At 37.1% G+C, this 288,358-nt stretch overlaps 8 protein-coding genes across 20 annotated transcripts; 5 read left to right on the top strand and 3 right to left on the bottom strand.

Annotated features, from left to right (window-relative positions):
* The first annotated feature begins 18,972 nt into the window (after positions 1-18,972).
* On the top strand, positions 18,973-35,678 carry col1a2 (collagen, type I, alpha 2). The gene is made up of 48 exons (XM_079878223.1): positions 18,973-19,977; positions 20,243-20,326; positions 20,674-20,730; positions 21,013-21,057; positions 21,245-21,298; positions 21,393-21,446; positions 21,541-21,594; positions 21,687-21,740; positions 21,916-21,969; positions 22,472-22,516; positions 22,641-22,739; positions 22,833-22,886; positions 23,432-23,530; positions 23,619-23,663; positions 24,158-24,256; positions 25,114-25,167; positions 25,268-25,375; positions 25,604-25,657; positions 26,352-26,450; positions 26,614-26,667; positions 26,824-26,922; positions 27,009-27,062; positions 27,160-27,213; positions 27,296-27,349; positions 27,841-27,894; positions 28,173-28,217; positions 28,316-28,414; positions 28,492-28,599; positions 28,747-28,800; positions 28,891-28,944; positions 29,833-29,886; positions 30,054-30,107; positions 30,246-30,353; positions 30,544-30,597; positions 30,680-30,733; positions 30,866-31,027; positions 31,123-31,230; positions 31,331-31,438; positions 31,528-31,581; positions 31,708-31,815; positions 31,898-31,951; positions 32,040-32,147; positions 33,053-33,106; positions 33,194-33,301; positions 33,528-33,774; positions 33,877-34,061; positions 34,159-34,401; positions 34,887-35,678. The coding sequence occupies exons 3-48, from the start codon at positions 20,728-20,730 to the stop codon at positions 35,031-35,033; spliced, it is 3,813 nt and encodes a 1,270-aa protein (XP_079734349.1). The 5' UTR covers positions 18,973-19,977; positions 20,243-20,326; positions 20,674-20,727; the 3' UTR covers positions 35,034-35,678.
* A 43-nt stretch (positions 35,679-35,721) lies between these two features.
* Positions 35,722-50,159, top strand: casd1 (CAS1 domain containing 1). The gene is made up of 18 exons (XM_079878227.1): positions 35,722-38,744; positions 40,895-40,991; positions 41,084-41,204; positions 42,040-42,078; positions 42,204-42,266; positions 42,357-42,401; positions 42,487-42,610; positions 42,686-42,888; positions 44,036-44,449; positions 44,537-44,626; positions 44,724-44,843; positions 46,307-46,463; positions 46,572-46,651; positions 47,030-47,131; positions 47,231-47,371; positions 47,449-47,526; positions 47,798-47,890; positions 49,873-50,159. Exons 1-18 carry the CDS (start codon positions 38,453-38,455, stop codon positions 50,122-50,124), a joined length of 2,511 nt encoding a protein of 836 aa, XP_079734353.1. The 5' UTR covers positions 35,722-38,452; the 3' UTR covers positions 50,125-50,159.
* Positions 50,160-52,246: 2,087 nt separating this feature from the next.
* On the bottom strand, positions 52,247-71,129 carry sgce (sarcoglycan, epsilon). Of its 8 annotated transcripts, none has more exons than XM_079878233.1 (13): positions 70,940-71,129; positions 68,620-68,832; positions 62,826-62,948; positions 62,358-62,515; positions 61,004-61,076; positions 59,271-59,469; positions 58,063-58,225; positions 56,472-56,686; positions 55,881-55,907; positions 54,578-54,766; positions 53,872-53,915; positions 52,739-52,776; positions 52,247-52,639 (listed from the first exon to the last, which is right to left on the bottom strand). In XM_079878233.1, the coding sequence occupies exons 2-13, from the start codon at positions 68,654-68,656 to the stop codon at positions 52,589-52,591; spliced, it is 1,317 nt and encodes a 438-aa protein (XP_079734359.1). In that variant the 5' UTR covers positions 68,657-68,832; positions 70,940-71,129; the 3' UTR covers positions 52,247-52,588. The 8 variants fall into 8 exon arrangements, with proteins under 8 accessions (XP_079734359.1, XP_079734356.1, XP_079734362.1 ...); XM_079878230.1 differs by lacking the exon at positions 70,940-71,129 and adding an exon at positions 68,179-68,265 and having other exon boundaries at positions 68,620-68,781; XM_079878236.1 differs by lacking the exon at positions 52,739-52,776.
* ppp1r9a (protein phosphatase 1, regulatory subunit 9A) lies at positions 66,981-126,960 on the top strand. Of its 3 annotated transcripts, none has more exons than XM_079878225.1 (20): positions 66,981-67,229; positions 73,040-74,427; positions 90,740-90,872; positions 92,066-92,186; positions 94,276-94,380; positions 99,449-99,584; positions 104,689-104,844; positions 106,174-106,227; positions 108,265-108,494; positions 111,966-112,062; positions 113,764-113,911; positions 117,071-117,123; positions 118,238-118,292; positions 118,504-118,555; positions 119,031-119,090; positions 119,706-119,754; positions 121,792-121,911; positions 122,626-122,649; positions 122,901-123,083; positions 124,052-126,960. In XM_079878225.1, exons 2-20 carry the CDS (start codon positions 73,129-73,131, stop codon positions 124,244-124,246), a joined length of 3,270 nt encoding a protein of 1,089 aa, XP_079734351.1. In that variant the 5' UTR covers positions 66,981-67,229; positions 73,040-73,128; the 3' UTR covers positions 124,247-126,960. The 3 variants fall into 3 exon arrangements, with proteins under 3 accessions (XP_079734351.1, XP_079734350.1, XP_079734352.1); XM_079878224.1 differs by lacking the exon at positions 66,981-67,229 and adding an exon at positions 71,160-71,364; XM_079878226.1 differs by lacking the exons at positions 66,981-67,229; positions 122,626-122,649 and adding an exon at positions 71,160-71,364.
* Positions 126,961-128,746: 1,786 nt separating this feature from the next.
* asb4 (ankyrin repeat and SOCS box containing 4) lies at positions 128,747-133,889 on the top strand. The gene is made up of 5 exons (XM_079878238.1): positions 128,747-129,106; positions 129,712-130,011; positions 130,813-131,300; positions 131,406-131,519; positions 132,307-133,889. Exons 1-5 carry the CDS (start codon positions 128,884-128,886, stop codon positions 132,493-132,495), a joined length of 1,314 nt encoding a protein of 437 aa, XP_079734364.1. The 5' UTR covers positions 128,747-128,883; the 3' UTR covers positions 132,496-133,889.
* Positions 133,890-136,549: 2,660 nt separating this feature from the next.
* pdk4 (pyruvate dehydrogenase kinase, isozyme 4) lies at positions 136,550-152,131 on the bottom strand. Its single transcript, XM_079878239.1, has 12 exons — positions 152,082-152,131; positions 151,557-151,890; positions 150,678-150,819; positions 146,816-146,887; positions 145,316-145,500; positions 144,251-144,340; positions 144,065-144,142; positions 141,423-141,499; positions 140,313-140,411; positions 139,219-139,329; positions 138,858-138,971; positions 136,550-137,721 (listed from the first exon to the last, which is right to left on the bottom strand). The coding sequence occupies exons 2-12, from the start codon at positions 151,672-151,674 to the stop codon at positions 137,578-137,580; spliced, it is 1,230 nt and encodes a 409-aa protein (XP_079734365.1). The 5' UTR covers positions 151,675-151,890; positions 152,082-152,131; the 3' UTR covers positions 136,550-137,577.
* A 1,458-nt stretch (positions 152,132-153,589) lies between these two features.
* dync1i1a (dynein cytoplasmic 1 intermediate chain 1a) lies at positions 153,590-231,635 on the top strand. Of its 2 annotated transcripts, XM_079879180.1 has the most exons (17): positions 153,590-153,823; positions 155,020-155,136; positions 155,229-155,343; positions 155,855-155,942; positions 160,139-160,198; positions 162,465-162,580; positions 183,652-183,744; positions 188,662-188,824; positions 190,728-190,827; positions 191,011-191,136; positions 208,001-208,147; positions 212,067-212,180; positions 212,263-212,396; positions 213,556-213,700; positions 222,164-222,304; positions 226,971-227,096; positions 231,220-231,635. In XM_079879180.1, exons 2-17 carry the CDS (start codon positions 155,029-155,031, stop codon positions 231,328-231,330), a joined length of 1,887 nt encoding a protein of 628 aa, XP_079735306.1. In that variant the 5' UTR covers positions 153,590-153,823; positions 155,020-155,028; the 3' UTR covers positions 231,331-231,635. The 2 variants fall into 2 exon arrangements, with proteins under 2 accessions (XP_079735306.1, XP_079735307.1); XM_079879181.1 differs by lacking the exon at positions 160,139-160,198.
* Positions 231,636-232,280: 645 nt separating this feature from the next.
* slc25a13 (solute carrier family 25 member 13) lies at positions 232,281-276,345 on the bottom strand. Of its 3 annotated transcripts, XM_079879179.1 has the most exons (19): positions 276,257-276,345; positions 275,606-275,656; positions 275,421-275,475; positions 274,756-274,898; positions 268,610-268,725; positions 263,950-264,089; positions 261,466-261,612; positions 260,292-260,430; positions 256,225-256,318; positions 255,401-255,485; positions 252,340-252,424; positions 251,639-251,797; positions 250,158-250,210; positions 247,967-248,047; positions 244,217-244,357; positions 240,405-240,543; positions 238,558-238,716; positions 237,153-237,243; positions 232,281-235,295 (listed from the first exon to the last, which is right to left on the bottom strand). In XM_079879179.1, exons 3-19 carry the CDS (start codon positions 275,430-275,432, stop codon positions 235,127-235,129), a joined length of 1,953 nt encoding a protein of 650 aa, XP_079735305.1. In that variant the 5' UTR covers positions 275,433-275,475; positions 275,606-275,656; positions 276,257-276,345; the 3' UTR covers positions 232,281-235,126. The 3 variants fall into 3 exon arrangements, with proteins under 3 accessions (XP_079735305.1, XP_079735303.1, XP_079735304.1); XM_079879177.1 differs by lacking the exon at positions 275,421-275,475 and having other exon boundaries at positions 276,257-276,337; XM_079879178.1 differs by lacking the exon at positions 275,421-275,475 and having other exon boundaries at positions 252,340-252,421; positions 276,257-276,331.
* Between the last annotated feature and the right edge of the window lie 12,013 nt (positions 276,346-288,358).

Below are 288,358 nucleotides of genomic sequence, written 5' to 3'. Positions count from 1 at the left end.
TAGACTAATAGATCGCCTAGAGTATTATATTACTAAAGAAACAAAGACATTCAAATACAGGAATAAAGTGAACAGAAAAAGAACTGAAAATTATTTACTTAATTTTTCAGTTGGCCAAAAGTAATTTCGGGGATATTTGTTTTTAATGACCCGACAAGTTCCATGAAACGTTTTAATATTTTTAAAATATGAGGCAAGCACAAATCATTTAACTTGGTTAAGGTGTTTCTCTGACAAAATAATTTTGCAAAAAAGGCAAACTACAGATAAAGGTTTTTTTTTACTATGCAAAAAAAAAAAAAAAAAAAGCATTAAAAAAAAAAGCTCAGGAATTGACTACAACATAATTAGTTACTAATGTTTTGTTGGTTCTCTCTTGTTGTTGGCATGTTTCAATGCGCTATCACAAATAAAACTATCGACTTCAAGCACAACTATGCAATATGCTTAGAAAATCTATAATAATTTTTGATTAAAGGGTGAAGATTTCAGTTTTCCTAGGCTTGACATCACTTTTGGCCACTACTGCATATGTTGACCCGTTTCAGAGTCAGCTCAATGTTTCTCTACAACAAATCATTACTGCATGTTTACAGTTCAATCACCCATTACAATATGCGCATGCTGCTTTACATGCTATATGATGAATCTTTTCTTAACAGACTGTACAATTCTGTTGCTTTTTTCTCATGAATCGTCTGTTTTTCTTTGTTTAGAAAAAGTAAACGACACAGGGAGGAGGGAGAGGCGAAAAGAACCGAGAGAAAGGACAGGAGATTTCTACCAGATGCAGTGGTTTCACGCTGGAGAAAGGCCAGTGAGAATGTACTCATGCTTTAGCTATTTCATGGGCAGCCCGATCATTAGAGGAGGGGCTTAGACTTACAGAGTTCAAAAAAACTTCCATCCTACTTTCAACACTTTCAAAAGTGCAGAGAGATGTTTCCATCTTTCAGATACTGTAGATACACCTACACCTTAAATATATGAAGCTCAACTCAACAAGCAAAGCACTGCAATGGTAACACAGCAAATGTGTGCTATTATTGAGCTATAGTGGTGACGGCCTCTCTTTCCATTTAAGAGGGCCGAGAGATGTTAAGCACAAGGAACTGCATCTCACATTAACTGTGACTGTGATTTTCCACTGCGAGAGCTCTTGGAGAAGAAAGGGGGAGGGACGAGACAAAGGAAGCTGGAAAAAATAAATTCGTCTGCAGTTCTCCGAGCTGGAATTTCTGGCATCATCAACCAGACCTCTGAATGTAACCGAATGGAGAGAGAAACAAAACTCCTAAAAGTGCATATAAAAATTGCCCCTATACATTTTCTAAAAGGAACCTTAAAGAGTTCTGTCAGATATATAGAACCTATATATAGTTCTTCATATAGAACCTTTTATAGAACCATAATGGGATCATTTTATCAATTTAGTTTTAATTCATTTTTAATTTTGATAAAATTGTATGAATTAAACAGCTCTTAAACATACTTATTACTTACTAAATCATACTTCAAACAGGAAAGTTTTATTCAATCATTTAAAACATTTCTACTTATACAGAACCTTTTTGGCATAAAATTGAGTCACAAACCCTGTACAGAACCCCATTGAAGACTTTTTACACCTAGTATTTAAATCTTTTCCAACCAGTGTTTTTGAAAAAATTTGCCAGCCACCCCCAGTATTTTTTTTAAAATAATTTTCACAAAACGTTCATGGCCTGCAGAATCTTTTGTTGTATGAATATCTGAACATGCAATATATCAAAATAAAAAAATAGTCTACCTGCTTTTAAACAAAAAAAACTGTTTTATTCTAGCTTTTTTTTAATCAACACTTGAATGTGGGTCATTTTAATAAAAGTCTTTTTTGAAAAAGTCAACATTTTGAGCAAAAAGCTGAGAAAATAGTGGGGGATTCAGAACGGTGATCAAAACCATAAACTAGTCCATAAACACCCGCAATGCTTGCACAGTCCTATAGCTCTTCCTGGGTCGACATTTCATTCAGTAACATTAGGCAGTTTTAAATTATATGCGGTTTAATTTTGATGATTGCGTTATTTTAGATATGGATCTGCTTACAAATGCTATCGCTTGTTTCTGCTTCATCTTCGCCTGTGTTTTGATCAGGAGATTCAGTAATGTTTCAGAGGATGAGTAATAGCGCCCCCTACCATATAACAGTGGAAACACAGAAAGCCAGAAAATTCCGTCAATGACGGGGAAAGAGTTAAGGGGCCCTATCCTGCACCCAGCGCAATTGACTTTGTACACCGACGCATGTATCATTCCTATTTTGCACCCGCGCACAGTGGACTTTTCCCTCCACAGACGCACATCGGTAAATTAGGGAATGAACTTGCACTCCCGGGGGCGGTTCAGTGAAAAGAGGAGGCGTGTTCCGGCGCAAACGTTCCCTGGTGCTATTTTGCAGTTTCAGAAAACAATTCCACCACAGACCAGGAAAAACCTAGTCTAAAGTCAGTGACGCGTTATTCAGATGCTATTTTAAGGGCGCATACTTGGCCATAATGTCACGTGTGCACAACGCGCATACACTTTGCTTCTCTCATCTACACAGACGCAGGCAGCAGTTCCCATTTTTGCAAACCATACATAATTACAAGGAAAAATATTACCACACAAGGGAAATCATTGTGGTGTCCATGAAGATGTGAAAAAATAGGCATAAATCTAGCTTACACATTTACCCAAATTATTATACGCCTGTTTAACCAAAGCTTATTTGGGTGGGTTTCTTCATCCCCATACAATGTCACTTCTCTGTCTTTTACAGCCCTGACGAGAACGTCGGTCTCCTCGGCTGTGAACCGCTCCTGGCGTGCGTCTGGCAAATCCGCCGTTATAATAGCAATCCGCCATGGAACAACTAGTGTGCCTGCTCTTAAAGGGAATGTGAGATGACGCTCTGATTGGTTTATTTCACGTTACGCCCAAACCACACCTATGAGTAATGTAGCTACTTCAGACCAACCCATTTTAGATTTGCGTCGGACATCCGAGATCCGCCCACAAAGTTACTTGCGTTTCAGATCGTTAAAATAGGGCCCATTATGTGTATTTGTCGATCGGAAACAAATGTTTTGAGCTTGTCCACTTTTGACCATTTTTGACCAGATTGCTTTCGTAATGTAGATGCTCATGTGGTCAAATGTGTTTAAACAGCCACAAAAGACGCCTACTCTCCGCCTACTGACCTAATGCAGAAACATTATGGGAAGCGTGCTTGACAGACGGGATACAAACTTTACAGGGCTGAAGCCACTGGTCATCAGTAAACGTACCGAGCACAATGCTCTTCCACAAGTCCTGACTTCTGGCGCAAACCCACAGTGATCGGCAGGGTCTGGCTGCTATCATCGCAGAAACGAAAGTGGCTGCTCTACTCATCTTTTTCTGTTGTCTCATTCTGCAAACATATGAAAGTTGTGTGAGCTTATTTCATTCATTGTATCAAAATATCTGAAAAAACCCATATATTTACATGTACATGTGCTGGTGTTTTGACGAAAACAGAAGGACCCGCCCATTGACCCTCCCCTCAAAAGAAATCAGGACAGAAGCGGTCGAAAGTGGACAAAAGAGACAACACCAAGTGTAAACGTGAAAGTGTCTCCCTCGTCTACTTGTGATCCGATCGACCAAAACACATCTTAAAGGCACACTATGCAGTTTCCGTTTTTCTCAAACAGCGACCCCTAGAGTCACTGTGAAGTACTTGTATTTAACGTTACTGTCGTAAATACCACTCACGCAGAGCCGTCTCTGCACTCTTCTGACCGCGCTCTCTTCGTTTTCTTTGTCGACTCTGCCATGATTCACGTCTGAAATGTGTGCTAGTATCTTTCATAGAGGCTGCTTCATATGTTGTTGATGTATGTGACGTCGTGCCGTAAAGCAAGTCGTGATCCCCCCACCCCCCGCCCCTGCTTTGCTATCGGGATGATTCGCCCCACTACAAGTTTGTTTCCATCGAAATGATTTCGAAGCTGTTATATTAAGGTACAATTCTTGCATAGTGTGCCTTTAATACCAGGTATAAACAGGGCCTTAGGCAACCTTTATTGTATTAAATTTATCATGTTCATCATACCAAAAATGATGACATCACAAACATATCGATGATGTCATGCACCAGGCTAAACAGACCTCCCACAGACTCTTCAATACCTTTAAGCCACTAGTGTGAAAAAATGGAGCTGTGCCTCTTTAAAACTTGTGTGCCCTCTATATGTTTCCTCACGGATATAATGTCTTCCAGGTGTCTTTAGGGCTTTTTATGACCCTAAGATATGAGTTCCTTCACCCCGGGATTACATTTACAACTAACTAACAAACTAAGCTAATAGTTGTTAAACACTCAAAACATTTTTGGACAACTCATGTGCCTTACACTTTAATCTGATTCTCTCATGCTCCATATCTATGTAGTTAAACCCTCTTCTCTTTCCTCATACCTAAACAGGCCAACAGGACAATCCATCAATCCTCACAGCTCTCACTGGCTCCAAATTGTTCCACTAACCAAAGGTTCCCGTGATCTGAGAATGCCATGCCATGTTTTTCAGGTTCTGACTGACTGTATTTGTGTTATTTCCCAATTGTTTTAGTAGTAAAATCCTCATATCTCTTATGATTTTGATGAGCACATGCAAAGAACATAATCTAACAATTACTGATTTATGCATTATTATTGCTTTTTAAATACCATGCATCATTAACCTAAAATAGGACAGATCTGCAGGAAACTGGGACTGAGAGCAACATTTGAACAATAACACTGTGTTATCAAGCAAAATAAATGTTTAGATTTTATTTCAGCAAAAGACACGCTGAGCTGAAGAGGGAGGAAAGTCCAGGGGGAAAGGAGGAAAAAAGCATGAGAGACAAAAAAAGGAGGAGTTTGACGGGTCACATATGTTGCTTATAAACTCACTGAAAGTGGAGAAGGACGGAGAGAATTGTCTGTTTCAGTCTTTGAGAGTGACCAACAGTGTGTGCTGACTCGCCTTCCCCCTAACACTGACACCATGGAAAAAGTGACATGGCATGTGGAAAAAAAATCACATTCGGGCAGGAGAGAAAGACGCTAAAAAACAAAACATAATAAAACAGACATTTGACTTATTTCATGAAAAATGAGCCAAACACATCTAACTATAAGATTAAAATTCAACACTATTACTTTATCCTTCAACTCAGTGTCCTCTTTAGATAGAGGATAGTAGATAGCAGAGCTTTACTGACCTTGAAACAAGACATGAATGTGTGTTAATGTGTTTATGTGTGTTTACAGTGACGTGATGAGAGTACTGGGAAGTCTCATCATGGAATGATTCATGAGTATAACATTTATTTAAATAAAATAAATAAAACATAGACATGAAAATCGTCTTTCTGATATGTTTTTTTTTTTTTTTTTAAACACCAAAAGATTATTTGTAGGAAGATATCTGTATTAAAAATATATATATATACATGCTGGAAAAAATGCTATAGTTCAAACATAAATAAATAAATAAAACATATCTAAAACACATCTAGACTGAATCTTTTGGACTTCTGTTAGTGATCCTCAAATACTCTTTCACCTCTGCACCATTTTAAAAGCTTGTTGGATCGTGCCTGAGGACTAGTGATTGTTTTATTAGAGGTTCAGTGGCAGTTAAAGGTAAACAGGTTAGGAAGAGTTTTGTTTGACAGATGAGAGTCTGATTGTAAACCGGTGACTGACAGCGCTATGTGTTCAGCAAATCCAGAAACTACAGACACAGTAATGATCAGTTATCCAATCAAATCAAATCAAATCCATCCATTCATCCATCTATATATATATATATATATATATATATATATATATATATATATATATATATATATATATATATATATATATATATATATATATATATATATATATATATATATATATATATAATTCCATCCATCCATCTGTCTATCCTCAATCTCTATATATATACAGTATATCCATCCATCCATCTATCCATCTTCTATATATATAAATATATATATATCCATTCATCCTCTATCCATCTATCCATCCATCTATATATACACTACCGTTCACAAGTTTGGGGTCAGTAAGTTTAGGGTCATTTTTTTAAGAAATTAATACTTTTATTCATCAAGGACACATTAAATTGATCAAAAGTGACAGTAAAGACATTTATAATGTTACAAAAGATTCTATTTCAAATAAATGTTGTTCTTTTGAACTTTCTATTCATCAAAGAATCCTGAGAAATAAAATGTATGACGGTTTCCACAGAAATCTGAACTGTTTTCAACACTGATAATAATCATAAATGTTTCTTGATCATCAAATCATCATATTAGAATGATTTCTGAAGGATCATGTGACACTGAAGACTGGAGTACTGATGCTGAAAATTCAGCTTTGATCACAGGAATAAATTACACTTAACTACACTCACCTAAAGGATTAGGAACACCTGTTCAATTTCTCATTAATGCAATTATCTAATCAACCAATCACATGGCAGTTGCTTCAATGCATTTAGGGGTGTGGTCCTGGTCAAGACAATCTCCTGAACTCCAAACTGAATGTCAGAATGGGAAAGAAAGGTGATTTAAGCAATTTTGAGCGTGGCATGGTTGTTGGTGCCAGACGGGCCGATCTGAGTATTTCACAATCTGCTCAGTTACTGGGATTTTCACACACAACCATTTCTAGAGTTTACAAAGAATGGTGTGAAAAGGGAAAAACATCCAGTATGCGGCAGTCCTGTGGGCGAAAATGCCTTGTTGATGCTAGAGGTCAGAGGAGAATGGGCCGACTGATTCAAGCTGATAGAAGAGCAACTTTGACTGAAATAACCACTCGTTACAACCGAGGTATGCAGCAAAGCATTTGTGAAGCCACAACACGCACAACCTTGAGGCGGATGGGCAACAACAGCAGAAGACCCCACCGGGTACCACTCATCTCCACTACAAATAGGAAAAAGAGGCTACAATTTGCACGAGCTCACCAAAATTGGACAGTTGAAGACTGGAAAAATGTTGCCTGGTCTGATGAGTCTCGATTTCTGTTGAGACATTCAGATGGTAGAGTCAGAATTTGGCGTAAACAGAATGAGAACATGGATCCATCATGCCTTGTTACCACTGTGCAGGCTGGTGGTGGTGGTGTAATGGTGTGGGGGATGTTTTCTTGGCACACTTTAGGCCCCTTAGTGCCAATTGGGCATCGTTTAAATGTCACGGCCTACCTGAGCATTGTTTCTGACCATGTCCATCCCTTTATGACCACCATGTACCCATCCTCTGATGGCTACTTCCAGCAGGATAATGCACCATGTCACAAAGCTCGAATCATTTCAAATTGGTTTCTTGAACATGACAATGAGTTCACTGTACTAAAATGGCCCCCACAGTCACCAGATCTCAACCCAATAGAGCATCTTTGGGATGTGGTGGAACGGGAGCTTCGTGCCCTGGATGTGCATCCCACAAATCTCCATCAACTGCAAGATGCTATCCTATCAATATGGGCCAACATTTCTAAAGAATGCTTTCAGCACCTTGTTGAATCAATGCCACGTAGAATTAAGGCAGTTCTGAAGGCGAAAGGGGGTCAAACACAGTATTAGTATGGTGTTCCTAATAATCCTTTAGGTGAGTGTATATATTCACATAGAAAACAGCTGATTTACACTGGAATAATATTTCACAATTTTTAATGTAATTTTAATCAAATAAACACAGCTTTGGTGAGCAGAAGAGACTCTTTTAAAAACATTAAAAATCTTAGCGACCCCAAACTTGTGAACGGCAGTCTATATATATATATATATATATATATATATATATATATATATATATATATATATATCCATCCATCGATACATCCTCTCTTTCTCTCTCTTTCTCTCTCTCTCTCTCTATATATATATCCATCCATCCATCCATCCATATATCTATCTATCCATTTTCTATAGAATCCTCCATCCATATTTCTCGATCCATCCTCTATCTATCTATCTATCTATCTATCTATCTATCTATCTATCTATCTATCTATCTATCTATCTATCTATCTATCTATCTATCTATCTATCTATCTATCTATCTATCTATCTTACATCCATCCTAATTTGAGTGGTGTGTTTGCATCAGTTTGTCCTGCTGTTTCTGAGCTCAGGCGGTGTGTGTGTGTGTGTGTGTGTGTGTGTGTGGGGGGGGGGGGGGGGGTTGGGTGGATCAGGAAGAGAACTGAGGACTTCTGGGCTCTAAAGGTCTGATGATCTGGTCACTTTTGAATGTAAAACTGTATTCTCTAGCTCCTCTTTCATATCGATGTAAAATACGAAAGAAATGAGACTTGCTTGCTTGACAGTAAAAACAGTTTAAGGAATTTTGTGTTGGAGATCATCATATGTGGAATGTGAAGTCGTTCGGGCTGCCACATTTTCCATATTGGAAGAGAAGTCCATTCTCCTCTTTTGGAATGAACCAATAGGATTTTTTTTCTTTGCAAGAGTTTATTCATTTATTTCTTTATATCAGGTTTCAGATGCATACATGACATTCATTTCTCATTTCATATCAAGGCGGAGCCCTAATAAACAGTTCCCGCCCCTTCACTCTTGACGGACAGCTGAGGCAGCCAATGAGCTGAGGGCAGAGCACAAATCACTGCGTTCTATCATTGGCATTCACGTTTTCTTTGCTTCCCACAACTGCTAGAGACCACAGTACCAAAGAGCTGTAATTGTGTGTGTTTACAGACTGGTATATTGGTGCCTGGTGAAGTTGGCAGGACAACTAGCAATACTCAACATCCTGTGCTTTTTGACGTTTTAACACTTTTGTCTTCTTTTGCTGTTAGTGCTTTTGAGAACAGAAAATCTTTCAGCTCAAAGTTTTGTCTTGCTGCAGCAGACCAAGAGTGAGTTTCCCAGATGTGTGATGATATACTGCACCACATTTGCCCTCTTCCAGAGAGAGAGAGAGAGAGAGAGAGACAGAGAGAGAGAGAGAGAGAGAGAGAGAGAGAGAGAGAGAGAGAGAGAGAGAGAGAGAGAGAGAGAGAGAGAGAGAGAGAGAGAGAAGCCAGACAGCTGGACCCACTTAAACTGTTCCTCATGTGTGCTGTTATATGGAAAAAATTTCACCGTTTGCCTTTACTGAGACTGCTTTAGCTTAACCATTTAATGACCCACCCCCATGCAGGATTCAGCTTTGCTTGGCTCTGATCAAATACAGTCTTAAGCTTGTTTTAACCAAATAACATTATGGTCTTTACTTATTAACTGCATTATTGAAGATATTTGAAGATTAAGATATACTGAAGATTTACTTTGCATGCATGCATATATATGAAACAGTATATAGTATATATTTAAGGGTGAATCTCTAGAATTGCACAGTCTCAGTTCCTATAAAGTTAAACTATTTAGGCTATAAGTAAACTTATGTGATTTTCAAAAAAACTTTTCAACTTTTCAAAATTTTCAAATTGAAAATAAAATAAAACTAAACTCAATTTACTTTTGTGCAGGACATTTTATTTGATACCTAAATGACAAAAATTGTATACATACAGTGATATTAACTGCTTTGATATATTGAAGTTTTTTTTTTTGAATGCATGTATAAACATGATTTAAAAAAATGATATATATATAAATATAAACTGTATATATATATATATATACTAAAATACTTTTGTGCAGGACATTTTATTTGACCTACCTAATCAACAAAAAAAAATATTTATACAGTGATATTTATACTGCTTTGGAATATTGAATATTTATTTTGCATGCATAAATGTGAAATAAGATTTAAAAAAAAATGTAAAAAAAAAAAAATTGTGCAGGACATTTTATTTGATAGACAACAGCATTTTTAATTTTTAAATATTATTATAATAATAAATTATTAGATTAGTGCATATATATTTAATTTCATTCTGCTATATGGTCCTTGTGCTGGACAACTCCTTGCTGGTCTTAAAAGGTATTATATGTTAGGTCTTTATTCTCAAACCACTGCAGGCCCATCTACCAATTTAACTGGCTGTGCACCCCTGTGACATTGTGCTTGTGTATTTTTATACCTCTTATTATGCCTTTGCTGACCAGACTTTGAGTCATGTGGACACGGAATAAAACTAACTATGTGTTAGGCAGAAGCAAGGGTGGTTCCCAGCTTTGATTCTCTCTTCTTCTCTCTTTTGAGAAGGCTACGTTCTTGACTTATCTCACAGATGAAGAACGCTGGATTGTCAGATGATGACTGTGTTCAAAAGCATATTCAAGTTCGATTTAAAAGGTGATCATTTAATGGTGACCAGCTATGATGGTTGTTACTCAAACATATCTAATGATCAATAGCCCTTAAAGAAGCAAAAATGTGCATTAGTAGCAGTGATGTGTCATACAGTAAGATTTACTCTGTTCATTTTTGCTGCAGATTTTTCTCTTTTCATATGGAAAGGTCATCACCACAGAGCCCAAAGTAAGGAAAAAGGATATCAGCCTTGGAGCATAGCCTGTAATTTCAAAACCTCAGTCGACTTTCTTTCTCTCTGTGCGAGTGTGTCCTCTTCTCAGTCAAATGAGTTCTAAATTATGGGAGTGTGTGCTCCTCCTCCTTAATGACCCACTGTCTAGCAGAGCTTTCTCAAAGATAGGATAATTCACATGCCACACCAGCAGACTAGCTCTCCTGCAGCTCCCCCACAGTGCCTGCGTATCCCATATATAAGCTGCAATCCATTCCACTCACTGTGAATCAGTGGCAATATTTACACTATGTATAAGCAATAACTAAAGGGTTAAAAAAAAAAAAAAAGTATACTACAAACACGCATTTGACAGATGCTTTTATGAAAAGAGAATACTATGGGAGTTGAACCCATGACTCTTATAGTGTTAGTGTCATGTTTTGCTGTTTGTTCACATTCTAAAGCCATGTAAATTTAACAGCATTAAGCTGGGATGCTGTATTGACCAATCAGCATCTAGGATTGGAACGATTAATTTGAATAAAGAAAAGACTAATTACCTGTGTACTTATAAAATGTAATATATTATAAATTATTACCTACTGTATAGTTATTTTACATTCACTATCAGAGGTTTGGGGTCAGTATTTTGTTTTAATACTTTAATTCAGCAAAAATGCATTAAAATAATCAAAAGTGAGTGTATAGATATTTATGTTACAAAATATTTCTATTTCAAATAAATGCTGTTGCTATATAGGATAATAATAAATGTTTCTTGAGCAGCAAATCATCATATTAGAATGATTTCTGAAGGATCATGTGAGGCTGAACATTCAGCTTTGCACCACATTATATTTTAAAATATATTCAACTAAAAAAGTTATTTTAAATTGTAATAATATTTTTCAATATTACTGTTTTCACTGTATTTTTGCAACCTTGGTGAGCATAAGAATCTTCTTTCAAAAACTCTTACCAACCAGTAGTGTATCTACAATAATGTCATTAGATAATATGTGACTCTGGATCACAAACCAGTCACGAGTCGCACGGGTATATTTGTGGCAACAGCCAACAATACATTGTATGGGTCAAAATTATCGATTTTTATTTTATGCCAAAAATCATTAGGATATTAAGTAAAGATCATGTTCCATGAAGATATTTTGTAAATTTCCAACCGTAAATATATAAAACATTTATTTTTGTGAGTGAATGCAAGTCGCAAACATAAATGGAAAACTTTTTTGGACCCTCAGATTCCAGATTTTCAAATAGTTGTATCTCGGCCAAATATTGTCCTATCCTAACAAACCATCAATGGAAAGCTTATTTATTCAGCTTTCAGATGTAAAAATGTAAAATAATAATAATAATTATTGACCCATGTGGTCCAGGGTCACATATACTGTAGATGGGATATATTCATGATCTGTTGAATGAAATTCCATTTTTACAGTGGAGCATATTACACGCCATTAGCTAAAGATAGAGAATTTTATATTTATATTTTTTATATAATTTGATATACTCACTATCACAAAGAAACAACACTGCCATATGCCACGTGTCACAAAAAATAAATAAATTATATATATAAATATATATATAATAATGATAAGTAAAGAGGAAAAGGGGAGAACGGCGAGTGTTGAAGTCTCTAAGCCAGCACCACCTACAGTCAGTGAGAAGGCAGGTTGTTTAAATGCATGTTCACTGCGAATGCCTATCCTGGGCGTGTCTCCTACACCTTTAACAATGACAGATCTTTAGGAACTCCTCAGGGGAAGATCCAGCTCAAGTCCCTTTGACCATAAAACACTTAATAAATGTAGGTTATCTAGTTAAATATTATGTTTGAGTTGTCTCTTGGCCCCTTAGTTTACCTGTGAACCTACATTGTGTACATTTGGTTTTCACACTTGCGTCTGACTGCATTAGCTACATGCTGTGACAGCCACACTGGTATGAGAGTCTTGTACTGATCATGTTGCAGCTAGCTGGCAGGTGTACAGTGGATAAACTCTGACATGAGGCTACTGTGGTCCATGTACCTCCTCTGCTCTGCCTCTGGATGTGGAGAAATCTGAGACGCGGAAACTGGGTTGAGCGCGCAGCCTATCACACGATGCCTGAGATCAGCACATCTGGAACCCAACAACATACGGCACCAGCAGATCACTGGAGTCTGGAGACCTCAGTGGAAAAAAGGAGAGTTCTGCAAAATGGCCGACAATAAAAAGCTGAGCAACATCTGAAAAGCACAAAAGAGATCTCCAATATTATTTGATCTGGGTCTAATGTCATGAAAGTGAATGGCGTATGAACAAGTTTTTACCCCGTTTCAGAACCGTTTTGAATCAAGGGTTCTATAATGAGTATGACTTATTTTACTGTAAAATAAGTTTAGTAATGTTATTTATTATTTTCCTGCACAATAGGCATATATAAAGCTAAGCCCAACTGCAGTCTAAATAATAAGCAAAATAGCCATGGAATTGAAATAAAAGATCCTCTGCACCTTCCAGACAAATGGGTATTCTTGTTCAATATGGAAAATTCAACTTACATTTAAACTTACATTTGTATTTATTTTACTTCAAAATACAGATTGCATTACAGAGTGACAAAAATGGTATGCTCTTTTGTAAAACAAAATGTAAAATAAAAATAATAAAACTATCATTAACAATAATTTTATGTATGAAATATCACTGTAAAAAGTTGCTGCCTTAAATCTTTAAGTAAAATCAACTTGGATTTTTAAGTAATTTCAACTTAAGTTACATTAAACTGACTTAAAAATGAGCTGAATCTTGTATAACTTGTAAAAAAGTTGAAAATTGCTTAACTTATTTTGATGAGTTAAAGCAATGTAAAAACATGTTGTCATAAGTTACTGATCATATCATTTTTTACAGTGATACCATTTATTATTACTGTTATTATTTCCTTTCATGCAGCTCAAAGTTGCAACACTTGCGCATGCACTCAAAATTTCTTAAAATAAGCACTTTTACTAAGTTGACTTTTATTTTCTATATAGGTCAAGCTAATTCTAATAATGCTTTTTCAGTAAGAGTTTTCAGAACATTTTCCACTTCTGACAATGAATCATTGTTATATGAATAAGGTCAGTTCAGCAACTGTATGAGTATTTTCACTAGTGCAGTGCACAAGCACTGTTCTCAGATCTTCATCTGGTCTAGTTTCTGCTGAACTCCATGTTTGACTGAACATGCTGAAATGCCTGGCCATCTTTGAAACACATTTGCTCTCATTTGCTCCTCCCCTTCAATGCTTTCCCTGCTTTAACTACAAGCAAGTTGCCTGGACATTCCAGCAATGACTAATATTTTTCTGGCACAGAGAATTGAAGCCCTAAGGAAAGAAATAGCGGAGCGCCATTTTAAGAAAACGTGTTATTCATCTTCTTTAGGCCTATTAATGCATATTCACAATATTATGATTTGCCACAGTTTTATGACCGACAAGAACGTCCCAAAAATAGGAGATCTTCTGTAAAATAGGCTGGCTGACAATTTTTAAAAACCCAGAAAGTGTCTCGTACTTAAGTACAGAACAAGTACTTGTCAAAGCCTGTACAGACGTCATTAACACTTGTGACATTAATGAGTGTGTTACAGTTAGTCCTGCTGAGGAGTCTAATTAAGTACTCATAGTCTATGAGCTTTCCCATCCTGTTCAATTAACTATTTAAACAGTGGGTGGGCAGTAACAGACCTTGGGAGTTTATTACACTGAAGAAAACAAACAGTTATCATTACAGAGTTTCTATTTACACTAAGTGCAAATAACTTCATTTTGTGCCCAAAACAGTGGCTCTCTTCCTGGTACTTCAAGGACACATTGCTGATATGGTTATGGGTTAGGTGCCAATAAGGCAGCACCAATTTATGATTTTAATAAATACAATCCTATACAATGAAAACTGTGTTATGTATAATCTAATGTTATTTGCACTTATAGCATCATTATGAAGTGATTATACATCACTTATACATTATATCACATGCTTATGTGTGCATGTGAGCCTATTCATGGACAACACAACTGCATCTTCTATAGTCCTTATAATAGTGCCAAGTTTCCTAACAATAGAGCATTACTGTAAACTTTAATAGTCAAAAACAACTGATGCTGTTAGGGCCAGTTCAGGGGCTGTTCACACAGAAAGCATTTTCCCAAATTTTTTCAGTGTAAACACACACTAGATGTACAACTTTAACAATTGTGCATGACAGGCATTCTAAAAAGTTAAAAGAAGTTCAACTTTTTTTTTTTAAAGTGTCTTTTTTTCGGTCCACTGACCTGCGTCTCGCGTTTTTAACAGCAAAAACATGTTCTGCATTTTGCACGAGACTCTGGCTGTGTTCGAAATCGCCCCCTATACCCTTAAATAGGGCACTATTTGAGGCGACAGCCAATTGTAGCGGTGTCCGAAACCATAGTGGAAGTTATCGAGCGCACTCATTCAATCCCATAATGCACCGCAATAACGAGTGTACAACTGATGTACACTCAACAGCTAGAAAATACCCAGAATGCACTTTGAGGGTCATGTCATACAGCATATCATACAGGTATTAAATTGGTTTATTAAAGTTTAAACTTGCTAGTTTCCCATTTAACAGCAAGCACAGACTATGCAAAAGGGTCCGAATTCGCTCACTCGTTTTCATTGACTCATTCAAGTGGACTAAATTAGCAAACTAATGTAGAGAATAGTGAATGAGTGTATGGGGGTGATTTTGAACACAGGTTCTGCAAAAGATGAGAGTGCAACAGACAGTCAAACACGTCCATCTAGCCTGCGTTTACATGGAAAAACAATGGAAAAGTAGCGCAGAGGAAAGGAAAATCCATTCTGTGTGAACCGGCCCTTAATTAGTGTTGGATCACATGGCTACAGCCAGTTAAATATTATTAATGATTAAAGGCTAGAGAGCACATGCATACTTATTTTTGTGGTGTTCTTTCTGGTAGTACTTTCAGATTGTAAAACAAACTAACGTAAATGTGAGTTTTGGTGAACATGCCATAGGTTCCGAACGCCACATTCTGCAGAAGACTAAGTGGTGTATTCTGGGTGCAGACATGTCTGGTCCTGTGGCCAGAGCCGCACTGAGGAAGGAGGATCTGAAACTAGATCTCTCAGACCGGCCTTTACTCTTCCGTCTAAAGGAGAACTAAAGCAAAAAATCTACACAAGAGTTTGAAAAATGAGGAAAAAAGGCCTGAGGCCAGCCAATTGGTCATCTATGTATGGATAAATGACATACCAGAATGATAAAAAATGAGAAATCTTAGTTACACTTTATTTTGATGGTACACTTTAGACTTTCTAACTATAGCCTAAGTAACTTTGCTACATGTCAACTATCTGTCATTAGACTGTTAGGTTAGGGTTTAGTAGATTAGGGTTAGTGGAATAAGTTGACATGTAGTTGCAAAGTTACTCATAGTTAGAAGGATGTATGTTGGGGGACCATCGAAATAAAGTGTTACCGAAATCTTTTTTTTTATTATTATTATTATTATTATTATTCAAGCAGTTCACCGAAAGCTAGTATTAGGGTTAAAATTGTATTATTTTATTACACAAAATTTTCATAAAAATGATATTTTGTAAGTCTTGAGGGTCTTAAGGGTCACATGACAACAAAATGGCTTCCTGCATGTCAGTTATGCCACACTGATTCAATAGAAATGTTAATTTGTATTATTTATAAAAAAAATTAAATGCTCCACTGCTTACTTTATTAAGAAATAATAATAATAAAATAATAAATGAATACAAATGTCAAACTACTCCAAAATGTTCTTTTTCCATCAATGTCAGTCTTTCAATGATCCCTGGACAGTTAAACCACCCAGACTTAAAAACGTTCAACACTGAAGAATTTGTCTGAATTCAATTTTGAATGTAACTCTGAATAACTTAATAGAACCGGTGAAAAAAGATCACCATGTCATTGACCCACATCACTGTATGGTTTAGAAAAGCTTCACTTTAGACAAAAACAACACTAATTGCAGACTGTGGCCATCCTTTATAATAGTCTAAAAATGAGTTTCAGTGCGCGCTATCTACAAGACATAGTAAAGTGCGTAAAAAGGCAAAAATATGCCGTTCAAACACGCGCACATTGACGACCTGATCATAAGGTGGTGTGCGTTTTCACAGCGACTAAGCCTGACTTATTAAGCCTGCATAGCGAGTATTCTTCAGTTAGACAGGCTATATCTCCCGTTCCCGGGGTCAGAAGCGCATTGTGAAGATGCTTCAAATGCGCAAAATGTGCCACAAGTGTCCGCTTGACGCGCTCAGACCCATCCATCCTATAAGAGCCATTGAAAAGCCTGAGAAAAACGCAACGCTTTTCTCTTTTAAACCTCGACCATGTCCACGTCCTCAAAAGAATGGATCTAATTAAAACGTTGTACTCGTCATCATTGTCAGAGCATTGCCAAAGTCTGAGAGAAAGAGAGAGAGGCTGGGATGAGGGCAGTGCTAGGATGAGAGTCATATAGAGTCTCTCTCTCCCATTGGTTTGGGGGCGCACTCTGGACACGCAGTCAAGGGAACCTCCTGCCATATAAATAGGGCTGGTTGCTCTTTATTATTCTAGCATCACGGCAGCAGGTTCCTGCTAAGTTTGGAGTTTATACCACAACTGTATGCCTGCTTGAGTTTAACCAGGGCACTGCAGCACAAGGAGTCTGCATGTCGGTTTAGACATGCTCAGCTTTGTGGATACCCGGATTCTGTTGCTGCTTGCAGTGACTTCGTACCTAGCATCATGTCAATGTAAGTCTGAAATATGCTTTTTTGTGTGTCTAACCAAGGATCTTAAGGCTTTTTCTTTCTTCTTCTACTGGATTTGCTCCGCTTGTTTGGTTGAACCTTGCTGGGAAATTTACCTCAAGGAAAGCTAGAACTACATCTGAAGAATTGAGGCGTTTCCTTTTGGCTTTCCACTGTAAAATCCAGCGGATCCTTTTAATGGATACTTCGTGGTCTTGGATATTTTCATCTGTTGCGATTGAGAAACGGAAACACATGGCATAGTTATCAAATACTATAATCAAAAAAAAGTTTTTAAAATATAGTCAAGGACAGCTGGTTAAACGTGTTTAATTTATGGAAAGGGTGCTGCACCTCATCTTTGTCCCAGACTCCAGGAGTGTTTTTTTAATTAAAGGGGGGGTCTGTAAAATCTGCCCCCTGCTGGCTGAAGTCTGTAACATCACATTTAAGCAACATCCTATAAAATTAACTGATTTATATTCTTATCTCATTTAAATTAACTATTTTAAGTATAAAAAGCAACAAGTTCTTTTAAATAATACCCAAATGTTAAGACTCATATATATGCAGAGTGACTTGAAATATAGGCCTATCATAAAATCGATTTTACGCCTCTAAAACCCAAAATGTTTTAGTAAAATATTCTTACCTATTAATATAGCTTTTTTTTTCTTTAGAAAACTAAGAAAACTTACATTTAAAGTGGCATTAGGTCATCAACTTGTAGTCAAATACGCCACCTGGTGTAGAATAAACGACATGACACGTGGCTCCTATAGGATAAAACGATTTAGTGCAGTGGGTTCATAGTTCATAGTTGGCAATGCAACCGGAAGGCCTAAGCATGTAAACAATACCCGATCACCTCTACAGGTTTATAGTACCTGACAACCTCTACTGTATGTGACTCACTTGCTAAAATAAATCAATAAATACATTCAGCATAGGACACTATTATAAATACACTATAGAACAGTATATATTAATATATAATTAATATATATATAATCAAAAGATTGGATATTTGTTAATTTGCTTAAGAAATATTTTTTTTAAAGAGATTTACTCATTTACTATGATTACTTCATTTGAACTCAAATGAATCAGCAATTAATTAGAAAATTAAGCAAGTACAGGGATAAGTATATTGATTAGGAATAATTTTATGCTTTGGGATATAATTTTCTTAGACACTACACTACAATTTTTACATCCATTCATACTGATGCTCTATCATAACAGCACATTTAACTGAAAGATATGAATCTTTTATTGTTTTACAGCAAAATACACACAATTAAATCCAGGCCTACTATAATCAGGTCCTCTCATTTTCTCAACAATGCAAAAAAAAAATCAAAACGGCATAATTTTTCCATTTTAACACATTGATTTTTGCATGTAAGGGTATTGTATTTATCACAAACAGTGTGTGGATACAACAGAATACTATACTGTAGAATAATAAATAGTAGACTTGTCTGGTTTTTATGAACGTTACTGTATTTCAACATTATGTGGAGTGCATAACTCTAATCAATCACCTCTGTCTTTTCCCCTTTTTCTCTCCCTGTTTTTCCGTTTCTTCCTCCACCCCCCCATCTTCATCACACAGCGGTCAGTACACTCGCATGAAGTTATTTCAATTGTATTAATAGAGATATTTACCTGATCTGATCCCAAATCTCCAAGCGGATGATGATATTCGGTGAAAAGATCCTTTGGTCAATCTCAAATAGGCTACACCAGAGCATTTTGGATTATTTCTGGGGTTTTCCGTCTTGCCTGTGACAGGAATGAGGAAAGCAGTCCATTGGCTCAGGCAAATGTCAGTGAAACTAGAGATCACCTTCCCCTGCCTAGCAGACAGCCAGGGCACAATGGACCCTTTTTAGATGGCCTGCTGAAGAGGTGGACTCAAAGTAACAAAATCAACATGCCGCAGAAATTCCTCCAACCTGGTGGATTTTGCCCAGCAGTTCCCTCAAGTGGACATGCATAGCATAGATTATTGGAATTGGCATAAATATGGGATATTATTTGGGATTGAGTCAAACTGTTCACCTGAATATCACATGACAGTATTGATCACCAACAACAGAGGTGCTTAAAGGAGCATAATGAGGAACTTCAGCGGGACAGGCTCATCGTCCTGCTCTAGGCCTGTGTGCTCCTTAAAGCACCTCTGTTGCTACCTTCATTAATATCTAATATCGAATTCCAGGCATGCAGTTAATAGTATTTACTGATGAATACTGGACAGTGCATGTTATAACTCTTTTTGCAGACTAATTTGCATGTTTGTAGTTTTGAAGAAATGCTTTTGATATGAGCTACTGCACATCACATGACATAAGAATCTTAGAAAGCGGGAATAAATAAATCCTGTTTTTATTTATTCACTTTTCTATGTGCAGTTATATTAAGGTTATGTTCATGTTTATGGAACTCAAAGCTGAAAATGCACCCTGCATAGCATGCATATGAAAAGCAAATGTTCTTCATATGAATGTCTGACAGTAAAATGTTAGACTTTAAGCCATAGGTCTGTGCCTGTTGTCTGATTATATTTGTCCATAAATAGGGCCTCAGGGGACCAAAAGGACCCAGAGGTGATAGGGTAAGTTTACACCGTCATTTTTCAGAATTATAGTTATATTTAAAATATGCCAAAGGCTACATTATTACAAGGTGTTTCACTGAACCATTATCTATAAGGACATATGGACAGGAAAAGAGCTATTTCGTATGTTTTGTATAGTTTCAGTTTCACTACACTAGCATAGTGGTCAGTTCACATCAACACTACAGATTTACCTCACATTTTAAAACATTAGAGCAATCACAACTAGCTTAATTGTGTTATTTGTTCTTGTTCTACATAGGGTCCTAAAGGACCAGATGGAAAACCCGGCAGACCTGGACTTGATGGGCCTCCCGGCCCTCCCGGCCCCCCTGGTCTTGGTGGAGTAAGTTTCCATTTCAAACCAAAAACTTTTCCAGACATTTTTTTTTTTTCCATAGCGGTTGAGTGATTAAAGCTTGCGGGTAGTTATATTCGAGGCTTATGCTCCTCCCGTTGACCCATGACCGAGTCATATTTAACATTTGACCTTTAACCTTTGCCCTGAACCTTGGCCTCAAAATGGCTGTGAGGCTGTATTTATTTACAGTGTAATGATAGAAACAGTTTCATAATTTAAGAAACATTTAGAGAATGTCTTTCGCTTTTTTGCGGAATATTTTTTAATGATAGTGGAATATTAAGTTTGGTATTATAAAATTTTGCTAAATATTTGCTCAATTACTTTTGTAGAACTTTGCTGCTCAATATGATGGCGGGAAAGGAGCTGACCCCGGCCCTGGACCAATGGTGAGTTCATGTCATTTAATTTCAGCTTCAATTCCATTTCAGTTGTGAATGCTTTCTGCTAATATTAAATATATTAATATTAAGATTATATTAACTGTGTATTAAATACTTGAACAGTTCAGTACTAAAATATGATGATTTGCACAACTTTCTTTGCCGTAGTGTCCTGCAAATTAAAGATTGGACCTTTTGTTTAAGATGGGCCAACATTGATCATAATAGCTAAACCACTGCTGGTCATACTGGTCACATTCATGTTTACTTTCACTTTCACTTTCTCAGGGTTTGACCGGACCCAGAGGCCCAGCCGGACCCCCTGGTGCCCCTGTGAGTGTTTCAATCTTTTTAACCGGATTGCAGATGTAGATTTGATTCTGTTTCAATAAAAATGTAAATACAATTGAGTGATTTAGAGTAATTATTAGTTCTGATATCACTGATATCATTTTGAGTATATATGGAACTTAAAACATAAATGTGACATTCTTTTATTCCTTTTCCCATGAATAAATAGGGACCTCAAGGATTCCAAGGACATGCTGGTGAGCCTGGAGAGCCCGGACAGGCTGTAAGTATTCTTGGTCAACACTGTTTCGCACAGTTTGGAAATGACCTTTGAACTTAAAAGCTGATATTTTCCCCCCTCTGTCATCTCATAACAGGGAGCTGTTGGTTCTCGTGGTCCCTCTGGACCTCCTGGCAAAAATGGTGAAGATGTGAGTGCTGTAATATCATGAGCTAATACTGAAACGATAACTTGACCATGTAATTCACTGTGTCTTGACCTTCTCTTTTATATTTCTCTCTAAGGGTAACAACGGCAGACCTGGAAAACCTGGAGATAGAGGACCACCTGGATCACAGGTAAGGCATCAAACTATACAGTTTTTTCTTTAAATCAAGCATGTTTGTATCTACCTCAGTAAGGAGCTTCATCTTTGCTCTTTCTTCTACAGGGTGCCCGTGGTTTCCCAGGAACTCCTGGACTCCCTGGCATGAAGGGACACAGAGTAAGTGCTCAGTGTTGAGGAAAGACATTGTAATCTTTCAGACATCAATTCCAACATTTCTCATAGAAGATATACTGAAGTGAGAGCTTACATGCAGTTTCAAGTGCTTCTAGAGACAGACGTGTTTTGTGAGTAATCTCCTAAATAACCATGATCTTCATTTCTTGTTCGTCAGGGTTACACTGGTCTTGATGGACGCAAAGGAGAGCCTGGTGCAGCTGGTGCTAAGGTAATAATCACACATGATGTAAAAGTTTAGCAGCCTAAAGTTTGTGTGCCATGCCAGCTTATGTGGCGATTTTCATAGCGAGATATGAGGTTTTTACCATTTATTGTTGCTTAAAAACTTGGTTGAACTTTGTTTCTTCCAAAACGTTACTTGAATAAAAAAGGTTTCTCACAGGGTTAAACCCAGCATAATCTAAAAAAAAAAAACTTCAAACATGCTAATATTAAAAACTTGGCTCTCTAAAACATCTCAGACTATAAAGAAACGCACCTGCCACTTTCACATAAAGTAATTCAGTTTAGCGGAATCGAAGTGCAATTCAAAAAATATTTGTTTTACAGTTGACTTTTACATATGAAAGGTGCTATAAAAATAACAAGCATTATTATTATTATTGATAATATTACTCATACCGTAAAGCACATTTTTTAGCCCGTATAATGGCTAACTTCAAATCTATTGTGTCATATTTTAAAGGCTTTTGTTTGTCTCTTTTCAACAGGGTGAGAATGGTGCTCCTGGATCAAACGGAACCCCCGGACAGAGAGTAAGTAAAATACTTTTATTTTCTCAGTGATATGAAAATGTTTAATGCATATCCTAATTCTGACTTCAGCACAAATGGCCTTGAATGCATCCCTACTTGAACTCTCATTCCTCTTGTTGCACAGGGTGGTCGTGGTCTTCCTGGTGAGAGAGGTCGTGCTGGCCCTTCTGGCCCAGCTGGTGCTCGCGGTGCTGATGGCAACACTGGTCCTGCTGGCCCTGCTGTGAGTGGATAGGCTGCCCTTTGACCCCTCTGTCTCCTAAAATGTGCCTTATGACATAATCCTGTAGATGTAACAAATTTTCTCTCCTCTCAGGGTCCTTTGGGATCAGCTGGTCCTCCCGGTTTCCCTGGTGCCCCTGGACCTAAGGTATGAGTGACAACCGGTGAATTCAAAGGAGAATTTGACTAAATCTGTAGTCTGCAAAAACCTCTGCATAAAAAAATGCCACAGAAAATTAATAAGAGAAGTTAATACTGGCTGTTCATATCATTTGATTAGATCTCATGTTCTACATTTATCTTTTCTTAAAGGGATAGTTCAGAATTATAATTATATCAACCCTAGAGTTGTTCCAAACCTGTATGAGTTTCTTTCTTCTGCTGAACACAAAAAAAGATATTTTGAAGAATGTTGGTGACCAGACAGTTGACGGTAACCATTGACTTCTATAGTAGGAAAAAAAATACTATGGAAGTCAATGGCTACCGTCGACTGTCTTGTTACCAACATTCTTTAAAATATCCTCTTTTGCGTTTAACAGAAAAATAGAAACTCATACAGGCTCGGAACAATTTGAGGGCGAGTAAATTATCATAGAATTTTACTTTTTGAGTGAACTATCCCTTTAATTCATCATAACAACCGTCCTTCTTTTACAATCTGTAATTTACAATGTCTATAATATTTCACAGGGAGAAGTTGGACCTGTTGGTCCCAATGGCCCATCTGGACCTCAGGGACAAAGAGGAGAGCCAGGCACGAACGGTGCTGTGGGCCCAGTTGGACCCCCTGTGAGTGCATTTGAAATATTTGCAGATAAATTCATCTGATTTTCATTAAGAAAAAAATAATAACGTGTCTCTCTTTGTATTTTTACAGGGTAATCCTGGTGCTAACGGTATCACTGGTGCTAAGGGAGCAGCTGTGAGTTTCCATACGTTTCATACTACTTAATTTGAACAAGAAATATACTAATCATTTTACAGTTCAATTTCAACTGAATTATGGTAAATAATTGGCAAATAGTTTTGACAAAATTGCCAAACATTTATATAATGAGCGAGTACATCACGAATCCTTCTTCCAAACCGTGTTTTTGTCTTATCCCGGATCACTACGGTACGCCTATAATAAATGTTTATATTCGAGTACCTGCGTGACTCGTCATATACATAAACAGAGAAGACGCATGCAGTTGTCTTTATTAACTCATAAAGCTGTTTCATAGTGTACTTTTAAGTTTAAAACTAGCTTAAGTGTCAGAATTCATCATAAAACAAATGACTTTGCATTTACTCGACCGTCTTTACTCAGTGCTTTATCTTAAAATAACACTTCTATGAATCCAACCTTTGTGTGTAAGTGTTTGTTCTTCTTTTTTCTTTTTAAAAAAAATAAATTTCTGATGTCCTCCATAGGGCCTACCTGGCGTTGCTGGTGCCCCTGGCTTTCCTGGCCCTAGAGGAGGCCCTGGCCCCCAGGGACCTTCTGGAGCCTCTGGTCCAAGAGGTCTTGGTGTGAGTACCATGTGATTTGTCACAATGTGCATTAATTATGTACCCAATTGTTAGCTGCCATTTTGGGGTTTTGGCTGAAATAAAAAAGGCTGGAATGTTTTAGAGAAACTATTACTTTAAAGGCCTGTTCAAACCAAGAACGATAACTATAACGATAACTATATTAGTGTCCACACCAAAGCACGATATCGTTCTGTTTATTCTAAGGTTTGTCGTCTGACGCAGCTCTTTAAAGCAGGATGGATTCTGATTGGCTGTCAATTATTTTGATCCTTCATCACCTGGAAAAAAGACGTGATTTCAAAGACAAGACTCTATCTTTAGAGAACTATATCTTTATGGTTATCATTATAGCTATCAGCCTTGGTGTGAACGGGCCTTAACAGATTCAGTATCAGAAATTCTGAACGTGAAATCATCCAGGTTTAATTAGATTTAAAAGAGGACACGTTTTCAATTGTTAACACTCCCACGCCTAGACAATGATCCAAAATCGAACAACAGCATTTTGCAGTCAAATTTATATTGCATAGATCAACAGTAAAATAATTGCATATGTCTTTAGGTCTATACAGTCATTTTTATTTAAACAATATTTTACAAAGAGACGAGATGTTAATCAAAAGTAACACCAATTGAGGAAGGAACATAGTTTAATAATTTATTAAATGTTAAAAGTAGTATGAAAGTTGTTCTATTAAACCACCCCAAGCAAAAGGTCATTTAAAAATTTCGGTTGCCGTTTTGTTTTCGGGGGCATCACTGCCACATCAATTTTTAACAATGAAATTCTGATTTGTACATCTCATTAGTAGAACAATGAAACAGTCTAACCTTTGAACTGTTTTGCTGCTCAGGGTGACCCTGGACCCGTTGGAGTGAAGGGAGATTCTGGTGTCAAGGGTGAACCTGTGAGTAAACACACTGTCAGGCCTCTCAACATATTTTATGAAGGCTGTGCTCTAGCTGAATGTCCTTGTTCACCTCCTTCTTTGAATGCTTCCCGTACAGGGTAGTGCTGGTCCTCAGGGACCCACTGGTCCTTCTGGTGAAGAGGGCAAGAGAGGCTCAACTGGAGAGCAGGGATCTACCGGACCCTTGGGAATGCGTGGACCTAGAGTAAGTTTGTAACTTATTTTTTGATATGTAAGGGGTACCTCCATTTTAATTGTAAGTGTCAGAGAAATTCTCACAATAAGAGAGTACTACAGACAAGTTCTTCCCGTAAGAATAATACTAAACATCTACTGAACTTGATCCTATGGTTAATTGTTAGCATAAAATATACTCATATATGTAATTGGTTATTTATTTTTATTAATCTATGTACATTTACGTTTCTTGCAGGGAGCCGCTGGTACTCGTGGTCTGCCTGGTCTGGCTGGCAGATCGGGCCCAATGGTAAGATTCAAGTGATATTAAAAGTCCTGTTTTGTATTGAATCAAACTACAGTAGTGGCCAAAAGTGACGTCCGGAGATGGTATTTGTTTTTGGTGACCCTAAAAGTTTGATCAAACCATCAAAATCTGAGGACAATATTTTATGTATATTATTTTTTTTAGGTTTTATCTTGTCAAAATTATTTGGCCAAAACAGCAAACTACAGCTACAGGTTTTATTTTACTATATATATAAAAAGAAATGCTTAGAAAAACAAAAAGCTCACAGGAAACAGCATAACAACATAACAGGTATTAATATTTTCTTGGTTCTCTTGTTTTTGCATGTGTTCATTATTTCTTGTTATGACAGCCTGGACAAAAATTGTGTCACACAATTTGGCACATTTCATTGTGTTATCACAAATAAAACAATTGACTTCAAGCACAACTACGCAATATGCTTACAAAATCTTTAACAATTTTTCACACAAAAAGTGTGAAGATGTAAATTTTCCTAGACCGGACATCACTTTTGCCCACTAGTGTATGTATATAGAATGTGACAGTAGTTTAGCTGCGTTGGATAAAAGCATAAATCGCTAACCATCAGGTCATTTATAAATAAAAACTAAATAATATATCTTTGAAGCACAGTTTCAAATTGATCTGATGCTTTTTTTAAGACACTGATCTCTGACTCTTGTACCTTCAGGGCATGCCTGGTACCCGTGGTGCCACTGGTGCACCTGGAGCCCGTGGACCTCCTGGAGATGCTGGTCGTGCTGGTGAGGCTGGTCTTGTTGGGGCCAGAGTGAGTATCACAATTAGCCTTCCACTACTTTTCATCTGTTCAGTCCATTATGACAGGGAAAATCTGTAGATTACAAAGCAAGAAATACATGTAATATACCTAATCTCTACAATTCCACAAGTATGTTTGATATAAACATCACCCTTATCTTAAATCTTTTCAGGGTCTCCCTGGTAGCCCTGGCATTTCTGGACCCCCTGGAAAGGAAGGACCTTCTGTGAGTACAATCGCTGTTTATACACATAATATACATATTATCAGTTACCCAAAGTAATTTCTAAAAACATGCAATTAAAAAAAAATGTAATAATGAAAGCAATGACAAAAATATTACAAATATTATGAGCAATGTGCTTTGTTTGCCGCATTCTAGGGTGCCGCTGGTCAAGATGGTCGCTCCGGCCCTCCTGGCCCAACTGGACCCAGAGGCCAGCCTGGTAATATTGGATTCCCCGGTCCCAAGGGACCTTCTGTAAGTAATGACTCCATTTTGTGCATTTCACCTTTATTTAGAGATTCAAAAAGTATCATTGAGCTTATCAATAAACCTCCTTGCAGGGCGAGCCTGGCAAGCCTGGTGAGAAGGGACCTGCTGGTCCTACTGGACTGAGAGTAAGTGATACAGAGAGAGAGAGAGAGGAATATATGCTATTCGTCAGTATCATTAGTTATTGAGCTGCTCTGATTCAGTTCCGTACTTTTCACTCAGGGTCAGCCTGGTCCTGATGGTAACAACGGCCCTGCTGGTCCCGTCGGACTTGCTGTAAGTAGACCATCTTAAATTTTCTGAACACATTACTTTTCACTTTTTCTTAGTGCTAATAGATCGTTGTCTTCTCATTTAGGGTGGCCCAGGTGAGAAAGGAGAGCAGGGACCCTCTGGTGCTCCTGGTTTCCAGGTCAGTGTCACGTCATGCCTGCTAAAACTTTACTAAAAGTACTCTATGAAGTTAAATCTAAGAAGTGTTTCTCAACCTTTTTTTGTCTTATGTACACCCATAATCTGTAGGGATCGAGTACCCTCTATTTACACTAAAACAACTTACATTATACTGGGTATCATTAAGCATTATCATACATATTATTAAAGGGGTTGTTATTACAGTGAATTACTTTTAAACTAAAAGCAATCAATACAGTGGGCGAGAAGCTTAGCTTGTAGCTTGAGCTTATTTGTTTTGGCAGTTCACAGCCAGGTGTAAGAAACGCAGACGAAAGCAAAAGCGAAAAGCAAAAGGTTTCCATGTACCCCCTAGGTGTACCCATGGTTGCGAATCACTGTCATAGACAAAACATAAGATAAAGTTGTAATAGTCTTGTATGCATTCTACCCGTTCATCTAGTGACTGAGTCTTCTCAACAACTTATGTCGCTCATTCAACTTTAACAGGGTCTTCCTGGCCCCGCTGGACCCGTTGGTGAGGCTGGCAAGCCCGGAGATAGAGTAAGTTCTTGTCACAATGAACATCTTGCATTAAATTTACAATGCACATTCTGCAGTGCATACAGAAAATAAATATATATTACTTAATAACACTGAATATAACACTGAGCCAATTCTTACTTTAGAGCATGCATTTCCTGTGCTTTATTGACGAATGAGAATTTATTGTTTTCAAGGCTTACCTGCAATGCGGCTTATGTAGTTTTTGGTTCACTTGCATAATATTGGATGCACAATGTCATGCAAATCAATTACAAATAATCAACATCTCTCAACAGGGTATCCCTGGAGATCAAGGTGCATCAGGACCTTCTGGCGTGAAGGTAACCTACCTATCTCTGATTTCTTGTTGCTCTGATGTGTTTATTTTCACATTCTGGAGAATAAATAACTGTTCTTCCTCCCTTTTATCACTGTTTAGGGAGAGCGTGGTAACCCTGGACCCGCTGGTGCTGCTGGTGCTCAGGGACCCATTGGTGCTCGTGGCCCTTCTGGTACTCCTGGCCCTGATGGAAACAAAGTAGGTATATGTGTCACCAAACACCATCCAGACAGATCATTTTTATGAGTATAACTGACAAAATATGTATTCTTCAGGGAGAGCCTGGTGCAGCTGGAGCTGCTGGTGGCCCTGGACACCAGGGAGCTGCTGGCATGCCTGGTGAGCGTGGTGCCGCTGGCACCCCTGGACCTAAGGGAGAGAAGGTATGAGTTGGAGCAATGCTCATGTTCGCCATAATGATGAAACAGCTTTGGAGAAAATGTTGATGTACTTATACAGCATTCCGTAGTGGATATGTTGCCAAACCTGTCTGACTCCTAGCTGACTGAAAATATTTATCTGATTCACAGGGTGAGGCTGGATACAGAGGACTTGAGGGCAATGCTGGAAGAGATGGTGCCCGTGTAAGTATACCATGTACCTAGATCTCATTTTATACGTAATTTAAAAAAAGCATACATTTAGATTTGATTGTATTTTTCTTTCATTCACAGGGTGCTCCTGGACCCAGTGGACCCCCTGGACCCGCCGGTGCTAATGGTGACAAGGTAAAGAGCTTTCTCTCAGCTATTATGTCCGATCAAAGTGGAGAATTGTTGCTATCTTCGTAAATCATTGAAATTTCCCCACCCTCCCACTCCCTATTTTCTAATGGATCTTGCGTGATGCATTGCACATCATAACCATAATATGTCAAAAGCGACAGCATAAAAATGAATATATTTAATGGCATGTCACTGACAGAACGTTAAAAATGATCTCCTTGATCCACCGCTTGAAGAAGAAACCCCTGCTGGCAACTGATACAATATGGCCAGATATAGAAAATCACTGCTGCCCTCTGCCGGATATTTCAAACAATATTCCGTGATTCAAATACACTGGAGTTGGGTTATTTACCAATGGTGATCAACAGTGTATGATTCTTACTATATAATAAACAGTAATCAAACATTACTGCATTCATTTAAATGTGGTCCAAATCAGATTTTTACTCCTCACTATGAAACAGATCTGTTTTTAGATGACAGTGATACTCACTGTTGCATATGTGGAAACAAATTAGAAACATATACCGGTGAATCTTGCTTTGAAAATTGAAAACAGATGAAATGCTAATGCATTGATTTAAGATTGGAAGTCCAATGTTCTTCTAATGCAAAATATATTAAATGTCAAGAACAGTACTGTGAAATTTGTTTCGGCATGATTAAGGTGTTGAAGGACTGTCACCAGTTTAGAACAAGCTTTCGGCATGAATGTAGCTGAACTGTTCTGAGGGATCACCAAAATAATTTACAAGTACAACCTTGAGACTTGGGACAGTCGAAAAGAAAGTCATAACCTACAAATAATTGATTTAGAAGACTGGCAAAAGTATAAAAAGTAGTTTTAAAGAACATTTTGATCAAACTTACCTCTTTGTTCTCTTCCAGGGTGAGACTGGCTCCTTCGGTCCTCCTGGATCTGCTGGTGCTCGTGGTGCTCCTGTAAGTATTATGATCATTTCTTTATCACACATTGATACCATGATCCTTTCTATCATGCAAATTGTCCAATATTGAGGAAAACTGACTAGAAAAATAAATAACTGAGCATAAGCTATAATTCACTTCAGAATCAAGCATTCATGCTCAAGTGTTGCCCTGTCTTTTAGGGAGAGCGTGGTGAGTCTGGCCCTGCTGGACCTGCCGGTTTTGCTGGACCCCCTGTAAGTCCACATGAATTCTGCTGAAGTCTGCTACTAAAGAATGCTTCTTCATTCAATTTTAGACATCCAACTCAGCTGATTTATAAACTCTGAACAGACATGCACTGAAAAATGACATGGACACAATAATTCTTGTAGGGTGCTGACGGCCAGACTGGACAAAGAGGCGAGAAAGGACCTGCTGGTGTAAAGGGTGACACTGGACCCCCTGGCCCTGCTGGTCCTGCTGGCAACACTGGACCCCTCGTAAGTTTGAGACTACATTTAATTTGGCACATTTACTGGCAAAGAAATATGCCTAACTGAGACTTTACTTCTTGGGTATAATTGTAAAAATCTGAGCAAGTGTAGTAGTATGTAGTAGTAGTCTAGACAACACATTTATGTACCTCTTTTATGATTTTGAACTTGTTCTAAATGTCTTGTGCATCTTTAGGGTCCTTCTGGTCCTGCTGGCCCACCTGGTGCCCGTGGTGACGGTGGTCCCCCTGTAAGTATGCTTTAATGGATTATTTTATGGTATTATCAGGAGGTTTTTTTGTTTGACACATGAATATCTGGCTCTATCCTAGGGTCTGACTGGCTTCCCTGGTGCTGCTGGCAGAGTTGGACCTCCTGGTCCTGCTGTGAGTTATATCAGATAACTATAAATTAACTTGTTGAGACCTAATACTTCAGACCTTCTGCTTGCCTCATTTCAGGATATAATGCCATCTTCATGGTCTCACATGAAATCTGGTTTTCTTCCCAACCATTAGGGTATTGTTGGAGCTGCTGGTCCCACTGGTGCTGCTGGAAAGGATGGCCCACGTGGTGCTCGTGGTGATGTTGGCCCTGCTGGTCCCCCAGGAGAGAATGGAATGATTGGACCCCCTGGTCTGGCTGGCGAGAAGGGATCTCCTGGAGAGGCTGGCGTACCTGTAAGTACTAGATGAACTAGCCAGACCGTGTTAATTGCAAAGTATTACCAAGTATATATTATGTCTCATTATAAACTTGTTCTGTTTAAAAATAGGGAGCACCTGGATCTGCTGGGCCTCAGGGTCAGCTGGGAAGTGCAGGATTCAATGGTCTTCCTGGCTCCAGAGGTGACCGTGGTCTTCCTGGTGGTCCCGGTCCTGTTGTAAGTGCACTGACCAACCTCCTGATTGTGTCCGAACTGATCAAAACTAACTTGTTAAAGGGTAAATAAATATTGATGATTTTTTTTTTGTGTACTTTAGGGTGAACCTGGTAGAGTTGGCCCAGCTGGTGCCCCTGGCCCCCGTGGCCCCTCTGGTAACATTGGCATGCCCGGTATGACTGGTCCTCAGGGTGAGGCTGGACGTGAGGCAAGTAACAGTTTTACTTAGACTTTCCTTAAGACACACAATTTGCAGGGTCATACAATATTTACATATGCTTCTGTGTTGCTTTTTAGGGAAGCCCTGGTAATGATGGACCTCCTGGCCGTCCTGGTGTTGCTGGCCTTAAGGTATTCAGCTAATTTATTCATATTGGTCCATCACTAGCTTATCCTAAGACTGTAGTCTTGTAAGAACAGATTGTGTTATTGTATATATAACAAAATTTAACTGAACTGGACTATTTCAACTGCCAGGGTGATCGTGGTGAGCCTGGTTCCGCTGGAACCTCTGGACCTGCCGGCGCTCCTGGACCCAACGGACCATCAGGCGCTGTTGGCAGACCCGGAAACCGCGGTGAATCTGTATGTGTCACTGAACATAACCACAGCATTTACTGAATTACAAGCAAATAACTAAACAATCTCTCATTTACACACCCTTCAGGGACCTTCTGGTTCTTCTGGCCCTGCTGGATCTGCTGGAGCAAGAGGTGCACCTGTAAGTGTGTCAGACAGAAGGACACGGTAAATAGCTTCTATAAAAGTTTCTTCCTTTCAATTAATTCATGTCTCTCTTTCTTTAACAGGGCCCTTCTGGACCTCGTGGTGAGAAGGGTGTTGCTGGAGACAAAGGAGATAGGGGCATGAAGGGACTTCGTGGACATCCTGGTCTGCAGGGAATGCCCGGACCCAATGTAAGTGGTACAACTTTGCTGATAAACGTCTGTTAGAACAGTTTGTTTAGTTCTCATACAGATTATTAAACAGTGGTGAACAAAGTACAAATCAATTACTTGATACAAATTCTCTATTCAATTAGTACTCCAGTAAAAGTACTCGTTTTCAGTTTTACTTGAGTAAAAGTGCAAAAGTACTTAATTTTTAATGTACTCATGATTTAAAAGTTCTGATCAATGAACCAATTATTTATTTAAGCCAGTACTAGACAAACTAGTCAGTGTTCAGCTCAAATAAGAATGATTAGTGTATACATTTAATATGTATAGCAAATAAGCACACTATCACACTATCAAAACAAACTTTAATATACTAAAATATCAATTTAAAAAAGCTTGCCCTTTTACAACAGATTTAGTTCACAAGTAACTGACAGTCATGACCTATATATGATTTCATTGACAATAATACTAAAATTCATTAGTTTCATGCCATGCACATTTAAGCTCTGACAATATCCCTGTTCTTGGCTCATTTTGACCAGATCATTGAATCAGTGATTTGATGACTCAACAACAGATGCAATTGGGTCAGTCCAAATTGTCAGTGTTATTTGTGAACCAATTCAGCAGGTTCACTGGAAAGAATCAATTTGTTCACGAATTGGACATCGCTCTTGCATCTCAAAAGGAATGGCGATATCTTCAGTTCAAAATAAAGAAGAACGCTATGTTTTATGAAATGTAGTGGAGTAAAAAGGATGATATTATGTTTTGGAATGTAGTAAAGTAAAATTTCCCCAAAATAAAAAGTTGAAAAAATTTACTTAAAAACAGTAACGCAGTAGAAATACTTTTTTTTTGTTATTAAATGATTGAGCATAAAAGACTCCACAACAAGAACAAATGTAACTGTCTTACAGGGTCCTTCTGGTGACAGTGGCCCTGCTGGTATTGCTGGTCCTTCTGGTCCAAGAGTAAGTAACTTTCTCATTCTCCAGACTTAGGATTTTGTCATGACATTGAGGAAATGTGCATAATGGTTATCTGCAATTTGTCTTCAGGGCCCATCTGGTCCTAATGGTCCCCCTGGTAAGGACGGCTCAAATGGCATGCCTGGTGCTATTGGACCCCCTGGACACCGTGGTCCTTCTGGACATGTTGGACCTGCTGTAAGTAAATATGCATTTGAGTATTTCTTCTACGCAGATATTTTTTTATTTTATGTTTCCAGAGACAATTAATTGTTAATAGTAAGACAATGTAAGAAAATAAATGCATATAATACATATAATATAGAAAATGCTATACCTTACCTTGAGATTGAATGTAGAGAAAAACACAAAGTTGTAACCATAAATACGATATGTGGTTAATCAATGTTGTGTTTGACCGTAGGGTCCTCCTGGAACTCCTGGTCTTCCCGGACCCCCTGGTCCATCTGGTGGTGGATATGACACATCTGGAGGCTATGATGAGTACAGAGCTGACCAGGGCTCTCTCAGGGCCAAGGATTATGAGGTGGATGCCACCATCAAGTCCTTGAACACTCAGATTGACAATCTGCTTTCCCCTGAGGGCTCAAAGAAGAACCCTGCCCGTACTTGCCGTGACATCAGGCTGAGCCACCCAGAATGGAGCAGCGGTAAGTGACCAAAGCTATTTCAAGTGCTCCTTTTTCCAGTAGCTCTAACTCTTACTTCTTCTAATTTCCCCTAATTAACTATGTTGCTTTCTTCCCCTGCAGGTTTCTACTGGATCGACCCCAACCAGGGCTGCACCATGGATGCCATCAAGGCCTACTGCGACTTTTCTACTGGCCAAACCTGCATCCACCCCCACCCCGAGAGCATCCCACAAAAGAACTGGTACAGAAACTCCCAGGAGAAGAAACACATTTGGTTTGGCGAGACCATCAATGGTGGTACTGAGGTGAGTCACAGTATTGAAACAGGACAAAGTGAATGACTGTTCAAGATATATAAAGAGAAAGTAGTCTGAAGGTTGCATTCTTCCATTCTCTTTTCAGTTTGCTTACAATGATGAGACCCTGAGCCCACAGTCCATGGCTACTCAACTGGCCTTCATGCGTCTCCTGGCCAACCAGGCAGTCCAGAACATCACCTACCACTGCAAGAACAGCATCGCCTACATGGATGCTGAGAATGGAAACCTGAAGAAGGCTGTGTTGCTGCAGGGCTCCAACGATGTTGAGCTCAGGGCAGAGGGCAACAGCCGCTTCACTTTCAGCGTCCTAGAGGATGGCTGCAGTGTAAGTTCTCTTTTTACACTTTGATTAAACTGACAAAATCTTCATTCAGTTAGCACGAAATGTACAAAATAAGAGGTTAAAGGGATAGTTCACACAAAAAATGAAAATTCTGTCCTTAATTACTCACCCTTATGTCGTTCCAAACCCCGAAGACTTTCGTTTATCTTCAGAATACAAATGAAATGTCCCTCCAGTGACAGCTACACTTTGACACCTAAAGTTCATTTAGAGATCGTAAAACTAATCCAAATGAATTGAACAGTTTAGTCCAAATTTTCTGAGGAGACTATAATTTTCATTTTTGGGTGAACTAACCCTTTAAGAGGTTAATATTATACAGTCACAGTGGATAGTGCTCAGCATGCATGTGAGATGGTCCATACATTTTTACATCACAGCATGTTTATGACAGTTTGATGTTTGTCAAAATAAAACCCCAAAAAACGTCACTTAATACGTTTTGTCTTTTTGTTGTGTCCCTGCAGAGACACACTGGCCAGTGGAGCAAGACAGTCATTGAATACAGAACAAATAAACCATCTCGCCTTCCAATCCTCGACGTTGCACCTTTGGACATTGGTGGCGCAGATCAAGAGTTTGGTTTGGACATTGGCCCAGTCTGTTTCAAATAAATAGACTCATGATAAATTAAACGAGAGAAAGAAAGAAAAAAGAAAAATCTCTGCCCTTCTTTCTGTGTTTTTTTTATACTGAATGCTGATTTTTTTTCCGCAAATCCACTTGCTTAAGCTGGGCTCTATCGGAGAGGACCAATGGACTGAACGGAGCATTGCGCAATGCAAATTAATACAGCAGCCCAAAGAGACACGGGATAACACCATGTTATGGGACATGTCATCATTTTGTAAAATAAAGGAAGTGTAATAAAAACAATGAAAGTATACATCACTTTGTGGTCTTTGTATATCTTCCAGAGAGGAAGTTTAAAACCACATTTTTCCGTAAGGTTTAAACTACCTCATGTGTAAAGGAAAATAATAATCAACATCCTAGTTGTCACTAGTTGGTACTAAGACTTCAAGTTCTGTCCTGTTTCAAAGGTGCTCCAATACTTGAAGCAGTGATATTATATGGTGCTAAACATGCAGCTGTGGAAAAGAAACCACTGTTACTGTATTACTTTGTATTGTCTCTGAGGAATATTGCACAGGTCCCCCTGATAACCCCATTTTTAAGCAGGTGGAATATTCCTAAACCCGATGTTTTGTCTGGTTTTTACTTTTTGTTTCATTTGTTTTTGTTTTCTCAGAGTTTTGTTCGGACTTTTTTTTTTTTTTTTTTTTTACTTTTGTTCAGGCATTACGTTCTTTTACGCCCCCAGTGTTAATACTGACAGCACCGTTCGTCCATTTTAAAGGGTTGCAGAGGCCACTCTCTCAAAACAAACCACAAAGTTTATTGTACCTATTTTGTATATGTGAGATGTTTAAATAAATTGTGAAAAGTTCTGAAAATAAAGCATGTCCAATGTTCCGAAACACATTATTCCATGTGTTAATTGCTTTAATGTTGAAAAAGATGTCTGACTAAATTGGACATTTTGGATGTCTGCCTGATTTCTAATTCTTAACATTGACAAGCAAATGATTTTAATGTGTTTATTTTCAAAACGTGAAATTGGTTTTCTATTTTATTCAAAAAGAATTGGGTGTTTGTCTTAGCAACCATTACTTTGAGTCTATTGCCATAAGGAGCTTATGTTTTCACATATGGCATGCTTTTTAGATGGCAAAATCTTTCTCACTTTTGAATCAAATAAAAAGGCAGTCACTGCAACTTGGCATGTTTGTATTTATAGAGAATCCAAACATGTAGATTTGTACATAGAAAAGATAGCATTGAATGCCACACCAAATAGCATTCCTGCCAATCCCTGACAGAACAGGTTTCTTTTAGATGTTCAGTCAAGGGTTATCCGCTCACAATCTTTTCATATAACATTTTTCCCTTTTTGTCTCCCTCTAAATATAGTTTTTGATCTGACAGAAAACAGAGAAAACAGGTTTTGTCTGTTCAATATCTTGATCAAATCTGTAGCTACTGTACAGTTTTTTGAAAGCACTAACTTTTGACCCAGAAATGAGCTCTGTGCCAGCCAATCCCAGACTTCACATTTAAAGAAAAGTGTTGTGTCCGAAATCGCTCCTTATACCCTTAGTACCCTCAATTGGAAGGGACAGCCATTTGTAGTGGCGTCCAAAAACATCGTGGACATTATCGAGTGACAGGAAGTGCGAAAGACTTGTCTCAAGTCTAACGCACACTAAATTCACATCATGTTATGCTGCTTTGGAGCAGTATTTGAGGCTAAGAGTAGCATCATTCATCATGTTCAGGAACTCACATGCTCAGATGACCAGGAAAACAGTCCATGCAACTATATTACATATAGGCCCAGTTTCACAGACAGGGCTTAGACTAAGCCAAAATTATGGCATATAAACGTGCCTTATAATATAAACAAACATTACTGATATGCATCTTGAGACAAAACAATAGCACTGACATATATTAAGATATGTGGTGGAAGTTGCTTTCTGTTAAAACATCTCAAACGTGCATTCTAGTCTGGGAATATCTTAAGCCTTGTCTGTGAAACTGGAGGATAGGGAGAATTCAGGTTGATTTGGGTCACTTTTTGGCATTACAATGACTGGGAAAAGGTGTAACAATCAACCTGAATTCACCATAACTTTTAAAGTAAAATGCAGTGTTGCATATTGTATTGGTGCATAGATGAGTATGTGTATTTTGTAAAACATTTACAACTGTTTTTATCATTCCTGTTACAGTACACAGGAACTACTGAAGACTTTTTTTTTTTTTAATTCTAAGTAAATAAAGCTCTGTAAAACATTTACTTGCATTTTTACACTATAGTACTATAAGAGTGTCCCATCGAGTAATCAAAAGTTCAACACTTGCGGTCTTCACACCCACTTGAATATTTGGAGCAAGCACAAGGAAATACGTCATGCATAAAAGAGGTCAAGTGCAAAGACCGCAAGTGTGCGACACGTCCTATGTATGAATACCCACATCTCGCCAGAAGATGGCCTCCACAACACTTCTGAGGCTCACTGGTTTTTCCCTATGGTTTTTCCAAGTGGTGCTCGCTGCAGAGCCAAATGATGTCCAGCGCCCACCCTAACATCGAGAGAGGGGGAGCTGGACATCAAGCTCCACCCATTGGCTCTGGGAGGTATGAGAGCAATTTTCCAATGGGCGAGGCTAAGAGTTGTACTGAATACAGCTAAAATCTGATTGGCTTCTTCAGTGCCTCTGTCCTGGATAATTATTGGTTTTGGTAACTGGGTGGGAGGATGAGCCACATAATTTATATAACTTAATTCATAATTCATGGAGGTTTTATATTGTTCTTGTCTTTAAGAAACTACGGTTCTAGCAGTTTTGGACTATTCAGTTTGAATGTTATTAAATAGTAATGGAATCATAACATAGAAGTGATCAGCTGGTTAGTATCATATATGAAAAAAATACAAAAACAATGCGAGTTAGAATGGCCGTTTTTTTTTTTTATATATAGTAGAGGGACAGGACATTGGTGAGCTATTAGGTCATCTTTGAATGTCTTTCCGACCATTTTATAATTGCCGATTGATTTCTCACACCCTTATAAACTATGTTGGCACTGTGCTTGTCTAACACAACACAATACTTCGTTCCAACCAGAACAACTCGATATGCAACATTACAAGCGAGCAAAAAAAAAAACACCCATCAATGTTCTTCGCCCTGCAGATGAGGAAAGAAGAGGGTGGTTCAACATTATTTGCAAAGCTGTTTGTCTTGAACAAACAATTTATATTGGATGTCAATCGCCTATTTCACGGTTCAGGACATAGGGGGAAAGGTTCAAAGACTAACTAGATTTGTTTTACTTCAGCTTAACAAGTGCAGCACGGCAGTTAAAAGTAATAAAGAAACTAAAGGAGTAGTTTGGGAAATCCAGAGATAGTCGGAAGGCGAAAGAAAGTAAGCAGAAGAAAGTAAAACCTGAGAGGTGGATATGAAAGTGCATGCAACTGAAGCATCGGACTCCAGTCAACCGTCTCTGCTCGCGACAGCAGAAACCGAGGCAGAGGCAGAGGCGCACGCGCCGCTCGGCTCTTCCTCCGTCAGCTTCGCTGCAGCTCGTCTGTCTGCCTGTTGTCATGGAGGAGCCAAGATGGCGGTCCTGGCCTATAGCCTAGGCAAACGGGAAATAAATCAGTATTTCAGCATAAAAAATGCTAAATTGCTGTCTATCGCCGCCGTCTTCTTTCTCACTGTGTTTCACTCGGCTTCACGACATTATGGAGGTACGTGTTTGTTTTACGGTTTGCTAGAAACAGCTGCGTGTTTGTGTTAGCGTCAATGCTAAAGCTGTCACTCAATGTTTTCAGTCAGCGTGTGCGCGTGTCTGTCACTGCTAGATAGCAGCTGCAGCTTTGCTCTTGCAAACTCCGTTAAATTGTGGTTGCTTTGTTAAATCGGGCGTCTATTGGGTGCACTTTTATTGCGAAGCACAACATTTCATCTGTCAAAGACTTTAGCTAATCAATACCAGAACTAACGTTACGATCGAATCAGTGCTATCGCCCAGCTGGCAATAGCGTCTGTCATTATAGTTACATTTCCAGTTAGACTTGATGTTTTGACGCATAGCGCCAAATATGCTAAATCTCAACTGCCTTTGTAGTATTCTGGGGGCATTATAGGCGTATCTAATGCCCCAAAATTGTAGTTAACTAGATTTTGAAATCCAGTCAAATGCTTGTAGTATCTCTATTCTCAAGTCTAACGTTACTTCAGGTACCTTCAGTAAAGCTTATAGGTGGAGGCACACAGTAATCCATGGTTGATCATTAATCTAGTACTGACATGTGTTGCCTTATATTAAAGCATAGTTATTGGTTTCATCTTAATATTTAGGCATGTTCAGTTGATAATATTGTGATCTCTCAGGATTGTGCAGTGCATATTTGTTTTAACATGCATGAAAGATCGTATCTCATAATCAGATGAGCTCATCTGAAAATGAGAATTTCTTCGTTGTTCAATCATTGTTTACACCATTTACGTACTTTATTTAAAATGAATTGAAATGCCAGTTAAATACAGGTTTACATCTGCAATAAAGGAATGAAAGAAACAAGTTTCCACAGTTGGTCTGGTTTGACCAGTTGTTCAAATTCTTTATTGCCTCAAGGTTTTTCATCAGCCCTAGGGGAATTTAAAAAAATAAAAATGTGATTTCTATCATAGAAGCTGAATGAAAGGCACGTGGAGAAATTAAACACTGAAAGTTAAAACACCTTACATTTTAAAATGTAATTTATTCCTGTGATGCAAAGCAGAATTCTGTCTTCAGTGTCAGATTATCCTTCAGAAATCTTTCTAATATGCATTTTTGCTGCTCAAGAAACATTTATTATTATCAATGTTGAAAACAGTTGTGCTGTTTTAATATTTTTGTAGAAACTGATACATTTTTTAGGATTCTTTGTTGAATAAAACGTTCAAAAGAAAAACATTTATTTGAAATATATAAAAAATATTTATAACTGTATAAAAGTATTTACTGTCACCTTTGATCAATTGAAGACGTTCTTGCTGAATAACAGAATTAATTTATGTCATGACAACTCTTAAAGGGGTGGTTGATTTTGATTTCACTTTTTTAACTTTAGTTAGTGTGTAATGTTGCTGTTTGAGCATAAACAACATCTGCAAAATTACAGTGCTCAAAGTTCAAAGCAAAGGGAGATATTTGCTTTTAAAGAAATGGCTTTTTAAGGACTACAACAAACGGCTGGTAGGGACTACACAACATTCCTACCGGGTTAGTGACATCACTAACCCTAAAATTTACATAATCCCTGCCCCCGGAACACGATTTATAGATTATCAAGACAGAATATGCTAATCAATAACTAGAAGATAACTACACATAAGCTACATAAATTCATCAACTAACCATTCAGAAATGTCCTGTTGTATTCTACATGTTTTCACTTCTTCTTGAATCTCTCCATCTTTTTCTGAGTCCGGTTTGAACATAAAAGGCTAAAAGTTTTTGAAATTTCCAGTGCATGTTGTGTGAGGTAAAAGGACCCAAGCTATTGAAGCTCCGCCCCCTGTGCCGGGAGCAGCAGCTCATTTGCATTTAAAGGAACAGGCATTATACCACCCCTTTAAGAGAGATTGGCATGGTAATGGATATGGCAATGTTAATGTAGCTATTTGGTCTTGGCAGAATAGATCTGCTATGCTGCTGCTGCTGTTGATATTGCTGCTGCTGCAGAGCTAGTAAAGAGACATCAGCTGCGCTATGAAGACAACAATGTGATCACTAACAAATATATTTAAGGACGTATCAGCCTGCGCCATTTAGAGTTTCATGACAGAACAGAAAAAAAGAAATAAAAGCTTACTGACCCTTTCCTAAATTTGGTTTATTCACTTTCAGGCAGTGACACGTGCGACTGGCTTTTATCCAGTGGACGTTTTTTAGGGGACAATGTATGGCAGCCCTACGGTTGCATGCTACACAAGTACAAAAGCACGTAAGTCATGTTGTCATTGTTAATGTACGTCAATGATGTATGTGGGGTAGAAATGTGGGCTGGAATTTACAGTCCTTTTTGTTGTCTTTCAGTGAAGCAAACTTTTGCCTCCGAGAGAAGAGAATAGCTTTTGTAGGTGACTCTAGAATACGTCAGCTCTTCTATTCTTTCATCAAAATGATGAACCCTGAGGTGAAAGAAGTTGGAAACAAGGTTTGTTGTTGCTATTCATTTCAGTTAGCCTTCTTTTGGTTAACTGGTATAATGTATTCCAAATCAGAGTGAAAATGTACTTCAAAGTGGTGTTTTGTTGGATGCCCCCCAAGCAATTGTAAGTTTAATACTTGGGCCAGTCAAAGGCTATATTTAAATTAAAAAGGAAAGGGTGTAATTGTTCCTGTTAACCACAACATTTCCTCTGGTATTTTAAAATGTGCCTCAGACAGAAGCAGTTGTTTATAGACATTAACCTGCATGCAATACTTTTTGTTTTTGTATAGAAGACTCTTTCTACTTTTGTAAGATATGATTAATTTATTCTAAGTGAAAGTCTATTACAAAGGGGTTGCTGATTAATCTCAACATGTCGGCCCAAACTCGATGTACGATAAAATACATTTTTTACGGCCACCGATGTGACTGGAGTCTTGATTTGACATGATCTAAAATCACCATGGAATCAAAATGAACAATTCTTATTTTTTTATGGAATGTTCCAGTGTTTATGAACGATTGATCTGTGCACATATTTTTTTCATTAAATTATTATGCCCAATAATCTTTATTAAAAAGAAATTGTATAAAAAATATAATTTGTAATTCTTTGTTAAAAAAAAAACAAACAAACAAAAAAAAATATATATATATATATATATATATATATAATTGTTTTTCAAAATTAACAAGTATAGTGCATTTTATAAAGATGTAATACATTTAATGCTAATCCTTTATTATTACAAATATACAGTAGATGCAATAACGATAATATATGTCATTATTATGAGTAAAAAAAATATTTTCCTGTTTCTATCAATTGTTTCCCCAGCATGAAAACATCCCCTTTGTAGATGGTGATTCCACTGTGGTAAGTATTTTTAATGAATTGTGTCTGGTGCAGCAGAAAGTTTTATTTTATTTGAGACTTGATCCATCAGAGTTATTGATTATTATATAACAACTCAAAATATGTTCCATATGTTCACCTTTTAGGACTTCCTGTGGTATGCAGAAGTTAATAATTCCTTGAAGGAGCAGTTAATGTTATGGACAGAGGTAAAGACGATTAACTTGTACTGGATACAAATTAGGCGGGTTATTAAATCACAGGCTTAAGAATCTTGTCTCATCTCTCGATAATTATAGGGATCTGCTTCCAAACCACATGTCATCATCATTGGTGCTGCTACGGTGAGTTCCTGTTTGCAGTCATGATGGCCTTCAGGCGCTATTGTTGAAAATCATTCTACTGACTGATATTTGTGGTTTTCAACAGTGGTCCATTAAGTTGCACAACGGCAAGAGTGAGGCACTCTTTCAGTACAAAGCAAACCTCTCAGCTATATCAGACACACTGGAAAAACTAGCCGAGCACAGTGAAGTCTATTGGGTTCTGCAAGGTGAGTATTGATATTCAGATGCACTGGAACCCTTCATGTTCCTGTCTTATGTTTACATTCTGCCTGTTTATTTAGATCCTGTTCATGAGGATGTGCTAAGTGACAGCCGAAAGATGATCACAAACGAGCAGATAAATCTGTACAACGAGGCGGCGGTTAGTACTCTAAATACCAACAAAAAGAAGGTCAAGTTCTTAGAGGCTTCTCGGCAAGCTGCTATGGAGACCATTTCCCAGTCGGTGGATGGCCTGCACCTTCCTGAGAGCACAAGAGATGTTGTAAGTCTACATTTGAGCTTTAGGGCATTTTCAGACCTGTAGACCTTTGCTTTGTTCCAAAACAGGGATTAAAATTCCTACATGTAACATTTGTAAATGCCTCAAAATTTGTTAGTCCCCCTGTAGTCAATAATTGTATCCTTTAAAACTCATCTTTGATCACCAAAATTACATATCTAAATGTTGTTTTTTTCCTGTGAAAAAAAATCTTCATGCCTTAAAATAGCTTGAATGTAACTCTACACCCTTGCTTCGTTTAGTATTCGCGGATACGTGAAAATAAATTCCACAAGCTCAACTTTACTGTAGTAAATGCTGCACAATGGCAAGTGGAAATACTGGTTAAATTCTGCCATATACTGTATGTTTGAACCAGAAACTGATTCGGAAGAAGAAGTGGAAAAGCAAATTATATAGGGTCGTCTACAAGGCGATGTATCAGAATGTTAATGCATTTTATTTAGCACTCTCTACAACGTCGGACACATAATGGCAATTGATATTATTAGTTTTTTGCTTGACAATTTTATCAAACGACTGCTAATAATAATGTGTTACTAATGTTAATATAACATATATATGTTGACATATAAACAACATTAAAAACCTGATTTTAAAAGCCACGTGTGAGTAAACTGTCCTCTCATTGGTCAGAGCACACCTGCATCTGGCTTTCTTTGTAGCTGTCGTTATATTACTTTATCATTTAGAGCATGAATCAAGACTTCGTCAGGACAACATTCTTACCTATTTCGAAGAAGAGCAGCATTTTTTAATCAAAAGGCGCACTTCTCTTTAGAGTTTAACTCACAATTCATTTTGAGAGGCATTAGCAGAACAACCATATTGCTTTTCACACAACGTACATAATTACTAATCATCATACATTGCGAAACAGCTTGGTTCATTGTTCTGTTGGGTTGGATTGCTTTCTCACCACAAGCGAACCAATCCATTGTTAATTTTTTTTTTAAACGGGCTGAGACCACCTTGTTCAGAGCAGGTGATCTCGGACCGTTTTTTTTTTTTTTTTTCCTAAGTGTGGATCCGAGCAAAATTACCATGTGTCAAAATGCCCTTGGTTTTGACAATTAGTAGTTCCATTTTATTCTTTTTAACAAATAGGACTTATTTACCCTCTTTTCAGGGTGCCATGGTTCTGATGAACGCCATGTGCAACAAGATCCTGAAGCCCATCGACGGCTCTTGCTGTCAGAGCACTCCTCCACTAAGCGTCCTTCAGAAGCTAGCTGCTGGTCTCTTCCTGGTGTCCATCATCTGCTTCCTCCTACTGGGCTATAGTAGACATCATAAGAGCAGGCCCATTCCTGATGTGGAGTGCGGAGAAGAGAAGAAACCCCCTGTTGTTCTGGGTCAATTCAACCCAAAGGGACCTTTACTGGCCATCTGCAAAATGAGCCTTATCATGGTGTACTTCTACATGTGTGACAGGGCAGATATCTTTATGAAGGAACAGAAATTCTACACACATTCTACCTTTTTCATCCCTCTTATCTACATCTTCGTTCTGGGCATCTTCTACAATGAGAACAGCAAAGAGGTAACACAGACTCTTGGGAAATTGTTCTTCTAGTCCAAAGGAGAATATCAATACTGATTCTCATACAATTAAAATGTTTCTTTCCAGACAAAACTCCTGAACAGAGAGCAAACAGATGAATGGAAGGGCTGGATGCAGCTGGTTATCCTAATTTATCACATTTCTGGAGCTAGTGCTGTACGTTTAAAAAAAAAAAATTTTTTAGTTTGGATTACTTTGCTTTAGTAGTGACTGCACTCTCAATCTCCTTTTTTTAATCTCTTTGCTTCCTCAGTTCATACCTGTGTACATGCATGTCCGTGTCTTGGTAGCTGCTTATCTCTTCCAAACAGGATATGGACACTTCTCATTCTTCTGGCTAAAGGGAGACTTTGGAATTTACAGAGTGTGTCAGGTAATTGTTGCCCGACTTTGCTGATCTTTTTTTCCTATATGCACCAGTGGCATGTGGTGGTCCTCTGTAAAAAAGACAATTTAAGGCCAAATGTAAACTGATTGATTTAGTCTGAAACCATTAGTTTGAGTGGTTTGAAATGGTTTTAGTTGAATAAAGAAATTAATACTTTTATTTCAGCAAGTAGACATTTAAATTGGTCAAAAGCACCTGTTTTAACTGTCTAAAATAACTGTTTTTAACATTTATAATTATAAAAAATGTTTTCTGAGCAGCAAATCATCATATCAGAATGATTTCTGAAGGATCATGTGACACTCTAGACTGGAGTAATGATGCTGAAAATTCAGCTTTGCATCATAAATTACATTTTAAAATATATAAAAATAGAAAACAATTATTTTAATTTATAATAATGATATTTTACTTTACTTTTGATCAAAGGCAGCCTTGGTGAGCATAAGAGACTTATTTCAAAAACATCAAAAAAATCTGACCAACCCCAATCTTTTGATAAGTAGGGTATATATTAACATACTATTCATTAAAGCTAGATTATAGTTTTGTTGACTTTCTGTTATTGTGCAATGTAGAAAAATGTTGTTTTAAAGTAGATGTGACCAAACTTATTAATCAGTGAACATGCTAATTAGAGGTCTGCACGGGCTTTAAACTGAAGCCCGAACCCGGCCCGTACCCACGATCATTTAACCCGACCCGACCCGACAATTACATTTACATGTTAAACCCGACCCAAACCCGAGGTCCATATATATATCTGAGAGAGAGAGCCTGTGTGTCTGTGGTCTGTGTAGCCTATGCACATTGCACATCTGCGCACGCATGTACTTTCTCTCTCTCGCGTGCAGGTCACCACAATACAGCAAGCAGGCAAAGCACACGGCACGCAAATTATATATAGCCTATTTAGTTTTTCTTAGTTACAAACCCGAACCCGAGGCTGTTCATTAAACATTAACCCGAACCCGACCCGAAACCCGCACATTTTTCGGGACCCGTCGGGCTCGGGTCGGGTAGCAGACCTCTAATGCTAATAGTAATGCATTATTGCACAGTATGATATCCAGTATGCACAGTATGATATCCAGTGATCTCTCTCTACTCATCGTGCCTAGAGCTAGACTTAATAAAACGAGGCAATCACACTTTTGCAATTTGCAGGTCCAGTCTACCTCTTCACATCAGATTAGCTCCCTTTATTTCTGCCTTCAAATCTGCTCTAAAGACATATTTATTCTCTTTGGCTTTCAATAATCCTTGATCATAGACTTGATTTATTGTTTTACTATTATTGTGTGTTCCTGTTTCTATTTCTTAGTTCTATTATTTTCTGTACAGCACTTTGGTCAGCCTTGGTTGTTTTTAAATGTGCTTTATATATAAAAATTTAATTGTAAAATTGTATTGATATAAATAATGAGTCCTTTCTTTTTGTCTTTTAGGTTCTCTTCAGGCTTAACTTTCTTGTGGTGGTGCTGTGTCTGGTTATGGACAGGCCTTATCAGTTCTATTACTTTGTGCCTCTCGTCACCTTTTGGTTTGCAGTTATTTACGCCACAATGGCATTGTGGCCTCAGATTCTTCAGAAGCAAGCCAATGGTAAGTCATACATAAGTCGTACACTCTAAACAAGCCTAACATCATTTTGATTTTATATATTAAGCCTTGAAATATTGTTTTCTCTTTTTTTTCCTCAATTACGTACAGGTAGTGCATTTTGGAATCTGGCAGTCTTGTTGAAAGTTCTGGGTTTGCTTCTTTTCATCTGCTTCTTTGCGTACTCACAGGTGAGTTTCTCTCTTACAGTAAGACTGTTCGACAGTATTGATATTCATTTTTGGTTACACTTTATTTCGATAGTCCACTTTAGACATTCTACCAACTATAAGTAACTTTGCATTTACATGTCAACCAACTTGCATTAGAGTATTAGTAGACTGTTTGGTTAGGGTTAGGAGAATAAGTTGACTTACATGCAAAAGTACTTCTGGTCAGTAGAATGTCTGTTGGGGAGCATCAAAATAAAGTGTTAGCAGATATCAAGCAGACAGTCTCTAATGACTGGTAGTTGACATATAGTTGCAAAGTTACTTATAGTTAGTAGAATGTCTAAAGTGGACCATCAAAATAAATGAGAGCATCTAAATCTTTTGCGTTTGTTGCAGGAACTCTTTGAGAGTGTTTTCTCTGTTTGGCCTGTTTCAAAGCTCTTTGAACTGCAAGGTAGCATCCATGAGTGGTGGTTCAGGTGGAAACTTGATCGATTTGTACGTAAAGTACTTTCATTTGAACAAATAAGACCTGTAAAACATTTCTCAAATTCACATCTTGAAGTAATGGATGTTTTCTGCTCTTTTGGATGCTAGGCTGTGATCAACGGGATGCTCTTTGCCTTCATATACCTGCTGCTTCAGAAATGTCAGCTGCTGTCTGAAAGCAAAGGAGAGCCTCTCTTCTCCAACAAGATTTCCAACTGTCTGCTCTTCATCTCTGTGGTTTCCTTTTTGGTAAGGCTTATTCTGTCTCTCTTCGAGACACTTAAATGGTAATCTGATTCCTTCACAATGGATTCTTTTGTTTACAGACATACTCCATTTGGGCCAGTGGGTGCAAAAACAAGTCTGAGTGTAATGAGATGCATCCATACATTTCTGTTGTCCAGGCAAGTACCCATCCCACTATGTGCTCTTTTATAATGTTGTTCTCGTACACAGCTTTAACCAACACTTGAAAAGAGAAGTAAACTGCTCTTCTCTGTTCGTGGCCACACTAACCTTTATCACACTTGATTCACACAGTCAGATGGCTTTTGTGGGAACAGAAAGAACATTTGCAACCTAAAATTATGAATCCATTTCAAAAGGCTTTTTGTTTCGTTGTGTTGTGCCTCTGAGGCTGCTGACTTTTTATCACTGCGCTTTTTCTGCCCACAGATTCTGGCTTTCATTTTGATCCGGAATATTCCTGGTTATGCTCGCTCTTTGTACAGCTCATTCTTTGCATGGTTTGGAAAGATCTCCCTAGAGGTGAGAATGCAAGCTTCGCTCCAAACAAACATTTAAAAGAATACTCTGGGTTATTGTCAACGTCATACTGATGATATTTTCGGCATGCCGTTGATTAGGGCGGACAATTCCAACTTGAGACTCTTTCAGTATAAAATGAACAGGGAATGCATTTACAGTAATATCTGATGGAAGTCCAGTAGGCCGGCAGGCACCAGTGTTGAATAAAATATGCTGGACATAAACTATTCTAACGTTTTGAATGTTTAGCCGTAATACGTAAGTATTAAGGTGCAGTCGCATTTACAGTTGTTTGGCGAAATTTCGGTGACGAAATCCAGTCAGAAGGAATCCACGCAATCCCTAACAGGTCAAAAGATTTCCCAACACAGATTTTTCATTGTGATCAAGTTGTTCGCTATGTTGACGAACGTAAAAAAGATGAACACAAATGTACCAGGGTTCGATGGAATCAAGCTGAGTGTGAAACCAGACCAACACTGGCGCCAGGAACAATCGTGCTCGGAATCGGACCTGTGAGAGCCAATCCACTTTGCATGCACTTTAGAAGGATGAGGACATGTGCTGGAATTGATACGGTAAAACTGACTGTATCGTTACTGTCTGTATCACTGGGAATCAAGTACTGAGGAAGCCTCTGGAGCTGAAATTCAGATATGGTTATGGGAGTTTTGCTTCCGAAACGCGCTGTAAATGCTAGACCATTTACGACAGGCCGGGCCGTCTGACCAATCAGAGCAGAGTATAGAGCTGGTAAGTCTCGCCCCTTCCGCTAACCCCACTGGACCTCTAGGTTGAAAAATTGTCAATGCAAGTGAATGGGAGAAAATAATTATTTTCTGGTCCCGTTTGAATTGTGCCATGAATGTGAACATATGTTGTCTGTGAATTTTTAATATAATTTTTCGTGTAAAGAATGCTACAATTTAGCGGGTAGAAGTTTGATACGGTTAGACTTTGTGTGAGAGCACTTTGTGGACTACAACTCTTTGCTGCTTTCGACGCGTTTGAAACGTCAACACCACTCGGACACGGACACTAGCTCACGGATCCCGCTAAACATGGCTGTGTCTTTGATGCACTTCACCGCCTTCTTTCAGGGAGAGGACAAAATCGTTGAGGTTTGTCGAAAACCACGGGTAAGTCAACTTTATGGGGTGACGTCACATAGGCGACATGTAGTCTTTCTCGTTATGTCTTTTCCACAACTGCTAGCCGAAGAATCATACAATATACTGTCAAACTCGTAACATGAAAAATTATATAAAAAATTCACAGACAACATATGTTCACATTCATGGCACAATTCAAACGGGACCAGAAAATAATTATTTTCTCCCATTCACTTGCATTGACGATTTTTCAACCTAGAGGTCCACTTGGGGTTTTACGGATGGGCGGGACTTACCAGCTCTATAGAAAGGAGGTGATGAAAGTCGACTGTTGTCGCCTCGCGTCGCCTGCGTCTGGGCAGAAAAGCTGCGCTTGAACACACTGAAAGGACTACAGCCGACTGTCAGCTAGCATGCGCGTTCTGCACCTGCGTGTAAAGGAGATATGTTTATTTCTGCAGATATATTTCTCTATATTCCTCATTCAAAAAGGGAAATCGACACTTCAGGCTGCAGATACATGAACCGTAAACAAAGCAGCTCTTGCTTACCGTTGTGAATATCAATCATGCTGATCACTTTCTTTATTCCACTTGGCTCATGTTATTATTAAAATAATATATATGTATGTGTGCAGATTGAATCATTGATTGAACAGTTTCAGACACGGTTAGAAAAGAGGTGATGTGCAATGTATATTATGAGAAAAATATTTTTATTTTTATTTTATTTTTTGTCCTTGGATGCATGTAAACCTGTTGTAGGAGACCTCCAAAACAACACCAGGAACCTTTAAAATGGCATAATAGGGTCACTTTAAGAAACTAGTTTATTGCAACCATTCTAACATGCTTCTTGTTTCCCCACCAGCTCTTCATATGCCAGTATCATATTTGGCTGGCAGCGGACACCAAGGGCATCCTGGTCCTCATTCCAGGAAACCCCAGCTTAAACATCATCGTCAGCACATTCATCTTTGTCTGTGTAGCTCACGAGATCTCCCAGATCACCAATGACTTGGCCCAGGTGGCCATTCCTAAAGAGAGTGGGACTCTACTGAAGAGACTGCTGGGGGCAGGAGTCTTTCTAGCGCTGGTACTGATACTGTCCCAAAAAGAGTGACACACCTCGTCCGGTGAGGATCCTACTAGATCTGTGTGTATAAAATAAACTCCACCAGCCAAGAAAGTTTTTTTCCTAGGAGTTGATCTAGGGAACTGGTCTGGTTCTTACGGCACTGATCTGTATACAAAACTCAAGCTGGAACAGAAGCCAAGGACTCTGGAGCAACAGTGATTCGGATGATTAAAGAAGGATTTTTTTGCAGTAGACAAATCACACAGACTGTGTGCAGACAAGTCAAGTACACCTGTGCTCCGTCCGCTCTTCTCTCATAGCTTTGAGGTGTGTTTTATGGGCAGCATTTAATAATTTATGTTCATATTTTATACTGGGGGTCTGTGTTTGTGTCTCTTCATTGTTTTCCCATTCTGTTTTGTACATGATGCCCATGATTGCAAAATGTGAAGGAGTAATACATTCCTGACAGCGCGCCATCGGCTCGTGCACCAAACGTTTCTTTACAAACAATTACTTCAATTCATATTTCACCAGCAGCTTTATCCTTCAGGTGAACAACCTCCAACCTTTGGATTATTGAAACATGAAAATCCATTTATTGCTGTTTTAAAATGAACTCAATGGCAGCGAATTTGTACCGCTTGCAACAATATGTATGCTAGATGTGGAAAATGGGGTGGTGCCACTACTAAGGGAATCCATAAGCACATTCTGCTTTAATTTCCTGGAGGAACAGCATTTGATGTGAAATGTAAACTTGAACTATTAAGACAAAATCACGTGCTTTGTTCAGACACATTCAGAAAACTACGCATTTGAGCCAGTTATTTGTTCGTTTTTTTACCACATGGGTTTATTCTGTTCATATGAATTCAGCTTAAAGAGAGAGTTCACCCAAAAAAAGTTGTCATTACTCACTCCCCCTAAAGTTGTTCCAAACCTTCATGAGTTTCTTTCTTCTGTTGAACACAAAATAATATATTTTGAAGAATGTTGGTCAATGGGGTCCATCAACTGTCTGGTTACCAACATTCTTTAAAATATCTTTTGTTTTCAAGAGAAGAAAGAAACTCATACAGGTTAGGAACAACTTACCCTCAAGTAAGGACAAAATGTATTTTTGGGTGAACTATCCCTTAAATGTTAGAGCCAGTTTTGTCTACGATCCGTGACCTCATTATTTATTGTTTAATGTGCGTCTTCATATCCTCTCCAACTGCTTGAATTGTGGAAACTGAAGCCTGATGTTCATGTGTAACTTTAGGTTTTTTTTTTGTTTTTTGTTTTAAATATATTACTTGTAAAAAAAGAGTAATTTAATTCTCAGTTTAATGATAATGCTGTAAATAGATCCTTCATTATGTGCCATTGAGACGAGGCATATTGTTTGAGGTTGCATTCAGCCTAACAATTTCCATAGTGGCACTTCCTTCTAGTCACAATTTAATATATGTGAATTTAAAAGCAGCTACAAGGTATATATATTTTTTTTTTTCATCAGTGAAAATGCATTTTTTCAAAGCAAAGCAAAATTTGTACAGCCTGCCATCAATTTGCACATTCAAGCAACTGACCGTAAATGTTTATTTGTCTTTTTCACCTTGTTCATAAAACAAATTATTTGTATAGTTTGCAATAAGTTTTATTTAAAGAAACCTCAAAGGAAATGGTTTTGTGTGTGTACAATACATTTTGTCCAAAAAATGTGAAAATATTCATTTACTTTGGAAATGCATTTATCTTATTGTACAGTCAATGTTGATAAATCCCTTCTCAAAAACATTTTCTTTTCTGTTTAAATATCTACACTCGCACACCCAAGAACAAACATGAGCCAATCTTATGTAGTGGCAAGTGTATTAGTTTATTTATCAAAACATATTTACTCAAATACTGTAAGAACAAAACGAACAATATCAACCTGTTAAGATCCCATTAAATGTGCCTCCATTAGCGATAGACCAAAGACAACTGGTATTTGGCAAAAAGTGAGTTTGTTCACACGTAAAAATAATTTGAACTTTTGACACCAGTCCATATTTAAAGGTACATTATGTAAGTTTTGGCGCTCGAGCGGTTAATAAAACTGTGTCTTGCAGAAGAACACTGTAGCCGGAGCTACTTCTCTCTGTTTATGTCTATGACGAATCACGCAGGTACTGGGAAAATCCACAGCGGTTGTCGTCCCACTCCATCTAAAATAGTCCGAATATAAACATTTATTATAGGCGTACTGCAGTGACTCGGGATAAGATAAAAACGCAGTTTGGAAGATGGATTAATGATGCACTCGCTTATTATATACATTTAGGAAATTACATAGTGTACCTTTAATGTTGGTTCTATTTTAAAAGTATATTTTTAATGTGCCCATATCAACATCAGTTCTTCTGACACTGAATAATGTTGTTCTTTCAGATATGTGCATGAGAACACAAATCATGGAGCTTGAAGCTACAGCTAGACATGCACATTTGGCAGGATTAAACCGGTACAAACGTGAAGATCACAGGTTTAGAGCTTCGGCCACCTTTCTCTCCTCAGGAATACCATTTACCTATAACGAGAGGAACATTTCAGAAACATGAAATAGACAGTTTATCTGATTTTTTTTTTTTTTAAACACATGATCGCAGATGCAAAGAGTAATACTTGCCTCTAGCCTCCGAAAAGTCGACATACAATAATTATCTCCTTTGTTAGCATGAATGAATGAACAGTATGTTAGACAGGAAGAGATTTCACAGACGTCTGATGGCAGTTCATTATGTGGACACTGGGGTTCGCTAGAGACTAAGGGCCAGATTTACTAACAGTTTGCACCAACACAACCCCTCTTTTGGCTTTAAAAAACAACAGTCAGGATTTACTAAAGACACAGTGGAAAAATAGTGCTGAAAAGGCATGGACACAGTTATTTTTTGCAGCTGACCTCACTGAATTCCAGTAGTAGTAGTTTCCCTTTTTAGAGGCAATATTTATGGGAGATGATTTAAACGAACCATGCAACATGATTTACTAAGGTTTAGGCCATTGTTTAATGCCCAAAAAGCATGTCTTAAAGGCAGGGTAGGTGATTTGTTCCAGAAACATTTTTTATTATGCTAGTTGAAAATCTCTTCACATCCTGATGCATATGGTCCGAATGCAATGATACAAAGTCCTACCTACCTGTCAACATATGTATTTCCATACCTCTGTATTTCCATACCGGTCTGTGCTCTTTCAATTATGTTCATAGTAACTAATATTATGTGCTTTGAGACATGAGGTAGTTTAACGCCATCTCTCGTGACGCTTTGCAAACTGTGTGCGTTCATGTGTTTTTAAGGAGGTGTGGCTTTGGAGGCGCTCTGAAGGGAGGGTGGGATCTTATGCTTTCAAAGCTAGTTCGCTATTGCTAGCCTCTCTGAAAATTGCCCACCCTTCCTTAAAGCCACTTTGCGCCTGTGTTGTTAGTAGATCACTCGAACCTAATTATCATTGGCTCTATTTGTTTGAAATTGCGACCCTACGTGAATTTGCGTTCGCGTTGGTCACCATGGAAATGATCCGACTGCTTCTGTTCTTTAATGTGCGCATTGTCAGTAAATCACGCGCAGAACTTTGCGCTCCCATCAGCGCTTTTATTGGATTGCGGTCACACACTAATTTGACCTGTTTAGTAAATCTGGCCCTAAAGCACCAAAACTGTTAAAAAAAGTCTATATCTGTGCCATCTGGTATCAGGTGCTGTTCGTACCAATGGGATGGAAAGCTTAGGCATCAGTATTAGATTCTTCAACTTACCAGAGATCTGCTGCTGTGGTATTTGGATCTGATTTTGAAGATTTCTGTGAATAAACACAAAGCTTTGGTCAAGGTGGGCATTACTAGCACTCTGGGATTCAGAACCAATTTCATTAATAAAAAAATGCCAGAATGATGTTCAGTTGCATAAAAAAAAAAAAGTTTCTTGCACAAAAGAGACATTACAATCAGTGTGCAACTCACGAACTAATGGCTCCAACTTCTAAACAAATGAATCTGAGTTTTAATTCTATAATTCTATTTAATATATTTAATTCTATTAATTCTATAAAGTTAAAGCCAGTAATTGGATTGCATTTATGACACTCTTCTGCAAGAATTTTTTTTAAATTTCCTTATTATAAAAAATGATCTATTACACAGTTGCCAATAGAACTGAATTTCTTTTTCAAAAATATATATGTTGTAAAAGCAGAATCACTAATGCAACCGTTAAGGAACCAAAATTTCTAGGTCAATCTTGCTGATGATAATACACATATGTTGTTTTGATCTGTTCTAAGCTCTTCAAGTCCTCAGTGAGTTAATACCAGGGCACTGAGTGATTCAAGCTTGTTTTTAAAGATATAAACATTGGATTACAGCAACCTACTTTCTCAACTCTTCTTAAACCAGATCTGCCATTGCCAAACAAGAATTGTGCCTTACTTTCCCCCCAGAATTAAAGCAAAAGAGCCAGGCTCACGTCTGCGTCTGCATGAGTGGCATGCTGGTGGTCTCGTAGTTGTCTGGGTGGATGGGCGGCACCACCTCTCCGCTCACAGGGTGGAAGACCGGCAGTGTCGAGAGAGGCCACGAGATCTCCCGGTTCTTAGACATGCTGCGAAGCTCCTTAGAAGACTTCTGAATGGAGCTGTGGTGAACCAGCTGAATACTGGGAATGGAAGAAGCAACTCAATTACTATTTGCAACAAATACATGCACAAAAAGTATAATATAGAATATCTGACATTGCTACGCAACCCGACATTTAACATTTATGTAAACACTGAAGTACTAAGTATAACGCTGGGTTCAGGGTAATAAAACTATTAGCAGCATTTCTGTTAATTGAAATAAAGCTGAAATCAAATAAAATAGAAATATTAGTTGAAAAACGTCTCAGTTACGTATGGTAACCCTCGTTCCCCGAGGAGGGAACGGAGACGTACGTCAGAAGTGATTCTGACGAACGTCATAATGAGCTGACGAAGGGGAACTTAAACGAAATCTTGCCTTTTAAGTTGAAACACTGAAATTATTAAAAGTAAAGAAAACCAAGGGGGGGGGGGGGGGGGGGTTCTTTACTTTTAATAATTTCAGTGTTTCAACTTAAAAGGTTATTTTAATGTTAGAGCCAGTATTTAAATAATATTTAATTATTATACATAATTAAATATTATGTATATATATATATACATAATATTTAAAAATATTATGTATATATATATATATTATAAATATTAAAGCACATTTACATTTAGTCATTTAGCAGACGCTTTTGTCCAAAGCAACTTACAAATTAGGGCTAAATTTAGCGAGTCATCGTGAAGAGGGAAGAAGAAGTGCTCAAAATACAAAGTTCATAATGAAATTACTAAAAAATGTAACTAAAATTAACATGAAAACTAAAAATATATAAATATAATAGTTCATTCAAAATATTAATATTAAAACTAAAATAACACTGGTTGGGTTATTATTTATCAACTTCACAAAGGGCTAATGATGAATATTCATGTCTTTTATCACACTACCTCATTCCACAGTATGAATTATTTACAATTATAATAAGCTGGCATATATCTCTGTCACTGAAGCAGCTGCCCATTGATGACACCATGGAGACACAGAGGCGATTGTATGAATGAGATGGAAATGAACATGTCACCATGACGGAGGATTTGAGATAACAAAACGTGGGAAAAGGGGGACCTATCCAAAGAAAAGAAATAGAGATCCAAAAAGGAGAAAGAAAAGGCCAAGACCACAGGAGAGGGAACACTTACTCTGGTGTTTGCATGTTTCTTTTTTCCCTAGAAACAAAACAAAATGACTGAATTAAATTCTAATATTAATAGTTAAAGACAACCACACAAAAGCCAATGGAGAGCGAGTCGGGAGGGGAATGGAGGGGTGCTGCTGCTGATGATGATGATGATGATGATGATGATGATCTCCTTCAGGCTGAGCTTTGATGGTGGGTGACATCATCAGGAAACACACTGGGATTGGTTGATCATGTGGACGAAACATCTGTCGGAATGGCTCTAAATACAACAGATGGAACCTTTGGACTGAGTGTGCTTTGGTTAATGATTAAATGGTAAAAAAACTGATGCTTGATGAGGATGGTAAGCTGCTTTTTGGCAGGGATGCGACCCTGTCTTGCCTTTCAGAATTTGGCTGTACACACTAGAAAGCCCTTGTGATCTTCACTTAATTGATTCAAAAGACGCCATACTGGCACTACATGGTTTGTAATAAACGTTTAAATGTTGATCATTAAACAGTGGCCACTGAGTACAAGTATTAAGTGTTTGTGCTTGCTTATGTGTGAAAGATTGACTTTCACTGAGGGTTTAGCACAGCGAACTTACAGCCCTTCCCGTCGGCAGCACATGGAGTAGCCGAGGATGATGAAGAGGACCAGGGCGACGGCTGAGGGCACCGCCAGGGTGATCAGGAAGTCAGTGAAATAGTCTTTACTCTTCAGTAACTCAGAAGGCGGGTTGTACTCGCCGATGTCTGGCAGCACACCTGTGCCCGGGTCAGGACGGTTACTGTGCACAGGAACAACCTTAGTGATGTCCACCTTCAAGAGCAGAGACAAACTGGGCTCAGTATATAAAACGCTTCACATTGTTACAGAATTAATATATTACGTGTATATTTGTGCACAAGTGTTTCTCCAAAACAGTTGATTTTGAGGCACACTACCGTCCAAAAGTTTGGGGATGGTGAGATTTTTTGAAATGTTACTGAAAGAAGTCTCTTATGCTCACCAAGCCTGCATTTACGATCCAAAATACAGTAAAAACTGTAATATTGTGAAATATTATTACAATTTAAAGTCTTCAGTGTCGTATGATCCTTCAGAAATCATTCTAATATATGATTTGGGGCTCAAGAAACATTTTTTTATTATTATCAATGTTGAAAACAGTGCTGTCTAATATTTTTTTGTGGAAACTGTGATTAATTTTTTGAGGATTCTTTGATAAATAGAAAGTTAGAAAGAGGAATAACAGCATTTATTTGAAATAGAAATCTTTTGTAACATTATACATGTATTTACTAATCAATTTAATGCATCCTTGCAAAATAATCTTATTGACCACAAACATTTGAACAGTAATGTAGAAAAATTATGTTTTTGACGTCCAATATTTTTACTTTGCCGTCTAATGTTTGATGCCTCTAACATTAATCTAATATTTACTTTATCTCTAGGTTGTTAAGAATGACCAAAATGTAATAAATACAAATTGAAACATTTAATCTTTAAATGTGCAATGAGTAATGTTTCCTCGAAGTAGCTAGTTTTAAATGCATTTTATTTTAAATAATTTATAAACTAGAATTAATATAATTAGAATTTTGCTTTAAATATTATAAAAATTATATTATTCAGTAATAGTTGAAGTCATTACTGATTGGTCTGCTATTACATGTAAAAATGTAAATGCTTATAATGTCTTTCTCAGTAAGTCTGTTAATAGTAAAGTTACTGTTGGCACAAACAGCTAAATGTTTTTTCTACCAAAAGTTGGATATAAGGTAGAGTTGGAGTAATATGTGAGTTGAGATGATGGAAAAATATAAAAAGTTTAAATAAAATAAAATAAAATTCAAAAAATTGTCCCAGGTCTTTTATACATATATAAAAGTGCCTCTAAAAGCAAATGCCATGTTTAAAATAAAATAAAATAAAATCAAATAAAATCAAATAAAATAAAATAAAATAAAATAAAATAAAATAAAATAAAATAAAATAAAATAAAATAAAATAAAATAAAATAAAATATTTTATATACAATTATATATAAATTAAATCAAATTAAATTAAATCAAATCCAAACAATTGTCCCTGGTCTTTTATACATATATAAAAGTGCCTCTAAAAGCAAACGCCATGTTTATTTGCACACAACAGTGGATTCTACGGTGGACTGGAGATCTGGCGCTCACCAGAGAGATCTTGCACCAGTCGATGTTGAACTGAGCTCTGAACTTCTTATCGCAGCTGATGACGGGCTCCATCTCCTGACTGCAGCGCAGCTGGTTCTGTGGGGTCTCCACCTCTCGAAGGCATGACGAGAACGGCACGTCTGCTCCCACCATCACGTACACACTGTGAACATCACAGAGGCTTACTGAAGAGCAAGCTTTTAAGCACAATGTTCACAAATATTCATTAGAAATTTGACAGTGAATTAACACTCAACATAACCACAATGCACAGAAATAAAGCATAAAGACAACAACAATATGGATACTATACATATTCTGTCTGCCAAGATGAATGTGTTTTCTGCTCTGAGACCTTCTAAAATGCCTTCATCTGGAACATTTTATCTTCTGTAAGGAGTACATGAATATTTGATGAACAACTTATGCTAACGCATGAGGGAATTCCTCTAAAGAAACGTGAACAGAGATGGGCAGCCTCTACCCTTATGTAAATTCACCACAGTGTTTTTCTGCCTTCTCCGACTCTTTTTCATGGGTTTTTCTCAAGAACGTTACTGATTTATATCACAATATGCTCAAGTTCTGTGCCAATAAGCTGTTTAAAGGGGATTTTCATTTTCACCTTTCTTCATGTGTGATGTTGCTGCCTGAACATGAAAAAGGTCTGCAAAGTTACAATGGCAGTCCAAAGGGTTTATTCTCTATATATCAGTACATACTGTTTTCTGAACTCCCTGAAACGCCTCCATTGTAGTCTTGAGTTTTCTTCCGGGAACGAACACGTCACAATATTCCTCATTTAAATAATTCCCAAACAAGGCATATGCAAAATAAAAGGGGTGAAGCCTGGATGAGTTAGCAATGTGTTGAAACTCCCAGTTATGGTAAGGGGGCGTGGCATTTCCCCAGACATGCTCAAAGTGGTTGGCCAATCACAACACACTGGTCCAGCTGACCAATCAGAGCACATTGTGCTTTTCAGAAGGAGGGGCTTTATAGAGACAGGAACTAAACAGAGCGTTACTGACAGACTGGGAAGAGAGGTGCTGCAACAATGTCAAATATGTGAAAAATAAGGAGATTTTTGAACATTCAAGCATGAAAACCTATTCTAGTAGACCCAAAACAAAATCAAGTCTTTGTAAAAGGGCATAATGTCCCCTTTAGTTATTTTTTTTAAGTGTACAGTAATATTTATGTCTTACCCCTCTTTTAGGTCATTGATGGGTAAAGGCACTCGTCCTCCCCGGTCCAGCGCTGAAGTGATGTTGATGGCATTAAGTCTCTCCGGCTGCCACACGTTCTTAACAGCACCGAGAAAATCTCCCAGCACCTCACTGGCCAACATCTCCTCAACGTTCATGTTCTTGATGAAGAACTCGGCCTGATAGGGCAAAGGAAACTCTGCCAGAGAGCAAGAGAGGAAAGATATGAGCATATCTTTCTGAATGCAATTACAAGTAATACCAAACTAGGTTACATAACAGTTGGATAATAAGTTGGCTGTCATTTTGAAGTGTCTCTTTCTGGACGAGATGGCAGATGGTGGACTGCGTCACAGTGAGGACACATCTGCACTGAAACAGTTGCTCAGCTTAAGGCTAAACACAGATAGTAAACTGAACTGGAATTTCAGAGCATTCAATGTCAAATATAATGTGGTGAATATAAATCAGCTGATAAAACATACAAACAAATGACGCTATCAGCTGTAGACCTGTCGCTTTGAGATAACGGCAATAATTACGCAGTGTAAATTTCAATCACATTTAGTCAAAGAATATAACAAAATGTTTGTGGGTTTAATCAGACTGCATTACAACATATTATAATTAATTATATATATATATTTATTTTCACAAAACATATGGGCCTATTTTATTATAATTTTATTATTATAGGCAATTCCGAGTAAAAAGTAGCATATTAGGCTAACATATTAATTGACAAAAACAAAACAGAATTAAATGGTTAATCACAAATATTTGTATGACAATTAATTTTTATAATAGTGATTAGCCGTTTAAAATATCATCTGTTTTTATAAAACTTTTACAACTAGTAACAGTAATATTAAAATAACTTTAAATCAATGGGTCTCATGCGTATGCCCAAATTTGTACATGAAATACCAACGTCTTCACAAAGAAATGATGATTCATCAAAAACGTTCATACTAAAATGTATTCTAAATTACGAAATAATATAGAAACACGTACGCAAAAAGCACTTACACTGTGTGGCCTGTTGAACTGTTGAAAAGTTATATTTAATCTCATCATGACTATATTACATTATATTATATACATGAAAAAATCAAATATTATATGTTTAATCATGTACAGTGAAAGTAATAGTTTCAGCTCCGAGGCTGCTCTGAATAAAGCATCAGATATACGCGTATGTACTGCTGGCTAGTCAGAGGTCTGTAATCTGGGTCGGTATAAAAGGTGTTTATTGTGTTTGAACTGGTTTTGAGAATGGCACACTTGGCATTGCTCGAGGATCTGGCGAGAGCGCGTCTGCAGAGAGAGACGAAAGACTGTAAAGGAAAGGTTGTGCAGAAAGCCCAACCAAAGGAGACGGTATGGGCGTGTTTTATGCAAATGATTAACCTCAAGCACACGGACGATCATTTAAAATACTCTAAATTCACTAACATTAGAAAGAGGTTAAGAACAAATTCATGTGGGAACGCACGTGTTGTGAATTAGCCAGAGATTTTTCATGAGAAGTTCTCCTGTCCGTACAAATACTAAATAATCCACGCAATTATTAGTGAATAAGACCCTAAGTCTGGCTGGTTTATTCTTACACAAACACATGTTTTCCATACTTTAGGATTAAGGTTTTCAGTCAAACAATAGAGTCTTTCTTTGAACATATGGCTGTATGTTATAATGAGATTTGCTAAATCAAAACTGTTCTTGGATCTCACCTTCTGTAGACATGATGTTTATGACCAAGTTGTGCCTGGCAGTTTCAAAAGTGCGTTTATTATACGCTGTAATCTGCAACACACAAGAGGGAAAGTTTAAGCCCGGCTCAGGACAGCTTTACATTCATACCATGCAGAGGATGTCAGAACCAGATGCAAACACATAGTTTCTCAAGGGTACAGAAGAATAACGAAGCCAAATCCTTACATGAATCTAAAGCCTCAACAATGCACAAAGAAGAGATAAGCATTCTTATGCATACAAATTCAACTTTGCCCTGTTACTTTCTATTTTCATAGAAAAAAAGACTGAATTACTATACACTTATTTAAAACAAAACAGGGCCGTAACCACCGTAGACATAGAAATGGTCAAATTTCCCCCCAATATTTGATATTCTCTACATACTTCTCTGTTAGTTGTTTTAGGATGAATAAAAGTTACATTTTTAGAGGTCTACAGCGAACGACACTGTCAAAATGATTGAGATGGCCAATCAAATCAAAGAAGGCAGGCCTTACTATTCACAGAAGGCGAGTGTGAATTTTGACGCGAAGCTTTATTTTTAACGGAGGAAAAAACATGGTAAGATATAAGTAGCTAAATATGTATTATTTGACATGATAGAAATGTTGTCTGACAGTAATATCAAGTGATGCAAACTACTCTCTTTTTTAATCAAATTGGCGTTTTAATTTGAAAATTAATTTGAAAAATCATTTACGTGATTGCATGTGATGCATAACTGAATGTGACGAGACAAGAAACGTTTTGCGTTTCCGACATGTTAAACACAATTAAAGGTATAGCGGAGGATTTTCCCAAATTTTAGAAAAGAACCGCCCTCTCCACTTTTTGAAAAAATGCACATGCGCAACACTCTACCTGCTCCCGAGAGGGAACGCCTATTAAACGTGTGCACGAGCTAATCATAGCTTACATTAACTTTTACTAGCAGTGATTTTAAATGGATTTCTCCAAATAGCATGCCAAACTTTACCTGTCAAGTAGAAACTTCGCGACTGAGGCATCAGTGGGAAGCCCAACCTGTGTTTTGAGCGCACGCCATCGTGTGAATCGTGTGCACGAGCACGTACGACGGCCTTACGTAAACATATCACCAGAATGATTGACAATTAGGAGGACCAATAAATAGTCTTGATGATCCACCCGGAAAAAGAAAATCCTCCGCTATACCTTTAAGTGTACATTTTTTAAGACATTTTGAGTGATTTAATGCATCCTTGTTTAATAAAATTATACATTTCTTTCCAAGACAAACCTTACTGTCTTTTGAACAGCAGTGTATATGAGGTCAGACGTACACATGTAAGTCTACACATGATAACACACCTCGATGATGGTCGGCTTGCCCACATGCTCAGCTGTTGGAGAGCCATAGAGGACTCCATCACTATGCGAGGTTCTCTGAATGTACCGCAACCATCCAGGCCTGTCTGGATAGCCTTTAAGGTTAGTGTTAAACGTGATGGGGTCGTTACTCGAATCACCTGAAATGAAAAAGTTATTTTCAGAAGTCTTTACTTAAGCAACTAGGTATGAAAGGTTGTGTTTATTGCCGATTGTTTTTTTTCCAAAAAGGAAAAATATTATTGAGACAAATGTTCATTATATTTGTTCTGTGTAATGTTTCCTTAGAAGATATAGGCCCTCAGACCCTGACATGTAAACTGAGATTAATATGTTTGATGTGCAGTGATAGACAAAGTGCAAGGTGAACAGGTGTTTCATAAAAATGAATTTAGTGAAATATGTATTCTGTATAGGCATGTTATTGAGTAAGTAGTGGAGTAAGTGTACCTGCTTTCGGATACGGTGGGAACTCCCCTTTAAAGTGTTCTCTCTCTAGCACATGAACGAAAAGCACTCCGGCAGAAGGATAAACGTTGCGGTCGGCGTGTGACTTAGAGAGGATGGTGACCACTGGTGCAGAAAGAAAGGATAAAAGAGTTATTAAGAGCAGTGTGATGTGGCAGACAAAATTACCTCACTGCACAGAGAATCTGCACATACAATAAAGAAATAGCTATTATATATATATATATATATATATATATATATATATGTGTGTGTGTGTGTGTGTGTGTGTATACGTTACCTTCAAAAGTTTGGAATAATAATTTTGGGTAACTTTTTTTTAAGAATTTAACACTCATTAAGGATACATTAAATTGATCAAAAATGTATAATGTTACAAAATATTTTTATTTAAAATAAATGCCGTTCTTTGAACTTTTTATTCATCAAAGGATCCTGGAGAAAATGTATTGTGGTTTCCACAAAAATATTAATCAGCACAACTTTTTTCAACATTGATAATAATAATAAATGTTTCTTGAGCAGCAATTCAGCATAGCCTATTAGAATGATTTCTGAAGGATCATGTGACACTGAGTGATTCATTTTCAAATATTTTAAATTAAATAAATAAATAATAAATAATTTAAATAAATTGCAATATTTATATTTCACAATATTACTGTTTTTATCAAATAAATGCAGCCATGGTGATCATAAGAGACTTTTTCAAAAAACAATACAAATATTATCAACTCCAAACTTTTGAATGGTTTATAAAAACCTTAATTATGAAAATAACATTGTCATATTAACTTGACAAAAAAAATGATTTTGTTGTTTCATAATAAATGATTTGATGTTTTAAGACAAACACAGACATAACAGATGTTACAATTTATTAGATTATGTTACATATTATATAGAGCTTAATAATAATGTGAACTGTCTATTTTAACTTGCATTTATTTTTAATACATTTATGTAACAGGGGTGTGTTTCTTTCTTCTAAAAACCATGTGGGAGTGTGTGAGAATGTGTTATGTGAGCGAGTGGGTGAGCGTGTCTTGGGCATTAGGCCATGGATTCTCATTGGCTGGTGGACAGTAGTACAGTGTATCGCAATCTCTGAACACTCAAACACTCCGCGCTCAATGCAACTCTCACACGCCATTCCCCACCCCTCGCTTTGCACAACTAACTCTTTTCTCTGGCGCAACACACACTTATTTAAAAGGAAAGAGATTGTTTTTTCCCCCCATCAGTTTATAATAGATACTGGAGAGATGGTTGTCAGTGTCTCTTTCTTTTCTCACTTTGAGTCAGTTGGGAGGAAGCTGGTTTTGAATCTCTGCTACACTGGGAGAAAGCAACTACAGAAACGCTAGGTTTCTTCACGCTTTCAAACACAAAACAGCTCCTAGTACATCACTCGAGGCCGAGCGTGTGCTTACGCCGAGGCTGCAAGCTCGCTCAAACACATTAAGCTGATCAGAACAGCACAAACCAAGAGTGATCACAAGACATCTGGAAGCATAAATGGCTTACACAAACAGAGCTGACATAAATATGAACACATTAAGATAAAATAATCTTTTGATACATCAACAAACAAACTAAACTGCTGGTCCTGTGGATTAGAACCAGCCTACATCATTAATTCATACACACTAACATGTTTAATGCCTGTAAGAGTATATAATGCACATCAAATATTTTTAATATATATTTACATAAAGGATATACAGTTAATATTTGTATTAACATTTTATTTAAACTAATAAAATAAATGTCATTTTTTTCTATGCAAATTACACCCTATTTCCAAAATTCATGACTCTTTGCTTAATGCAATGTTACGCTATTACTGCTATTACTTAAACTGAGCGTTTTTGTCAATTTTGTAGCGATTACTGATGCAATGCAGACAGTGCATGCAAATAAACAAGACTCTCGGCAAGCACAATTCATTCTTAGTGAGTTCCGAAATTATGTCCATCAATAGAGCTGGTAAGTCCCGCCCATCCGTAAAACCCCGCTGGACCTCTAGGTTGAAAAATCGTCAATGCAAGTGAATGGGAGAAAATAATTATTTTCTGATCCCGTTTGAATTGTGCCATGAATGTGAACATATGTTGTCTGTGATTTTTTTATATAATTTTTCATGTTACGAGTTTGACAGTATATGGTATGATTCTTCGGCTAGCAGTTGTGGAAAAGACATAACAAGAAAGACTACATGTCGCCTATGTGACGTCACCCCATAACACATATCCCTCCACTTGTCAAATCACGGTGCTAATGCTGCGATAATCTATGGAGACAGATCGAGATGCCTGTGTGTTTTGTACCCAAATGTCACCATTCAAACCAAATCGGCTGTTCTTTCTTCAGATTTGCGTCGAAAGCAGCGAAGAGTTGTAGTCCACAAAGTGCTCTCACACAAAGTCTAACCGTATCAAACTTCTACCCGCTAAATTGTAGCATTCTTTACACGAAAAATTATATTAAAAATTCACAGACAACATATGTTCACATTCATGGCACAATTCAAACGGGACCAGAAAAGAATTATTTTCTCCCATTCACTTGCATTGACAATTTTTCAACCTAGAGGTCCAAGTGGGGTTAGCGGAAGGGGCGGGACTTACTAGCTCTATAAAGGCCTGTTTACACTAACACAAATACTCAGTGTAAAAATTTTGCCTCAAACATTTAATTTGAATGAACGGCTGTTAATGGATCATTTCAGACACAAATATTCAGAGGCCGTCAATGCAACAGATTTTTTTTAAGGACAGGTGTTCAGAAGAAAACTGGGCAAATTCAGACTTCAGAGTTGTGACATAAAACTGCGATCACAAACAAACTGTTTTGTTAAGCGACAGTGAATAGCAGAGGAAGAATCCAGAACCGGCTCTCTTGTCTCTGTACTCTTGTATTTGGTATTTATGTATATATATATATACAGTGTTGTGCTTGGGGTGACCTGAGTTCACGGACCTTTCCCGATCACGGACCTACCCCCTTCGCTTCCTGTCTACATCTGTCCTATCATTAAAAAAATTATTCTTTTTTTATAACAGTGAATCCAAAATTGTCCAACTTAAAATAGCGTCAAATAATTGTCAGATGCCGACTGATGCCGTGAATCACCAGATTACAGCACATCCCTTCTCAGACATTCCACGATCTTACAAATGCCAACTGAACATGTTCACTCGGTGAAAACAAGTGCCATTCAACACCAACAGACACCGACAGACACACTGATCCGAAAAAACCCAACAAAGTGTCTGTTGCCATTGGTTGGCGTCTGTCGGTGCGTTGTGAATTGGCCTTTTGACTTCCTTTCTTCTTCATGAGAAGTGGGTGTCTGAAACAGAAAGTTGTGCAGAGCTTTGTGTCATGGCGTAACCTGGTATTTCTGCTTTTCTTGGCAGTAAGCACAGTTTTTAAGCATGCAATAACATGACAAAATTGAAAGCATGCAATAACATGGCAATAGATTGAAAATCTAACCGTTTTTTTGCTTCGTACATTAAGCCCTCGGCCTTAAGACTACGCAACGATCTAAGTTAGTGTGCAGATATCACAGAAATCCACACTTAATGCAAACATCCATGCACTGTTATGGGCTTTCTGAACAGCTGTGTCTTACTAATGCTTTTCTCCACGGTGGGAGTATTGATCTGTTTCTGTGGTGTTGATGGCTGTGGTTTTGTACGTATGCACAGATGCAAGCTTTGAATAATTGGAGTGCCAGATGGTTTATTCTGTCACCCTGTGGGCGACCTTAGCCCAGAGCCTGATATAAACCCGACAGAGACAAAACCACATCCCAAACCCTCTGAAATGATTCGAATACTATGTGAACTCAAGGAAAACTGAAGGTGATGCACAACACTGTATTCTAATAGATCAACCATTATTGGTTAATGGCAAACTTTGCGACACTAAGTAATGGCAGAGAACACGCACATGCGCAAACTCACGCAAATTACTGACGGGCCCTTTAGTAGAAATGGCTAATCCTGGTTTATGATTTTATGGGCCGACCTTGTGAAGATATTCATCATGCGCCAACTGAGAAAAGACATTTTCTCTTTCGCTCCCTCCCTTTTCGTGACACAGCCGGGGATGTCCTACTGAACAATCGAATCAGCTCTGTGCTGACTTCTCTTTTCCGGTCAAGAGGAATTCATGCACTTCACGATTCATAGGGAAGAAAAAAAACAGTGCAGACTACTTGCAGGATTGTGAAGACGTCAAACTGTTCAAAGTACTGGTCAATGGAAGTCAATGTTATGCACAAAACTGGGTCAGCCTGTCAAGACTAAGCTGTAGCCGGGAACACACTCATGGTTGAAGTGAAAGAATGCTTTTCTCAAGCCGTCCATTTATCAGGTAATGCTGATTTTCATTTTGATACATTTGAAGAAGTGAACACGTTCATTTATGATGCTAAATGTATTATGCAGATCAAACAATTTATGTCAAACTGTAAAGCATTGTAAAAAAAAAAAAAAAACATGTTATATATTAGAGGCTGCATCACTGGGCTACTGTATGTTATAGCCTAATATACAAGTAGAGTAGTTAAAGTAGTTTTTCCCCTTCCTATTTCAAAAGAGTTAAGAGGAAGGTGAATTAAACAGGTTGGTGATTCAGCAGGGTGGCAGGTGTTAAGCCCAAAAAGCTTTGCACAGTAAAGTGCTGTGCGTGTGTTACGATCACTTCAAACACATCGGCTTTGTCTCAAAAACCTAGTGAGCTGCCTACCTAGTCAGCATTTTGAACATCACATGTCTCATTTTGGCTGTCTGGCTTAAGCGTTCCTATAAAGCCCAAAGCTTCTGTATTGGTATTTCGTAAACAAATCAGAGTTTTAAATTAACCTTTAAAGTGAACAACCCAACCGTTGGGTTTAAAAAATGACTAAAAGCAACTATTGATTTTTTTTGTCCATATTTGACCCAAACATGGGTTGAAACAACCCAGCATTTTTTTAGAATGAGTCTTTCTAATTCACTTGACTCATTTTTTATTCACCTACTGCACATCTCTCCATATCTCTCCTACAGTTGTTATTTTTCTTGATAAAAGTAATTCACAGCAGTTGACAAAATTGATAAAACAATGATAGATTTGCTTTGTTATTTTCTAGGGTCTCCTAGTCGATTTGTTGCTGCAGATAAAACAATTAAAACATTAATCACCTGCAAAGAAGGCCACTAAATCAATCAGTGAACCAATTCATAAGATTCGAATCACTGGAATGAATTACATTCCCCAGCACTACTAGACAGGCAGCATACTAGTTTTTGAGACACATCCAGTCTTTCCAATCACTCACCGCCAGTCTGAAACACAGATCTCTGTTTGGAGCCGATTAAAGCCAGGGTTTGGCCGTCTATGCCACTGGCAGAACGAACAATTGCGGCTTTTACAACGGACAAAGAGGAATAATAGATATGAAAATGTCATAAAACAATTTACTATGAAAGACGTTGTCGTAATCTTACAAGAAGCAAATGAACCAATGTAGTTTGCAATTAGGACCAGTATAATACCAAACGGAATGTATTAAATAATATATTACAGGTGGAATTCGCGATATTAACGTCAACTATACGCTGATATAAGCCACCATCTCTGAATTATCGGTTAACTGTCAGTCGGTTTATTCATATGGTGTAGCAGGAGAGCTATTCCGTTAGCCAGCGAGCTAGCTCTCATCCAACGGAAAAGAACGAGTATTTCTCCCAGTGTCGTCGTCTCAAGTCTATATACGTACCCACTATGAGCCCCACGAAAATGCCGACCGAGGCCATCGTTCAGTGTCCGCAGTGGCTCTTAACAGCACACATTTGAGGAATCGCTGGTGGTCCTCGGGATCTGTCTGTGACAGCCATAAGCATCACCATCATCATCCTCCTCCGCTGCTCGGATTCCTCCCACTCACTGAGGCTGATGGGCGCTGGTTGGCTGAAAACATCTGGCGCAGATGCTGGAAAAAATATATAATCGCAAGCTATATTTACAGGGGGACCCGGTTAGGACGGGATGGAAAACATATGTAGCACATTATACCATACAGTAATTATTATTTTTTTAATGCAAAACGAATTGCGTAAGCATATGCTTTTTTAGGATAGCTAAATGTTTAATTTAGCCTAAATAATATCTACCCAACTATAGCTCCTACATTCAGTAAAATTGACGAAGAAACTATGCTTATATTATTTGGTAACACTTTATTTGAATGTGTCCTTACACATGTTACATAGTTACTTATAACTAGTCATAATTACATGCAACTAGCCCTAAACCAAACCCTAACCCTATAGTAAGTAGACTACATGTAGTTAATTACTATTACTCAGTAGCCTACTTAAATGTATAATTACACTGTAATGGGGACACATTAAAATAAAGGGTAACCAATTATTTTGTCAATTCGATCAAATACATTTGCTTTGGGAGGATCCAAGTTGTTATCTATCTCATTTTATAAAATGATTGAACCTGTTGTTAATTTCTTTGTTTTGCATTTAATTTTTTTATTTCACAATAACAAATTTCTCAACACTTTGCTAAGATTTGAAGTCTTGGTAACACTCTATTTTAAGGTGACGTAGTTACACGTTACTATGTACTTACTATAGTAAATTATGCATAATTAAGTAAATAACCCTAAGTAAGTACATGTAGTTAATTAATAGTACTCAGTAATTACAATGTAACTACGTCACCTTAAAATAAAGTGAAAATTAAGTCTTTCTTACTGAGATTTCCCTTACTGTAAAATCTTTAAAATTTACAAATAATAAGATTAATAAATTAAGTACTTGATCTTATCTTTCTTACTGATTGAGGTGTCTTTTGTTTACCTGTTTACCCCTTTCTTTCCTTTTAAAATTTTTTTTAAATGTACTTTTTGCAATTAAAAAAATATTAAAATAAAAACAATAGTCATTATATTATACAATTTTTAAATTGGCTGAAAAGTTAAATGAGCTTATCAGTGCAGATTGTGACTTTAACTAAATTGTATTTTATTATTTTTGAATTGGTGATCTCCTAAATATAATAAGTGCTGTAAATGAAGCAATGACAGAAACACAACCTCTCTCTGAGGATAATGCACAGGAGGCTCCTCCCTCCCTCCCTCCCTCCCCCATCCATCCATCATGCCCCATAAGCTCTAAAGATGACAATGAGATAAGGTCTATTAAAATGTATTCAACCCCCTGTGGAGAAGCTGAGGACACAGATGGCCATGATGACCACTTGCACTGTGCACAATGCCACACAACTGGACGGTCTATAGTGAGCACCACGAGTGATACAACAAACCGTCTGTTGGTTTTGTATCAGTTTTTTTTTTTTTTTTTTTTTTTTTTTTGTACCTCATGAGTGCAACCAGGCTGCATCTTGTGTCATCAAGATTTTAGGTTGCTAAGCAACATCTCCAGACAACCTCTGACAGGAATACAAGCATGATCAAGTGTTATGCAATACATAGTATTAAAAAAAAAAAAACATGAGGATGTAACAGAATATTTATATTGTCAATTATACAACACGTTCTGCAACAGTTTAGCAGTTGCATTAAAATCCTTTTTTTTTGTAAAAAAATAAATCCTTTTAATCCTCCTTTTAAAGGCAAAAAAAATAAATTGGGGTTCATGCAACATATGCTTAATGAAACAAACAGGAAGTTAACAAATCCATTTTCACATCACCCTAAACCTTCTTTTAATAATTGATTATTTCTAAATTTGTATAATTCACATATTTGTCCCACAAATCACCTATTAATGCCTTTATGCTGCAAAGGCGGCACAGACGCTGATGAAGTGGCATATATAACACAAAAAGTGCATTTACACTACACAGAGGAAGCAAAAATGCATTTACTTGGAAATTACAATTGCAATTGTATTGATTGATTATTCTTGTCACCACGTGGCCTTGTATCACGCCAGCACGACCACTGTAGTTAATATTATTCTGCGATATTACTTTCTTTCCTTTGCCAGACTGCAGTTTGCTTGTTCCCCCTCTATACAGATTACTGGACCGAACCATTTGAGAAAATTAAGGTTACACACCTGTCAATTGTCGAAGCTCTCATGACAATAGAACATAGTCGAGAAACCGAATTAGTTGCAGTGAATACATGAAGAAAGACGGAAATTGCTTTGTCTAAACTGATAGTTTGACTCTGAATAGTCTTGTGTATCAACAACACCCCTACTGAGGGAATGGCGGCATCACCCCTCGCCTGCAATGGCGTTGTCTAGCTGTGCGCGCGCGCGCGCGTGCGTGTGTGTGTATGTGTGTGTGTGTGTGTGTGAGTAAAGCCCGGCTTGTATGTCACATTGTGTCAATTGTCTGGTAAGGTCCTGTATGGCAGCTTGATGCCAGTAGCGTTGCTGAATTAAAATGCTTTCCAATGCAATTCCCCTCTAGTTAATGATTTAAAGCGAGGACACATTTATTCCTGTGATAACTAACATTACATTTGAAGGCGTAGGTAAGTGCCTCTTTTGTTTTGGAGCAACAACAAGGGAGTTAAGCAATACTTGTGCCACTTCTGCTTTGTGTTTATATACTGTGTTTTGCAGATACACTCGCTGGAATGAACTAGGTGTGTATTTTTTGAGTGTTTATGGAGACTGGGTTTGTAGGATGGAGCTGTCAGTGATGCAGGCGATGTGATGTGATGCGCGCACGGGTCGCTCATCATCTTTGAATAGCGCAATTTCGCTATTTTTAGTCGCACTTTTTCCAAATGCATATTTACATTTGCAGTTTCACATTTATTCGCGCTATGCATGTTGTGAGAGTAAATGTGGGCTGTTATCTAACCAACAGAAACTGTTTTACATCATGCAGGTTGCTCGCACAGCTCTATTTTGTCCTTGTGCATGGGCTTAAATGTGCATCTGCCTTTTCGTGCTTTTATTGTCGATATTAAATATTAATACGTGAGATGTGGGATTGATTTTAAACACATTCCGTCAGGCTAAAATGCAGCGGCTGTCTGCGGTGTTCACGATGGGTGCTGGATGGCAAATCTAATCTGTGAGTCATATCGAAGATCTGCGTCGAAAACACATCGGTGCATCAACAACATCGCGCTGATATTGAGTGCTCCGTCGGCCCTTATGGCAAAGTGATGATCACGCATAATGTTCAAGAACCAGGGCGGTGGACTAGAGCCAATGCAAAGGCATCTTCCAGCACCCGAGCCCTTTTCGAGGCGTGTTGTGTTTACAAACTGATGTGCAGCACAGTTGCTTTAGAGATGTTGTTTTCATCTGCCCTGCTGCTGCTGATGTTCAGTATTGTAACAACGAATTTGGGTGAACTAACTAGATTAAATTGCTTTATTTAATTGCAAAGTCCAGAGTGGACTTATAAGACACATGCCCACCTGTGTGGCCAAATAAACCCACTAGACATTTAAATGCATTAGGCGCTTTATTTAAATCGAATTTATTTTCGATGAGTCAGCATGACTTATTAAAGAACTGCTGATCAAACTGGAGTTTTAGTGTCTGAGCAACAATTCATCTTATTTTAAAGTCAATCAATTTCTGACTCTTCATCATATCAAATCCATATTGCTTTGCCAATGCAGAAAGCTAGTTTCGAGACTAATTTTTAGGCTCTGAGTCTGTAGTCCCTATATTTTTTTCACTGTCCCCACAATGAATTGTAAGTGGGTAAAGTGAGCTTATTAGGAACAAGGGCGGTGGAGCCGCCCTTGTTCCATGGCTCAATGGAGCCATCCCTAATAATCCCACTTGGCAAAAAAGTTATTTTTCTGTGATTACAATCACAGACAGATTTTTTTGGCTCAAGAAGTTTCTAAAATGTTTTAATTTAATGTGGTTAAATAACTGTTAAATTGTATACAATATTTCTGTTTTTACTGTATTTTTTATTAAATAAATGCAGCCTTGGTGAGCAGCATAAGAGCATTTTTTTTTAAATCTTAAATTCCGATTTTTGAATGGTATTTTATTATGGATAGTATATAAAACAACCAACAACAACTGGGCCAATTGGGCTTATTAGGGTCATTTCCTTGACAAGTTTCCACTTTTTACAGTATATGATTGTCTGCTGTGCAAAAATAAATAATAATTGCATGATTTGTGAAGAAACAAGCGTCTCATAACATTTTTTGTAAATGCTTTCAGGAATCCCCAACAATATGTGATTACACCCAACGAACAACCTGAAGGTATGCTACTGTTTATTTGAGAAGACCTCCATTGTCGAGGCTAAGATGATGAAGACGGAGGCCTCGGCAGAGAGGAATACCCTGAGGAGCGCTTCCCCGCACCGGAACGCCTACAGGGCAGAGTTCCAGGCTCTAAAGAAGGCATTTGACCAACCAAGACAGGATGGAGGCCCCAAAGTTAAGGACCCAGAGGGGATTAGGCAGCCTCGAGGGCGGCAATACGGGGCCCACGTCAGTCGCATCAAGAACATGTTCATGCAAATGGGGACTGAGAACATTGGGTCCAACAGACGAGCAAAGGATGAGACCTCCCCACAGAAACTCAGCAAGCCAACAAACTTCATCAACAAGGCGGATGGGTCGGTGGTCCAGTTACAGCACGGCAATGGAGAGCGGACTGCTAGTGGCCATCATAAATCAAAGTTCTCAGAAACAAGGAAGCTTTTTGAGCAGAGCTCCAGAGATGCTTCACAGTCGCCTGTGTACTCTTATGGCCGAGACAAGAGGGGTTCTCACGAGCATTTGGATGACTGGAGGGGAACACGTTCAAACAGAGGCAGTACGGACTCTTTGGATAGTCTCTGCTCCAGGACAGAGGCCTCATCTCCCACTGTGAGTCAGCTCAGTGCTGTGTTCGAAAATATAGATCAGCAGGGCTCCGGTGCTACTTTCAGAAGAGGCCAGGGAGGCGGAAGGGGGCTGTATTCTCCAGATGGCTTACAGAGACACGGGGAGGCCAGCGAGGATGACACCAGTGCTCGACAGTCTCCGTCAAGTGGTTTTTACAGGACGCGAGTGGGTAGCAAGCACAATATGCCAGTTTCTTCATCTTCAGAAGATCTTCTCAGTCCTAGTCCTCTGTCTGAGGCCGTGGACCAAGTGAAACACGACGAGAAGAAGCCCCAGGAGACCCCCGAGGTGGTTGATGGATCCATTGAACTGAAACCAAAAGATGAGGTAAACTCAACCAAGGTCGTGGACAATTCTTCAGCTGCGGCTCAAGTCAATGACGCTGCAGGAAATTCACATGAGTCTACAGCCACCACGGTCCACGAGGACACAGACGGTCATGTGAAAGAGGAGTCTAGCTGGATTACAGAGGATCAAATTGGAGAACACAATGAGGAATATTGCGGCAATGAGAGAGTTATTTTCACTGCCGATGGAGATGCTTGCTACCAGGGCTGGGGGGAGAGCTGCACAGACTTAGAGGATGACCTGTACGATGATGACCTTTCCTATGACCCAGGATCAGAGATTACGGAGATTCCCGGTCTTCCAGAGGAGGTCAAGGAGGATATTCCACAAAAACGGAAAATTCAATTCAGCTCTGCACCCATAAAAGTAAGTTTATTGACAGTCTTTTGCATGTTAATAGGTCAATGATGTGAATACATTACATATAAAAAATACATAAAAATGCAATTCGTAATGCATTGACTTATTTTAATACCTCTTGATGAGCAACTCACCCAAAAATGAAAATTCCGTCATTAATTACCCATAAGACTTTAAAGACTATCTCCGAAACACAAATTAAGATATTTAATGAAGTCTGAGAGATTTCTGTCCCTCCATTTACAGTCCACGCAACTACTTTCAAAAAGCTGTTTGTCACTACATCAGTTGTGGTAAACAGAAGCTCAGTCATGCTTACTTGACGTGCGTGAACCAATGAGGTTCATTCTCGGAAAATTTAGACTAAACCGCTCAATGCATATGGATTCGTTTTAAGATCTGAAGCGTCAAAGTGGTAGTTGCGTAGATGTCAACAAAGGGACAGAAATCTCTCAGATTTCATCAAAAAGATCTTCATTTGTGTTTCAAAGACGAACAAAAGTCTTACAGGTTTGTAACAACATGAGGGTGAGTAAATGATGACAATGTTTACATTTTTGGGTGGACTAACCCTTTAACAGTATATAACCAACATGAATACAAAGAGTTAATTCCTGTTTTAGATTTTTTCATGGACACTCTTAAATGTCATTGACCCTAGTTTATGTTTTGTAAATCTATGTGTGTATGCTTTGATTTTTTTAAATGGACTTAGTGATGACCACCATCCTGCTATTGAGTTCCTGTTGTTCATCTCATCTGAAAGCATAGTCATAATTTAATCTATAGAGGCCATTAATGCCATTTTATTGATTTTCTCCAATATAGTGAGAGTATTTCTTGTTTTGCCTGCCTATGTTAGTGCTTTAGATAATGAGCAGACACAACCATAAAGTGACATCCAGAGGCCACTCATGCCTGAGGGGAGATGAACACATATAGCTTCTGTCCTCACATGCCTCACTGACTCTCCTTGCTGTAACTTTTCACATCACCACTATACACTTGTCAATCGCTGTTCCTCTACACTATCATCAAGTAATGTTCCCATAAGAGCATGGATAACCACTGTGTTTGCAACTTCTTCCAAGGTTAAGCATGAAGGTAATTACAGTCTGTCTATCGATGTCTTGTGTTTCGCAGGAAGCTACAGAATCTCATTGTTGGAGAGGGGATTTTTATAATGTTAACTTCTCAGAAATGCATTTTACAGTCAATTAGAGTTCTGATAAATTCAGTTAGCCAGCATTTAAAACGGTTATCTTTGATTTCACCATATAATGGCACAGCTGTGTACTCAGACGGTTGTTATTGATTAAAATTGCTGCTGAATGTTTGAGCCTCTGGAAATGTGTTTACAACTCCGGCTATTAACTCAGATTGGAAGCTGGATATATATGTGGAAAATACTCGAAAACCCTGGTTCCCCTGGTTGGATCAGTCCCATAATACACTAAGCAGTGCTGGACCGGTTCCCCTGCCTCTCTCACTGGGTTAACGTGATGTTTGCTCGCTAATCTCCCTCACACGAGCTGAATTTCATCAAGCTGTTGTGTGCCAGAATTAACTGAATTAAAAGGTCCATTAAGGCCAGTTTGTACACCTTTTTGCTCTTCAAGTATTGTATTCTTAGAGTCTCTTAATCAGATCACATCCCAATGCTACTCTTGGTTTCAATTCTTGGATCCTGTTGCTAATTATAAACATGAAATATAGGTCTTCACAGCTGCCGAATGTCAAATGTGTGACGGTGCATTTGAACATATGGTTCAAAATTGGCATAAAATAACAGATGTGTCCTTTAGCTGTGTTCTTCCATAAATAGGTTAGTCATCAACTAAATATTATTAAACAAAGCAAAAGTACTGTAACACATTGAGCAAATAGAAAATGCCAGCTTACTGTAAAATGGCATTGTGCCGGTTGGGTTAACTGTCAACTCAACTGAACTGCCCTGGTCGTTAGCTTGACAAAGAAAGACTTTTTCATGAGTCAGGGAATTTTAAACCCAGGCCACATGCTTTTTCTGCAGACATGGAGGAAATAACAGCCTGTGGTCTGTGTTCACTCTTGAGAAAGAGCCTAATTTGTGGTTAAAACATTGTCCATTCACCAGACAAGACTAGCTTGATGATGAATAGAAGTGTCAGTCATTAATCATACTGAACATTTTCATAATATTTCTTAGTCACTCATTAAGTGGATCGTTTCCATATTAAAGCGTTTCTAAGCGTAATTAATGTAGAGTTGTTGTAAGAGGCTCTTGTGCGAGCAGCTCTAGTGGCTGTGTGGAATAACAGCACTCTCAAAGACTCAGCCCTCCATTCACTCTGACGATTACAAGTTCCTCAATTGTAAAATGATCACAGCATAATTCTCTGATACATCTTGTCATATCATGGAATACATTAGGCTTGTTTTATTTATCATATGTCCATCTCCGTGTTTGAGCTCTTAAGGTATTAATGACCTTGCTTTGTGGTTGGCAAATGGGGTCGTAGCTCTGTTTAGATGGGGTCTCAGATGGCTAAATGCAAGTAATAAAATGCCTATTTAGCATAGCAAAATTAGCAAAACTTTTTGTTGTTACTGTCCAAGGTTTGCATTCATGGACAGGTTGCATAGCATCCCCTCATTCTATTGATGAGCATGTACAGTTAAGTTAGTATTTTTATTTATTTATGACTATTGTGTTATACAGCTGTGAATGTAAAAGGTCTGCAGAGTTTCAAAGATCAAAGTGCACGATAAATTCAGTTATTGTCTCTCAAAAGAAAGAACCGATTCGGAATTACCGAAACGAGTTGTCAGGAATTCCAGTCTCACTTCCGGCTCAAACCTGCATAGGTTTGTAACATATTTGCATAATGCCAGCCTATGGTCTTCATTGGCTGTTCGTGAACAATGTCTACTTTGACCTGCCATCAAACTCTGTAGTTGTAGCTGGGAAGAGTTTGGTTTGTGTGGGTTTTTTTTGCACTGCGAGAGCAAATCCACTTGACGTGCACTTCCAAAGGATGAGGACTTGAGCTCGAATTGATATGGTAAAACCGATGCCATCGTTAGTGTTCGTATCACTGTATATCAAGTGCTGAGGAAGCCTCCGGAGCTGAACTTCAGATATGGTAATGGGTGTTTGGTTTCCAACACGAGCTGTAAGCGGTAGACCAATCACAACAGACTGGGGCATCTGACCAATCAGAGCAGAGTAGGCTCTAGGAAAGGAGGGTTTTAGAGAGACTAAATCCTTTATTGAGTCGTTTCAGACACTGTGAGAAAAGAGCTGATGCTGCAATGTATGTTATGAGAAAATGAAAGTGTTTTTTGACCTTCGATGCAAACTTTGGATGTGAAACTTAAAAATGTAACTTGAAATTTCCCCTTTTGTGCTCAATGTTTTACAGGTTTAAAACAACATGATGGTAAATAAATGATGACTATTTTCATTTTGGGGTAAAATACTGTATCCCTTTTAGAAAGTTTTCTTTCTACAATAAAAAAAAACTGTTAGTACTGTGATGTGTTGCCACTTGATGTCCAATATAAAAATTTAGGTCCTAAAGCAAAATCACGGACCTAGCTGACTTTAAAGGGGACCTATTATGCCCTATTATTTTTTTACATATTTGACATTGTTGCAGCTCCTCTCTTCCCAGTTTGTCAGTAACGCTCTGATTAATGCTCCTTCTGAAAAGCACAATGTGCTCTGATTGGTCAGCTGGACCAGTGTGTTGTGATTGGTCAACCACTTTGAGCATGTTTCTGAAATGTCACGCCCCTTACCATGACTGCCAGTTTCAACAGACTTCAACCAGGCCTCGTCCCTTTATTTTGTGTATGCTTTGGGCAGGAATTAATTAAATGAGGAATTTTGTGATGTGTTTGTTCCCGGAAGAAAACTCAAGACAATGGAGGCATTTCAGGGAGTTCAGAAACAGTGACACTGATATATAACTCCCTTTGGAGTGACTTTGTGCTTTGTAACTTTGCAGACCTTTTTCATGCTCAAACAGCAACATTACACACTAAAGAAAGTTGGAAATGTGAAAAAGCATAATAGGACCCCTGTAATGGATTTATTCCATAGGGGTTGTTTTGTAAACACTGGAGGCAGTGGAGAGCACTTGAAGTCCGTTTCATTGACCTGACTCAACTGTGATTCTACTCGTCTCATGGCCCCAGCATGGCAGTGGGTCAGTCTGACTCTGATAATGAGGATGTGGTATCAACTTGCCCTTTTTATAAATAGATGTTAGTTGCACAAATCAGTTTTACTTCTAGCTTTTCAGCTATCATGTTACAAAAGCATGTGCCTTATCTTAGCAGAACAAGAAATTAAACAAAACAAGAAAGTAAATATGTGTAAGTGTGAGACCAATGTCAAATGTAAACTCAGATATGTTTATATTCACTGGTTCAGTTTAGCAGAACAATCAAGAACTTATGTTTTGCCCATGATATTGGTCTCTTGAGACAACTACTTAGACATGCTCAAGGTCCTTTTGGATTGAGTCAGCAATGTCAGCTCAAAGTATGGGCAAGAGATAAGTGACTCTAAAATGGAGAGGATGCTGCTAAGTATTAAAAAAGGAAGGACTGTTGCTCAAAGGGAAGTAGTTACAGCACGTGGAAAGATTCAGGTATCTTGGATCGACTCTGACTGCAAACTGTGACTGCTCTACAGACATCAGAATAAGAACAGCCACGGCCTTGAAAGTGATGAGCAATCTGGACAATATCTGGAAAAACAAAAACATCAAGAATGAGACCAAAATGAGACTGTGTACAGATCCCTCATACTCCAGATAGCCTTGTATGGTTGCAAAGCATGGACAGGAGTACCGAAGAGAACTTGACTTCACTGTTAAAAAAAAATCTGTTACATTTACGGTAAAATACCGGCAGATGTGGTTGCCAGAAATTTACTGTAAAAAATACGGTAGCAACATTTTTGATTTTACAGACTTTACTTAAATTTACAGTAATAAACCGTATTTAATTATCTGATATAACGTTAATTTACTGACCTATTGAAGTATTTATATCTGTTTTGTACCATAGTAATACACTGACAACCACCAATCACAGTGGAGATGAAAATCACATGATGAATTAAAGCTCATCACAAGCAGCTCTTTCACAAGAAAGTTAGTACTAATATATAGAAGCTGCACAATGTCATTCAAACACTAAACACCATCATGGTAACACGTGAAATTTTAAAAATGCAATAAACATTAATTTAACAACATTAAATGTAACATAAAACCCTAATGTCATAACTGATTAGAAAAAACTAAGAAAACAGTTATTTCAACAAAAATACATCAAATGTGAAGTGTCACGCAGGGAATTGTGGGAATGTCAATTTACGTTTTTTCAATGTAAATTATACAATGACTTGTTCTTTTTCACTTCCAAAATCTGTAAATTTAACGGTATTTTACAGTAAAATTACATTAAATGTACCGTTAGATCTATCACAGTTGTTTACCGTATATAGTAAGAAAACTTTCTCTTAACCAACAAACAGTTTTTCACTGTAGCGTTTTTACAGTCTTTGACTGTTAAAATCACGATATTTTTTTACAGTGTTGTATTCGATATGGCAGCACTTAGAAAACTACTTGGCATCCGCATCATAGACAAGAAACGATGACATCAGAAAGGCCCTCAGTCAGATAGAAACAATCGTGCAAAAAGTGCATGGAAGACAATACCAGTGGCTTGGTCATGTACTTTGTATGGATAAAAACAGGACTGCCAACATCGCACTGCACAGAAGAGTAGAAGGTACCACAAAGAGAACGTCCAAGAACAATGTGGATGTCATCAGTGTACGACGTTGGACAACAAGTGCTAATGAGAATTGCGCAAGATAGAGACAATTGGCGTTTAACGTCGACTCGTGCGATGTTGAAGTGTAATAAACTGGAGATATGGTGAAGAAGAAGATAATGAGAACGCTATTGTAATAAGTCGTTGTGAATTCATTGGGTGTTGTTGCCGTGGAGCGCGTCCACAACAAGAGTTATACATTCTGACTAGCACGCATCTGAGGCGGCGTTGGTGACAGTTGTATTAGTCGTTATATTTGATTATTAAATAAATGATCAATCCCATCGACTCATTTTACAATCCTACTAGCCCTTTATTTAAACTAAAAAACCTTTGCATTCATTTGGTGAGAAACATAGCGTTCTGAGCAGCATTTGCTCACACTGTCATGCAATTGGCTGCTGTAGACGCATATTGCACTATTAAGGCTAACTAACTATTAATTGATTAATTGATCGTTAATTTAAACGACGATTGATCATGGGAATTTGTGTAAATTGACATCCCTACTGTATCTGAGTAGATAGATGCTGTTTACAATATCATGTTATATTAGATTTAATTGAGAGCAAACTAGATCCCATCAGATGAAGCATCAAACTTCATCAAATCAATGAATTCTAGTGTTTGTTTAGCTGTGCCCTTCATTACATGCGTCCTGTCATCATCCTCCTACATAAACTGCACTTACTGGCTAAATGAAATATGACATTAGCTCTGCTAATCTCAGCCTCTTGTTAGGGCATATTTATTCCTTCTTGATTCTCTAATGGAATTAAATGGATTTGAAAGACTGGGCAGCAGTTGAGTGACTGCTAAAATGATTCAATGATTATACTCTCCATTCTTTTCTCAGATGCACATACTGCATATAGACCAAACGGCTTGCTCTGAATCAATCCAGCCTTTTACTATATCAGCTCAGTCCTGTAATTTAGTTAAAAGGGTGAATGGCTATAGTCTAGTTATTAGCCATATTTTAGGTTTCTATTAAATATACATAAACATTCTTTCAGGAACGTGGATGAGAAAAGTCTTTTAGGTGAGTGAGCTGAGTAGCCGAGGATGTTTTATTCATTTTCATTTTATTTGAAGGAATCTTCAGTAGATCAAGGTATTTTTAAAGCATTAGTCCTGACTGGAGAAGATTAAGGTGGCTTTATGTAATTGGAAAAGGGGTATTTCATTCTTATACGGTGGATAAAGATATCTCAGTTGGAGATTTCCTGAACTACTTAGGTAGTTGCTAACTTAAATCAGCCAATAAGCGCATTTTTCTAACCTGTCTCGATGTGTTTTCTATTTAAACAGGAAGTTTGGGCGTCTTTCCCTTTTTAAAAAACAGTCCAGTTACAGTAGCTTAGCTAAAGCACAGCCATGATTTGCTACGTTCTTTGCAGTGGTTATTAGGGGGCGGGGCATTCTCATTCCAGAGAGCATCTGATTGGACAAAAATCTGTGTAGTGCAGGATGAGTCATTAATATTTTTTGTCACTTTTTTCCAAGAGAAAAAAATGTATTTTAAATGTGTATTTCTGCTAAAAGTGAGTTGGTCCCATTTTCTGTTACTTTTGTAAACATGTCTTGGTCTGTTTATCAGGAGCTCTCAGTTATTTTTCTAATTTGTTGAATTTGTTACACAGAACAAACATGCTGTTATGAGATGGCAATTCAACTTCAGAAAAAAATGAACCAATCAAGCAATTTTGATGCTGTAGTCATTGGCAAAGTTCTGTCACGCAATGCATTGTGAATGCTGTGGTATTTTTTGCTTGCTTGTTTCTCTGACATCTGACCCTTTCTGGAGTTGAATTTTTAACGACTGTGGAAACAGAAGACAAGCCGTTCCAGCTGTCCGTGTCAGGCACTAATTCTCCACTGCTCCGTCACAGGCCATCACTGAATCTGTTAGAGAGTGAAGCTCCTGCTTTTTTCCATGATGGAAACAAGGAGGTGTTCAACGCTGACACAGTGTCCTGTATTGTTGTTTGACAGTCGGGACAAATGTGCTCGCTGACTGTTCACCAAGTTGTGCCATTTTCCCCTCACTGTGTGTCCATTGTAATATACTATTTAATGATACTAATATAGTATTTTAGAATATATATTTTATTATATATTTTTGTGCTGCTTATTTTTTTATTGTTGTTTGTTAGGAACACACAGGAAACTTACAGAAAAAGAAAGAAAAAACATAACAATAAGGAAAATAACAAAAGTTGTCATACATTACATATATTCGCTCAGCAATACATTACATCAATATACACTCATGTAAACATTCAAAACAAACATGTATTCTGCAGAGGAGAAAGCTTACCATTTTCTCCATTTGTTCTCAAAGTTTTGTTTTTGAAGTCGAAGTATATGTGTCTCTCTATATTTTTTTTTCCTCTGTTACTATTTGATTGAAACCACTCTTGAAACCTCTCAAATATAACACTGAATGACTTAGGAATACAGAGAGCAAATATACTATTAATAAAAGACCATATAACCTCCCAGAAACTATTCATTTTTGAACATTGCCAAGATAATATGTGCATGATGTGGCTCCTCCACTCCACAGTTCCTCCAACATGGGTGGCGTGACCCCGTTCGTAATGCCTTAATTCTCGGCTTGATACAAAATCTAGTCAAATTCTTCCAACAGTACTCATGCCATTTTATGATATTTCTATTTGTTATATTTTTTTTATAGAGAAAGAATATATTATTATATTTTTAATACATACAGTAGTGGCTAAAAGTGATGTCCGGCCTAGGAAAATTGATATCTTCACCCTTTATTTTATTTGTTATCTTTTAATCATGTATTTATTCATGATTATGTTGTAGTCAGTGTATACTTTTTCCTGTGAGATCTTAGTTTTTCTATGCATTGTATTTTTTGCATAGTAAAAAAACCTGTAGCTGTAGTTTGCATTTTTGACCAAATAATTTTGTCAGATAAATATAACCAAGTTTAGTGTTTTGTTCTTCCCTTATATTTAAAATCTAATATATATATATATATACACACACATATATTTTTAATATATTTTCCTCATATTTGTTTTGATGGTTTAATAGAACTTGTAGGATCATTAAAAACAGTGTACCTATATTTTCAACAAAAAAAAAAATGTAAAAAAATTAAAACATTTTACATAGTCTAAGAACTGTTTAGAAGCTATTATAAATCTTTTGTAGGGAGTATTGAATACAAAGTACAAACAAAGCATTATTAAATGCATATATATATATATATATATATATATATATATATATATATATATATATATAATGCATGCATATTAAGGATAGGCTAATAGCTGGAACTAGCTTGCACATACACGTCGCCTGTAAATGTAACACCCTCACCCACTCATGTGGTCAGTTGATGAATTATGTATTCATCAGACCATGTTACTGATCATGTGAGAAGACTCAGCCAACACATGAGAAATGAAGCATAAAGTAAGCAATTGTTGTCTTGTTTATCCCCTCATGCAGCCAGCTCCCCCTCTCTGTTCTAGCATGCTCCATGTTGGCGGGTGGTGAGGCCTCCAAAGGTATTTCACATTATAAACACATGATTAAAAAGAGTGCGAAATGATGACATTCCAGGCCAGATAAACTGGAAGAGGGTGAACATAACCATATGTTTTGAAGGAGCTATGGTCTTGACACAGAGCAAAAGGCTAATTATGCTTGAGAGTTTCACATCACCTGACTCACCAGTTCAAGTCTCCTCCACGGCCAAAGTGATTTTAAAAGATAAAATGGCTTTTAAAACAATGCTGAGTCACATGGAAAGCTTTTACTACATGAAAGCGTTTAGTAGCTTTCAGCATTATGAAAACATTCAAATAATTGCCATGAAACTGGTGATTCGTATATTATTATGCACTGTGTTTGTTCAGCTACAGAGACTTTTATGTCCCAAGTGTTTATTTGAATTAAAACTAAAAGAATTGTTTGTACTTTTAACGTCAGATTTTTAAAACATATTTTTAATTTTTTTACAATGTCTTCATCATTGTTTTTTGCCACTTTAAAATGTCTTTTATATCTAGATATTAATAATTATTTTGTAATTTTAATGTGCATCTTGTGAAAAGATTTTATAGTACCATTGCCATTAAAAAACATTGGGGTCGGTAAGAATTTTTAAATGTTTTTGAGTTTCATCTTCTCACCAATGCTGTATTTATTTGATTAATATTATTGCAATTTAAATAATTGTTTTCTCTTTTAATATATTTTAAAATGTAATGTATTCCTGTGATCAAAGCTGAATGTTTTTGCATCATTACTCCAGTCTTCAGTGTCACATGATCCTTCAGAAATCATTCTAATATGATAAGACATTTATCATTTATTAGTATTATAAATATTGCTAAAAAAATTCAGGATTCTTTGATTTATGTATTTCAAAGTAACATCATTATTTGAAATAGAAATTGTTTGGATTTGTTTGTAAATGTGTTTCCTGTCACTTTTGATCAATTGAATGCGTGCTTGCGGAATAAAAGTATTAATTTCTTAAAAAATAAATATCTCACTGACCCCAAACTTTTGGATGGCATATCTATTTTTACACAAAATATGATCAACAAAAACACTAATAATTACTAATAAACGGGACATATTTATTATGTGTCATTTCCAAATTTAGTCAAATAATGCAAAAAGTGTGAAAATATTATTTACTGTATGTATTCAGCAGCTGCTAGCTATGAAAAGAGCCTTAGCAAGACAAATATTTCAAAAATTGTTTAATATCGTTATTTTTAGATGTCATTTTCAACTCAAACTTTGATGCATATATTCCTACTGTAGTAGGACATTGTTAGTAAATAAACTAGTGAAAGTGTGAACAAAAGAGTTTTTCCACTGGCGCACATTTTGCCCATAGTTCAAGAAACACGTTTTCATTTTTGAATGTATTTCTAAACAATATGATAGAAAGAAAGTTAATTTGACTTTGGCAAACACCTCATTTTGCAGCCGATACCTGTTTTCAGAGAATAGTGCAGGAATGTGCGTCTGCAGATTTGCCTCTGTGTTGCATGGTTAATCCACTCAGCATCAGCTTCGCCGTCCCTCTGGGAGAGAGCTGTGTGTGTGTGTGTGTGTTGACACTGAAAGAGCTGGCACTGCCTGACTGTAGAGCCATTTAATGCGATCAGTTGTAGCCGAGGCTGTTGCCAGCCTAGGATACAAATGCCGACAAACACTTTCAGTCGATTGTTCTTCTCCTCCCTCCCCGTTTCCCCTCGGTTCCCCGCAAGCATTGCAGTTACCCACGATGCAGCAGGTGTAAAATGCTGTGTTAGAGGCATACCGATGAGCCATGGCTGCTCCGCTAGAAGTGCACAGTGACACAAAGAAGGATGAGAGACGAGACGGATAATGAAGTAATAAGAGTGGGAGTAGAGGGATGGATTATGGGCCTGGCTCAGTTTCACTCGTCCCTGCAGTTCTGTGCAAATTCACTCTTTGCCGAGAAAAATTAGCTCTCGGAGCCTTTGGCGGAATCTCACAACATGCAATAAAAACTTAAAGTGCTCTCCGAACAGGAAAGCGCTTATACAAGCTTACATTTCTTGGCTATTATGCAAGGTAGCAGTTGGAGCCAAAGAGCTCGCAGGCTGCTGGGTTTTAAATATAAGACTGCAGTGAGTGAGAGCGGATCTACTGTAGAGATGAGAAGACAAAAGAGATGTTCTGCCATTGTTTGAAGGCAGCTAACAGGTGTATTGATCTAAACGATGAAGGTGAGGCTGATGATAGAGAGGTGACTGGAGTGGGCCGAATCAATATTACTTGATCAAGAGATACACAAGGATATTTAAGAAAAGTATCGCTGTTAGTCGGACCGAAGCCAAAAGATTCAGCTTGAAAGGCTGCGCTACTAAAAGTTATTGGTGTTTTCTTTTCTGTGGAGTGTTTTTTTTATTTTTTATAATCAACTGGCAGATTCATAATTGAAACCACTGATGCTTTTCATACAGGATCTGAAGTTAAATGCTTTAATTTCTAAAAACGAATTGGAACCATCTCCATATATTTTTGCCTTTACACTTAAAAAATGGCTGCAATGGCATTTTTTATTTTATATTTTATTTTATATAACAGTTTCCCCCTAATATCAAACATGATTCAGCAAAATCCTCACTGAGAGTCACAAATTGTGTTGTGATCCAGTTATTTTGTTTGTTTTAAATTAGTTGTGTTTTACTGCAGAAATGTAGGTTACCAAATAATTGATAGAGACACATTAGTAGTGGAGCGGCTAAGTGCTTATATTTGGCAGAATCGTTCAGTTTATGATACAAGCGTGAAAATTGGCATGAGCAGTCTCCATGGGTCACTTGACAAGAAAATTGTCCGAGCCACTTGAAATTGCAAGATGGCGGCAATTTTTCAAGATGGCCGACACCTTAGTGGAGCAGTTAAGTGATATATTGGTTTATTTGGTGATACAAGCATGAAAATTGGCATGAACCTAATTGCTCCACTAAGGTGGTGGCCATCTTGAAAAATGGCCGCCATCTTGAAATTTCAAGTAGCTGTGGGTGGCTTATTGTCTAGTGACCATCAGAGACTGCTCATGCCAATTTTCATGTTTGTATCACCAAATAAACCACTATATCACTTAACTGCTCCACTAAGGTGTCGGCCATCTTGAAAAATGGCCGCCATCTTGAAATTTCAAGTAGCTGTGGGTGGCTTATTGTCTAGTGACCATCAGAGACTGCTCATGCCAATTTTCATGCTTGTATCACCAAATAAACCACTATCCCCTGGTTTCACAGACAGGGCTTAAGACTAGTCCTAGACTAAAATGTAAGTCTGAGCTGTTTCCACTGAAATAAACTTGCACTGACTGATCTTAAAAATATATCAGTGCCTTTTTAGTTTTAAGATGCACATCGGTAATGTTTTTTTCTAAGCATGTTTATAAAAATTACTTAAATGTCCTAATTGATCTATGGTCTAATCCTGGCTTAGTCTAAGCCCTGTCTGTGAAACCGGGCCTATATCACTTAACTGCTCCACTAAGGTGTCGGCCATCTTGAAAAATGAAAAATCTTGAAATTTCAAGTGGCTCGGACAATTTTCTTGTCAAGTGACTAGGGGTGGGCGATATAGCCTCAAAATTATATCACGATATTTCAAGAATATTTGCGATAATGATATTTATGACGATATAGAAAAAAAAGTTGACAATTTTTTTTATTACATTTATCTCACCTAAATGTTTGCTCACTCATTGTGTTTTTACAATTGGGTAATTTTGTTTTTAAGATTTTACACAACACAAGGAAGCTTGATTTCAATCTTTGAATTAAATTGAAAAAAGTAGCAAAAAATATATACAAAATAATAAAGATACAAATAAGATACAGAGTAAACAGAGCGCGCGAGAGTACTGAATAGTTTAAAATCGCAAATGTTTAAACTGATAAGACTTAAAAAGAAGTGAAAATGATAAACTTTAGTTACGATGCAAGTGACTGTCATGTCCTGACTGCTAAACACGAGTATGGTATAGACGCTTGACTTGTGCAACCCATTTTGAGAGCGAGAGAGAGAAGACGCGGCACCGGTTGGTAATATTGCGTCTTGGAGAAACTCACGCGGTTGGTAATATTGCGTCTTGGAGAAAGTTTTAAAATGATTGCTTTGATCGTCATTGGAGGCTGACTTGCTGCTCTCACGCTCAGACAGGTGTTGTTGTTGTGCGTGCTAGGGAACGTAATGTGCCATATGTCATTGCGTCGCTATATCAGTGATATCGCAATATGACGCTTTTTTATCATGTACAAATTTATACCGGTATTATCGTGGACGGTATGATATGGCACAGCCCTACAAGTGACCCATGGAGACTGCTCATGCCAATTTTCACGCTTGTATCATAAACTGAACGATTATATCACTTAGCCGCTCCACTATAGCCACTAACCTATTCTATAATCCATTTGTACTGTATGTCTTTAAATTGAATCACTTTTGAAAGGCATGTTTAAATTATGTTTCATGTCATTAAAAATGTACTGGCCTACTGTATTTTATTTATTCATCAAAGCCAATGTTTACTCGCTTTTTTTACCATTCTAATTAAAAATTAAACCATGTAATGATATTAAAACAAAACAAAGTCTCCCGGACAGCTATATGCAGTATGTCTGTAATGAATATAATAGAAGATATGAATTATGTTCTCCCACGGCACGTCAGACCTGACAGTAGCCCACACTGTGTGTGTGTTGCGGATAGCACCTCATGTCTGACAGATTCACAAAAGACAGTCGGTTGTTGAGCCATTTTTAGCCAGCTGTGGACTGTCAACACTGTGATAGTTGGTTGAGCTGTGTGAGGGAACACAGTCACTCCACTGACTGTAGAGATGGATGTTTCTGGAAATGTCCTCGCTTTCAGGTTAGAGAGCGAGTATTTCTGCCCTCCTGGCCTCTGTATAAGAGTCTGTGACTGGGGAATAAAAGCTGGCGATGGATTATGTGAGCTGTGTGCTTTAGTGCAGCTGTAAGGACTTTTATATGGTAGTTTTCTTTCAACAAGTCACTCTTAATGCTTCACATCTTTATAGTTACTATCTTCAAGGCCGCAGCCTCACTATCTGGCCTTTTCTGCCAATATGATTTCCATCAAGACCATTGAAGGAATGTGGACAAAGGGCTCATTACACATCAGCTAATCATTTGGTCAGCAGTGTGACTGTTAAATAATGCATTGCTGTTGATCAGTTTACATTATTGATGTTGTAAAGTGCACTAGAGATTATGCTTGCTTTTGTGCCTATGCTTGCTCTGGTTTCAGAGTGCTTCCTACCACATACGATTTGGACACATTGGTTTAGGCTTGTAATTAGCATAAAACGTCAGGTTTGAGTCCAATTTGTTTCCTTCACAGATGAGATGGGTTTGATTCTGCTATGATCAGTCATGGTTTAATTGAAGCAGATGATTCTCATGGTGGCAGATGGACTGACGGTGTCACGGGTATAGCAGATGAGAGGATCTTTATTCCAATCCAAGAACATACAAACAAGGATAAACCAAATATGAAGCCAATGGTAATCCAAACAATGAAGGCAACAGCATACGTCTCATGTGATTTCTAAAATATTTTATTTAAATAAATGCTGTTCTTTTGAACTGTCTTTTCATCCAAGAATACTTTTTCAACATTGATTATAATAAATAAAAAACATTGCTCAGCAAATCAGCGTATTAGAATGATTTCTGAAGGATCATGTGACACTGAAGACTGGACACTCAGATTTGCATCACAGGAATAAATTACATTTTAAAATATAAAAAAATGTAAGTTATTTTAAATTGTAATAATATTTCACAATAAATTTCATTTTGGTTAGCCTTAAGAGTCTTCTTTCAAAAACATTTTAAAAGATCATATACCGAGTCCGACCCCCAAAACTTTGATTCTTGAAATTCTTACCATTTCTCTGAAATGAACAGAACAAGACAATGAAACCAAACATAACATGACTGTGACATCCTGAGAAAGTTTATTCTTTTAAAATGAAAGACTGTTTAATCTGGGTCAGGGAAACTTATTCTATGTCACAATTTATCCAGTGAACACTTTTAATAAGGACACAGGTAGGCATTGGCATGCATGGGGCAATTGTTTGTCTGGGAACTTGTTTAGGGGACACAGCTGTGCGTGACTGTCCTTTCACACCACGGTGCACAAGACCATCACTTACGCTGAGGAGAAGGCAGTTTGTGTTTTAGTCGATAAGCACTGTTATGAAGATGCTCTGATGTAACCCGAAACATTGCCCAGTGCCCACAACTTCATTGATCACATGCTGTCTCACTATACTATATATAGAGTAGTGGCTGAAAGTGATGTCTGGAGGGGATATTTGTTTTTAATGACCCTACTAGTTTGATTAAACCATTAAAATATGAAGAAAATATTTTATATTTTAAATATGAGGGAAGAACAAAACACTAAGTTAACCAAGTTAACACTTCATTAAGATATTTATCTGACAAAATTATTTGGCAAAAAAAAAAAAAAACCTACAAACTACAGCTAGAGGTTTTATTTTACTATGAAAAATAAATGCATAGAAAAACAAAAAGCTCACAGGAAAAAGCATACATTGACTACAACATAATAATCAGTTATTAATATTTTGTTTGGTAAAAAATGATGTCTTCAAATGTTTCAAAGCGTTATCACAAATACAACTATTGACTTCAAGCTCAACTAGCAATATGCTTACAAAATCTTTAACAAATGATTAATAATACTTGGATAAAGGGTGAATTTATATACTGTAACTATACAGTACAAGCATTTTTTTCACAATGAACTAATAATCTTTCTCATACTCTATCTTTTCTAACAATGAAAGATTCGGCTTCACACAGCTGTTTTAGTCATGTGACCTCACCTCAGTAATGTGACATTGACGTTTTCTGGCTCCCAGGTGTTCAAAACCTACTGCAATGAAGACTATGACCGGCGGAATGAAGAGGTGGACCCGGTGGCATCCTCAGCTGAGTATGAGCTGGAGAAACGGGTGGAGAAGCTGGAACTTCTCCCTGTGGAACTGGAAAAAGGTGAATAGCGGTGATGGCAGCAGGGCTTCACGTTAACTTTTTTACTCACCACTTTTTTACTCACTGTGGCTAGTGGTTTGCCACAATTTTGACATCGATACCAAGGGGAAAAACTGCCATATAGATATTTTTAATATTATCTCATAATTTGGCAGCAGGAATATTAGGCTACATACATACATACATACTGTTACACATGCGTTTTCTTTCTCAACTGTTTACGTTCACTTAAAACATAACTGACTGTGTTTACGTGAATACTCACCACGACCGGCATTTTGACATTATTTTTGACTGTTTAAGTGCAATAAGCAGCAAAAAAGAACATAATTTAGTACTGATAGCTGGCTTTATGCGCATGCACTTTGAGTGTGAGCACAAAATCTGTGGGAATGAGTAAGATTATACGCAGTACGCACAATCCCACGCCGAAATTCAAGCCCTGCAACATCAAAAACATTCATCCGGAGCAAATGAAACGAGTGAGTGAGGAGAGGAGGGTTTGTGTGTAACTTGCTGTCGGAGAGATGAGAGAGAGAGAAAGTGCAGCTAATATTCTGCATCCGTTCTGTGGGAAATGAGCATTGGAAGCATTACATATATTTCAGTATCGATATGTATCGAAAAATCGATATTTTTGACAACACTACATTGCACTTAGCTTATTATTTCAGATGCTATAAGACTAAAATTGAACCTGTCAAAGTGGCTAGTAGGAGTGACTGCGTTACACGCGACTATTGAAATCATTTGGCAGGTGTTAATGTCAAGCCCTTGATGTCAGTGTCAGAGAAAAGAGATTTCTCTGAGGTTGAAAGTTTAGGATAGTTTTCATGACAGGCGACACTAGGTGTAGTCATCACGCTTTTCACTCAAGTTATTTTTCAGTCAATTTTGACTCAAAACCTTATGGTTACTGAGATACAATCCCTTGTGACAACTAGCTCCGGTTTCCTCTATATATATATATATATTGTTTTGTTTTTTTCATAAAAAGCAATATAGATACGAATAGGTTTTCAGGGAAATGTTCTGCATGCATCTGTGCATTTTGAGCGCTGTGAAATCAGTGGTAAGCCTTTAATATTGATCAGTCATTATATGCATGCATCCATCCAATGATTTATTGAATTGTCATTCTTTCCATTTGCTCACCACTAATGTTTTTCCTCTCACTGATTTGTGTATGTCAGATGAGGATGGCCTGGGCATCAGTATTATAGGAATGGGGGTTGGTGCTGACGCAGGCCTGGAGAAGCTGGGCATCTTCGTCAAGACCGTCATAGAGGGTGGAGCAGCTGAGAGAGACGGAAGGTAAACTAAACTGCACATAGAAAGTAGTGATAGACTAAAATTCTGAATCCCAGACTTTCAAAGTGGCCTCAGACTGTTGGACTGCACTGTGTGGTTCACTGTCAGAAATAGGGGTACAGTAGGAGTCCATTTCTGTCCCCCAAGGTACAATCTACACTAACGTACCCCATAGGGCTTATTATTGGACCTCAAGGTACATATATGTACCTTTTTGAGGGTCAAAAAGCATTAAAAGGTACATATATGTACCGTTTCTTTTAAAGGTTAAGGTACAATATTGTACCCTTGAGGGGTGACAGTGACAAGCCATTGTACCCCTAAAGGTACAATTATGTACTTTATTTTCTGAGAGTGTATCAAACCCTGCTGAAATCCTGAGAAATGTTACTTTACCAAGCAACTCTATGCTTTGCAATCAGGTTTCAAAAGGACCATTCAATAGCCAGAATGAAATTTCCTCCACCATTAACTCAGGCTGTTTCTGTGCACAGTGTATAACAATGGAGGATTTGACAGCGACATTGAAGTCTTTGCCCTGAAGTCCTTATTTTTTTTATTTTTTGCATAGAGGAATACTTATTTCAAGCTTTCAGTATTAATTAATTGGCGAGATTGCAAAATGAATGTGAAGGTCAAGGTGCGCATTAGGATTCAATCTTGCAAGTGTTTCTCCGTCTGCTTTGCCAGCATAACACACTAGATTTGCAGTGAGCTCGATATCCAGACAGGAATCAAGGGTCAAAGCAATTTGGTCAAACTCACAAAGCTCATTACAGATATCACACAGTTGGAGGAGCTCTTCTTGCAAACACTGCAGCATTCTGAAAATGATATTATCACATGTTGTTAAGGAGCTTACCCGTCTTTGTAATCCTATGCTATGATTGTAATTCCTTCTGTCTTGTGAGCATTATTCTTTAGCTTCTGAAATGAAAGAATGTGATCGGCAAGTCTGAAAACATGAAAATACTGTTCATACTCGTAGAAGAGGGGTTTCTAAACTTTTTTTGTCCCTTTTAAGCCATATGACCTAAATTATTTACTTGAAGTATTCTCTGAGACTTTAAGTAATTATTACTTTTTTCTTTTTTTTTTTTTAAGTCATATTTATGTTAGAATATTATAAAGAATATACATTATATATTTTTGGAAAATGCATTGTATTATAATAATAATAATAATTATTATTATTATTAACAATGATATAATTATTTTTAACATTATTATTATTAACGACAACAATAATTATTATTATGAATAATTATTACATCTTATTATGATTTAATAATTTAATTCACTGTTGGCATCTTTACACTGGTGGAATTATCTTCCTTATGCAGCAATAAATCTTTACACATCTTTACTAAATCTTTGCAATCTTTTATTTTGGGTCTTTACTTTTATCTTTATGTTTTTACAAATTATGTAATCTTAGCGAAATCTCCGGGAAACCCTGTCCTTAGATGTACGATGTCCTTCATACTTCAGCATATTTGATCCACTGAAAAAGCAGAGTTATGAGAAGGCCTCAGGCAGAACATAATTAAGCTTTTTTTAAAGTAATCTCAATATGACAGAGAAATCACTATTCATATCTAGTTCAGTCATGAAACTCTAGAGGGCGCAGGCTGAGAGATCCTTTACATGCATTATCGCATGGCACAAGCTGATTGGTCTCTGCTGATCCTGCTGCAGCCAATGAGATTGCTCGCTCAACATTTAAATTGTCTAATTCAGTGTTTGCTCTGAAACCCTCCACCTCCCCCAGCTCCACCTGCCTAGATCAGCTACGGGATTTATGCATGTTTATTTATGGAACAGCAGCAGCATATCTTACATGCTCACAGTCTGTGTATCTATTAGCAGTACAAGTTCATACTTGCTCTACAGCAGCAATAATCAACAGCAGCAGCACAGCAGATCCAGTCCGACAAGACCAAATACATTAACATTGCCATATTCAATAACATTCTAAAACTATTTTGCGAGTTGTCATGATTGAAATACGTAGCTGTTTTAGAGATTGCACAATGTCCTAATAGTGTCACTGTAACAAGTGTTAAAACATATCCACCTTCATTTTCCACAGAATTATGGTGAACGATCAGATCGTGGAGGTTGACGGCACCAGTCTGGTGGGAGTAACTCAGAGCTTCGCTGCTTCTGTCCTGAGAAACACGCAGGGAGTTGTCAGGTAAGATGCTAGATGTCCACACACATTTTTGCGCGTTTATTATGTTTCATTAATACCAGGTTTGCCCTTTATTGCTGACCTTAATACGTTCTTTTCAAGAAACGGCTGAAGACGCTTCTTTTTCGACAGCACTTGATCCAGTAATACTAACACTTTCTCTTCTATTCTATTCTATAAAAAAAATTTAACAATTAAAAAATGAAAAATGAACATGTACTGCGTTAGATTAAACTGGGAAGGGTCATAGCACTTGCATATTGTTGTCCTACTGTTAGTTTAACTGCTTCTATTGTTCTCATTTGTAAGTCGCTTTGGATAAAAGCGTCTGCTAAATGAATAAATGTAAATGACCACCAGATACCCACATTCGAATCCCCACTATAACTTACACTACTAGAGTGACCAGTGCTTTTTTTAGCGTATGAAATAGCATGACATGTCATCATCTTTCCCTCCCACAGAGCATTTTTGTGAGAATAACACAGAATTCTTGTTAGTGTGTCTAATCTCCCCTTCGACACGACAGCAGAAAGCACGTCTTTGAAAGGAGTATCAGCCAGCAGGAGCACTTCACACTGTGAGAAAACAAGGCTCTTCATTAACAATAGGTCTGCACAGTGTGATGGAGCGTATTGTTTTTCAACAGATGCTGTCAGTGGTGTATTCCACTTCATCTGTAAATATTAACACGTAATACAATTCAACAATTTCATCTGTAAATATTCCCAAATGCATGTTTATTTAAAAAGGCTTCATTTAAAATAATTTACTTAAATGCAACTTTTTGAGAGGAATGGAACTTATTGATTCATATAATTCATATATATATATGGGTCATTGACGAATTTGACGAGGTTTTTAAAAGTGTAAAAAAATAGAATGGAGATTTAACTATATTTGAAACCATTTTTTTTTAGTTTACCTAGGTGTTAACAATAAGATTTTGTGGTTTGTACAATCAATTAATACAGTTTTTTGTAATTTTTTACGAGATGGAAAAAATGTCACCAAAAAAGTCATTCGGTTTAACCACTGATTTGAAAGTTAAAAACTGATTTGACATTGATGTTGAGATAGTATATAGTGTGTACCACAGAAGAAATATAAAAAAAAATGATCACTGATCTCATAAATGTAATCATTTATTGGACTACTCTAAACACTCCAACATATTCAAGTAAAACATTGCACAGGGAAAGGAGAAAAGGGGAAATGTAAAAGAAAGAGCCTTATCTGCTTTATATTTGTATTATTATAGTTCCTTTAGTTATTAAAAACAATATTATTCCATTTAAATATTTACTATATCGGTTTTACCGAATTACCTTTTGACACTTCAAAATCTTTAAAATACCTTTATATGTAGTAAAATATAATTAAAACCTTTTGGATTCAGTAAAAGAGATCAAGTTGTACTACCTTACATACTTTGGATGTTATATATTTGTTTTTTTATTATTATTAAGGCCTTTGGACAAAAAAAAAATGACCCGTCACGTCATTGACCCATATATATATGCTCATCAAGGCTGCATTTATTTAACCAAAAATACAGAAAAAACAGTAATATTGTGAAATATTATTAGAATTTAAAATAATGTTTTTCTCTTTTAATATACTTTAAAGTATAATTTATTTCTGTGACGCAAAACTGAGTTTTCAGCATCATTACGCCAGTCTGAAGTGTCACATGATCCTTCAGAAATCATTCTAATACAGTATGCTGATTTGATACTCAGTTATTATCAATGTTGGACACAGCTGTGCTGTTTAATATTTTCTTAGAACCTGTGATACTTTTTTCAGGATTCGTTGATGAATAAAAAGTATACATTGTTATATACAGTTTTTGGTTATGCCAGATTTTTACTAGAAAACGTCAAATGCATCTAATACCATGAAGCTCTCAGAAACGCACAATTTCACCATAAGTGTATTTTGAACTTTTAGAATTTTATTATTTTTTCTATACTTTCCTGGTTTCGTTTCATTCCCTCCTCCTGGTTGTTTGAGCTCTGTTCTCTCACCGATGAGGCGGTGTGGCCCAGATTCTGAATTTGTGCTAAATTTAACCTACTGTAGGAATTAAGACAGGTCTTAAACTCTGTCTGCACCAGCGACCACCGATAAATATATTAAGATTGGCACTCTATTAAGAGCGAGTCATTGCTGTGATGATTCAGTGTCAGAATCAGGGGGATTTTTTTAGCAAGCTGGCAGGAACAACTCCTCGCTGTGTGAGGCGATGCACACATCCTGAAATGCATCATGTCACCCCAGATGTATGTGAATATAAATGGAGGGATCTCTCAATAGGAGATCTCTGTCCCGGAGCAGTTGGGACTCCCTGCGTGTGGTACCGAGATGGAAGAGAGGACTGTTTCCAGGTCAGCTGCATTGCAAAAGCATCACAGGGTATTGGCCCAGTTGTTGCTTCAGATGTAGATCAAATTTGGACCCTTATCTGTGCCTAACGCAGGGTGATTAGGACTCCATGCTGAGCGCTTCCCTGCTGGTTATCCACAACATGGATTGTGCACCGCAGAGAATGGGGTGAATATTATTGGAGGGAATTGTCTACAATTCCCTCAAATTATTTGACATTTTATGGCTTATGATCGATAAACGGAAGACAAAAATTCTATATTGTTGTCAAAAAAACAACACAGCGCTGAAAACTCAAATCAGTTGTTTTAAATGCTACAAGTGAATGTATGCATCACATTTGATGTGGTTACTGATATCGTACAGATATGTTGTGCATCCTAATTTCATATGCAGAGACAAGTAGGTTAATGTCTTGAAGAGTTTTACCGATATTCAGTTTTTCATTCACAATCAGGTTTACCCATAAATTATGCCATTTGGTGGGTCTTTAAAAATGGCACCCAGTAATGTCACCACTGTGCATTCAATAGGAAGCAACATTCTTCACAAGTTAAGTAACTTGCATAAATTATTTGACTTATTATTATTATTCAAACGTCTTTCTAAAGCAGAATGTCACCTTCAGAGATGAATAATTAATGATTAACAAATTGCAATTCTTTTTGGCGCCACTATTAGTGCAGAAATAACAAACTTTCATTTTCAAGGTATGTGCTTTTGCAGTAAATTTTTCCATGACATTCTCAAGCAGGATTCTTAACATTTTGTACAGTTATTCTGTTCACCTTGTCACAGTCATTTATCACACTGACATCTCCTGCCACGTTCGTTGATTTGTAGGGTATATTATAAAAGAGACAATCCGTCAGTGAACTGAGAACAAAAATGCCTGCTTGAAGCCAGACAATGCAAGAAAAGAGCTTCACTTCATTGAAATAGAAAAGAAGGGTTTTTTATACCGTTCTTTATTTTACTGAACGACACTCAATTTCACCTTCTACATTTTTATACCCTCCTCATTTATGTAAAATCTGTTCTGTTCTTTGTTTCTATTTGAAAATCAATAGCCATGATCTTTTATAGAGTTCAACAGTCGGGTTCCGGAAGTAAAAACTGATTTTAGTGATAACTTATACTGTGAGCTACAAGGTTGTTAAAGGTTGTTAAAACCCCTTGTAGTGAAAATCTATTTTTTAATGTTGTTTATGCAGTATGTCTTTGTCTATGACGCTTTAAGACAAACCATGTGCAAATGAATAAGTTAACACCATTGCTGAGTATTTTCTCCTTAAAACTCCAGTGAACCAAAGACAGTCTCAAAAACGTGGTTTGAAATCGCAGGTGTTTCTGACGTCACAAACTACCTTGGGCTCGGGCTTTAGCATATCATTAACTATGCCGTGAAGAAAGGGAGTCTCAAGAGAAGCCAGGTTATCCTTGTATATTTTTCTGTTGATATGAACAAATGTGTACATTTAGCAATATGATGTATATTACGATGTTATGATGAACTATATGCTTTTCTCCACTGACGTTCTGATTTGTTGATAATGTTTGTAAGGATACTGATTTTTAGAAGGCAGACTGAGATGGCATTTCTATGTCATTTTGGTGATCAAAGATGAGTTTTAAGGGATAAGATTTTTTATTACGGGGGACTTTAATCGACTAGTATATGCTTTTGAAGCCATGATCCCGCGTTATTTCAACATATTGTTAAAATGGCCATGTTTAACAGTGGAATTTGTGGTGAAAAACTACATTACCCATGATGCTGTACATAAAATTCCCTCAATCAGTCAAAACAAGCAAACAGCGCCAAAAGAGCTCTTTAGCTCAACACCTCCACCTATTCCCATGAAGATCTCCATACGCTCTCAAAATATGTATATATGTATATTTGCAATGAACTTAAAATATATTGGTTCTATAGAGATGATTACAATTTTTAAATGAGTAGTTTTATATTTCTACATCGTTTTTAATTTGATTGTTGTTTGCAATGCTTCATGGAATTGTAGTTCTTTCCCTCACTAAAGCCATTAAGTACACAGTCTTGTACCTTTGTATATCTGTCAGGACCATATCGTCAAATACGATTGACAATTAGCATACAGTTTGGATTGGCGGTATGGTTCTGTTCTGGGATAGAACTCCCTGCGTATCCACGCAGTCTAGCATGAATAAGATCAGGGAAAGCAGCGATAACCCCCTTTAGGGTAAACAGAACAGAACCAACATGAATGTATGCAGATATCATTAATTCAAGATTTTAAAGTACAACATAATTCAAGAATTTAATCTGATTCAAGGGAAATCAGAATGCCAAATCCTGGCTGGCGAGAGGAGGAGAGTAATAAGCTCCTGAGAAACGCAATAGCTGAGGATAATACTGAAGGAGCTTATATATGTATACAGTGATAGGCGTCGTATTCCTATAGGTAGACGTGGATCAGCTGAGAGTCACTGATGTGAGCTTGACTAACGTGACCTCCTAGAACTGACGATACACTTGATTTTTGTCCAATTTTCAAATACTTTTAAAAAAATCCCCATGGGAGAAATGAATGGAAAAAATACTTACTTAATACTTAAAAAATATGCACTCCATAGCCTTTACCACTTTGCATGTGATCACAAAGCTCCTCCCTTCTCATTGGCAGTTGGTGTGTCTGTGCAGGTTTGTGATTGGCCGAGAGCGTCCGGGACAGCAGAGCGAGGTGGCTCAGCTCATCAGTCAGACTCTGGAGCAGGAGAGACGTCAGAGAGAGATGATGGAGCAACAGTACGCCCAGTACGACGCTGATGATGACGAGGTGAGCACACAGCAGGTCTGAGCATGTCAGCATCTGTCTGAACAGGTTCATCAACCATCAAATCTATTATCCATGAATCGGCCATGCTATAAGCCAAAACCTGTTACAATTTGTCACAGCAGGATGAAAACAGTTCTGCTGGTCAAAAACTACAACCTAAAACTAATACCATGAACTGTTGAGTTGCACATTTCTTTTTAATCAAGAGATATATTGTATTTTTTTCTCACAATATCCTACATTTTTCTAAATTTGCTGCAGGATGGATAATTCCTTCTTGAATCTTGAGCCCGTAGTGCCGCCAAAACACATAATTTCATTGCTCCATCTAATTAAGTCTTCCTGTTGAAAGGAAAAAAAAACACAAATATATCAATTGTTCCTCCTGGACCAGGGGTTCTTGAAACTGTACTAAACATACACAAAACTGATGACATTGCTGTTTCATTCCAGTTTTTAAGATGGAATTCATGCTGTTAATCACTAATTGAAATTATGAAATTATTTTATTCTATTCATTTTAGCCCAAGGAAGGAGAGATTAATATTTATTAATAATAATAATAATAATAATAATAATAATAATAATAATAATAATCATTATTATTATTATTAAATGTTTATATTTCCTTTCTTAGGAAAAAGATCAACTGAAAAATGAATACAAAGTCAATATTTTCCTGAAAATATTTAATACATTTCTTTGGCTTTAGTGCAACAAGCAGACAATTATTTAATTTTGAAAATTGATGATTTTTTTTTTTCATACAGTAAAAATCAATCGTAATACATAAAAATATACAGTTCCCCTTATATTTTGGCAAATTTGTTATCATATATTTATTATTCGGATGTCACTGGCATAAAAACATTGGCATAAAAACACAAGTGGACTTTCCTGCCTCTCCTCTAAAGATTTCAGCAATGTTACAAAAGTGTGTTTAGGTCGGTGAGGGCTTCTCATGGAAAAACACCCACAGGGGCAGCTTTCTGCTCCATGCAGAGTTAATGGGGTTTGTTATATTACTAGTCACTGAGTTATTGCTCAGTTCTCATTAGTGGATCGGGCGGGCGGCCTGGCTTTTCAGACAAAAGGTCTGACAGTCCACAAGTCTGTTGTCACGTCTGTGCCTGTGCTGCGATCTATTTTTGAAGGATAAAGAGAGCGAGGTGCATTTCCATAATGCATGCGCTACTGTCACGGCAGCGGGATTCTTCACGAAAGCTCTGAAGGCTGACTTAAGAAAGCGTTGAATTAATCGCCCGCTACGTTTCAGAGAAAATGACATCAGTAGACCAGACAAAGCAATTTCTACCTTGTGATTTGGAGGACGCGGACAATTTAGCATTATAGGCTCTTGTGCAGCGCAGAATGATGCAAGACTCACATGTGCTAATGCAAGAGTGAATTTTTAATGCCTCTCGTTATTATTTGTCAGTGAGAATCTAAATGAGCGTTTTTGAATGATGGATATATGTGCGTTGAGTTCTCCTTCAGATTGCATCAGAATCTCACATTCTCGACTGAACTGATATCCTTCTTGTGCACTCGCATGGTTTTATGTGTTCCTCCTCTGCTGGCTCGGATAGGCTGCGCTCTTGAAATAGCTGTGCGATCAGCACTGTTTTATAATTCTGGCACAGGAGGCTTCACCCGGCAGACATGCTGCCCGTAAGGAATTGTAATGAATGTAGCAGTCCTTGCTAAAGATTAGCGGGTTTGCATGTGGGTGGGTGGGTGTTTCTTGCGAACTTGTGTGTTTGAGCGTCAGCATGTGAATGTCTGTTTGAATGTGTCATATCAGTGTCATGCAAGAGGGGCCTCCAAAAATGAAGGTTTAAGGGCTGGTGTGTTCAGTGAGGCAGAATGGTGTGAACCTGCCTGAAAACTCGCTGTGCTGTGGATTAGCAGATGCCTAAACCATTCACAAGCTGCCTGCCAGCGGTAAATGGCCTTAAAAAAGCAGGGTTCTGCAGGATATAGTGCTTATAAGGACATCTAAGAAAGGTTAGTGGTGTTGGAAAGGGCATACAGTGACATCTCAGCCACACTTATACATTTATGAATTTCACAGCTTTATTAAATATCAAACCAAATGGCGCTAAACCTTTTTGTAGGCTTTTTTTTTTTTTTTTTCAATTAAACAACCACAACAGTAGGCTACCTATGAACGTGTAGGCTACATGTTCATGAGTTTATATTGTCTAAGTATGCACAATAAATAAGTAGGCTACTATACTGGTTATTGGCTGGCATTTGGCCTTTTTTAATTTATCATAACGGTCAATATTTATAACATCAACTTATGAAAAATCCAATATCAAACAATCATTTATAATGCCTGTCACACACACCTGTCACACACACACACACACACAAACATTATATGCGTGTGTGTGTGTGTATATACTGTATATGTATTAGTGCTGTCATAAAAGCTTTTGTTCATATATATATATATATATATATATATATATATATATATATATATATACATACACACACACACACACACACATACATATATATATATATATATATATATATATGTATATATATATATATATATATATATATGTGTGTGTGTGTGTGTGTGTGTGTGTGTGTGTGTGTGTGTGTGTGTGTGTGTGTGTGTGTGTGTGTGTCTGTGTGTATACATATATATACATATACATATATATATATATATGCACACACATATATATATATATATATACACACACATATACACACATATATATATACATACATATATTATATAAACAAAAAATTGTTAGATGTGATTAATCGTGATTAATCATTTTGACAGCACTAATATATATACCGTTTTTAATTATAATTAATAATTAATTATTATATTAAATTATAAAATATGTATTCTAAATATAAGTTTAAATTGCTAATTCCTCGTTTTTACATTTAGATTACCTTTGTTTTCTGTTCTACAGATCACTAAAATAAATAAAATAAATGAATACCACTGTTAAATGTTATCTTTAGAAAATCTTAAAATTAGTTTTTTTATTTTTCCAATTTTCTTACTGTTTCTAAATTCACTTGAAGCATTTGTAACTATTTAAGTTTTTGTGTTACTTTTAATTTGAGACTAATTACTATAGACATATTTTACTATAACACAAGATCCAGTAAGTGGCACTTGTTTTGATATTTTGTCATACTGTATAATACAGTGATATTTATACATTTTTAAGTGTGGCTTAAGTACTACTTTCTATATATTCTGTGTATGACCTTCTTGTAATTAGTTTCCTCAAACATGTGAAGTACGGTAACCACCAGTGTGTTAAAAGAATGGTGACACATAAACTAATTGAATGTGACACTCCAAAATGAGCTAATTTGCCCCTTGACTATAACTGAGAGGTAATATTACGCTGATGATGTGGATGATGTGTGTGCTGCTCTCCATGTCCTCTCAATTAACATATAATGTGTGTGAGGAGATGAGAGAGAGACACACAGATGAGACACAAATGAGATTGCTCAGGTTAAAGCAGTACAGTAGAGCAGGGTTACATATGGCCTCCTGCAAGGCAGAATAATTTGATGTGGAAAGGAGGTCTCCCGGGGAACAGCCCTGCCCTGCAACCAGATACAAGCCCCAGCCGAGCAGAACCGACCTGTCCGTGTGTGTGCACATCCAGCCACCTAAAATAACTCTGGCAGACTCAAGCAGGAGAAAGAGATGCTGCATGACTTGTTTTTAGATTGAAAAGACAACAGACCAAAACACTGAAATATTTGGGGTCAGTACCTTTTTTTTTTTTTAAGAAATTAATACATTTATTCAGCAAGGATACATTGAATTGATCAAAAGTGACAGTAAATGCATTTCTATTTCACTTTGAACTTTCTATTCATCAAAAAATCCAGAAAAACATTGTCATGGTTTCAACAAAAATATTAAGCAGCACAACTGTTGCTGTTTTTTTTTTACATTGATAATAATCAGAAATGTTTCTTGAGCAGCAAATCAGCATATTAGAATGATTTCTGAAGAAAGATGATGCTGAAAATTCAGCTTTGATCATGGGAATAAATTACATTTTAAAATTTGTTAAAATAGAAACAGCTATTTTAAACTGTAATATTTCAAAATGGTACAGTATTTGTGATCAAATAAATGGATGGTGAGCATAAGAGACTTCAATTCAAAAACATTCAAAAATCCCAACTTTTAGGTGGTTATTTACTAGCTCAAGTCAAAAGAGTGTGATATTGTTTGGATTCCTCCTTAAAATAAAGTTTGTGGGATTTTTCTCTCATTTTTGTGCTATGCCAAGTTGAATTGCTTAATAGCACAACTCAATGAACCTCACAAATTGAGGTAAAGTTCATGTTTCCATTGGCTAAGCATACCAGTTAATATACAATCAAAACCAGGGTTTTTTAAGGGTATCATAAGTTCTTTAGTATCTGTATTGTTATTTTTAAAATACAATGCCTTCAGTAAAGTTGTTAAGACTATTAAACAGGATTTCTACACGACTTGGAAAAGTATGGAATTTGATTTGAGTAATGCCCAGGTCTGGATAAGTGGAAAAAGAAAATAGAAAAATATTTGTGTGTCCAGACTATTCTAAATTCTAAATATTCTAAAAATAAATGTATCATACAAGCAGTGATTTAATTAATTCTGGATTAAGAGTTAATTCAAGGCGCATATTTTCATTACGTAAAACTGTTTGTCTTTACTATAAGCGAGTCTCTTTTTTTTTTGCTACTCAAACCAGCAACAGATAAAGTAGCAAACCACATTTACAGTATCAAACCGATGTGTCAGAGGTGAATATATGCAGGTTATAAAGCTTTTTAGTTTCTTCTCATCATGTAAGCGCATGCTATCACTTCAAGGTAAACCGATGAAAAAACTGAGAAAATACAAATATTTACAGATGACTGTATATACCAAATATAATGCTGCATGAACCAATGTTAAATATGGTCTGAGGAATCTGGATATTTGAGTCTATAAAAGTGTGGCATTTAAAAATGAAAAATGTGTAGGAACCCTGAGTAAGATATAGGAACCTTCCACATTGATTGCTGTGGTAAATGTGTATTCCCATGTGCCTGTGCTCAGACAGGGGAGTACGCCACGGATGAGGAGGAGGCGGAGGCGGGACAGACCGGAAGGGACAGAGATGTGGCCATTGAGGTTTTCGATTTACCCGAAAATGAGGACATCATCTCGCCATCAGAACTGGATGCCACCAAACTTTATCAGAAGTTTCGAGAGGTAAACCAAGAACGCACAATTGATCAATGAAATTAAGAACTTAAAGGGTTATTTCACCCAAAAATGAAAATTCTGTCAGTAATTACTCACCCTCATGTCACCACGTATCATACACATGACCAGCGTCGCCCAATAGTGAGCCTACGTGGTGACGTGCAACATAGACGCGCTACGCTATTACACTACGTGAAAAGACTCGAGGCCCAGAGAGAAGGAAATGAAAAGTGGAATAAAGTCGTTATTTTTGTTTGTTTTTGCACACAAAAAGTATTCTCGTCGCTTTATAAACTTAAGATTGAGCCACTGTAGTCACTTGGACTATATTAACAATGTATGTCTTTAATACATTTTCTGGGCCAGCAAGTTATAGTGTCCATAAGCCTGTGGAGGAGTAATCCAGCTCTCAGATTTCATCAAAAATATCTTAATTTATGTTCCGAAGATGAACGAAGATCTTACGGGGTTGGAACAACATGAGGGTGAGTAATTACTGACAGAATTTTCATTTTTGGGTGAACTAACCCCTTAACCTTTAAAAACATCAAAAGGTCAAACCTAATATTAAGTCAGGTGTCTTTTGTTTTTTTTTGTTTTTGAGGTTTGCTGAAATAGTCTAAATACAGATTAAAATAATAAATGTCTTGTTTTTTTTGCAAAACATATAAAAATAAAATGAAAGAAATAGACATTTGTTATGTAACTAGTTTATTTCAAGTTTATTTTTATGTTAGATAATAGTTTATATTACATAAATACAATACTGTTTAAATGTTTGCGATACATATCAATACATCAAAATAAAAAAATCATACTTTTATTCAGCAAGGATGCATTAAATTGATCAAAAGTGATGTTAAAGACATCTATAATGTTACAAATAATAACTAATTATTTTAACTTATTCCCCTTGATTTGAGTAATTTACAGGTCTGGATAAGTATGGAAAGAAAAAGAAAACGCTTTTGACATCTTGATCAACTGGAGAAAATAAATGTTCCATTGATCCTTTTCATTTTGTCAATACAACTCATCTGATAACTCAACTTCACTGCTTTTCTTATACTCTGGTGCTGATAAGAGACCATAACCTTTCTATATAAATATTGCATTCCAGAGCTCACTCATTCTTGCTCAGTTGTCTTTTTTCCTGCTCCCACTCTCGTGTTCATTCTCCTGAGACTGCATTTGCACAGAGAGAGAGAGTGTGTCAGTCACGCAGAGAGAGAGAGAGAGAGAGAGCCTCTCTGGTCAGTTCCCTTCGAGAGGAAGATTGTCCCTGATCATCCAGTCATCTCTCATCTACTCTCTCTTATCCCTTTGTTTCCACAGCTGCAGATTAAACACACTGTCACTGAGGCTGAGATCCAGAAACTCAAGAACAAGGTAAGAGGCTACTGTATCTGATAATGTGTGTTTCCCCCACAAATGTAGTTCAGCTACAAATTGGATGTTGATGTTTTGTTTCAACTGGAAGTTACAGTACATTCAAGGAAAAGTACAACTGGTTTTATTGACCTCAGACAGGCAGCAAAAATCAGAGATATTTTAGTAGGTTTTTTATTTTAACTTGAGTTAGTAACTTTATAATGTGCCTTTGTCATTTTTATTATTTAAAAAAATATATTTCTATATAGCTTTAATTTTTATTTCAGCTTTTGTTTTAGTAACTTGAGTAATTTAACTTAAATTCGCAACATAAGATATTTTTTTAAGATACGTTTTTTAAGTCAATTTTTTTCATCAAATATATATATATCATTTTATTTTATTTCAGCTTTTTTTTATTTCCCAAAAGTTTGTTTTAGTTTTAATTAACAATAACAACACTAGCAAAAACAAAAATTTTATTATTAGACTCAAATCTGTTAATCTGTTAAAACAGCAAATACAACAAAACATGTAGGATTTTTTTATTTCATTCAGAACACTGTGCATATGAAACATCATACAATGTTCGCAATGTGATCTCGAAATTATGCTATTTTTCTTTACTCACACTTTCCACATTGACATTCACTATGTAGTGAATAGTGAATGCGTGAATGAGTCAGCAGTTTTGGACAGCAAATGCATGAATGTATAAAGCACCTTCTCTGAGTTCAGCGGTGAGATGTCATGATAGACATGACAGAAGTTTTTCACACTGACAGCTTCTCTCGGTTGTCGTTTGAGAGAGTCTCTTGTTATAGAGCTGAAGCTTTCGTCAATACTATTCACATTATTATTAACGTAAGAGCAGGAGCGGTCATTTATAACTCGAATGTGTCGAGTCTCATCCCCTTCTAGTTATTTTAGCTGCTGCTTGATATTGCAAACTGTTCTTTGTTATCATATTATTTTAATTTATTATCATAATCATAAACACACGGGTTTATAGCTCAAATTATTTTACCATTTACTGCATTTTGTTATTCAGTTATTTACTTACAGCAACTATTGAATCGGAAGTTCACACACATTCACAGAAAATAGCTTACTTCCACGTTGCAAAATAAAGTAGAGTGGTAGACGTGCCAGAGATTGATTACACTGTTCACCTCTTGACAGTGAGGACAGTCCGGGCTAAATTTGACCTTGTGTACGGTGTGAACAAAGCTATTGATATTCGACTTTGGTTTCTTAATTCCCTCTATCTGCTTAATTGTGTAATATTTTTTCTCATCTGTATTGAAGCAATTGTATATTTTGTAATGCTCTCCTTCAGGCCATATATGTCTGATAGCATGTGCATATAAATTGGATGTGCACAGCTTCTTATCTTATTATATTTTGGTGAAATTTGGATTTACAGTTGATTAAGCTGTTTCTAAGTCTCCATAGTCATTTGCCCTGGTTCACACACTTTGCATGTACAGTAGGGGTAGCTGACGTGAAACACTTTTCGGGAAGAGGACGTGTCCTGCGGTGACATGCTATACATCTTTCAAAACAATATTTTGCGTAGCGTAACAATTTATACTAAACTCATTTATCACGGTGTAAAACAATTAAAAATGAACTGGGAGGATTTAAAAAATGTGACAAATGTGTAGACTATTGTCCCAAGATGTACACTTTTTCTTAACATTAATATGCTAACTACACATTTACACTATACAAATTAAAGCTAAATTAAAATGCAAGCTTAGATAGATAGATAGATATCTTATTTTTAATATCTATCTATCTATCTATCTATCTATCTATCTATCTATCTATCTATCTATCTATCTATCTATCTATCTATCTATCTATCTATCTATCTATCTATCTATCTATCTATCTATCTATCTATCTATCTATCTATCTATCTAAACGTAGCATACACAATAATACCAGGATCATTTCTAAGTAAAGTAATGTTTTGTTTTCATGTTGTCTTTATTGTTCACCATATGCTGTATTTCCTCCCTGTGTCTCCATCCTGGTCTCTCTGTTTAGCTGGCCACAGTGGAAAAAGAGAAGGCACGGTGGGAGAGAGAGAAGACGCAGCTCAAGCAAAGCATCGAGGATAACAAGGAGAGGATGCTAAAACTGGAGAGCTATTGGATCGAGGCTCAGACGCTGTGCCATACGGTGAACGAGCATCTGAAGGAGGCCCAGAGTCAGTATCAGACCCTGGAGAAGAAGTACAACAAGGCCAAGAAGCTCATCAAGGACTTCCAGCAGAGGTACATTTACTGAGATGAACGGAGAGTACTTTAACTACGTCCCCTAAACATAATAGATTTCCAAGAGAATACTAATTGCATTTCAGGTAATTACAATAGCAGCGCTGTGCTGAAGACAAGTATTTTGATTACGTGGTTTCCATTCTATCACGAAAGACAACAAATGAGCTGATTACCATAAATGGCAGCAAAACAGCTTCTGAGTTTTTTAAAGGAGCGATCTCTTTTCCGAACCCTAGTGAGCCACCCTATTGTCTGCTGCCTACATAGGGTGCTGCCTTCTTAGGCAATATCCTAACCGTGGACCCTCATAAGCAACCCAAATTGGAAATAATTAGAGGAATATATACTATCGTTCAAAAGTTTGGGGTCATTTAGATGTTTTTTAAAAGACGTCTTTAATGCCGTCTTTTTATTTTTCAGGATACTTTGACAAATAGAATGTTCACAAGAACAGCATTCATTTCAAAAATAAAACTTTTGTAAAATTATAAATATTTTTGCTCTCTTTTGATCAATTTAATGCATCCTTTGCTGAATAGAAGTATTCATTTGTTTAAAGGGGTGGTATAATGCCCTTTTCACAAGATGTAAAATAAGTCTTTGATGTCCCCAGAGTGTGTATGTGAAGTTTTAGCTCAAAATACTCCGTTTTGTGACGTTTTGTGTCTGTCCCTTTAAAGGGGTCATGAACTGGATTGTTTTATTATTTTATAATGTTGCCTGGGGTGCCCTTATAATGTTAGTATGATTTTTACATAAAAAATTGTCATAATTTATAAATAAAAGCCATTTTTCCAAGCCTGATTTCTGCCTCAGATTTGAACGCTCCGTTTTAAGGGGCGTGTCTGCTGTGAGACTGCAGTGCAAACGCCCACTGCTGTGATTGGCTGACATGCTTGCAATGAAATAGCTAGTATTACAGGAACTCTCTCGAAAACTTTTACTACGTTTTTACTATTACAGCTATCGAGATTAACAAATCGTGAAAAGTATCGTTTAAAGCATTATATTTAAATCTATTCCATCACATGAAAGGTTGCAGCATGATGAGCACTGAGCAGATGACAGACAGTCTGTTGATCGCGTGAATAAAGATCTTATCATTGCAACGCAATTTTTGCACTCTCACAAATGCTTACACCAAATCACAATGCAAACACGATGTGAATACACAGTAAGAGCTTCGTTGTGTAGTGTAACAGTGTCATTATTTCATCACGAGTTTGGTAAGTGTCCAGATAAGCTCTCGCGGCTCGCGCTGGAAAGGGATCGTTCTTTGATCGCTTTCTGTATAATTTAATAACAGTTTAAAAAAGATTATTTTCATAATACTACGAGAAATTATGTGAAGTTGATCGTTTAGTCACTGATGCAAACAGTATTGAACGATTTTAAGAGAAATATCTGAACTTGAATAATTACACAGAAATCACTGATCGCAGATCAGGCATTAGAATACACATGGTTACTTACATGTTGCTGGCAGATCCGTGTCGGGGAATTGTGATTGATTTAATAAAGTTTAACCATGCTGGAATCCGAAGGAAGCTTAATGCAGACTGTCTTCTTCCACAAACAGGCGCTGCACAATATTTAGTAAACAGCATGTTTATTGCTTGTAAGTAGCTCGATCCGGTAGCAATTATCATGTCGTCCTATGTTATTTAGCATGTTTGGGCGAATCGGTGGGCGGGGCTAAACAGGCCGTGTTTAAGTAGGTGTTGATCTTCTTTTGTGGAGGCGGTGTTTTATCCTCTTTGACGTCATTGTTCCCCACTTTGAAAAACTAGTCGTTTGCTGAGCCTGATGTCTATAAAAGCTTTTATTGGACTAACAAGGTAGTTTTCAGTTCTGAAACTTACAGGATATTATTATAGTATGATGATCTCTTATATGTCAAAAGCTCAAGGAAACTTTGATTTCTCAGTTCATCACCCCTTTAAATGCAAATGAGCTGCTGCTCCCGGCACAGTGGGCGGAGCTTCAAGAGCTTGCACTCACACAGACATGCACTGAAAATGTAAAAAACTTACAGCCTTTTATGTTCAAACCGGACTCAGACAATGATGGAGAGACTCAAGAAGAAGTGACAACATGTAGACAACATTTCTGAATGGTTAGTTGGTGAATTTATGTAGCTTATGTCTAGTTAGCTTCTAGTCATTGATTAGCATATTCTGCCTTGATAATCTATAAATCGTGTTCAGGGGGCGGGGTTTATGTAAATTCTAGGGTTGGTGATGTCACTAACCCGGGAGGAATGTTGTGTAGTCTCTACCAGCCGTTTGTTGTAGCAATTTCTTTAAAAGCAAATATCTCCCTTTGCTTTGAACTTTGCTCGTCGTAACTTTGCAGATGTTGTTTATGCTCAAACAGCAACATTACACACTAACTAAAGTTAAAAAAGTGAAATCATAATCAACCACCCCTTTAGAAAATTATCTCACGGATCCAAAAACGGTAGTGTATATAAGAAGACTCGACTCACTGTCATTAGCATGTTGTTAAGCTAATAGCATTATACTTTGTTTAAAAAAATAAACAGCATGTACAAATATTAGGTAGAATGGTACATTTTTTATTAGATTGAAGTGTTTTTTCTAAATAATTTTGGTAAAGAATGAATTTATCTCAGTTCACCCACAATCTTGGATGGATTTAGCGCTGTTTGCAGTGCATTATGGGATTGGCTTCTTCACAGATGATACATGCAATGTTGTCTGTAGGATTTAAACAAAAGAAGTCAGCATAATTATGCAGCCTCTCTGTCAGGAGTGTGTTTGTGTTGCTGTACATTGGCAGCTCACTATGTTTTGGCTCAGACTGAGCCTCGGTGACAAGAAATGGTTTGTAGCCATTTTTATGCAATGTCTGTAAATACAATTCTCAAGCTGGACCAGGTCTATGCTGACGTAGCTGATCGAATAGCATGGTCTTTCTGGCGAAACTTGAAGCTAGAAGCTTTACCATTATCCACTAGTCTTTTCAACAGGGCAGGTTGTGTGCTTAAATCCAGCTTAGGTTATAAATGAAAAACTTTGAGTTTATAATGGCTGAAGGTTGTGATGTCTACTAAGAGAATCACACAGTGCGCATTTCTCAAACCGCACTAATGGAAAGTGTGAGCAGCGGAGTGTGTGAGCTGATCTCTGTGGTCATTTCTATCACAACTCCTCTCCTCTGGAGCCTGACTGCCTTTAATTGTGATTTCTCTTCAGGCATTATCACCATAGTTAACTGCAGAGGCGCTGTCTGTCTATGCCGACAAGCCTGAGTAAGCAGTCATGAGACGGCGCTGAACGAGAAGTCTTTCGGCTGACAGTAGTTTGATGGATTTGTTGTTTCGTTATTTGCTTGATAATGAGGCTCTCTGCTCTCAAAGCCCTTCAAAATAGACTAATAGGTCCACACGAACCCATCTCAGCCCATATATGAGCAGAAACATTATCCCTCTGTGCTTGCTTTCAGAGAGATGGAGTTTGCACAGAGGGAGGATGCGGAGAAGAAGAGGCTGGAGGAGGCGGAAAAGGCTCATTTGGCTGAAATCCAGAGTCTTCAAGTGAGGGTAATTATCTGCACACACACACACACACACACACACACACATGTCAGTGCACTTCACTGCATTTCATGGCAACTGTCTCAGACTGTGAAATCACCCAAAGTCCCTTTTCATTAGTCAGATTGTGAGCCCATATGGAAAAGATATATTGCAGTATGTATTGTATTGCTGGAAATGAGTACAAAACAAGCGTAGGAGCAATATGAGAACATTACAAACCTTGTCAGTTTATCTTATGAATACTAAGTAGGCGATGTAAAGCCCAGTAGTCATAAGTGATCTGGTGAAAGTGAAAGTGGATGTGTCAATAAACGTTGCTATTTGCATGCACAATTAACTCTTTCCCTGCCGTTGAAAGAATTTTCCATCATTTGAGACAACGCTTCCCTGCCATTTCCCCTACTTAAAAAAAATATGCATTGCATTAACCCTGCGTGCATTTTAATGCATTGTATTTTTAGGGCTTGCATTTTTATGGGCTGAAATTCAACATAGTTGTATTTTTAAGCTGTGAATATTTAAATTCAAAACATTTCACACACATTTCCTTTATTAAAAATTCAATAATCCATATTCTCCTTTCAGATTTCACTTCCAAAATATTAATTCTTTTTAAAAATACAACCTATAATATTCGACAGGCAATTTTCGGTCCATTTTATTTCGCTTTATAAATTCGCTTCCACAAATTCAGTGGTTCAAATTCGACAGAAAATTCAACATTTGACATCCGGGAACGGCAGGAATATTAGTAGATTGCCGATTGATAATCTCCATAGCTGTTAGTTGGCCTCACCAGCAGGAGGTGCAAGCGGCTGTTGACGAAGAAGACTATAGATAGAGCAACAGGTGATAGTGTCATTCATTCATAAAAATGGGTTTACAGAAATGGAGCAAGCTGTAAGTATTTGTGATGATTATCAGGGCCAGTATATATATATGGAAAAGCTGATAAAGACACAAAAGCTGTGTTTAAATTTAAGTCTTCACAGTTAGTTTTGTTCATGTAAGCAGCTTTCTCTACCGTGAACGAGATTATAATGTTATTCCCCGATGCTGATGTACAGATAAAACGATAAATCTGAGGTAGTAGACATATTTCTCTCGGTTGTTTAGTTTTCTTAACTTTATATGGAGCCGTCAGGACACTTAATGCTTAATGGACTAATACAGTGATATAAAAGACCAAACTCACACCTCATTGGGGATGTAGGCTACCAGACATAGGAATAGGCAAGTGGACTCAGAATATGAACGTAACGTTCAAAGTTTCACACTGAGCGATTCCCAGTGAAATACTGGCATAAAGTTGGCTTGACACTGGATATTCGATATTCACACATTTAGGGACCGTCTCTAAAGTTACATACGACATTGGTACACATGTTTCTAACTTCAATAGCATTTGAAGAGAATGCTATTGATCACAACTATCTAAAAAGTGTGCATCATGCCTGACAGCTACATGAACAATTTACAGTTGGCTTTATGACTGCAAGTCATGCTCTTCAAATGCTATTAAAGTTAGAAACATGTAACAATGTCGTATGTAACTTTACAGACGGTCCCTAAATGTGCGAATATTACTTACATGTTACTTGATTACTTACTTATTTTAATCAAATAAATGCAGCCTTGGTGAGCAGAAGAGTCTTCTATATATTCCATATCTATTGTGTATAAAAAACGTGTGCTTTTGTATAGATTGTTACCCTGGAGTCAGAGCTGATGCAACTGATGAAGCAAAATGGCATCCAGATAAACAATAACAACAACAGCGCTGAGAGCCGAGCCCAGCTGACTGAGAGACTGACTGCCTTACAGTGTCCAAGGACAAGTGTCACTGGAGCAGGTGAGTCACAAACACACACACACATTAATTACCTAAATTATGTTTGACAAGTGTCCTCAAACCAGACCTCATTTAAACACACTCGCATAGCAGGACACACATTAGCAGGTCATTTATTTGAACTATTAATAGCCTATAAACTATTAGGCCTAATAGCCTATATAGTGTAGGTGAAGCACCATGATTTGATTTATTTTAGTTCTTATTTTCCCTCAAATAAACAGAACAACCTTTAAAAAAAATTTGTTTGGGGGGGGGGGGGGGGGGGTTGACATGTCCGCCACTGTCATTAACACATTGTGCTAATGCTTTATAATTATTATGCAATATTTTTTCCATTTATATTTATAGTGATTTTTTTCCATTCCAATATTTATCATTATGCATGATGATGATGCTGATGATGATAATAGTTATTATTACTTTATCATTTTTAAATAACAGAAGAATATTTTAGTATTGCACACTCTTAAAAAAATGGTTCTAAAAGGGGGTTTTGCAGTGATGCCATAGAAGAACCATTTTTTTGTTCCCCAAAGAACCTTTCAGTGAACAGTTCTTAAAAGAAAAAACATTTCTTAGTGTAAAAAATATTGTAATAATCTGAAGAACCTTTTTCAACTGTAACACAATATAACAAGGGCAGGAAACAAGGAACAGGTGTGAACAATGAATCACTATGGAAACTAATGAGTGTAACCATTGCGACGGAAACAAAAGGCAAACAGCAACTAAACACAGGAAGTAAAACACTAGAACAATAGGAACAAGAATACACTTCAATTGAAGAGTCCTTTAAACTCAAGACAGGGCAACATGAAACCGGATTCTTAACGCCATGGAACCATCGATTCCAATAGAGAATCGAATTAAGCATGACAGTAGCAATAATAATCATTATAATAAATATTTGATGAATAATTCAATAATAATTAAAGGGGGGGTGAAATGCTCATTTTCACTCAATCTCCTGTTAATCTTGAGTACCTATAGAGTAATATTGCATCCTTCATATCTCCAAAAAGTCTTTTGTTTTATTAAATTTTTAACAGAAAGATAGGCTGTACCGAGTCTTTCCGGAAAAAACCGAGCGGCTGGGGGCGGGCCCTGTGGGCGAAGCTTAGCTGTGCTAACGCGCCAAGCTAGTGACAACACACAGAGACATTTGTTCAACAAACAGTTTTACTCACCGTCCGGTTCCAACGCACGACCGCGAACCTTTATCATTGTGACTGCTCGATCCTTAAGCATTAGACGATCTGCAAATCCGTAGATCTGGGCTTTGTTTATAAAACAATCATCGTCGAAATGCAGGGAACAACAGTCTTACACAACACAACTCCGTTTATGCTCAGGAAAACAAACTCCATCCACGGGTTCCTTAACGCTGGGTTCTTTGGGAATCTGTGCAGGGTTGTCTTGCCCTGGCAACCAAAAACACACTTCTTTGGTGACATTGACTTCCCAAAAGCCGGGCAGGGCGCTTTGATGGCGAACTGCTTTCACTCTCTTGCTCTGGTCTACGAGTGCGCGCGCGGCCGCTATCTTACCGGAGAAGTGCCCTTAGGACCCATATAAGGAAATTCCGCCCTATCTTACGTAAGACAGAGCCATACTCGAAAAAAACTTTCCGAAACTTGTGACAAACCGGAAGGAGTATTTTTGGAACAAAAATACTCCTTCAAACGTACAACTTAGTTTTTGAAACTTTGTCCATGTTTAGCATGGGAATCCAACTCTTTACCAGTGTAAAAAACTCAGTATGCATGAAATAGCATTTCACCCCCCCTTTAAGGGAAAAATTCGTTACTGTATTTTTCAATACAGAAAGCTTAATGAACAATATTCATGGACACACTGTCCCTCATAGTCTCATATGTGTCAAATTAAACACGGCGACCACTTTCTGCCTGTTATCTAACAATATCTCACTTTGAACTCTGACCTTGCATCTGCACACAACTGAGATTTGTTAATGAAGTTAAAGCAGCACTGTTTATCTCAGGCGCTTGATGCTTCACACCTCACACACTCAATTGTAATGGGTGCACTGGCCCTTCAAATCTGCCTATTCTGAGTCCTCTGTGATCACTGGGATAAGAGCGGACAGCGCTGGAAAGCTGATTAGATGCATTGTGACTGAATGGGGCAGATTATGAGGAAGTGCTGCCGCAGGGACGCTTCAGTTTACTTCTGCAGGAAACCTCTCAGACCCGTTTCCAACAAGAGCCCATTTCATTTCAAATATCCGTAAACAGCATATGGCACTACAGGACAATCCAACATATGAGCAAACTAGCCAGTAGTCTGTGTTAGGATTATGTGTTTCCATCAGCCAAAATACCTGATATTTGATTGCGGCATCCGAGTTTTGTGTCCTTTTTTGCTTAAAGCTTCTTCAGTTCTTGAAAAAAAAAAAAAAAAAATGAAGATCCATTATAAAATTTTATCTGATTTTCAAAGAAATCACACTAGACACACTAGACAAACACACAAATAATGATATGATTTCATGTACACTACCATTTAAAAGTTTAGGGTCATTAAGATTTTTTTAAGAAGTTTTTGAAAGAAGTCTCTTATACTCACCAAGCTCTAATTAATTGATCAAAATATAGCAAAAACAGCAATATTGTGAAATATCACTACAAACTGTTTTGTATTTTAATATATTTTAAAATGTAATTTTTTCCTGTGCTGAATTTTTTAGCATCATTACTCCAGTCTTCAGTGTCGCACGATCCTTCATTCTAATATTCTGATTTGCTGCCCAATTAACATTTCTTCTTCTTCTTCTTATTATTATTATCAATGTTGAAAAAAGTTGTGCTGCTTAATATTTTTAGTAGACAATTCAAATGAACAGCATTTATTTCATATTGAAATCTTATGTAACATTATAAACGTCTCTTTTGATCAATTTAATGCATCTTTTCTGAATAAAAGTATTAATTTCTTTTAAAAAAATATTTTTAAATCTTATTAACCTTTGAACGGTAGTGTACATTCTATGACCATCTCATGCAAGAGTTCATGGTAAATCACTGTAACTAGAACAATGAAAGCCATAATTGCAGAAATGTTCTGTTTTTCTACTTTGTTGCTGTTCTGTGTATTATATTGTATTATGTAATTGTATGGATCTGTTTTGTGTGGTAGAACTGGACGAGCTGACAGGAGCCAGTGGAACTCACACTGAGAGAGACGAGAGGGTGAGACTCACTGTCACACACACCAAACACCTCTCATTCAGGCATTTAATCCAGATGCACTGATGAAGAGTGAAAGTCAATTCTAAGCTCATATTTAACAATTCATGAGTATGTGTTCAATTTAAACCATTCATGAGTATGTGTAGAATGTGTCAGGTTTCTATGGTTACAGAATACTCCATTAAAGAGGGCCTATTATGCTTTTTTTTATATTTTCACCTTTCTTTAGTGAGTAATGTTGCTGTCTGAACATGAAAAAGGTCTGCAGTTAAGTCACTCCAAAGTGAGTTATTCTCTATATCAGTGTCACTGTTTCTGAACTCCCTGAAACCTAGTCTTGAATTATAAAAGGGGGACGAGGCCTGGTTGAGTTACAGTAGTTAGTAGTGTTTTGAAACTCACCGTTATGGTAAGGGGCGTGACATTTCCGAAACACGCTCAAAGCGGTTGACCAATCACAACTCACTGGTCCAGCCGACCAATCAGAGCACACTCTGCTTTTCAGAAGGAGGGGCTTCATAGAGAAAGACAAAAAAAACATTAGTGACAGACTGGGAAGAGAGGATCTGCAACAATGTCAAATATGTGAAAAATAATGTGTTTTTGAACATCCAAGGATGAAAACCTATTCTAGTAGACCCCAAAATCAAAATAAAGGCTTTGTAAAAGGGCATAATAGGTCCTCTTTATCATTGAATGCATTTCTGTTGGATGGTTGGCCACATTTGTGGTCAAAAGTAATTGAATTGTTTTTTTTCCGACAGTTAGTTCTTATGTGGGATAGGATCACAAAATAGGAGGAAAGCAATAACATGTTACTTGTACACATTGTCATTCTTGTATGGTGATATCAAATTACTAATTATTGTTACTGAAGGGTTTTTCAGGTTACCTGAGAAAACATTGGTTACATGGTGTTCTCTCCCGGACTCAAAAGTCACACTGTGTCTCACTGTTGTAGGTGTCTGTAATAACCTTAAACGCCTCTGCAGAGAAACAGAAGGAAGTGCTGTTGGGTCAGAAAAACTGTCAGGAAACAGCTTATTGTTGCAAAGAGCTTTTTTTCTTGTATGTTAACCCCCTCTCTCTCTCTCTCTCTGGTTTCTGTCTGTAGGGCTCTGGGTCTCAATCCTCCAGAGTGTCTGGTGCCACAGAGGCTGATAATGGGGGTAAACGCACCAAACCATTAATACCTGATTAGGGCTCAATTACAGGCCTAATGAATTATGCTTAAGGCCTGAGAGACACAATAAAGAAAAGTCCCAAATGATATGATAATGTAACAAGAGGAACAGCTGAAGTAATGAAGATTGCATCTGTACAGTAAATGTTGTATCTTGTTGAATGCTGATTTTCTCTCAATGCATGATTTTTCCACAGGCTCTTCAGCCAGTCAAGATGAGAAACCTGGCAAAAAAATACTAGACTTGGGGTACGTTGGTGCTAATTGTTCATTTGTAAATGTTAAGAAATATACAGTATAGCTTTATGTAATTGCCAGGGCTGCTTTTATTTGGTCAAAAATTCAGTAAAACAGTAAAGCTATGAAATATTATTACTGTCAATAAAACTGTTTTCTGTTTTAATATATTTTAAAATGTAATTTTATTCAAAGCTGAATTTACTCCAGTCTTCAGTGTCACATGATCCTTCAGAAATAATTCAAATATTCTGATTTGCTGCTCAAGAAACATTTATTATTATTATCATCAATGTTGTGCTTCTTAAAGTTTAATAAAAATAAATCAACAAAAATAAAAAAATATCACATTATAAATGGCTGTACTGTCACTTTGGATCAATTGCATGCACCCTTGCTGAAAAAAAAGTATTAATTTCTTTAAATATATATATATTTCTAATGTCTCTTGTTGGAAAATATAACAAGCTTCTGGTAATATTTTCAGATCTTCTCTGAGGAAACGCAACGGGAAAGAGCAAAATCTAAAAGGATCTCCTGGTAAAAGGTAAATAGAGCATCACATACCTTATATAAGTGACGACATGCAGCCTACCTGATTATGAAAGGATTTCACAGATCATTTTCATAGCAGTGTCAGAATAAATGCATTGTAGTTTAAGTCTAATGAATGTGAGGTACGTTCCTTAAAGGTGTGCCTTAAAACTGAGGTCTTCTGGACTGCAAGATGAAAAAGAGCTTCCACACTCCATCCAAGGGGATTTTTTTTATTTAAAAATTTTTTTTTTTTTTTAATCTAGCCTATATTAAGAGGTCAAAATGTGCCCAAGTGTCCTTGGAGACTGATGAAAAAGGAACTGAAAAACATTGTCACCTCTTTCACTAAGCACTTTTTATTCACCTTTTGGCTTTTCCGCTTGGATTTAATGTGCAAGCTATTTTTTTATATATTTTTTTTAGTTTTTCCTGAGAATACACACTGTGCCACACACATTTCGCATTTGAATGAATCTTCACTGATTCAAAGAATTGCTTAATCAATGATTAAGAATTGCTCAGCAGAACCACGGCTAAATGAAGGTTTTTATTTCCTCTGAGAATATATTCAGAAGGGTCATATCCCACAGCGTTACAGCTTCAATAACCAGTAACTTATCTTTAGCTCCACAGGGCCTTCAGCAGAGAACAGTCCTGAAAGATGCAAGAGCAAGGTGAGAGAAAAGTCACTCAGACACTCACACACACACACATATTCTGTATATATATGTATATGTGTATATATACACACATTTAAAATTCAGGGGTCATCAAAGAGGTATTAAATTCTTCAAAGTGGTTAAAGTGACTGTACAGACATTTATAATATTACAAAAGATTTCTATTTCAAATAAATACTGTTCTTTTTAAGTTTCTAATCATCAAAGAATGACGAAAAACACTTCTACAACTCATAAAGCAACACAACCACTTTCTGGTAATAATAAGAAGAAGAAGAAGAAAAGGAAATGTTTCTTGAGCAGCATATCAGAATAATTTCTGAAGGATCATGTGACACTGAAGACTGGAGAGATGAGGATCACAGGAATAAATTACATTTTATAATATAGTAAAATAAAAAAAGTTATTTGAAATTGTTATAATATTTCTCAATATTTCAGTTTTTACTGTATTTTTGATCAAATAGCCTTGGTGAGCAGAAGAGACTTCTTTCAAAAACATTAACAAATCTTATCAACCCCAAACTTTTGAGCAGTATTGTGTGTGTGTGTATATATATATATATATATATATATATGTAGTGTACTAGTTTTTATTGATAGCTGGTTTAAAAGAAACTGCAATCCATTGTTTTAAATATGAATGCCTACTGCTTGTTTAGTGACATAATCTCCCTCTGGTTTGTTACATTTCCATTGAACAGAAATCTCTTTCCTGGCCACGCTTCTTCTCCTATTCATATTACGTGGTACTGTATCACGTCTTGTTTGTTCAGATCCAAGTTTAATCAGATTTTTTTTTTTAAATGAGATTCACACATTTAAAATGGACTGTTTTGGACCTGAAATTGGGGAATTTAATTCAGCTTGCATGCATTCTGACTCTCATGTTTTTCTTTTAATGTTTTCTTCTAATACTGTACATGAATCTCACAAAAAGTGACCTTGCTCAGGCTGTGATCTTGGGATAAATTAAATCTTGCATTAATGCTTTGTGCAAATGTCTGAAGGACAGAAGAAAAACTATGGCCAGCTACCAATCAATGCCTGAGTCTAGGCGTTAAATTAGCTTTGAATGAATTGCCTCTGTGCCGAATAGTGAATAGTCCAAAATATTCAGAGTATTTTCATAATAAGGCTTTGAGATGTTAGAGACTGCATCTTGTTAGAGACGTTCATTTAAAGAATGCCTTCAAAGTCTTGATTTTGTTTTTGGGGTCTACTAGAATAGGTTTTCACGCTTGAATGTTCAAAAACACATTATTTTTACATTGTTGCAGCTCCTCTCTTCCCAGTCTGTCAGTAACGCTCTGTTTAGTTCCTGTCTCTATGAAGCCACTCCTGAAAAGCACGATGTGCTCTGATTGGTCGGCTGGATCAGCATGTTGTGATTGGTCAACCGCTTAGAACGTGTTTCGGAAATGTCCCGCCCCTTACCATAACCGCAAGTCAACCAGGCCCCGCCCCTTTATTCTGCGTATGCCTTAGGCGGGAATTATTTAAATGAGGAATATTGTGACGTGTTCGTTCCCAGAAGAAAACTCAAGACTACAATAGAGGCGTTTCAGGGAGTTCAGAAACACTGACACTGATATAGAGAATAACTCACTTTGGAGTGACTTTGTAGACCTTTTTCGTGCTCAAACTGCAACATTACACAATAAAGAAAGTTGCAAATGTAAAAAAAAAAAAGCATAATAGGACTCTTTTAAAAAATGCAAATCAATTACTCAGTAACAAATCACAATCATCATTTGAGTGACTGTATCAATGTACTCAAAGCATTTTGTTGGGATGTTACAATAATTTTAAGAGACTTAATTGGTTTAACTGTCAATCAACATTAATTACACTGATGATCCTTTGTCACAATCAATAAAACAATCAGAACGAAGGCAAAATAATTGCATAATTACCTCTCAAGTAATTGAGAAGCAATTCATGCCAATCAACATGATAAAAGGGTAAACGTGTCAATCAGATAACAGTGTTGTCTAACAGGTGTATCTGTGTGTGTGTGTGTGTGTTCAGGGTCCTGGTGTCTCGGATGACCTCAGCCTCAGCAGCACGAGCTCCACAGAGATCAGCGCTGTCCTGACCGATGTTAAGCTGTCCGGCCGATCGCGAACACTCACGCTCTCCTCAGACGAGGTGATGTTTGTACATTTAACCTGACGAAAAATCTGTCGCTATGACTTTCTTTTAGAATTCTCTAACGGAGTTATGGTGTGTGCACACTTTTAGTTTGGTTCCCTTGGTTATTTTGGTCCGAAAATGATACATTTAGTCCTGGTTTGCCTAGCGTTCACACTGGCATTTTTAACACCGAACCTAAAGAAAGAAAAAACTGTTTTACGACATATTTTGCATCTAAAACAACGCTGTGCGCTGGACTGAATGTGCTCATTGTATGTGCGTACATTTGATGGTATTTTTACCAGCTGAAAACTCATGAAGAGCTTATAAAATGTGTAAAGGAGTCAAAACAACGGCAGGAATTCCTTCGTTACACTAACAAATGAAGATCTGAGACACATGTACTGAACTGTAATGTACATCATCGCGACTATCGACTGTGACCTTTTTAGGGTTGAATCTTGTGACATCACATCCTGTTTTGGTTCGTGTTGCCTTCATATTTCAGTCGAACCGCACCAGAGTTCGCTTGAAAACAATTCGGATGGCAGCGTTCACGCTTATTCAAATGAACCGCACTAACAGAGCAATCGCACCAGAGTTTGTTTTATTCCAAACCTACCAAGTGTGAACACACCCTAAAGAATCACTTGCATGCTAAAATGTTCTGCCTGCAAAGCGTATACTATATATGAGTGTTTCTCTTGTTATTTATGCTGCGTTTATTAGAGTGTGGATATGATTGAAGATGAGGTGAGTTTGAGTCCCAGCATGACTCTTCTTCCCACTTAAAACACTTATATTTAGTCTAGTTCTGGCATTCACTGCAGGTCATTTGTGGCCCAAACAATCATTTTCTCATTTTTTCTTGGACTCCATTTGTTTCCTCAAAGTATATTACCAGTGCTTTCTAGAAAAGTATGTAAAATTCATGGAAGCTAATTCACATAAATGACTTTGTCCAACCAGTGCCATAAGCTAGTGTGTGTGTGTGTGTGTGTCAGATTCTAGATGACGGTCCGCCTCCGAAGCCGTATCAGTGGCAGAACCGTAGTGTGACTGAATGGACATGTCAACAGGTGTCATGTTGGCTCATGGGTCTGAACCTGGAACAATATGTCTCTCTTTTTACTGCCAAGAATGTGGATGGAGAGCAGTTACTGAAGCTGGACAGCACAGCACTCAAGGTGAGGAATGAATTTGTTGGGATAATTTAGTCTCTATTCATAGTTTTCAGCCATGTGAACTGGAGGGCAAAACATCCATAGAACTGTCAATTATCAAGCCACGAATATTTAGACCTCTTTAAAAGAAGAAAAACTTCTTTTAAAAGAAGAGAAATATGTTAACAAAATGTTTTAGATCCATATACAGCACCTGCTGTAGTATTTGAACTCTTGAAGTGCCTTAATGTACTAAAACAGTGATGTTAAAAGATCAAATTCAGCATACACATTATTGATGATGCATACTATACACCGGTGAGCAGATGAGCTTTGAACACAGAATATGAACACAATGCGCTATATGGTTAAGGGTTATGAGGCAAGAGATGCAATTATAATGCATTACGAGCAACAGCGCATTGCTTTCATCTTCTGGGTTCATCTGAATATAGTATGCATCATCTATAAGGTGTTAATTGAAATTGGTCTTTTAAGATCACTGTCTTATGAATATAAAATGCCAAATATAAATAATCTTGATCACACTACATGCTGATGGTCAATTTAAAACTTATTCTGGCATGATATTTTCCCCTACAATTCAACAGCATTTTATTTATTAATGCACATTTAGAGTTATATAAAATGTTTGTACATTACTAAATTAAATATTTTTTTAATATTATGCATTGCATAATTATCTACTCACTTAATTGTATCTACATTTTTAAGATTATCTACAACAAAAGCTTTGATTCATTTTGTAAATTTTTTTTAATTATTTTTTCCATTAAATCCATTAAATGTGTGGAATAGATGTTTATGTTTTAGGCAAATCTGCTTCCAGCCATTTGCTAAAATTTCTAGAATAATTCATGTCCCATCTGCTTTCCCAGTGATGAGAAAGTTATCTTTAAGAGATTAGCATAGTTTCTTAAGACCATCTGATCTGAACATCTCGTAAGTGTGTTTGCCTGTGTTTTTGGCAGGCGCTGGGCGTAGAATCCTCTCAGGATCGGGCTCTGATTAAGAAAAAGCTGAAGGATCTGAAGTTGTTGATGGAAAAAGCTCGCAGAAACAGAGAGAAAATGGAGAAACAGCGCAAGAAGGAACTGGAGCAGGCTCAGAAACAAGGCCAGAAAAATAGCAACTCCTCCAGACCAGGAGAGGGCGCTACTGAGTGACAGTACTTTTAACCCTCACTACTATCTCACCATTTTAAGTACAGATGAGTTCAGCAATTCAAGAGACTCGAAGTTCATTGCAAATGGGGCTCATTGCTATTGAGCTGCCATTGGATGAATTGAAACCAAAATGTCCAGATATGGATTTTATTTTTACTGAACAATATTCAGGTTTTTTTCTTGTTTTAGCAGAATGATCACTGCTTTTTGGTTTCCTGTGTTTTATGTCTGATTAATATCTATTTATTTGCATATGGAGAATATGTATATGTTAACCAGAGCATATCAGCTCATAACTATCCACGGCAGTTAATAACTACAAGCACCTTTAGACAATGTACATATGCAGAAAACCTAAATATGAATATGTCTAACGTGCCATTTTTCTATCAAAACAAGGAGTTTGTTCAAGGAAATCGGAACGTTTTTAATACGACAAAGCACAGGTCATAGTGATGGAGAGTGTTGCTGTGGAGTGTCTCTTCATCTCAGACTCGAGTTTGAGTGCTGCTCAAAAGAACCACTACAGTCTGACGCAAACCTTACTGTGATGAGAAGAAAGCCATTCTGGGAAATGGGATATCACGGACCCTCATTGTGGATATTTCACTTGTATACTTTGAACCTACCGTTCGGATCTCCTTCAACGACCTGCCAGTATTCGAGTCGAATACAACTGACGTGTACGTTCTTCTCCGTGCTTGACACCTCAACGATCTTTGGAAGTCACGTGGTGGCAATGCGATGCTAAAGGAATCCTCCAAAGATGCGAGACTTGTACTCTGAAAGGAAAAAAGCTAGAAAAAGCCCCTCTGCTGCTTCTGTTCCACGGCGACCTGCTTCAGTCCTCTCCATCTCTGTGAGGTAGATTCTCAGTTAGACCCAAGTGCTGCCTTTTGAAGTGCTTTATGGTTTATGGTTTGAGGTAACAGTCCGGATCACGATTGTGTGAACGCACGTCTCTTTTACCGGCATCCAGTAGAGCAGATGACAAATGTGCACTTAAAACAGACCTGTATCTATATACACTACCAGGACTTGACATTAACCCCCGCCAACCTGCCAAATGCGGGTGTATTTCAGCAGTGGCGTGTCACACACTGTAAAAAATAATTCTGTAAAAAAACGGTAAACTACTGGCAGCTGTGGTTGCCAGCATCATACCATAAAAATACGACGTGTTACTGTTTAAACATGCAGTTAAATTACAGTTTTATACTGTAGCTGACAAAACAATATTTAGCTGTTAATTTCAAAAACAGTAACGTACCATATTTTTACGGTATGATGCTGGCATCCACAGCTGCCAGTAGTTTACCGTTTTTTAACAGGATTATTTTTTACAGTGCACGGTCACTCCTACTAGCCACTTTGCCGGGTTGAATTTTTTTTATATAATATATACATTTTTCAATTGTAGTCTTTTAAAAATGCTTCTGAAATAAATGAAGTGCAATGTATGTTGTCAAAAATATAGATTTTTCGATGCATATCGAAATTAAAATGCTAATTTCCCCACAGAATAGATACACGAAATCAGCTGCCGGTCTTGGCGAATGTTCACGCAAACACAGTTAGTAATGTTTTAAGTGAAAGTAAACAGTTGAGAAAGAAAACGCATGTGTAACAGTATGTGTGTCAGGTATTAAAGTGACAGCAGCCTAATATTCCTGCTGCCAAGTTATGAGATAATATTTTAAGTATCTATATGGCAGTTTTTCCCCTTGGTTTCGATGGAAATGCTGAGTGGCTCGTAACTTTGGAAAACCAAAGTGGAACACCACTTTTGGTGAGCAAAAAAGTTAATGTCAAGCCCTGTACACTACCATTCAAAAGTTTAGGGTTAATAATATTTTTTTAATACTTGCAAGGACGCATTAAATTGACCAAAAGTGACAGTAAAGACATTTATACTGTTTTAAACATTGATCATAATAATAAATGTTTTAGAATCAGTATATTAGAATGATTTCTGAAGGATCATGTGACACTGAAGACTGGAGTAATAATGCTGAAAATCCAGCTTTGATCACAGGAATAAACTTTTGAATGGTAGTGCTATCATGTTATCAGTATAGACTTTATTCAGTTTGATCCCATTGTGTTTTTATCAGTATTTGTCACACTCACACAGAGAGCACCGTGACGTGGTAAATAAGTCTTTTATAATGTAATTTACTGCATAGAGTAACCAACATAGCCTCTATCAATTTATCCTGGGTTGTATTTAAAAATTTATGCAACACATTTCCCTTATGTATCCATTGCAAGTATACAAAACACAGTAGCCTACAGACGTCGCTTTTGCATTTTAGATTCAGCTTTGACGAGTCGTACAGTATTAACCCCGCGTTCCTTTCACTGCCCAGTTTTATCTGTCCATATCACATAAACATGCTGTTCTCCCATCTGTGATGATGATGTTCATGTTTACATTTGAATAACTGGTTATTTCCATAGCAACACGAAGGCAGCTTCACTGGTACTTGGGCACTGTACAGAGAGCATTAGGCAGTGCCTGATGACCCTGTGGATTTATTATAAGCACTCAATGGGACTCCATGTAAGATTATATGCATTGTTACTTACTGAATTATTTATCTCTAATAATTTGAAGTCTGTCATAGTCTATTTATTTTTGTTCCCAATCAAAGAAATGTTTGTAAATCAGTTCACGTTCTTTATTTATGAAGCAAAAAAAAAAAAATCAAAAAGTCTGATAATTAGTTTCTTCATTATCTCACAATGCTCTTGTGAAAATATCATTAAATGCTCGTCTTAACATTGTGAAATCCTTTCTGACTGGCAAATAACCTGCTGTAGATCCACATCTAACCTGCCTATCCATTTACGATATACTGACTTTTCCTATGTGAAAGTTAAAGCAATAGCTTTTTTTAGACTTCCATGAGGAGACCGAAGAACGGGTCTGTCTGTTTGAATATGTCTGTGTGCAAGGATAATCATGTACTGATTCGAGGACAGAAATGTGGTTCTCTTTCGTGGGTTATTTTGTTGTTTCCACCATAAAGCAGATTCAGTCAGGGCTGCACGCAACGCCTGAGAAAAGAGCGTTAACCTGTGTATTTTCTTTTGTCATACCCGCATGAGGGACCTTAATGTGCCATAGCCTACCCATTCTTTCCAAAATACTCAATTTTATCTTATTTTTGTTCATGAACAATTAAAAGCCTTGTGAAAGTTTGTCATGTTGGACTGTAAATACACTTCAAATGACACGTTTGGTCAGAGAACTACAATGAAAGATCATTCCAAAGTGTCTCGAGTTGTTCATGTTGTTCATGTGTAAGAAGTTGATTCGGGTGTGGATGTTTTGAACGTTAAAAAAATTACATTTTGCCAAATTGGTTCTGAACTAAGATCATTCCAAAGTTGTTCATGTGCAAGCAGTTCGTGTCCAGTTGTTGAATTATTATACATGTGATTTGTATGACCTCAAATGAATCTATCAATTTGAGACTATCAATTTGTCAACAGCATCCCCTGAAATCACAATCAGGAGTTTAATGGCCTTTAGTCCCTGTGTGTTAGCTTTGAGGTCACCTATAAGGTTGTATACATGCTAAAAGATTTTTTTGTAAAATTTTGTCTTCCAGGAAAACAAACAAAAAACATTGATGACTCATCATGCACTACACATATTTTTGTCTAATCAGATGCTCTGAATAAGAATGCTCCGCCCCCTAATACCACCTGCAGCTTAAGCTGCTTTTTTTAAAGGATATTTCCTGCCCCAAATGTCCTATTTTAATATGAAAACACTTAGCCTTGTTACACAAACCTTGAACAATTCTAATGTATTGATTTAGTACTTATGAAACTGTTATTGTTAGCACATCTGAAAATGACTGACTTGTGGAAACAATACTGAACATCTTATGTCAGCTTTATGGTGTTTATTTTCATAAATGCACATGTAAGACTATAATTCACCCGTTTCATCTATCCAATCCTATCACAGTTTTTACAAGGTAGGGTTTTGCAAGACGAATATGTGACCTTGGTTAACTTTTGGTTAACGTTTGCCTTTTGTAATCATGGTTTTGCCCAAAATAATATAGTTGGCCTAGTACAGTCATTATAGGCCTAACTGTAATAGACAATCATAGTAAATCAGCATGTCCTCTTCTTCTGCAAACATTACGTTTACTCGTTTAGACTTACAAATGAGCAATTCATTTTAAGGAGGCATAACAGAAGTGCTAGATAGCTAAACAAAGTTTCACAAACCGTCTAAACAAGCTAGAACGTGGAGGGATTAACAAATTGTGAAAGCTAAGAGGAAGACGTTAGCTTTTAGCAGGATGTAGTTATGGAAATCGAAGACTTTAGGATATTTGAGTGTAGTAACAATTATATTTTGGCGGATATCATGGTAGCTACTATGGTAGGTTGGCTACAATAATTATATTTTTTTGTAAAGGTAAACTTATAGTTGTTTTCCCGGTTTAGTATGCTATGCATTGACCTTTTCCCCTCAGGCTATTAATAGTGAGACTGTGACTGGCTCCACCGATTGTGTTACACAGCTTACGCTCACCGAATTCACTAAGCTTTTGGGAATCATTTACTGAAAAATTGTTTCTTGCGGATTAATCGGTGTGTATGTGTGAGATATGAGCGGGAAGATGCTGAGGAAAGATGCTTTTGCTGAGGAAGATGACCGGGAGGATTTGTTGCGGCGGGAAGCAGCGAGGCTTGTAAAGGCACGCTTTCTAGAAGCGCTCATGCGTGACGATGCAGCGGAGGTTTCTAAAATCCTTCGCACCACCAGCATCGACATAGACGCTGTGTTAGACGTGGAGGACCGCGATATGATCCTTGCCTCGTATAAGAAAGGTAATTCATGATGACAACACAACACAACAATCGCTCTTTTACCAGAGAAATCATTGCACTGCATGACTGCAATTAGTTATCCAGCCACAGGGTGGAGCCAGACTACCAGTAACACAAAATAGCCTAAAGATCGTTTATGTGTCTATGAAATCACCCTCAGTGAAGCACTCAGTGTCCTGCAGTGTGATATGCTATTTAATCTAAAACCTTTTTTTAAATAGCATTTGTTCAGTTGTATAATCATACAGGTGATTTTTATGTATCAAAAGCTTTTTGTACTAAATTAGTTTGTCACAACATCCCTTCAAATCAAAAATAAGGAGTTTAATGGCCTTTAGGCTTTGTGTGTTAGCTTTGAGGCCACCTATAAGGTTGTATACTGCTAAAAGTTCACTTTTTTGTATGATTTTGTATTCTGGGAAATCAAACAAAAAATATTGATGACTCATCATGCACTACACAGGTTTTTGTCAAATCAGATGCTCTCTAGAATGAAAATGTCCCGCCCCCTAATACCGCCTGCAACCAATTAGCAAGCTGCTTTTTAAAAGGATATTCCCTGCCCCATGTGTACTATTTTAATATGAAGTATGTGAACACACTAGGTTATTGGCTACCAGGTTATAAGTTGGAGACATCCTGGGCGATGGGTCTTCACGTGTGTATGATGTACAACGCTTTGAAGAGTGCCATAGTCCTTCTGCAGAACGGGGCAGCGGTCAACAGGAAACCTAATGGGAAGACCCCTCTACATGTGGCCTGTACGGTGTCTAATGCTGACTGTGTGGAACTTCTGCTGGACTGGGGCGCACGGATCAACAGCATGTCCCTCAGTGGACACACACCTTTACACCACTGCATTACATCAGAGTCTTTGGACTGTGCCAAACTTCTTATTCTCAAAGGTCCGTACATTTGAAAAGTTATGATTACACATCTAAAACTAAAATTATGACAACAACAAAAAATACCTTTTTGTTGCTTGTAAAAAAAAATAAGTGTTAGCTGAAATAAAAATAAAATACATATAATAATAATAAAAAAAAAACTTATTTTATTTCAGCTAAATCCCAAGGCAATATTTTTCTATTTCATTTAGTTTAACTTAGGCCTGGTTTCACAGACAGAGTTTAGATTAAGCCAGGATTAAACCTTAGTTCAATTAGGACATTTTAGCTTTTATAAAGCATCTTGAGACAAAACAATGGCACTGACATATTTTAAGACTTGTCAGTGAAAGTTGCTTTCAGTTAAAACAGCTCAAACATGCATTTTAGTCTGGGGCTTAAGCCTTGTCTGTGAAACCAGGCATTAATGTACTAAAATGTACTGTACTGAAATAAAAATGAATAAAAACTATATAGACATATTTTTTTTTTTAATGAAAAAAATAGACAAAAACACAACAAAATGACAAACTTTTAACTAAAATTAAAATGAAGATGAAATATATGCAAATAAAACTAATTTAAAATAATAAAAACTATAATAGTATATCAATGATACTAAAATAACACTGCTTAGTTAATCTAAAAGGAAGAATCTGTCATTATTTACTCCTGTATGACTTGCGTTCTATGGAACACAAAGATTTTAACTGTTTGTCCATATAATGAAAGTCAATGGGGTCCAAAACAACACTGGACCTCACTGACTTTTATTGGTGTGGACAAAAAACACCAAAAACACTTCTAATCTGACTTCAGGAGCAAATATCAACATGCCCAGTGAGGAGAACCAAGACACCCCTCTGCACACAGCGGCCCGCTTCGGTATCCCTGAACTGGTGGCTTTATACATTGCTCAAGGAGCTGACATTAATGCAGTCAACGGCTACAAGGAGACGCCTCTGATCACTGCTGCATTCTGGGCCATGGACATTCGTGAGCGAACCTACAGCTCAGACCACCATCTTGTCTGCCGGATCCTGTTGGACCACAATGCTAACTTATATTTATATGAGGAAGACAAGAAGACGGCGTTACACAAAGCGTGCTGGAATTATGACCATGTGCTCATCCAGATGCTCCTGGAGGCCGGTGCCGAGACGAACACTATGGATGTCAATGGATGCGCAGCTATACAGTATCTTCTGAAGGTGACGCAGATCAGGCCGTGGGCCATTCCTGAACGCTGCTATCAGCTGCTGCTGAACTACGGAGCAGCCCGAGTGTATCCGCCACAGTTTCACAAGGTACATCACTCAACCTTTATTATTTTGCTATATTTTGATGGTCAGCTGTTGGCACTTAAAGCGGGTCTTAAAGTATTACCGTTGTTGTTCTTGGTTGGTAAGTAGGTGTTGCAGTCGTGTCATGAATACCCCAGGGCAGTGGAGGTGATGGTCAATTCTTATGAACATATCAAGTACACTAAAAAATGGAGAGCTGCCATTCCTGAAGCTGTATATGAGGTCAGAAACTAACTATTTATACACTGCAAATAATGGAATTATTATTTAATAATGGTTTTTTTTATTATTTAATAAAATATTAGAAAATTAAATATCATAAAATACATAATAAAATATATTTTTAAATATTTTTAAATATTTTTAAATAATGTTATTATTATAACTTATATTATTGTTATTCATTATTTTAAAATTAGTGCAAAAATAAGCTGTTGGAAAAGGTACAATTTTTTGCAATTTTTGGAATCTTGTTTACAAAATATTTAGAAATTTTTCTTGAGCATCATCATATTAGAATGATTTCTGAAGGATCATGTGACACTGAAGACTGGAGTAATGATGCTGAAAATTCAGCTTTGACATCAGAGAAATAAATTACATTTTAAAATATAGCATAATAGAAAACATTATTTTAAATTGCAATAATATTTCACAATATTACTGTTTTTACTGTATTTTTGATCAAATAAATGCAGTCTTGGAGAGCATAAGAGACCTATTTAGAAAATATTGTGTAAAGAAAACAATATTTTGTGATGTTTTTACTAGAGAATGAGACGAATACTTTTTTTTTGCAAAGTGTCATCCAGTTGTAGGGCATTATACATTTCAAACTAAATATTCATACTTGACTTGCAAAAAAAAAGAAGCAAAGAATAATTTCTCTGTTGTATGTTGTTGCCCTGCAAGTCTTGAATGCAGCACACAATGAAGTAAGCTATTTATTCAAGAAGTGTCCATTAATGAAGTGTTGCTTTTTCAGCCGTATCTTTTCTCCTTCATTTAGCGGCACAGGAATTTCTATGACTCTCTGTTTGCCGTCTGCACCAACAGTCCACGGACTCTACAGCATCTGGCCAGATGTGCGATACGTGCCGCATTGTCCAATCGCTGTGAATTGGGTGTCCAGCGACTCATTCTTCCTTCATCAGTGAAGAAATACCTTCTTCTGGAGCCTGTCGGAATCATATACTGACATAATATTCTGCATTACAGACATATGACTGCTGAAGAGTCGCCATCTTTTACATAAATCCTCCATACATCACGTTTGCTTGTCAGACATTCCTCATAACCAGTGTTGGCGACATTAGATGTTTCATTTACATCATTTGATCCTTTACCAGCAAACAATAATTGTTCCGATTGACTTAATATGAATATTTAATATTCAATATGAAATATAAACAATGAATCATTTTATATGAATGCTAATAATATCACTATTAATTACGACACTTTCAAAAGTTATTGGGCATTCCGCACATCCATAAGCCTCATGTCTATCTGCGCTAATGAAAGTCAAGTTTTAAGCTTGTCTGCTAAGACTGTAGATCATTTTTGAGGGGGAAATGAACAATGGAAAGCCATATTTAGCATAAGAGGATAATATCATGGAGTACGCCAACAGCACATTACAGATAACAGCTGAATAGGATGAGATGTCTAAGCCATTAGTCCTTTGGTCAAAGGAAAAACTGAAGTGCTTATCAGGCTTTAACCCTGAATAATGAGAGCTGACACAATAGTCATGGATCCTCTTTAGAGCGGCCTCAATTCATTTAAGCTATAAAGGGGGATTAAGGGTCTTTCTTTTTGACAAGTTAAAATGATAGAACCCAAGAATAAATAAATAAAAGTTACAGGCCTATGGTTAAAATGGTTATCTGGATGAATGTTCGGAATTTTGTGGACTACCGTTTTAAACTCTTTGTTTCTAAGAGCCACAAGACATAATAGAGATTATAATATTTTATCAACCTTAGAACTACAAATGTTTAATATAATAATAAGGGGAGAACAGGGATGGTTGTAACACGGGTCAGTTGTAACTATTCCAATCTGTCCAATCAGAGTTACAAATCCCCTGATTCACTTCGCACATGCTCAGTTTAGTCCATTAGCGTATTAAGAGTGGAAAAACCAAATTTGAGGTATGAAAGTTAACTTTTTTACTTTGTTTATTTTTGTTTTGGGAATTTCTGCTTTATAGTTAAACTCATCTAATTAAAATTATGTTTATTGTGTGTCTGTAGATATTTTTCATGCAAGTTGTTAGTGCTAATGCTTTGCCTGTTAGCTGTAAGGTGAGCTAGTTCATGGCTACATGACTCAGGGTTAGTTGCAACAACATTGAAACTTTACAACCTAACCCTAACACCTTACACACACACACACAATGTTCAATTTCAATTTTATTATGGCCAATATTATGACTGACAGTAACAAACATGCTTACACACAAACAAAGTTACACAATTGTTTGTGCACACACAAATAATGGTCAATTAATATGACTGAGAGTGATACAGACACACACATCAGTTATATTTTAAAGTCATTGTTGAATAAAAAGCTTTCAAAACCCTTTTTGTGTGTGTGTGTGTCAAAATCCTTATTTCATTATGTTACATATCACCCCGGTGGATATCATAATGTTACATCTCACCCCGGGGTATGTTACAACTAACCCAGACTATGGGGTGAATGTAACATTTCACTCCTCACGTTTGAAACTAAACCATGCATTTTCTGTTTGTGTTGTAAAGGTAATAGCTATGTTATTTGATAGCAGACACTTGTAACTAGTTTGAATCACATTTTGAACACACTGGCTTAAAAGTACTCCAAGATATAGACGGAAAGGTCAAAAATGTTACAACCATCCCCGGTCGCCCTACCCAACTTTTAGCTGAACGAATCACTCTCGTTCACTTCCGTGCAGCGATTAACAGTGTATTGTCTATTATAGGCTATAACATTTATTATGTTTTTTAAGAAGTTCCTACCTGTTTTTCTCTGTCTTAATACTCGACTCGACTCGGAGTCCATGACTCACTCATAACCAATAACAATATACAAAAGACTCGTTTCGCCACCTACTGGCGTAATGATGGAACCAGACGTGATTCATGAATAAACTCGAAAGAATCTTTTTGGTGAACGGATTCAAAAGAATCGAGTCACTGAAATGAATCTTATCCCCTGCTATACAATGTGAGTTTACGTGAAAAATGATCGACGACCATCTCTATATCTGCTTGTTAGGCTACTAGCCATAATATTAAAATAGGCTTTCTGTGCTAATCCGCTAATACAGGATTCAGGCTTTTAATCAGTGACATTGGAGGTTTGTGGACATCAGTGACCTCAAGTCATTGGCCTCAGCACTTAGTAACTATTTTTGATAAGGGGAGATGGGCTTTTCATTCTAGTCAGCACTAATTGGAGGTATTAAGGATGAGAGATGTGATTACTGGGCCCGAACTTACTTACTTTTGTGCAAATTTAGGGTAAATCATCATCTGTTCTTCCTATCTCTCTGTGCCCCTTCACAGTCAACCTGTCACCTGGAAGCATGATTCTTCTTTCCCTCAGACAGCCTGTTTCCACTCATTCTCTACAGAAGAGAAACAGCCACTAACAAATGAACCTCTGACCCTGAAATGGTATAGACAGACTTTTAGTTTGATCTTGCTTTGAATGAGATTAAGATGAATTATTATATATAATTTTTTAAGCACATTAAAATTTATCATCTTATAATCAAGTCCAAAATGTAGAGCAACAAGCACTGTATATGATAGTTCCTTTGGACATTATGGACTAGCAGCAGTTGTGTGGTTTTAGAAAGAGGGGAAATTGTGTTAGTGACTGACAGGTCAAGCAACAGGCCTGCAGTTATGGTGCTTAAAATAGCACTTTTTTTTTTTTTTTCCAAAGAGGGCAAGACTCTGGTGTCACAGCCACCAGATCTAGTACTGTTAGGAAAGACTGGTAGACGTGCAAAAGAAAGGACAGATCATTTTGTTCCTGTCCTATGGCTACAGGCCAGAAATAAACAGAGGATATGTGCCAAAATCCTGGCCTTAAGTAAGAGTGTAGCTCTGTGAGACATCCCAGGCTACACAACTACAGTTGCAACAAACTACATCGTTAAACACCAACTCAGAATAATCTAACCAAGTGAATTGTGACACCTGTTTAACCACTGTCAAGGTGGTTCATACCATTCAAAAAATCACACAAACACACACACAGTTCGTCTAGCCCTAATTGGAGGAGTATGTAGCTTTTCATTTCTTAAAAAACATGTAGGAAGACCATTGTCATATTCCAGGATGACAATGTCAAGATTCATCAGGCTTAAACTGTGAAAGAATGACTGTGAGGGAGCATGAATATTCATTTTCACACCATTGGAAATAACATCACAACATTTTTTTGGTCAAGATCTTGTATTGACGATGCAAGAGTCCAGCACTCTGTAAAGTCTCCTCCAGCACATCCCAAAGACTTTCAATGAATTTAAGGTCTCAGAGGAGCCACTTCATGTGTGAAAATTATACTTCATGCTCCCTTCAGACTGTCCAAACTGAAAAATGTCCAAACTGGACTGTTTTCATATATTTAAATTCTGCTAAAAGGACATAAAACCAAAAGGAAACCTTTTTTTCTTCATTCATTGTTTTAATAGCACATAAAAATGGCACTCACTCACTGAATGATAAATTGAAATAGTTTCATGAATAGTGCTGAGCATTCATTAACACAGTTGCTCCTTTGTGAATACAGGATTGTGCATCTAAAAACACGTCAAGAAGCAGGCGTGATTTCACAAGGACGGAGATATCGAGGGATACGACTGCAAAAAAAAATTAAGCTTACGAGGTATGAATGAATAACATCAACATGGTAGATGTCAGTTCTAGATTATAAGTGGAAATGTGCAAATGATCTACAGAGGTTGTCAAAGTACTTCTATTTCTGTATGAGGCAAATACATGATAGCAAACTGCTAAGCTAAAACACACCCGGGAGTTTGATGAGTGTCACTTGACAGAGAGCAGCTGCTCCCACTTGAGTGCCCTTAAAATTCATACAGGTCCTTCGCATTGCTTTCAAAAAGACAACTTTACAAATATTACAGTGAAATTAAAACAGAACAATAAAAACAAAATGAAATGATAAAAATAAAAAACTAGAAAGGCAAATCTGCACAATCCTGAGAAAATTCTTTCAACAATATCTTTCATTTATACGCAAATGAACATAAAAAATATTGCCTCTTCAGTGTTTTCATGCTAAGAAAAAAAAAGAAAAGAAAAAAACTACTCTAGTGCTACATGTCATTTTTGTTCATACAGAATACCTGAAATGTTCAGCCAGAGGCTGTTGTCACAAAGAACATAAATTATTGTGGTCATAAAAAGCTTCACACATAACAAAGATCAACATCTAGCCAGTTTTAAATAAATCAACACTATAGTTACTAACCTGGGCCCAAACTTACTTTGTCGGTTCCTTGTGACGACTCAATCTTTTATTTATTTATTTTCATTACATTAATGTCAGTGGAGTAACTTGGATGTCATCATGACAACTTTTGTTGTTCTTACTTTGAAAATGAATTTTTCAATATATGTTTATGAAATGATCTGGCCTTAATGTTAGCACCACATAGGCAGTAGGTCCAACTGTTACAGGAACATTTCAAGCTCACAATCAAGCAATACACAACTACGGTCATTCTAACGTTTGCATTGTGAATGCATTTTCTACCAAGGAAATAAATAAAGCCTTGGTTACTTGTGTTCTTGCTAGAGATACATGCTATAAAACTCACACAAAGCTGGTAACTTGGCCCCCACTGACTAAAACACCAGTTCACATCCTCTAAAACACACTTACAGAATCAGTTCAAATCCGTGATAATGTGTAAAAAATCAACATGTTCAAACAACCAGTCCGCTTCAGTACATTCAACTGAAGTCTCTGACACAGAAGAGTTAACATGTTGTACCGTGTCCTGTGAAACTATAAGAGTTAGCACTGCAAATGAAGTGTGTGGTGTATTATAAGCAATGTGAGATGTGGAAGACAAAAATGCCTTTGTTATTCAGACTGTAACATTCATATGAAGACCATTATCAACCCTTTGATAATTCCATAAATCTGAAATAGCTAAAAAATAGTCACATACATAGTTAGCTAAAATAACTCAAGGCCTCCACTATAGTTCAGTCCTTATGGTTATCATATGAGCTTCTTCTCCCTCTCAAACACTGTACTCGTACTTTCCCAGTTTCTTGGGTTCACTGCTCGGGATGCACCAGTCATCCGCCTCCATGCTTGTTTGATAATGCCGTAAGGCTGACTTGTTGAACACAGGAAGCCTCTCTATTGATTCAGTGGATAAAGCCTGCAGAGGGTCAAAGAGACGAAATAGACAGTGAATTGAACGTTTTTAATATATGAATGAATTTTAGAAGAATTTCAGCCAATTGCGGTCACATTTACTGTTGTTCTATGAATTTTTGTGGGCAAAATCCAGTCATTTTAAATAGGGTTAGGGTTAGGGTTAGTCCACATGACTGGGAGTTTCCTGAAGGATTTCCTGACCGATTTTGTGACTGGTTTTAGTTGGTCGCACGGATTCGCCAACGGACCTTGATAAATCTGTGACTGAAAAATTTGTGAACGTACCTTAAAAAGGACCTATTATGCCCTTTTTCAAAGTATTGATTTTGTTTTTGGGTTCTACTAGAATAGATTTTCATGCTTAATTATTCAAAAAACTCATAATGTTTCACATATTCTCCATTGTTGCAGCTCCTCTCTTCCCAGTCTGTCAGTAACGCTCTGTTTAGTTCCTGTCTCAACAAAGCCCCTCCTTCTGAAAAGCGCAATGAGCTCTGATTGGTCAGCTGGACCAGTGTGTTGTGATTGGTCAACCACTTTCAGTGTGTTTCGGAAATGTCACGAGTTTCAACACACTACTAACTAACTCAACCAACCCTTTTTTAATTAATTATTTAAATGAGGAATATTGTGAAGTGTTTGTTCCCCGGAAAAAAACTCACGACTACAATAGAGGCGTTTCAGGGAGTTCAGAAACAATAACTCACTTTGGAGTGACTTTGTGCTTTGTAACTTTGCAGACATTTTTTTTATGCTCAAACTGCATCAATACGCACTAAAGAAAGCATAATAGTTCCTCTTTTAAAAGTATAGTCCACCCAAAAATATGAATCTCTCATGAATCCTGTGGAACACAAAAATATTTTTTTAAGAATGTTGGTGACCAAACAGTTTCCCATTGACTTCCACTACTCAACAGGAACCAAAACTGTTTGGTCACCAACATTCTTCAAAATATCTTCTTGTTGTGTTCTGCAGAAGAAAGAAAGTTATTCAGGTTTGAAACGACATGAGGGTGAGTAAATGATGACAGAATTTTCACCTTTAGCATAGTCACAAATTTTGCGCGCAGTTTTGCGGTCACGGATTATACAAGGTCCAATGACTCTAACCTTTAATGCAGCATTGTATGCGTACCTTGAGGTATATGACTGCCGATGTGCCGTATCCCTCCATAGAGTAGAGCTGCAGATCTCCCTGGAAGTACTTGGCATAAAGGCGGGAAATAGGAAGACCGTAGCCAAAACCAGCCTGCAAAGAATACGAGCCATAGTGAGTGTGTGAGGAAAAGAGAAAACATTACAACTGCATTACAATACTAATCTGGTGTAAACAACAGACTGAACTGTTAGTAATTCTGCTACTTTATAAATCTGTAAGCTCACAGCTCACAGAAAACATGACTGTGGATCAAAGTTTTACCATGTGGTAACATTGCACAACGAAGACTATCTGCATACAGTGTGCTGAAATAGACAAGTGTTACCGCGGCTCTTACCAGGGGAGCATTGCGCGTGTCTTCAGTCACAGGACTCGGTGCAGTTGAATACATGTAACTAAAAAGCCTATCGATTTTCCTCAAAGGAACCCCACCTCCTCTGTCAGACATCTAAAATAACACAAGAGTCATTACAAAACATGTTTTGACCCTCACTGCTCTTGCCAGCATGTTGTGAGTTTAAACAGAGATAAAATAGTCAACTTTTGATGAACCGTTAATCTGTGAGTCTAAAGCTAGCCAGCGACTTTGTTCGTTGCTTGTCGTTCCTAGTGCTGTCGCTCTATTGTTATTGGTAGACTACACATCATGGCCATATCTTTAGAAATATATGATATATTTCCCATAAAACTTATATATCATTCTAATCTGACTAGGAATTAGACTGAAAAGAATTAAAAGTAGCATAGTTGAGCCCTGATAGGGGGAACAGACTTCGACATAAGACTTGGCTGCAGAAACTGCTTAGACTAGTCATAAAAGTCAGTCATCCAATTTTTTCTTCAAGATTGGTCCTAACTTTTTAGAATCAGTTACTTAAAAAGGTAGATCGGTTTATATTTGAATCAGGAAAGTAAGACTTGACTAATTTCTAGACAAATTAGTTCTTAAGACACAGTCGAGATGGTGACGTGTGAGCTCCACTGACAGTCTTCGCTCCTATTGGTTGTCCCTCGCAAAATTCAATGCATATTTGAGATGGTCCTCACTGCAGAACACGAAATCCAGGGGGAGGAGTTGGATCCAGATCCAACTCCTCCCACCTTACATATACCTAAACCTACCAATCTCCACGTCCTGATGCCTAAACCCACCCCTAAACCTACCAATCTCCACCCCCTGATCCCTAAACCCACCCCTAAACCTATCAATCTCCACCACTTAGATCTGGATCCAACTCCGCCCCCTGGATCTCGTGTACTGCAATGAGGTGCTACTGGCTTATTTGCATAAAGTTAAACTTTTCTGAACTTTGTCGCTTGACAGGTCTACATTCTGTCACCAATGGCCACTGTCACTCGTGTCGCCAGCTCTAATGGGATCATGTCGCTGGCGGTGTGACTGGGCTTGAGTGTTTGTCAAAGAAAGCTCACCTTGATGGTCAGATCTTCTTTTCCTAGAGAAACTCTCACTTTGATTGGTGGGAGATGTAGGCTGGTCTCATGGGTTTCAATAGTTGCTCTCATTGCATTCTGTTGTGGAGAAACAACTTTATTATCTTCATATGCATGATGGCCATGTCATTCCAAACCCGATGGACTTTCTTTGTTCCATGGAACACAAAAGGAGATGCTTAGCTGAATGTTCATGCTGCTCTTTTCCATATAGAGATGTTCAGTGTTGGGTGTAATGCATTACTAAGTAATTAAATGCTGTAATTTAATGACTTTTCCCAAGAAAAAGTAAAGGTTTACTCTTAATTTTTGATTAACTTACATTTCTGATGTAATTGCATTAATGGACTGCATTTATATAGCGCTTTCACAGACCCAATGGCCACCAATAATTACAGTATAGACAATAGAACAATTCTATATAAAACATAGTGGATTTAACATCCATCTAATGTTAAAATGTATGTTTAGAATGTAACCTTCTACCTTTAAATACTTGATCAGTTCAATAATAATTTATGCAAATTTACATTACTTATTTGAAAGAATTAAAAGAACAGTTTCATGCCTATCCTTGTATTGTTTAACGGGTCGAGGTTGATATGTGATTTAGAAAGTAATAAGTAATTCAATACTTTTTTAGAGAGAGAGAGTAATAAGTACAGTAATCTAATTACACTGTTGAATATGTAATTAATTACTTCTCTAGAGTAACTTACCCAACACTGGTGATGTTATATAGGCATAATTTTCTGTCAAGCCCAAAAAAAAAAAACCCATAAAAATAGTCCATACAACATGTGTGCCATATTCCAAGTCTTTTGAACCCGTACGATAAATTTGGATTGGGAATGGACCTAAATTTAAGTCATTAGTCTTAAATCTCATTTGCGCTTGTAGATATTCTTGTTTTATAACCACCAATCTATTTTGTAAAACCTTTCATTTTGTGTTCTGCAGAAGAAAGAAAGTTACACAGGTTTGGAACGACATGAGGGTGAGTAAATGATGACAGAATTTTCTGCTCTTGTGTTTATATAAGGCTTTAATTGTGTGTGGGCTAAAGCTACAATAAAGTGATTCAAGTACCTTGAAGAGCTCAAAGAGCATGTGGTACAGATGAGAAGGCACATAAACTATATGTATAGGGTCATTGGGTCCTTTAACTGCAATAACAACAGATATATTGATTCAGTAACAGCAGTGTAAACCAGAAAGCGAGGCCATTGCATGCTATCCCACATGAACTTATAATTTTAAGAATGCATTGAGGAAATCAACATTGGCATGCTGCCCAAAATAGCCAGCTATGAAGCACATGATAGAGGTTATGCTGGCTAATTTGTTACTATGTGTTGATAAAACAGGTGACCAGCTGCGGTGGTCACTCAACCTTGTAGGTTCTCTTTGCTTGACAAAATAATACACTGCTATTTACATGACTAAAAGATAAACCGTGAGATCATGCCAACTTTTTGCCAATGTGTAACTAAGTATACAGCGCGAATCATATCATCCAATATATTTCTCCATACACACACAGTGATAAGATTATAAAGCGCTATTTCTGTCTACGATTAGGCAATTCAAGAACTTACTCAATGTTTTGCATATTAGCTTACTTTTCTTATCAAATTCAAATACACTACACTATTATTGATATATACACTATATTGAATTTTTAAGCAAATTCAAATACTCTACACTATTATTTCTTACTATCTTACATTTTGCTGTACATATAAATGTACATTACAGTTGCACTACTTTTTTTCTTCTTGTTAGAAGCAGTCGAACAACAGGAGAGAACATCAGTCTGTGAGTGTTTACTTTTCCCAGTAGATTTTAGCGCGGCTCTGTGTTGCTAGGAAACTCTATTCTAATAAATAAATAAAAAATGATTAACATTTACTGCGTTAGATTAAACTGAGAAGGGTCATAGCACTTGCATATTGTTGTCCTACTGTTAGTTTAACTGCTTCTATTGTTCTCATTTGTAAGTCGCTTTGGATAAAAGCGTCTGCTAAATGAATAAATGTAAATGTACTTTTCAAAAGGGCTCGGTAATATTTTTCGTCCATCAAGTCTGCATTTAAAGTAACAACATGTAGCTTTTCAACCTTCATAATATATTTCCAAGATAGATATATTTTCCTTGTGATAGTACATCGACTTACAATAGGTTGAATGAGACGTCTGCCAGAGCCTGACGGGGTCTGTATCGCTTTTACTGGCACTATGTAACTTCGCGGTGCGGGTAGTAACCAGCGCTCAAAAAGAACTACAAAATTCGACTGCTTTACGGCATACGTCACTTCGCCCACCACTTCCTCAAATGTGGCCAACCAGCGCGTTTGTTTTCGTGCGTCTGTTTTCGTCATGGCTGAAGCAGCAGCGAAACTCAAGAAGTCCAAGGTTTTGTCGGAGTAGAGTCGGAAGAGGAAAAGGGAGAGTGATAAACTGAAAGGCAGGACGAGGATCAATATTGGTCGAGCGTTTGCTCGCTGGCGTGAGCTAATGGAGGAGGAGTGTTACCAGACCGATGCTGACTTGGCCGTCATGCTGTTGAACTAGTAAGTAACTGTAAATTGCTTGCATACTATCTTTAGTTTTTCTAATCTGTTGTCTGCCTGGCTACGTTACGGAAACTATCTGGTCCTCCATTTATTTATCTTCATGAATCAGCTAGTAGATGAGCGAATTATCAATCTGGTAGCTAGTAAACACTAACATGCGTTAGTTTTAGATGGGTAGGATGCTATCGCTATCATTCTCGTTCAGATTTGAGCATTGTAATCGACATGCAAATCGCAAATGTTTGAGTTAAAATGTTTAGTCTACTAAATATGTATAAATTATAAAAGGAGGAAGATTAATAATATTATCATTGCCCATATGAAAAAAAACCTACATGCTTCATATACAGTAACCGTAAATCATTTTACGACAGCGGTAATGGACAATTCCGCTTCCAACCTGTAGGGCGACCGCAGAGGAAAAGTTCCATGTTGTTGCTTTAATTGATCAAAAATGCATTAAAAACAGCACTATCATGATATAAAATGATCTATTTTAGTATATTTTAAAATGTAATTTATTCCTGTGATCAAAGCTGAATTTTAAGCATCATTACTCCAGTCTTCAGTGTCACATGATCCTTCAGAAATCATTCTAACATGCTGATTTGCTGCTCAAGAAACATTTCTGATTATTATCAATGTTAAAAACAGTTGCGCTGCTTAATATTTTTGTAGGAACGGCTACATTTGTTCAGGATACTTTGATGAAAAGAAAGTTCAAAAGAACAGCATTTATTTGAAATAGAATCTTTTGTAAGATTATAAATGTCTTTAGTGTCACTTAATGCATCCTTGCTAAAATTAAAATAAAATAAAAAACTTACTGATTTCAAATTTATAAGGGTAGTGTATTTTTTTTTTAGGGCAAAGTTGAATTGAAGGTCATGCTTGATTGATTAGCATTATTGCACACAAAAGAGTCCAGGCATGTTTTATAGCATACAGGACAAGAATGTGGCATTTTACAGCATACCCATAATCCCCACCCAGCACATTCTGTTGGCACCATCCCACAGTGTCAAACAACTCAAATCTATAGAATCAGCTGTGTTGTAAATAACACTGTGGAGACCTTCATCGCAGAGTTCAGCTCAGGACTCATCATGCACAGAGCACACAAAGACTGAAAAGTTTGAGAAAGCTCTCACTCACAGTTCACTTGTTTGATTTCCACTTCGGGAGAAGTCAAGTAGTACTGATCACACAGCAACTTGGCACTTTCATAGGCATCTAGAGAGGGAAAGAGCGAGACACAACTTGAGTCGGCCAATGTAGGACATACAATGTCAATTTCACTTGCAGTTTAGTAGTAAAAAAACATGAAACATGGTTAATTACCTTTTACAACCTCCACAGCATCACAATTTGGGTCAATACTGCCTATGTGTTTGGGGTGGGCTGGATTGGTGCTTCCATCAAAGATTAATGCTAAAATGAACAAACATTTTAAGTACATTTTCTTTGCAGGGATGCATGATATATGGGTACCACATCGGTTATTTGCTAATATTAATGATTCTTAACTAACTGTATTGTGAAGCTAAACTGGATCTAAACTACCGTGCAAAAGTTTTGGGTCAGAAAGAGTTTTTTTATTCAGCAAGGATGCATTAAATTGATCAAAAGTGACAGGAAAGACATTTACATTGTTAGAAAACATATTTCTATTTCAAATAAATGCTGTTTCTTTAAATTTGAAAAAATTATCATGGTTTCCAAAACACTTTAAGCAGCACAACTGTTTTCAACATTGATAAAAAGAAGATATGTTTCTTGAGCAGCAAATCATCATATTAGAATGATTTCTGAAGGATCATGTGACACTGAAGAGTAATGATGCTGAATAAATGTCATTTTAAAATGTATTCAAATGTAAAAGTTATTTTAAATTGTAATAATATTACGTTTTTTACTATATGAGTATCAGCAAATGAAATGCAGCCATGGTGGGCATAAGAGACTTCTTTAAAAAACATAAACCTTACTGACCCCAAACTTTTAAACGGTAGTGCACATCTGTCAATATTATATTTAACTGTGCATGCTTATTTCCCCCATTTAGTTTGCCATCATCTAAAAAAAAAAGTTAACCTATAAAAACATTAATGATTTAATAACATCAAAACTCAAAATGAATATCCATTTTTCAAACTGGACATTATAATGTTGCAATGCCTAAATCCACTTTAAGTATTTAAAATGATCGTATTGTTTTAGTTTCAATGTATTTAGACCACATAAATAGTACAGAATTTTAAAATAGATGTCTATTTATCAGTTATGCTGCCACAGTACAATGTACATTACATTATCAGCAGATTTCGATTATTGTCTATTGTTTCAGCTAAGACAGAAATAGCCATTGTACTGGCCAGGGCTTTAGGAAACATCCTGAACTCTTACTGTGCTGATTCATCAGCATGCGTGTGGAGATTCGGCTCATGTAGAAGCGGTCCAAGAAATACTGGACGTTCTGATTGGTCACAGGATCCACGCCAAAGGCCTCCTTGTACTCCAGCACTCCCTGTGCCATGGTGGGCACCACATTATTATGCCTGTTCCTGACATTGATCAGCGTTTCTGTGAATCTAAGAGACATGCCATCCAGTTAAACGCACTATTAGAGGTCATTAAAGCAGGCTGCAGCCAAGTTAAACATGAGATAAACTTGTGTAAGATTCACTATTATGCCCTTTTACAACAAAAAAAGTTTGTTTTTGGGGTCTACTAAAATAAGTTTTCATGCTTTAATGTAAAAAAAAAAAACATTTCTCACATATTTGACCTTGTACACTGTTTAGTTCCTGTCTTTATGTAGCCCCTCCTTCCAAAAAGCGCAATGTGCTCTGATTGGTCGACTGGATCAGTGTCTTGTGATTGGTCAACAACTTTAAGAGTGTTTGGGGAAATGTCACGCCCCCTTACCATAACCGCAACACACTACTAAAGCAACTCAGTCAGGCCTCGCCGCCTTTATTTTGCGTATGCATTGGCCAGGAATTATTTAAATGAGGAATATTGTGACGTGTTCATTCCCGGAAGAAAACTCAAGACTACAATGGAGGCGTTTCAGGGAGTTCAGAAACAGTGACACTAGCTGCGTTTCCATTACCCTTCAAATTGCGCAAACTGAAATTGCGAATTGAAAATACGCCCAATGGAAACACGTTAATTTCGCAAAAACTCCCATTTATCGCAAAAAAGTTGTTACGCTCGCATGAGGTGGTTTTTCAGGCAATTCGAAAAAGAAATATTTCGCAAAACTGCAATGGAAACAGTTTTTGCGCATTTACAGGTCACCTGACGTAGATGACGTGGTGTGTTTGGACAGAATACGAGACAGAGCTCTTTATTAAATTCATATAAGACAAAAGAATTACAGGAATAATGGATTCTAAACCTCAAATCAAAGACCTCGAAGCAGAAATGAGGGAGAAACACCCAGAAACACCTCATATGTGCCGCTCACTAACATAATAAGGGTCGTTCCTTACCATTAATGCTTTGAAAACACACATACATCTCCTTCGATTAATAATAATGGCTAGTGCAGTGGCTGGGATATAGTATATAAACCTACCAACGTCCATTGCCATGGTTTTTGGAGTGATTTTACTTATCGCGAGAGGAAAAATTAAGTTTTAGTCGCATAACATCAATTAATGGAAACGCCGTCATTTCGTAATAGTTTTTTGTCAACATTTAGAAAAATTCGCAAAAGTTTTGCGCAAATCTGTAATGGAAACGCGCCTATTGATATAGAGAATAACTCACTTTAGAGTGACTTTGTGCTTTGCAACTTTGCACACATTTTTCATGCTCAAACAGCAACTTTACACACTAAAGAAAGTTGCAAATGTAAAAAGCATAATACAGGTAGGTCCTCTTTAATATTGGACTTACTTAGTCAGGATTTTTTTATCCTCAGGGTCTTTCTCCAAAAAGTCAACAAGCTCCATCAGACTCTGCGCATACCTGTCGTTAAGAGTAAACAAACAGTCAGGGTTTATCTTAAGACAGGCCTATATGAGCTCAATTCATTGGGTACATAAAGTAGGCATAAAGTAAGAACTATAATACCATTTTTCCAAATAAATCAACATCGAATTGAGATCAGAATCACACTGAATTAAGAACTTGTGAATCGGAATCAAATTGAATTGTGAGATCTGTACCAATACCCAGCCCTATTTGAAACACAACCATAATGCACTGCACACATTAAGTAATTCTGTGTGTTCTTTCCTTTGTACAACAAAGCCAATATCGTCATTTGTCTGAGTGGCTGAAGGAAGCTGTGTAGCACTGATGGGTATTTACTCTAACCACTGATCGCTTCTTTACGAAACCTGAATGGTGAATAAATAGTTTTGCAAGGATAATTTAAAGGTTAGAGTAAATGGGAGACATGCTGCACTGGGAACAACTGTCATGTGACACAATGGACATACTGTACAGGCTACCATCCACTTGAAAGACAGTGTTGTGTGTCAAAGAGGACTCGTTTACATTTCAGACCTTTAGGAAGGTTACAGTGCACACTTGTTTGTGTTCAGTGTCTCATGATATTCGACACTGCATAACATTTCCATGAACACATCTGAAAGTTACATTTAGCTCCGGTTTTGATCTGAGCATGAGTCACAGATTCTACAGTCGTGAGGACAAGGACTCTGAAGCACATAAGACTTTAAAATTCAAATTTGATATAATATTAATGCATTAAATAATTTGTACAAAAATAAAAAATGTAAGAAAAGAATAAATTATAAAATATAATAACAATAATAATTTATACATAAAAATTCATTTAAATTTATATAAATAAATGTATATATAATAATAAAAAATAATAATATATAATAATAATAATAATAATAATATATAATAATAAATTTTTTTTGTTGAAAATTCTTTTTTTTCAGGCAGAGAGAAAACTTGAAGTATAATGTAAAGTAAATGTCATAATTTTGTTTGTATTTTGCCTGTCCTCTGTGTTTTTTTTTTTTTTTTTTTTTTTTTTTTAAATAAGAGGCATAAAGTAAAAACTGTAAATAATAATGAAAAATTAAAAAGGTACTAAAATAAAAAAGAATAAATTGAAAAAATTAAATGATAATAAAATAATTTATATAAATAATAATAATAATAAACAAAAAAAATTGTTGGTAATTTTGTGTCATAAGTGTGAATGTTTGCTTGTTTGTGATTCGCCCGTCCCCGGTGTCACGTATAGTTTTCGTCTTAAAAAATGTAGCCTCTAAAAAAAATTCAGCAAAGTAAGCAGAAACATAGAGTTTACATAATGCCCATAATTACATAATTTTCAAAGCATTCCAGTTGACTTGTTGAACACAAAGCCTCTGCCAAACCTTGTAAGACAAAGCTCAATTTGAGTTTATAAATCATTCTGTCCTTTCAGAACATGTTAAACAAGTTCTATTCATAAACTGAAAAACTTTCCATGCCGAACAACATATTTAAATAAAAGTCCTTGTTGTTTTCCTTATTTTCTGAACTGTCAGCAAATGAAATATGTCTGTTACCCATGATTTGCTATTTTTGATTTAAAATCAAAAATACTTATGGCCAATTGCTTTTAACAGAGAACACCTGAGTGACAGGAACGTTTACAGGAAAGGGATCAGGACATGACAAAGGTCAGACTCCGACCCACATCCTCGTGAGAACAACAACTCCTGCTACCAGACCTGCTGCGCTGCATGTATACAGTATTTTTATTAACTTCAAAATGACATACACCTAAAAAAAAACTTGTTTCTAATATTCTAATTGATTTATGTTAAGCTAACTATGAAAGATTGTTACTTGCCTGCCTGTGTCAACTGACTTCTTTATGGTGTAAATGATGTAAACAACACTAATATTTTTGACCTCAGGTTCAAATTTCTGAAGCATTATATATATATCTGTGTGCATGTTAGATAAACAGAAATATTGTCTGGAAACAAATTACAATCCAACCTGAACTATCCAAGCTTGATAGAATAGCAGTTAAATACTAAAAACTGCTGACGAAGGTTGGTGACATCCTGCGATTTTGCTAAGAGGTATAAACAATGTGCTGAATAGACACTTCATACCGACACAACTACATGTCCAACAGCAATATACTTCATAGAAACATACCATCACTCCCTAATGGAGTGCAACAGCGCCTGTCCACTTTATCAGCAGCGCTGGTTACGGAAGTATTTTTTCCATTCATTTCTAATTTTAAAAACGTCTTTGTTAAAGCATTCGTGAATCATAAGTATTTGAAAATTAGAAATAATAGTGAGGGAAAGAACTACAATCCCATGAAGCATTGCCAACTGTATAATCGAATTATAAACGATGGAGAAATATTAAACTATGCATTTAAAAATTTTGATTTTATATATGTATGAGCTAACAAGATATTTTCTCGCATTTTGCTTGTCGTGACTCTCTGATTGGTGCAATTTTCTGCACAGCATCATGGGTAATGTAGTTTTCCAAACATTCCGCTATTAAACATGATTATTTAAAAAAAATAATGCAGACTGACGGCTTCAACAGAAGCCAATACCATCTATTAACAACATTGTAGCTCAAGGTAGGGCTATTTTTAAAGGTTTATAAGTAATTTATTCAGTCTGGAGCTGACCTATTCTTGATCATCATGAACAATGAGCACTAAAAACAAACAAACTTTAGCCTGTTGATTTAAGGGTTACACTTTATTTTAAGGTGTCGTTGTTACAGTGCAATTATATATTTAAGTGCTGAGTAATAATAAGCAACTACATGTACTTACTGTAGGGTTAGGGTAGGATTAGGGTTTGGTTGAGGGCTATTTGCATGTAATTATGCATAATTTACTGTTATTACTATGGTAAGTACATGTAACATGTAACAAGGACGCTGTAAAATAAAGTGTTACCGATTTAAGTAAACAAAATTAACTTTGGTACATTTTAAACTCAATATGCTGTTATGATATTCCATATAAAGGTTTAGCGCTGTGTCTAAAACCGCGTACTGTCTTACATTTGAACTTACTTTGCAACCATTAAAAAAGTACTCTATAGTATTAATATGGGTAGTATGAATGAAATACGTACATACTGTACTTCATCCGCCATGTTGTCATTATCAGGTCACATGCGTAAGTTTCACTTCCATTCATATATCCCCTCCCGCGGCCTCATGGGATAGTAAAGTGTCCATCGAATGCGCACTTCAGAATCTCACCGCAAGTAGTAGGTCATCCAGGGGCTTTTCGCCTACTGTTTTTCCGAATACCTTGATTATTTTGCCGTACTGTTTTACGCATACTATATAGTAGGGAAGTATTTGATTTCGGACATTTGACTTAACAACATTTTTTTATTGAGTTTTAGTAAGATGAGAAATCTGTCATCATCACCCCTCAAACTACAATTTAATGTCTTGATTAAATGTGCAATTTTATGTGCTATGCAACTTTAAAGATCCTTTGCTAAAATAATTCACTGTCACTTCTCTTCTTAAGTCATGTGTAGCAGTGCATTATAGGTCATATATGTCATGTGTAGCAGTGCATTATAGGTCATATATGTCATGTGTAGCAGTGCATTATAGGTCGTATGTCATGTGTAGCAGTGCATTATAGGTCATATATGTCAAATGAGTTGTAAACAGTTAAGAGAAAGTCTACAGTAGTCTACAGTAGGCTGGGATTCATCACACTGGTCGCATTCGGAGCACATGTCCCTGCACGATGTACAGTGATGGACCTCACCAGCTTTGAAGAAGCTTCAGTGAAGGAGTGCCGAGCAGTTTGTCTGGGAGGAAGTCTATCTCCTTCATGATGTTCGCTAACCGGACGGGAAGTTCTTGCCTCAAAAACATAAAGGAGGTCTTCTCACAGGCATTGGCAGATCCTGCAAACAAGACAGGACTATGTTAGTAAGAATTTCACTCTTGATATACAGTCCAATATACAAGTCCAATATTTTGGCTTGATGCTAAGACATTAATTTGAACATAAACAATGTTCGGTTGTTAAGAATCAATCTTAACTCATCATAAAGATATATATATATATATATATATATACAGTTATTAAAACAACAAAAATTGTACAATTTTTTGGGGAGGAGATATTATTTTTTTATATATCTCCCAACAACAAACAAGATTTTTTATGTGCTGTCATCTACCAAAAAATTGAGAAAGGTTGCGTCTCAAAACCTAGTGAGCTGCCTTTATAGACAGCCACATTCAGGTGAAGTATGCATTTATGATGCACACAATGCTGTATATGCAAGTAGGCTGTTCAAAAAAGTACTATGGATATACCATGCTACCCTTATGGTAATACTGTGGTATTTGTATATGTTATATAGCACGCAAACCTCCATAGAATTCCCATAATACCTGTTTTAATGCCATACCATTAACTTTTTTGTTAGTATTTTAATTTTTACTATGAGGATACCATGTGGCAGTTATACTTTTAGACCATGCATAGTACTGAATGATTTCCCATGTTTATTTACTACGGTTACATTGTGTCAAAATGTCATGGTACTTTTTGTTAGTGCGCTCACTAGGTTTTCGGACACCACCACAATGAGCTGGACCCATTAGATCCGTTTCAAACAGGTAAACAACTTACCAAAGTCAATGAACTGCTTCATAGACAGCGGGGACGGAGAGAACTTGGAAAATCTGTCCACCTGTTTAGGTATGTTCAGCTTTGAGCTGTTCTTCAGCATGATCTGGGCGAACTTCATGTTGATCTTCAAGTGAAATCCGCAGATATTGAAATGTTCTCGCCGAGTTATTGTTGTCCTGGTCTCTCATCAGACGCAGTTCGCAAAGTTTGACATTCTAGCACAGCTTTACTTCATCGTAAAAATGAAGATCTCCGCAGAAATCCGGTGTGATCGGATGGAAGAGTCCTCCTGAATGGCTCTAATTTGGTTTAATTTGTCATTGAGTCAAAATAACTGGCCAGCACAAGGTACAAAACAGGGTACAAACATAACAAGAGAGGGAGGGGAGAGGGGAGACTGTTACTCCACTCAGCATAGATGTAATCGAATAGAATTTAAACTCACATATCAAGCTATTTCGTTACATTCTTATCTGGAGATAGAGAGCAATCATGTGATTTTACAGATTATATAAAGAGACGTACTGTATGATTTTTATCATATGCTGTTCCTAGCGCAGGCAACAGAAATGGGCACCGCTATCTACAAGCTGTAGATCTATATCGCCCTGCTTGTTGACGCATGCGCACAGCGGATGTAGAGTAAAGGTCTTTATGAGTGTGGCTGAGACACATTTCAGTGGTGTGGTACAGTGTGTTCCCCATCCTCTGTGACTGAGAGGACAAATCACTTACTGTATCCGTAAATTGTTTCCTTAATTACACAATTTAATACAATATAATAAGGACATTTTTCGTGATAAAGGGTTACTTCACCCCCAAAAATCTGTAATTAATTACTCATCCTCATGCCGTTCCAAACCCGTAAGACTTTCATTAATCTTCGAAACACAAATTAAGATATTTTTGATGAAATCTAAGAGATTGCTGTCCCTCCATTGACAGCTACGCAACTACCACTTTGACGCTTCTAAAAGTTCATAAAGAGATCGTAAAACTATTTAAATGTCAATAGTATTTATGTTAATGGGATGAATGTTAATTGCGGTTACTTGCAAAATGTTAATACGTTTTTTAAAAAATAAAAAAATAAAAAAGATCGTAAAAATAATCCAAATGAATTGAGCTAAGTCCATATTTTCTGAAGAGACTCGATCGCTTTATATGATGAACAGGTTTAATTTAGGCTTTTATTCACGTTTAACATTGATCAGCGAACATAAACAGAAGCTCAACCGATCTGTTGAATCAAAAAGAAAAATATTGGCCTACTAGCCTACATTTATATTATTCCTGTAGTGACCTATTTTTAAAATGTGTGAAATCGCTTTTTGGAATGACCATTTACATGTTAGACACGTTTAGGCTGTCAGACCATCAACAAGCTCAGCCTAAACAAGCAAACCATCTTTAGGCTGATTTAAGATATTTTTTGCAGGGTGCTGAATGACAGAAGGAGGAACTACCTTGCTCATTTGGACTATGGCTCCATCTAGTGGTGTTTAACGATCGAAACCAACACTGTATTTTCATGTTCAGATTTCATAATGATTGTTGGATGAGTGATTTAGCTAAACTGATTTATTTAAACCTTTTTTATTTACACATTTTTGAATTCCTTTCTGATTAAAATAAAATTAAACCACTTTAAAATTAGCCATGCTCATTAGATTATTATGGTTTTAAAGGGTAATTGGGGCACTTAAAAAAAAAAGCTGAGCTAAGATGAGCGCCATGGTGAGAGAGACCCAACTAAAACCTGGTACTAATACAAGATAAGACCAGTTAACCATTTTAGGCTGGTTCAAGCTGGGTATTTGAGTTAGATTGTGATTATTGTTTTTTGGTTAACGTGGTTCGACCATTTTTTTACAGTCTATCTATGGGTTCGACAGTGACCGACAGTGGAAAAGCGGCTAATGTTTACATTTGTCCGTCAATGCAATATAACATCCGCTAGGTGGCGCTCTTGTCTTGTATTCATTTATTTCTATATTAACAGTATTTGGAAGGGGGTAAATCGAGGTGGGATCTGTTAGTTATCTCGAGGTAGCAAGGCGGTGTTTGAGCATCTGCCTCCTCTGATAAAATGTAGGCCATTAGCCTTAAATTTTGCCAACAGCATCGCTGCATGTCTAACTGATCGTACCATATAATCTCTCAGACATGTTTTAAATCAAGAGTCGTATTGAAGCTGGTGGCAGATTGTGTACATCAGCAGTGATACAGCATATTTACAGTGGACAGCAGCATCCACACTGGAGCAGGTAGGACGTGTCACACACACCGGGTGCGTGTTTCTCGTGCTCGCATATCTGTGAGGTTTCATACGTGTGTTTTGTTGAAATGGCGCGCTGTGTTTCATGCTTTATGATGGATGACTTCATAATCGCATATGGATTATGACGTCATTGTGCTTTTGGTACCCAATGTTAGCAATAGCCACGCTGACATCATTTGCACATTCAAATGTATCATTATTATAACTTGATTATTCTGTAAGTCTCTGTATTGCGTATATGCGTCTATAAAGACAGCAAAATTAGCATTATGATAAATGATATTCAACCTATAATGTGGCATCCATTTACAACTGTCTCTGGACCTCCTGAATACTACCTGTCCCCATCATAAATGTGACGTTTGCATGCAAATTTGCATTAAAAATATATGTTTTTATGTATTTTTTTTTAAATTATCTCATGTATATCCCCTAATGTATTTCTTTTTTGTTTGTTTTATGCCATTTATGTGGTTGTAATTACGCTTTAATAAAGTTTTTTTTTCTTCCATATTTGATATTGTTTTGTTTTTATTACCACTCCATTTCATCATATTTATGCATTTATCATTTGTTAGACTTTAATCAATAATTATATTAAGAATTATTATTCATAGCTCCTATGAAGAGTTCAGATGCAAAAGCCTCTAAGTGCCATCTGAAATTTTCTTCTAGAATGATCATTTTGATCAAGCTCGTATATTTAAGTTCAGTAATTTCACTTAAATGACAATTAATAGGTCATTTTCATTGCCATTTAAGTGAAATTACTGAACTTAAATATACAACCTTGATAAAAATGATCATTCTAGAAGAAAATTTCAGATGGCACTTAGAGGCTTTTGCTTCTGAACTCTACATATACAGTCATCTGCCACACCCTATAAACAATAGTAGGCCTATTATTTTATTTTATGTTATTTGTGCTGTTACATGATCAAATGAATGCCTCATAAATACTTAAAATGAGTTTTCTAATGAATTTATTATATTACAAGGATAATCCTGTTGAAAACACAAATGGGCCTTCAAATTGTAACTGTAATTTTAACTGCAGGAGTGAATGCTTAACAATTGCCTTTACTGAACAAAGAGTCTAAAAATAGGTCTACTGTAGTCTCCATAAGGCCCTGCTTACACTGGGACAAAACTGTGGTTCTGTGGTGTGTAATTATTTTGTAGCAGGACAAAATGGCTGATAAGAGCGACCTAAAAGCTGAACTCGAGCGCAAGAAACAGCGCCTTGCTCAAATCAGAGAGGAAAAAAAGAGAAAGGAGGAAGAAAAAAAGAAGAAAGAGGTGAGATGACATTTTAATGAGACTCATTCAGAATGTGAGAACGTAACATGAATATCTGCCTACTGTATGTGTGCATTTGCAAACGTGAGCAGTCAGAGACTCAACAGAAAGCGGAAGCTGTTCCCGAGGACTCAGATTTGGACCGCAAGCGCAGGGAGACGGAGGCCCTCCTCCAGAGCATTGGAATCTCACCCGAACCTCCATTAGGTACAGTACACAGACCACTGGACCGCACTCAAATATACATCTCACTCAACAATGCCTGGCATCAGAACTTTGCCTTTTTACCTTTGCCAAGATCAGGCTGTGTTATATTCTGGGTTCGCTTCATGGCTTTGAATGGGACTACATCCAAATCCCTTATTCTGTGGAAAGCTTTCCACAGTCTTTTTGCCTCTTGGATTTTGCCCTTTTTACTACACTAGTCTACTCTACTCTAGGCTTTAACAAAGACACTTCCTAATGCAAATGAGGAAACTAAGACCCCAATTAAACTCACCCCATGTTGGTTTTGTGAGTGGTTGTAATCCCTTTCTCTGCTACTATCGCCATCTAGTGCAGAGCCTTGTACATTACAAACATGGGCTCCATACTCGCAATGCCTTTTTAAATGAAATCTAATTGTGCATTGACTTTAGTTCAGTAGCCTATACATTTTCCAACTTTGTTTACATTTTTTTGTAAAGGAATATTTAATAACATTTTTGTCTCTACACAGTGCCGACACCAATGTCTCCATCAAAGTCTATGAGCACACCCAGCGAGACGGGCAGCCAGGACTCTGTGGATGGAGCGGCAGCTGGCAGGTATTTCACCAACATAAATATAAAAAGACCATTTATCTAGACATAAACATTTTTACAGTATTTGAGAAACAAACAAAATTTCTCCTGTAACAATTTTAATATTAATATTATTTTTAATTATTTATATACACTACTGTTCAAAAGTTTGGGTTTGGTAAATTTTGTTATTGTTTTTGAAAGAAGTCACCAAGTGACCAAATGCTCACCAAGGCTGCTTTTATTTAATAAAAAATACAGTAAAAACATTATTATTGTGAAATAATATTACAATTTAAAATATTTTTTTGTGTGTTTTTTTTTTAAATGTAATTTATTCCTGTGATGGCAAATTTTCAGCATCGTTGCTCCAGTCTTCAGTGTCTCATGATCCTTTAGAAATCATTCTAATATGCTGATTTGATGCTCAAGAAATATTTCTTATTACTATCTAAGTTGATTAATATTTTTTCAGGATTCTTTGCTGGATATAAAGTTCAAAGGAACAGCTTTTATTAGAAATTGTACATTTATGTAACAATGTAAAAGTCTTTACTGTCATTTAAAAAAAAAATCTATTTAATGTGTCCTTGCTGGAAAAAAAAAAAACATTTTTTAAAAAACCTTACTGACCCCAAAATTTTGAGCGAGTGTAAATTTAAAAACTATATTTATACACACATATTATATATATATATATATATATATATATATATATATATATATATATATATATATATATATATACACACACAGTATATAGTATAATTTGTATTCTTTATAATTGTTTATATATTTTATAATAATCGTATTAGATTAGAAGACTAGAAGCGTTATGTTAATAGCTTGTGTTTACGTAGTTATGATGTAACACGAGTGTGACTGATAGTCATGTTTCTCTGTCTTTTTATATGGGATCAACAGATATAGGTAAGAATCACTGTCTGTGGTTCCTGTAGTGTGTTTCTTAGTGCTCATTTCTGATTTTCCACTTCACCCGTCAGCCTGTCTCAAGGACAAGGTATAAAACCTAATATCACTGGTACTGAATGAAGAGTTTATGAGACTACATGATCAATTTAATCGACATCTAGAAATGATAATCAACAGAGAACTGCCTGTAAGAGAAATATTTGTATAAGATGATCAATGTTGACCATAAAACATAAAAAATAACAACCAAGAGTGTATCAGTGTGGGTAGCAGTGAGGGTTGTTAACAGGCTCATTTTCTTCCTCTGAAATCTAGACAGATAGCTGCAGTCATGTGGAAAGGGAAAGGTTGATTGAGTCTGGCCTGTAATTAAGCCTGCGTAATGCAGACGTGCAGCACATGACACATGATGTGTGCGTTTGTCCCTGTCATCGCTCCCTGCAGGGGGCTCGGCTAACAGTCTCTGGACTGAAGTCAAATTTACAAGACTTCATTTTCAGAAATACAGGACCATTGCCTCGTGGTAGCATGATAGTCACATAGAGTTGTTTTTGCTCCGAGGTCAGGACTGTGTGTTGAAACGGTGTCCCGCTCTAAGTCAGTTCACTCAAAGAACGATAACTATTACGATAAGTATATTATCTTCCAAATTCCAGCGGACGATATTTTGTTCTGTTTATTCGAAGCACGCGCTCTTTATTCCTCTTACGCTTTTAATGCTCGAGCTCTTAAGGCAGAATGGATTCTGATTGGCTGTCCGCTAGAGCTGCACGATTAATCATTAAAAGACTGCGATCTCATTCAAACACCCACGCGATGTTATTCCTAAATAACAACGGTTCGTCTATGTCTAATAATAACCTTTGACAAGTACGATCACAGCAAACGTTGAAATATGCTTCGGCGCCGCTGCTGAGCCAGAGAGAGCCGAAGTCATAGATATGAAACAGCTTCACAAACAGTGTTTTAAACCACACAGTATCAATAGGCTATCACAGTACTGGGATAAAAGTGTATAGTTCGGATATAAACACTACGGTAGCGTTTAAAAAGGAGTAAACCGCATTTTGAATGTAACTTGACGCTTCAAATACAGATAGTATCAATTGCATCGTTACACCAGTAGGTGGCGACAAGTGACTTGTGTATATTGTATATTGCTGAATTCGGAACCGCATACTAGTATTGACCTTATTCACAGCAGCGACATCTTTGATTTTTAATGGGAACGAAAGCGAGGCTGTGAGGGTCAGACATGCATCTCTTCAATGGGCTGTACTGTTATTTAATGTGTTTTTGGATTGTTCTGCTCATGAAACACTGGAAAAATATCTTTCCTAGAAATTTCAGTTGACAAAAAACTCCAGACAAATAAGCTGTGGAAAATTGTAAGTAATCTAGGAGCTTTATACAGCAGATGCCATTAGAAACACGGCAAGTCTTTCTCTCACAGCCTCACTTTCATACCTGTCATGGCACTGTTCTGAATAAGGTCTATACTACTCTCTTACTACATTTACCACAATTTTCTATGACAGAAGAAGGCAAGGTTAATTAAAAACGGCTGCTAACGCTGACCAGTGGCCGTAAAAAAAAAAAAAGATGTCAATGGAGGAGAGGCTTCTTACGCTGAATAAGCTTTTGTGGGAAAATGGTTTATCATTTAATGAATCGACAGCCCTTCAGCAAATCTTTAACATTAATCTTAAACATTTGTTTTAGATTTATCTCATTTTAGAGTTTACACCGAAAAAAATTCTGTTTTATAAGAGAAGTCATGGACAATTGCTCAACATGTATGATTCAGTTTACGGCACTTCTCATTCATTTCTTTGGTATCCACAAATTCAATTTCAAACTCCTCAAATTCCTCCTGTAATGAAAGAAGTGAAGTCTTTATGAGTGAGTCATTGAATCATTCAAACATGTCATGAACTTTCTTTCATCTTCGGAACACAAAAGAAGATCGCTTTGATGAAATCTGAGAACTTTCTTTCCCTACATTGAAAGCTACGCAACTACCACTTTAAGACTAAATTAAATCTGTTCATCATATAAAGCGATTGAGTCTATTCAGAAAACTTGGACTTGGACTCCACCAGTGGCATTATAAGAACAAAAAGGTACACACACAATGAAAGGTATGCATCCAAGCAAAACCGTAACCCAGAATCTCATGAACCCCTTTGGAGGGGTTGTGTTCGCTCCGCTATTAAAGTCAGCGGCGCACACTGTATTTCATTGGCAGTTGAAAAAAGCAGAGCAGTTTAGGTCGTTCCCCCCGGTGTGACTGTCTGATGCCTGCTGTCACCTTGAGCCTTGACTTCAACAATTCCTCTTGCATGGTTAAATTGGAGCCATTTGCAATGATGTGAATGACAATATGGTTTTTTAAATGTCATCACTGGTAAAACAGAGTGTCAATTTGACACGCTACCTCTCTGACTGTGTAAGTTTAGTGGGAAAAAAATTAATAGGTATGTTTGTGACTTGTACTGAAGGTTGAGGAAAAAAGTTTACAAGGTCAACACACCATTTCATTACTTGTTCCTTTATATGATAATATATTCACGCTTTGCCTACAGGTTTTGTGGGTGCTGCTTTTATAGAATACGCCTACAAATACAGAATATATTCTGGCCATCAACCAAGTTTTGTTTATATACGTCTGTCTTAATGTACAGTATATCTCACTCTGTGAAACATATACTGTTATTGTGTTTGTTTATCTTTCTAGTCAGCTTAATATTGAGCTTATGAACATAGCCTTTACAAAAATGTACTGTCTGTGGCATTACTATGGCACACTAATAATATCAGATGATACTGTAAATTAAGCACTAAGCAATATATTATATTCACACTAAGTGAAAAAAGCAGTATTTTCTTTGCAATAAGTGTAAATAGTATGCATTAATACTTAATATTGTAGCCTCAGAAAGACTTAGTGACTGTTATCATATTCTCCAATAATTGAACATCAGTTTAACCTGCTACCGTTTCATACATGCCAGTTCTACCATCTATCCTTTGGAAAGTGCATAAACATGAGTATCTTATATGTACATGACGCTTAAACCTCCTTAGCATTGCTTTGAACTGCATCCCTGTGTTGATTTGATTGGTCCTTTCACACTGCTCTCCTGGCTTGCATGCGGCGTGTTGTCTGATGGCGTGTGCTATGATATTTATGTTTGTGTGTATGATGGTGTTGTTTCTGCTGAGGTTAATCTTGCATGTTTTCTCCCTCCTGTCCCCTGCGTGACACCCCCTGCCGCCCCCTCCAGGACCTTGCAGTGGGACACTGACCCCTCTGTTCTTCAACTGCAGGCTGACTCTGAGCTCGGGTATCTCCTCCTCTCTGTCTCTTTCTTTCTCTTTTTTTACGCAAATCTGCTGACATTTTTCATGTACAAACATTTTTCAACACGCAGATGTGTACATGCATTTCTTTGGACACTTACAGTATTGGCTTTTTCACATTTAGTGCAGGAAAATGTGATTGAATTCTTGAATTGGAATTGGGTTAACAATGCAAAATTGCAATTCAAATTTGAAAAAGGAAGTAAAATGCAAAATGCAAAGAATATAACTTAGAATTAAAAAATGTAATGCAAAGAAATATGATTACTTTATATTAGGGCTGTCAAACGATTAATCGCGATTAATCGCATCCAAAATAAAAGTTTGTGTTTACATAATATATGTGTGTGTATGGAGTATAATTATTTTCTATATATATAAATACACACACATGCATATATATTTAAGAAAAATGTGTTATTTATATGTAAAATATTTATATATAAATTATATATAATATATATATACACAGTATATACATGCAAATATTTCTTAAATATATACATGCATGTGTGTGTATTTATATATAGAAAATAATTATACACCGTACACACACATATATTATGTAAAAACAAACTTTTATTTTGGATGCGATTAATCACGATTAATCGTTTGACAGCCCTACTTTATATAAATACTTTTTACAGCAAACGTTGTCAAGATAAAATTGGCTTGACAAAGACTTGTTTGAAAGTTTAGAGGGATGAATGGATGGATAGATGGATGGATAGATAGATAGATAGATAGATAGATAGATAGATAGATAGATAGATAGATAGATAGATACATACATAGATAGATAGATACATAGATACATAGATAGATACATAGATAGATAGATACATAGCATAGAGATGGATGGATGGATAGATGCATTGATACATAGATTGATATTGTGAAATATTATTACAATATTAAATATTACAGTTTAAAATGAATAGCAAGTTCAAAAGAACAGCATTTGTTTTGAAATAGAAATCTTTTGTAAATTATATATGTCTTTATAATTTTTATTTACCCCGAACCTTTGAACAGTAGTGTATATATTTCATCATATTCAGTAAATTAAGTTTAGCAAGTGTTAAGACATTCAGTGAGTCAGCTCTATAGAATATTTGATTCTGATTGGTCGATCAGTTGCTTTGAGTATTGGAAAATATTTTTGTTTAATGACATAAAAATGTCATGCAAATCAACACATGTTAGAAAAGCTAATAGGCATCATCTTATTATAGATATAGACTGAAATAAAAATGACCTGAGAGGAAAGTATTATTTTTTATACTGTATATTGTGAGCATAAAACTTTTGAAACATGGTTAAAGGCTCAGAAGTTACCAGTTAAAAAGCAAGGGAATTATAAATATAGATATAAAGAACTGCATGTTGATTAATAATATATTAATTAATATTATAATATTACAGAGTTAAGGCCCATTCACACCAAGAAGGATAACTATAAAGATAACTACATTAACGTCCACACCAGCTGAAAATATCGTTCTGTTTATTTTAAGCGTGCGTTACATTTTTGTGTGTCTGCCGCTTTAAATGCTTGAGCTCTTTAAAGCAGGATGGATTCTGATTGGCTGTCAGTGTTTTTATTGTTCCAACGATATCGTTATAGTTGTGGCGTGGATTCTGCTATTCTTTTATATATATAGAAATATTTTTAGAACTATATCTTTATCGTAATAGTCATCATTCTTGGTGTGAACGGGCCTTTTTTAGACTGATTGTGTTTTAGTACCCTTCTATTTCTCATTTCTTTGTACATTGATAATCTACATTTACATATCTGTGCGTGTGTGTGGTATTTCACTGCCTTTGTACTGTAGCGTACCATTGTGTATGCAACCTTTTCTTTGTTCCTCTTGTTCTCCGTCATTCTCTTCATTTCTCCTTCTGGCTCGCTCCCTCTATCTCATTCCGCTTTTCTTTTATGTTTGTCAGGTTCAAGTGTTTTCAGCTGGTCACTCTCCAGCTGTGTGCCCAGGGCTGTATGTGACAGTGATTGATGCACCATGCTATGTACTGAGAATGCTTTAAACATTAGTTCTAGCAGTCAACCGAGGGTCATCCAAACTTACAATCTGTTCATAGACCTGAATAATGAGCCCTACAGCATATTGGCTGTAACATTGTATTTTGTCTTTGTGATGCACTGTATGTATTTTAAACATGCATGCTAGTGTGTGCACACGTGTGTCAGGTTGCACGACATTCATAGGCCGTTTTCTTTCTCCCCAGACGCCGAACGCACAGATTGGGACCTTCTAAGATAACTCAGGTGGATTTCCTGCCCAGAGAGTTGGTTTCCTACTGTAAAGAGACTCAGACACCGCTAGCGGCTCATCAATATGAAGGTAGATCGTTACAGTAATATTCTATACGTTGTGCACTCACAGTGTTGAGGATGCTACTTTAAAGGGGTGGTTGATAATGATTTCACTTTTTTAACTTTAGTTAGTGTGTAATGTTGCTGTTTGAGCATAAACAACATCTGCAAAGTTACAATGCTCAAAGTTCAAAGCAAAGGGAGATATTTACTTTTAAAGAAATTGCTTTTTAAGGACTACAACAAACGGCTGGTAGGGACTACACGACGTTCCTCCCGGGTTAGTGACATCACTAACCCTAAAATTTACATAAACCCCGCCCCCGGGAACGCAATTTATAGATTATCAAGACAGAATATGCTAATCAATGACTAGAAGATAACTACACATAAGCTACATAAATTCACCAACTAACCATTCAGAAATGTTGTCTATATGTTGTCACTTCTTCTTGAGTCTCTCCATCTTTCTGACTCCGGTTTGAACATAAAAGGCTAAAAGTTTTTGAAATTTTCAGTGCATGTCTGTGTGAGGTAAAAGGACACAAGCTCTTGAAGCTCCGCCCACTGTGCCGGGAGCAGCAGCTCATTTGCATTTAAAGGAACAGACACAAAAACGGTGCGTTTTTGCTCACCCTCAAAAAGTGACACCTTTAACATGTTATATAAAAATATCTGTGGAGTATTTTGAGCTAAAACGTCACATACACACTCTGGGGACATCAAAGACTTATTTTACATCTTGTGAAAAGGGCATTATACCACCCCTTTAAAACTCTACTGAAGCTGCTAGTCATAATCAAAAGTGGTTAAACTACATTCAAATGGAAGTATTGTATCTACCAACAAAAATGGCTAATTACATTTAAACTATTTAAGAGGGTAATGTCTCATTAAAATATGGATGTGTGATAATATAAGATGAGTATAGTGAGGGTCCCATTTAGGGTGACAGCATTGACAACTACATAAACATTACTGGTCAAAAGTGATGTCTGGAGAGGATTTTTGTTTTTAATGACACTACAAGTTCGATTAAACCATCAAAATGTTAGGAAAATATTTTTTTATTTTTTAAATTTTTTAAATATGAGGGAAGACCAAAACACTAAACTTCGTTAAGGTATTTATCTGACAAAATTATTTGGCAAAAAAGGCAAACTACAGCAGGTTTTATTTTATTTAGCAAAAAAAAAAAAAAAAGCTCACAGGAAAAAGCATACATTGACTACAACATAATAAGTTATTAATATTTTGTTGGTTCTCTCTTGTTTATGCATGTGTTCATAATTTCTTTGTATGGCAGCCTGGCGGAAAAAATAAGTCTGCACGATTTGGCTTGTTTCATTGTGTTATCACAAATAAAACAACTGACTCCAAGAACATCGACACAATATACTTACAAAAGAGTGAAGATTTTCCTAGACCGGACATCACTTTTGCCCACTACTTGAGTTGATTATTTCCAGTAACACAAATCTTTTGATTCCTTCAACTATGACATTCATTTTTGTTTAATAATTTACAATAATTTAAAAGTGATTTGTATAAACGAGTCGAACACTTGATGATGAACAGCAGCATTTAACTAAAGATTTCACTACTAAAATATTCTGTTCTATGCATTAACTCAAATGAATATGTGGGTAATTTTTGAATGAGTTCCTTTACATGCACCTTCTGATGAACTGATTCACTGAAATTAATCTTTTTAGGAGTGCCCGTGTGATTCAGGCTCGTTCAGCTGTGAGGCTGCATGTATAATATAACGTGACACACTTTAAAAACAGCACTTTATCACACTGCACCGCTACTTCTTTTAAAGCTATATTATTTGGAAAGGAGCTGAGCTATTGTCACGCTAATGAAAAATGTAGTTAGCAGCAGCATTTCTTTTAGTTAATTATTCCCCAAAAAACAATGCTATTAATCAATTTAAATTTTCCAGCCAACTACAGTGTGAGGTCATAACCTATGCTTAATTCAATAAAAAATTGATGTAATTAAAAAAAAAAGTCCTGTTGTTTTATAAGCACCATTTTAGAGTTGGAACTAATTGCTCGTTGTGTGAAGTGAAATTTATGTAGCGCAAAATCAGACATTTAATTACAAATGTACATGTACTCGCCTTGTCAGTCATTGTTAAGATCTACAATAACTTACTTATGTAGTTTTATCTGTACTCAATCAAAATAGGCAATTTGGGATTTCATGGTAAAACAGCTTAGGACAAGCTCGGAAATTGAAACGGGCTGCTCAGTGAAGAGCTTTGATTTTCATGGCTGTCAGGTGGGCTGTCATCCTGACCGTCTGGTTCCGTTGAGGAGCTCCAAACCTGCGCAGATTAAGATTCATTTGACCAGCCGCGGCCTCCATTTCCTGAGAGGGGAGCTGGGGGGACGGCTTTTTTGAAAAGAGATGCCTGCCCATCAGTGGCTCTGCTTGAAATGGCAGAACAGTAATGGCATTGAGTCAGGCTTTAAGTGGATGCAGACGGGTAATTCAAGATGGCTTCTATCATCAGAACATCACTTGGAGTTGTGCCTGCGCCTCTGCTGAGGGCTACCAGTTTACTTTCGGCTTTCTGTTGAGATTGTTGGGTCCGCTATCTATTCATGTGCATGACATTTCAAAAGATTAGATGTTATAGATGAATCCTTTGTAGAATCTCTCTATATTTAAGTAGTAATACACTTCCTTAAAGGCCCAGTTCACCAAAAAAAAATAAAAAAAATAAAAAAAATCTATCATCATATATCATTGAATATCACCCTCATGTTGTTCATAACAATAAGATATTTTGAACAATGTCGGTAACCAAACAGTTTTGGTGATCATTGACTTCCATTTGTAAGAGAGAGAGAAAACACTGAAACATTTCTTAAAATATCCTCTTTTGACAGAATTTTTATTTTCAAATGAACTGTTGCTTTAAAGTCAGGACCTAATAATAAGATTTATTTATTTTTGTGCTGGCTTAGGCAGGACAGTAGTTCATATTATTTCCTTGCCCTGCTAACATATTTACCACATAAATAATGCTTTTATTTTTTGCATTTATTTTTTTTGAGTATATATATTTTTATTGTTATTATTTTGCATAATTTTATTTTAAGTTTTTTTTTTAAAGAAAAATGTTTAAAAAAATGTTTTTAGATTTTGCATTTGCAGTAGTAACTTAAAAATATTGACATTTTGAAAGTATTTAAAGTTTTTAGGGGAAAAAAACTAATAATTTATTAGATTTTTCATTTGCAGCAGTAACTTGAAATTATACAGCTTAAATATGTTATTTAGAACCATGGATATATTATTTAGGACAGCAATATTCAAAACAACACTGAAAATGATGCTTAAGCTTGCATGGCACAAAAACATAATAACAATAAATAGAACTTTAAATGGTTAAATAATAAACTCATGTTGCACGAGACCGTATTAATAAAACTCCTCGAGTTGATTGATTTATGAAATGTGAAAGTGCTTAATCAAAGCCAGTTTTGCTTGTTTGTAAAAGAATAATGTCAGGATATTTCTCGTTATTAATTTAAGTGTGGTTCCTACCACAAAGACTTCTTGGCTTCTACAGTCGCTAACTCGACACAGCACTCGGCGCTGAGCGCCCTCTTCCACAAGTGTACTCTAATGTACTCCATTGGCTTCAATCATATATCTGAAACCAATCATATTTAAAGCATCATATTTCAATTACATTTTCTAAATTTATAGCCTTGTTAAAATGAAGCTCACATAGAGCTCGGCTAATTTGATTGCATCCCCCAGACTCGGGAGCCAGGCCTGGTATAAAATGCAGATGGTTTGAAAAGCACCCTAAACATCTCCATATGGACGGAACCCCCTAACAAGCGGCTTTTGGTGCATTTGCATAACATCGCTGGTAGTCGTGATGTGAAGCACATCTTTTGCTATTTGGTTTCCTCTTTTTTGCAAGCGGTGCACAAAAAAGCGAGTATTTTGTGACACACGGGCTTTACCTCGCTTCTCTCGTTCCCCTCAAACTCATCTTCTTTTTTTTCCATCTGCATTTCGCACCAGAATCCCTCCATCCTCTCACGGCTCCTTGATCCCTACGTTGGCAACAGCTGCTTGCCATGTGATTGGAGACTTCCTGTCATTATAACTGATGTGTTTTTATTCTTTCCACTTCCTTGAAGCCTGATCAGAATTAAAATTGCTGGTGGAATTTCCTGTCAAGGCAGGTCATTTATTCAGCAAGTGCAACCGCTGACAAGCCTTTGATTGGCCGTTGCCCTTAGCGCTCGCGCTCTGTACAGTTTATTTGTTTTTTCCTCTCGGCCTACAGATGCAGGCTGGGCTCACAGCTGTCTGTAGGTACAGGTTGTGTGTGCAGGGGAGACCCTGGCCCCGTGAGACCTCTCACATGAGAGAGAGAGAGGAAGGTTTAATAGGTCTTTCCACCACCTGCTACAGCTTGCATTCTGTGTTTGTTCAGGCCGGTGTCGAGGTTTCGTCCATTGATTGGTGAAACTAAGCAGATGCCTTTTTTCCTTTTCTTTCTTTTTTCCTCTCTCTTAGTTGGGGGGATCCAAGAACTTCAGGTGTTAACCCCCCACCCACGAGACTGCACTATAACACTGTCAGGAAGGCTCAGTGCCTGCGGAGACCCTTGTACCAGCAGCAGCCAGCATGTAGTTTAAGCTCAAATTAACCAGAGCAGTTTAATTATGCCCTTTACTTACTATAGTAAAAGATGCGCATGGTTAAATGTCACCTAAAGGCATTATTTCGCTATTTCTATCGTATATAGCAGTTGTCGGTTTCATTTTATGTGTGATAATTTAAAACTTAAAATTGAGAAAGTATTGCTTTGCAAAGACCTTTACTGCTGCTTCATTTGTTAGGCCGAGCGTCCACCAAAGCGTTTTTAGGTGCTTGAGAACGTTTTGCCAGCGTTGCGGGTTTTTTCAGTTGAGACACTTTGCTTGCTATGATAGGGAATATCTGCGAAAATGTTACTAGTAGTATCTCATTTCACACATATTTTGTTTCTGTGTTGATTCTATATTAAAATGTCGATTCAATGTAATGTATTTTCTCTGGCTCTTGATTTAAATGATTTTATTCTGTTATTATGCTAGTTGTTGTCATCTGTTGACGTTGTACAAGCAGAATGTGGCAATTGGTCAGTGTGGTATTAGTCCCGCCCCTCCTCCACTGTGATTGGACGGTTGGGTAAAAAGTGACAGTGGTGAGCGCTGCGTTTTACCCAAAGTTGAACATTCTTCAAAAAACGCCGTAAAAAACGGCAAACGCTCAGCGCTGCAGCGTGAAAAAAAAACGCTCAGCGCCTCGTTACACTCATGTCGTTTTAAAAACGCGGCGCTCCCATTGAAAACAATTGAAAAAATATGCCAGCCGCGTGAAAAAATGCTTTGGTGGACACACGGCCTTAGACTAACTAAACTTTAATACCTGTATTGAGCATTCTTTTCCATTATTACACTATCGTTTAAAAGTTTGGGGGTTAGTAAGATGTTTTTGAAAGAAGTCACTCGTGCTAACCAAATCTGCATTATTTTGATCAAAAATTCTCTATTTTAATATATTTTAACATTTAACATTCTTGTGATGTGAAAGCTGAATTTTCAGCATCATTACTATGATCAGAAATCATAATATTTAAACATTTCTTATTATTATCAATGTTGAAAACTGTGCCGCTTAATAATTTTGTGTTGAATGTGATACTTTAAGATTCTTCAATGTATAGAAAGTTCACAAGAGCTGCGTTTATTTAAAGTTACACTATGTAACTTTTGGCCCTCTAGCTGTTAAAAACAAAACTGCATGCATTTTGCAGAAGAACATTGTTTTGGTTGTGCTTTGGCACTGTGCGGATGAATATGGTTATCCTACTGCTCATAAAACATTCACTACCAGACTTAAGAGATATAACCAGTTTAGATGGAAAGAATCTCAAGCTGACTAGCTGAAGACATTACTCTAGCTTTACCCAATGAAATCCAGCACACACAGCGCTACAACAACTATAATGAAATGACCTTTTACAATGAACTCTGTTAGAGAGCTATATATGGCAATTTATCTATTCAATAAAATACCGTACTCACCTGTTAAGTAATAAAAAGCTCCGCTTTTACAACATTTTTAAGTCCCTCAGTTCTCGCCATCTCTGAAAAATCAAGTCAGTGTTGATTCTTCTTTTATTACGAGCTCTGTCGTGTTAGTTGTTAATGTATTGTAAATTTTGTTCATTTTGAACAAAAAAATGTACATGGTGCACCTTTTAAAATAATCATCTTTAACATTATACATGTCTTTACTCTCACTTTTGATCAATTTAATGTATCCTTGCTGAATAACAGTATTAATTTCTTTAGAAAATAAAACTGACCCCAATTTTTTAACAGTATGTTCTTTCAATGTTGTTTTGAGTGCCATTGACTTTCATTGTATGGACAAAAACCTGACCCTTTAAAAATGTAACAGCCATCATCCTTTTATTCAAACCAAAACAGCAAGTTTTAGGATCTTTAGAACATCAAAAACAAGATGTAAAATGAAAGAGAAATACTTAGGATTCTAGACTGTCTAGGTCACTAATCAGTCAAATTTGTGACACTAATCATGCAAATTCCTTTGTACAAAAGGTCAGAAAATCTTGCTTTCTTTGAAGTTTTTTTTGTTGTTCAGAAATATTTGATGTTTTTGTCTCAGCGCCCTCAGTCGAAGAGCCCTTGATGGATCCAAAAAGTGCTTGGCATGTGTTTTGTGTTCATCAGCTGGTTGTGATGTTTTGTTGACCCCAGTTTAGCCCGCGATGCAGGTTTAGTCTTGTGTTTCCAGCAGTATCTGATCCCTTGATAGATTTTCGCTGGTGGTCTGGGAAAACCTGATTGAAATGAATGTCAAACCTGTTAGCCAATGGTTCATTCGTGGTATAAAATCCTTCCAGATCTCACCATCAGAGGCAAAAGACCTTAAGATGACATGATTGTGAAGCAACAGCACTGGATGTGTTCAGAATGTAGTCATGACTCAGCAGAACTGGTCACTCAGGGGTCGTGACCCATCTGAACTTTTGACTCTGAGAAGCCTATTCTCTCAAGCTTTAGTTTGTCTCACATCAATCTAAATGTGTGTGACTCTGTTTAGGGAAATTTAATTTAATGAACTGTCCGCTTCCGTCTCGGCTTTGCTCTAATGAATATGGGTAGTGTGATATGCGTCCAGGTTCTAGTCTGTTGGTTGGTCAGAGATCTGTCTCTGCTAAGTGTACATTGTTCTTCACTCAATCGAATTACTTGCCAATCACTGAACGCCATATTCAAGGCTCCAGTGGGCTCTCGGCGACATAATTTGTATGAAAGAACAGGCTTGTAATTCTTTAAGGGTTGATGGGAGTGGATAGCATTGCAAAGGCATGGCTCATCCACTGGACAGTGCGTTAAGGGGTTCTGGGAAAGTTGGCTATCCAGTTATATATACTTTCCTCCGGTTCTTTCTCATTGTTGGTGCAACGTTTCACACTGCATATTTGGAGAAAATGACCCCTGAAAATTTGGCATCCTTAAGTGGAGCAAAGGTAGTGATTCAATGTTAATCTGTTAAAACATTTATAAAAGAATGCATTAGGTCTTTTGAGTCACTCTGTTCTGAGTGGAAACAGTTTTTCATCCAAAAGGATAGTTCACTTAGATAGATCATTTACTTATTCTCGTGTCATTTTAAATCTTTATGGCTTTCTTTCTCTGCGACTCCAGACTGCCACACAATAAACAACGAAACAGAAAAAAGAAAAGAAAAACTTACAACAGTAAATTCTCGAAACAACAAACACTAAGTGAGCCGTGATTATGAATAGGTTCTTGAGTCAAAAAGTCTAAATGATTCATGAAACCGCCTCACGCTTGCTTGGAACCTATGAGTGTGAATCAGTGAATCAGTGAGCCAGTGAATCGTTTAAAGGGATAGTTCACCCAAAAAAAAAAAAATGTATCATGATTTTCTCGCTTTCAAGTGGTTCCAAACCTGTATGAGTTTCTTTCTTCTGTTGAACACAAAACATTCACATAGTTTTATTTTAATAAATAATAGTATTATAATAATAATAATAATGGTATTTAAAAACATTCACATATTTAAAAAAAATTCTAAACATTTCATTTTGGGAGCCATTTTTATTTTATTTTTTGTATGATGCCAATTTTGGGTCAAATATTCTTATAATCAAGGGTCTTCTGATATATCACACATAGTCTTCAACCCCTTTTCTTGTTGCAAGTGGTCCGATCAATAAAATGTGGTCCAAATCAGCAGAGCTCGGATCTACAATTGAGCCGTAAGACTTAAAAAGCCTTCGCAGGCTCTACCGCTAATTACCATCGACCGATAAGAATTGTTACTGTTAAAAAAAGTCCAAGTATTTCAGCTGTGCAAAGGCCTTATGCCAGATAACGAGGCCTAAGGTTGGTTCAAAACTATAGAACTTTGTTGCAACCATTATGACACTGAATTTTGTAATTTTTGTTCTGCACTCGGTCCTGGAAACAATCTCAAGGAAGTTGAACAGTTCAGAAGGTCATGGAAATGATGTGGTTCTTTGTTTCTCACAATCTCTCTCTTTCTCTATTTAACGTGCACACGTACATTTGTGGGTGTGTGTGTGTGTGTATTAGGCTTCTTTTGCTGGAATTTTTCAGGGCCATTAGCTCTGGGGGTCTCCAGTGGGAAGTGGTGATTCACTTTTTTACAGTCACTTATTTGGTAAACTTGTGGTGGTCCTGTAATGGTTCCTAATTGCAGGCAAACTGAGTTCTAACTAACTGCTAATCTGAAAGACATTACAGAGACTTTGCAGAGACCACCGTAACCAAGCTGTTGAAAACAACCGAGTGAATGTCAAGTGATCCCAGCCGAGCATATTGACTCAATTAATTAATTGTGTTATCGGGTCAATGTTTGACCACTGAATGTCTCAAGAGTTGAAATAATCATAGCGTTTGATGACAATGTTTATTAACAGTCAGGCAAATTGAGATTATAATGATTTTTTATAATGAGTCATATTCACCTTGAATGATGCTTTAAAGGGGGTCTAATTTAACCAATTACGAATATTTTGTGTTCTGGCACATGTATTTAATATGACTGTTGTGTGTTGCAGTCGGCGTCTTATATATGGCAGTTTTCAGAGGACCTCGTGATAGTTGTAGTCAAGGCTTTTGCCCATAGCCTTGCCATTCGGCACCAGCTCCCCCTCAATCGCCGATGTCTGGGTTGAGCCGGGCGAACGGGTCACATATGGGAGCGCTTCATGCCGGCGTGTTGTTTTAGCTCTTTTATACAAGAGAAAAGCTGAGGGTGTCAGTGTTCACAAAACTAAAGGTTAGCCAAAAATTCACTTTCATACAACAGTGGTTGCAATTTTCCCTCCATCTCCGTCATGTCGCATTTAGATACTGTTACATTTACTCTCTTTTGATCTGCAATGTCAAAATTAATTGGTGGCATTAGAGGGGATGTCTGTCTTTTCTCCCTTTGCTGAAATGCTTTGACTTTGAATTCATCGCCATCATCTGACTCTGGTTTCAAGCCCAAAAAGGCCTGAATCCCAAATGGTTTGGATCGAGGCGGGATGCCAGTCAAAAAAAACAAAAAAACCTGATATCAGACAATACAATGTCTTTCACAGTAGGTGGACTATGCCAATCTGGACCCAGATGATTACAATTTTCCTCTCTTACCGCCACATAATAAGATACATGAAACCACCTCAGCCAAAAATACGGCCCGTGTCCACGGAGCAACTATAATAATATTTGCCGTCTGATGTGTGTTGAACATCAGATGGGATACTGTTTCATTCCTTTGAACGGTTAAACTTTTCCCATGTTGCACACAAAATTTGAAAGTCCAATATTCCCAAGGAACTTTCTAGGATCATTGTAAAGTCAGGTGAGGTCTGGGTGGTCCTGGGATTGCTGCTCCAGAGGGTTTCTATTATTCAAGCGTTTCAGTTCTACACACACACACACAAATAAAATACAGGAAAAACACCAATATTGTGAAATATTATTACAATTTAAAATAACTGTTTTACATTTGAATATATTTTAAAATGTCATTTATTCCTGTGATGACAAAGCTGAATTTTCAGCATCATTACTCCAGTCTTTAGTGTCACATGATCCTTCAGAAATCATTGTAATATTCTGAATTGTTTCTCACACACACTCTACCGTTCAAGTAAATTCTACATCATATATATATATGTATATATATGAAGAGTTCAGATGCAAAAGCCTCTAAGTGCCATCTGAAATTTTCTTCTAAAATTAGCATTTTTATCAAGCTCGTATATTTAAGTTAAGTAATTTCACTTTAATGACAATTAATAGTTAATTTCTATTGCCATTAAAATGAAATAACTGAACATAAACATACAAGCTTGATAAAAATGATCATTCTAGAAGAAAATTTCAGATGGCACTTAGAGGCTTTTGCATCTGAACTCTTCATATATATATTACATTTCAAAAGTCATGTTTACCTACAATAACCTTGTTTATCTTTGTTTGAGGTGTATCAGATTAAGTAGCGAAATTTAGCTATAGTAAATTTAAATGTTCAAAGATTATATTTATAAGAAAGTTACATTATGTAATAATTTATTTGCTGCAATTTTATGGAACAAAAATCTTGTGAGTGATTGAGTTGTTTTGGTTATGTCCGACAGGGGACATTAGGGGGCACTCTTAGCACATCAACGTAATAGAAACTGCAGAAGCCTTCAGACTTTTGCTGCTTTGAAAATCCATGAATTGTGTACTTACAGTAAAAACATTACTACATGATATACTTTATTAAATAATTTAAATGTCATTCCGGGCTGTTTCTCCAATAAGTGTGTTTCACTGCTGAACGATATAAATTGGTTTGTTTTATCACCGAGCTTGTGATAAATTTCTTGTTCTTAATACTGAATGAAAACATGACTTATTTGAGACAAATTTATCCAAGTGCTTAAATTTTGAAATCGAATAATTTTAGCCAATATGCCATTTCTGTTTTGTGACTTGTTGAAAAGTGGGTTTAGCTCATTGCTTGGGTTGAGTTGCTCAATTTGACAGGCTAGGGTTTGGAAAGTTTGAAGTCATGAGGTTTAATCATGCTCTGTGGCCAGTCTGTGCATGGCGTGGCATGATGACTCCCTTAAAGATGTGGTTCTGGGAGCAGGCCAGCTTCACTGGCACCACATTTGCGGGCCAGAGACCCGTTGCATAATGTAGGTTCATTACCAGACCAGAGTCTTGGTAGGTCAGGAATACGGGATCTGGAACAGTAGACGCTCAGTAAAAGGAGGAACTAATCATTTTCATTAGCGTTTGTGATTAATGTCAGTGTGATGCTGCAAGGGATTCATTTCACCTCACGTATAGAATTTAATTGGCAGGGATATTTAGGCAAACTAAAATACCTGGAGGTTTTGGGAGGTAATAGAGCTAAATAAAAATTACAGCATTGTTTCAGTGGACAATTATTGTGACTTATAGGTTGAATAAAAGAAATATAATCTGTGTGTGTGTGTGTGTGTGTGTGTGTGTGTGTGTGTGTGTGTGTGTGTGTGTGTGTGTGTGTGTATGTGTGTGTGTACCCAGTAAAACTACGTTGTGGGAACCAAATGTCCCCCACAAAGATAGCAATAACAGTAATTTTTGACCTTGTGGAGACATTTTTGGGAACAGCTTATAAATCATAGAGAATTATGTTTTTTGAAAATCTTAAAATGCAGAAGGTTTTCTGTGATGGGTAGGTTTAGGGATAGGGGATAGAATATACAGTTTGTACATTATAAAAATCATTATGTTTATGGAAAGTCCCCATAAAACATGGAAACTCAACGTGTGCGTGCGTGTGCGTGTGTGTGTGTGTGTGCGTGTGCGTGTGTGTGTGTGTGTGTGTGTTAAAAAATCAAGAAGTAGGCAATCTACAACAGCCAAACTAGTTAGTTTAGTTTGGTCGGATGGTTAATGGAAGCCTAAAACAGTATCTAGTTTCTTATTGTTGGAATTAGTAGTTTGAAATGGCATTTAACAATGAGCTAAGTATCATGTTCTGTTCTGATTAGTTATCAGAGTGTATTTCCTAGTTAATATCCATTTACTTCTCATCTTGATTCATAACGCTATGTGGTAATAACTGTTTGAAAATGACAATAGTTGAATCTAAAATATGTACTGTAGTAGCCCTAAAATATATTTTAATATTGTTTTACTGTCAAAGGACTGCCAAAAAAAAATCAAATAAAATGTAAATCGTTTAGAAATAATTTGGACTTGAATTAATTATATCAAAGTTCAACAAGGAGAGGTGCTGGCACACATAACAGTTGAAGATTTCTTACAAAAAAAAAAAACTTTATTTAGAGGCCAAATGCTAAGACATTCGATTTACATCAACGACAACACTGATGACAATATAAATCAAAAGCTTTTCGTCTTTGCATTTGGCCTCTAAATAAAGTTTTTTTTTATTTAGAGGCCAAACGATTTGTTAAAACCTTCAAACTTTTAGCTTTTAAAATGGCTTCAAACTTTTAAACTATCTCTCTCTCTCTCTCTCTCTCTCTCTCTCTCAAGCCAATGTCAAAGTTTGTTTTTAATGACTCCTGAAAAGATTTTGTCTAATTAACTATAGAAATGGATTAAGAGTTTATGACATATATGACGAAAGTTGGATCTGAAATATGTACAGTACAATATTTTTTTGCCATCAAAGAACTGCTAATAAATTCAAAGTAACTATATAAATGTTTACACATTATAAAATGAAGTTCCGTTACAATAATGGGAATTACTATAAACAGTAATAATGGGAATTACTATTACTATATATAGTCAAATACAATGAGAACTGTAAGATGGTGGTAACTTCCCCACACACACACACACACACACACACTTACACATTATTTCAAATATTCAGTCCGAATCTCAAATCTAAAAGATTTCCTGTGCACGTTAGCAGCGCTTCAGAGCAGATATCTGTTCAAAGTGTTGCCTTTCTTTATCTCTCCCGACTCTGAACATTTCCAGACCCCAGAGTGCGTCTCGGTCTCTGAGGGGAAGGCAGGTCTGATCCGCGCGGCCTTGGGCTTCAAGATAGCGGTACTCTCAAAAGCACTTCATGATCAATCTCAGCCGTTTGTCATAATGATGTCATAATGATGACAAATGACAATGATGAGGAAGGCCAACAAAAGGCCGTGCCCAAATGTGAAGTTGCTTTTCCAGTAAAGAGTCAAAGCATTATTCGCCACAACAGCAAACTTTGAAGATCCTCAGAAGAGGAGAAGAAAGATAAGGGTTGCTATGATTTATAGGAATGGTTTGATGATGGTTTGTCATTGTGCTATTGATTCATTCATCTACCTCTCGCTGAAGTTTGAGTCATTATTATTATTTTAGATTCAACTTTATTTTCTTTCATCTAGCTGAGCCAATGATGTGCAACTAATTAGCAGTGCAAGTAGAAAATTAGCACATACATATATTATGGGAAACTGTAAAGTGGGTTGAAATGATAGTATAGTGTAAAAAATATTGTATAATAGAGAATGTGGTTCAGAAAAGTAAAATATGCAGTGCAATGTTTATAGTACAAGTCAAAAACAATATAATTGGTTATATAAACTACCATTCAAAAGTTTGGGGTCGGTAATAATTGTTAATGGTTTGAAAGAAATATTTTACGCCCACCAAGACAGAAAAAATTCATTGTGAAATATTATTACAACTCAATATATCTGTTATATATTTTTTAAATTGTAATTTTTTCCTGTGATGCAAAGTTGAATTTTTAGCATCAATACTCCAGACCTCCAGACTTCAGTGTCACATGATTATTCAGAAATCATTCTAATATGCCGATTGGCTGCTTAAGAACCATTTATTATTATTATCAATGTTGAAAACACGATTCTTTGTTGAATAGAAAGTTCAAAAGAAGAGCACTTATTGAAAATAGAAATCTTTTGTAACATTTTAAATGTCTTTACTGTCACTTTTGATCCACTTAGTGTGTCCTTGCTGTGTGTGTGTGTGTGTGTGTGTGTGTGTGTGCTTGTAATATTATTACAAGTGTATTGTGTGTGTGTGTGTGTGTGTGTGTGTGTGTGTGTGTGTGTGTGTGTGTGTGTGTGTGTGTGTGTGTGTAATACTTTTAGATTATTATAATGGGTCTATGCTTGTGGTGAGATGTTATGATTTTACTTTTGCACATTTATTTGCACTTTTCTTTTTTCCTTAATTGTTGCTGCAGGGGCAGAAACGGCATGGCTGGTTTGTCAGCCATCCGTGTGGTTTGTCGTTATGAAATGCAAACGCAGTCTCCACAGCCGTGGGCTTTCACACACACACACACACACACACACACACAGCTGCAGGAGGCCGAGGAGAGTGTCGGCTCAAGGACCTGACTCCACTCTGGCCTGTGCTCTGTGTGTTTGATGAGCAAGTAGCCAGGAGTACAAGTACTCTCTCCACAGCTTTTTTCCATCTGATTTCAGAAGACAGTCTGACACTCTGTGTGTGTGTGTGTCTGAGTGAGAGAGAGACGGGAAAAGGAAAGAGAAGAGCTTTTGTTGGCTGGATGGGTCACAGTTTGCAGACTGCAGCGTGTGCGGAATCTATCATCGTGGCTCAGTCCAGTTTGATGCGACTTATTTTCCTGTTACTATTTTAATATTTGCATTGTAGGTTGAATTTGTTACATTTGCATTATGTGTATGCATGTGGCATTCAGTACATTTGAACAGTTTTGTATTTCACCAAGGAATTGAACCTTTTTGCATTGCTAGCACCAGGTATAGTTACTGAAGCTGAAGTGTGTTTTTGAAAATATTAAAATATTAGCTCTTAAACTGGTATACGGTATGCAGAGACAGCAAGAAACAGGTAGGGTGATTTGGAAAACATGTTTAGCTGTTGAGTGACCTGAATCCAACACCATGAAGTCAAAATTGACTGTTTATTATTTATTATATTATATATTATTTTTTAATATTTGCTTATTTTTTATGGAATGTTGCAGTATTTATTATAAATGATTTATCTGTTCACATAATTATTTTTTTTAATTCATGTGTCCTCATAATCTTTAATCAAGTAACTTTCCCTCCCTCTTGCAGCGTCATCTCTTCTCTGATGACGTGTTTTCTGTCGTGAGGGCGGGGCAACCTGTCACTCACATCAGATCGACCAATAGCAAACCACAACCATCCAATCAATTCCCCATGAACAAAATCAGGTTCCGCCCTACATTTTTTCTCGTTCGAGAAGCCATTTATGTCACAATAGGGAAAAAAGACTATCAAAACTTCTGTAAATGCCGACTTAATACCAGCTAAGACAAGCAAACTGGCTTAAAACTAATTTGTGTCAAAGTCAATATGGCATCTGCCCTCACCGAGGTCGATCAGTGTGTGAGAATGTGATTTTGAGGATGTTTTTGTGCCATGCAGGGGTGCGATAGATAGATAGTGTTTGTCTCATGTGCAGTTTGTCGTGCCAGTTCCACATTACAGACCTCTTTCATGTTCCTGTGTCCGCCTCCTCAGTGCTCTGCCTCAGTTGTGGTCTACAGGCTGCTCGACACCCAACTTCTGAAGCCTTATTTCAGTATGTCTGTATGTGGTGCTTCTTAAAAGAGGACGACACATGTATGAATGTAGGCCTGAAAGTGTGTCTGATATATTTTGCGTGTCTGTCAGTCAGTATGGTGGGCAGTAGGGGTGTCCTCCATTCCTTGTCTCATGCCCCATATGGAAATACCCTAGGCCCTTCAGTTCAATTTCTCTCTGTGTTTCAGAGGCCTTGAGGAAAACAAACACCCTCTGCCTTCTCACAGACAGAAAAAAATCCCCACTTGTCAGATGAGGGGATTTTTTGATTGTCTAATCATCTCCATATCCCAATCCAGAGGCCTGGAGCTGTGCAGCTTGGTCCAATAAAATGCTGGATGAAAGACTGAGGCGCATCCTTCTTCTGTTTAATCGATGGCATCTTATACTGCTTTTGGCGGCATTTTTCACCACTATACTCCTTTATACCATGCCACGTGCCTTTTATAGAGGTGCTCAAAGCTCTTCTGTGTGACAGTGAGGGTCGACTAGTCGACTTGAGAGCTTTTTTATGTCATTATTTTATTATTATATTTTAAAGACTGTTAACACTAATTCATATTAGACAGTAACTTTATTCACATAAAATATATATTAGTAAATTTAATCCGATTTGACATTACTGTTATTCTGCTTTAAAAAAAAAAAAAAAAACATAAATCATAAGATTAATCATGATTGTTTTGTTTAATATTTTACTTATTTCAGAAATGTATTAAAAGTGCTACGGAAATATATTAAATTGAACTGTGAATGTTTCTTTTCAAGTCTATGACTGGTTCTCAGCAAACCTTTAAAGTGGCCGCATGATAACTTATAATTATATATATTATTATTAATATAATTAATATTGTTATATAATAATACAACATTTATTAACTTAATGTAATTACTATTGTTATTGATATATGAATTTAATATTAATGAATATTTCATGTTAATAATCATTTTAATTATTTATCTTAATTAAAATGATTAAAAAAAACTAATTCTTGGTAATAAAATTAAATCTGAACATGCAGTTTTTGAAACTCCTGGAATCAATGAATTCTGAAAATTAATTGTGGTTAATTAATTCAACTATATCAACTGGTAACTCTTTAGGGTCCAATTCTCACTATAAACTAGTTGCTTATTAGCATGCATATTTCTAGGATATTGGCTGTTTATTAGTACTTATAAAGCACATATTAATGCCTTATTCTGCATGACATCCCTTAATCAGAGTGTGACCATATAGGTTGTCAACCACTGGCCTAGGAGAATCACTGATCTCAAATTAACCCAGTTTAAGATGCTTTACCATCATGAAAACTGAATGGAAGTGTGAGCCTGACAAGTGCACCGTAGCTCTCCTTTAACACTGAAGTTTCCAAGACCACGTCCATCTGTGAACCATTTGCATCTGGTATATCGCGTGCAGTGTCTTAACAGCGGGAAGCGCTAAGATCCTCCTTACCACATTCAGAGGCATTCGCTCTCGCACCCTCATACAACGAATCAAACCTTTTCGCGTTTCCACTGCGACTCTAATATGTGATAAGCAGAACTAATCTTTCACTCACCCTGCACCCGACTGTTGCACAAATAGTGATTTCTGGTGCATAATTAAGCAGTTAATTATCTGGCATGTCTTGAGTCCTACACCCTGAGATAAGCTTGTCGCTTTAAGGATGGAAGTCCTGTTTTGATAGACGCGGCTGCTGTGTTGGTCATTACAACTAGCAGCTTGACAAGCGATGGAATTGAATTGCTCCGAGCAGCTTGAGGGAACTGAGAAGAGATTGAAGGCAGGGAAGATACAGGGGGATGTTATTACCTTTCAGGGCACGTCCAGAGTTTCATCAACCTGGTGAACAGGGGAGATGGTTCCTAATGTTCCTTCCCACTGAGTGAACCCGTATTAAGCACCAGGGTAGAGTGTGTTAAAGATGTCTCGTTTGTCCTTCTCTTCTTCGCTTTCAAGCCTTCTAACCGATCCCTTGATGCCATGTGGGTTGCCGTCACCTCATGGGAAGCGCAAATAAACATTTTGACGTGGATGGGAAGGTCTGATGCATTAAAAATGGATTTTAATTTACAAATTGGTTTGAAAGTTCCCTGGGATTTGGCCCACAGTGTTGATGTTTTGCAGAGCGATATGGGGTGTCACGAAAACACGCTTTTAGGCAGGAAGCCACAGGGATCTGCTGATATATTGCGAGCCTCTTGAACGTTGTTTGCGAACCTTTGGACCACAACCATGAATCAGGGCTGTTTGTTGCTTTGTCCTCCGTCTGTGTGGTCAACACTTCTGGTGGCTTGGTGTGGATGGCTTTCCTCTAGTCCTGGTTATATCAGGTCACGTCCTGCTCCACACTTGGACATCCTGATCCAAAACCTTCTGACAAAGTCTGTCTAGCATGTGGGTCTTCTGGTATGCAAGAGGTGTCCCGTTCTCTGCCTGTGCTATTTTCTGTCAGGCCCCAGAGGGAAGGAACGAACTGAAAATGAATGGCAGGGCTCTTTCTTCCTCACAGGGCAAAAACAGATGAGACGGGGAGAAAGAGAAAGAAGGCCAGAGTAGGCCATGTTGTTGTGGTCGGCCTGGGCTGGCTGGCTGCCTGTCTGGGTCTAAGGACTCCTCTCTTCCCCGCTGGTCTCTGGCTCAGAAGCTCAGTCGTATTCAGCAGCTAAACCACACTTGCTCCTGGCCAGACTCGGCTCACATCAGTGATCCACTTTCAACCTCTGGGGAATCAATTGTCTCGGTGCTTATACTCATATGCAATGGATTTAAATCACAATACATACTGTATTAACACAAAGCGTTCAGTTATTTTGAATTCAACATACATTTTATATTCTATGCACATTGTATTCAAAGCAAAAACGTATGTATTTTAAGAGGGAATGAACGTTTAGTGCGCACCTAGTCAAGGTAGATGCCATATTTAATTTGACGCAAATGAAGAACTGATGTAAACTTTTGTTTGTTCTTGAAGTGACTTCTCTTTAAAGGGATAGTCCACCCAAAAATTATGTCATGATTTACTCACCCTTATGTCGTTCAAAACTTGAACGCTGAATATAATAGAAGATATTTTGGCTGCCAAACAGTTTTGGTTCCTATTGACTGAAAAATTGGTGTAGGATTTACTTTATAAACAGTTTTTCCTCAGAAATTGCTTGTAAATTTCACAAATAAATATAGCTGCAAGCAGCAATTAATGGGGTTCAAGCGCTTTAAGGCCTTTAAGCACATGCGTAAAAAGGCTCTTTACTTTTAACGTTTTGACGTCCCGCCACGGACGTGAATCGAAATTGCAACTTTTTTTTGACAATTAGACTCTATAGAATCTTTCTGCAATGGGTTGGTTCCGATTGGGCAAAAAAAAAAAACTAAGACTAGTTCGCAAAAGTAGGTTTTTCGAAAAATCCAAAATACCCGAACATTTCGTGTGACGGTGGAATCATCCCTCAGAGTTTCAAGTCTCTACGAATTACGGTTTGGCCTGTGATCCTTGTAAATTGGAACTCCTAATTTCAAAGAAACGGCAATTAAAACATTGAATTAAACATGAAAGATTGAAATAGAAAGACAGATAGTCTTATGTAAAATGTAAAACATACTCTAATAATCTGTTTTATTTACAGTTTTGTTTTATTTTATATCTGTTTTATTTGCCATTTTCCCAGGCATGCTGATGCTTTTTCTAATGTAAGCCTATAGACAATCTTTGTGTTTTTACAGAATTTTACAGAAATTGTCCAATAATACTGCAATAATGTTGCAGAGTCATTTACAATATAATTTTTTTTTATTAGAAACAGTAGTGGAGCATCAATTAAATAAATATGTTGTCTAAGTTTTTTTAATTATATTTTCTTATTAAAAAGCACTGTATTTCATGTCCTAATGCTACAGCATGTCTAGTTAATATTATATATTAATGTAATTGTATTACATTTTTAATTAAAGTCTCTTTAGAAATACAACAAGAATAGTAATATTTTGAAATATTGTTGCAATTTAAAGTAGATGTTTTCTATTTGGATATATTTTAAAATGTAATTTATTCCTGTGATCAAAGCTGAATTTTCAGCATCATTACTCCAGTCTTCAGTGTCCCATGATCCTTCAGAAATCATTGTAATATGATGATTTGCTGCTCAAGAAACATTTCTTAATATTATCAGTGTTGAAAACAGTTGTGCTGCTTTTTTCATGATTTTCTGAAAGTTTAAAAGAACAGTATTTTGTATTATAAATGTCTTAACTGTCACTTTTGAGTCCTTGCTGAATAATTTCTTACTAACCCCAAAGTTTTAAATGGTAGTGTGCATTATTGCTAGCTTTCACTACGAATAAAAAAAAAAAATCCCTTCCAGAACCCATTGGGTAAAAATAAATCTACGAAAAAAACATTATTGTTTGAGATTAAACACCAATAAGGCGGCAAATCTGTCATACTACAGCATAATTCACACCAATGTTAGCGGCTGCATTCTTGCGATGCTTAAATCATTGTTGAGCGCGCCTCCAGGCCCTTGCCTCCTCCCTAACTGGTGTGAACACAAATACACTGGTGTTGAGAGTCAGCAGCAACACGTCTGGCATGATGGGATCACTTCCTTCTGCAGACTGGGCACCCACTGTCAGCCCGACCTCGGATAATTAACCTCTGCCACTGGGGTTCAACAAGAAAACAATCCCACAGAGCTCTGTGTGTATGCTAGCGTGAGTGTGTGTGCCCCATCTACAGGTGCCTCTGAGGGTGTTAAGCGTCATCCTTCTCTCCATCTGTAGGCATGGGGCAAGGTTAGGAACACATGGCCAGCACTTCAGGGCCGAGGAGGGGTACGGACGGCGTAGCAGGTGGCTGAGAGCGGGTAGCACTAGGCCGGGGTCTTTGACTGGGGTGACTAGGTTAATTAAGGGGTGAGACTTCAGGGCCTGGGGGGCCCCGGGGCAGGCGTTCGGGGGGTTTTGGGGGGTTGATCGAGTGCAGAAAGAGGCCACGCCACTCACCAGCTCCCCTTCCTGTGGGGTATCTGTGCCTTTCCATGAGCGGACCTCTGGATTCATAAACTCAACGCACACGTGTAGCACACATGTTCTGAGGGTAGGGTCTTTTTAACTGACTGTGTTGTTTCTCTGGAGCTCACGGTTGTGAAAAAGCAGCTGTGCAAATCCCCATCTAACCGAAAAAACAACAGGCCGTGTTGATCCAAAACAAGCCGTTGAGTTGAGCGCATCTGATTAGTAAAGAGTCCGATGGAAGTCTGTCGCTCTCGGAGGCAGTGTATCAGACACTGAAGATCTGTAAGCTATTATTATGGGTCTCAGGGTGGGTCACACAGGGAGGCAGTGGAGTTTTGGCAGGTGTCATAGAACAGAAACTCAACCTGACCTTTTGTGTGTGTCTTTTCAGAAGATGAAGAGGAGGATGAAGAGGTCACAGAACCGAAAGCTGGCCCAGACACTGACCTGCAGGAAGAGGAAGAAAGCAAGGAAACAAAAGAAGGTAAGAGTGGGTCTGAGTGCATTTGCTTGGTTAGCTAACGGTGCTTTCACACTCCAGCTGGACTGAGTTCACATTATATTATTTGGGTCCAAACCGCGGTGCGTTTACATTTCATTTTCATTTCTGCAGATTCTCTCTGCTTGCATGCGTCAGTTAGGAAAGTGAGCGAGAACACAAACAAACACAGTTTTATCGAATCATACGTCATCAATATCAGTTCACTACCGCTATTTAGTATGTTTGCATTCATATTAGCAGCGAACTGTATCGGAGTTTACATACGGTTCGCAGATGCGCACCCAAGTTCGGAAAAAAGCATTCACATCATCCAAACGAACCGAACTTTGACATCAATCGAACCCGCACCAAAAGTGCTAGAGTAAAAGCACCCTAAATCTCATAAAACTCCCTTTAAGGATGTCCAGAGATGTCCTCAAAAGCAGAAATGATTCCTGCTTAAGCTAAATGTTTTTAATAATAATGTAAGTTGTAAAACGTTTTCTTTTAGACCTAGGGTTAAAATTAGTAATTATAATTACCTTTAAACTAAATGTTTTATTCATATTAATAAAGCTATTACAAATATTGGTAACACTTTACAATAAGGTCTCATTAGTTAATGTATAAACTAACATGAACTAACAATGAGCAATACATTTGTTGCAGTATTTGTTAATCTTTGTTAATGTTAGTTAATAAAAATGTTCATGTTAGTTCACAGTGCATTAACTAATGTTAACAAATATAACATTTGAATTAAGTAATGAATGAGTAAATAAATAAACATTAACTAATAATATAATATAATATAATATAATATAATATAATATAATATAATATAATATAATATAATATAATATAATATAATATAATTAGGGCTGTCAAAAGATTAATCGCGATTAATCGCATCCAAAATAAAAGTTTGTTTTTAATAATATATGTGTGTGTACTGTGTATAATTAAATTTGTATATATAAATACACACACATGCATGTATATATTTAAGAAAAATGTGTTATTTATATATAAAAAAATATATATTTATATATAATATAAACTATATAAATATATATACAGTATATGTATGCAAATATTTCTTAAATATATACATGCATGTGTGTGTATTTATATATACAAAATAATTATACACAGTACACACACATATATTATGTAAACACAAACTTTTATTTTGGATGCGATTAATCGCGATTAATCTTTTGACAGCCCTAAATATAATATAATATTTGGGTAACACTTTAATAAGGTTTCATTAGTTAACATTAGTTTATATTATATTATATTAGATTAGATTAGATTAGATTAGATTAGATTAGATTAGATTTATCAGAACATATTATTTTAGTGTTAAGGTTAGTCTGTTGTATTTCAAATTATTTTTATGTAAAAATATATATATATATAAAAAAATAGAAGTGGTGTGCCCTTATTTAGATAGTAAAGGTGTGTGGGAAGTTGCTCTGTAATAAATGCGTGTTCCCTAAACCAACAGCCTCCACCTGGCACAAATTTAGCACATTTGACTTCTGTATGTCGGATGTTACACAGAACAACATCTGCTCAGTTCAGACTCCACGAGAGAGACGTCTCTTTACAGTAAATCCTGGCGTTGAGACGCATGTTCTGCACACATGTTCCATAAGTGCCAATAGAAACCATAACAGATTTGTAGATAAATTACCCAGACTGACTAAAATGACATTTCAGTGTGGCTTTTCCACAAGGGCAATTCCTTCTGTGTTGGCATAGCTGGAATTTTATTGTTGCCTTCGTTTGATGTTTCAAAGGGAAATGCATCCTGTTAGCAGTTAATGAGCCATGGGTGGAGTGACATGACATTGAGGGGTTTATTAACATGACGTAGCACCTCTAATAATTTGCCATGTGATTTACAGCTTGCGCTGCTATGCAAGTCATTCTATGTAAAACCTTCCGCCAGTGAAGTAATGTGTGTTATCTTACAATGACAGTATGTATGATTTAACTTATTTACAGTGACAAAAGATTCCCAAAAAGGTCATTTAAAGAAGACCTATCATGCTTTTTAACTTTTTTTAGTGTGTAACATTGCTGTTTGAGCATGAAAAAGTTTAATTTTTCTTAAAAAAGAGAGTTATTCTGTATATAAATATCACTGTTTCTGAACTCCCTGAAACGCCTCCATTGTAGTCTTGAGTTTTCTTCCAGGAACGAACACGTCACAATATTCCTCATTTAAATAATTCCCGTGTTGAAACTCATGGTTAGGGCAAGGTGACCAATCACAACACACTGGTCCAGCCGACCAATCAGTGCACATTACACTTTTCAGAAGGAGGGGCTTCATAGAGACAGGAACTAAACAGAGCGTTACTGACAGACTGGGAAGAGAGGAGCTGCAAAAATGTCAAATATGTGAAAAATAATGTGTTCTTTTGAACATCCAAGCATTAAAACTAGGGATGCATGATATATCGGCCACCATATCAGTGTCGGCCGATATATGTACATTTTTTATGTTATCGTTATCAGCCCAATAAGAAAATTCGGCCGATATATTAAAGCCGATAAATAATGGTGTATTTCCTTAAGCTGAGACGCTTCAGATGCGCACTGTTCGCCATTATGCTTTTGAATTGCTTGAAATATGACTCAAATCACTTCAAAAAGGAAAATACAGTGCAGCACAAGTCTGTCATATAGGCTACATAAAATTATAATGAGAACTAGGGCTGAACGATATTCTGTTTTAACATCGACATCGCGATGTGCGAATGAGTGATAGTCACATCGCCAGAACATGCGATCTTAGTGTGTTAAGAGAACGGAAGTCAAAATCAGCTATTTGGGACTATTTCGTCTACAAAAAGGAGGATGTTGACCAAAAAGAGGTACTTTGCTGGTGTTATAAAGTTGTGGATGGTTGTCTTTTTTAAAAAGTCTTTTATTTTTCGTGTTCGCATTTATGAGGAAAAAACAATGTTACGTGACAGTTCTCAATTACGGACGCGACCGTTATGAAAGCGGCACTAAAAGACTGCTTTAAAACTTTCACAGAGACCTCAAACAGAAAGCACAAAGGCTTTCTTTAAAGCGAATTTCGTCTTTTATTAATTGTATCTTAATTTTAATCAGTGTTTCATTATCCAATTTCCTGGATTTAATAAATAAGACATAATCACAACACGGAGGCGAAATATATCTATTATCTACAGAAATCTCTACTTTTAAACAAAACCATTCAAAACAAAATAAAACTATGTAATCCGTATGAAAAGTGCATTTCTCTCCTGTGCGATCACTAGCCTACTTCATCTTTACAGAAAACACTTGTTTATTAATAAACAAAATGTCTCATTGTAATATTTTACATATAACAATCATTACTTTTGCTGGTTCTTTGTGACAGCTTTTAGGTGCCGTTTACATGAACGCGTCACTGCATCAGCACAGAGAGAGAGAGAATAATTATTTTATTTTTTTACTTATTTTGAGGAATTATAGCCTAATGAACAAACAAACATCTGTTAAGAGCGCCGCCACGTTGGATTGCGTAGAACGTTCACCGAATTCTGACAGAAAAATGTTCTAATTTTGGAATAAAATATTAAGTGGCCTTTTTGTCACTTGTAATGAAGCTTGCTTATTAGTGAAATTATTAATATCATGGAATGGTAATTATTGACTTTAGCCTGGATTGATGGCTCGCAATATCGCAATATATATCGTTGGGAAAAAAATATCGCAATGTAATTTTTTTCCAATATCGTGCAGCCCTAATGAGAACATTATAATTGTGTGCTTGGGACATGGCTTTTAATGGTGAGACTTTTGTTTTTGTAATCAGGCTCTCAAAAATTATTATTTAGATTTATCGGCCAATATATCGGTTATCGGCTTTCAAATATAAAGAGTTATTGGTATCGGACAAAATTTTCATATCAGTGCAATCCCTTTTTTTAGCAGGTCCTCTTTAAAGCTATGATTCCAACAGTTTCACTACTGTACAAATCACTTTTGTTCCTACCTGTGCTGATTTGACTAGTCGTTGTTTGGGCCTCCCACACGTCAAATTCCCAAAGTCACCAAACAGGATCAGCGGAGCGTTGAGTGGCCACTCGCGTGTGACCCCGCAGCCGTATCAGATGGCATTCTCACTGTCTGGGGGCTGGGCTTATCGGGCCGCGGCATTCTGGGTCAGGCCTGATCGAACTTTAATGTCACTAGACCCCAGCAAGTGGACTTCAAAGCGAGTGGAGAGTGCATTCTTTGTGCAAGTGTACAGGGTAAATAACTAGAGGGAGGCCGGACAGAGGCAGACTGTGAAAGCACACGAGGGCTTTGACTCCACGCTGACTTTGATCACGCTTTTGTCTTCCTTATGAGTCATCAAAAAAGGCACGCAAATCAAGTGGGCTCGGATCAAAGGAACGGGCCCCTAATAGTCTGGGAGAAAATAGAGAAACGCAATAACATCAAAAAAGGAGGAGAAAAACTGGGCGTGTTGTCATTATGGAAAGATGTACTAAGAGCCGTGTGTGTTCGCTAATGTATTTGCTTATTCATTTAGTTGTTTGTTTGTTGTTTTTTACGCCCATATCTCCCTTCTAATTGGCTTAACTACCTTCAAAGCTCGTTGGGAGTCAGGAAGAAGAATGCGGGCGAGTTTGTTTAGGTCCAGTTTGTACAGTTTCTGCTCATCGTTATGCTGTACGGCCATGATTTTGTCTGTGGTTAGATCCGTTTGTTAGTGTTATTGTATGTAAGTAGTAGGTGTAAACACGTAGGCCATCGCTGCGGTCGTGACATGTGCTTTTGTGTGTTTGTGTATTAAAACATACGGCCTGGTCTGTGTTTATTTACTGTGCAGCTGTGTTTACGTCTTAGTTTTTGTTGTGTTTTGTCTGGCGTGTGTATCAGGCCACCCGCGGGAGCTGACGGAGGAAGAGAAACAGCAGGTTCTGCACTCGGAGGAGTTCCTCATCTTCTTCGACCGCAGTATTCGTGTGATGGAGAGAGCTTTAGCTGAGGACTCCAACATCTTCTTCGACTACAGCGGACGAGACCTGGAGGATAAAGAGGGGTGAGAATGTGCTGCGTGACACAAAAACATGATTTCTGGGTATTTGATCTATTATTTGTTTCTTTTTTTATAAACATTATATTTTATATTATATTTTATTATATTATGTATTTTTTACATTTATTTTATTGTTACATTAAACATTCCATTTAACAACAATCATACATTATAAATGATTGCATTACTAATGGTTGAATTAAAACAAACTTGATTGTTAAAAATGTAATTTATGTGAGATGGTTGACAACAATGACAAACCATTCCAAAACCATTAACTGCTTCAATTATCTGGATGCAGTCAGATTTGTATATTATGCAAATTAATGTTTACATAATAAATTTTTTTTTTTAGAACTTTTTATTTATATTTTTCACAGAGCTAAACAAAAGGAATAAAATGATGTAATAAAATAACAAGAATAATACAGAGAAAAATTATAATAATAAATAAAAATATTCTGTATATATATATTGCTGCACCTAATATGAATGTTCACATCTCAACAAACATGATACAATAATATACAGCCATATAATAATATAAAATATATAATGTATATATTAAAAAACAAACAAAAAAAACACCACTTTTTTTAATTTAAAGATTTAAATATTCTTTAAACATGTGCCATCTCTGATTAAAAAGGTCAGTTTTTAATTGTAGTGATGCAGTAATTTTTTCCATCATATAAATCTGTTTTAGTCTCTGTTTCCATTCAGTTACAGTTTTTCACAGACTTCCAATTAGCAGTAATGTTTTTTTTGGCAATTAGTAGTAATACACGTAAAATATATCTTTATAATACATATTTTTTTTATGCAGTGGATGTGTAGGTTGCTTTTATGTTTTATTTTCTGTCATAAAAGCCTGTTGAAATGATCACATTTTTAGAGTATTTTCAACTTCTTTTTTTTGCTGAACTCAGTGAGATAAATATAGCAAAAATAGGTAGGGTTAGTGCTAGTCTATAGTATTTATAGTGTGTGTGTGTGTGTGTGTGTGTGTGTGTGTGTGTGTGTGTGTGTGTGTGTGTGTGTGTGTGTGTGTGTGTGTGTGTGTGTGTGTGTGTGTGTGTGTGTGTGTGTGTGTGTGTGTGTGTGTGTCTACATTGTTCTTCAAATAAATTCTTGCATAATGATGTCATCTATTAACAAGCTTTCTTCTGTCTGGGTAATGCAAAACACACTGTTATTTTGTTATTTTTTTCTTATTTTACATTTATGTAATTTTTATATAAATAGATAATACAATAATATATTTTATTATATTTTTAATCATTTTAAAATATTTTGATACACATATACATATATATACTATATATACTCTTTACCATATATAATAGTAAAGCAAAAAAAATATATATATATATAATTGTAATAATATTTCACAATATTACTGTTTTTACTGTTTTTACTACTATTTTTGTTCCAATAAATGCAGCCTTAGTGAGTATAAGAGACTTCTTTCAAAAACATAAAAAATCTTACCAACCCCAAAGTTTTGAACGGTAATGTATATCGTTATTTATTTGCTTTAATTAATATATATATATATATATGAAGACTTCAAATGCAAAACCCTCTAAGTGCCATCTGAAATTTTCTTCTAAAGTGAGCATTTTTTTCAAGCTTGTATGTTTATGTTCAGTTATTTCACTTTAATGGCAATGAAAATGACCCATTAATTGTAATTAAAGTAAAATTACTGAACTTAAACATACAAGCTTGAAAAAAATGCTCACTTTAGAAGAAAATTTCAGATGGCACTTAGAGGCTTTTGCATCTGAAGTCTTCATACATATATATGTGTGTGTCTGTTATTATATGCTTTAATTACTATCGTATATGGTTAAGTGTGTATTAAAAGCCCAGAGCTCATGTTATCAGTTTCTCCCCCTCTCAGAGATCTACAGGGCGGCTCCAGTCTCTCTCTCAATCGTCTGTTCTATGATGAGCACTGGTCAAAGCATCGGGTCATCACCTGTCTGGACTGGTCCCCTCAGGTAGACTGACCTCCCTCTCTGACCTCTCCCTCTGTGTCAACACCTGTTCATTTAAAAGGGGGAATCTTCCCTCGCTCTGTCTCTCAGTCAGCTTTATCACTCTCATCCTCTTCTCTGTTCTTTCTCTCTCTCACATCTTTCTCCTGCCCTCACTATCTTCTCTTCATCTTTCCATATTTCCAGTACCCTGAGCTCTTGGTGGCCTCCTACAACAACAATGAAGACGCTCCTCATGAGCCAGACGGTGTGGCTTTGGTGTGGAATATGAAATTCAAGAAGACCACACCAGAGTACATCTACCACTGCCAGGTGAAAACCCTTAACACAGCACGACTTTACACTCTTACCCTCCAAAAATCACGTCACACAGAATATTAAAGGAGTGCTGGAGAGTGTTAAAGGGATAGTTCGCCCAAAAATAAAAATTCTGTGATCATTTACTCACCGTCATGTTGTTCCAAACCAGTGTGACTTTCTTACTTCTGCAGAACTCATCTCTAAAGAACATATTTGGAAGAATGTTGGACACCAAACAGTTTTGGTGACCATTGACCTATTGTATATGTATAAAAAGCTAATTTCAAAAAAATATCTTGTTAATGTTTCTCAGACAAAAAAATCATATAGGTTTGGAAATTTACAGACCCCACAGAACATCCTACTTACTACTATTTACACTTTAAACAAACAACTAGACCCCTTGAAATGACCTCTTGCATTTTCAGAATGTGCAATATATGCACTTTGACTTGATTCACGGTGTATATCAAGTGAACAGAGATATTAATAACGCCTTTTAATCATTTTTTTTTTACTTGTGCTGCAAAAAGTTAAGACATTTTACACAAATTTTGATTAAAATGGAAAACAATAATTTATTTTAGATATTTAATTATTCACTAAGTTAAAATATATATTAATTATCATTGCATGCTATATTGCATACTATTTAAAAAATATTGTAGGCACCAGGTAGTGCATACTGTGCAGTAAGCAGCTCACTAGTATATACGCTTGGTATTCTAAGCACTTCACAATAAATGTATACCAAAACGACCTAATTGGAAAGCCATGATAAAGGAAGTGGTAGCTTCAATAAAAGGGAGATCTAATGGAGCGTACCACTTCAGATGAGGACATTGATTTAAATGAGTGTAAGGTGATATTTAATTAAAGGTGCATGCTGGCCTTGGAGTACCGCAGCGGAACAGAGCACCTTATTACGGTGTGTGTCCGCTTGGGTCAGGCCAAAAAAATCCTGAGGTTTGTGTGTAAAACATATCTGGTGTCGGTTTTGACGCTAATTATAAAAGACTCTGGGTTGGGAGTCTTTTCAGGGAGACGACCAAGTAAGCAAGTCTGGGAGGCGACAGCCTGGTGCGAGGGAGAGATATTAGAGAGACATTTCTGTAATAAAAAGATGTGGCTTACCACTTCCTAATCCTAACAGCCGCATATGTTTGCCCACCCACATGGACTGCTCGTGCATGCGCCGCTTTTCCAATGCCCAGCACCTCTCACACACACATGCTCGTTTACTCACACACTTACAACACAAGCGTACTCAGACGTGCCATATTAACACATGTTCGACTTTTCATATTTATATATAAAATAAAATAGCCATTTTTAAAAAAAAATCCCATTTGACTTTATTATTGAAAACTATGTTGGGTAAATTACTCTAAAAAGGTCATTTATTACTAGCCACTAATTACATATTCAACAGTGTAATTAGATTACTGTACTACTTTTTCTTAAAAGTATTGCATTACTAATTACGTTCTCAATCCCATATCAACCTCGACTAGTTGAACAATACAAAGACAGACACAAAACTGCACTTTTGATTCTTTCAAATAAACAATTTAAAATTGCATAAATTATTCTTGCACTGACCAAAGTGTGTAAAGGGAGACGTTTACATTACAAACATACATTTTAATCCACTATTGTTTTTATATAGAATTGTTCTATAGTCTATACAGTGTTTAATACAATTACATCAGAAGTTATCCCCTACTTTTTCAAGGTTACAGTAATTAGATTAATTAGTAATTAACTACACCCAACACTGATATTGATGAGGGCATCAGTGTCTTACAGACTGCAAGGTTTTTTGCCACTGGTTTAGAAATGATTTGTAAAATTCCTGTTGCCATTCTGTCTGTATGACGGGAATCATAAGAGAAGTTTTCAAAAAAACATTTTTTTATATTTTAGCAAATAAAAAAGTATACTAAATAAAAAAGACACTAAAATGTATTGTATTTGTAAAAAGTGCTCTTGTGTATTTGATTGTGGTGTCACATAAATCAAGACTCACTTTGGGCTCAGTGGCTACAGAAAAGATGGGACGTATAGAAAGCATATATAAAAACAAGATGAATAACACACAATGGCATTTCACAGCTTTCCTTCAGTGTGTCCTGAGGTTCAAGCATCCCTTTTTCATCATGTGGAGAGAAACGGAGAGAGAAGCACAGGATCTCCAAACATTTTGCCGTTGGCCGAGGATGAAAGATGTTGGGCCAATTTGCCGAGATATTGTTTTTCGCTCTGGGCTCTGTTCTAAACGGCGGTGCTCCCCTCTCACTAGACCGGGAATCTGATGGCTCTTAATGTGCGAGCATGTTCTGCTGCTTAACCTTTCCAAACCACACTGATCTTATTCCCTCTGAGGAACACGCATGCAAGAGCCATATACTCATCCCCCACACGCTCCTCTCCTCTCTTCTTCTCCCCTCCTATTCTCCCTTTGCGGCTTCCCTCACTCTTGGCAGGCCGTACGGCGGAGTTCAGCAGTTTTGCAGTCGTTTTTCCAGATTTACCCACAGCCGCAACTTTCATGTGCTGGATACTTCAGAAACCCCCCCCCTCCAGCACCGCCGGCTCCCACTTTTCCCTCAGTTTCTCTTTTTGCTGTTCCAACTTTACCTCTTTTTGCCACATCTCTCTCTCCATCTCTCTCTCTCTCCTTATACTACTTCTCACACTCTAGCTCTGTTCAAAAACCCAGTGAGTTGCCTCGTTGCCTACTTAGGCAGCATCCTAATCCTCACAGATTCTCATAAGTGAACATACTACATTGGCGGTACCTCCACACATCACATACATGGGAGGCAATTGATTTTGGTTACACTTTATTTCGATGTTCTGTTTTACTAACTATAAGTAACTTTGCAACTACAGTACATGTCAACTAAATCTCAGAGTATTAGTAGACTGTTAGGCTAGGGTTAGGTGTTAGGGTTAGTAGAATAAGTTGACACGTACTTGCAAAGTTACTTAAGTGTCTGTTAGGGAGAAAAAAATAAAGTGTTAGCAGATATTAAGCAGACAGTCTACTAATACTCTAATAAGAGTTAGTTGACATGTAATTGATGTCTCAAGTGGACCATAAAAATAAAGTGTTACCTTAATTTTAATGGAGTTTGCCTTTAGCAAACAAAGTGATTAGTTGATAAGCATAAAAAGACAGTACATGCAGATATTAGTTAAAATACTGTAGGTTTGTATTTTTAGAATACAGTGCTATGCATAACTTTAGACACCCATGCTAAAGTTGACTAAAAAGAGGAATAAAAAATCATCTTTTGGAAATTGAACTTAATGCCTTAATTAAAAAAATGAGGAAAAATCCAACCTTTAAGGACACCAATTTTCTTTGTGAATGAATAATGTATCGTAAATAAATAAATGTTCTTCCTTAAAATACAGGGTGCATAAGTCTGGACACCCCTATGTTAAATTCCCATAGAGGCAGGCAGATTTTTATTTTTAAAGGCCAGTTACTTCATGGATCCAGGATACTATGCATCCTGATAAAGTTCCCTTGGCCTTTGGAATTAAAATAGCCCCACATCATCACATAGCCTTCACCATACCTAGAGATTGGCATGGTTTTATTTCAGTTAGCCTAATAGCTAGTTTGATTTGCATTGAGAGATGATCTTATGGAAAGTACCCCATGCCAATCTCTAGGTATGGGGAAGGCTATGTGATGATGTGGGGCTATTTTAATTCCAAAGGCCAAGGGAACTTTATCAGGATGCATAGTATCCTGGACCCATGAAGTAACTGGCCTTTAAAAATAAAATCTGCCTGCCTCTATGGGAATTTAACATAGGGGTGTCCAAACTTATGCACCCTGTATTTTAAGGAAGAACATTTATTTATTTACGATACATTATTCATTCACAAAGAAAATTGGTGTCCTTAAAGGTTGGATTTTTCCTAATTTTTTTAATTAAGGCATTAAGTTCAATTTCCAAAAGATGATTTTTTATTCCTCTTTTTAGTCAACTTTAGCATGGGTGTCTAAACTTATGCATAGCACTGTAGCATCTCTCCTGCTTTCTCTACCATTTTGGATTTATTTTTTCACTGCGCTCATCAGTGCATTCTGGGATTGCCATCTCCTCAATGGACACATACAATGCAGTCTTTGAATATGGATTGAGTGGGTTATATTAGTAGGTTGCATACTTGAGTTACATATACACTACCATTTAAAAGTTTAAAAAGTAAGATTTTCACCAAATCTTAGAAAAATAAGTTTCTCACCAAAATTGAAATATGATTACAATTTAAAATCACTGTTTTCTATTTTTTTCCTGTAATTTCAGTCTTCAGTGTCACACGATCCTTCAGAAATTATTCTAATATGCTGATTTGCTGCTCAAGAAACATTAATCATTATTATCAATGTTGAAAACAGTTGTGCTGCTTAATGTTTTTGTTGAAACCATTTTTTTCAGAATTCTTTGATAAACCGAAAGCATTTATTTGAATGAGAATATTTTGTAATATTGTAAACGTCTTTAATGTCACTTTTGATCAATTTAATGCATCCTTGCTAAATAAAAAAGTATTCATTTCTTTTTTTTTTAATCATCCTGACCCCAAACTTTTGAATGGTAGCGTACATTTTAAAACTTCACGTCTGGAAAACGCTTTAAAAAAGCGGCGTACGAAGACAGCACACTAGGTTTTGAAACGCAGCTTCTGTTTGTCTTTATCCTCTCCTCCTTCATTTCACAGTTTCTCTGGCTTTGGATGGTTACAAAAGGCCACTCCTGTTCAGACAGTTGTGGAATATTTCCGTGGTGGTTTTGGTTTGTTTTGGGCTCTGTGTGGCGTGATCTTGGCTCCCTCGTCTCTGCTGTTCTTTCGGGCCCATCATCACAGCAGGTCCTGCTCGCCAGTAACATCACATGACCTTCTCAAGTGGGCTGCCTCTCGCCACATCAAGGGCACACCCCAAAAAACTGCTCACCGATACTGTCAGCCCTCATCTGCATCGCCTGTATTTTATTGATATCGTTTATATATTTTACCCAGGATGACTCTGTGTGAACCCCTGCTGGATGCCTGAGGCTCGCTGGCACAGAGGAAGATGTGTTCGCAGGAGCTTGGAGAGATGCCCGCTCTGCATAATGCTGGTGGATGGAGTTGCATGTGCTCATAAAGCTGAGTGTAGAAAGGCTTCAAAACCACTCACAGCTTTTGAGACAGGAAGAGCAGAGACCTCCAGTCCACTATGGTTTTACTGCCGGCTCTTGCATCCACAAATAAGCACTAATGTAGATAGGGGGATGGGTCATGATGGTTGGCTAGTTTCTTTTTTAGTTTTTTTAGGTGCTTTTATCAGTGCTTTAATTAGAATACTGTACATAAGCTGTTAAAGTTTACATGTTAAAAAGTGCACAGAAAAGTTGCGTCTTTAATCTCTTTTTTTTTGTTAACAACTGTTTATTAAGTTTTCTTTTTTAAAGTCAAGAAAAACAAAAATCTAGAACCCATCCCATCCCATCCCACCCCTGGTAGACTTCAAGAAAATACAAATCAAATACAAACATAGAATGTAGAATGTAAAAAAAAAAAAAAAAAAAAAATTATAATAATAAAGTAAAAGAGAAAAAAATAAATAAAAATAAAATAAAAAAATTACATAGATGTTAAAAAAGTTGATACAATATCAAAAGCAGCATGCCATAAATTCACAGTCTTAACATTGGATCCATGCATACGAGAGGTTGAGAGTTCCATTGATATAATGTCCAGCCAAGATACCGTCCATGTTCTTCTGTCCATTGTGTGAGGAGGATTCCAGCGGTTAACTAACATTTTGCGTCTTTAATCTCTTTTAAAGAGGACCTATTATGCCATTTTTCAAAGTCTTGATTTTGTTTTTGCTCTCTACTAGAATAGGTTTTCACACAGGAATGTTCAAAAACATTATTTTTGACATTGTTGCAGCCCCTCTTTTCCCAGTCTGTCAGTATCGCTCTGTTTAGTTCCTGTCTCTATGAAGCCCCTCCTTCTGAGAAGCACAATGTGCTCTGATTGGTCGGCTGGATCAGTGTGTTGTGATTGATCAACCGATTCCAGCGTGTTTCGGAAATGTGACGCCCCTTACCATAACCGCTACTTTCTACACACTACTAATGCAACTTTCAGAGAGTTCAGAAACAGTGCGCACTGACATAGAGAATATAGAGACTTTTCAAATGAACTTCTCAAGACCCGTTCACACCAAGGTCGATAACTATAATGATAAAGATATAGTTCTAAAAATCGCTCTAAATATAAAGTCGATTAAGAAATCCGCTGACTAGACCATTTTGAAATGATGTAGTAGCACTAACTGTAGGCCAAAAGTGAAGGTCTATAGGATTTATTTAGAAACTAATGGGAAAGTTCACCCAAAAATGTACATTCTGTCATATACTCACCCTCATGTTGTTCCAAACCTGCATGAGTTGAACAGAAAAGAAGATATTTTGAAGAATGTTGGTAACCAGACAATTGACGGTAGCCATTGACTTCCATAGTATTTTTTTTTCCTACTATGGAAGTCAATGGACTGTCAGGTTACCAACATTCTTCAAAATATCTTCTTTTCCGTTCAACAAAAGAAAGAAACTCAAACAGGTTTGGAACAACTTGAGGGTATTTTGGTGAAATATCCCTTTAAGTGTATGCAGTCAAAAGTGGAATTATGTAAGTTTGTGGAGCAAGCTGAATATGAGAGCATGTTGACTAAATTGAAAAGTTGATGTTTTAGAGCTTTGAGGAGGAACAAATTCACTTTTATAAGTGTGGCATGAAGAGGAATTACTAAAGATCTAATGTAATGACTACGCCACCTGGGAGTTCCCAACCCAGGAATACCAACCTAATAAATAGGCTGCACAGATTTGTTTCCCTCTTATAAGACAAGAGACGTGGATGAATAAATAATTGTTTAATTTTTCTAGAGGACACAGGTGTAATAATTCAAGACAAGGACAAGACAAGGAAAATTGTTCAAAATAATACTTCCACGATAAGTTACACGAACTTCACAACATAAATACAAAATAAATACATTAAACCAAAAACACAACTCAAATAATCAGACAACAGGACTGAGTGAGGCCAGCAGGGGGGACACTCAATGAGCACTACAACACTCCGTAAGTAACACCAAAAATGCAAAAGAAAAACCAAAGCAATAACCACATCAGTATCACCTTCACACCGGTGCACATCCACAGCACAAAAATAATCAAGTCAAGCCCCGCCCCTTTGCTCTTGGACACTCAACTCCTAACGAAATCAAAAACAGAATATACAGAGAATAATTACATACAGTTCACAGTAGAAACAGATACAAAATAACAAAATAACTAAACAATGAACCTTAGAAAGAAAACAATAACCAAACACACAACACTCTCCTTGTAAACATTCACACACTCGCACGTTGCCTACACACACACACACACGCACACACACACACACACGCACAAACACGCTAAAACTGCAGGGCGGCGATATTCCTCCTGTCAACCTGCATACGCCATTAAAGCACTAACAGTTTCTTGTTCGGCCGCAGCCAGAGTGGAATGAAATTGACGCGAATCCTTTCGTTTTAATATAGTTGAGACAGCAGCAAAACAGCAGCGCTCCGTAATCAACGAGCGAACGTCGGGTAACCCCAACAACGGAATCCTCCCCGCTACTCGGCAGAATACGCTGCGCTTCTGAAACGACAACTTTAATTAAAAGACATATCAGAGCATGACGCACATATACAAATAACCTGCATACTTGGGGTACGAGGAATCCCAGTCACGGCAGTCCGAAGTGCCCACAAATCAACGTGCACGCTGTAACATAAAACACAAGGCATTTCAATTTACCCACTGCCCTATAAGGGAAGGAAAGACGCTACAAACGACCGCGTTCCTACCTGTGAAGAGGCTGCAAACACATCAACCATGGGAGACAGTACTCATTCTCCTATATGCCATGGGACCACACAAACAATTTTCCCGCATGCCTCTTCACAGCATGCGGAACGGGAAAAGCAAGGAAGCTTTGTGACGGGACTCAATACAGGGCAGGTATATATATGCTCCGCCTTTAGCTGTGATAGGCTTAATAAATAAACCTGACGCAACCAATAGTAGCCTGAAGTCAAACACCTATACTGCCACATTCTACCCCTCACTTCTGTATCGTCGCCCCGACGATAAGCAAACCCTTGCCACTCAATTCCAGGGCCTAAAGTGGGCAGAGACTAAATTAAAAAGGAGCCATCATAACGACAACACTTAAAATCATTTACAGAGGGCGACGGATATGCTTCGCTGCACTTAAAATCTACAGAGAACAATGGATAGGCATCATCGTACTCACAGCATCTACAGAGAACAATGGATAGGCGTCATCGTACTCACAACATCTACAGAGAACAATAGATAGGCATCATCGTACTCACAGCATCTACAGAGAACAATGGATAGGCGTCATCGTACTCAGAACATCTACAGAGAACAATGGATAGGCGTCATCGTACTCAAAACATCTACAGAGAACAATGGATAGGCGTCATCGTACTCGAAGCATCTACAGAGAACAATGGATAGGCATCGTACTCGAAGCATCTACAGAGAACAATGGATAGGCATCATCGTACTCGAAGCATCTACAGAGAACAATGGATAGGCATCATCGTACTCGAAGCATCTACAGAGAACAATGGATAGGCGTCATCGTACTCACAACATCTACAGAGAACAATGGATAGGCGTCATCGTACTCGAAGCATCTACAGAGAACAATGGATAGGCATCATCGTACTCGAAGCATCTACAGAGAACAATGGATAGGCATCATCGTACTCGAAGCATCTACAGAGAACAATGGATAGGCATCATCGTACTCGAAGCATCTACAGAGAACAATGGATAGGCGTCATCGTACTCGAAGCATCTACAGAGAACAATGGATAGGCGTCATCGTACTCACAACATCTACAGAGAACAATGGATAGGCATCATCGTACTCGAAGCATCTACAGAGAACAATGGATAGGCATCATCGTACTCGAAGCATCTACAGAGAACAATGGATAGGCGTCATCGTACTCACAACATCTACAGAGAACAATGGATAGGCGTCATCGTACTCACAACATCCAAGCGGACTGGCACTCATACCGAGCGACACAAGTTCTCTGCCTTGACGGCTACACACTGAGAAACAAGTGATGCACAAGTTCTCTGCCTTGACGGCTACTCAATGAAAAACACGAATGAGATACTAGTTACAAGTTCTCTTGCCATGACGGCTACACACCGAGAAACAAGTGATGCACAAGTTCTCTGCCTTGACGGCTACTCGATGAAAAACATGAATGAGATACTGGTTACAAGTTCTCTTGCCATGATGGCTACACACTGAGAAACAAGTGATGCACAAGTTCTCTGCCTTGACGGCTACTCGATGAAAAACACGAATGAGATACTTATTACAAGTTCTCTTGCCATGACGGCTACACACTGAGAAACAAGTGATGCACAAGTTCTCTGCCTTGACGGCTACTCAATAAAAAAACGCGAATGAGATACTAGTTACAAGTTCTCTTGCCATGACGGCTACACACCGAGAAACAAGTGATGCACAAGTTCTCTGCCATGATGGCTACTCAATGACTGGAATAGACAAATGACGAATTCGAATACCGGCCCGAGCCTCCTCAATCCACTCGCTAATGGCAATGCCTGACCGGCCATTAAACTTAGGGCACCTCCCATCCCTTGGTACAAAAATCGTTCAATCAAACCAACATTAGCACCAATGGGCGGGGCCGGGGGTGTAATGGGCAAAACGTTTGCGTCACCAGGGGCACGTTCTTGATGTAACATCTCATTATCGGCTCGCAACTGCGCCACCAACTCCCTGAGCTCTTGGAGTTCCTCACTCATGATTACAATATGCCACTTACTTACCAAAAACAGAACCCCCTCAAGGCAGGCACAACCGAAAATTGGACGACTCAACGGGCACTGCTGTTTTGCTGCTTTTCTAGAAAGGAGAGGAGAAAAAAACAAAAAAACAAAACACAACCCCAAAACAATTCACAAAAATAAACACCCACGTCTCTGTCTCAAGTATGGGAAACCCTGCCGTACTACGCCAAATGTGGCATGAAGAGGAATTACTAAAGATCTAATGTAATGACTACGCCACCTGGGAGTTCCCAACCCAGGAATACCAACCTAATAAATAGGCTGCACAGATTTGTTTCCCTCTTATAAGACAAGAGACGTGGATGAATAAATAATTGTTTAATTTTTCTAGTCACAATAATAATAATTAATTCAAAACAAAGACAATACAAGGAAAAGTGTTCAAAATAATACTTCAACACTGAGACTTCACAACATCAATACACAAATACACAAACAGAGGGACAATCTCAACTTTTTCAGATGATAGGACCGAGTGTGACCAGCAGGGGGGGGGGGACTCAGTGAGCACCAAAACACTCAGTAAATAGCACAATAAATGCAAAAGAAAACCAAACACAATTAATATCACCTTCACACACTGGTGCTCATACACAGCACAAAAGTAATCAGCAAGTCAAGCCCCACCCCTTTGCTTTTGAACACTCAACCCAAAATGAAATCAAAGAAAGGAATCACATAGATTGATCAAACACAGTTCACAATAAACGGAGACAAAATAACAAGTTAATTAAACAATAAACATTTGAAAGAAAACAATACAATTAGCAAACACACAACACTCTCCTTGTAAACATTCACACACTCGCACGTTGCCTACACACACACACACACGCACACACACACACACACGCACAAACACGCTAAAACTGCAGGGCGGCGATATTCCTCCTGTCAACCTGCATACGCCATTAAAGCACTAACAGTTTCTTGTTCGGCCGCAGCCAGAGTGGAATGAAATTGACGCGAATCCTTTCGTTTTAATATAGTTGAGACAGCAGCAAAACAGCAGCGCTCCGTAATCAACGAGCGAACGTCGGGTAACCCCAACAACGGAATCCTCCCCGCTACTCGGCAGAATACGCTGCGCTTCTGAAACGACAACTTTAATTAAAAGACATATCAGAGCATGACGCACATATACAAATAACCTGCATACTTGGGGTACGAGGAATCCCAGTCACGGCAGTCCGAAGTGCCCACAAATCAACGTGCACGCTGTAACATAAAACACAAGGCATTTCAATTTACCCACTGCCCTATAAGGGAAGGAAAGACGCTACAAACGACCGCGTTCCTACCTGTGAAGAGGCTGCAAACACATCAACCATGGGAGACAGTACTCATTCTCCTATATGCCATGGGACCACACAAACAATTTTCCCGCATGCCTCTTCACAGCATGCGGAACGGGAAAAGCAAGGAAGCTTTGTGACGGGACTCAATACAGGGCAGGTATATATATGCTCCGCCTTTAGCTGTGATAGGCTTAATAAATAAACCTGACGCAACCAATAGTAGCCTGAAGTCAAACACCTATACTGCCACATAAGTGCACTACCAAATCAAATGAAAGTATAAAGTATAGAATTGCATTTCATCCAATTTTGACTATGCTAAGAATACCGTTCATTCATATTGACGGGGACACGGCCGTTCTTTCCTCTTGTCCGTAGGTAAAAGAGAGAGATCAAACTACTCGCATTCACTGGCTTCTCCTCCATTGTTCTCTGAAACGGAGATATGGTATTACAAGGCCTGTGCCAGTAACCGCAGAGTGACAAAATCCGTGGGGTGCAGTTTGGGAAAAAAAAAAGAGGTAGGGAGCGAAGGATGCTGGTGGAAGACAGAGGAGTGCATCTGGAGCTGATAAGCTTTGCTGAGAACCACATGATTGTGGTGCTTCAGGAGGAGGCGGCAGTGAATGTACTGTCTGTTACACAGTCATCTGCTCCCTGACAAATGGCTCCGACTTTTTTTTCCTCCTCTTTTCCCTTTCGGCCCGCAAAAAAAGGGGGCAACAAAGGAGGGAGTGTTCCTCATGCCAAGGTTAGTCTTGTGGATTATCCCATACTGAACCATTCCCATTGATATTATTATGTCCGAAGCACTTAGTCCCAGTGAAACCAGGAAGGTGTTGTGGGATTGTGTTTTCACTTGCATTTTACGACTTCCATAAGAGCTTTGGGTTGTTAGACGTCAAGCTAAGCTTGTAATGTAAAATATTCTCAATTAAATCAGTCGGTGAAATGACTGCATTGACGAAATGGATGAAATAGTGAAATTAGGTGGGGACAACAAACAGGAAACTTCCTAATATTGACTATACCAAGTCGCTACCATGATTTTATTGGTCATGGTACTATTGTATACTTTGAATTAACTTGAGTTAAATTTGGCACTTTAAATGATAATCCGTATTCTCTTCACTTAATAATTCTGCCACAATACTTTTTGTTGTAGATGTATCCCAACTTCCCTTGAACAAACTAAAACCTGAAATGGATTTATCGCATTGCAATTCCACTACAGAACTGAAAAGATCACAGGACAAAGTGAGCTAATTCCAGTAGCAAAAGCTTGCATGTGGAGCACAGTGCTCGAATAGTGTTTGTGGGCTTCCAGTAAAACTGAAGAGGTGATTTCAGAATCCATGCGTTGAAGATAGACGGATCTTAACTTACGCTCTCCATATGGTGTGAATATACAGCCTTTTCATCCAGTTTCCTCTCAGCGTCTTGCGCCTTTGCCATGTTTAGATTATGACTTTAAAGAGAGTTCAAATACTTGTCATATTTCTCTGCGCTTCGTTATGGAGCAAAAGGTCTCTGTGGATTTATGTGGTTACAGTAATGAGGGAAGAATACATCTGATGTTTTATAAACTGAGATTGCCCTATGACATGTTATTCATCATTAAAGGCCCGTTCACATCGTGTCAGCATTGTCCGGTGCATTGTGGAGTGAAGCGAGGACTACAGCGTTACCCCATAGCAAGGCATTGTCATCCAGTGCTCAAATGCCAAACTTTTTGGGGTTTGACCTCTTTGACCTTTTCAAAAAAAGACCTACAGAATGTAAGTTTGTGATTTTACACACATGTTTTTGCCATCAAGAAACTGTCATACATTATGTATGCCTCCATTTTTTGCCTTAACCTCTTTTTATATAATTTATATTTACCTAACTGTTTGATATATTTTTTGTAAATATTTTCTCATGCTTAATTTACTAACATTTCAGTGTTTGTTTTGTATGACTTCAAATGAAACATTAATTAATACATTTGTTTTAAATTCAATTATTTTGGGATTAAAAAAAGATCCAGTATTGCCAAGGAGTCATGTGTATTTTTAGTTTTATTATAATTTTATTAATGTTTTGAATTTTATTTTTATATTTTTAGTTTTCATGTTAATTTAAGATGAATTTTTTAGTAATTTTGTTATGTGCTTTTTATCATTTTATTAGTTTTTTTGTTTATTTAATATATTTCTATTTAGGTTTCTTATTCTAAATATTTCTAATTTATTTTTATTTCCGTTTTAGTTTATTTACAGTTAATAATTTTAGTGCTTCCACTTCAGTTTATTGCCAATGCAACATTTCAAATTTTTTTTCAACTAATATTTATATTTTATTTAATTTCAAATAACAGAAATGTTTTTGGTCACACTTTAGATTAGGGTCCAATTCTCAGTATCAACTAACTACTAACTACGACTTTTGCATTAATAAACTCTAAATTATTGCTTATTAGTAGTTAGTAAAGTAGTTAAGTTTAGGTATTGGGTAGGATTTAAGGGATGTAGAATATGGTCATGCAGAATAAGGCATTTATATGTGCTTTATAAGTACTAATAAACAGCCAATATCCTAGTAATATGCATACTAATAAGCCCTAAACTAAAGTGCTACCATGTTTTTAATAGTTTTAGTTTTAGTTAGAAATATAACCCTGCCAGGAGTAGGTCGGACTGGTTGTTGAGTTTTGTAAAGATTGAACAGATGCATTTACACAAATCAGCTTATCCAATCAAAATGAATCTGTTCTGCTATAGAATCAGCATGTTTAGGAACAGAAAGCGGAGGGATCGAGACTGTCGTCAGAGGTTGCTGCAGGACAGGGATGAGACCGTACCACAGCAGACGAGTCTGATAAAAACAGTGGTGTGCGGAGAGGCCAGAGAAGCCTGTGATTGGCTGTTGGCTGGACTGCTCTCCTGAGCTGAAGTTTCAGGTTACGATACTTCATTAAGTCTCTGATTAATGGCTTCATAGTGGAGTTATTACCCTCTTGTTGTGGTGACCCCAGCTCATGTTCATTAGCCCAGTAATGAAGCGCTGGTCTGGGGAGCGTGTCCCTGACACATGACTATAGGAGAGAGAGAAAGAGACTTGGTTCAGAGGTCGGCTTGTGGCTCTGATTGAAATAGCCGTGTATTTAAGCAGCAATGTTCCCCTGTCTCTGTGTTAGTATTCAGGTCTGACTGATCATTAATCACCGAACAGAGATCCTTTTCCAGCGGTACTGGCAATCAGACTAATCAAGACTTGAGTGAAACTTTTCAACCTCTTAAAAGATACTAATCAATTTATTACCTGAAATGTTGGCTTTTGATGTCCTATGATTGTATTATTGCAGCCGGTGTAGTAACTTGCAATTATCTGCTTTCTATTTTATTTCTACCATAATACTGTAGTTAGGGGTGGGAATCATAATAAATTAGAAGCTAATACATATAAATCAGTTCTTGCAAAAGGTGACTTTTTAAAGACTACACTCTAAAAAATGCTAGGTTGTTTAAACCCAACTTTGGGTCAAATATGGACAAACCCAAGCGTTGGGTTAAAAATGTAACCCAACGGCTGGGTTTGTCCATATTTGACCCAAAGTTGGGTTGAAACAACCCAGCATTTTTTAGATTGAAGTCATTTGTTCGGCAACTATTCATAGTCTTTTTAGAGGCAGCATAAATGCAATCCAAATATTGGCTTTAACTGTATTAACATTTATAAAATACCACTGATTACAGGACATGTAATGTGTATCTTAAACTACATATGGTATAATATGAACAACCAGTCAGTGGCTATACTGATTTAAGTCTCATGAGTAAGTTGTAAGCTCTATCTGTTTGATTCACTATGAGGAACCAAATCATTCACTGTAATTTGTTTGTGAATCAGTTGGAATACTTTTGTGCTGTATGGTTTTGATTCACTAAAAAGAATCGACTCGACTACATTGGTCACTCTAGATTTTAGACTCTAGATTCACCAAAAAGAACTCGCTCAAAAGAGTCATTTGTTCATGAATCGTTTGGATTTACCCTGGGTGTGTGCTGTATGGTTTTGATTCACTATAAAGAACTGGCTCAAAAGAGTCAATTGTTTGAGAACCGTTTGGATTAGGAATACCCTGGTTGTGCTGTATGGTTTTGACTCCTGTATTTAAAGTTCCTGTATTCTGTATTCAGAAACAGCTCAAGAGTAATTCAGGAAACTGGGTACATTAATCACTGATTCCACTGTAGATTAAGTAGCAGTGTTGCAACACCGCTGAAAAATAGTTCCAGGAGTATTTGTTTTAAAGAACTCGCGTGTGAAATCCAGTCGGCATGAAACAGAAGTTGCGATTGTCTTTTCTTCCTTATTGTGATGTCTATCCAAGTAAAACGGCTTCTCGAACAAGAACAAATGTAGGGCGGGACTTGGTTTTGTCCATGGGGAATTGATTGGATGGGTGTGGTTTGCTATTGGTCAATCTCATGTGAGTGACAGGTTGCCCCGCCCTCATGTCGGTAAACACATCATCAAAGAGAAGAGATGTCTCTGCAAGAGGGAGGGGAAGTTATTTTGATTAAAGATTACAAGGGCATGTGAATGTTAAAAAAATAATGATGTATGAATTCAAAGTAATTTTGAGAATTATGATTTTAACGAAACATAACGTCATTCATTTCTGGTATGTAAATGAAGGGAATAATTTCTGAAAATAAGCGGTTCTCTGTATTTGTGTAGTATTTCTCCATCAGGCCGCAGTCAATCACACAATCAGTCAAATAATCTCCCGTCCAACCATCAAACGCTTTTGTCTTAATGCGTTTAAACTTTAAACCAGATTTGCCTGCGTGTCCTGAGTGTAAATAAACTCAACTCGCCTTTATTTTTACCCCTCCAGCTTAGTTTATTTTGAGTCCTTTTAAAAAACCACCTCACATGTGAAGCTGCTCCCGAAGCCTCTTAGAAGCTGTATTTTTTTAGAGGGGGAAACGAATGAAAGAAAAGAGAAGCGTGTTTTCTTTTTCTCTGGTTTGTTTTCCAGTCACTTTAAAATGAACTCTGTGTGCATGACGGCGAGGCCGCAGATGGTGCGGTGCATGAAGGGAGACAGTCCTAGTCTTTGCTTTACCGACGACTGGAGAGCGCAATGAAAACACGCTTTTTTACACTTCTGTCCCGCCCGCTGCTGTCACATCACCACGAAAAGGGCAGTTTTGCAAGTAAAACAAAATATCGTTGTCTCCTTGCTGTCAGTAATTGGTCTCCTGAGATAATTGTAAAGGCCGCTGCGGAGAATTTTGTGTGAAAATATGTAAGCGTTAGGGCACGTTTCATGTGACAGGCACTGAAGAGGAACCAAAAACTCAATAAAAGTGAAGATGGAGGGAAAGGCTGTCACAACAAAAGCCAGCGCTTTTCGCTCTAGTGCACTCTGTTTATGATGCTGTAATATAAAACTGCTGTTCCCACAATCCTTAGCATAGTTTGGTACTCTGCCCACCTTTCCTTCATCATCACCTTCATCATTCTCTCTTTCCTTTGTCTTTTTGTCCTAAAGATTTTGCCTTGTCTTGTCTTTTCCAGTCTCCAGTGGTGTCGGTGGGTTTTGCCCGGTTTCATCCTAACCTTTTGGTGGGTGGCACTTATTCGGGGCAGATTGTTCTCTGGGACAACAGAAGTCACAGAAGAACGCCGGTTCAGAGGACTCCCCTGTCCGCTGCAGCGCATACAGTAAGAACACTGCAGATACAATCATCCTTCTTAAACTTAAAGTGCCCCATCATGCTTTTCGAATATTTCCTTTCATGCAGCATGCAATTTTTGAATGTAAAAGGTCTGCAAAGTATTAAAGATCAAAGATGGAGTTATTGTCTAGAAATTGATTCTGAACTGCCCGAAACGAGTCAACAGCGATTCCAGTCTCAATTCCAGTTACATACCTATGTAACAAATTTGCATAATGCCAGCCTATGGTCTTCATTGGCTGCCTGTGAAGAACATCTACTTTGCCCCGCCCTCAAACACTGTAGTTGTAGCTGAGGCCTGGCAGAGATAGGTTCGTGTTGTCGACATATCAAGAAGACATTGTTTTCAGCGCTGCAAAAGCAAATTTACTTCAAAAGCATGAAGACTCCGACTCGAAGGCTTCGTTCAGACTGCAGGCAAATGGGGCCCAAATCCGATTGTTTTGCTCACATGTGACTCAGATCTGTTTTTGTCATGACAAAACTGATCTTTTCAATTCCGATTTGTGATACTTCCATTTGTGGTGCTAAATCCGATACAGGTCAGATGTTTTACAATGCGACCGCAATCTGAACGGTCATATCGGAATTCATGAAACTTCTAACGTCACTCTAGAGCAACATTCGGCACAATTCTGCTCTCATGGGAGTCACCTCAAAGATTTTACATACCTGCAGTTATCAAGACAGTTGCGCAAGGTAGTGAGTGAATGACAGTGATGTGTCAGAGCTCATAAATATTACAGTGACAGCTCTATTTACAAGCGAAACATGAGGTTATATTGCCTACGCATGAATTCACTGGCTTCAGCGGCAGATCACACTTAAAATATACACATAATCACTTACTTTAATATTCTCCACGTTTACTTCAGTATGACAGCGTGCTGCGTGACGTCTTTTTATCGTTCTTTTGCGCATGCGGGTCAGTCCAGGACCATGATCAGTTCACACTGGAATCTGATATTGGCCACATTAAAATGTTAACACCTATACAAAAAAAATTTGCATTGTGAACGTAGACTACTTGATATGGTAAAACTGACGCCATTATTAGTTCGTATCACTGAGTATCAAGCACTGAGGAAGCCTCCGGAGCTGAAATTCAGATATGGTAATTGTCATTACAATACACGTTGAATGACGTGTTTAAATTGACCACTGTAAGTGGTCGACCAATAGCAACAGACTGGGCCGTCTGACCAATCTGAGCAGAGTAGGCTCTCGGAGAGGATGGGCTTAGAGAGACTGAATCTTCAAACAAACCATTTTCAGGCTCTTTGAGAAATGAGGTGATGTGCAATGTATATTATGAGAAAATTAAAGTGTTTTTTTGATCTTGGATGCATGTTAACCTATTGCACATACACACTCTATTCCATACACTGAATGTAAATGGTGAACACGACTGTCAAGCAAGATTTTCATTAAGTAACGACTTAAATCTTAGTCTGTATGGCATGAATATTCTTAAAAACATCTCCTTTTGAGTTAGAAAGAAAATCTTACTGGTTTGGAACAGCATGAGGGTCAGTAAATGATGACCGAATTTTCATTTTGGGTGGACTATCCCTTTAATCGGACATAATGCTGGGACTGGGAGCAATCACCCCTTAACATTTTCCTGACCTCGTCTTCTCTCTGAGCAAAAGTCTACCCAGGGCTAGACTCCGTCTGTCAGCACAGTCAGGCTCAATGAGCCCCATCTAACTCCTTGTCATGCAATAAAGACAGTACAGCCTAGTAGCAGAGAAAAGGGACGTCCATAGACCCTTATTGTGCTCAGCTGCCACACACACGGCCCCTGAATGCCATACATGCTGAGGGTTTAAACTCCCGTGCCCTCAATAATGAAAGCCTATGTCCCGACCGCCGTCTCACCACTCCACCGGCTCATCTGAAAGAGCCCATTGTTGGTCAAAAAACAAAATCAAATTGACGGCAATAACGACATAATGGATTCACACAATCAACTGTATTTGCAGACGGGCAGATGCCCGAGCCATGTTAGTTCACAGGCTAGGTATTGTGCCTGTGTACACATTCAGTTCATAGCTTTAATTTTGCAACATGTTTGCTGGCCATACAGAAGTATTCTTCACCCTTTATTCAAATATATATTTTTTTATATTTATTCAAAAATATTTTTGTTACAGATTTTGTAAGCATGTTGCATAGTTGTACTTGGAGTCAATAGCTTTTTTTGTGAGAATGCAATGAAACATCCCCAATTGTGCAACATAATTCTTGGCCAGGCTGTCATACAAAGAAATTATGAACACATGCAAAAACAAGAGAACCAACAAAATATAAATACCTGTTATGTTGTAGTCAATGTATGCTCTTATATATATATATATATATATATATATATATATATATATATATATATATATATATATATATATATATATATATATATATATATATATATATATATACACTCACCTAAAGGATTATTAGGAACACCATACTAATACTGTGTTTGACCCCCTTTCGCCTTCAGAACTGCCTTAATTCTACGTGGCATTGATTCAACAAGGTGCTGCAAGCATTCTTTAGAAATGTTGGCCCATATTGATTGGATAGCATCTTGCAGTTGATGGAGATTTGTGGGATGCACATCCAGGGCACGAAGCTCCCGTTCCACCACATCCCAAAGATGCTCTATTGGGTTGAGATCTGGTGACTGTGGGGGCCATTTTAGTACAGTGAACTCATTGTCATGTTCAAGAAACCAATTTGAAATGATTCGAGCTTTGTGACATGGTGCATTATCCTGCTGGAAGTAGCCATCAGAGGATGGGTACATGGTGGTCATAAAGGGATGGACATGGTCAGAAACAATGCTCAGGTCGGCCGTGGCATTTAAACGATGCCCAATTGGCACTAAGGGGCCTAAAGTGTGCCAAGAAAACATCCCCCACACCATTACACCACCACCAGCCTGCACAGTGGTAACAAGGCATGATGGATCCATGTTCTCATTCTGTTTACGCCAAATTCTGACTCTACCATCTGAATGTCTCAACAGAAATCGAGACTCATCAGACCAGGCAACATTTTTCCAGTCTTCAACTGTCCAATTTTGGTGAGCTCGTGCAAATTGTAGCCTCTTTTTCCTATTTGTAGTGGAGATGAGTGGTACCCGGTGGGGTCTTCTGCTGTTGTAGCCCATCCGCCTCAAGGTTGTGCGTGTTGTGGCTTCACAAATGCTTTGCTGCATACCTCGGTTGTAACGAGTGGTTATTTCAGTCAAAGTTGCTCTTCTATCAGCTTGAATCAGTCGGCCCATTCTCCTCTGACCTCTAGCATCAACAAGGCATTTTCGCCCACAGGACTGCCGCATACTGGATGTTTTTCCCTTTTCACACCATTCTTTGTAAACCCTAGAAATGGTTGTGCGTGAAAATCCCAGTAACTGAGCAGATTGTGAAATACTCAGACCGGCCCGTCTGGCACCAACAACCATGCCAAGCTCAAAATTGCTTAAATCACCTTTCTTTCCCATTCTGACATTCAGTTTGGAGTTCAGGAGATTGTCTTGACCAGGACCACACCCCTAAATGCATTGAAGCAACTGCCATGTGATTGGTTGATTAGATAATTGCATTCATGAGAAATTGAACTGGTGTTCCTAATAATCCTTTAGGTGAGTGTATATATATAGTAAAATAAAACCTGTAGCTGTAGTTTGCCTTAGTTGCCAAACAATTTTCTCATATAAATACCTTAACCAAGTTTAGTGTTTTGTTCTTCCCTCATATTTATAATTTTTTTTTTTTTAAATGAAATATTTTCCTCATATTTTGATGTTTTAATTAAAACAGACATCACTTTTGGCCACTACTAGGCTACTGTATACGAATTTGTATGTGACATACTGTATATGTTTCTTCTCAAAGCACCCAGTGTACTGCGTCAATGTGGTCGGCACCCAGAACGCCAACAACCTGATCACGGTGTCCACAGATGGACGTATGTGTTCCTGGAGCCTGGATATGCTGTCACAGCCTCAGGTCAGTTCTGGCACATCTGATCAACACCTGACACTACCAGCATCCATCACACCTGTATAAAAGTCTCCTTGCTCATTTGTAGGAGAGCATGGAGCTTGTTTATAACAAGTCTAAGCCAGTGGCTGTGACTGGGATGGCCTTTCCCACTGGAGACGTCAATAATTATATAGTTGGCAGTGAGGAGGGGACAGTGTATACAGCGTCCAGACACGGCAGGTGAGTGGCACACACACGCATACATTTGACACACTGACCATGATAACCCTTAAGGCTAGTTAAACAATAACTATAATGATAACTATATTAGTGTCCACACCAACACACTATATCATTCTGTTTATTCTAAGCGCACGCTCCAGTTATGTGTCTGTCGCTTTAAATGCTCGAGCTCTTTAAAGCAGGCTGGATTCTAATTGGCTGTCAGTGTTTTTTTCATTCATCAGCTGGAAAAAATAGATCTGAAAGTGATTCCAATGATGTTGTTTCTCTGTGCCGTTATCGTTGTAGTTGTGGTGTGGACTGCTATTCTTTTAAATTTTTAGAACTATATCTTTATCGTTATTGTTATTGTTATAGTTATCGTCCTCGTGTGATCCGATCATAAGTGGTCAGAGATATATAAATATATATAAACAATCACTTAAACCAAATTCAGAGGTTGTCGGAAACACACGTGGCCACATTTTCTGATCGCGCTTGGAGTGATGTTCGTCCCAGACAGCGGCGAAGGACCGCCTACTCACCTGTCAATCAAAACAAGGGTTCTAATCTTTGCTTTCCGATCAAATCATTTGGAAAAGCATGTACAAAAGTCTGGGGTCGGTAATATTTTTTAATGTTTTTGAAAGAATTATATGCTTACCAAGACAAAGATCAAAAATACCGTAAAAACAGTAATATTGTGGAATATTATTACAATTTAATATACCTTTATATATGTAATTTATTCCTGTGATGTAAAGCTGAATTTTCAGCATCACTACTCCAGTCTTCAGTGTCACATGATCCTTCAGAAATCATTCTAATATGCTGATTTGATGCTAAAGAAACATTTCTTATTATAATTAATGTTGAAAACAATTGTTAATATTTAATGTTTTTTACTTAATACTGAAAAAATATATAATAGTTCAAATTCTTTGATGAATGGAGAGTTGAAAAGAACAGCATTTATTTGAAATATAAATCTTACGTAACATTATAAATGTCTTTACTACCTATTGAAACTTGGAGAATAAAAGTAAAATTTCTTTGACTGACCCCAAACTTTTGAGCAGTAAAGTAGATATACATGCACTAAACTAGATCAGGTGTATAGAGGGCCTTAATGGTTACTTGTATTTGTTTTTGACCATCGCTTTGTGTTGCTCCACAGTAAAGCTGGCATCTGTGAGATGTTTGAGGGCCATCAGGGGCCAGTGACAGGCATCAGTTGTCACAGTGCTGTGGGCCCTGTCGATTTCTCACACCTCTTTGTCACCTCTTCTTTCGACTGGACTGTAAAATTGTGGAGCACAAAGGTAAGACAGAGTATCCTCTACACCTCTTGAGCTTCATCAGAGTACCTCTCTCTGTTGACACCACACTGCAAGATATTCTAAACAAATGATGCATGACTAACCATCCGTTTTAATGAGACACATTGCTGGCTCATGGACTGGAATGAGTCACCATTCAAACATTTACCAGTGAATCATTAATGAATTCATTCAAGAGTCTGAAATTTTGTTGCACTTCTGTTAATTCACTGATATTATAATATTTAAACATGCAAATATTTAAACCTTGCCATTCTAACAGCAGCAAACATTTTTGTTTGAGGTTTTTGTACGCTCAGAAAGTACAACATTAATATTGAAATGTCTCGTCAGACAGTTATCATTTTCTTAATCCATATTGTTGTTGTTTTAAAGGGGTGGTTGAATATGATTTCACTTTTTTAACTATAGTTAGTGTGTAATGTTGCTGTTTGAGCATAAACAACATTTGCAAGGTTTCAAAGTTCAAAGCAAAGGGAGATATTTTATTTTAAAGAAATTACTTTTTAAGGACTACAACAAACGGCTTGTAGGGACTACAGGAGTTTCCTCCCGGGTTAGTGACATCACTAACCCTAAAATTTACTTAAACCCCGCCCCCGGGAACGTGATTTATAGATTATCAAGACAGAATATGCTAATTAATGACTAGAAGATAACTACACATAAGCTACATAAATTCACCAACTAATCATTCAGAAAGGTTGTCTACATGTTGTCACTTCTTCTTGAGTCTCTCCATCTTTCTGACTTCGGTTTGAACATAAAAAGGCTCTTGAAGCTCCGCCCTCTGTGTCGGGAGCAGCAGCTCATTTGCATTTAAAGGAACAGACACAAAAACGGTGCGTTTTTGCTCACCCTCAAAAATTTACAACTTTAACATGCTATATAAAAATATCTGTGGGGTATATTGAGCTAAAACTTCACATACACACTCTGGGGACATCAGAGACTTATTTTACATCTTGTGAAAAGGACATTATACCACCCCTTTAAAAAATATCTAAAATCAAAATTTACTTAAAAAAGCAAAATTATGTAAGATAATAGGGTGTTTTCAAATAATATATTTTTGGTAACACTTTAGTTTAGGGTCCAGTCCTCACTATTAACTAATTGCTTATTAGCATGCATATAAATAGGATATTGGCTGTTTATTAGTACTTATAAAGCATATATTAATGCCTTATTCTGCATGACCATATTCTACATCCCTTAATCCTACCCAATACCTAAACTTAACTACCTTACTAACTATTAATAAGCAGTAATTTGGAGTTTATTGAGGTAAAAGTCATAGTTAAAGGGATAGTTCACTTTGAAATAAAATTTTGGTATGTTTTAGCTTACCTGAAGGGCATCCAAGATGTAGGTGTCTTTTTTTCCGCAGTAGTTTCAATTTTGATATTTTTAGGTCAAACCGTTCTTGTCTGTCAGTCGTATAATGCAGGTCTATGGTCACTGTCTGAAAGAGCATGCACAGAGAAGTCCAAATTAAACAATTCCCCATCGTAAGTACACATTGATGGCCTAAGACGCGAAACGAGCGGTTTGTGTGAGAAAATGAACAGTATTTATATCGTTTTTACCTCTTGTACACAACCACGTCCAAGTGATCTGAGGGCGCGTGCGCTTTCTGGTGTGTGACGTGTGCGCGCGTTCTGGCTTAGTCTGCGCAAGCGCCGGAAAGTGTACAAGAGGTAAAAACAATATAAATACGGTTTGTTTTCTCACACAAACCGCTCGTTTCGTGTCTCAGGCCATCAATGTGTACTTACGATGGGGAATTGTTTAATTTGGACTTCTCTGTGCATGCTCTTTCAGATAGTGACCATAGACCTGCATTATATGACTGACAGACAAGAACGGTTTGACCTAAAAATATCAAAATTGAAACTACTGCGGAAACAAAGACACCTACATCTTGGATGCCCTTGAGGTAAGCTAAAACATACCAAAATTTTATTTCAAAGTGAACTATCCCTTTAATAGTTAGTTGATGCTGAGAATTGGACCCTAATCTAAAGTGTGACCATATTTATGTATTAAATGCATTTTTTGTGTATGAAACCCTAATATTTAACGTACTAACCAGGCTATTTCAACATTAATGCAGGCTTTTATAAAGTGCATTTTAAGCCCTGCTTAGTATCTTGGCAGTGTCTCGTACATGCAAGTAAATCCGTTCTGTGTCCAAAGCTTCGAGACCACTGGACAGTGGCTTTTTGCCTTGAGCTTAATCTGCAAGTTCAGAAATGAATGATTGGGTCTCTTGATTGGGGTTCAAACCACATGGACCAAAGAGATTGAGCAAGAGCGGGCTAGGGTGGGAGACGTACGGACATGGTTGTGCTCACAGATACTGCAATCTGTGTCTGGAGATACTGGCTCAGATCACATTAACCACAGAGTGAGGGAAGCTTGAAGGCCAAGTATGAATAAAAGATGGATGTAGAAGGAATGTTAGGGAAGGAGAGAGGCACAAATAATAACAAAAAAGAAAAGTGGAATAGCTTGATGAAGAGATATCAATGACACAACCCTGGTAGGAATTGAAAGTATAAGTAGTAGTAAAAGGAATAGTTTGTCCAAAAATGAAAATGCTCATTATCTTCCAAAACTGTATGGCTTTCATTTCTGTGTGGAACACAAAGTGGGAAATGTAAAAAATGTTTTGCTCTTTTCCAGTGCAATTACAATAATAGGGACTGAAGCTTTCGAGCTTTAAAAAGGGCTATAAAAGTGCTCTGAATATCTTGTTTGCTATATTTAAAGTCTTTCAAAGTCATAATACAGATTTGTGTGAGAAACGGACCAAACATGAAGTAATTTACAGGTTTGGGACAACAGTATGATGTGTAAATGATGACAGTGTTACAGTGTTACAAAAGATTTCTCATTCAAATAAACGCTGTTCTTTTGAACTTTGTTCATCAAAGAATCCTGAAAATAACTCTTGGTTTCCACAAAATTATTAAGCAGCACAACTGTTTTCAACATTGATAATATTCAGAAATGTTTCTTAAGCAGAAAATCATCATATTAGAGTGATTTCTGAAGGATCATGTGACACTGAAGACTGGAGTAATGATGCTGAAAATTCAGCTTTGCATCACAGGAATAAATTACATTTTAAAAAATATTAAAAAAGAAATTGTTTTACTGTATTTTCGATCAAATAAACACAGCATAAGAGACAAAAAACATTTAAAAATCTTACCGACCACAAACACAGTGTACATTTTGTGAGAACCGTCCCTTTAAAACGAGTAAACAAGGAGTTAAAAAGCAGAAAAGGGCAAATAAACTGAAGTAGATGGAGGACACGGGTCATTTAACCCTCTGATGGTCCTCGGTCATTTCTGACCGAATAATTTTCTGTTTTGAAATTTTAAAAATCACAGCTTCATCGGAAGGTTATGAAACTTTGTGACTTTTCTGGCATTAGGTATGTGAATACAAAAAAAAAATTGAGGTCATGATCCGAGCATGCTAAGTGGTCGTAAACAAAAAGAGTCACACTCGTGGTCTTCGGTCAAAAATGACCGACCCATAGGAAATGAATGGGAAATTTACAAAAACACAAAAATTCTCTGAATTTTTGTCTGTACAATCTACAAATCGGACACGATTCTAAAAAAAAGTACACCGCAGTAAAGTGGTGACACTCTACAACATCAAGAGTGCAAAAAATTCACACCCACCCACACACACACACATACAAACATACGTTTATACACATACACACCAATAAATTCAGATTACAAAAATCTGTTTTGAATTTTTCAAAATCACAGCTTCATCAGAATGTTACGAAACTTGGTGACTTTTCTGGCATTAGGTATGTGAATACAAAAAAAAAATTGAGGTCATGATCCGAGCATGCTAAGTGGTCGTAAACAAAAAGAGTCACACTCGTGGTCTTCGGTCAAAAATGACCGACCCATAGGAAATGAATGGGAAATTTACAAAAACACAAAAATTCTCTGAATTTTTGTCTGTACAATCTACAAATCGGACACGATTCTAAAAAAAAGTACACCGCAGTAAAGTGGTGACACTCTACAACATCAAGAGTGCAAAAAATTCACACCCACCCACACACACACACATACAAACATACGTTTATACACATACACACCAATAAATTCAGATTACAAAAATCTGTTTTGAATTTTTCAAAATCACAGCTTCATCAGAATGTTACGAAACTTTGTGACTTTTCTGGCATTAGGTATGTGAACACACAAAAAAATTGAGTTCATGATCCGAGCATGCTAAGTGGTCGTAAAAAAATTAGTTATGATTTTGGTCTTCGGTCAAAATTACCCCCATAGGAAATGAATGGAAAATTGACAAAAACACAAAAATTCTCTACAAATCAGCCACGATGCAGAAAAAAAATGCTCAGCAATGAAGGGGTGAAGCTCTAAAACATCAAGAGTGAAAAACATAACATAATTAATAATTATAATTAATATATGTATATATAATTAATATAATAATTATTAAAATTATTAAAATAATAATTAATAAAATGTTATAAACCTTGGCAAAAAGTATTATTTGAGAATTTCTAAAAAAATACATTCAATCCACATCTTAAAAGTAAGTAATTTGGTCCAAAAACAACTAGAATTCACAAACATCTCCATTTAGAGCTATACAGGCATCTAGTGGTAAACCCATGCAATATCATGTTTTATTTAATTTTATGATTAATAAATTGATGAATTCTTTTTTTTCTTTTTTTTTCTGAAAGCCTAGTCTCTATTTTACCCGAAAATACTGCATAGAATTTTTTTTTTTTTTTTTAATCAAAAAAAAAAAAAAAAAAATTATTTTCAATGGCAAAAAATGGACTATAAATATTGCATAAATATTAATAAGTTCAATCAAATTGTCTCAAAATTCTAAATTAAAAAGAATAAATATTATAGAACAAAAATAAATTGCATTGGTTTTTACTGGGATGGAGGAAGTTTCATTTTTAGGTGTCCGGTCATTTATGACCGGGAAGGCCCCCAGTGTGACTGCTAAACGAAGACCATCAGAGGGTTAACAGGGAAAGCGGCACATCTACTGCCTCAGGCCCTGCAATGGTTAATACTTCATGAATGAGAGCTACAGTATACGTATCACGTTCTCACACTCGTCGCTATCTATGTGCACAAGCGTACGTAAAGTGCCGAGCTTCCCGAAACCACAACATACCGTCCTGTCTCTTTAACTTATGCTCCATGCATTTTCTCTACAAATCATACACTTTGTGCATTCTGACAGATATTAAAACATTCCTGGGATGTTATGGATGTGCATGTGTTATTTTTTGGGGACGGGGGAATTCCATCCCCTTTGAGGAGAGCCGCAGGAATGCAGGCCTGTCTCTTTCTCCTGTGTGTGGTTGTTGAGCACACCTTAGCTTGGATAAGAGCCTCCACACATTCTCAGTCACATGCAATAATGCCAATTTCAAATGACACATGGCTTCCTATTTTTAGACATTGATAACTATTTGTCATTTTATGTTATAAATTTTTTTTTTTTTTTAAAGTTGCAAGACACCGCCAACATTTTTTATCAAATATTGAATTATAATATTCAGAATATTTTGTTATATGAATATCTGAGCATGCAATTTATCAAAAGAAAGAACAGACCCTCTGCTTTTAAAACTAAATCCATAAAATTATCCCATGACTGGAATCCTTAAAATGTCCTATGCACTGTATGAAGCATCTGACAAAACCTTTTAAGGTTCTGCATAGAACCTTTTCTTCTAATAGTGTTTAAGGAAAAACCATTGGTGTGTTTTCTGCCAAAGACTGCTCGGAAAACCCTCCTTGTGCCCTAATTTGTGTCCTTAAGTGCCCATGGCGAGCCCTTGATGACTTTTCGATCTGCATGGCGGCCCTCATCCAGGTCTGGGATGGTGGTGACACAAATAAAGCACCATTTACAGTGAGTACAAGTACTAAACCCCATCACTAGATCTCTACAGAGGCATCAGAGAGGTTATCGAATGAATGAGAGTCTGAGGAGTGCGCACATCACGCTCTGTTAGAGGGAAAAAAATGCTCTGCAAACTGATCTGTGGTCCTCGGGGAGCGCAGAATCTGCACTGGCGCCTTCAGGATTTGGATTTGTGGCCGTGGATCCTGTGGATCAGATCGACTGTTGAGCATAGTTAAACTTCTAATTGGACCTCTACTGGTTTGATCATAACATAAGTAAATAACAAAATTACCATAGCGGCACATGACATACTCAATGTGAAATGGAAACCACCATTCATTTCATACGGGAGTTTTCATGGGTTTCCTCAAAGCCTTAGTTTTATTTGCATCAAATGAAATATGCTCTCTTTGCTAAAAATATGTTTTTGTCGGCATGCATTGTGAAAGTTTCCTGAGTCGAGCTCTCAAATGCAATGGCAATCTCTCTGTTTTGTGGAAGTTGATTAAATCAGCATTTTTCTGTTGAAGAAGTGGTTGTTTTCACTCAAATTCTGTTAAAGGAGTCATAACCTAGTCTTAATTTGGATACCTACTGCTGTATTATAGTCTTTCATGCCCTTCTAAAAAAGAAAAGTGGAAAAATAAATAAAAACAGAGCTCCTAAAACCTTTATTTCTGAAGGCATTATTGTCTCGCGAGATCTGATGCGATGTTTTGGCTGTCGTGGACGTAGAGTCCATTCCCCTTGTTTACCTTGAAGCTAACGTTACATACAATAGCCGCATTAGTAGTTAGCTGCTGTTTGTTACACACAGTAGAGCAATAAAAACAGTCTTACCGTTTCAATTTCAGGCAAGTCCCGGATGGTTGGAATGGCACCTTTTTTCAAACGGAGCTTCGTGGCCAACTTCGCCTGATATTGGCCCAAATTTGTGAATGATTCCGGCGTAAAATGTTTAGCGCAGACACCGAACAATAAGCCAGTTGAAAGTGTTGCTGGGACAGCGTCATTAAAAATGAATTTTATCCACTGGTCCCTGATAGTTTGGTCCGTTTTTGGTATAGAAAACACATTCGCATGTTGTTTCTGGCAGTCAACCACAGAGCAACTCACGTGTGCACTCGGTTTCTCCATCTTTCGCGACTGAACTGAATATGAGGGGGAGAGGGGAAGGGCGGGCTTCCTGCTGCGGTGTCCATATATGGTATATCCTGCCCCGTCTTGACGTCAAGACGGGGCTGAAATCAAAATCTCGTTTTTTAGTGCGCGTGCACGTGGGCTATTTTACAAACCCTGAGGTAAACAAACGCTTCACTTTTAAATATCGGCTTCCCGGCCAGTGTATAATCATTATGCAATCATAACATACATTGATTCTCGTGGAAAAGTGAAATTTGCAGGTTATGACTCCTTTAATATTTAATAAAAAAAGAAAATTCTACTTTTTTACTGTTATATACTTCAGAAAAAGAACATTTAAGTGTGATTTTACGTCTGCTGTACTATTGGTGTTCATTTACACTAACGATCAAAAGTTCACCAATGCTGCATTTATTTGAAGTATTTATTCGAAGTAAAAACATTAATATTATGAAATATTATTGCAATATAAAATAACTGTTTTTTATTTGAATATACTTTAAAATGTAATTTATTCCCGTGATCAAAGCTGGATTTTCAGCATCATTACTCCAGTCTTCAGTGTCACATGACCCTTCAGAAATCATTCTAATATGATAATCTTATCAATATCTTATCAAACAGCTTACTATTTTCAGGATTCTTTGATGAATAGAAAATAAACAGCATTTGTAACATTATAAATGTCTTAACTGTCACTTTTGATCAATTTAATGCATCCTCAAAAAAAAAAAAAAAATACTGACCCCAAACTTTTGAATGCTGGTGCCTATATTAAAAAAAGCTTTATTCATTCATTCATATTTAATGTTTTGTGTATGTTTTTCATCATCTTCATCACTTTTGATGATTGTACCAAGACAGATTGTGTTTATTTTGAAAGAATGAGAAAGATTGCGCACGTGTGCGTTGGAGTCAGGTCACATTCTTCGGCGTGTCTCTGTGAGGTTCATTATCGAGCTGTGGTCCGCCCAGCTGTCTCCCTCGTACCTGTTCGGAATGCATCTCTCTCTCTCTCTCTCTCTCTCTCTCTCCTTTATTCTCTTTTCTTCTATGCCACAGACAGCTGTTACACTTAGGTTACAGTACACCTTGGAGAGACTTTCATCTAGTGTTTTTTTATGACACTGCTTGAATGTGCAAAGGTTTTAATTAGCCCAATCCCAGACAGGCCCCAGGGCTGCAGCAGCGCCACTCTGTCTACTGCCTATGCCACTCTCTCATTCTCTCGATCTGCCTCTCTCTCTCGCCCTCTTCCTGTTCCCTCACAAGCCCACCACCTTCTTGCTTGTCCTGTTTGCCCTCTGTTTATCCGCCTCTTTTTTTCTCATGTTGTGTCCCCCTCAGCAAAACAAGCCGCTGTACTCGTTCGAGGATAACGCAGACTACGTCTATGATGTGATGTGGTCACCCGTGCACCCCTCGCTCTTCGCCGCCGTGGACGGCATGGGTCGTCTGGATCTGTGGAACTTGAACAACGACACCGAGGTGAGGTAACGCTCTCGGTCTGGTCCCCCAGATCACGCCAGGCCAAAAGATGCATCAAAACAACAACAAGTTCCTTTCTGTATGGGCGTCTCCCCACAGGCCGCCTTTAAATCAGCTTTCTGACAGCTCCTCACCAACAGCTCGCACAACAATCCAGCGACGTTCCTTTCCACACACACATAGTCTGCAAGCTGAAGGCTAATTACTCCGATGTGTGCGGATTCCTCCCTCTCCACCATTCCAGAGTCATTGAGTTCCCATGGGCAATGGCCCAGCCAAGCGGTTTAACCTGGTCCTCTAGGGCCAGCGTCCCTCAAGACCTTCACTGACAATCACTTATGTTTTTCAATATTTTTCTAAATCTTCCTAAAACAAGACGCATTTACTTGGGAAGAAAATTGTGTATGGGATTCTTTATAAAACTAGGGTTTTAAAGAACACTTTATGCCAAAAAGGCTCGAGATTAGGAGAAATATCTTAAATACTTGCATAATAATTTCATGCTTAACAGGTTATTTCAGTTCTTTGTAGTGATAAAGTATTTTTACAAGCTGCTTAATTCATAACATAAAACATTCATAAAATTATGTTTCATAAAACAAAATTAATTAATTAAGACTGAATCCATAAAATTATCCCATGATGGGAATCCCTAAAATGTTCTATATACGATAATCCTGGCAGAATATTTATGATAATTATATGAATTGTAGAAATATATTAAAGACATATATAATATTTTATTAATATATATATAAATGTATTAAAATTTTACTCCACTGGAATTTCTTTTAATCTTGTTCCAAACATAAGCTTAATTTTGTTGGCTTTATACTTTAATATACAATTAATTTGATTATATGAAAATAAACTATTCAAATATAAATATATGAAAAAAAACATTTTATTAAAAAATATATATATAAAAAGAATATTCAAGATATATTCTCTGTAAACAAAAAATTGCCTTTGAATTAAAAAAATAAACATTTAAAAAAAAATCAAAAAATAAGAATAATTGTATAAGTACAAAAAATGTAATATAAAACACAGAAAATTAGACTTTTTCTAAGGATGTATATATCAGATGAAAACAAGGCAAGAACGAGACAGAAATGCTGATTTTGGCTTGCGGACTCTGTAGAATGATAAGGTCGTATTACCTGTCATATCCAGCAGTGTTTATCACTGATAATGGAGGGTCATTGTACATCACATGTTCTGATGTTGTTATATGTGACAGTTGACTTACTGCTACATGGACCGTTCACACAATACGTCAGTCCGTAATGTTGGCCACGCCGGCCCCTGAGGCCACGGCTCAGAAGTGTTACATCTGTCTCTGTTCTGACTGACACTGCCTGTCCACTGAGGAATACACACCCTCTTTAATTACACACTCACCCATCTCTCTCTCTGCATGTGTGTTTGGTGGAAGGTAACCAACAACTAGCTCACTGATTGTAAATCACATATGGTAAAGTCAGCTTGAAATCAGAACTGACCCTGAATGATGCTTGGAAAAATTGTATCTTTTATTTGACTAAATTGCCTTCTTTTCTTAACCAAGTCCTCTTATTTTTCCAACCAGCTGTCATATAAAAAGCTCCTGTCGCATCTTATTATATAAAATCAATCCCATCTTATATATTTTTATTTTCAATATCCTGTTTAACTCCAGTAAAATAGTCAAATACAAATGTAAAATGGGTTGCAAACACCATTTCATGTTGATTCAAAGTCTTTGGCGAATGGGGACGAAACTTGAGATGAATTCGATCCCACATCTGCTTTTATAACCGCTAGGCCACTGTACTTTGGTACTTCGATATATACCATGGTAATGGATGATCACCATATTGTATAGGGATGCACCGCTATTGAAATTCTGGCTCATTCTGATAAGTCAATAATTATTTGAACGTTCTGGCCAATAACCAATATTAAAACTCTAAATTCTAAAATTCACAATATTATAATGAATGTGGGAAAAATTGATAATAATTTTGGTAATGATTACGTTTAACAGTGTTAATAAATGAATAGTGTTTTTAAAGCTTAACTTTAGATGTCAGGAGAATTAGTGTAAATGCAATATCAAATATTGGTCAATATCAGCCAATTTTTGATATTTCCCCTGCTTTGCTCTAATGTTGGCTGATATTCGACATGCTACCAATATACACTCTTGGAAAAAAAGATTCAATGGGATTCTATACAGAACTCGAGAGTTCGTGACTCAATTTTAAAGAGCCAAAAATGTTCTATATAGGGAAAAAATATTGCATGATACTGTCATGTTTAATTGGTTATTTCATTTTTTTCTAGTGATAAAGTATGTTTACAAGCTGTTTAATTAATAAAAGTTGATAAAAAAAAAAAATGAATAACAAAAAAAGTAATTAAAACAAAATCAATAAAATTATCCTTTGATGGAACCCCTAAAAGGTTCTATATATAAAACTTTAAGGTTGAAAAAAATATTTTCTTACTCATATATTTGTCTTGATTTCCAGTCCCAATATCTAAACATTCATTAGTCAAGATACATTTACTTTAGAAACAAAATTGCATAAGATAAAATCTTGTTTTCTGAAGAAAAGAATAATAATTAAAGTGAGTTTGTGCATAAAACTTTTTTTTTTTTTTTAAGGTCATTGGGGTCATAAAAATAATCTAGTTTTCCCTTTGAATTAAGTATTTTTCTGACCCCACTAACATGTATTATTTCTTGTTTTAAACACAAACAAATTTAGATTTTTTTTTTCCCTCCAGAAAACAGGACTTAATATTTTATGTCAATTCTATCTTATTATAAGTATTGGTACTGGAAATCAAGACAAAAATACTTGGTACTTGTGGTATTTACATGGTATTCTAAGGTATTTACAAAGAATTTATGTCCATTTCTATAAATAAAAACATGGTAATGGTTCTATTAGTTTTGAATAATGTGTAAATTTGGCCTTTCGTGTCATATCAGTAACCTTTGACCTTGACCTGTGTAACTTGTGCCCCTTCCCTGTCCTTTTGCCTATTCCAGCATCAACAGCTTGTTTGGCCTGTTGAGGAGAGATAATGAAAGAGTGTGTGTTGCCTGAAGAACAATGCATGTTATCCAAAACACCAGGAGCCCCCAGTGCTGACGCACACACCGACACATGCGTAAACAGCCAAAGATCTTGTGCCAGAAAGCAGCCAACAGTTCTCCATTGTCAACTTATAAAGAAATTCACCCATAACACCATTAACAGACTGCGGGCTCGCCTGCTTCCAATTTACGCGAAGAGAAGCTTGCAGCCAATTGAACCTTGCAGTTGACTCTTGGAGGAAGCTGCTCGCTAATAGCTCTCAGGCTGTGGTTAGCCTGTTCTGAAGCGAGGAAGCTTTTGTATTAGCCAGCGTACAGCTTCCATCTTTGCTGACAACATGTGTCGGGCCAGTCTTAACTGTCATAAGTAATAGGCAGAAATCAACCTCACACACACGCACACAAACAGAGCCTGTGTATCGCTTTAATGTGTGCAGCGCAACTATTCACGATGATTTATGAAATCATTAAAAGCGCTCGTAGCTTTTCCAGTAGAGCAGCGGATTCGTCTCTTCTTCCTATTAGAGCTCAGCTTTGACTAGACATCCTAACAACATCATTTGATGAGTTATAATATCCAATAAGAGTTAATGCACAAACTGAAGGCACGTTTTCGACAATTTTATAATACTCTTGTTATAATGTATTGTATTTATCTATATTCTTCCTTGAATTTGAAAATTGGAGGTGTCATCAGTGGAAGTCAAATTTTTCTACAAGAATAACAGGTTGATATTTTGGGGTTTTAAAGGCGAGCACATCAGGGGCTTTACAATATACAAAGTGTAATTTGTGTAATTTTTATTAATACTTTGGAGAAATATAGAGTTAGAATTTTGTACATTAAATTTTTAGATATGTGATATTTTTAAAAAGATGTTTCTTGGCACTGTAAATATTTACATTATACAATTACAAAATTACACCCGTCAAGTTTTCAGATCACCAAATATGATTAAAAATGCATAAATTTTGCAATGAAACATAAAATACCGGTCAAACGTTTGGGGTCAGTACGTTTTGTTTTTGTTTTGTTTTTTAAAGAAATTATTCATTTGATTCAGCAAGGAAGCATTAAATCAATAAAAAGTGACAGTGAAGGCATTAATAATAATGTAATAAAATATTTATATTTCACATAAATGCTGTTCTTTTGAACTTTTTACTCTTGAAAAAACAAATGTCTCACGGTTTCCACAAAAATATTAATATAAAGCAGCACAACTGTTTTCAACATTGATAATAGTCATAAATGTTTCTTGATCATCAAATCATCATATCAGAATGATTTCTGAAGGATCATGTGACACTGAAGACTGGAGTAATGATGCTGAAAATTCAGCTTTGATCACAGGAATAAATTACATTTTAAAATACATAAAAAAAAAAAAAAAAAGTTATTTTAAATTGTAATAATATTTCACATAAATGCAGCATAAGTGACCAAAAGAGACTTTAGTAATCAAACTTTTGAGTGGTACATTATACCTAAGAACTGTGAGAGAGCATCATTCACACACTGTGTGTTTGATATCGCTGTATTTGATTGGAGGTGTGTGTGTGTGTTGAGTGCAGGTTCCCAGTGCCAGTGTGACCATCGAGGGCTCCCCCGCTCTGAACCGCGTGCGATGGGCCGCCGGGGGCAAAGAGGTCGCCGTGGGAGACTCCGAGGGCCGTGTGTGGATATACGACGTCGGAGAGGTATGAATCTAATGAAGAGAATGTGTGTAATTACTGTTATTATTAGGATTCTTTCAGCCCGTACAGGAGCTTCACGAACATCATGGATGCGGAATGAAAGTGGAAGTGAAATTGAATCTCTCCGAGTTGGGTCTGCATGTTTACCGAGCCTCTCTGCACGGATAGCTTGTTATTGTTTGAATCTTTTATTTTAAGGCCGTCTCCACATGAATGAGTCTCCGCCACAGAGCAGCAAAACCACGAGGACTCCCATGTTCACCATGTTGTTTTCGGGCTCCGGGTTTGGCCTCTCCTCATGTGTGGGGCAGAGCTAATCTTAGCGCAGTGTATTGTGGTAATTGGAGAGTGCGTCGGTGGAGCATGTGGGCTCCTTGGGCTGATGATAATGGTGGGTCATCAATAAAATGAAGTGAAGGAACGTTGAAGGGTTTCGGTGGAACACGGGGGCTTATTTACCAAAAGCCCTCAACATGGGCTCGTTCAGCAGAGGCCGTCACCAACATGAACGGCACCACTTCTGACGACTGCCAAGTCCCTTTGTGTTATATTTAGTAGACTGTGTTAAATATTTGCTTTGGATCACCACCGCATGTTTTCGCCCCGCTTGAGTCGCATTGCGTAAAGTTCAGATGTCATTTTGAAGTTAAAAAGGTTTTGTTCTTCAACTGAAGGGTCGTCCCCTGGAACAGAGGGGGTTTTTAAGGCTACAAATATCCTGTCTTTACAATCTTTCCAGAGCCCGTCTACGGAGAGCCTGGCCACTCCCTATTAAGTCCTATTGTACCGAATTTTGGTTGTAGTTCCACCAGAGTTCCACTGGGGGCGATCGCCAGGAGTGCAAAATGAATGGGAGTCTATGGAGCTAGACGGCTAAATTAGTCTCTTTCACCGGATTGCCATTGAGAAATCTCAGATCTGATTGTAGGTTTTGCAAGTTCAACATGGGTTATAGGTCGAAAGTTGAATGAACGAGTACTTATGTCCTTTTGATTTCTTACAGGTTGAGTTGTTGTTGCCCATAACACGCTAGCATTCTGCTAATGAACACTGATTGGTCAGTGAAGGACTGATTACGACCAGAGATACCGCTTGATGGCATTGTGTGTGTGTGTGTGTGTGTGTGTGTGTGTGTGTGTGTGTGTGTGTGTGTGTGTGTGTGTGTGTGTGTGTGTGTGTGTATTTTCGGCGTGGTCTTTTAAAACAACAAAACAAAAACTCTTCTAGCACGTGTATTTACCTGTGTCAGCTGTGTTGTCGATGCCTCGAGAGAAAAGAAAGTGCAGAGCGCGAAAGCACCAAAGCGACTGAAGGATTGCCGTAAAGCAGTATCTCTGGTCGTACGATGTGTATGACGTCATTGACATTTTAAAAGACTTTTTAAAGCAAATAAGTGACTCTAAAAAATCTAACACTCAGCAATGTGTAATTTCTTTGCATGTCCTTTCGAATACAACATTCAAATTACTAGACAAAAAATTATATCCTGAGAAAAGTGGATTTTGAGGGGTATAGCGCCATAGACCTCCATTCATTCTGCACTCGTCCTGTGAGCGCCCTCATATGGATCCAGAGTGGAACTGCAACCAGTTCAGAAGCCGGAAGTTTACTGAGAGTGAAACTTCTCGCCTTATTAGACATTCTCTGATCTTTCTTTGCTGTAGTTCTAGCGGACTATAGAAGAAGACAGTTTTATGACTATCTATTGTAGTGCCTCTTGTGGCAAAGCAGCGTTATGAATTCTGTTAAGATATTTCAGGGTGTTACTTTGCATTCATATTTTTGCGTAGATTATGTTTCAGACCTGACTCTGTTACTGCAGTTCATAGATACAGTGATTTACTCTTTTCCGACCAGAATGAATTTAGGATTTAAAATATTTTTTTTTTCTTTTTTTTTTCTTTTTTGAAGAAACAAGCCCAATTTGACATCTCTTTAAATCTTATTAAAACCTAAGTTGTTTAACATCATTTATTATTATAACATTAGTTAATGCATTGACTAACTAACAATGCGCAATATATTTTATGTATTAGCCTACAGCATTTATTAACCTGTGTTAATGTTAGTTCATACAAATGTTCATTTTCATGTTGGTTCACAACCAATGTTAACAGATACAACTTTTGATTTCCACAATTTATTAGTAAATGTTGAGATTAACATTAATTAATATTAATAAATCCTGTAGAAGTATTGTTTAGTGTTCGTTCATGTTAACTACTACAGTTAACTAATGTTAACAAATGAAAAGTGTTACCGAAAAAAATATATTTTAAAAATAACTGCTTCACTTATTAATATTCAAATAACTTTTGTCTGCAAAATCAAAATCATGTGCTCCAACCAACCTGCAGAAAAAAAAAATATATATATATATATCATAGAAAAATTATAATGATATCATAGAAAGGGCTAGCCTGACTACGTCAGACTTCCTACTTCCGCTAATTTCATTTCGCTCCTGTAGTCAGTCTGAGATAGCAGCGTATCTTTCAGTTTTCCACCGGCCTGAAAACAGCCGGGCCAATCAACGAACAGAGGGCTGGCTGAGAGCCGTGACGTAGACGCTGATTGTACCGTGGTGGATGCGTACTTGCGTAGATTTACTTCACATAATCTGCAAAAGTCGTTCACAGCCATGTTCACTCCGGTATTTCGCTCGATGGTTTAGTTTTTGCATCATACATGTGTTTACAGTGGAAGTTAGATGCGGCTGAGCATGCGCATAACACACGCCATAACCAAACGTTATGTGATTGGCTTACGGGTAACCAATGATTTTAAACTTCAGACAAGCGCCCCCCCGCGAGAGAGAAAACACTTCTCTATTATGCTATTCCAGACTCTCTCTACGAAGCAAAGTGAAGTAGCAGAGTATGGTATTACCAGGCTAAGAAAGGGCCCCATCAGACCATAATGGTGTTAAGTGTTAAAGGTGCTCTAAGCGATCTCACGCGTTTTTTAAGCTGAAAATATTTTGTCACATACAGCAAACATCTCCTCACCATCCGCTACCTGTCTGTCCCCTGAACACACTGTAAAAAAACGCGGCCTCTGTAGACAGCCCAGGCTCCACAAATGGCAACAAAAACAAACTGGCCCAGCCTGGACCACGAAACATAACAAACAGTGTTCCAGCCAATAACCGACAAGAATGATTTGGGGGTGGGGGTTGGGGGGTTAGTGCACGTGCACATGAAGGGGGGTGTGGGGGGTGGAGGAGAGAGAAGCATGAAGAGGGAAGTTAGCTAGAGGAGAGATGTCCTAGACAACGACTAACATTATAATTATATTCTCCTGAATTTTGATATGGCCGACACACGACCAAAGAGACGACGTTCCGATGAACAAATAGCAAAGAATAGGGAAAAGGAGAAGGAACGCGCAAAGTCCCGAATTTACATCGGGGGAGGGGACGGGATGAGGAGGAGGGAGGGTCGAGCTAGCCTCCGTTTTGTTTGACAATACTTCGAACGTCAACAAGAAGTGACGTCACCCAACATCGCTTAGAGCGCCTTTAAGCTCAGTAAAATATCAGATATTTTTTGCCAAGGCAAGGTTATTTCAGTTCGCAAAATGTCCATTAACATATATAACATGTACAGTGATGAAATCCCAGTGCTATAAGGTCATTTATTGATGAAGGCTTCTTAAGACCACCTGCTGTACTATAAAAGAGCTTGATTTGGCCTTTGGTTTGAAAGTGGCTGTCATCTCCTCCCACCTCTCTATTCCTGTTTAATTAAACCCTGTAGATCTCTCTCTCTCTCTCTCTCTCTCTCTCTCTCTCTCTCTCTCTCTCTCTCTCTCTCTCTCTCTCTCTCAGCCTTCCGTTCTCGTCTATATCTGACTCTGACAGCAGAAAGTGATCCCACACCGTCACCCAGCCGGCCCATAGTCCCCATCTTCCCCTTCCTGAGAACTGACACGATAAATATTCAGCACTCAAAGGCCAAACAAGCAGCTTTATTGTTCTGTCTCTGAATCACAATGTGTGCTGATCTCTTTCCTCTCCCACACTGTGACAGCACATGTAATGCGTAGCTTTGCTCTTGATGTGGCGTGTTGGAGATGTGGGGGGGTGTTTTTGGCACTGGATCTCTCAAACGCTCATCTGTTGCAGCTGGCCGTGCCCCACAGTGAGGACTGGGCCCACTTCGGACACACACTGATGGAGATCCGTGCCAACCGTGGGGATGGAGAGGAGGAGGGGCCTGGGGAACTGAGCGCGTAAACACGGATCCGAGAGTCATCAGCGTCATCACAAACCCAGACTGAGCCTGATGTAACACACAATTAGCATGTCCACTAGTACTGTGCTGTTTACCGGTTATCCAAAGGGACCGTTTATCCAAATAATGAAAAATGTTGCATTGTTTACTAGGGCTGGGTAAAAATACTGTATGATTTACTGCAATACCGCATACCCTGCCTTGCAGCTGATTTCATTGGTCAATCATTCAAGAAAACTTCAGATTCAGTTCAGGAATATCACCAGTGGATCTGATCACAAAGCCGAACAGAAATGCTATCTATCAGGATTTGTCTTCTTCTGTAATGGCTTCTCAAACAAGAACAAATATAGAGCGGAATTGATTGGATGGTTTCGGTTTGCTGTTGTTGTGATCTCACGCGAGTGACGGGTTCTTCCTTCCGCGTGCCAGAAAACGTCTTCAGAGCAGAAAGAAAATGTGGCTACGAGAAGTTATTTCAATTAAAGATTATGAGGGCACATGAATTTAAAAAAAATAATGATGTCCACAGATAAATCATTTACGATAAATACTCCAATATTCCATAAAAATGAGTCAATTTGATTGTCAATTTGATTTCATTGTGACTTTAAGGGTTAGTATTTGTTTCAATGCCGTGTAGGCAATGTGCACTGTGATTAACATGACTGATGATGAAATTAGAATCGGCTGCGGGGCGGGGCTTGTTCTTAAAGGGATAGTTCACCCAAAAATGTTTACTCACCCTCATGTTGTTCCAAATCTGTATGAGTTTCTTTCTTCTGTTGAACACAAAAGAAGATATTTTAAAGAATGCTGGTCAATGGCTTCCGTCAACTGTCTGGTTACCAACATTCTTTAAAATATCTTCTTTTGTGTTCAACAGAAGAAACATTGGGTGAACTATCCCTTTAAACTGGGTTTGGGGGGGAGTAGCATAAAAATATAGTTTTTCCGATTATTTGCTGGTAATTCTTAAAATACCACGATCAATCTTTTACTCTTGTCTATTTTCAGAGGCAGTGTGGCGATGTGGGTTATTTGTATAGCGCTGTGTGCCGCTGTGTTTAGCTGAACCAATTCAGTCAATTTTTTTAACTTCTATTTTGCGTAAAGCATAATTTATGAAGTTAGAAGGTTCCTAGTATCAAGTTTCTCAAACCGCTTTTCAGCATCGCCACTCCCCTACCACTGAATTTGAACTGAAATATACCCGTATGGATAGCAAAAAGTTGAATCGAGCTTGCGAATCGCCCTTTCGTTTACTGCGTCCTCCATGGTGAATGTGATTTCATCAAGTCCAACATGTTCCTGGATCAACATTCCAAACAACCAATCAAATTTGAGGGACAAGTTTACAGTTTATGTCAAGTTTAGACTTACTACTATGGCAAGCCGTTTTAACTTTTATTGATTTCCAGGATATGAATCCTTGATATCAACAATTTAATTTTCACTAGTTAAAATGATAGTTATTGATATCAGGAATCAGATTTCTACTAGTAACAATGGCTATTTTTGATATCAGAAATTACATTTCCACTAGTAACCATGCTACTTCTTGATATCCACAATTAAATTTTCACTAGTTAAAATGATAATTCTTGATATCAACAATTGAATTTCAACTAGTAAAAACTATAATTCTTGATATCTGTAATTGTATTTTCACTAGTGAAATGTCACCATAGGCTGCCATTCAAAATCAATTGTTGATATCAAGAACTGATTTCTTACTAGTTGAAATTCGTTTCACATATCAGAAATACAATTCTTACTAGTAAAAACATTTATTTTTGATATCAAGAATTCAATTGTCACTAGTTGAAATGTCTATTCTTGATATCAACAATTGAATTGCTACTAGTAACAATGTTCATTTCTGATATCAATAATTCCATTTTCACTAGTGACAATGTTCATTTCTAATATCATGAATGTGATTGTTACTAGTAAGAAAGCCATTTTAGATATCTGAAATTATATTGATATCAGAAATACATTTTCAGATATCAAAAATTAAAATTTTTACTAGTAGCAATTCAATTGTTGATATCAAGAATAGACATTTCAACTAGTGACAATTGAATTCTTGATATCAGTAATTCACATTTTTACTAGTAACAATGTAATTATTGATATCAAAAATTATATTTCTACTAGTAAGAAATCAATTCTTGATATCAACAATTGATTTTGAATGGCAGCCTATGGTGACATTTCACTAGTGAAAATATAATTACAGATATCAACAATTAAATTGTTGATATCAACAATTCATATCCTGGAAATGAATAAAAGTCAAAACGGCTTGCCATAGGTTTAGGGGTAAGGGATTACATTTTTGTACTAAAATGTTGTTCCAGGATCAGGAACATGTCATACTTGGCAAAATCACGGTGACCGTCATTCCATAGGCTAATAATGAAAGTGAATAATGAACCACAGTTTTATTATGAAAAAGAGCTGCTTATTCTGCACAACAATGTCATACAGGTGTGAATAAATACTGTGAATGACAGTTTTCATATTTAGGTGAACGATCCCTTTAATATTGTTGCTTATGGTAAAATAGTTTTTATTTCTGTGAGCTTGTGTGCAGTTTTTGTTGTGTAAGAGTTCATTGTATTTTTTTTTTTAATGTTTCGTCTCATTACCTTGATAGCATTTACTGCTAAATCAGTCCATATAACATGTTTGAAAATGTGAATTTGAAATAACCTGCTGCTAGGAAGGCATTTTTGACGTTGGTTGGTGGTTATTTTTTAGTATACTTGAACAGTGTGTGTATATTTTTGTACTGAGCTCCCTGCATGAAGTATTAACAAAGTCATGTAAGTTTAACTGTCAACAATAATGGCTTTCTCATCAGTGTTGTAGCAATGCAAACAGGTATTGTGTGCTTGCTAAAAGATTTCACATTTTAGAAATGATGTTATTGAAAACCATAAGTGAGAAGTGTGTGGCTAAATTCAATAAGTATTGACAAATAAAACATGCTAAACCAGTTTCGTTTTGATCTTTTAATAAATCTTTCTTTCAATCAGTGCATCTATTGCTGCCATACTTAGAGTAAGGCACAATCTTTACACACTATATGTACAATCAGCTCTACTGTACAGCTCAATATAATGTCTTCACCTCAATTTTACAGTACTAACATACAGTACATTATCTGTGGAGTCTCCGGACTATAAATCAACATTGCTTGTATATCCCCAAAACACGATTCAAACATAAATAGGAAATACTGTAATACATTCAAATGTGAGTGTCCACATCAGTAATGAAATGAATGTTAGTATGTGATTACATAGTTTTATGGTAAAAGGAGAAAAGAAAATGTAAACAGTTGCACATCTGTCATTAAAAAAAAAAAGTTTAGTTTCAACTGGATATGCTTGTACTGTCAAAACTCTGCAATATGCATCAAGTGCCTTGAGTTCATTATATAAATTAAAGTAAATAAAAGGGGATCAACTTTAGTAAATCTAACTGATCAGTTACATGAATTGATTGGGAAGGTCATAATAGTTTTGGAAGTTTGTTAAAGGTAATTTTTCAGGTAAATAAATAAAAATACAATAAAAATAAACAATGATTTACATTTAAAGTCACACGACCATCCCACTGAAGAATCCAGAACTTTGGTAGATCATCCCCATCTACTTTAAAGCTGTAATATGCATTAATAATCACATAAAACATCCTTTCCAGTGGATCTGCTGAAGGTTTTATGAGATTCATAAGTGTGTGTGTTCCAGTGTAGGGTAGCGTCACATAGTGCAGGCGTTCGCCTCAAGCGTGAGGGGCGGCAGGCGCTCGGAATCGTGGTAGATGCAGTCCAAATTTACTCTCGATGCCAGCAAACGTGGCCACGGCCAACCTGAAGCCACCGATGTGGTCGGGATTGGGCGCCGGGAGGCTGATCCGAGACTTGGGAGTAGGCTCTGCGCCAGCTGGTTTTCTGTGGTGAGGAGAGAGCGAGAGAGAAGATGGATGAGGAGGAGGAGCAAAGGCAGACTTCACATTCTGCCCTGTCCTGTCCTGTCAAACAAGAATAAACAGCCTGCCTGCATACTGAAAACAAGAATATTTTCCCCTCAAGTTATGGAACACAAAATAAATGAATAGACCAGAACTGGTTTCTTGCTTTCCTTTAAAAAAAAAAAAAAAAAAAAAAAAAAATTCCATTTAGGACACAAATCCTATTTTAGGATGTCGTCTTAACATTTTAGCTTGAATGAAATCATAATCGTGTAGTAGCTCAGTCAGTCTGTTGAAGCACATAAACCAGACGTGAATATAAAAACAGTTCTTTTGAATTTGAGTGTCAGCATAAGCAATAAAATGTCAATGTAGACATATGATAAAAAGGAAAATCATTTTTCAATCTTTGTACTCATTCTGTATATGCATGTGCTATTTTCCCAGATTCTCTTTTTTAGCATAACTTGGTTCTGATTATATCTTCAAATTATGTCATTGTATAATAACTGTATATTTGACTATAGGTCAAAAGTTTAGCAAGATTTTTCCTTTTAATAAATGAATGCTTTCATTCAACAAGGACACATTAATCAAGACATTTATAACGTAACAAAAGATTTATATTTCAAATGAACTTTCTATTCATCAAACAATCCTGAAAAAATGTCTCACGGTTTCCATAGAAACATAAAGCAGCACAACTGTTTTCAACATTGATAATAATCAGAAATGTTTCTTGAGAATCAAATCAGCATATCATAATGATTTCTGAAGGATCATGTGACTGAAGACTGGAGTAATGATGCTTTTTTTAGGTGAACTATCCCTTTGAGGACACTGTCCCTTTAAAAGCATTCCACAGGTCTCTCCTCTATTAGAATGAACATTACAATGTTATTATTTTATCATATTTATAGTACTACTGGTCATCAGTTAACAGTCATAACATGAAAGTAATTAAGCTAGAATTTCAGTATTAGAGCATCCTCACTTTTTCTTTTCACATAAAATAATGTCAACTCAAAGAAACGTTTCAGATCTTCAGATATTTCCGTTACATGACTGTATGATTTCACGCTGTCCTAAAATACACTCTGTACCCTGGATGGAAAGGTTTCGAGAAAAGGCATTTATTTTGTGTTCCATAACTTGAGAGGAAAATATTCTTGTTTTAACAATTCAGTCAGGCTGTTTATCTCCAGTCAACTTTTCGATATGACAGCACGTGTTTAATAAAGTGCTCACCGAGCCACATGAATCAATATATAAACAGGTATAAAAACAAATCCACACATAGGCCAATATATATATATATACGATGTTCTTTTATATGTGCCTGTGGTTTCTGGCTTTCAGGACAGCACAATGTTCCATGGGAAAATAAGGTCATTCTGTCCAGAACTGGAACAGACTCCAGTCGAAGCAATCCTCCCCACCTCAAATCACTTGGACACATGGAGCCATGTGGCTATGGAAGAGCATTTCTAGAAATGTCACCTCCAGGCTTCAGTGAGTCAGCTGACCCTTTCTAAATCATAAAGCGAGGGTGTTTTTCGCTTCAGCAGGAGAGATAAAGATGCCGCAAACAGCTTTCAGTCCAGGCATTCGACGCTTTCTCGTATAGCAATTATTAGGCCTCCCTGCCTCAGATGTAACAAAGTGGCCGTCGAAATGAGAGTCTTTGCTACAAAGCCAGCCCTCTCTAAACAGCTATTAATGAAATTTCAGGGCATCTGACATTTCAGTGCTCTTCAAATTCACACTGTGTGCCCCAGAGCTTTTGTTCCTAATGGAAGAAATCGAAAAAAAGTTTTAAGAAGTGTGAGAGTCTTACTGTCCACCGAAGTCTACGTAAAACCACCTCTGCAGCAGCTCATAGGTCACCAGCGTCACTCCAAACTGAGGCGAGGAGCGAAACACACGTGCTGAGAAGGAAAAACAAACACAATTACATTCATGTGAAGCATCAGCAAGCAGTCTGAACAGATTCTACATTTATTCAAAATGCTTTAGGTCATGTAGGAGTGCTAATACACACAATTATTAACACTGTTCGCCGTATTGTCAGAATTGCAAGTCTTCTTAAAGGGATAGTTCACCCAAAAATGAAAATTCTGTCATTAATTACTCACCCTCAATCATTCCAATCCCGTAAGACTTTCGTTCATCTTCAGAACATTTTGATGAAATCTGAGAGCTTTCTATCCCTCCATTGACAGCTACACAACTACTACTTTGACACCTCAAAAAGTTCATAAAGAGATCGTAAAACTAATCCATATGCGGTTTAGTCAAAATTTTCTGAAGAGACTCAATCGCTTTAAATGATGAACGGATTGAATTTAGGCTCGTTTACGATGACTTTTAAGAACATTCTTTTCAGGAATTCAATTTATTCTTCATTCTTTGCCGCTGTATGACTTTTACTCTTCCGTGAAAAACAAAAAAGGAGCCATTTTATTCCAAAAATAATTGCAGTAAGTTCAGTGTGCTCCATAAAGGAAACTGAGTCTGTCCATCATAAAAGTGGAATAAATGTTGTTCATATGACATGTGTAGTATGTTTCAAATCTTCTGAAGTCATACTGTAGTTTTAGATGAGAGGCTGAATTAAATTTAAGCCATTATTTGTTGAAAAGCTTTCTTTAGGTCTCAAATCACATTTAGGCTTGCATTCAATTCAAATGTGGCAGGTCAAGATGTGTTAAAAGTCAACGACGTCTCATCATTGATGTCAAACCAACTGTGACGCATCCTGACACAACGAATTTGAATTGAATGACATTTGAGAGCTACGACAGGTGGGCAATTTTGGCGAAATTCGTACAGGTTTGGAAAGATGTAAACGATGATGGAATTCTCATTTTTGGCTGAATTAACCCTTTAAAGGTGCTGTATGTAATCAATTTGTCTGTACTAAAGCATAAAAATACTGTCAAATACTTGTTTTTCCTGAAAAACATTGTAACAGCCAGTTATTCTACTTGGAGTGTGTGTTCCAGGTCAGAATGTTTGTTTTGGTCGGTGTGATCCCGTCCACTGCCAATTTACCCAATAGTATTTCGATGTACTGGGAAACAACTCTCAAATATTTTAAATTTGGACTGTAGAACGCATTCCAATCGCTAGCGGTCAATATTACATACTGCACCTTTACTATATAAGGTCAACTGAAAAATCCTTAGGAGCAAAAAAACAACATTAGCATGACTAGTTTCAGGTAAGTTGGCGAGATACACCTCCAGCTCCTTTCCAGAAGGCACGAGGTCCCTCCTCCTGAAGAATCTTCCAGAAACAGTCAATGAGTCCATTGTATGTGGTCTGGCCTGCACGGGCAGCCACTTGTAACCGGGTCTTGATAACATCAGCAGGGGTCACCAGGGATGCGGCAGGCATGCCTAAAGAAAAGTCACACATGTCAATGAAGAGTCTGACTTGAATTCATTAGAACATTTAAGTAACAACTACAATCGTTTTTGAATACATTTGACTCGTATATCACACGAATATAATTTAATTCAGTTTTCAGGCCAGGATTAAAACCTTAGCGTATGTAAACTCTGCGACTCCATCTATGATTAATGCACAGCGTGCAATGAATTAGTTCCACCAAATAAATACAGACATCCTATTTTATCAAATATTATAAATATCTCAAGCGGAAAGCTCCATTTATTCAGCATTATGCATCGTTTTTTCATTTTCAGGTCCAGACAATGCTTAATAATGAGGCTGGCATAAGCCCTGTCCCACGCTGTCCAGCACAAAGGCCACTGTGGCACCAATTCAGCTCTTCATACCCTAAATCAGCGATAGCATTTAGTCTGAGCATGCACACCGCCATCGCACCGACTCCAACACATGTTCAAGAGCTTTATTTTAACATCTAAATAAAATACTTGCATCTGAATAATTACGTGCCTTTCTCTCTGCCGACCTGCAACGACGGACAAACCTTCACCGGAGCACAAAGAGCATACAAATGAGTTACTGAAACTAAACTCAAATCATTTTCATTACCAAAAAATAAAACTGGCAACAAATGAACTATTAACTAAATTCGTTTTTAATATACGGTGAACCCTTTACCAACTCGCCCATATTAAACATAAACAGGCCACTAGACAGAAATGTAATGCTGTTGAACATTTTTAAATTCAGAAAAAATCTGAAACTAGACAAATGAAATCAATTAAAAATAAATACAATAGTGTGAATTACAGATCATAGATATAGAACTGTAAAAAAATAACACGCAATACATATATGCATTTCCACTAGAAGTGGAGGATAAAGCCAACTTTACATTGGTCGATGCCCTAGAAGTCTGCCCGCCTCACCAATAATGGCGCACAAACTGAGCGTGTAATTAAATTTCCCGAACCGACTGTAAATCACTAATTGCCTTGAAGCTCGAATCGCTGATAAATGGTAGACTGAATGATACATGCCATAAGAACATACCTAGCCATAAAAAGTCGCTTTAAACCATCTGACAGATATAAAACATTGGGAAAGACAGGAATGCTAAGCTCTTTCTGACCATGTATGGCTTTTCAATCTCGTATCACGCTCACGTCAAGAAGCAGTAAATCTAAAACGGCAAAAAGGATTAGAAATAAATATTAATTCTCTTTCACTTGCATTCCAAACCATACTGGCTTGGCTAAAGACGTGGTCTTTTAAACAATGTTTTCTTAAAGACGAACCACAAGAGTAAAATATTAAAAACAACATCAGATCTGGATCGTATTTTACGTGTGACAAGGAACGAGAGACTTGTAAAAATATTGCAAGTCAGATCTTGGATGTGTTGGCCTGGTCATGCCAGTATCGTAGGATCTGTTTATTGCTCCTGCAGTAAGGCTACTTTGGGACTTTGAGATATTTTGTTCCTCTTTTAACACTCTCAAAGCTCAAAGCACAAACTTCCAGCCCCTTTATATTAAACAGTGGAAAATATCCAACCCTTGGCAGGCGCGCTGCACTTCAAAACATAGCCTAAATCACTGAGCACTCTAATTACGGCCAACCACAATGGAGCCAGTGGTGGCAGGCGGCTACCGGAGAGTGTGTGGTGGCTTACCCGCCAGCGCCCCTGCCAGCAACAGCCTGCCAGGTCCCACTCGCCCGTCTCCGTCGCTCAGGGCCGCCTTGATGTGTGCGTAGCAGGGGAAGTAGATGGCCGAGAAGGGGATGTCTCTCAGGAAACAGGCTTTTGCACCCTGGAGGCCGGAAAGATGGACACATGACGTCAAGAGAAATATTACAGAGATGTCTTTTGAATTCAGGGACCGCGCTGGTGTAGCATTGTGAGGTATTCTGGGAGTTCGGTTTATGGCGTGTTAATGTCAACCCTTCGGAATGAGTCTGCTTTGTCCCTTTTCTGACTTGTCACTTCAAATAAACATTCACCATGCTGTTTTTTGCGGAGGCTATTCTTGCGTCTGTCACCGCAAACAAAGCCGTACCTTCAACGGGATTGGGTTTCCTCGTCTCCAGCGAGCTGGCGAGCGGCCAGGAGTGAAGAAACAGAGAGATTTTCCTCTCAGCAGAACGCTTTAAAGCCCGGCTGAAGTGCGCTTTAGACAGGCTTCATTAAACTCGCAAGGTTAATCTGCAGCGTGTACACAGGTAGCACAGATAGCCGAGGTATCTCTTTCCTGAAGCGATCTTTGTGCTCTCCTGCGGGCCGGGGCAGACGCCCTGCTGCGAAACCAGATCAAAATCACCCCCGCGTCCAGAAGGCCAGGCCTGGCTCATCTGCTTCGCCAGTGTTAATGTGGGAACATCTGGATCCACTGGCCCTCAGTGTGCATGATAACTCGACAACAGCACACACGCAGGTGTGTGTGTGTGTGATATGAAGTGTGTGTGCTGGGGCTCTTGGTTTGGGAGTGTTGGTGGAGGCCCTGCAGCAGCAGAAGGGGAGAGGCGGGGTAATTAGGCTGACAAAGACAGCTCTGTGCCTGGGCCGGACCCTGAGGAGCCAGGCCGTCTGAGAGAAGCAGGCTGCAGCGCGTCTCCTGCACTCAAAGCACATTGTCCGCGCGGCTCAGGAGAGACACAGATGGAGGGGAGGCACCGGATTCGACATTCTTACACACACAGGCTGTTGTGTGCCGTAGTGACCCCCCTCCGACCATGACTCTGAAATAAAGGCTTCTTTCCCACGACAGGCTGACAGGTGAGCCCTGGAGACTTACCTGCCTCGGCCAGACAGGAGCGCAGGCTTTTTTCCAGTGACCAGCCATCTGATTTACTGATAAGTGAAGCACATTCTACTGTAATCTACTGAGTGATATCGAAAGTGTATGAGAGATATTGATACTTAAAGGGATAGTTCACCCAAAAATGAAAATTAGCCCATGTTTTACTCACCCTCAAGTCATCCTAGGTGTATATGACATTCTTCTTTCAGATGAATACAATCAGAGTTATATTAAAAAATGTCTTGGCTCTTCCAGGCTTTATAATGGCAGTGAATGGCCGTTTCTGTTTTGAAGTCCATAAAAACGCATCCATCCATAATAAAAGTGCTCCACACGGCTCTGGGGGGTTAATAAAGGCCTTCTGAAGCGAAGCGTTTGTGTAAGAAAATTATCCATATTTATAACTTTACAAACATACGGATTCGACTTAACTGTAAAGAACAACTTACTCAAGTTACAACTTAAGCGAGTAATGCGACGTACTGCTGATATTTACGCTACATCATGACTCAATACGCTATTTCCGACGTCACAAGTTGCGTAAGTTGCGCTTTAAGCGCAAGTAGAATGTGTATGTTTGTTTGGCCTGAAGCTAGAATTTTACTCTGTAACGTGTTAAATATGGATATTTTTCTTACACAAACGCATCGCTTCGCTTCAGAAGGCCTTATTAACCCCCCAGAGCTGTGTGGAGCACTTTTATTATGGATGGATACACTTTTATGGACTTTAAAACAAAAACGGCCATTCACTGCCATTATACAGCTTGGAAGAGCCAGGGCATTTTTTAATATAACTCTGATTGTATTCGTCTGAAAGAAGATCATATACACCTAGGATGACTTGAGGGTGAGTAAATCATGGTCTAATTTTCATTTTTGGGTGAACTATCCCTTTAAGAGACAACCTGAGAAATAAAAGGCTCAATGTAAAAAAGCCGTGAACCTTGTGTGGGCAAAGTGGGTTTGAGTCTGACTTATATACATAAATATATACAGTATATATATATACAATATATATATATATATACAGTATTATATATATATACACATACACAATATATATATATATACACACACATAATTATTAAGCAACTGTTTATAACATTATTAATAAGAAGACATTTTTCTTGAGCAGCAAATCATATTAGAATGATTTCTGAAGGATCATGTGACACGGAAGACTGGAGTAATAATGCAGAAAATTCAGTAATTATAAATTGTAATAATATTAAAAAATATTGTCTGTACTGTATTTTTTATCAAATGAATGCAGCTTTGGTGAGTATAAGAAACTTCTTTCAAAAACAAAAACAAATCTAACTGACCCCAAAACTTTTAACATTATGCATATATATATATATATATATACTCTCTCTACTGCCTTTAATAATTTTAAAAAGTGCACATCAGTTATTATTACAGCATAAAACAACATCCAGCATCTACATATAATTAGCACCACACATAACACCTACGCAGAGGTGAACGCGCCTCATTAATCTCTCTCCAGCTGTCCATTAATGTCAGAGAACGCAGCCACTGGATGAGATATGACCCAACGCCATCATGGCAATCCCCACAACGCTGTTTACACCAAAACACTCGCTCTCCGCAACCTCCTGCGCTCCAAGCCTCAGGAATGCAGCCCTGCATCCCTGCTCAGATGCACTGGAGATGTTCTCCTGCAGTGCTGCTGAGCCTCATGGGAAAACAGGACACAAAAGCAGCACTCAGGGAACTGATCTGAGAGGCTGGTGCTACCTGGCCCCACGGCTACAGCAGCCCGCAGGGGGTGGATTGAGCCATGATGGTGTGTGTGTGGGTGTGGAGGACTTGCTGGAGAATGTGGATCATGACTGAGGCACTCTGGGATATAAGAGGGAGTGCAGGGAGTGAATCCACAGGTGGGAGGCGCTAGAGAGCTGAGGATGCTCCTCTGGGTCTTTAGTGTGGTACGAAGTGGGTCAGACTGTATCTTCGAGAGATATTTGAGGAGACATTAAATATACAAACTTTTACATTTCAAAACAACAAAAACTAGATACTAAATGTTTTTTTAGAACATTATAAATAAATATAAACTACCATTGAAAAGTTTGGGGTTGAAAAGATTTATGTTTTTGAAAAAGAAGTCTCTTATGCTCATCAAGGCTGCATTTATTTGATCAAAAATACAGTAATTTTGTAAAATATAATTACAATTTAAAATAACCGTTTTAAACTAAAATATTTTTTTTTTAAAGGAATTGTTGCCTGTAATTTCAATTCAGCATCATTACTCCAGTCTTCAGTGTCACATGATCCTTCAGACATCATTCTAATATTCTGACTTGATGCTCAAAAACATTTCATCTTATTGTCAAAACCATGATACATTTTTTTTCAGGATTTTTCGACGAAAAGAACAGCATTTATTTATATATTTTGTAACATTATAAATGTCATTATAAACTGTCACTTTTTATAAATATAAATAATAACTAATTAATGTAATGAGCATACCGAATTCAACCAAATGCTGACATTTTACACGAAACACTTCTGCGACATATTTCCCACTCATTTATATAGTTTACTAAATAAGCAAAAGCATGTATCAGTGAAGCACATACCTCAAGCGCAGAGTAGATGTGTCTGACGTATGAGAATTAGGTTTCAGGCTGTTTTGTGTGAGTGAGACATACCTTGTACAGGCCGAAGAACCCCAGGTCACGGATGACGGAGAGAGCGCTGACGCGTGGCCCGGTGGTGATTTCTCCAGCCACCTGCAGTCGGATCTTCACGATCTCCAGAGGGTTTGTGAAGATCACCTGAGATCCCCCAGCCTGAAGATCAACAACACAAGCATACAGGTTTTCACAGAGCTTCACCGACAATCATGTTTTTAAATGTGAGAAGTGTAAATAAGGGAGGAAAACATGTATGTACAGATCATCTGAGACAAGTCTGTTACTATTGTAAATACGTTCTGATAAACTCAAAGTGGAAAAACAAAAATGACAAGAGGGAAGTAATGTGATATTCTCATTGTAAGAGGACAATGCTTCAAGCTGGGCCCTGAGAATGATTGTGCTATTGTCACTCTTTGTAGGAGGAGGAGGTTGAACCTGCCAAAGACAGACGGTGCCTGAAACATCACACAGGACGCAGGCCCCTGGGGGCCTCTCAAAAAACAACCTCATGTCTCCAACCTTGTACTTGCGAGGCAGATAAAAAGCCTCAGCAGGTTGGAACAGGTTCCTCCGAGTTCTTTGAAATGGTTCGAGTTTGACATGACAGCATCTGAAGCTGCAACAGAAGCATTTAAACATGTGTCTCGCCAAAGAGGCTGTCCGCTTGCCGCCTCCGTGCCCTATCTTTCCTGTTGCTCATAGTTACTGAGGCTGCACACAGAAAAACAGAGCAGTGTAATTAGATGGAAATCAGTTTCCATGGATTTCTTCTCCTTCCCTCAGCCCTCCTTTTGAAAACATAAGGGCCTTACTGTTTGTTTGTTGTTGATTTTATTCCTCCATTCTTTCAGAGATATTAACGTACGGGGCCGTCTTACGGGAATCTGGTAAATGAGTCTCGAATCTCACAAGTGTGCGCATTTAAAAATCCCACTGAGTACGAGGCAGCATATTTAAAAATAAAGATCATTATCATCTCATTGAAGGTGCTCTTTAAATAGGACGGAGCAGATTGACCCACACTTCCCTTCCAGAGGAAATTACAGCTCGACATACAGAGAGGACTGCCTACCTTTCACAACTCACAGCTACCACTTAATAGTTGGCACATTTCATGAATACAGTTTATTTTGGTCTCCAATTATCTTTTTTTAAAGTATTAGAGAGACAAATCCCTTTTTTTTACAATCAGAAATATTAGATAAACTATTATCTAGCATAAAATTAATCTAGCATGAAGACTAAAATAGGGACTTGCTCTGTTTTGTCCCACCTCAGGTCTTGACCTTTTCTATTATATCTAACAATTGAAATCGTTTAAATCAAATACATTTTCTCAAATGACTGAAAAGATATTAAAATCATGGTCATTAAAAAAAACACTTTTTAATTTTACATACTAAAAACATTTTATATATATACATATATATATATAAAATTTTATACACAGACACACACACACATACATATACATATATATATATATAGAAATCCTTTAATTTGTGACACCCAACATTTTTAACATTATTTGGATCCTTTCTACAATTTTAAACAGTAATTAAATCGCATGCCATATTCTCAGTTTTTACACAACGGTAATGTTGAATGCATAAAGCTCACGTATAAACCCTGTTACCCAAACTACGCATATAACTTTTTTTGTTTAATTTGGGAAATATAACATTTCTCAAAAGCAAAAGTTGCAAGTTGCAACCCTGTTAAAATTTGTATTGTGTTTATTGCTTAATTACACAGTCACAATCAACATTTTCTGAAGGTTAAGCACTTCCTATCACTGAGGGGAAAAAAAGAGTTTCACATCCTATCTTGTACCCTATTCATGGAAAATGCCACTTATTTATGTGGAAAGTAATCTTTTATGGTTAATTATGGCATCAGGGCTGAGAGCAATCCTTTTTCAAACTTGTTTTGGAAAGGAATAATGCACTAAGGAGAGGGCCAGGTTATTAGCCGCATTAATTGGGTACTAATTGGACATTTAAAAAGTTACACAAAGAGAACAAGCAACAAGCAAACAAGAACATCGGTTAGAGAGAGACAAAAGATCAATCACCTCTGGAGGAGAGGCAGTTTAAAGAGCGGGAAGCACGTGCTGCAACGTGACTGCAAGAAATGCGATGTTAGTGCAGAGTGAGGCAGCGTCGGCTCGATAATTCGGTGATAATTACAAGGCAAGGTAATCCCCAGAGGCACTGAGAGCGTGTGTGTGTGTGTGTGTACCGAATACACGCTCTACTGGCGAGAAGATCGCAGCTGAAGACAAATACTTACGCACACCAAGCGCGTCAGCACCACACACACACAAAACACTTCAGTCTTCTAAAAACAATAGCTCAGCGCCAGACACAAACATTAGCCTCCCTTCATTAATGCTCCCTCACATTCCTCGCACTTAAACGGATTACACAAGCATTTTTGCGTAGAAATGAAAGCATTGCGATAAAAAAATGGTTTCGCAACTGACTAACAAACCGTTGCAAATGCTGAGAAATACAGGACAAGCTAAATTACACAGCTCGTACTGCAAATGAACAAAGCGTCACTGTGTGCGCGCCACGGTTTTTCCCCGCTCTCTACGGCACTTTACGTTGGCTGAGCGAGTATTTTGAGAAACCCAGCCCTCAAATGAAGGCCATCAACAACCAGATAAGAATCCAGCCAACTGCTCGGTCAGCGAAGCATGCTGTTCTTACCAAATGACCAACTCTTGGCAACTGTCAAGGGCCTAATTCAGAGGACGCAAGGTGAGAAGAGAGGAGCTTAAAAAGTACAAAAAAAAAGCAGTTCCGTAACCCTCACCATCTCTTTCGCTTTCTGTGATTTTTACTCTCTTCCTTCAGATAGGAACATTCATGGTGCACAAATCAGCAGTCCAGTCTTTTCCCTCTCAAACCAAATAAATAGATCTGATTTGCCGTGGCTGCAGTGTCAATAAACACAGCTTTGAGCGAGCGGCGCGCGTACAGGCGTGAGAACGGGAGTGGATCCTGCCAGGCCAAACACTGGGGATTCGGTCCGGGGATGAAAGGAGCTGTCAGAGAAATCAGAGGAGGAAAAACACATCTCCGTGCCACAAGCCGTCTTTCTGAGCTGACTTCAACTGCAACCAACCTGATGTTTCCGTGCCCGTCTCTTTTCAAATCTCAGAGCAGAGATCGTGTGGGCTAAATGCACTCATGTCGGTATAATCGAAACTCGCAATCATCTAAGAGTCGTTTTTTTTAAAAGGAAACCCACGCGTGTAGAAATGTTTTAGCGATCACTGTCATGTGAAAGAGACTCTTTCAGTGTCCTGGGTCACGGGAGACATGAAGAAGCAAGGGTCTGGTTTTGACAGGTCTCAGGTATGACACAAACAAGAAGGCTACTACTCTCTGAAACCTGACACAAACGACATGGAAACGATGTATTAATAACGTCAGTCGCTTTAATGAAAAGGGTAAGTGACCCCCCTCTCATGCTGGTGAGGGGTAGGTTGAGAACAACCGGCAGCCGTGGGGCGGCAGACTGTGATTTAGAGGTGAGATGACAGAGGAGAAGTGTTTTATACATGTTTTTAAACACTGATGGGGCTGAAGTGTCTTTTCAATCACCTCACAAAAGGAGAGAAGTGTTCCCTCAGGCCAAGGCTTAGACCTCAAAGTCCACTGACATTCAAAACTAAACTCCTTTTTGTCAGTGTACTGTTACTGCGTGATGTATGGATTATATGTTGGCGTGTCAAAGCAAAGAGAAACTCACACATCCGCCAGCAAAGATTTCAGAAGGTAGAGGAACGCTGCCGTCTTTTTGCATAGTCTTTCCTCTCACAAAGTCGTTCACCTGTGGGGAAAAAAACACAATGGTAGCATCAGCTATAGGTTCTTTAAGGAAAAGATCTACACTGCAGACTTCTACACCTGCACAGACTCTGAATTAAAGCAGAAACTCTCACAGAAATCTGCATTAAAGGTTTTGCAAATTTTATCAGAATTCGAACGCCACTTGCAAGTTGTTAGGGGGTTGTTTTAGCACTCAATTCAAGGAGTTATACAAAAAGTGACTCAATTTAAATGGGCACGACTATAGCAGTCTACACTTTAGTGTCTGGTTAAACTGGATTGCAGGTGGTCAGTGAAGGCGACGTGCTTTTTGCGTGTTCTCAAGATTTTCATATTAAAGCCTTTTTTGTGTCTCAGAATAAAAAATAAAAGCTAGTCACAATTACAACAATTTGTCACAATTGTGATATATTGAAGTCACAATTGTAATATATAAAGTCGCAACTGAGATATAAATTAGCATTTTTGAGATAAAAAGTCACAATTACAACAAAGTGGCAATTGTGAGTTATAAAGTCAGAACTCTGAGATATAAAGATACAACTTTGAGATATCAAGTTGGAATTTAAAGTGGCAGCTAACAGCTGTGATATGTAAAGTCACAACTGAGATTTAGTCAAATCTGTGAGATAAAGTTGCGATTTTGAGATATAAAGTCAGAATTCTGAGATATAAAGTGGCAGCTGACAGCTGAGATATAAAGTCAAATGTGAGATAAAAAAATTCAATTTTGAGATATCCAGTCAAAATGTTGATATAGTAAAAGTTTTGAGATATAAAGTCACAATTCTGAGATAAAAAAAATAGCAGTTGACAGCTGAGATAAAAAAATTGCAATTTTGAGATATCCAGTAAAATTTTTGATATAGTCACAATTTTGAGACATAAAGTCACAATTCTGAGATATAAAGTGGCATCTGACATCTGAGATATAAAGTCAAATGTGAAATTAAAAATTGCAATTTTGAGGTATCCAGTCAACATTTTTAAATAAAGTTGCAATTCTGAGGTATAAAGTCACAATTCTGAGATACAAAGTGGCATCTGACCGCAGAGAAAGTAGCAATTTTGAGATATCCAGTCAAATTTTTTGATATAAACTTGCAATTTCGAGATATAAACTTGCAACTGAGATGTAAATTTGCAATTGTGACAATAGGCGCGTTTCCATTAAAGATTTGCGCAAAACTTTTGCGATTTTTTCTAAATATCGACAAAAACTATTGCGAAATGATGACGTTTCCATTAACCGATGTTATGTGACTAAAACGTAATTTTTTTCCTCTCGCAATAAGTCATTCCAAAAATCATGGCAACGGATGTTGGTAAGTTTATATATATATCACAGCCATGGACCGCACTAGACATTATTATTATTAATGGAAGGAAACATAGGCGTGTTATCCAAGCATTAATGGCAAGGAAAGACCCTTATACTGTGAGAGGCACATATGAGGTGTTTCTGGGTGTTTCTCCCTCATTTCTGCTCCGAGGTCTTGATTGTGGCATTTCTTTGAGGTTTAGAATCCATTATTCCTGTAATTCTTTTGTCTTTTATGAATTTAATAAAGAACTCTGTCTCGTATTCTGTCCAAACACACCGCTCCTTCTAAGTCAGGTGACCTGTAAATGCGCAAAAACTGTTTCCATTGCAGTTTTGCGAAATATTCCTTTTTCGAATTGCCTGAAAAACCACCTCATGCGAGCGTAACAACTTTTTCCGATAAATGGGAGTGTTTGCGAAATTGACATGTTTCCATTGGGCGTAATTTCAATGCGCAATTTCAATTTGCGCAATTTGAAGGGTAATGGAAACGTGGCTAATGTCATAAGTATAAAATACATAATCGCACTGTGAGATGCAAATTCACAATGGTGAGATAAAAGTATAAGTGAGCCTGCTGATGCCCAACTCAAGAATGTCTATGATCCCCTACTTTGACAGGGGATCAAACAGAAAACGGATTCACTTCTTTTTCAAGGGGCTAAGGCGAGGCACTGAAGTCAGGCAGCAGGCGGGCGGGTGAGAAAAGAAGAGGGGTGTATTTCTGAGGAGTTAAGGGCTTTGGTTTTCAGAGGCCACGCTGATGTGGTGAAGGCAGAGCACTTACTGTAAGCTTTATGGCTTTCTCGGGAGCCACGCCCAGAAGCTGCGGTACGAGGCCTATAATTAGAAAACAAGTTGATTAAAAAAGACAGGGGTGAGGGAAGCACGACTTTCCTCAATATAAAAGCTGCAGCGCTGCCTCCAATTCCCTATCATCCACGCACTAATGAACACTATTGATGTGGAGCGCTTAAATATTGGAAACTTAACAGTGCTACAAACTCTATTTCCCTTTAAAAACAGCCTTAACCAAAGTTTACACAGCCCTCAATTACAACACAGATTTCTGGCTTAGACAAAAATAAACTAAATAATCTGATTTAAAAGTGATGACCCACCCCCGGCAGTAACAAACAAACTCAGTAATGTGGGCATACTGTACGAGTCCAAATAGGCCACACAGCTAGATGAATACAAACATTTCCCGCGTGCACGGCCTACGGAGCGCATTTGTGTTTATATACAAGAAGAGAATTAGAAAAAAAATAAAAATTTCAAACTTTATCATCCATCGAATATCCCGTAAACAGTTATTGTTCTCGCATGCTTCTCATTTCTTCGTGTTTGCCAGGATCATTGGCTGTTGACTTTACAAATTTCTGTGTTTCTACGTTGTTAGTAAACAATCAGTGTGACTTTTATTATGTGATGAAATGTATTAGTAAATGTGTTTATTACTGCCCTGCATTATGGAATCTGAAAGCCGACATGCTAAAGAAGAAAACAGAATGAATCTATAAGAAATAAAATACAATTCTTTTTACGTACAATAATTGTTCACCTTAATCATCAAACTTTTATTTTTTTGAAGTTACTCAAAATTTCACATCAGGCTACAATGGGAAAGACGCTTGTGTACTAAATGTACACTAAACTTTAAGGGATTTTTTTTTTTTTTTTTTTGCATTTGCTAAAAGCCTGGTCTGCCCACTTCCTTGTTAAAAACTAAACTACTGTATTTATATGCAAAACAAAAGCACTTTGTGCTCACTTCAAATGTAGTGCTCTATGTCATAAAGCACTGATATGCTCTGCTAAAACGAGCACTGAATGTTCGTATCATCCCGTAATAATTCTGCACGGGTGATGAAGATCTCAACCTCTCTTTTGTCAGCTTTATGATTGACAAATACCAGTAGTTAGTGTTCTCAATAGAGGTCACATGGCAATTGCACCTTGCAATCACAATTTGAATCTGTGACCTCACAGAATGCTTTAAAAACTCATGTTCCAGCTCTAAAAGCAGAGCAGATCCTTATTATCTGAGCGCCATTGACTGCATAGAGCATTCATGTTCTTCATTGTTAAGTTCCTGTGCTGGTATGTGCCCTTTCATGCTCAGCACATTGTCCCCTCGAGCAGCAAAGGTAGACTTAATCTCTTCAAAGCAGGTAAGGTCAGAGGGAAGATGACCTGACCCTGGCTTTCATGAAAACGCTTTTTGTTGGTGCGTCCCTGACGGCCTGGCTGTGCGGAGCCACTGACCTCTGTAGAGACCGAAGAAGCCCTCGTAGCGCACAACCTTCTTGAAGCAATCAATGCTGTTCTTATACATCAGCTCATCCACGAAGGATCCTGAAGAACGCTGGTTCTGCATGCGGGTCTTCACCAGGTCGATGGGGTACACGGCAGTGGCACCCACGGCTGTCGTGAGAGAAAATTTGTTTAAAACTACAAACGGTATGGAAAAGCGAGACTGTTAAAAGAGATGCGCACCCAAGGGGGCTGATGAAGGACACATCAAACAACAATTGAAAAGACCGGATGGGAACAAAGTCAGGATATATTTGCAGAGCACATCAGTCAATTCTTATCTGCCAACTTTGGGGTGGACACAAAGGGAATACAGCACCGACAGGCTTAATTAAAGAGTGAGTCGCCCTGCACTACCTCCTTATTACCTTGTCTCCTCCGAGAGAGCCAGTCTGGAGCCAAACACAGGCCCAAGCACCACCTCCTTACGTACACACAGACCAACACACACACACACACCTCTGATCACTCACAGGTACAAAAGAATCCACCCAGGAGGTTCCCATGGTGCACAACCTCATTAAACGGGAGAAATAGCTTCCTAAGAAGGCAATAGGGCAGGCTTTGTTTTTCTTTTTGTCCAGTGCAGCTATTTCTCGTGTGGAGGAGGGGCAGGTAAAGGGGTGGTGCACAATGATCCGTGACTGACTCACCTCCAGCCACAGAGCCCAGGGTGAACCTGTACGCCGACTCAGAAACCTGAATCAGAACCGAGCGAGACACGTCCCCACCAGACTGCTGTGGACAGCAAAAAAAAAAAAAGAGAATCAGAACTCCTATTAGAATAGAATAGAATAGAATAGAATAGAATAGAATAGAATAGAATAGAATAGAATATTGCAATAAAATGTTGCAACGGTGTTATCAAAATCAAAGAGGGTTTTTTCCAAATATAATATAACTTATAAATAAAAAGTTGCAAAGCTGTTACCAAAGCAAAGAAAGGCTTTTTACAGAAAAAAATAAATAATATAATATAATATAATATAATATAATATAATATAATAGTGGCTTTTCCAGCCAATTTTAATATAGAATAGAATAGAATAGAATAGAATAGAATAGAATAGAATAGAATAGAATAGAATAGAATAGAATAGAATAGAATAGAATATCGCTTATAAATAAAATGTTGCAATGGTGTTATCAAAATCAAAGAGGCTTTTTTCCAAATATAATATAATTTATAAATAAAAAGTTGCAAAGCTGTTACCAAAGCAAAGAGTGGCTTTTTACAGAACATTATAATATAATATAATATAATATAATATAATATAATATAATATAATATAATATAATATCATGTTACGTATAAAATATAATACATTTTCATTATTGATAATAAAAAGAAAAGTTACTTGAGCACCAAATCAGCATACAATAATTAGAATGCATCATGTAAGAATGAAAAAACTGGATTAATGGCTGCTGAAAATTAAATTACATTTTAAAATATATTAAAATAGAAAATAGTTCTTTTAAATTGTAATAATATTTCACAATATTACCATTTTTATATAATTTTACAGATAATTGTTTTTTGCTTATATACCTCAAATCTGTTTTTTGAAGAAATTTGAAGTTTGAATTTAAAATGTCCCCTTTCATTTGTGTTATTTCATAGTTTTGATGAAATTACTAATATTCTAAAATGAACGAAGAAAATAGAAGATCGAATGAGTAGGTATGCCGAAACTAAATTAATAACTGTTACTAAAAATACTTCATTTAGTTTGAGCCAACCTCCCATGTAATGAGAAATGCAATTTTTTAGCACAGTGTTAGTTGAGACGAGCAGAAACCACAGTCGAGCGGGTCCAGCCACGGACGTAGCCCCACAGTTAGAGCGAGCACAAGAAATAAGGCCAGCCAGAACCATCCAACCGTCCCATGCTACATTCCCCGCCGGAGATACAGTCGCCCAGCCTACCCGGGACCACCTGTCAGGAACCTCAAGGTAACTGCCCGGACCGCCCCTCTCTCAGGCTCACTGAGGGGTTAAGGGTGTGGGATAAACTGTGTTTGGGGGGGAGGTGGTGAGGGAGAGCTGGCCAGCAGCCCATAAGGCCAGACCACAGCCCAAAGCGGCTCATTGTGGTGGGACTGGCGTCTCCGTCCCGGGCCCCCGCTTCGAACGGCCCTGCGCGAAGGAATAACTCAGCCCTCAATGTGTTTGGAGGCAGAACTTCTGATAAAATAAAGAGGGAATATCTAGGCAGAGACACACTCTCTTTCTTTTTCCTGCAGAGTAGTCAAGCCTTTCTGTCTGTTTTCATTTCCCCTCATCTCGCCATCAGACGTTGATAAGTTTCCTCGACTGCTGGGCTTGCGTTTCATTTACAGCTTTTTATATGAGTGATCTGTGTGCCGATGACAGATTCAGATGTTCTCTTCTTTCACTGCTCTGGTCGAAGCGAAGGCTCGAGCTCAGCAGCAGCGGATGAAAAATTCCAGACGGGCTGGAAATGATGCGTTGATCAGAAGCACGAATTTATAAACACAAGTTCTCAAAATATATCAAACATAAAAGCAACCAAGACATTAAAAATAAAATTGAACAATCCGCTATATCCCTATTTCTGTTGTAAGTCTGCTAACTAAATCGCTCAAGTGCACAAGCATTTCAAGAATGCACCGTAAACGCCACTACATTTACTTATTCTGTCACGTCTCTTTGAGAATTTGAGATTGCAATGAGTGCAAGAGTAAATGCATGAAGAATATGCCTTATTTTGTTTGTAATTATCCTTTATGTATCTCTTTTTGTTATTATTTATTTATTCATTCATTTATACACTACTGCTTAAAGTGATCGGTAGCATTTTTGGTAACACTTTACAATAAGGATTCTTTAGTTAACATTAGTTAACTACATTAGTTTACATGAACTAATAATCAACTGCACGTCTACAGCATTTATTAATCTTTGTTACATTTTCTAATACATTATTAAAATCAAAAGTTGTATTTGTTAACATTAGTTAATGCACTGTGAACTAACATGAACAAACAATGAACAATTTTATTTTTTATTAACTAATGCTAACAAAGTAATGGTTAGTTCATGTTAGTTAATATATTAACTAATGTTATCAAATGAAACCTTATTTTAAAATGTTACCAAATTTGTTTGAAAGAAAAATTTAGCAAAGACCCATTAAAGTGACAAAGACATTCACTAGAATATGTGTTCATGTTCGAATGTTCAAAAAACACATTATTTTCCACATATTCTCCATTGTTGCAGCTCCTCTCTTCCCAGTCTGTCAGTAACGCTCTGTTTAGTTCCTGACTCCATGAAGCCCCTCCTTCTGAAAAGCGCGATGTGCTCTGATTGGTCGGCTGGACATGTTGTCAACAGATTGGTCAACTGTTGTGATTGGTCAACCGTGCATGTTTGGAAAATGTCCCGCCCCTTACTATAACACGAGTTTCAACACACTACTTACTAACTCAACCAGGCCCCGCCCCTTTATTCTGCGTATGCCTTAGGCAGGAATTATTTAAATGAGGAATATTGTGTTCGTTCCCGGAAGAAAACTCAAGACTACAACGGAGGCGTTTCAGGGAGTTCAGAAACAGTGACACTGATATAGAGAATAACTGCCTTTGAGTGACTTTGCAGATATTTTTCAGCAATATCACACACTAAAGAAGTTGAACATGTAAAAGACAAGATTTAAGACAAGATTACATTCAGTTTCTGTAGCTTACCTGTCTTTGAATCTCAGCAAGGTTGTAAGGAAGAGCTCCCTCCTCCAAAGGTGCAATCATCTCAATGTCAACTAAACCAACACGCCTGTAGACAGCAAAAACACAGGCAGAAATATTAAAACGGCTAAACAGATTTTTTCAGAGCACATCTTTAAGATGTTTGAGGAAGAGTGGTAGGTATAGTGTGCCCTCACAAGTAACAACCTCACAATCTTAACTCAAAGAGAGTTGGGTAATTACAGTATCACATTGCAAAGAAATAATAATGTCCAAAAAGCAATTCCAGATCACCGTTTACTCCAGAGATATTATAAGACCCACCCAGTAGAGCCATAAGTCAGTTCACAGGTCAGGGTATCTGACTCTCCAAATATGTTCATGTGATATTCTTTGGTTTCCAAAAGATGGGTTTAGCTCACCATGATTACGGCTCAGAGCAGATATTTAGTAAATATACTTCCAAGCTCATTACAGTTCTGGTAAGAACGTCGCAGCAGTTACAGTAGTGTGGAAACATGTGTGCTCGCTACATGCTGCAGAAAAGCTAGAACAAGCTGGACTGTGTTCAAAACCTCCCGCTGTACAATAATAGGAAGAGTCATGTATCATCGTCTATGCAATTGTCAGAACAAGACTCAGAATAGAGACCAGAAAACTTTTCACATATAATTACAGAAGTCAAACAATGCCGTTTTTAGAAGGCGAGAGTGGCTAGAGGGCTCTGAAGCACAGAGGCTGAGCTGAAGTGTGTTATGGCTGAGCCTCGAACCATCCTCTTGATGGGGAGAGGCTCTCAGACGGTGACTGTCGCCATGGTGACTCACCCTCTTGGCTCAGACAGGTCGGCCAGCTGGAAAAGGATGTCCACTTCCATAGGGGTCACCTGGCCAAACCTCTGGGCAGCGATGATGAACTCCTCTGGAAAACAGAGAGAGAGAGGGGGGGATTTTATTCTTGTGTGATTTGAATGAATTAAATATTAGTCACAATTTAAGATATACAGTGGTTCCAAAAAGTACACTGTAAGATTTTTTTATGTTTTATTAGTCTCTAATGCTCACCAAGGCTGCATTTATTTGATCAAAAATACAGTAAAGACAGCAATATTGTGAAATATTATTACAATTTAAAATAACTTTTTTATTTGAATGTTATAAAATATAAACAGTATTTTCAGCATCATTACTCGAGTCTTCAGTGTCACATGATCATTTTAATATGCTGATTTGCTCAAGAAGAATTTCTTATTATTATCAATGCTGAAAATATTTAAGGTTTAATATTTTGTGTGGAAATGTGATACATTTTGTTTCCAGGATTTATTAACAGAAAGTTCAAAAGAACACCATTATATGAATTTGTGTGTGTGTATGTGCATATATATAACTGTTTTTTCTTTGTTGCAATGCAGTCTTTACTGTCACTTTAATTAATGCATCCATACCAAATAATTTCTTGAGACCAAATAATCTTTTTCACCCCAAATTTTTTGATTGGTACTGCATTTGACCACTTAAGCCCCATATAATATAAAATATATGACTAAATAACCATATTAAATCAAGTGGCATCTGCAAACAGATGATGCAAAACCTTTTCTCAGTCGTTTTTGCAAGTTCTTTGTGCCAAATGGTTGCAAGGTCATTTTAGTGGATGTATGAAGTGGATGAATTATGTTTGAAAGTGTCCTACTCCCTCAGAAGGGCAGAGCACTTGAAGTAAACACTCTGAAGGGTGCAGGACGGCACTGTCACATACACCCTATATCGAGCAATGCGTCCCTGACACGTTATTGTCAATTAGAGCATTACCTTGGAAACGCAGGAGCAAAATTCTCATTTATAGCTGTTAAAAGTATTCTTTCACGTCAAACATTGCCTGTTTGTGTCTTTAATTAAATACAAGTTCAATTCGTGCACCATCTCCATTTGGAACATAAATATGTTAATAATATTTTCAACTAACAGTGCTTAGGTGTACTTTTGAGGTACACAATTGAGGGTTTATTAATATTATTATTACCTCAAAATGAATGAATGCCACTCAGAATAACATGATTATAAACAGTAAATTACTTCCTGAAAGTGGCCATGCTCCCTTCACTAACGGTCTTGTTCAAGGGCTCTTCATGGAGGGATTCAGCTGATCATTTTCTTTAAAACGACCCTATGCCTTCCAGTACGTTTCATTAAAATAAAAGCTACTTGAATTAAAGTTTTGTTCATTGAGTTTTACAAGGTTTAAGCAGTCCAAATATATTTTAGTGTTATTGTATTGATCACTATTTCATAAACTATTATTTTTACATTAATCTGAGACGCAGCCTGGAATCAATGCAATCTCAAACACCAAGTTTGAACTCAGAACTGGCACCCGACTGAGCTTGGTTTTTCCCAAGTTTTTTTTTTTTTCTTCCTCCATTTCGGTCACCTGATTGAGTTTGGGTTCCTTGCCACTGTCGCCTTTGGCTTGCTTAGTTGGAGACACTTAATATTATTGATTTGACTGCTCTGAGAACTGAACTCAGCTGGACGATGACATAACTGCTTTACAGATTAATTGAACTCAGAAGAACTTCACACAGTTCTTGAATCAAACTGAATCAACGCTGATCTGACTTCAGCTGAATTATAACACTGTTATAGTTACTATTATTGAATTCTGTTTGCATCATTAATCATTATTTTCCTGTACAGCTGCTTTGAAACAATCTGTATTGTAAAAAGCGCAGTATAAATAAAGGTGACTTGACTTAACATACACGCATTCCTACGTGATTATAACTCATTCATATATTTGGTAAATCACTGAGTCCGGGAATGTATTGGATATCAGTTGGTTGTGCAGGTTAAGTGTAGAGTGGTAATGAGCAGAATGAACACAGGCCGGTTAACAGTGGGATTCCCACTGCACTGGTATAGAGTGACTAGTCTGAAAAAGGCAGCAAGTGTTCTTACACAGAGCTCTATTGAATGAAGGCCAGCTCAACTTACCCCGGCCTTAAACACGCTGTGAAGTGTGAAGAACGCTCCAATCAAAGATCACGCAGGGCATCTGCCTCTCCAAAAACAAACACAAGCTACCGATAAGTGTGAGGAACATGCCGCCAAGAGCATTGGACGTGCCAAAAATCATATTTGATTCTACAAAAAAGTTGGCCTTTCAAGTATCTGAGTGGAAAAGTAACTCTGAAATCACGTAGTCGTGATCGGTGGCGATGAAATTCTGCTTTAGAAAACCGAGCCACATTGAATGTTTTTATACATTCGCTAGCTCTTTTTTCTATCTGCGGCCTGTGTGCGAGGTGATGTGTTCCCTATTTTCCCCAGGTGGCGAGCAATCGCTGTTGCAATGACGAAACTATGCTTCGGCGTACCGCTCAAAACATACGGAACCAATCAGCTGAGGGTCAACAAGAGAAGTAGACATGGAAATTCGCACGCACAGGTCCCAGCGGAGCCCGATGGCGGCCTACAGCCTCTGTGGGAACAGCAGCGGTAAGTGTAGCCTCCCCACCCCTGGCCCCGGTCTCCACAGGGCTGATAGCATCGCAGCCGGGGTGTGTTCAGCAGGAGTGTGTGTGTCCAAGACGCAGAGCTCCATTGCAGCCAGACTATGAGGGCTGTTTCACAGGTCAGCAGTTGGCCAGGGAGACACAGACCAAAGGTTTTTTAAGGTTTTGGGGGATTTGTTTCAAAAATGGGCAACCGACAGCTTTTCAAAATTATTTCTCTTCTTTTAATGAGCTAAAGATGAGTTGTTAACAAATAAATAAATGTTAAAAAAATTGAGCAACAGCAAACTGATGCAATATATATGAAGAGTTCAAATGCAAAAGCCTCTAAGTGCCATCTGAAATTTTCTTCTAGAATGATCCTTTTTATCAAGCTTGTATATTTAAGTTCAATAATTTCACTTAATGGCAATGCAAATTACCTATGAATTGTCATTTAAGTGAAATTACTTAACTTAAATATACAAGCTTTATAGAAAATTTCAGATGGCACTTAGAGGCATTTGCATCTGAACTCTTCATATATATATAAAATTCTATACTTATTTTAAATTACACAATTTATTTAAGTGCATGACAACATATATAAGTTTAAAATAGTTTTTAAAACTGAATGAATCTGCACAAGATGTACTATTTAAATACTATAATTACATTACACAAATAATTATATTGCCTCAACAACACACATATACATGACAAGCGAACAGGGATATCTAAAGCAATGCATTGTGGGTAACATTGTGTTTTTCGTGGCACATCCACGCTGCGTCCGAAATCGCATACTGTATAGTATTTGGTTTGAAACTTATGTTCTATGTTCTATATAGTATGAATGATATTTGTATGCGATACATCCACCATAGACATTGTCATGCGACCTATGGCGTCAGTTGCGACGCTTCACCGCCATTAACAAATCCTCTCCCGTGGCCTCATGGGATATTAAAGTGCCCATCCTATGCACACCTCAGAATCTCACCAGAAGAAGTAGGTAATCCAGGTACTTTTCGCCAACTGTTTTATGAATACTATGAATTCGGGCATACTACTTGGCTCATTTATAGTTTTTCGGGAACACTTTATTTTAAGGTGACATAGTTACACTTTACTTCATGTACTTACTATAGTAATATCTGTAAATTATGCATAATTACAAGTAACTAGCCCTAAATCAAACCCTAACCCTAACTCTATAGTTAATTATTATTACTCAGTACTTATTTGAGTAAGTACAACGTAACTTAAAATAAAGTTTAACCAGTTTGTTACATACTATACATGGAAGTATGCATATTCGGACGCAGCGCCAGTCAGTCTAATCAGGGGAAGAAGGACAAGTCAAAACAAAACAGGATTAAAAAAAAACCCACTAACCTTTAGTAACTTCCACATCTCTGCGGTTGCCTGCCAGGGTGGTGTAGATCTTCCTAATGAGCTCCATGTTGTTTAGCAGAGAGTTGAAGCCATTAAAGTAGGAAAAGCTGACCTGATGTGACGTACTGCCACCGGCTGCCTGCAAAATTGGCAGACGCACACACAGACATTTGCACGAAGACATCCTTTTATGAGGGACAGAGGTGATAAATAGCCGAGAATTCTATGGAGTGCCAAACATTAATCAAGCTACAGTGCGGCGACATCTTTAGCACTTCCACCCCACAGAGCGCTAAATAAATACATGTGTTTCACAGAGAGCCACACTGGCAATTTCAGAGGGATTCAAGCTTGAGGGCCATTTTTAATTAAGCGGTTTTATGAGAAGAGGGACATATAAAGTGGAAAACTAACATGAGGTAAATCTTTAAATAGCATCTGACAGAACGCTTGGTGTTAAAGCTCGGTCGGCCACTCTGATGGCGTACGAAAACAGGGAGGAAAAAGAAAACTAGGCAGTGACCAGACCAGCTAAAATATTAAGCCGTTAAACATTGAAATTCGACATTTTTCAAATGTATTTGATGACTTTAGAGACTGGCTGAAGTGTAGTTTAGTCTTCTTGAGGCCTGAGAGGGTTTCTGAAAGAAAAGCAAGAGCGGATCGTCTCTCACTAGATGGCGCTGTGTGCTTTGCAGAAATGGTGACGTCCACCTGAAGCCACAAAAATCAGATCTGCTCTGAAGTTTCCTTAACCAAGATGTCATTAGTAAAATCCCTGCATAAACCTGGCCACAAAAAAAAGTATAAACCTTTATGTAGATGTGATAAAATGTTTATACCTCCTGTCTTGTTTTGCAAGGCCTCTAAATTAGAGGATTGAGTGTATAGACTGGGTCTGACGAGCGTATTGTCTTTAATTTATTTCTAATGGCCTTGAAATTGTGTGTTTACAAACATCTCCCAGAATCCCAAGGTTTATGAGTCACAAATCGTGGAGAAAATGACAGACTCCATGGAGTGTGTATAAAACAGACTGCTCTCACACACACACACACACCTTGCAAACAAATATCTCCCGGTGGTTTATGTGAAAAAAAAGTCTCTCCCGAAGCTGTCATGCAGTACAGCCACTGGCTGAAAAAGGCTAAAGCATAATTAAAACTAAACTCACTGCAACTAAGCATTCCTCCACAAATGGCGTGAGCATGTGGGGTCTGATGGTCACCATGATGTCCCTGAAGTCCAGAGCCGTGACGGTGCCGGTCCTGACCTTGTCTCTCTGCGCAAAAGCCTGTCTGGCATGTTCAAGCTGCATCTCCTGCAACACAGTGAATGTCAATCTGTATCTGCATGCTGGTAGTTTACCGAATGCTGAATTGGAGCAATTTGTACTGCAAAAAAAAACAAAAAACAGATATAGATATATTACATGCATGTGATTTTATAACATAAACCAAGTGAGATGTAGCCTATGCTGTACAGCTGGCATTTATTAAGTAAAAATGCAAACAAATCATTTCTTTAAAAGGTAAAATCAGCTCCAGATGATATTAGAAAAAATGTTACATACAAGTTAATAAATATAAAGATTAAATGAATCCTGTGCATTGATCTGAATCAAAAAGCATCGATACGTTTAGTTTAAAATCTAATATAAATATATATTAATTATAATATTATTTTTACTTCTTTTATTCACAACAAAAAGACAATGCTTTTTGGAATCAACAAATTATTATCATTTTTTTAATTAATGCTAACAAATATATTTTATATTATTGTTCATGATGTTTCCACAACATACATATTTTATTGCTTTGAGACATCAAGAGAGGAAAGGAAACTCTCATTTTGTCGATTGTGCGACTCATCTGGAACGGTTGCAGTATCACATCAAGAGACGAGAATGACTTTCTTACACATCTCAGGCTTTTAAAGAGAGTTGTTTTTCTCTCTCCCAGCATAATTGAGCAGCCGGTCCAAAATACTGGAAATATAGGTCTGCCGTGCGAATACGGACGTGTCTTCGTATAGAAGGAACGCCTGCGCAAAAAACACTATTAGAGAAAATGTCAAAGCTTTGAATGTCAGACTCCGTGCTAACCTATTTCTGATATTATAGAAATGTCACTCTCCTCATAAAAATAAAAAAAAAATACTAAAATAACACAGTTACAGATTGTTACTGGTAATTTCTCTATTATTAACCTATTTTTCACATCAATATACTTATTTAAATATTTGCAAATCAGATGCTGGAAAAACAAAGACGATTTATTTAGGACAAAATACGTCTTATAAATGCTCCTGTGCCTTTCACAAACAATGTTTTAAACAAGGAGGAAATGCCAGTAGCACTGTAAATAAAACAAGAGCAGAGGTAGAGGTAAATAATATCTGGCTGCTGTCTCGCATTGTGCTGCTCCAGCCACAAGCATGTGGAATTGCATAATAATTGTGGCTCTGAACCTTACAGTTTACAGTTAGTCTCTTAAAACGTTAAATTACTGCAACTGTGAGTGTTTCAAAAGCATGGTTTTTATTTAGGTAGGAGAAGAACAGAACCTCCGAAAGCCAATACTGAAACCACCATGGCATTTATTGTGCCTTTAATTGTCTTTGGATTCAAATAAAAACATTTGATGAGGCATCTCTGTTTGGGTCAATTATTTTAATTCAAGCGCTGGCATTAAAACAGCGAAACGGTCTTGAAGATCTCATCATCGCTGTTCAGGTTAAAGAAATAGCAAGGTGTTACACCTTTGGCTAAGACACAGTAATGCCATTTCTGACGGAAGAGCCAGATTTCCGACATGTCATATTTGTAGGAGGACATATTGACACAACGTCAGTGTTGGAAAGCATCCATTCATAATTTCGAGAATTTGTGGGTTTCACTGAGACGTGAAGATGCTGGTTCATTTTTACAGTGCTGCACGATACTGCATCAGTTCTGGAGTGGATCAAATCTAACACCGGTTTTTAAAATCACTCCGCATGACCATCAAAAAGTTGCCAATTCAAAGAAAATGAAATAAATGAAACGGGAAATGTGTTTTTTCATCATTTTCGAGTTCCAAAAACAAAATTAATCCCGTCTTGGCCATAAACACAATATCGGCGTGTTTCTCGTAGTTTCCCAAAAACCCATCTGGTCCAAGTTAAGTTTAATATAAAAAGCTCATTCAGATATAGCGAGCGTAGATGCAAACTTGGCAGAGCGACCCCCTCACACCCCCTCTGCCCACTCTCAGGTCTAGACGCTATATTGGAAAATTTCTAGCACGCCACAAATACAAAAGGAATACTGCTATTCTTCTTGTAGGAGAAAAACGTTACCTGTTTTAGGGGAATCGCTAGACTGCTCTGAGGTTACGTCAGCTAATGAGAAACAAATGCTGGCGTAGGAATATAACTCCAGTGTTTCATTAATGACTAACTAGGTCAATATGCCTCGTTGTGCTGCGGGAAACCGTGCCCAGATCTGTGTGTCAATCTAGGCGAGACCAGGCGCAGAACACACCAAACAACACATTACATCTATCCGAGCTCTGCGGCGGTGAAGGAAAGTGTGTGATGGGGACAGTATGAAAGTGAGTGCGTTCGGGGGAAAGGTGGGCAGAAGAAAGAGAAATTAGACAGCAGTCGTACCCACCAGCAGAAACTGAGTGAACTCGCCGTAGTTAAGGTGTTTCTTCCTCTCCGCGCCAAAGTGAAGCTGAACAAATTCTGAGTTCCAGTTAAAGGGGATGTGCTGGTGAATAGTGGTCTGACCGAAAACTTGTTTCACATCCTCTGAAATCAGAGATAATCCTGGCATCAGAAATGTCATTGTTGAGGATTGAGTTACAAAAACGATGCATTGTTAGATTTCTATGATTGTACCAGCAAAAATACCAGATTGTACCAGCTTTTTTTAGGAACACAAGAGATCACACTTATTATTTATTTAAAAAAAAAAACATTTTTTAAACATGGAAATACGCATAGTTAAAGCATTTTTAAAAAATAAACATTATGTAATGTATTATATAAAAGTTGTTCAAAAATATTTAAGATTCTGCACTATTTGAAGTAAATACGTGACATTGTAGAGAAAGTCAGATGTTCTTGCTCTTTGAATCATTTCAGATCATGCCTAAAAATATGATCATCAGGTTGTGGCATTCATTAAATCAAAAATAATAAGAAAAACACTAAGACATTGTGATATTCATGTTCATTTTTCAATTCAACTGTTCACTCATGCTGATGATATAATTAGAAATGGTGCTGTCAAATCGATTAATCGCGATTAATTGAATCGAACAAAGTTTGGAAATACATAATATATATGTTAACACCTTAACAAACTATATATATATATACAGTACCAGTCAAAAGTTTGGAAACATTACTATTTTTAATGTTTTTGAAAGAAGTCTCTTATGCTTATCAAGCCTCCAGTTAAAAAAAAAAAAAAAAAACAGTAATATTATGAAATATTATTACAATTTAAAATAATGGTTCTCTTTTTTAATATACTTTAAAATGTAATTTATTTTTGTGATGCAAAGCTGAATTTTCATCAGCAGTCTTTGGTGTCTTATGATCCTTCAGAAATCATTCTAATATGATGATTTATGATCAATGTTGGAAACAGTTGTGCTGCTTAATATTTTTTTTATAACCTGAGATACTTTTTTCAGGATTATTTGATGAATAAAAAGTTTAAAAGAACTGTATTTATTTAGAATAGAAATCTTTTGTAACAATATACACTACCGTTCAAAAGTTTGGGAACAATAACTATTTTTTTTTAAAGAAATTAGTACTTTAATTCAACAAGGATGCGTTCAATTGATAAAAGGTGATGGTAACGATTTATATTGTTAGAAATGTTTTTATTTTGAATAAATGCTGTTTTTATGAATAAATGCTGTTAACGTTTTACTCATCAATGAATCCTGAAAAAAGTATTCCAAAAAAATATATTAAACAGCACAACTGTTTCCATCATTGATAATAACTGAGTATCAAATCATCATATTAGAATGATTTCTGAAGGATCATAAGACACCAAAGACTGGAGTACTTGCTGATGAAAATTCAGCTTTGCATCACAAAAATAAATTACATTTTAAAGTATATTAAAAAAGAGAACCATTATTTTAAACTGTAATAATATTTCATAATATTACTGTTTTTTTTTGTTTTTTATTTTTTTTAACTGCAGGCTTGATGAGCATAAGAGACTTCTTTCAAAAACATTAAAAATAGTAATGTTTCCAAACTTTTGACTGGTACTGTATATATATATACTCTCTCTCTCTCTCTCTCTCTCTCTCTCTCTCTCTCTCTCTCTCTCTCTCTCTCTCTCTCTCTCTCTCTCTCTCTCTCTCTCTCTCTCTCTCTCTCTCTCTCTCTCTCTCTCTCTCTCTCTCTCTCTCTCTCTCTCTCTCTCTCTCTCTCTCTCTCTCTCTCTCTCTCTCTCACACACACATATATATATATATACACACAAACATTTATGTTAGATGCGATTAATCAATTTGACAGTACTATTAATAAACTAGAAAAAAAATTAAAACAGAATTGGCTAAATGCATCACTGAACTGAAGACCATGACAATAAAAGCTAAGAAAAATGGGGTTGAACATTTTGCCGAGAAGCATTCCTCATGAAGCGCAACGACCAGTTTTTTTCCAATTCATGGCAAATGATATACAGTAAGCAGTCATACAGCAGATGCTTTTTATAGTATTACAACAGAGTTCCACTGTGGAGCTACTCCAGACCTTTATTTTATCAGTGTTTATGAACCTGTCAACACTTCTCAGTCCTTCTTTAGTTATATCGCTTTGGAGTTGCATGGCAGCCTGCAAGTTTTATTACCTCTAATTCACCTAATTGAAGTTGAAGGGGAGGGGGGGGGGGGGGGGGGGGAATGAAAAAAATGCTAGTCATTCATTAATTAAAACCTAAATTTTCCAAACCCTTAAAAAAAAAAACCTTCATAATATGACTTGCAATGACAGGGTTTATTAAATGGTGAAAAAAAGACTGTTTAATGTAACAGCAAGAGACCTTTAATGCTTTTAATGACATTAAGAGGGTTATAAACGGGAGCCTCCTGTTCGCTTTTACACAGAGCGGCATTTCATTTTCCTAACCTCTGTAGTGCATCACAATAAAGTGATTTTGACATGACCAGAATCTTAGTCAGAAGTTATTTGCTATTTATGTTGAGGTGACTGCAGCAGTTGAAAAACAGGTGTATGAGACAAATACTACATTCTCATTACAGCTCAACCTGACGACATGAGCAACAAGAAACCATTGAACAGCAAATCTAAATAACCGTGTCATATGTATATGAAATACGCATATGTGCATGCATTATCTGATCTTATTCCCTATTGACTAAAACAGGTTGATGAAAGTCTCTTTCTCTCCGCCTAGGCACTTTGGGTAGTGCATTGGAAATGAGATGATCTGACAGGTCTCGCCTACTAAAGGCAAATTAGACTATTTAAGTCAATTAGGGAAATTTAACGCATGAGACACACACATGCATTTTTCTTGTGCCAAGTTCGTTTGCAACATGAATGTAACTGTAAATGCAGCATCTCATACTATCGGTGTATTAAAATCCTTTGTTCTTAATCTGAAATCAAATAACCGCAATTAATGTACAGCGGAAGATTATACTGATCGTATTGTGTTTGAAATCAATCTGCATTTTAAAGTGGCTGAATAAACCGGATTAAGAGTTTTACCTTAACTGATTCAAAATGACAGGAATCTGTCCGTCCAAGCAGGAATTCAGAGACTACTTCACATTAGGCCTTTGTTTTGAGGCCGGTGACTGGACATAAGGTGCTTTGGAGTTAAACTCGATAACCTAATTGATTTAGGCATTCAGCTGATACAACTAGTGATTATTAGGCCAAAACATGGAAATTCATGTGAAGGAAATTGAAATGAATGAAACTACTATCTTAAACTAAAATATACTAAAACATCACACACTTTTTATCATTTAAATGTGCAAAACAAAACAAAAAGAGTGTTCTTACGGAAAGTGAGGTACCTAAAACCTTAAACTAAAAAAATAATAAAAAAATAGGACTGTACAAGAATTTAATCGAAATATTGCAAATATATATATCGCGATATGCATATCGCAACAGCTTGCAATAACTGGGGTCATGAACAAAAGACAAAGAGAAAATCACTCACTCTTGGCTGAATAACTTTTGTAGCTTTAATAAGAATCAGGATATATTTAATTCATACAGTGAAAACTAAGCAGTGTTTATTTTTACATTTGATTATTCAGTTTCTTTTAAATAACCCTAATGTAGGATAACCTGAACCCCTGAACCCCGTGGTTTACACTGATGTTAAAACAACACTTCTTATGCTTCAGTAAAACACTGATGTTCACTTTCAGAAGTTGTAGGGATGTTTTCTTGTCACAAAAAAAAGAGGATATAAATATATCTATATAAAGCAAACCCTATAATGTAGGTTATATCATTTTAAATATATTTTAAAGGTGATTTAAGTTTATTTTACACACTTTAAGCATTATCGTATCGCATATCGCATTTTTCTTCAATATCGTGCAGCCCTAAACATCACACACTTTTTATGGTGGCACTTTATTTTACAGTCCTGTACCCCATGTACTATGCACAATAACTGGGTAATAACTAGGTACTAACCATGAACCTAAACCCCTGTTAAGGTTGATGAAAGTCCTAAGGTTGTAAAGGAAAGTCCTAACCTTATATTACCCAGTATTTTCTTAGGTAAGTACACTGTCAGTTCATGCAAGTAGCCAACATGTAAAATAAAGTGCAGCCCTTTTTATCATTTAAATATGCAAACAAAACCAAACAAAAAACAGAACAGAACAGAACCAAACCAAACCAAACCCAAAAAACATTGTACATGTAAGTACACATACTGTAATAAAGTGCAACCCTTTTATCATTTAAAAGTGCAAACCAAACTAAACAAAACGATTGTTTTTACAGAAAGTAAAGTGCCTTACAACTTTTAAATGTGGTAAATTCACTGATCTGCAAGACTTTTGAATGCCTAAATAAAGGAACCAAATTGTTCAAAAAACATTTATATATACGATTCATAATTAACAGATAAAACAGCTTTTCTGCCAAGTAATATAGCTAATTCTCGTAACTGTAGGCTAGCAACACAGCAGCTAGGCCCATTTTTACAGAACGTGCGCGGACACAGGTGAACTTTTATCAACATTCAAACGCAGCTCATCCAATCAGTTTTATAAAGAGCATTGTACACTTACCAAAAGTGGCAAAGCCATTTCCAGTTTTGTCGAAGAGCTGGAAGGCGACCATGAAGAGAGCATCCGGAGCACACAGCACCGACTCAAACGCCAGAAACTCCTGGAAGGAGATCAACCTGATGGAGACAAACAGACTTACAGCCTACATATTGTGGACACTTCACTCCACCAGCCTGGCATTACATTATTGAATGATGAGAGGGTATCACTCGCTGATTACTGCTTCTCGTCGCCAAACAAAAAAAGGTAGCACATATTTTCATTGTGAACACTTGACACTTGAGTGATTTGTTCAACTGTAATTATCAGCCTAAAATTATGATGTACAAAACATCTAAACACACAGTCCAGCTTCAATTCTAGGCCCAGAGATTAAGTGAATGACAAAACAATTTGACATAACAGGCTTTTCAATGATCCCAATCTTGATTGAAGTGCTTCCAATTTGACTGTCAAATGTCATTACCTTACTGAAAATGGGACCAGTTCATATAAGACCCCCAGAAAGGTTGGGAACTCAGTAAATCATGTGATTACAAGAGAATCAACCAACCAACAAGTCATGCACCAGTACAGTAAGGAAATGATCAGGAAGAATTACTGGGATACATGTACACTACCAGTCAAAAGGAGACACAATGTTTTGATGTACAGGTTTACACTTAATGTCTGAAATAAATTCATATATAAATATATGAACTAAAATATATATATAGTTAAAAATATATTAACTATATTACTTTAAATATATTTATAAAATAATTACATAAATGTAAAGAAATTCATACTTGAACAGATTTGCTCAAACTTTTGACTGCCAGTGCACATTTTGAGAAGCCTTCATATATTTGGCACGATTTTAAGATGATTTCATTAGTTCCTACATGTGTGATGATTTTACAGTAAATGGGTGCTATTGTTCGACAAATAATCAAGTAAACCAGCAGAAAGATTAAAATATGATATCAATAAAAGGGGAACACTAAGAGCACTACTTCTGCAAATGACTAAAAGTTTGAATTATAATGGAGAGCATGACATCAGAAAACACATAAACATGCACACAAGCGCGCACACACACACACGTATCTACCTCATCAAATAAACAATTTCAGCATTCATAGGAAACCCTGGGGACCATGCAATCTAGTCTTTATTTAAGCGCAGTTCAAAGTTGCCTCAACTCCATTATGAATTTCACAAATGGATACAGCAATTACTCGAGGTCACTGCTAAGGAGCAGTCCCAATGCATGCATCTCTAATTTATTTCAATTTCCAGGGAGCAATGATTACATTTTCGTGGCCACTCTAATTAATTTTGTTACTGATGAAATTCAAAGGAACTGAGAATTTGTGCGCTTCCAGCATGCCAAATCAGCCACATTGTGGAGTCAAGAGTAATTGTTTTATTAACTAAGCAGACAGTAGGAGAACAGGAGCCTGCTGTTCCAGAGTGGGTGGAGAGCTTCAAAGGCGATCCGCTGGGCCCGGGTGTCGATGATTGAAAACAAAAAGCAAGGAGAGATGATACAGATGCTGATGCTTTTGCAAAAAGAAAAGTCTGACAAAACTCAGCGAGTGATTATGCTGCCTTCACGTGCCAGCCGAGTTATCAGAGTTTCCTAGTTAAAAATTGGACATGAACGCCCTTCTCAAGGCGTATTTACCACTGGGAAGCTCTGGGATAATGCTGAAATCGGAAATTTCCAACTTCCCACTTCTGAAGTCGTGATTACGAGCTTGTTGCATTCAAGTGCTTTGTTTTAAGGAAGAACAGGAATCCTGGAGGACACCAGGTTTATTCTTGCCTATTTATTGGAAAATTCTTATTTAAAGGGATAGTTCACTTTGAAATTCAATTTTGGTATGTTTTAGCTTACCTGAAGGGCATCCAAGATGTAGGTGTCTTTTTTTCCGCAGTAGTTTCAATTTTGATATTTTTAGGTCAAACCGTTCTTGTCTGACAGTCATATCATGCAGGTCTATGGTCACTGTCTCAAAGAGCATGCACAGAGTCCAAATTAAAACAATTCCCCATCGTCCAAATTAAACAATTCCCCATCGTAAGTACACATTGATGGCCTAAGACACGAAACGAGCGGTTTGTGTGAGAAAACGAACAGTATTTATATCGTTTATACCTCTTGTACACAACCACGTCCAAGTGATCTGAGGGCGCGGGCGCATCCTGCTGTGTGTCGTGTGCGCAGACTGGTGCATAGATATATACACTAGAGGTCTCCTTGGCTACGGCAGTTCATTGGAACGAATGTCTTTAATGCGACATCTAGTGTATATATATCTATGCACCAGTCTGCGTACACGTCACACAGCAGGAAGCGCCCGCGCCCTCAGATCACTTGGACGTGGTTGTGTTATAAGAGGTAAAAACTATATAAATACTGTTCGTTTTCTCACACAAACCGCTCGTTTCGTGTCTTAGGCCATCAATGTGTACTTACGATGGGGAATTGTTTAATTTGGACGATGGGGAATTGTTTTAATTTGGACTCTGTGCATGCTCTTTGAGACAGTGACCATAGACCTGCATGATATGACTGTCAGACAAGAACGGTTTGACCTAAAAATATCAAAATTGAAACTACGGCGGAAAAAGACACCTACATCTAGGATGCCCTTCTGGTAAGCTAAAACATACCAAAATTTAATTTCAAAGTGAACTATCCCTTTAAGCCAAAATGTTATTTAGTGTCCCATTCATTGACAACCATAAAAACATTCACTGCAATATCTATAGTCAACTTGCTGGAATTTCGGACAAATACAGGCTATTTTCGCTGTGTATAAAACATACAATACGCTTCAAATGACTTTTCATATATGTAGCCTAAATATGCACTACTTTAACGACAAGACCAGACGATGTAGATGTAGTGGGAAAAAAACTTGTTAAGAATTTGAGTCACAGTAGCAGTCGTTCTCCCTTCCGTTTATGAACTCAACTCAGAAACTTGGGTATCAGAATTATCCCGAAGTATCCCAGTGGTAAATCTGACTTGAGAGAGGGCGTTCATGTCCAATTTTCACCTAAGAAACTCGTATTTACGGTAATTCCGATAAAGGCAGCATAATTTTGAGTTCCTGAGTTGAGCGGGCCATAAACTTTAAACATGGCAGAGGGGAGAACGACTGCTACTGTGACTGGTATTCTTTACTAGTTTTTTCCACAATAGCTATATCAGCAAGCTGACTATCTAGATGGTGCGGTGAATGTTTTTATGGTTGTCAATGAATGGGACGCTAAATAGCATTTTGCCTTTAATAAGATTTTCCTAATAAATAGGCAAAAATAAACCTGGTCTCATCCATGATTCCTGTTCTTTCCGACAACAAAGCACCAAGTAACGAGCTTGTAAATCACAACTTCAGAAGTGAGAAGTAGGAGATTTCCAACTGGCAGCATTAAAACGCATCTCTGACACTGGAAACCATTGGAAGGCAAGGAGGGACTTCTAATCACCAGATGGTATCGCTTTCATTTCAGATCAGCTTGATGGTCACTGTAATTGATTTTGGAGTGTATCTGCATTAAATGCCCTCCAATCAACATACAAAAAAATGAGTTGTGCATGTAGTTTCCCCAGCGCAATGCCAGACGTGAGGCTTATGATGGTTGATTAGCAGTTCCTTGACTACTAGAGAACAATTACACTGGTACACAAACACTCTAAGATGCTGTAGCCATGTAAAACAAACTAAACCCAAGCTCAAATAATAAGCCTGACAAAGAACATTTTTCAACCATCAACTAAAATGGCACAGAACCAGAAGTGTAACATGGGGAATGCAAAAAGTTTTATGTTTCTCAAATATGACACTGAAACGATTTAATAATAAGGACAATTCATGTGGAACTTTGTTTTTCTAAACACAAAAAAACCTGGAAAAAGTCAGTAAAAAAAGAAATTAATACTTTTATTTAGCAAGGACACATTAAATTGACAATAAAGACATTTATAATGTTACAAAAGATTTATCGGCCTAGTTATTTAACTTTCTATTCATCACAGAATCTGTAAGAAAAAGTATCATGGTTTCCACACAAATATTAAGCAGCACAACTGCTTTCAACATTGATAATAATGGGAAACACGTTCAGATCACGTGACACTGAAGACTGAAAATTCAGCTTTGCATCATAGAAATAAATTACATTTTAAAATATATGAATACAGAAAACGGTTATTTTAAATTGTAATAATATTTCACAAAAATTTTTTTTTTGTGCAGTCTTGGTGAGCATAAAAGACATATTTCAAATATTTTGAAAAGGAACATACTGTAGAAACCAATACATTTGTTGATATTTTCGTAAAATAAAATAGTATTATGCTGCTATTCATTTTCAATGTTTACGCTAATCAAAACCGAAATACGTTTGTACAAAGCATTTCCTTATATCTCCCAGCGGGTGCCACGCACCTTTAAATTGTGCTGTTTCTAAACCCGAGAGGTGCTGGTAAACACTGTCCTTAGCAGAAACACTATTTACAGACTTATTATTTCAGTGGTTTAGCGTTGTAGCTTTTATCCATGACAGGTGAAGAGAGAGCACCTTCAATAAGCTCCGGCCCTGTCATTGTCACTGACAAGCCTAGATGCGGAGGGACGCGGGCTGGTTTAGCTTTCCCTGAGTGCATACCTCAGACCAGCCTGAAACCACAAGGGCACGGACTGCCATTTTCTCAGCATGCGCTCTTTACAAAGTTTTAACCCCCAAGACGCTACGGAGTTTCACACTTGAGGAGTTTTTCCATCAAAAATGGAGAGGGGAGAAAAGATAGAGGCAGAAAAGGAGAGAATGTCTGGCAGATCTTTGAATCAGCAGGGAAGTCTACATGCGTTGAATGACTGATTCAGAACCGTTGGCAGGATACCGCTCAAACAGGGCTGAGTGAATAAAGGAGAAGTGATTCAGAGCCTGATGGATGTCACCACATCAGTTGATTTATTCCAGCTCAGGAGGAGGTAGAAAATGCATCATGCTGTTTGTATCCATCTCATGAAACAGAGATAACCTGTGAATCATCTCAATCAGATGAAAACCTACCTCGGTTGTAAAACACTCGGTGTTCAGCAAAAACATCGGATTCGGCACCCACACAAACAGAGCCATTCGCTCTTGAAGCTTTATGATTTTGAATACATTTCAATATTATAGCAAGCTTCACTTGCACAAAAATATGAACTGCTGTTAGAACCTTCTCATTGCAATTCTGGGACGAAGGCCTCAAAATGAACGTTTCTTCATTTGCAACATTCCGCAATCCTGACGGCATGAAGGTCCTGACCACAGCCGCCACTAACGACCAAACCTCAGAAATCCATATATATCCAGATCTTTCTTTAACTAGCTCAGTAACCTACATGCATTGTGTGAATAATATTTTTAAAAATCCAAAGATAAACCTGAAAAGCACAACTCTTACATTTCCATAATCTTGATTAAATCAAACAATCCCCCTATTTTTTTCCTCAAAGCCCTGCAAATAAATAAAAAAAATCATGTTCTGAAAGAGAGCTCAAGCCATGATTCCCTAATAGTTATCCGTTAATAGCTGAGATGCAGCAATTTATCCATCCTCAAAGTCGCACAAAGCACGAGAGCTGAATGGCACAGGCAATTACAGTGCGTGTGTACCTCTCCCGGTCTATGGCAGCCCTAATAATGCGTGCCGTATGACCACATGCACGCGGCCCGGCTGGTTGCCATGGTAACGCACAATCTTTTTGGACTTACGCTTGCGTATCATTGGCCATCATTATGTATCATTAAAAGCATACATATTAATGCAAAAAGGGGTTGAGCCGCGCTGCCTGAAAGGAGCAGCACCTGAACAAAGTGTGGTGTGTTAAGATGTCTGACCCTTCATCCTAATGCAGGATTAAAAGCAGAAGATACCGCCGCATAATCCACATCCATTTCACAGCAGACGCTTTGTTTATGAATCAAATGAACTATGAACTGTAATTTACACACAAGTCGTGAATTATTAATGAAAAACACAAATTTACTCTGTGTGTTGGTCATTGATGTTTGGTTGCACAATTTGATTTGTTTTCAAACCTGAGGTTCAAGTGCAACTCAAACTTGTATCAGCAGCAATAGAAATAAATACTAACCCATCTTTGGTCTGGTCCAGAACACCTGCGAGTAGAACCGTGGCCTCCTTGGACAGCCTTATGTCTGTTTGTGCGTGGAGGAACTTGGACACGAAGTCCTCGGGGGACATGTGGTGCTCTCCATTCTTCTCCACACTGGCATACTGTGAAGGAAAAGAAAACTGGGCTAATATTATGTATTTAATGCTGAGGCCACTGCAGTACAGAATAGAAATTGTAGATAAAAATCTTATTACCATTAAATATGTAATTGATGCATTTCATATAATAAACCAGCAAACTCAGAGTAGTCATTGAATTAGTCACTTAATACAGCGTCTTGTACAATGTAGTATTCCATGAAATGTGGCCGACCACATCTCAGTTAAAATCACATATTGCATTGATCACAATAGTAATCATAAATATTTAGTATTACAAACCCGAGAATAACCGAAGAACAATTATGTTCACAGTTAAGGACAACATGAACAAAAACAACATCATTTTACAATCATCGAGATATAAGAAGGCAAGAAAAAGGCTGATTATTGAAAGGAATATTAATTAAGCATATGTTAGGTTTTTTATTGCTGTTAGATTCATTACTTAAAATACGTTATTCATGCAAAGTTTTTTTCTCGTGCTTTAAAGGAACTCTGCTTCGTATATTCATGTGAACTTACTAGGAGTTCCATACAGTGCTCGATGCATTTTTAAATTAATCCTCAGGTTTTCTTTCTGTAATGAGAAATTAATTAAATGGTTATATCAGATAGAGGTATTTCTCATTGACACCAGTGCTTAGATGTTGGGCTACGTTGCCATCCCTTAATTTCCAGACTCTCAAGGGAGATACGAGGTGACATACCTTCAAGAAAATGGACTTGAGCTCTGCTGGATCAGCCCTCTTTATCATTACCTGTAGACATAAACACATTGTGATCTACATATATAACGGATCTACATTTATACATTATTACGCCCAGTGATGTCTGTTAACATTATTTTAGGATACGTTATCAGATAGATAGATAGATAGATAGATAGATAGATAGATAGATAGATAGATAGATAGATAGATAGATAGATAGATAGATAATCCACTGGTAACGATGATCATTGGTGTTATTATAATTATAAAAAGCATCTTATATCTAAGCAACTCAACTTCAGCTCACTTCGGGAATGTTTAGCATCCTATAAACCCCATGACACCCATTCAAACACTCCAGCAGACAGTGGACAGTCTATCTACAGGGGTTTGATCCTTCATCAGAGCTCACTGAAGTGCTCTTATGTCTCAATGTCATTGACAGACGCTAACATTCACCCAGGACATTAGCAGGCTAACTAGCTCTGTCACACCGGCTACTGTGTACTGAAGGTTATCAGTTAATCCGCGTTTCTCCAGTGTCCTGCGATGATGTTTTCTGGACATATACGTATGCTTCACGATAAAACACTGCGCTCCCTTCGTCTGCAGAAAGCTACCATGTTTCTGAGCGAGAATAACGCTTACCTTTGCTGCCATGATCAGCTAACGCACAACTATAGCAACAGGAAGACTTCTAGAGCTTGATGACGTTTCCATGGAGATCACGTGCGGGCGCGAGCTGCTAGTGCGCGCGGAGGAAACAAAAGCGGATGAAACGCTCGCGTTGGTGCAGTCGTGAATCGTTTCCCTATCAAATATGAATATATTGGACAAAAAATCGGTCTCACACTTTGTAAGGATATTAATCATATCAGTTTATCACATTTTAAATAATTTCACTGCTTTGGTTTGAGCAGATGACGTCATTTTCTGGGTGATCACTACGCTAACTTTTCAAATAAATATTCTTGGTGTTTTGAATATTTCAAACTAAGCATTGGGTATCACTTCATAGGGTTTTTTCCCCCTGTGGCCTCAATTTAAAACATGATAGTCTTGTAATATTTAATAAAACAACAACGCATTCTTACAAAAAGCCTAAACAAAAAAAGCCATTCATGGCAGCAGGAAGTGATCTCATTTTGGTAAGAAATCAATTATTAGCAGTGGAGTTGATGAATATGTTTTGCATTACTTGCTTTGACTCACTCTAACATGCAATTACAGAAATCAGTGTGATAATTTAATTAAAAGAGCATTAAAAATATCAAAAAAATACTTTCATGCTAACAGTCAATGCCTCACTGAGCAATGTCTAATATTACCTATTTATTTCCATTATAGTTTAAAGTTTTAGTGCCTGAGCTTGACCAGACCCATATGAAATGCCAGACTTTCAGAAATGGCCCATGTCGTCCTTTACCTCTACAATAAAACATGATGTGCTCATGATGACGATGATGAAATGGAAATTGCAATGGAGAATAACTGATGTCATGTCATCCTGAAGAGTGATTGCATCATGGTAAAATTAAATATATTAAAGATATAAAGTGTTATAATAAGCTATAGTTATGAGTTTAAGTAAACTGAATTAATTAAAAGCAGGATGACATGCTGAAAATCTAAAGAACATTAACATTTAAACATAATTTTCTCTTGAAAGTCTTCCTCATTCTATACATCTTCATAAGCTTTTTTTATTCTACCATCAACTATTGAGCAAAAAAGAAATTTATAATTTTCCTTGGTATAAAAAAAAAAACATTTAGATGAGGAAAAGGTCTCTGACGGGGGATGGTCTTCAGAAATAAAATGCGTTTTGTGCTGAAAATAATTCAAAGTGTTTTTCTGGTGGCTTCGGGGTTCTTGGAGAACCAGTAGGAACCACCGTGTTTTTCACAGCAGGCTTTCTCTGTCACTCAAATGGGCCTCACAGGGGAAATTCTCTTCCCCCAAATATCCATGGCACCTGCTCCGTTTTTTTATTCAGAAATATATCTCAAAAGCGGGTTTATATAGTGATGCATTGTGTTAACATTTCTGGTAACTTTGCTTAATATATATATATATATATATATATATATATTAGGGCTGTCAAACGATTAATCACGATTAATCGCATCCAAAATAAAAGTTGGTTTTTACATAATATATGTGTGTGTACAGTGTATAATTATTTTCTATATATAAATACACACACATGCATGTATATATTTAAGAAATATTTGCATGTATATACGTGTATATATATTTATATTATATATAATTTATATTATATATAAATATTTTATATATAAATAACACATTTTTCTTAAATATATATGCATGTGTGTGTATTTATATATAGAAAATAATTATACTCCATACACACACATATATTATGTAAAAACAAACTTTTATTTTGGATGCGATAAATCGCTATTAATCATTTGACAGCCCTAATATATATATATATATATATATATATATATATATATATATATATATATATATATATATATATATATATATATATATATATATATATATATATATATTATAAAGTAAGTTCTTAAAGGGAGAGTTCATGCATAAATGACAATTCTGTCATCAATACTTGACCTCATGTCTTTCCATTTGTTTGCACATTTTGAAGATTGTCAGAACCCAAACAGTTTTGGTAACCATTGACTTCCATAGCCTATATGAACAAAACAAATAATACATTTATTTAAAAAGTATAGCTATACATGTAAATAATACAACCTAAAATATCCTTTATTAACCACACTGATATATTTGAAATATAATAAATAAAGAATAAAACGTCTCTGTGCTTGGACTCCCCTTGGATTTGTTGCTGAAGCAGAAGACCTTTGACATGTCTTGGCCAGGGTCACCGTCTGCCTCTCTTGGGACAAACACGTCTTTGAAGAAAAAGACTGCAAGGCTAGACGGACTTCTTGGGGCAAAACCCTCCTATTTTCAGTTGTCTAAACTAAGAGTTTTAAAAATAGAACTACTTATAAACAAATGATTGAACCACTTTGTCGCTCTTTAGCACTGGAGTGTCTCTAATAATGGTCAGCGACTGGGGACTCCAGAGGTCTCGGAGGTTAAATACCTTCTGTTTTAAGTAACGCAGGCATGGAGATGTGGTTTACAAAGTTGTGTCTATTTGAGATGTTGACAGTTTAATTATGGTCTTTCAAGCACTGATGAGGATGACTGACATGATTTAACTTCTCCTATAGCTCGTCTGCCTCCTTTAACCTTATATCTTTTAAACTTCTAACTTCTAAAAGTTAGGCATTATAACATGTGTCCAGGTTAGTCGGTCGATCTATCGATCTGTCTGTTGGTTGTTTGATCTATCTATCTACCCATCTATCTATCTTTCTATCTATCTATCCATCTCTCTATCTATCTATCTATCTATCTATCTATCTATCTATCTATCTATCTATTTATCTATCTATCTATCTATCTATCTATCTATCTATCTATATCTATCTGTCTATCTCTCTATATCTATATATATATATATATCTGTCATATCTGTCAGTTGGTTGTTTGGTTTATCTATCTATCTATCTATCTATCTATCTATCTATCTATCTATCTATCTCTCTATATCTATCTATCTGTCTATCTCTCTATACATCTATACATATATATCTGTCATCTATCTGTCAGTCGGTTGTTTGGTTTATCTATCTATCTATCTATCTATCTATCTATCTATCTATCTATCTATCTATCTATCTATCTATCTATCTATCTATATATATATATCTGTCATCTGTCAGTCGGTCGTTTGGTTGATCTATCTATCTAAAAACTGCTGGGTTGTGTTAACCCAATTTTGGGTCAAATATGGTCTCACCCAACGTTGGGTTAAAAAATGCAATTTAAAAATGGACAAATTGCATTTTGGACAAAATCAAAAATGGACAAAAATGCAATTTAAAAATGGACAAATTGCATTGGTTACATTAAAAATGTAAACCAACGGCTGGGTTTGTCCATTTTTAAATTGAATTTTTAACCCAACGTTGGGTGAGACCATATTTGACCCAAAATTGGGTTAACACAACCCAGCAGTTTTTAGAGTGCTATCTATCTATCTATCTATCTATCTATCTATCTATCTATCTATCTATCTATCTATCTATCTATCTATCTATCTATCTATCATCTATCTATCTATCTATATCTATCTATCTATCTATCTATATCTGTCAGTCAGTCGGTCGGTCTGTCTGTCTTTTTATTTCTATATATTGCTGGCAACTTAAACAGTTCCTTTACTGCAAATCCTGGTTGTTACATGTATGTAAATATATTTTGAATAGTAAATTGTAGCCCGTTTAATGCTAACAACTATTTCAATTGTTTGTTTTTTAACCCTAGGAACTAGCTCACTATTTTAAATGTAATTTAAATTGGACGTCCAAAAGCACAGTGTGCCATTGCTTTTTCCCTTATTGAACGATTTGTCAGCATATGCATGGTTACTGACTACATTCTTTTATTCTGTTTTTCAGTCTGTCTCTAACTTCTCATTCTCTGAAATGAATCAGACGGCAATCGGATGGTACATAGAATCTCACTGACAAAAGCAGAATGAGCATTATGAGCCGTGACAGACACAAAAATAAACATGTTTCAACAACATCCCACCAGCTAACTTAGTAAGTCTGGTTCAAGTCAATGTGCAAAACAATAAAGAGCTCTGACAATGGACAAATGAGCACAGGCTAGATGTTTAAACCTGACCGAGGAACAGCCTGACTGCGCTGTTCACAAAGTCAAAGAGTGAAGCTGTTCACTGTAGATTTCATTGCCCATGCATTTACATTTGTACACAAACATACGCTCCAGTCACCCACTCCTCATGGAGTCCGGCTCCTGAACGAATCTGTTTAACATCTTTCAGTTCAAATGAGAGACTACACTAAACATGCCTTGGGGCAAATGGGATGGGCTGAAATTGCCCCTCTGGAGGGACGGCGGATGCGCCGGGGCAGTTTGAGAAGGTCCAGGCAAGCAGGCTTTAGCCATTTCCAAAAACAAGAGCCCACACTCAGACCTGCAACCTGAGAGGACGAATAATAACCCTCCACATAAGTGAATCCAGATGCAGGCCGCAAACACCGAGGAGCCCGGCAGAGGCTCCGGACCCTCAGATTCCTGCTCTTTCTCAGAGCTGATGATCATAGAAGCTGTTCAAACGCATTGTGGGAGGGAAATGATCAGCCTCGTTCGTCTTTGAACAAAACAAGAACACCAGAAAATCTTTTCCCTTTCCTTCTCCTGAGGACATAGCACCTGGCCACGGATCTAGATACACACTGCCGGAAATCTGGAGAGTTGTTGGAATCCGGAAGCGTGGTCAACATATAGGACACTTTTTATATATATAAATTCTGGAATTTTCTGGCCGATTAACATTGTTTTCAACATTGATAATGATAAGAAATGTTTCCAAATCAGCATATTAGAATGATTTCTGAAGGATCATGTGACGCTGAAGACTGGAGTAATGATGCAGGAATTTTAAAATAGAAAGTTGTTTAAATTTGAATAATATTTCACAGTGTTTTTACTGTATTTTTGATCAAATAAATGCAGTGGTGATGCAGTGAATTTAAGCATCATTACATTATTGAAATCTTTATTAATATTGATATTTGCTGAAGAATACTTTTAATAGGTGTTTTTAAAGATTAACTTTCAGATAGTGTTAGATGACAGCAAAATATGGCAATTGAGTATGCACCATTACGTATTAACGATAGTAATACTGGCCAATGTATTTATCCAATATAACGATAAATTCACAAATATATATTAACTTCTATTACCGATATGGTAGCCTATGATATACTGCTTAGTCAAAACATTTGATGTAATGTTTTAGAGATTTTGACTAAATAAAATGCACATCTCAAGGATGAATGGATGTGCATCAACAGACAGTTATTTTTATTTTATTGTGACATCTGCATTTTGGATGAGGAACAAAGACACCGCACACTGCGGTTCTCATGGCTACAGAGTGGCCCGTGCAAAATACAAAACACAAATCACCAAGGATGCATCATGTTACATGTCACTCAATCCATTTCAAGCAAAAAACGAACAATCCTGTTCACTGTTCTGTCAGAACTGACGGGAGCCTGTAAGATGAGAGGACAAAAAGTGTTCTCATACATGGACTAAAGAGATGAGCCATTCCAAAATAAAAGAGAAGTGCTATTATTTTCTTTATCTGATGTCAAATAAAAACCAACGGAGATCATAATGGAAATGTTGTCTGATATAATATCATTAGCATCTCCCAGGAAAATCTGTGATTCTTCTACTAAGGTTTTAATGACGCACTGCAGTGTGTGGACTCTTCACGGTTGTGTATTCTGAGAAGAATGAGCGCGACTCCACACACTCTGCTTCCCTTAATCAGCGGATATGTAAGCCAGCACAATGAGCAGTGATTCAAAGCTCATGACAGAACAGCGTTCCTTAGCAGGGAGCCCTTCAGTAACACGTGTCACTTCTAATTTCGACGAGCTGCGTGATGGCCAGCAGACGCTCCATCATGAAACACACACCAGTTCTTTGTTTGCTTATGTGTTTCTTTCATTTCCCAATCCCAAACACGGCGGCATGAAACAAACTGCACATTTTCCATTCCATTTCAGTAGGCGTTGCCTGCTTTGGCTCATTTTAAGGAAGTTTGCCACTCAGAGGACAAACGGTTAAATTAAAGATGACTGAATGATGACTACATTTCCCAACACTGAATAAAAAAAAATAGCTTGAGTTTGCTCTTTGAAACGAGGTTGACAAATGTAAGATTTTGGTTTTCCCGTTCCTGCATTTAGAAGGAGAAAAAGCGATGTGAATGGGTCATTAATTTGCCATGTTAGGAAAATTACCAGTGAAAGGATTGAATTATTGAATCCTGAAAAAGAAGGCGGTGTTTTCGGTGCACATTCCCATTAGGATGTATAAGGAATCAGGGGTGCTTGATAGCACGTTAACCACCTGTGTGTGTGTGTGTGTGTGTGTGTTAGAGAGAGATAGAAATGGTCCACATGCCTCCATTTGCTGGATTTGTGTCCTGCCCGAGGCTGAGATTTGGAACATTGTTGTTGTCTCGTGACAGCCGCTCACACATGATAAATTGTTTCCGTGTTGAGCTCGTACTATAAGCCTGTGCCTCCGCCAGGCCTCCCAGACTCTCAAACCCTGAAGCTGCATTTTTCCAGATTTTACAGTTGCACTCCGCATTTCATTTGTTCATGAGTCTATTAGGCCTCTACACACTTTATCCTGATTTAGTTGTCAAACTCAGCTATGAAAGCAATTCAAAGTTGGAAAAAAGATCAAAACACATCATTACCATTTTAGTGGAGATCAACCATAGCCTATACTGTATCTGCATAATTTCAGCTTTAATGAAAATTATATGTACATATACACACATATGTATATATACACACACAGACACAGACATATATACAATATATATGTAAATTGAATAATATATATATATATAAACACATATATTATGTAAACACAAACTTTTATGTTAGATGCGATTAATCGTGTTTAATCGATTTGACAGCACTGTCACTCTGTATGTATATATAGAATGAATATATTATATATATTGAATGAATATGAATATATTAAACTCAAACTCACCTTAAAAACCTTCTAAAAGTCATAATCTTAATTTATTTGCAAAAGAAATTGTTTTATATATATTGTTCAAAAAATAATAAATGTAATAAAATATATAAAAAATATTTTCATTTTTTAAATAAACTGCAAAACATACACTAACGTTCAAAAGTAAAAAAATTATACTTTTAAGATTTTTTTTTCAAATTAATACTGTGTGTGTGTGTGTGTATATATATATATAGAGAGAGAGAGAGAGTGACAGTGCTGTCAAATCGATTAATCACGATTAATCGCATCTAACAAAAGTTTGTTTACATAATATGTGTATATATATTATTACATTTTTAAATATGTATGTCTGTATATACTGTATGTGTGCATATGTGCATATACACAGACACGCACATGCACACAGACATATATGATATATATAAATTTAATAATATATGCACACACATATTTTATGTAAACACAAACTTTTATGTTAGATGCAATTAATCACAATTAATCGATTTGTGTGTGTGTGTGTGTGTGTGTGTGTGTGTGTGTGTGTGTGTGTGTGTGTGTGTGTGTGTGTGTGTGTGTGTGTGTGTGTGTGTGTGTAATGTCTTAAACATATAAATTAAAACTATGTTATATTTATATCACATTAAACTTTTTTTTGGTGACTACAAAATTCCGATACTTCAATGCGTGTTGTTTTTTGATAACTTCACTATTACTCTAAAATGTGATCAATGTTATTAATTAACAATGAGTAGGTGTGTCTAAACTATTCACTGGTAGTGTATGTTAAGATTTTGTGTATTCTCATAAACATCAGCCATCGGGACATTATTATTCACCATTATAATACTTACGCTTTAAAAGCTGTTCGACAAACATTAGAGAGAAACCTAAGGTGTACCACACATCTAAAAGGTCATTTGGAGTCCCTTACAGTTATTGTGGAAATGAGAGACATTGAGTGAATGAGATGATTAATTAATAACAATTATCAGAGGTCTGATAATTCACTAGTGAAGATAACATCAAGAGTGCTTAATTGCCCTGGCGAGTCTTGATGTGCTTTCCTCCAGACTGTCCAGGGTTATTAAGTGCGGTGAGTTGCCTTGATATGTTGGGCATGCTTAAAATATGATTGCAGGACTGATGGAATAAAAACAACCTGTAATTGCTGGGTATCACTGAGCTTGAAGATGATTTAGGAGCCCAGTGGGGAACTACATTAATAAACAAATAAATAAAACCTTTTTACATTTTAAACAAACCACTAAGATCATAGCAAATATGACAGTAGAATTATTTAACCATTATTAAAGCTCTTTATTTTGGATTTGGTCTTTTTTTGATCAATTAGCCTAAACAAAATATTTTTCAATGTTCGCTGAGTTGAGCTGATAAAACCTGCTTTCTGTTATGATGTTTTACTTAATAATTTCTAATTTTTACATTAATTTAATTTAGAAATCAAATTGGTTTGTAGTTGTATGAAATTCAGAACACCTACCCAACTAATACTTCTGATAAAACAACTTCCCTTAATAGTTTTGCATAAGCTTAAATAAACTTAAAATAATTGACTGATTTAGTAATGTAAATTAGCAGACATTTATATATATACATTTATAAACACATTTGAATGATGTATATATAATATTATAAATGTATTTATATATGTATAAATAACTAAATATATAAATTATATTTGATATATTTAATAAAATTATATATATATATATATGTATGTGTGTGTGTGTGTGTGTGTGTATAATATATATATATATATATTAGGGCTGTCAAAAGATTAATCGCGATTAATCGCATCCAAAATAAAAGTTTGTGTTTACATAATATATGTGTGTGTACTGTGTATAATTATTTTGTATATATAAATACACACACATGCATGTATATATTTAAGAAATATTTGCATACATATACTGTATATATATTTATATAATTTATATTATATATAAATGTATATTTTTTTATAAATAACACATTTTTATTGAATATATACATGCGTGTATTTATATATACAAATTTAATTATACACAGTACACACACAGATATTATTAAAAACAAACTTTTATTTTGGATGCGATTAATCGCGATTAATCTTTTGACAGCCCTAATATATATATATATATATATATATATATATATATATACACACACACACACATATATATATATATATACATATACACACACACACACATATATATATATATATATATACACAATATATATACACACATACATATACACATATACATATACACATACACATACATATATATATATATATATATATATACACACACACACACACAGGTACATTTTAATTATGTAAACATAATATTAATGAATAAAATAATAATATACAGAAATATACATATTGGGTTAGGGTTTATATATTTATATATTACAATATCAGTGACTTTAAAACTTTTTCCAACATCAATGGAAATAATTTCCTATGTAGAAGTCATCAAAATGTCTCTCTAATGCAAAATGACATCCAAAACAAGGCTTTGTTTTTGTAGTGACACAGCAAAACACTGTAATATTTCCAAATGCCACGATATAGGCTCTACAGGCAAATGAACAGCAGAGAAAATAAAGAGTAACAGCCAATACCACCATAAGTGACTTCTGTTTTTCAGTGCCACGGTCCATATTGGAAAAAGAAAGACAGACAAAGAAATGCATATAGAGAGAAAAGGGGCCTGAAACGAGGTTAACACACTCACTTACACTGATACACATGTCCTTTTAAGGTCCCTCAATGGGGGGACCCTCATCTGTGTCTTCAGAAGTTTTTTTCCACCCTCAATAAACAGGCCAACCATTGTCACATGGAGGGCTCTCGTTATTATTTTTTGAAGTAATTACACCTTATTATCTGTGTTTACTTTAGCGAGGGCGAGTGCAGGTGTGGGACAGGGAGTTGTGGGTGGTGGTGATGGGCCGCACTGCTGAACAGTTGCCCCTGTGACTCAGTTTTTTTACTCAAGGTTTGGGCATTGTAGCTGTGCTCTGCCACTAATTTCAGACCCACAAAAGAAACGTGCAATTAGGCCTATTATTGCAGCAGCTGCGCTCCCTGCACGACAGCCCCCTGTCTTCATGCTGGAGATGCTTGCTGTGGTCGCAAACACCCCAGTGCGACCGCAACACCCATCCTATGTGTGACAGAAACACCACAGAATGAGCAAATAATAAACTTTAGTATATCTCGATATAGTGCATCAAATTATAACAGTATATAAAACTACAGTGAGGGTGTGAATTCATTTTTCATTATAATAAAACATCACATTTAATTCTATTTTCAGTTATACCGGTATTGATATTTATTGAATTAACACTTATAGCATATACCATGTTGTAAATGATCAAAAGTGATGGTAAAGAAACGTATAATGTTACAAAAATAAAAGCTGTTTGTTCCATTTGTCAAAGAATTCTGAAAAAAATGGTATCACAGTTTTCACAAAAATATGAAGTAGCACAACTATTTTCAACATTGATAATAATTAGACATGTTTCTTGAGCAGCAAATCAGCATATTAGAATGATTTCTGAAGGATCATGTGACACTGAAGACTGGAGTAATGCTGAACATGGATTAAATTACATTTTTAAATATATTAAAAACAGAAAACAGTTATATTTTACATTGTAATAATTTTTTATTTCTAAATATTACTGTTTTTATGTAAATAAATGCAACATATGTGCAAAAGAGACTTCTTTCAAAAACATTATAACAGTAATAATTAATAATTATTGTTTAAATGCACTAAAATTTTAAACTGCTGCCTTAAATTTTTAAGTATGATCAAATTGGCTGATTAGTCATTTCAACTTAAATTATATTACACTGACTTAAAAAAATAGAGTGGAGTCTCGTATAACGCATTTAAAAAAGTTGAAACTGCTTATTTTGATGAGTTAAAGTAACGTAAAAACAAGTTGCTATGACTTACAGCTGTATTTTTTTACATTTCGTTTAACGTTTACATATATTAAAAAATATCTTATATTTTAAAGCATTGCACCTGACTGATTCATTCATTTAAAAAAAAAATGTTTTAGATTCGTCGCCATTGATTTCAGGTCAGGACGAGTGACCTGTTGCCAGAATTTAAAAGGATCCAAATTCACTATCAATTGCTAACAGGACAAAAGAAATAATATAGTGGAAAATACTATATGCGTTCTTAATCATTCTCTTGAACTGTGAAACTGAATTTTTGGGGAAGCCACAAAGACCCACCTTGCTCAAACACAAGAGGCCAATCTTCCGCCTTCAGGCACAAACAAAATGGCCCTGGAATCTCCAATGTTGCTCTCACTTAGTGATTTTCACACCTCGATGGCTCTCCAACAATTAAAATAATGATCCAGCGCAGAGCACTTATTTTGAAGGGCATGGGTGGATTTACATGTTATGATTGTGTGCGCCTGCAAGATGTGGGTGTCCCTGATGTCAAAAAAAAGAGGATGTAATCATAAATTTGACATCAAGTCATTAAAGTCAGAACCAACAACTCAAAATCTATTAAAAAACACATAGTTCAGCAAGTAGATGCAGCCTCATAAATGTACACTAAAGGGCGTTTTACACTTGAATTAGTTAACCCTGGGTCATTCTAAACCCTGGGTGAACGGAATCCCGGGTTAACTTTATTCACACTTCATTCTGCTTCTACTAAACCCGGGGGTTAACAATTAATTCTGGGTATTCATACCACGTCCTTATCGTTGTGTCACTGATTGGACGAACGTGGCACACGATAGATTTACATAAAGGCTCTAGCATTGCGCATCCTCATATTATATAATACTGCCAAATATCAAGTTTATCCTTATCGGACAATAAAGGTAAGAATGAAATTGATGCATTTTCTGTAACCATCTCACATTTTTCGCCTAAAATACTGAAACTGCTGTTTAAACCATGACCACAAAAAGCACATGAAAATGAGGCACGCGATTGGCTGTCGGTTGACACTGTACAAATTTAGCACAGATCAGTGGTTTAGCACCGCAATGCGG

The sequence above is a fragment of the Squalius cephalus genome, assembly GCF_949319135.1.
Source record: "Squalius cephalus genome assembly, chromosome: 8".
Lineage (NCBI taxonomy): Eukaryota > Metazoa > Chordata > Actinopteri > Cypriniformes > Leuciscidae > Squalius > Squalius cephalus.
The sequence above is the reverse complement of the archived record's forward strand: the minus strand, read 5'-3'. Positions and strand labels throughout refer to the sequence as shown.

Excerpts from the sequence above, each read along its gene's own strand:
- slc25a13 (XM_079879177.1), bottom strand. Across the intron at positions 252,425-255,400 it reads TTGCTGAGATTCAAAGACAG|CAGTCTGGTGGGGACGTGTC; the intron begins GTAAGCTACAGA and ends TGCTGTCCACAG. Across the intron at positions 238,717-240,404 it reads GCTGGCAGGGGCGCTGGCGG|GCATGCCTGCCGCATCCCTG; the intron begins GTAAGCCACCAC and ends ACTTTTCTTTAG.
- sgce (XM_079878230.1), bottom strand. The coding sequence starts at position 68,656 with ATGGCCTCGGTCGGCATTTTCGTGGGGCTCATAGTGG. Across the intron at positions 61,077-62,357 it reads GCAAGCCGACCATCATCGAG|ATTACAGCGTATAATAAACG; the intron begins GTGTGTTATCAT and ends TGTGTGTTGCAG. Across the intron at positions 56,687-58,062 it reads ACTGGTGCAAGATCTCTCTG|GTGGACATCACTAAGGTTGT; the intron begins GTGAGCGCCAGA and ends CTGCTCTTGAAG.
- ppp1r9a (XM_079878225.1), top strand. The coding sequence starts at position 73,129 with ATGATGAAGACGGAGGCCTCGGCAGAGAGGAATACCCTGAGGAGCGCT. Across the intron at positions 118,293-118,503 it reads CACAGAGGCTGATAATGGGG|GCTCTTCAGCCAGTCAAGAT; the intron begins GTAAACGCACCA and ends ATTTTTCCACAG. Across the intron at positions 123,084-124,051 it reads TGGACAGCACAGCACTCAAG|GCGCTGGGCGTAGAATCCTC; the intron begins GTGAGGAATGAA and ends TGTTTTTGGCAG.
- casd1 (XM_079878227.1), top strand. The coding sequence starts at position 38,453 with ATGAAAGTGCATGCAACTGAAGCATCGGACTCCAGTCAACCGTCTCTG. Across the intron at positions 38,745-40,894 it reads GGCTTCACGACATTATGGAG|GCAGTGACACGTGCGACTGG; the intron begins GTACGTGTTTGT and ends ATTCACTTTCAG. Across the intron at positions 40,992-41,083 it reads CTACACAAGTACAAAAGCAC|TGAAGCAAACTTTTGCCTCC; the intron begins GTAAGTCATGTT and ends GTTGTCTTTCAG.
- col1a2 (XM_079878223.1), top strand. Across the intron at positions 27,214-27,295 it reads CTGGTCCCGTCGGACTTGCT|GGTGGCCCAGGTGAGAAAGG; the intron begins GTAAGTAGACCA and ends CTTCTCATTTAG. Across the intron at positions 31,952-32,039 it reads CTGGAGCAAGAGGTGCACCT|GGCCCTTCTGGACCTCGTGG; the intron begins GTAAGTGTGTCA and ends TTTCTTTAACAG.
- asb4 (XM_079878238.1), top strand. The coding sequence starts at position 128,884 with ATGAGCGGGAAGATGCTGAGGAAAGATGCTTTTGCTGAGGAAGATGAC. Across the intron at positions 131,301-131,405 it reads ATCCGCCACAGTTTCACAAG|GTGTTGCAGTCGTGTCATGA; the intron begins GTACATCACTCA and ends GTTGGTAAGTAG. Across the intron at positions 131,520-132,306 it reads TTCCTGAAGCTGTATATGAG|CGGCACAGGAATTTCTATGA; the intron begins GTCAGAAACTAA and ends TCCTTCATTTAG.
- pdk4 (XM_079878239.1), bottom strand. The coding sequence starts at position 151,674 with ATGAAGTTCGCCCAGATCATGCTGAAGAACAGCTCAAAGCTGAACATA. Across the intron at positions 146,888-150,677 it reads CTGAAGCTTCTTCAAAGCTG|GTATGCGCAGAGTCTGATGG; the intron begins GTGAGGTCCATC and ends TCTTAACGACAG. Across the intron at positions 138,972-139,218 it reads ACACGCGCAATGCTCCCCTG|GCTGGTTTTGGCTACGGTCT; the intron begins GTAAGAGCCGCG and ends TATTCTTTGCAG.
- dync1i1a (XM_079879180.1), top strand. The coding sequence starts at position 155,029 with ATGGCTGATAAGAGCGACCTAAAAGCTGAACTCGAGCGCAAGAAACAG. Across the intron at positions 212,181-212,262 it reads ATATGCTGTCACAGCCTCAG|GAGAGCATGGAGCTTGTTTA; the intron begins GTCAGTTCTGGC and ends GCTCATTTGTAG. Across the intron at positions 213,701-222,163 it reads TAAAATTGTGGAGCACAAAG|CAAAACAAGCCGCTGTACTC; the intron begins GTAAGACAGAGT and ends TGTCCCCCTCAG.